The sequence below is a fragment of the Pongo abelii genome, chromosome 10 (assembly GCF_028885655.2).
Source record: "Pongo abelii isolate AG06213 chromosome 10, NHGRI_mPonAbe1-v2.0_pri, whole genome shotgun sequence".
Taxonomy (NCBI): domain Eukaryota; kingdom Metazoa; phylum Chordata; class Mammalia; order Primates; family Hominidae; genus Pongo; species Pongo abelii.
In genome coordinates, this window is record NC_071995.2 from 122,117,425 (window position 1) to 122,333,832 (window position 216,408).

General features: G+C 47.6%; 7 protein-coding genes across 43 annotated transcripts in view; 4 read left to right on the forward strand and 3 right to left on the reverse strand.

Moving 5' to 3' along the window:
* MTRFR (mitochondrial translation release factor in rescue) overlaps nucleotides 1–9,669 on the forward strand; it is a 24,760-nt gene extending 15,091 nt beyond the window's left edge. For 3 of the 6 annotated variants that reach the window (XM_002823932.5, XM_054528415.2, XM_054528414.2), the window contains exons 2-3: nucleotides 5,399–5,708; nucleotides 8,544–9,669. In XM_002823932.5, the coding sequence (XP_002823978.1) occupies nucleotides 5,427–5,708; nucleotides 8,544–8,762 (501 nt within the window). In that variant the 5' untranslated portion in view covers nucleotides 5,399–5,426 and the 3' untranslated portion in view covers nucleotides 8,763–9,669. Of the gene's footprint in view, nucleotides 1–81; nucleotides 137–2,604; nucleotides 3,330–5,398; nucleotides 5,709–8,543 lie in introns of those variants that run through there. The other 3 variants (XM_024257027.3, XM_054528413.2, XM_054528412.2) reach the window with 2 other exon arrangements.
* Nucleotides 9,670–12,706: 3,037 nt separating this feature from the next.
* Nucleotides 12,707–23,878, reverse strand: CDK2AP1 (cyclin dependent kinase 2 associated protein 1). 3 transcript variants are annotated; one of them, XM_054528417.1, is made up of 4 exons: nucleotides 23,860–23,878; nucleotides 18,850–18,947; nucleotides 16,878–17,004; nucleotides 12,707–13,509 (listed from the first exon to the last, which is right to left on the reverse strand). In XM_054528417.1, the coding sequence occupies exons 2-4, from the start codon at nucleotides 18,916–18,918 to the stop codon at nucleotides 13,442–13,444; spliced, it is 264 nt and encodes an 87-aa protein (XP_054384392.1). In that variant the 5' UTR covers nucleotides 18,919–18,947; nucleotides 23,860–23,878; the 3' UTR covers nucleotides 12,707–13,441. The 3 variants fall into 3 exon arrangements, with proteins under 3 accessions (XP_054384392.1, XP_024112796.1, XP_054384391.1); XM_024257028.3 differs by lacking the exon at nucleotides 23,860–23,878 and adding an exon at nucleotides 23,267–23,597; XM_054528416.1 differs by lacking the exon at nucleotides 23,860–23,878 and adding an exon at nucleotides 21,888–21,995.
* A 17,735-nt stretch (nucleotides 23,879–41,613) lies between these two features.
* Nucleotides 41,614–114,084, reverse strand: SBNO1 (strawberry notch homolog 1). Of its 12 annotated transcripts, none has more exons than XM_063712289.1 (33): nucleotides 113,782–113,946; nucleotides 111,026–111,144; nucleotides 99,708–99,839; nucleotides 98,613–98,717; nucleotides 95,819–96,128; nucleotides 91,540–91,640; nucleotides 86,992–87,088; nucleotides 84,650–84,810; nucleotides 81,793–81,926; nucleotides 80,939–81,029; nucleotides 79,246–79,407; nucleotides 78,406–78,541; nucleotides 78,221–78,326; nucleotides 77,940–78,093; nucleotides 76,650–76,832; nucleotides 75,998–76,095; nucleotides 74,209–74,360; nucleotides 72,077–72,274; nucleotides 71,238–71,405; nucleotides 70,971–71,146; nucleotides 70,439–70,570; nucleotides 67,780–67,915; nucleotides 66,079–66,191; nucleotides 65,904–65,975; nucleotides 64,155–64,254; nucleotides 61,704–61,778; nucleotides 60,358–60,504; nucleotides 60,139–60,233; nucleotides 59,960–60,052; nucleotides 55,216–55,353; nucleotides 53,771–53,847; nucleotides 48,909–49,102; nucleotides 41,614–46,939 (listed from the first exon to the last, which is right to left on the reverse strand). In XM_063712289.1, the coding sequence occupies exons 3-33, from the start codon at nucleotides 99,837–99,839 to the stop codon at nucleotides 46,797–46,799; spliced, it is 4,179 nt and encodes a 1,392-aa protein (XP_063568359.1). In that variant the 5' UTR covers nucleotides 111,026–111,144; nucleotides 113,782–113,946; the 3' UTR covers nucleotides 41,614–46,796. The 12 variants fall into 12 exon arrangements, with proteins under 12 accessions (XP_063568359.1, XP_063568361.1, XP_054384393.1 ...); XM_063712291.1 differs by having other exon boundaries at nucleotides 86,992–87,085; nucleotides 95,819–96,131; XM_054528418.2 differs by having other exon boundaries at nucleotides 95,819–96,131.
* LOC100938712 (uncharacterized) lies at nucleotides 112,067–124,380 on the forward strand. Of its 5 annotated transcripts, none has more exons than XM_054528423.1 (5): nucleotides 112,067–113,083; nucleotides 113,318–113,572; nucleotides 114,071–114,229; nucleotides 114,380–114,455; nucleotides 122,651–124,380. In XM_054528423.1, the coding sequence occupies exons 1-5, from the start codon at nucleotides 112,934–112,936 to the stop codon at nucleotides 122,764–122,766; spliced, it is 756 nt and encodes a 251-aa protein (XP_054384398.1). In that variant the 5' UTR covers nucleotides 112,067–112,933; the 3' UTR covers nucleotides 122,767–124,380. The 5 variants fall into 5 exon arrangements, with proteins under 5 accessions (XP_054384398.1, XP_054384396.1, XP_054384397.1 ...); XM_054528421.1 differs by having other exon boundaries at nucleotides 114,071–114,218; nucleotides 122,592–124,380; XM_054528422.1 differs by having other exon boundaries at nucleotides 114,071–114,218.
* Nucleotides 124,381–131,240: 6,860 nt separating this feature from the next.
* On the forward strand, nucleotides 131,241–156,512 carry KMT5A (lysine methyltransferase 5A). Of its 4 annotated transcripts, none has more exons than XM_024257194.3 (8): nucleotides 131,241–131,376; nucleotides 136,635–136,756; nucleotides 137,839–137,995; nucleotides 142,257–142,476; nucleotides 143,576–143,663; nucleotides 150,788–150,847; nucleotides 152,100–152,290; nucleotides 155,493–156,512. In XM_024257194.3, the coding sequence occupies exons 1-8, from the start codon at nucleotides 131,367–131,369 to the stop codon at nucleotides 155,701–155,703; spliced, it is 1,059 nt and encodes a 352-aa protein (XP_024112962.2). In that variant the 5' UTR covers nucleotides 131,241–131,366; the 3' UTR covers nucleotides 155,704–156,512. The 4 variants fall into 4 exon arrangements, with proteins under 4 accessions (XP_024112962.2, XP_002823984.3, XP_024112963.2 ...); XM_054528427.2 differs by lacking the exon at nucleotides 131,241–131,376 and adding an exon at nucleotides 136,317–136,384; XM_002823938.5 differs by lacking the exon at nucleotides 136,635–136,756 and having other exon boundaries at nucleotides 131,270–131,376.
* On the reverse strand, nucleotides 148,357–185,081 carry RILPL2 (Rab interacting lysosomal protein like 2). 7 transcript variants are annotated; one of them, XR_010135838.1, is made up of 6 exons: nucleotides 184,066–184,742; nucleotides 177,858–178,009; nucleotides 170,871–170,984; nucleotides 161,253–161,503; nucleotides 158,526–158,627; nucleotides 148,357–150,021 (listed from the first exon to the last, which is right to left on the reverse strand). XR_010135838.1 is itself a non-coding variant. In XM_054528429.2 (4 exons), exons 1-4 carry the CDS (start codon nucleotides 184,396–184,398, stop codon nucleotides 161,425–161,427), a joined length of 678 nt encoding a protein of 225 aa, XP_054384404.1. In that variant the 5' UTR covers nucleotides 184,399–184,742; the 3' UTR covers nucleotides 159,007–161,424. The 7 variants fall into 7 exon arrangements, 5 of the variants coding, with proteins under 5 accessions (XP_054384404.1, XP_054384405.1, XP_024113292.1 ...); XR_010135837.1 differs by lacking the exon at nucleotides 148,357–150,021 and having other exon boundaries at nucleotides 156,224–158,627; XM_054528429.2 differs by lacking the exons at nucleotides 148,357–150,021; nucleotides 158,526–158,627 and having other exon boundaries at nucleotides 159,007–161,503.
* An 18,827-nt stretch (nucleotides 185,082–203,908) lies between these two features.
* SNRNP35 (small nuclear ribonucleoprotein U11/U12 subunit 35) lies at nucleotides 203,909–212,275 on the forward strand. 6 transcript variants are annotated; one of them, XM_063712298.1, is made up of 3 exons: nucleotides 203,972–204,099; nucleotides 204,838–204,936; nucleotides 211,424–212,275. In XM_063712298.1, exon 3 carries the CDS (start codon nucleotides 211,427–211,429, stop codon nucleotides 212,165–212,167), a length of 741 nt encoding a protein of 246 aa, XP_063568368.1. In that variant the 5' UTR covers nucleotides 203,972–204,099; nucleotides 204,838–204,936; nucleotides 211,424–211,426; the 3' UTR covers nucleotides 212,168–212,275. The 6 variants fall into 6 exon arrangements, with proteins under 6 accessions (XP_024112845.1, XP_063568368.1, XP_054384408.1 ...); XM_024257077.3 differs by lacking the exon at nucleotides 204,838–204,936 and having other exon boundaries at nucleotides 203,909–204,099; XM_054528433.2 differs by lacking the exons at nucleotides 203,972–204,099; nucleotides 204,838–204,936 and adding an exon at nucleotides 204,125–204,378.
* Nucleotides 212,276–216,408: the final 4,133 nt, after the last annotated feature.

The window sequence follows — 216,408 nt, forward strand, 5'->3', positions numbered from 1 at the left end:
TCTGATAGATTTTCCTTTATAGGTTACCTGGTGCTTGTCTCACAGCTCTTAAATTATTTCCTTCATTTTAACTTTTTACAGAATTGGTGGGTTCTTGGTCTTGCTGACTTCAAGAATGAAGCCACAGACCCTCGTGGTGAGTGCTATAGCTCTTAAAGATGGTATGTCCAGGGTTTGTTCCTTCAGATGTTCAGATGCGTCGGGAGTTTCTTCCTTCTGGTGGGTTTGTGGTCTCGCTGACTTCAGGAGTGAAGCTGCAGACCTTCGCAGTGAGTGTTACAGCTCTTAAAGGCATTGCAGACCCAAAGAGTGAGCAGCAGTAACATTTACTGCAAAGACCGAAAGAACAAAGCTTCCACAGCGTGGAAGGTGACCCGAGCGGGTTGCGCTGCTGGTTCAGGCAGCCTGCGTTTATTCCCTTATCTGACCCCACCCACATCCTGCTGATTGGTCCATTTTACAGAGAGCTGATTGGTCTGTTTTGACAGGGTGCTGATTGGTGCGTTTATAAACCTTGAGCTAGACACAGAGTGCTGACTGGTGCATTTGCAATCCTTTAGCTAGACACAAAAGTTCACCAAGTCCCCACTAGATTAGCTAGACACAGAGCACTGATTGATGTGTTTACAAACCTTGAGCTAGACACAGAGTGCTGACTGGTGCATTTGCAATCCTTTAGCTAGACACAAAAGTTCCCCAAGTCCCCAGTAGATTAGCTAGACACAGAGGACTGATTGATGTGTTTACAAACCTTGAGCTAGACACAGAGTGCTGACTGGTGCCTTTACAATCCTTTAGCTAGACACAAAAGTTCTCCAAGTCCCCACTAGATTAGCTAGACATAGAGCACTGATTGGTGCATTTACAAACCTTGAGCTACACACAGGGTACTGATTGGTGCGTTTACAAATCTTGAGCTAGACACAAAGTGCTGACTGGTGTATTTACAAACCTTTAGCTAGACATAAAAGTTCTCCAAGTCCCCACCCGACTCAGGAGCCCAGCTGGCTTTGCCTACTGGATCCCACACTGGGGCTGCGGGCGGAGCTGCCCGCTAGTTCCCCACCACGCACCCGCACTCCTCAGCCCTTGGGTGGTCGATGGGACGGGTCGTGGAGCAGGGGGTGGCGCCCGTCCAGGAGGCTCCGGCCGCGAGGGGGTTGGGGGAGGGGGGACTCAGGCATGGCGGGCTGCAAGTCCCAAGCCCTGCTCCACGGAGAGGCGGCTGAGGCCTGGCGAGAATTCGAGGACAGCCCGGGCGGGCCAGCAGTGTTGGGGGACCCGGCACACCCTCCGCAGCTGCTGGCCCGGGTGCTAAGCCCCTCACTGCCTGGGGCCGGCGGCGCCAGCTGGCGACTCCTAGTGCGGGCCTGCCAAGCCCGCGCTAGTCCACGAGCTCTCCCTCCACACCTCCCCACAAGGGGAGGGAGCTGCCTTCGGCCTTGGCCAGCCCAGAGAGGGGCTTCCACAGAGCAGCGGCGGGCTGAAGGGCTCCTCAAGCACGGCCAGAGTGGATTGCCGAGGCCAAGGAGGTGCCGAGAGGAAGTGAGGGCTGCTAGCACGTTGTCACCTCTCATTTGGATAACCTGATGACAGTATGCCTAGATGAAGATCTTTTTGCAATGAATTTCTCACGTGTTCTTTGTGCTTCTTGTATTTGGATGTCTAGGTCTCTAGCAAGGCAGGGGAAGTTTTCCTCGATTATTCCCCCAAATATGTTTTCCAAGCTTTTAGATTTCTCTTCTTCCTCAGGAACACCAATTATTCTTAGGTTTGGTCGTTTAACATAATCCCAGACTTCTTGGAGGCTTTGTTCATATTTTCTTATTCTTTTTTGTCTTTGTTGGATTGGGTTAATTTGAAGACCTTGTCTTTGAGCTCTGAATTTCTTTCTTCTACTTGTTGAATTCTATTGCTGAGACTTTCCAGAGCATTTTGCATTTCTAAAAGTGTGTCCAAAGTTTCCTGAATTTTTTATTGTTTTTTCTTTAAGCTGTCTATTTCCCTGAATGATTTCTCCCTTCACTTCTTGTATCATTTTTTGGATTTCCTTACACTGGGCTTCACCTTTCTCTGGTCCTTCCCTGATTAATAACTAACCTCCTGAATTCTTTTTCAGGTAAATCAGGTATTTCTTCTTGGTTTGGATCCATTGCTGGTGAACTAGTGCGTTTTTAGGGGGTGTTGAAGAGTCTTGTTTTGTCATATTACCAGGTTTGTTCATTTGGGTAGGCTCTGTCAGAGGGAAGGTCTAGGGCTGAAAGCTGTTCAGATTCTTTTGTCCCATGGGGTATTCTCTTCATGTAGTCTGCCCCTTTTCCTATGGATGTGGCTCCCTATGAGCCAAACTTGCAGTGATTGTTGTCTCTCTTCTGGGTCTAGCCGCCCAGCGAGTCTTCCCAGTTCCAGGCTGGTACTGGAGGTTATCTGCAGAGTCCTGTGATGTGAACCATCTATGGGTCTCTCAGCCATGGATACCAGTGCCTGTTTAGTGGAGGTGGCAGAGGGTACAATTGACTCCATGAGGGTCCTTAGCTTTGGTGGGTTAATGGTCTATTTTTTTTTTGCTGGTTGGCCTCCTGCCAGGAGGTGGTGCTTTCCAGAAAGCATCAGCTGTGGTAATATGGAGAGGAACCAGCAGTGGGCAGGGCCCTAGAACTCCCAAGATTATTTGCCCTTTGTCTTCCCGCCAGGGTGGATAGGGAAGGACCATCAGATGGGGGTGGAGCTAGGCATGTCTGAGCTCAGACTTTCCTTGGGCAGGTCTTGCTGCGGCTGCTGTAGGGAATGGGGGTGAGATTCCCAGGTCACTGGAGTCGTGTACCTAGGAGAGTTACGGCTACCTCTGCTGAGTCATGCAGGTTGTCAGGGAAGTGGGGGAAAGCTGGCAGTCACAGGCCTCACCCAGCTCCCACACAAACCCAAGGGCCGGTCTTACTCCCACCGTGTTCCCCCACAACTGCCCCGAGTCTGTTTCCAGGCAGAGGGTGAGACTGGCTTGAAAATTTGCCCGAGGCTGTTCCCCTCCCAGCTGCGAAAGAAAAGGGCTATAGTTCTTCCCCTACCTGTAACGTCTGCATGCCAGATTCGTGCAGTTGCCCGAGTTTTGGCCAGGAGGCTTCTCGCCCTGTTTAAATTGTTACAAAGTTCGACTAGAGAATTCCTTCTCCCTGTGGAGTTTTATCCCTTGCTCCTCTGGCCACCCTCCTGATGGATCCCTGTGGTGCCAAGCAGGAATGGGCTGCCTGGGGACCCAGTGAGCTCTCACGGCCTTTCTGCTGCTTCCTCTACCCCTGTATTTCGCTCTGCTGAGTCTGACTTAGCTCCAGGTAAAGTTGGAAATTTCTCCTGCAAACAGACCTTCAGCCTCTCCAGTGGGGGGGGGGGGGTGTGTGTTCGGGAGAGGAGGGTCTCCCTTTCCCACTTCCACAGTTGGGGCACTCACAGTATTTAGGGGTCTCCTGGGCCCTGCAGGAGCAATCGGCTTCCTTCAGAGGGTCTGTGGGTCCTCTCAGGATTGCTGGTTTGTTCTTGTAGTTGATCTGGAGCTAAAATTCACAATGCAAGCCTCTGCATGCTGCTCTGTCTGAAGCTGCAATCTAGTCCTGCCTCCTGTCTGCCATGATCCCAGGAGCTCCCATGCAGATAAATTATGATCACAAGGTCCCAAAATAGGCTGTCTGCAAGCTGAGGAGAAAGGAGAGCCAGTCCGAGTCCCAAAACTGAAGAACATGGAGTCTGATGTTCGAGGGTAGGGAGCATCCAGCACGGGAGAAAGATGTAGGCGGAGAGTCTAGGCCCATCTCGTCTGTCTTTTAATATCTTCTCTAACTAACCTGTAAGCTCCAAGAAGACAGTTCAGCTCTTTTTCATCTCATGTCCCTCACTATACCTAACAAGGACCTTATTAAAAGTTGACTAGCTGGATGCAGTGGCTCACGCCTGTAATCCCAGCACTTTGGGAGGCTGAAGCAGGTGGATTACTTGACCTTAGGGAGTTCAAGACCAGCCTGGGCAACATGGCGAAACCCCATCTCTATAAAAAGTAATTACTCAGATGTGGTGGTGTCTGCCTGTAGTCTTCACTTACTAGGGAGCCTGAGGTGACAGAATCGCCTGACCCTGGGGAAGTCAAGACTGCAGTACGCTGTGATCACGCCACTGCAGTCCAGCCTGGGCGACAGAGTGGAACTCTGTCTCAAAAAAAAAAAAAATTAGTTGACTTGGTAGTTGCAATGATGAGTACCAGTTGGACCACATTGTTGGCAGTGCGTGCAGGGAACAGATGTTCACATTCAAATCCATGAAACTGGAAACAAAAAACAACAATCATGACATTGATTGATAGTGATGTTTACTATGTCAGACTGTTTAAGCTCAGCTATAAAATAGACTCTCAGCCCCGGGGGTGGGTGGGTGGTTCACACTTGTAATCCCAGCACTTTGGGAGGCCGAGGTGGGCAGATCACCTGAGGTCAGGAATTCGAGACCAGCCTGGCCAACATGGTGAATCCCCGCCTCTACTAAAAATACAAAAATTAGCCGGGCGTGGTGGCACACGCCTGTAATCCCAGCTACTCAGGAGGCTGAGGCAGGAGAATCACTTGAACCTGGGAGGCAGAGGTTGCAGTGAGCCAAGATCGCGCCATCGCACTCCAGCCTGGGTGACAGAGTGAGATTCCGTCTCAAAAAATAAACTAGACTCTCATACTGTCATCTTTACATTTTGATTTCAGAGATTCTCAAACATTTAAATTTAAATACTGGCACTTGACCCAGATCCTAATTTTTGCTTGATGCACTATTTACCTGTATCAAATTACAGTCTGTTCCTTTGAATTTCTTTTTTTTTTTTTTTTTGAGACAGTGTCTCACTCTGTTGTCCAGGCTGGAGTACAGTGGCTCTGCCTCAGCCTCCCGAGTAGCTGGGATTACAGGCGCCCACCACCAAGCCTGGCTAATTTTTTATTTTTAGTAGAGATAGAGTTTCACCATCTTGGCCAGGCTGATCTTGAACTCCTGACCTCGTAATCCACCTGCCTCGGCCTCCCAAAGTGCTTGGATTACAGGCATGAGCCACCACGCCCAGCCTGAATTTCACACTCAAAACCTCTCCTTCCTGAGAAAACAGCACCCCTGGTTGCTTGGAAGATATTTTTGGTCTATTGCAAGAAAATATGTATTAGCTGGCAGGGCATGTCCTGGTAACATGGCAGACTGCAAGGCTGAGGAGAGGGGCATCTTGCTGAATAATGTGTCTCCACTCATTTCCTAAATTCCCTCGGTAACAGATGGGTCATCATTTGAATTGCTTTATAAAAAGCTGTCTTCGAATCTGAAGCATAATCTTGAGGGCATATGCCTCTTACTGAAAGCTCTCCTTATCCATCTAACCCAGGTCCTCAGCCAGCAGAGCCACGTTCCTTATGAGCACTGCGGGTTTATTTCATTTTCCTACACCACTGACCCGAATATGCCCGGCGCCATGGGGACTCCGGCTTTGGGAGAAGCTGACGTTGTTATCCCCAGGAATAGCTGTCACTCCAGTCCAGATGGCAGGCAAGAAGGACTACCCTGCACTGCTTTACTTGGATGAGAATGAACTCGAAGAGCAGTTTGTGAAAGGACACGGTCCAGGGGGCCAGGCAACCAACAAAACCAGCAACTGCGTGGTGCTGAAGCACATCCCCTCGGGCATCGTTGTAAAGGTAGATCACAGAAGGCCGCTGAGGGGAGAGGCCCCGCCCAAGGGTTCCACAGCCTCCAGAGATTTCTCCCAAGTGTGAATGGGATCAGCTGAAGTGCATTATTTTTCTGGCTCGGGCCACCCTCTACCAGCCAAGCAGTAGAGGGCACCGCAGATCTCATCCCATCCCTGAGCCATTCCTCCCTAAGGCAGAACCTCCTACAACAGCCTGGGAAGCCTGCTTCCAGGATCTTTTGGAGCCAGGGTATGGCTGCCATCCTTGAATTTGGCAGACAGCACTGGTGCTTGGCTGCTGCCCCGGAAGCAACGTCTTGACAAAGCTAAGCAGTGGCTGATAAAGGCAGGTGCCCGGGCAGCATGGTTCTTTCAAATCCATTCCCGCTGCAGGAAGGCTGCCGAGATCCCCAGCATTGCTGTGGGCTCCAAGTCCCTGAGGAGGCGGCAAGCAGGCCTGGGGTGTCGGCTGGCAGTCCCAGCCCTTAGCTGTCATGGCTGGTTAACATTAGGGTGGCCACGTCCTCCATGCCTCTCTGTCCCCGTTGGTAAATGTCGGTGATACCTCCCCTTCTGGACAGAGAGGACTGAGGGTGAGATCATGCAGGATCATGGAGGCCAGGCATTTTCCAACCTCCGAAGAAAAAATGCTGTGCACAGCTACCTATAGGAGTGTTCCTTTTTACATAAAAAAACAAGTCTCGGGCCAGGCACGGTGGCTCATGCCTGTAATCCCAACACTTGGGGAGGCTGAGGTGGGTGGATCACCTGAGGTCAGGAGTTCGAGACCAGTCTGGTCAACATGGCAAAACCCCATCTCTACTAAAAATACAAAAATTAGCCAGGCGTGGTGGCGCGTGCCTGTAATCCCAGTTACTTGGAGGCTGAGGCAGGAGAATCGCTTGAACCCTGGAGGCAGACGTTGCAGTGAGCCAAGATCACGCTACTGCATACCAGCCTGGGCAACAGACAAGATTCCCTCTTAAAAAAAAAAAAAGACAAGCTTGGTCAGAGGGGCTCCCAGTCCATCTGCCTCAGGGATCACGAGAGAGTCCTGGAAGCAGCACAGAAAAGCGATAGCCAAGGCAGGTGTTTCATATATAACGATACTGGCAGCAGATACTCACAGGTCATGGAAATGTGTGGGAGGAACTGTTCTAAGCAGCATTAACTCTGCAGTCCCCAAAACCCCATGTTCATGCTTTCCATCACAGTACAGGTGTGGAATCTGGGACATAGAGAGGCTAAGTGACCTGCCCAAGGTCCTGCCACTTAGTAGTCAGTTCACACCATACCCCAAGTCCATGTTCCTAACAGCTGCACTTCACTGCTGGGTTTTTGAGCCACAAGCATATCATGTAAAACCTCAGTCACTTCTTTTCCTCCTTGAAAAGTGTCATTCATGAGTAACAAAATTCTGAAACCTGAGAGTTAATTTTTGTTTAACCTATTTTATGTAACTCCTTCCAAACTTGCTTTCAGAATTATTCTTTAACCCTAATTTCATAGAATTTTTTTTTTAAGAGATAGGGTCTTGTTTTGTCAGCCAGGTTGGAGTGCAGTGGTGCAATCATGGCTCAGTGTAGCCTCAAACACCTGGGCTCAAGCAATCCTCCTGCTCTCGGCCTCCTGAGTAGCTGGGACTGCAGGCATGCCCCACCACACTCAGTGTTTTTTGTTTCGTTCTGTTTTTTGAGAGTCTTGCTCTATTGCCCAGGCTGGAGTGCAGTGGCGCAATCTCAGCTCACTGCAACGTCCGCCTCCTGGGTTCAAGCAATTCTGCCTCAGCCTCCTGAGTAGCTGGGATTACAGGTGCCCATCACCACACCCAGCTAATGTTTTTGTATTTTTACTAGAGACAGGGTTTCACCATGTTGGCCAGGGTGGTTTCAAACTCCTGACCTCAAGTGATCCACCCATCTCAGCCTCCCAAAGTGCTAGGATTACAGGCATGAGCCACCACGTCCGGCCATCCAATTTTTACATTTTTGGTACAGATGGGGGGTCTTGCTATGTTGCCCACGCTGGTCTCAAACTCCAGCCCCCAAGTGATCCTCCCGTTTCAGCCCCCAAAGCATTGGGATTATAGGTATGAGCCACTATGCCTGGCTTAAGATTTATCTTTTATCAAACAGCTTTGCAAGGCACTCACCTATAATAACTGAGGCATTACACAGTGAATGAGTTATGGTTGACTAATAATAAAGATGCTATTTTCTTCCTTCAGACAGAACTTTATGCTTATGAATGGTGCACACAAAGTGGTTGTTAACTGGCCACAAGGTAGATACATCAGTTGATACTTTCATAATTATTTTGCAACTTTATGTGAAGGCCACTGTTGCTTCTAAACAAAATAGCATTCCTAATGATTAAAACAATCACAGTGAAAGCCACATAATACAGCAAGGGTGTGGGACACAGGGCAGAGGCAGGAAAGGGGCTGGTCTTCACTGTCACTGACTCATGGAGACTCCTGATAAGGGGCTTTGCCTTCCAGGTTTGTCCCTCTCTATAAAGCAAACAGGTTGTCCTGACCAGCCTGGCCAACATGGTGAAACCCCATCTTTACTAAAAATACAAAAATTAACGGCATGGTGGCATGTGCCTATAATCCCAGCTACTTGGGAGGCTGAGGCAGGAGAATCACTTGGACCCAGGAGGCGGAGGTTGCAGTGAGCCAAGATCACGCCATTGCACTCTAGCCTCAATGACAAGAACAAAACTCTGTCTCAATAAATAAATAATAAAAAAGCAAACAGGTTGAATTTAATGACTTCTGAGATCCTGTCCATTTTTAACATCCTGTGGTTTTCACATTATAAAATATTATCTCTTACAGTGCCATCAGACAAGATCAGTTGATCAGAACAGAAAGCTGGCTCGGAAAATCCTACAAGAGAAAGTAGATGTTTTCTACAATGGTGAAAACAGTCCTGTTCACAAAGAAAAACAAGAAGCGGCGAAGAAAAAACAAGAAAGGAAAAAAAGAGCAAAGGAAACCCTGGAAAAAAAGAAGCTACTGAAAGAACTGTGGGAGTCAAGTAAAAAGGTCCACTGAGAAAAGAATTACAGATTCCAACTGACAGAATCTGCCAGAAGCTCCCAGGGAATAATGGTGGTGAGTTCCATCACCAGCATTATTATAGTGCGTCAAAAGAAATATTTTTGATGAATTTAAAAGACAACAAATTTATTTAAATGGTGCACTAAACTGTAGTGAACAGAGACAGGCACAATTCAAGAATAAAACTCGGCCGGGCACGGTGGACGGTGCCTCACACCTGTAATCCCAGCACTTTGGGAGGTCGAGGCAGGCGGATCACTTGAGGTCAGGAGTTTGAGATCAGCCTGGCCAACATGGTGAAACCCCGTCTCTACTAAAAATACAAAAAATTAGCCAGGCGTGGTGGCAGGCGCCTGTAATCCCAGCTACTCGGGAGGCTGAGGCAGGAGAATTGCGTGAACCTGGGAGGCGGAGGTTGCAGTGAGCTGAGATCGCGCCACTGCACTCAAGCCTGGGCAACACCTGGGTGACAGAGCGAGACCCCATCTCAAAAAAAAAATAAAACTAGGTCAAGTGCAATGACACACGCCTATAATCCCAGCACTTTGGGAGGCTAAAACAGGAAGATCGCCTGAGCCCAGGAGCTCAGGATTGTAGTGAGCTATCAACACCACTGCACTCCACCTGTCCACTTGTTCTTGTGTGACAGAACAAGACCCTGTCTCTAAAAAATAAGATAAAACCATAAAGAAACACAGTCAGTACTATACAAGAATAATGGCTACTTCTAGAGGGAAGAAAGGAGTTGTCATTGTGATGAGGCACTTGGAGGGGTTCTGGGGTGCCTGACAAAGTTCTGTTTCTTCACCTGGGTGGTAGAAGGGTGTCCCCATATTTCAAGTCGTACCTTTGTCTGTGTGATTGTGTCTGTTTTGTAATAATAAAATTTTTTTTGAAATTAGTAAAGTCAATTTTTATGGAGAACTGGAGAATGGAGTCAAACATTAATAGCATTTGTTGGCAACTTGTCATCTGCTGGGAAGCCACTGCCCAGTGACACTTAAACATCAGTTATCCCGATGTCAGCTCAAGACAGTAAAAGAGAAAACAAGGGCCGGGCGTGGTGGCTCACGCCTGTAATCCCAACACTTTGGGAGGCCAGGCAGGTGGATCATGAGGTCAGGAGTTTGAGACCAGCCTGACCAACATGGTGAAACCCTATCTCTACTAAAAATACAAAAATTAGCCAGGCGTGGCAGCATACGCCTGTAATCCCAGCTACTCAGGAGGCTGAGGCAAGAGAATTGCTTGAATCTGGGAGGCGGAGGTTGCAGTGAGCCAAGATTGCGCCACTGCACTCCAGCATGAGCAACAGAGCAAGACTCTCTCAAAAAAAAAAAAAGGAGAAAACGAGAGTTGGAAGAGTTAAAGGCTCTGTTCCTTGTCCATGTGCTCTATTAGCTTCTAGGCTGTATGATGCCCAGTTGTGCCTCTGATGTAGAAACACATTCCCTGCACGTTGATGTGCAAGATTTGTAAAGGTAAGGTTCCAGAATCTGATTTGCTTGTAAATTTACATCACTTAAGCTGGATTTGACCTTACAGTTGTTTTTCTTTTGAAGCCATGCTTAATAGCTTGGCTTGTTAGAACTCTTCTGGAGTCCACGTAGAAAACAAATAGGGAAAAATACTGGGAGGTGAGAAGGCCATTGGGAGATTGCCAGTTGCAGGGCCGCAGTTCTGCAGTCTGTCCAGCAGGCCTAGGCGGCATGTCCAGTGCATACATCCAAGCACACCTTTCTCTTTGAGGCTGCCAATGAAGGCTCTTCTCACCTCAGTGACGGCTTTGGATGCTTACACATTCAATGCAGGGCTCATTCTGCACCTCCTGTTGAGAGTGTACAGGACCCTTCCCCAGCCCAAACTCCCTTTAGAAAATAAAGTCTCTAGAACGACACCTAAGAAACCAGTAATAGTGGGAAGGGAAATTTGGAGCTGGAGATGAGGGAGAATGGTTTCCGTTTGTCTCCTCTCTCATACCTTTGCAACTTTCTGCCACATACAGGAAGGGGACACAGCACCCATTTCGCTAGAGCCTGTTCCTGCTGGCCTTTAGCCTTGTCACGGCTGAGAATTCACCTCATGCCTGCATCAAAGAAAGACAAGTCTCTCTCATTTGTCTTTGTCTACTGCTCAGCAAAGCAAATTCTCATTGCAGGTATTTAGGGCCTAAGGTATAGATTAAGAATTAAAATCCCTTTGGGAGGCACTGTCAGAGACCACCATGTGGATTCTCAACACATCCAGTGCAGCCCATTTTTTCCCTGGCACCAGAGCAGATAATTCTTCCAGTGAGCACCATATGAAGTAGCTTGAATTTAGGGGCCATACTTTATGAAAAAGATTCCTGTAGCACCCACCAAAAGCCCACAGGATAAGCACCTATGAACTGACAATGGTCTAACCATGGGGTAATAGGCCAACTCAATAATACTGCTTCTGGCCAGGCGTGGTGGCTCACACCTGTAATCCCAGCACTTTGGGAGGCCAAGGCAGGTGGGTCACCTGAGGTCAGAAGTTCGAGACCAGCCTGACCAACATGGTAAAATCCCATCTCTACTAAAAATACAAAAATTAGCTGGGTGTGGTGGCACGCTCCTGTAATCCAGCTACTCGGGAGGCTAAGCTGGGAAGATCGCTTGAACCTGGGAGGCAGAGATTGCAGTGAACCAACATCAAGCCACTGTACTCTAGCCTAGGCAACAGAGGGAGATTCCATCTAAAAAAATAAAATTAAAAAAAAAACCTGCTTCTGATATTTTTTTTTCCTAGCATACACTTAAGTTTGCTGCACTTAAAATACACCCATAATGCAACTTCACTTTGTCCCTACCTCTGACTTAGCAAACACATTCTTTCCCCAGCCAACTGTGCTAATGATATCACCAAAATGTTTCCATGTCAGATGGGAAAATACAGTTTGAACAGGTGTCTCCTACCTCTTGTAAAAAGTAAAGTAGAGGATCCTCTCCAAAGACTTTCCTCCCCATTTAATTTGGAATAAGCAGTAACTTCTCTTCAAAGCAAAATTTATTCAAAGACCTGTGCTAACGTTCTTAATTATCTGCTAGCTGTGGTAAAGAAATCAATGTACTTTATGTTCTCAGCTCCCACAATTTAGCCTAAATATTTACCCTGGCATGCTTACACTGGTCCGAGCAAGCATTAGGTCATAGCCTGTTCCTCTTCCTTATTTAAAAGTGTTTTTACCTTTCTCACCATTCCACAAGTTACTTTCTCCTTCCTTTGTTCTCCTCTGCCTTTGCTTCTTTTAAAAAGTTTTAAGTTGCTCGCCATTCAGGACAAATACAGAATGTGAGGTCCCGTTCCAGCCAATGGAAACCAGACACAGCAGTAGGGTGGATGCGTCAGGTTACAAATGACCCTGTCTCTTTGTTTGGTGTACTCTCGTGGCAAAACTGCTGGCGAGTGTACCCTTTCTGCAGGAAGTAAAAATGGCCTTGCTGAGTAAATTAAATTTACGTTCAAGTGCTATTTCTTCACGGCACCAGGGAACAAGCATTTCAAGCACTTTCATGAGAGATTATTTAAAATAGCACTTCTTTAGACCAGGCGTGGTAGCTCACACCTAAAATCCCAGTACTTTGAGAGGCTAAGGTGGAAGGATCACTTGAGCCCAGGATCCAGCCTAGGCAACATAGTGAGACCTCATCTCTACAAAAAGTTTTTTTTTCCTTCACACACCCATTCATTCAATACAAAAAGTCTTTTAAAAATTATTCAGGCGCAGTGGCACACGCCTGTAGTTCCAGCCACTAGGGAGGCTGAGGTGAGAGGATTGCTTGAGCCCAGGAGGTTGAGGCTGCGGTGAGCCAAGATTACATTACTGCACTCCAGCCTGGGTGGCAAAACAAGACCCTGTCTCAAAAAAATAAAACAGCACGTAAGAATTCAAGGAACCCACATTTTAATACAAATTGTTAATGAAAATAAGCTTTATTACATCAAGTAATAAATACATACAAAGATGCAAACAGTTTTAGTCATTTTCTTCCAGATGTTTTTATCAACTTACAATAAACGCGGAACTGAGATCTACTTACAGTCTTAGTATGAAAGTGTTCTGGGGTCCTTGTTAGGGTTTGGTGGGTTGCTCTTTCTTCTGTATTTATAACTTGTGCATTTTTAAAAATTGACTTTGAAGCACTAATAGTCATGCAAATGCTTAAGCAAAAAAGAAGTTACATTAAGCAGAACCTACACTGTATGGCAAATGGGAACCGGCTACTAAGTAAAGCGTGCTGTCAATATGCGTTCAAAACAAAATCCCTAGAGTGGTATATTAGCTTATGAAAAGGAACAAAGAACACCGTGGGTAACAAATGTATTCAAAAGAGAAGATTAAAGGGAGACAATGGTGTCTTGGAGGCAAACTACTGTTTGCTGTAAGATAAGTTTACGTGCATCTTTTAAATCAATGCTTAAAAAACAAAAATACCTGGGCAGTTCCTAACTACTTAAAATGCAAATCCTAATTGACTGCAAAATCTTTTCTGGATCTTTGAGACTGTAGGCTCAGAGCCCCGTGAACCATGGGAGGGAAAACCAAACTGTAACCATTTTGAAAACAAGGGTTTCATCTGAACAGGGGAGATGAACTGTAACTTCTCATCTTGTAAAAAGATGGAAATCCTTCAAAACCAACAAGGCAGCTAGGATCTGGCATTCCGTTCCGTTTCTGCCAAGCACTCCCGAACCAGTCCTCTAGCGTGAATGATGCCTGAAAGAGAGGCAGAGACCTGAGGTCAGCCGGTGCACAGGACCAGCCAGCAGAGCCCGTTCTGGAACAGGAAGAGGATCCATCCCTCCACAGCCTGTCCACAAAACCCTCAGACAGAAAGGGAACTGGGGAAACCTATAACCAAGCAACCCTAAAGGATGCTAACAATCCCATCCCTCTCTAAAGCCCTTCCCTCCTCACCACAACTCTTCCTGTCTCTCTAAACATTTTTTCCTGCATTCAAGGTGACACCAGCAAGCTGTCCTTCCATGACACTGTTGGATGAAAGACATGTCTCCACCCAAATTCTTTTGCTTGACCCACTGTGGAGATTTTTCTCTGGCTTCTTCAGTCTGAATTCTAGAAAGGGCTTGACCGGCGCAAGTAAGCAAGAGAATGGCTCCAGCAGCACACGTCAGGGCGCAGAGAACTGACTGCTGCCCACGCGGGACCCTGGGTCCATGGGGACAACCCCACAAGACTCTGCAGCTACCTTCTGCCCGATGAATCTTCCCCAGTCTTTTGTCTCTATGGTTTGGTGCTTACCTTTTTTCTCTTTCTGCCTCTAGTGAACTTCATGAAATATGATCTTTTAATAGACACTAAGGATTCTATTCCTTCTAATACATGATTCCCAGAGGCCACTGGGAATGACATCCCACATCATCACCTCACAAATCTTAGAATCTAACTCAGAGCCTTAGAGAATGTTTTCTGTGAGGACCAGACAGCAAATATTTTGAGCTCTGCAGGCTGCACAGTCTCTGACACAACTACTTCACTCAAATTTCTTTTGAGACAGCATCTTGCCCTGTCACCCAGGCTGGAGTGCAGTGGCATGATCACAGCTCACTGCAGCCTCAACCTTCCAGGATCAGGTGATCCTCCCACCTCAGCCTCCAGAGAAGCTGGGACTGTAGGCACACACCACCATGCCTGGCTGTTTTATTATTATTTGTAGAGATGGGAGTCTCACTATGTTGCTCCTGGCTTCAGCCTCCCAAACTGCTGGATTACAGGCGTGCACCATCACACCTGGCCCCACAAACCTTTATTTATGAACACTAAAGTCTGAATTTCAGATAACTTTCACACGTCCCAAAATCATTTTTTTTTTCAACCATTAAGAACCATGCCTGTCGCGGTGGCTCACACCTGTAATCCCAGCACTTTGGGAGGCCGAGGTGGGCAGATCACCTGAGGTCACGAGTTTGAGACCAGCCTGGCCAACATGGTACAACCCCATCTCTACTAAAAATACAAAAATTAGATGGGCGTGGTGATGGGCGCCTATAATCCCAGCTACTCGGGAGGCTGAGGCAGGAGAATTGCTTGAACCCGGGAGGCAGAGTTTGCAGTGAGCCGAGATCATGCCACTGCACTCCAGCCTGGGTGATAGAGCGAGACTCTGTCTCAAAAAAAAAAACACACACTATTCTTGGCTCTTGGCTCATGGGCTGTAGTTGCCAACCTACCTAAAATGCTCCTATGCCCTCTATGACGTGTTTTCACCCTGCTGTGACATGAGCTTCGTAAGCCTGGGCTTGGCTGTTGGCCAAGGGGTAGCACTAGGTCTTCTTTGTTACTAAAAGACTGGCAGTTTGTACGCATTTGCTGACTTGAACCAGTGCCTTTTCTGGGTGACTGCAAATCACCTGTTGGACTCTGGGACCCAGCATCTTCCCAGGAATTTCCATTCGGGTAACCAGCTCCCCAGCTACCGGAGAGCAGCCCTGGGACCACCCAACTCTCCGGGCGAGACCACGGTTGGGCTCTACATCCCTTCCCCAGGCCCTCTTCAATCACATCCTCTAACCCTGCTAGTCCCAACCTAGCTTTGAGATCTGTCAACCTCTTCACAAAGGTTTCATAAACTCCAGAGCAACTCCGCTCCTGGCAGCAGCCTGTCCTCAACTGGCCCTCGTGTCACTGGGGTCATGACTTCAACTACAGCCCCCATTTATGCTACAGATTTACAACCAAAGAATGTTCCTCTCCCAGGCCAGGTGCGGTGGCTCAACACCTGTAATCCCAGCACTTTGGGAGGCCAAGGCGGGAGGATCACAGGGTCAAGAAATCGAAACCATCCTGGCCAACCAACATGGCGAAACCCAGTCTCTACTAAAAATACAAAACTTAGCTGGGTGTAGTGGCGCACACCTGTAGTCCCAGCTACTTGGGAGGCTGAGGCAGGAAAATCGTTTGAACCCGGGAGGTGGAGGTTGCAGTGAGCCGAGATCACGCCACTACACTCCAGCCTGGGTGACAGAGCTAGACTCCATCTCAAAAAAAAAGAGAACGTTCCTCTCCCAGGTTGCTTCTCCAGCCTTTTTAAGAACCCTAACCCCAAGTCCCTGGCCGGGTGCGGTGGCTCACACCTGTGATACCAGCACTTTGGGAGGCCAAGGCAGGTGGATCACCTGAGGTTGGGAGTTCAAGACCAGCCTGACCAACATGGAGAAACCCTGTCTTTACTAAAAATACAAAAAATTAGACGGTGTGGTGGCGCATGCCTGTAATCCCAGCTACTTGGGAGGCCGAGGCAGGAGAATCACTGAAACCCAGGAGGCGGAGGTTGCGGTGAGCCAAGATTGCACCACTGCACTCCAGCCTGGGCAACAAGAGTAAAACTCCATCTCCCAAAAAAAAAAAAAAAAAGAGCCCCAAGTCCCAAGTCTCCCCTCATCTTGAATGAGTTCATGGGCTATGGCTCGACTGCACTGTCACCTTCTAAAACAGAAATCCTGCTCTCCCTCCACTCCCCTTTTATTTCAGAAGGTAGCAACCTATTTAACGTCCTTTCGAAATCAGCTGGACAGTCACACCTTAACACGAGTCCCTTGTGCTCTGTCATCTCCTGCCTGCCCTCCCTCTCCAATCATTAAAGAACAAAGTGCTCTCAGCCTCCCTCCCCAGACCCTAGCACAGACCCACACACTTCCTTGGGTCTCCCTCCGAAGAGGTGACAGCAAAGGGCAGTGCAGGCACCGATGAACCCTGAGCTTGGCTTCCCTAGGACCAGTGTCGGCCAACAGGAGCAGACCAGGCAGGGTCGGGGGCGGGGGGCACTTCGAACACACCCTTGAAAGCCAGCAGACCCCCTGGCAGCACACAGGGTAAGAAGGGCTCCCTGCCTGGGCTGCCCTTCCCGGAAGACCCCTCTGAAGACATCTGGCCCCCCAGGCCCCTCGCCACCAGACCCATCGCCTGCCTGAGGCCTCCACAGCAGACGGCAACTCTGTAACAAGACAGGAGCTCCAATGAGTGAGCCCCATCCCTAGCCCACCTTCCCACATTTTCCTCAAAGTCTTTCCAGAGTTGAAGGCCTAGCACTGTGGTCACTGACAGGGCAGCGGGGCCAGGCTTACCGCGCTTCAGCCTCTCCATGGCACTCTTGCTCCCCGCGTACGTGGGTCTGATCTCCTTCCCCAGCTCTTCGATGATGGCCAGCAGCTCCGCGTATTTGCTTTGGGGCACCTGGCTGTTCCCAGTTCCCTAGAATCAGAAAGAAATGGGTTCAGCAAAATTAGCCGGGCGTGGTGGTGCGTGCCTGTAGTCCCAGTTACTCAGGAGGCTGAGGCAGAACTGCTTGGACCCAGGAGGTGGAGGATGCAGTGAGCCAAGATCACTCTACTGCACTCCAGCCTGGGCAACAGAGTGAGACTCCATCTCGGGGAAAAAAAAAAAAAAGCGTTCAGCAGCGTGACCCCAAGGCCACAGGCAGGCGGGTGGAGAGGGCCCCGGGCCAGTCAGGGTAGGGAACGCAGCCCAGCCTCAGACTCCTGGGGCAGCCACCTCAGCTGGGCCAAGGCACGTCCCATTCTAGGGGACAACTACAAGTTAGGGAGATGGTCCTCACCCTCCTATCCTCACACGCTCAGGGAGACCACCCAGCCGTCTCCAGGAAGCAAGTTTTAACATCTCCAATGAACAAAACAGGGGAACCAGCTCATTTTGGCACAAAAGAGTCCAAACAGCATTTCCCAGGACGCAGATGGGTGGGAGGACACATCCCAGGTGCCGAGCCTCCAAGCCAGTGGGGAGACAGAGGCCACACCTGGGCCACCAGGACCACAGCCATCCGCCATGGCCCAGTCAGAGCCTGGAATGCATTCCCTTCTCTCATCCCCCCACCGACAGGGCCCACCCCCCAGAAAACCTCTCCTCCCACCACCACCGGGAGCCCCACAGCAAGCACCCAGATCAGCAAGGCTGGGCTTCCGACAAGCCCGCAAGCCCGCAAGCCCAGGCTACCTCCCCTTGGCCACCTCCTCCCATAGCCACGCCAGCTCCCTGGGCGAGGTCCTTGCCTCCTCCCTCCTCCACCACCGCCTCTGTCCCCTGGCCTCGCGCTCTGTCCTGTCCTCATCCTGCTCCGGCTGCTCTGCCTCTCCACAGCACTGCCTCCAGGCCTCACAGGCCTCCCGCCTGTCCCGGCGCCGCCGTCGCATGGCCAGAACATGGCATTGCCACTCCCGGCTGCGCCTCTGCCTGGCCTCCCACAGCCGCCACTTCTTCAGCCGGTCTCGCTCATGGGCCCACACCTGCTTCTCCTCCTGGGGCAGGGCGGCCTGGCGGGGCATGGCCGGGGAGCCGCCCACTCGGCAAGGAACAGGCTCCATGATGACCTCAGAACACTGGCGCTGGGGCCTAGCCAGGGAGAGCATCTTCTCGCTGGGACCTTCCCCGGGACGGCTCATCCCTTGGAGATGTGGGGTGCAGCTGAGATGATGGCTGCCCCATTCCTTCTGTTCGCCAGCCTGGGCTGGGGGTAATAGGATCACCCTTGGGCTGATGAGGAGCCCGGGTCTTGGGCAGTTACCAAGTGGGGGTCACAGTCTGGAAAGTGGTAGAACCAGGGAGCGGCCTCGCCCAGGCCACGCTCTCAAATACTGGCCCTCGACAAGAGGCAGCTTGGCTCTCAAGACAGGGCCACCTCCTCTTTGCTGCTCCCACGCCCATGGAGAGCAAGTGGGAACTGACCCTGTCTTCTGTCCCAGCTTGGAGAGCCAGCGTCAAGGTCAGGCCTCACTTGCCCAGGAAAGAGGAGTGAGGAGACCCACTGGAGGAACGCGTGGGGTGGGGGCCTCAGCACAGCTTGGGCTGCTGCCCCTTCCTGGTGCTCTCCTGTCCCCTCCACCTCACACGTCCCCACGAAGCACAGTCCCCAGTGCCCTCCATTCTGATGTGTTCTGAGCAGGAGCGCAGCCAGGGCCTCGGGCTGAGAAAACTCCGTCCCATCCTTTCTGCTCCGTCTCTTCCACCAACTCCTCTCCTCTGATGGCGGGGAGCATGTCTCCCCCTGGCCCTCCCACCACGCCATCACCCCCATTGCCATACCTGGGTGTAGCCTAGGGACGGTGGCCCGTAGTCACTGAGCAGCTGGCGGTACTGTGAAGACGTCGCCATGCTGCTGGAAGGCGAGTGGACACTCCCAGCTGTGGGGTGGGGAGAGAGAGAGGCCAGGAGTCAGCTCAGCCAGTTGTACCAAGGCAAGGACTCCGGGTCCTGCAACAGCCCTTGCCCAGGACCCACACCACCAACTGTAGCAGGATGGAGAACCCTGCTCTCCACCTCCGGTTTGACCAGCGTAGAAGACGGATAATGAAATGTAGCTACAAGGCACCCGACCATCCCCAGCTCTGCGGCAGCCGCTGGTCCTCACAGAGCTCCGTCCCATCCAACCAGAACCTTCCAAGCAGCAGGGCTGCTCCCAAAGATAAAATTATTGCCACTCCTGGCCTCATCTCTGCCCATCCCCTCTCCCTGTGTCCTGGTCCCCAGAGGCTGAGAACCTAGAGGCCACATCACACCACACCGCCACGTAGTCTGGTCGAAACCAGGCTGAGCTTCCAAGCCTTTTTGCTTCTATGCGCCCAAATCTCTGCTGTGCTCAATGACGGGGAAGACAGGAAGGCCTTGGAGTATTTGAGACCCAACCCTGGCTGGAGACAGGCACGCTGGACAGCAAATCAGGAATCTAGAGAACACCACGGCCTCTGTGTGCCCCAGATAAAGCCCCTCAACCTCTCTGTGCCTGTCTCCCCCTCCCCAAAGAGGGGACCAGACTCTGAACAGTCTATGACCCAAGGGCTCTGTATCCCAAGAGAGGAGGGTTGAGGCCCCACATATGGGATGCAACATTGGGGCCTGTCCAGGGCTGCAGTCAGTGACCAAGCAGGGCCCAGCCCAGAACGCAGCCTCCTGGATCTGGCAGGGGAGTCTGTGGCTGGGAGCACGCGGCCCCGCAATGGCGTCCCAGTGGCCATTAGCGGGTAAAGGATATCCTGCAGAATGACAAACAGCGGTAACCATGGAGAATTTACCTAGTCCTCCTCGGCAGCTGCCCGCCTGCCGCCCCCAGAGCCACACGGTCTCTCTCTCACACACACAGTGGGCGCCGCAGACTTGGCCTCGGGGACAGACAGCTGGTACCAGGCTGGCCAAACCCACCAGCTGCTCGCTTGGTGTGGGTGAGGGGAGGGGCAGAGGAGGAAGGAAGTTCAGGGCCTCAAGCTGGGGGAGCCGGGAGGAGCCCTGGAGAACCCTGGCTCCAGGCCCCTCGATTTAGAGAAATGGACCTGAGGGGGTGGCCCCAGGGCACACAGCATAGAGGAGGCCAACGCAGGGAGCCAGCTACCCCGGCACCTGGCACCTGCCCCTCCGTGCAGGGAAGCCAGCTACCCCAGCACCTGCCCCTCTCTCCAAGAACGGGGACAGTTCGGAGCTGTCTCCCTGAGTCTCAGGCCAGCCCTGGATGCTGCCACTGCAGCCCAGGGTTATACTCCAGCTAGGGCTGGAACTGCAAACGTGGACTTGGATCCTGAACTGGGCAGAGCACCGTGCCACTCCGAGCCTCAGTTTCCATGCCTCCCACGTGGGGATGATGAGACACGTGCACTATAGGGGCGGGTTGCTTGGGAGGGGGACGCACTAAGCCCATGATATCCCGCACGTCCATGGCCACTGCAGGAATTGGGCAGGGTGATGTCCCCCAGAGCCCCCTCACCACATCAGCCAAACCCCAGTTTCCTGAGCTTCTGATGTGGCAGCAAGCATGGCATGGGGAACACATGCTCTGCCGGCACAGACCTGGGTTCTGATCCTGGTCACTACACCTCTCTGGCCTTGAGGGCCAGTCGCTGGGGGTAGCATCGCGCACAGCACACCAGGCGTTTGCAAGATCCCAGCGCCCTGGCAGGAGGGGTGCTGGCCACTTCCCACGCACCCTCGCATACCCTCGGTGTGCCCCCGTCCTCTTCCCCAACTGCTCTGCCGACTGCTCCTCACCTCCCCTTTTCTGTCCTCCCCACTGGACTTCGTGCCAGCCCCAGCTGTGCCACTCCTGGCTGTGTGACCTCAGACAGGCCCCCCGCCCTCCAGTCCTCAGTTTCTCCATTTGTTAGAAGCAGTGCTTCCAAAGAGAAGGTCTACGGGCTCCAGATCCTACTATTTGATGATACTGGGGTTAGGTTTTGCAGGGCTGAGAGGGAGGACGAAGGAGAAATCATCCCATTTTGGCTGGGGGACGAGGAGCAATAGCTCGGTGACCCCAATGCTCTGTCCAGGCCACTCCCTTGTTCAGGGTGGCGGGCGGGTGTCTAGTCCTGGAGAGAGATGGCGGAAGGGCTCCGAGTTCCACTCCTGGTCACTCCTTCCTGAAGACACAGGGACCAGGACACAGGGACCACGTCAGCGCAGGCCGTCTCGGCGCATCTCAGACAATGCGCGTAGTGTGCAGGAGCGAGGGGCTGGCAGAGGCCAGGAAGCTCCTGGGGCCAGGCGCGGCTCCCCACCCCCACGCCAGACAAAGAGCGCGGGGCCTGGGGAGCTGGCGGCCTTCCCGCCACTTGGGGCGCCTGGGGGGCTCTAGGGCGGGGGAGGCGGAGGCGGGGGCTTTGTCTAACTCCGCCACTGCCACCACCGGCCAGGCCGCGGCTTGGCAACCCATGAACAGGAGGCAGGGCTGCAGGGCGTGAGGGATGATGACAAGGAAGCCGGAGGAGCAGCGGCGGCAGCGGAGAGTCCATCTTGGATGCAAATGGCAGGAGGGGAGCTGGGGTTCTGCAAAGGGGCCCGGGGCGGGGGGGGGGGAGGAGGCGCACCAAAAAGCCCAGATCTGGGGATCTCGGCACTCCTGGAATTCTCCACAGGAGAAAGAAGAAAAGCTGAGTACAGGTGCAGCCAGCCCAGAACAGGACTTCAGGGGTCCCCGTGAGTGCCGCTGTCCCTGTGACCCCAAACCCCGAGGGTCCCAGTTTAGGGCCCCGGCCCCAATAACACCAGGGTAAGCCTGAGCTGTCAGCCTTGCCCAGGCTGGCAACACCAGCCCCTGCCCTCCCCACAGGCCAGAGGAAGAAGGCTGCTGGCAGTCCTACCTGGCAACAAAGCCCGTCTTTGTAAGGTCTGCGGACCCCAGAGGAGGTGAGAATGTTTGAGAAAAAAACAGTCGCTGTTTGCTCTTTGGGACTCCGAGCCCACAAGTGAGCAATTCAACTCTCCCTCCGCACCCTGACGCTTAACCCTTTCCTGCCCCTACACCTCAGTGTCCAAGGTTTTTTTTAGGTATCGTTTTTATGGGTCCCACTTCGGATTTGGGGGGTTACGAAGTCAACGTTTGCAAACAAGGCCCAAAACTCGAGCAGGAGAGCCAGCGTGGCATCGGTGACCAACGGGGCCACTCCTCTCCCCCCTCGAGTCCTTCCCCCCCCCCCCCCCCCGCAACACAACCGCCTTTTGGGAAGTCTGTTTCCGACCAAGTGTCAGAGAAGAAGGGCCCCAGTGAGGTCACAAAGCCCGGCACCTACGAATCCCTCAATGTTGAGCCCACTCCCCGTGGCTCCCTCGGTCCCCTGGGCTCAGCCCGAAGCTGCCTGACAACTTCTGGAGGAGTTTCCTGGGAGCGCCCGGCTGCGGCCGCAGCATCAGGAAGGTCAAGGGGAGCCCCTCCCGGTTTCTGCATCGAGGGCCTTCCAGGGCCAGCCCTGGGGGCTCCCAGATGGGGCATCCGCGTGACCCATTGCCCCCACGCCCGCGCGCGGGCCCCACCAGCCCCAGGGCTGCGCCAACTTCGTTCACTCCGCGCACACCTTACGGGGATCCCCGCGTGACCGCATGAGGCAGCCCCTACTCCCACGCGCCCGGCCGAGGCCCCCGGGCCTCCGAGTCCGCTGCCCGCCGGCGACCCCATCCCGGTCCCAGTCCCGGCGTCCCCGCGACCTCAGGGCCCGCGGCAGCCCCGCAGCCCTCCATCCGCGCCCGCCCGCGCGGGGCCTGGCCCTGCCCGCAGCGCCCCCCGCCCGGGCTGCTCCACGACCCCGCTCCCTAGGGCGGCGGGGCCGCGCGCCCCGCGCCCCGCGCACAGCTCCCGGCGCGGCCCGGGCCGCTCCCGACTCCCGCCGGCAGGGGCCCTCGCCGAGCCGCCCAGAATCGGGAGGAAAAAGGAGCCGAGAACAAGCCTCCCCCGCCCTCGCCCTCGCCCGCCGCGCTCCCTGCGATCCGCAGCCGCCGGCGCGGGGGTCACCCCGGGCCGCCCGCCCCGCACCCCCAGCCGAGGCCCTCGGCGTGCGGGGCGCACCAGAGAACTTTCGCGGCGCGGGCTCGGGAATCATGGCGGCGGCAGCGCTGCCCCGGGCCGGGACCCTGAGCCCCCCGCCCCCCGGCCTCCGCGGGCGCCCCGGGCATCCCCGGGCCGGGGTCGGGCGCGCGGACTCCCAACTTGGCGGCGCTCGGGGCGCGTCGCACGCGGCTCACTCACCGGCGTTGAGGGCGGCGGCGGGCATGTGCGCGGCCAAGTTCGGTTTGTAAGACATCCCCCCGGGCGGCGGGCGCGCCGGGCGCGGCGGGGCCAGGCCGCGAGGGCGGCGGCGGCGGCGGCGAGGCCGGGCGGTAGCGCGGCAGCCCCGTGCCCGTCCGAGCGCCCGCCAAGCGCCCGCGCACTTTTTGTTGTCGGCGGCTCGGGCCGCGCCGGCAAATATGGCCGTCCGCGCCCTGCCGCCGCCGCAGTCTCACCCAGGCCCCGGGCGCGGCGCAGGGGCGGCCGCAAACTTTCCGCGGAGCCGGCGGGGCGGCCGGGGCCGGGAGGGGGCGGCCCGGCGTCAGGGGGCGGCTCCGCCTGCGGCCGCGCCCCGCGCCTCCGGGTGCGCTCGGCGCCCGCAACTTGCCAAAGTTTGGGGGGCTGGGGTCCCGGCGGCGCCTGAGGCCCGCGCGCGTCCGGGCGGCTGCCCCGCGCCCGGCGCCCCGGGGGTGCGCTGGGGGCCGCCCCCGCGGCGGCTGCGGGAGGCCAGGGCGAACCGGAATCCGAGGAGCACTTTCTTCCCCTTGATGGTGGGGGCAGGGATGGAAAATTACCTGGAGAAAATGGTGGCGAGTGGTGTATTTAAGCACGTAGATCATTCCAGACGCCCAGGTCTGGCCAAGCCCCAGGATTAGAATAACCGATGCTTGACATTGATTTCAAATAAATTTCATGTCTCTGTCTGTATGAAGTGGTTTTTAACCCTTTGGGGATCCAAGACTCTTTTGAGACTGACAAAAGCTAAAGGCCTTCTCCATCCCTCACCCCCCTCCCTGGGAAACTCATCCCTGAATCGCACAATTTCGTGCGTAGACTCACTCCAGTATTTAAGGGAAGCACCTACTATGCGCCACTCACTGTTCCAAGCGCTGAGGATACAAGAATTGAACTTGGCAAAGTTTCTACCCCCTGGAGTTTACGGGACAATTTTAGATCCTCCTTCGACCCCACCCCCAGCCCATCCTTGGATCTGATTGAAATGTAACCATCCAGTGTATTTTGGATTTGGATTAGATGAATAACCTGAAGGTTGTCGGGTTTTTTGGGTTTTGTTTTTTTTTTTTTTTTTAATTTTGGAGTTCTGCCGAAGTAGTAAAGCTCGTTAAAATACATAAGATGCCCACCCTTTTCTGTTGTTTTTAATCGCCATGGTTTGCAGATTTAATTAGACACAGGCGTGCAAGCATCATCTCCGGATCTGGTGACAAAGGCACCCACCTAGGGATGCCCACCCAGGCCTGCTTCTTCCTTTAGGACCAAAGGCGCAGGCGACGACACCCCCTCCCCAGCTTAACCCCCATCCTTGAGATCAGCTGTAGGCCAGCACTAGCGAAGGATGCTCAGTGAAACCTTATTCCATGAATACATTAATGCCACCCAAGTGGCTGGTCCCGGGGGCCCAGTCCTCTAGAGCAGCACTGTCCAATAGAAATAGAATGCCAGCCACATAGCTAATTTTCAATTTTTCAGTAGTCACATTTGAGAAAGTCAGAAAACACTGGTGAAATTGATTTTAACATGTTTTATTTAACACAATAGCTCCAGAACAGCGTGATTTCACTATATAATGAATTAAAAGGAATTATTAAGACACTTCACATTCTCTTATCATACGGAGTCTTCGCAATCCAGTGTGTGTTTTATACTTACAACGCATTTTAATTCAGACTAGCCACGTTTCAGCGCTCAGTAGCCACCATAGCTAGGGGTCACCATATTGAACAGTGCAGGGCTGCAGCTACTAGCAGAGGGCTCCTGAGACGGACACACCCGGTACTGACTCTGACTCCACTACCCACTGGCTGTTTGACTAGGCCTCCATTTCCTCGGGGCAAGAATCCAGATCTCAGTGGCAGGCCCGGTCCTTTCTATGAGTGCTCTGAACCGATCTATTTCCATATTGTTATTTAAGAGCCAGGGTCTCCCTCTGTCACCCTGGCTGGAGTGCAGTGGCTTGATCGTAGCTCACTGTAGCCTTTAACTATTGGGCTCAAGTGATCCTCCCGCCTCCACCTCCACCTAAAGCACTGGGATTACAGGCGTCAGCCAATAGTGTTGTATTTTTTCCATTGTCCCCACTCCTCGCTCTAAATCCATGGCATCATTTTAAAACTGTTGGCCGAGCTCGGTGGCTAACGCCTGTAATTCCAACACTTTGGGAGGCCGAGGCGGGCAGATCACGAGGTCAGGAGATCGAGACTAGCCTGGCCAACATGGCAAAAACCCGTCTCTACTAAAAATAGAAAAAATTAGCCGGGCGTGGTGGCGGGTGCCTGTAATCCCAGCTACTCGGGAGACTGAGACAGGAGAATCGCTTGAACCCAGGAGGAGGTTGCAGTGAGCCGAGATCCTGCCACTTGCACTCCAGCCTGGGTGACAGAGCAAGATTCCACCTCAGAAAAAAAAAAAAAAAGTTTCAGCTCACGCCTGTAATCCCAGCACTTTGGGAGGCCGAGGCGGGCGGATCACCTGAGGTCAGGAGATCGAGACTAGCTTAGCCAACATGGTGAAACCCCATCTTAACTAAAAATACAAAAAGTAGGCGGGCGTGTTGGTGCGTGCCTGTAGTCCCAGCTACTCCAGAGGCTGAGGCAGAATTGCTTGAACCGACGAGACAGAGGTTGCAGTGAGCCGAGATCGAGCCACTGCACTCAAACCTGGGTGACGGTGAGACTCCGTCTCAAAGAAAAAAAAAAGTTTCAGCTGGGCATGATGGCTCACTTCTATAATCCCAGCATTATGGAAGGCCAAGGCAGGCAGATCAGTTGAGCCCAGGGGTTCAAGACCAGCATGGGCAACATAAAAAGAACCCATGTCGCCGGGCGCGGTGGCTCACACCTGTAATCCCAGCACTTTGGGAGGCCAAGGAAGGCGGATCACGAGGTCAGGAGATCGAGACCATCCTGACTAACACGGTGAAACCCCGTCTCTACTAAAAATACAAAAAAATTAGCCCGGCGAGGTGGCGGGCGCCTGTAGTCCCAGCTACTCCGGAGGCTGAGGCAGGAGAATGGCGTGAACCCGGGTGGCGGAGCTTGCAGTGAGCCGAGATCGCACCACTGCCCTCCAGCCTGGGCGACAGAGCGAGACTCCGTCTCAAAATAAATAAATAAACAAGAACCCATCTCTACTAAAAATACAAAAATTAGCTGGGGCATAGTGACACGCTCCCGTGGTCCCAGCTACTCCGGAGGCTGAGGTGCTGAGGTGGAAGGATCACTGGAGCCCAGAAAGCAGAGGTTTCACTGACCCACAATGGCACCACTGCTCCAGCCTGGCCGATATAGCAAAACTGTGTCTCAAAAAAAAAAAAAGAAAGAAAAGAAAAAAATCTTTCCATTTTTTATTCTAATTGAGATATTATTCACTTAGCATAAAATTCATCCTTTAAAAGTATACAACTTAGAGGCCGGGCGCGGTGGCTCACGCCTGTAATCCCAGCACTTTGGGAGGCCAAGGCAGGCAGATCACGAGGTCAGGAGATCGAGACCATCCTGGCTAACACGGTGAAACCCCGTCTCTACTAAAAATACAAAAAATTAGCCAGGGGTGGTGGCGGGTGCCTGTAGTCCCAGCTACTCCGGGGGCTGAGGCAGGAGAATGGCGTGAACCCAGGAGGCGGAGCTTGCAGTGAGCCGAGATGGCCCCGCTGCACTCCAGCAGTGGCGACAGAGCGAGACCCTGTCTCAAAAAAAAAAAAAAAAAAAAAAAAGTATACAACTCGGCCAGGCGCGGTGGCTCACGCCTGTAATCCCAACACTTTGGGAGGCCGAGGTGGGCGGATCACAAGGTCAGGAGATCAAGACCATCCTGGCCAACATGCTGAAACCCCGTCTCTACTAAAATACAAAAACAAACAAAAAAAAGAAAGCCAGGCGTGGTGGTGCGCGCCTGTAATCCCAGCACTTTGTGAGGTTGAGGTAGGCGGATCTCTTGAGCCCAGGAGTTTGAGACTAGCCTAGGAAACATAACAAGACCACATCTCTACTAAAAACACAAACATTAGCCGACAGTGGAGGCTAACCTGTAGTCCCAGCTACTCAGGAGGCTGAGGTAGGAGGATCACCCTACCTCGGGGAGGTTGAGGCTGCAGTGAGCCAAGATCAGGGCATTGCACTCCAGCCTGGGTGATAGTGAGACTCTGTCCCCTCACCCCCCAAAAAGGTATATAATTCAGTGATTTTTAGTATATTCGCAGAGTTGTGAAACTATCACCACTATCTAATTCTAGAACTTTTTTTTTTTTTTTTTTTTTTTGAGACAGAGTCTTGCTCTGTCACCCAGGCTGGAGTCTTGCTCTGTCGCCCAGGCTGGAGTGCAGGGGCGGGATCTCAGCTCACTGCAAGCTCTGCCTCCTGGTTTCACGCCATTCTCCTGCCTCAGCCTCCCGAGTAGCTGGGACTACAGGTGCCCGCCACCACGCTCAACTGATTTTTTTTGTTTTTGTATTTTTTATAGAGGCGGGGTTTCACCATGTTAGCCAGGATGGTCTTGATCTCCTGACCTCAAGATTCGCCCACCTCGGCCTCCCAAAGTGCTGGGATTACAGGCGTAAGCCACCACGCCTGGCCTAATTCTAGAACATTATCACCCTGTTTTATTTCATTTATTTATTTTTATTTTTATATTTTTGAGATAGAGTCTTGCTCTTGTTGCCCAGGCTGGCGTACAATGGCACAATCCTGGCTCACTGCAACCTCCGCCTCCCAGGTTCAAGCGATTCTCCTCCTCAGCCTTCCCAGTAGCTGGGATTACAAACACCCACCACCACCCTCGGCTAATTTTGGTATTTTGGGTAGAGACGGGGTTTCGCCATGTTAGCCAGGCTGGTCTCGAACTCCTGACCTCAGATGATCTGCCCGCCTTGGCCTCCCAACATGCTGGGATTACAGGGGTGAGCCACCGCTCCTGGCCCACCCCATTTGATATTTATTTATTTATTCATTTATTTAGAGACAAAGTCTCGATCTGTCGCCCAGGCTGGAGTGCAGTGGCAGGATCTCAGCTCACTGTAAGCTCCGCCTCCCAGGTTCACACCATTCTCCTGCCTCAGCCTCCTGAGTAGCTGGGACTACAGGTGCCCACCACCACGCCTAGCTAATTTTTTTTGTATTTTTAGTAGAGACGGGGTTTCACTGTGTTAGCCAGGATGCTCTTGATCTCCTGACCTTGTGATCCACACTCCTCGGCCTCCTAAAGTGCTGGGATTACAGGCATGCGCCACTGCGCCTGGCCTATTTATTTTTTATTTTATTTTATTTTATTTATTTATTTATTTATTTATTTATTTATTTATTTATTTATTTTTTAGAGGGAGTTTCGCTCTATCGCCCAGGCTGGAGTGCAGTGGCATGATCTCAGCTCACTGCACTTGCCTCCTGGGTTGAAGGGACTCTCCTCCCTCAGTTTCCTGAGTAGCTGGGATTATAGGCGCCCGCCACCATGCACAGATAATTTTTGTATTTTTAGTAGAAATGGGGTTTCACCATGTTGGCCAGGCTAGTCTCAAACTCCTGGCCTCAAACGATCTGCCTGCCTTGGCCTCCCAAAGTGTTGAGATTACAGGTGTGAGCCACTGTGCCCGGCCTATTTATTTATTTATTTGAGACAAAGTCTTGCTCTGTCGCCCAGGCTGGAGTGCAGTGGTGCAATTTTGGGTCACTGCAACCTCCGCCTCCCGGGTTCGAGAGATTGTCCTGCCTCAGCCTCCCGAGTAGCTGGGACTACAGGCACCCGCCACCACGCCCGGCTAATTTTTATATTTTTAGTAGAGATAGGGTTTCACCATGTTGGTCAGGCTGGTTTCAAACTCCTGACCTAGTGATCCACCCTCCTCAGCCTCTACTAAAAACACAAAAATTAGCTGGGCATGATTCCAGGTGCCTGTAATCCCAGCTACTTGGGAGGCTGAGGCAGAAGAATCACTTGAACCCAGGAGGCAGAGGTTGCAGTGAGCCAAGATCCTGCCACTGCACTCCAGCCTGGGTGATGGAGCAAGACCCCGTCTCAAAAAAAAAAAAAAATTAATTAAATAAAATAAAAAGAAACTTCATACCCAGTAGTAGTCACTTCTCATTCCTCATTCTCTCCAGCTTTAGGCAACTACTAATTTACTTGGATTTCCCATTCAGGACATTTCCTGTAAATAGAATGGTACGCTATGTGGCCTTTTGTGTCTGGCTTCTTCCACTTGCCATACATAATGTTTCAAGGTTCATCTATGTTGTAGCAGGTGGCATTCCAGCACTTCCTTCCTCTTCAGGGCTGAATATTCCATGGTATGAATGTACCCCATTTTGTTTATCCATTAATCAGTTGATTGACATTTGAGTTATTTGTACTTTTTGGCTATGATGGCTATGATGAAGAGTGCTGCTGTCGTCATTTGTGTACAAGCTTTTGTGAGAACATGTTTTCAGTTCCTTTGGTTTTATACTCAGAAATGGAGTTGGTGGGTCAAATGATAACTCTGTTTCACTTTTTGAGGAACTGCCAAACTGCTTTCCATAGTGGCTGCAACTACACTTCTTTTTTTTTTTTTTTAAGAGACGGGGTCTCTGTCACCCAGGCTGGAGTGCAATGACATGATCCTAGCTCCCCGCAACCTTGAACTCTTGGGCTCAAGCAATCCTCCTGCAACAGCCTCTCAAATAGCTGGGACTACAGGTATAGGCTACCACAACTGGCTAATTTTTGTATTTTTTTTCTTATTTCTTTTGAACAAATGTATTACTCTAGAATTTTTTTTTTTTTTTTTTTTTTTTTTTAAGGAACAGGGGCTCCTTCCATTGCCCAGGCTGGTCTTGAACTCTTTTTTTTGAGACCAAGTCTCACTCTGTCGCCCAGGCTGGAGTGCAGTGGTACGATCTCGGCTCATGGCAATCCCCGCCTCCCAGGTTCAAGTGATTCTCCTGCCTCAGCTTCCCGAGTAGCTGGGATTACAGGCATGCACCACCACACCTGGCTAATTTTTGTATTTTTAGTAGAGATGGGGTTTCACCATGTTGGTCAGGCTGGTCTCGAACTCCTGACATCAGGTGATCCCCTGCCTCGGGCTCTCAAAGTGCTGGGATTACAGGTGTGAGCCACCCACCCAGCCTCACCCATTTTATTTGAAGAGTTTAATATAGGTTTTTTTTTTTTTTTTTTTTTTTTTTTTGAGATGGAGTTTCTCTCTATTGCCCAGGCTGGAGTGCAGTGGTGCAATCTTGGCTCACTGCAACCTCCGCCTCCAGGGTTCAAGCCATTCTCCTGCCTCAGCCTCACGAGTAGCTGGGACTACAGGCACATGCTACCACGCTCGGCGAATTTTTTTAATTTTTAGTAGAGACGAGGTTTCACCGTGTTAGCCAGGATGGTTTTGATCTCCTGACCTTGTGATCTGCCCGCCTCAGCCTCCCAAAGTGCTGTATTATAGGCGTGAGCCACCAAGCCCGGCCTATTTTTTTTTGTTGTTTTTTTTTTGAGATGGAGTTTCGCTCTTGTTGACCAGGCTGGAGTGCAATGGCGGGATCGCAGCTGACTGCAACCTCTGCCTCCCAGGTTCAAGCAATTCTCCTGCCTCAGCCTCCCTAGTAGCTGGGATTACAGGCATGTGCCACCACGCCCGGCTAATTTTGTATTTTTAGTAGAGATGGCATTTTTCCATGTTGGTCAGGCTGGTCTTGAACTCCCGACCTGGGGTGATCTGCCCGCCCCAGCCTCCCAAAATGCTGGGATTACAGGCATGAGCCACTGCGCCAGGCCCCTAGTTTTGTTTTCTTTTTTTTTTTTGAGACAGAGTCTCACTCTGTCACCCAGGCTGGAGTGCAGTGGCGCGATCTCAGCTCACTGCAAGCTCTGCCTCCCAAGTTCATGCCATTCTCCTGCCTCAGCCTCCCGAATAGCTGGGACTACAGGCGCCTGCCACCATGCCCGGCTAATTTTTTGTATTTTTTTTTTAGTAGAGACAGGGTTTCACCGTGTTGGCCAGGATGGTCTCCATCTCCTGACCTCGTGATCCACCGCCTTGGCCTCCCAAAGTGCTGGGATTACAGGCATGAGCCACCACGCCCAGCCTCTATTTTTGTTTTTAAAACGAATCTTGCCCTGTTGCCCAGGTTGGAGCACAATGGCATGATCTTGGCTCACTGCAACCTCTGCCTTCCGGGTTCAAGCGATTCTCCCACCTCAGCCTTCCAAGTAGCTGGGATTATAGGCACCCGCAATCGTGCCCAGCTAATTTTTGTATTTTTGTGGAGATGGAGTTTCACAATGTTGGCCAGGCTGGTCTTGAACTCCTGATCTCAGGTGATTCACCTGCCTCAGCCTCCTAAAGCATTTTTAGTTATTTTTTGTATATGGTGTGAGATGGATCCAAATTCATTCTTTACATGTGGATATCAGCACTTTTTTTTTTTTTTTTTTTTTGAGATGGAGTCTCGCTCTGTCACCCAGGCTGGAGTGCAGTGGCACGATCTCGGCTCACTGCAACCTCTGCCTCCTGGGTTCAAGCAATTCTCTGCCTCGGCCTCATGAGTAGCTGGGATTACAGGTGCCCGCCACCACGCCTGGCTAATTTTTTGTATTTTTAGTAGAGACGGCGTTTCACCATCTTAGCCAGGCTGGTCTTGAACTTCTCTCAGCACATTTTGTTGAAAAAAGTATTCCTTTCCAGCCGGGCGCAGTGGCTCACACCTGTAATCCCAGCACTTTGGGAGGCCGAGGCGGGCAGATCACGAGGTCAGGAGATCGAGACCATCTTGGCTAACATGGTGAAACCCTGTCTCTATTAAAAACACACACACAAAAAAATAATTAGCCGGGTGTGGTGGCGGGCGCCTGTAGTCCCAGCTACTCGGGAGGCTGAGGCAGGAAAATGGCGTGAACCCGGGAGGCAGAGCTTGCAGTGAGTCGAAATCGCGCCACTGCACTCCAGCCTGGGTGACAGAGCAAGACTCCATCTCAAAAAAATAAATAAATAAATAACTATTCCTTTCCTTCACAGAATTGTCTTGATGCCATTGTTGGAAATCAACTGATGATGAGTGTGAAGGTTTATTTCCAGCCTCTCAATTCTGTTCCACTGTTTAACTTGTTTATCCCTATTCCAGTACCACACTGCCTCGATTTCTGTAGCGTTATAGTAAGTTTTGAAATCGGGAAGTATGAGTCTTCCAACTTTCTTCTTTTTCAAGACTGCTTTTGGCTATTTTGGGTTACTTTCATTTATTTCCATATGAGTTTTAGGATCAGCTTGTCCCTTTCTGAAAAAAAAAAAAAAAAAAAAAAAAGACAATTGGGATTTTGATGAGCTTGTATTAAATCTGTGTATCTATTTCGGGAGTATTGCTATTTTAATTGCAATATTGTCTTCCAATCCATGAACACAGGATCTCCTTCCATATTTTAGGTCTTATTTAATTTTTTTAACTTCAACAATGTTGTATAGTTTTCAATGTAATTTCTTTATTTTTATTTTTATTTATTTATTTTTTTGAGATGGAGTCTTGCTCTGTCACCAGGATGGAGTGCAGTGGGGTGATCTCGGCTTAGTGCAACCTCTGCCTCCTGGGTTCAAGCGATTCTCCTGCCTCAGCCTCCCAAGTAGCTGGGACTTCAGGTGCGTGCCACCATGCCCAGATAATTTTTGTATTTTTAATAGAGACGGGGTTTCTCCATGTTGGTCAGGCTGGTCTTCAACTCCTGACCTCAAGTGATCCACCTGCCTCAGCTTCCCAAAGTGCTGGGATTGCAGGTGTGAGCCACCGCACCTGGCCTTTTTGTATTTTTAGTAGAGGTGAGATTTCACCATGTTGCCCAGACTGGTCTTGCACTCCTGGGCTCAAGCAATCCTCCGGCCTCTGCCTCCCAAAGTGCTGGGACGTGAGCCACTGTGCCTGGCCTAGAATGGTTCTTTACTGGTTCAATGGATATTTCACAGAGTGGCTTACCAGGGAGCAAGCAGGTAAATGGAGAGAGAAGGGAAGCCCAGGGAATTAGTGTAGTATGAAGAACATCAGGAGACACAGGCTTTAGCTCCAGATCTGCCATAAACCCTTCTCTAGGCCTCAAAGAACTTGCTTGACATCCCTAGGCCTTAGTTTCATCTGTAAGATCAGGGAGGTTTGATAGGATGGATCACTAAGGATTCTCTCAACACTTCACATCCTAAGAAGACAGGTAACACGCACGCCATTTTCTCTAACAAAAAACACCAGCACTTGACCAGGCGCGGTGGCTCACACCTATAATCTCAGCACTTTGGGAGGCCAAGGCGTACAAATCACTTGAGGTCAGGAGTTTGAGGCCAGCCTGAGCAACGTTTCACAGAGCCTGTGAGACCTCGTCTCTACCAAAAATACAAAAAGTAGCCGAGCGTGGTGGCGCATTCCTGTAATCACAGCTACTTGAGAGAGTGAGGCAGGAGGATCGCTTGAACCTGGGAGGTGGAGGTTGCAGTTAGCCAAGGTCACGCCACCGCACTCCAGCCTGGGCAACACATGAGACCCCCGTGTCAAACAAACAAACGAAAAACCAGCCTAGAAAGGATGTTTTTACTTTTATTATTTATTTTTTTGAGATGGACTCTTGCTTTGTCGCCCAGGCTGGAGTGCAATGGTGCAATCACAGCTCACTGCAACCTCTGCCTCCCGGGTTCAAGCGATTCTCCTGCCTCAGCCTCTCGAGTAGCTGGGATTAAAGCTGCCCACCACCACACCTGGCTTTTTTTTTTTTTGGTAATTTTAGTAGAGACGGGTTTCACCATGTTGGCCAGTTGGTCTCAAACTCCTGACCTCAAGTGATCGGCCTGCCTCAGCCTCCCAAAGTGCTGGGGTTACAGCGGTGAGCTACCGTACCAGGTCAACCTTTATTTTTTAAAAAATATTTTTTTTTCCCCAGTATTGTAAAATTTAGGTCTAGCCTACGGCACCTAGTATCCCAAGGTGGTCTGCCATCCAAGTACTAACCAAGTCTCGCACTGCTTAGTTTCCAAGATCAGCTGAGACCAAGGACGTTCAGGGAAATATGGCCATAGAGAAAGCCCTTAAATTATTCTGGAACTGATTGCAACACTGAAAAACATTCTGAAGCAATCAGCTCCAGCGAGGACTGTGCCTACCCCAGGTGGTGAGAATGGTGACCCATAGGAGGGAATATTAGAGCTTGTATTTATGTGGGATATACAGCGTACATATCAGGACAGCAGCCGCTATAGCTTATAAGTAAATTAATAAGCAATGCTAGAGGTGGAGGTATGCACTGGAAACTTTTTTTTTTTCCAGACCATGTCCTTCGCTCTGTCACCCAGGCGGGAGTGCAGTGGCACTATCTCGGCTCACTGCAGCCTCCGCCTCCCAGGCTCAAGAAATCCTCCCACCCCAGCCTCCCAAGTAGCTGGGGCTACAGGGGTGCACCACCACCCCAACTAATTTTTGTATTTTTTGTAGAGATGGGGTCTTGCCATGTTGCCCAGGCTGGTCTTGAACTCCTGGGCTCGAGATCTTCCCACCCAGTCCTCCCAAAGTTCTGAGATTACAGGCGTGAGCCACTGTGCCCAGCCTAGAAATCTTTTGAATCTTGAGTATGTGACCAAAAAGGCTTGAAGACCACTGATGTAAGAAACTAGTCATGTAGGTGGCCAGACCCATCATTTCACAACCTAACAAATAGGTGGGTGAAGCATCATGACTAAGACATCGCAGTTGCTGATTCCAGCATGGTTTGTGCACTGGGGACATAAAACAATTCCTTCTATCAATTTGGGCTATGACCAGGGGTCTACTCCCAAATTTACTTATTTTTTATTTTTTTTGACCTCCCGAGCTCACAAGATCCTCCCATCTCAGCCTCCCGAGTAGCCGGGACCACAGGTGTAAGCCACCATGCCCCGTTAATTTTTATTTTTTGTAGAGATGGGGTCTTCTTATGTTGCCCAGGCTGGTCTCAAACTCCTGGTCTCAAGCAATCCACCCACCTTGCCCTCCCACAGTGCTGGGATTACAGGCGGGAACCACCACTTCCAGCCCTAATTTTCAGTTTTGTTTCTGCCATTATTCTTGTTTTTTTTTTTGAGATGGAGTCTCGCTTTGTCGCCCAGGCTGGAGTGCAGTGGCGCAATCTTGCAAGGCTCACTGTGAGCTCCGCCTCCCGGGTTCACGCCATTCTCCTGCCTCAGCCTCCCGAGTAGCTGGGATTACAGGCATATGCCACCACGCCCAGCTAATTTTTGTATTTTTTTAGTAGAGACAGGGTTTCACCGTGTTAGCCAGGATGGTCTCGATCTCCTGACCTCGTGATCCGCCCACCTTGGCCTTCCAAAGTGCTGGGATTACAGGCGTGAGCCACTGCGCCCAGCCTATTTATTTTTGTTTGTTTGGTTTTGTTGTTTTTTTTGAGATGGAGTCTTGCTCTGTCGCCCAGGCTGGAGTGCTGGAGAGCAGTGGCATGATCTCGGCTCACTGCAATCTCTACCTCCCAGGTTCAACCCATTCTCCTGTCTCAGCCTCCCGAGTAGCTGGGATTACAGGCGCATGCCGCCATGCCCAGCCAATTTTTTTGTATTTTAATAGAGACGGGGTTTCACCGTGTTGCCCAGACTGGTCTTGAACTCCTGAGCTCAGGCAATCTACCTGCCTTGCCCTCCCAAAATGCTAGGATTACAGGCGTGAGCCACCGTGCCCGGCCCATTATTCTTGTTTTTAGACCAGGAGCTGGCAAGTCTTTCATATAAAGGGTTGGATAGCAAATATTAATGCTTCAGGCTTTGTAGGCCATACAGACTCTGTAACTATGCAACGGTGCTGTCGCAGCTCTAACGCTGCCAGAGACAATACATAAGAGAATGGGCATGGCTGTGTTCCAATAAAACTTTATTTATGGACACTGAAATTTGAATTTCACATACTTCTCACGTTAGAAAATATTCTTTTTATTTCTTCCAACCATTTAAAAATGTTCTCAAAACCATTCTCAGCTTATGAGGCCAATGAAAAACAGGTGGCAGGCTGGACTTGACCCACGGACCATAGTTGGCCAATACCTCTTTTAGTCCACACAAGTTTCTTTTTTTTTTTTCTTTGAGATGGAGTTTCACTCTTATTGCCCAGGCTGCTGTGCAATGGCGCCATCTCGGCTCACCGCAACCTCCGCCTCCCGGGCTCAAGCGATTCTCCTGCCTCAGCCTCCCGAGTAGCTGGGACTTACAGGCACCCACCACAACGCCCGGCTAATTTTTGCATTTTTAGTAGACAGGGTTTCACTATGTTGGCCAGGCTGGTCCCGAGCTCCTGACCTCAAGTGATCAGCCTGCCTCGGTGGTCTTCCAGTGTTGGGATTACAGGTATGAGCCACTGTGCCTGGCCACAAATTTGTTTCTTAAGCCTATTTCCCCATAGGCAGGGGAAAAAAATGGGACATTTGAGGACATAAGAAACCTATCTTCATAAAGGTACCTCCAAATAAGATACACACAAAAAGCAGAAACTGTGGGAACAGAAAGCTAAACAGAAATCCAGCATCAATGCAGGAATTGAGAGCTTTGTATAATTTACCTGTATCCAGGAGTAGAGGTGGAAGAGACTGTAGGGCCTCTTGTTCCTACCACCAGTAGGTATCTTCACAAAACGCGACTTACAGGTTCATGCTGTCGAATTTCCTACAATATGGTGTGGGCCAGGTGCAGTGGCTCACGCCTATAATCCCAGCACTTTGGGAGGCCAAGGTGGGCGGATCACGAGGTCAGGAGTTCGAGACCAGCCTGGCCAACATGGCGAAATCCCATCTTTACTAAAAATACAGAGCGAGACTGTCTCAAAAAAAGAAAAAAAAAGTTACATGAAGTATTCAGACTAATTTAACAGGCACCTAGCTATCCTCCTTTGCATGATACTCAGTTATTTGTTTTATTTAATTTTTTTTAGATGGAGTCTGGCTTTGTCGCCCAGGCTGGAGTGTAGTGGCATGATCTCAGCTCACTGCAACCTCTGCCTCCCGGGTTCAAGCGATTCTCCTGCCTCAGCCTCCTGAGTACCTAGGATTACAGTAGGTGCCTGCCACCACGCCCGGCTAATTTTTGTATTTTTAGTAGAGACAGGGTTTTGCCATGTTGGCCAGGCTGGTCATTGAACTCCTGACCTCATGTTGATCCTCCCACGTCAGCCTCCCAAAGTGCTGGGATTACAGGTGTGAGCCACCGTGCCTGACCACAGTGATAATTTCTTAACTAAAAGATGATGGCCAGGGACAGTGGCTCACGCCTGTAATCCCAGCACTTCGGGAGGCCAAGGCAGGCGGATCACCTGAGGTCAGGAGTTCAAGACCAGCCTGCCCAACATGGTGAAAGCCCGTCTCTACTAAAAATACAAAAAATGAGCCGCGCATGGTGGCGGGCACCTGTAACCCCAGGTACTCGGAAGGCTGAGGCAGGAGAATCGCTTGAACCTGGGACGTGGAGGTTGCAGTGAGCCGAGATGGCACCACTGCACTCCAGCCTGGGTGACAAGAGCGAAGCTCCATCTCAAAAAAAAAAAAAAAAAAAAGATGATTCAGACCCAATAGTGTGGCCCTTGCCCCTCTCAACCCAGTAAGGCACTTACCACCCAGAGTGGGCAGCGTTAGAGGATGGAGCCAACTTACTGAGAATCGGACTCTAAAAATAAGCATTCGGCACATTTCTTTTAGCCTCTTCTCTCTCATAAAGGCCTCCACAGATGGCTTCTTTACATCATGCTCTCAAATGACTAGCTGATAAATATTCATACTTATGGAAATTGTATTGTACATACTCCAAACCCCCAGCCAGTTAACATTTGTATCTTCTGTATCTCGGGGGTGGTGCCCTTTGTTCATATGTAAAAAGCACACATGCACGTATATACACACACACACACAACCAGCTTTCTCCTCTATGACTAATTTGCCTAGAGCAGTGATTCTCAACCAGGATTGATTTTGCCCCCCAGGGGACATTTGCCAATGTCTGAGAGATTTTGGGTTGTTACAAATGTGGGGATGATGTGTGCTCCTGGCATCTGCGGGTGGAGGCCAGGGATGCTGTTCAACATCTGACAGTGCCCAGGATACCTCCACAGCAAAGAATGACTTGGCTCAAATGTCAACAGGGCCCAGGCCAACCCAAGGTGAAGCAAAAACAAGACTGAGGGAGAGCAAAACCCCGAGGGAAGGAAGGTCAAAGCAGCCTGGAATTCTAACAGTAAAACACAAGGGGGCTGGCGGAGGCACGATCCAAAGTTCGCTCTTTCATCTTTTACCCTCTAAGACTGGGTCTTACTCTGTCACCCAGATTGGAGTGCAGTGGAGCAATCATGGCTCACTGCAGCCTCCACCTCCCCAGCTCAGGCAATCCTCCTGCCCTTCAGCCTCCCAAGTAGCTGGGACTACAGGCGCCCACCACCACGCCCAGCTAATTTTTTGTATTTTTAGTAGAGACAGGGTTTCACCGTGTTAGCCAGGATGGTCTCGATCTCCTAACCTCATGATCTGCCCGCCTCGGCCTCCCAAAGTGCTGGGATTACAGGCCTGAGCCACCACGCCTGGCCTTCGGCCATTATTTCTTACTCAAATTAATACTCAGCAGGGTGCACTGGCTCACACATGTAATCCCAGCACTTTGGGTGGCCAAGGCAGGTGGATCACTTGAGGCCAAGAGTTCGAGATCAGCCTGGCCAACATGGCGAAACCCCACCTCTAATAAAAATACAAAAAGTAGCTGGGCATGGTGGCGGGCGCCTGTAATCTCAGATACTTGGGAGGCGGAGGCAGGAGAATCCCTTGAACTCGGGAGACAGAGGTTGCAGTGAGCCGAGATCATGCCACTGCACTCCAGCCTGGGTGACTGTGAGACTGTCTCAAAAAAAAAAAAAAAAAACCCAAAAAACATATAAATACCCAATTTATTTTTTATTTTTTGAGATGGAGTTTTGCTATTGTTGCCCAGGCTGGAGTACAATGGCATGAACTCGGCTCACTGCCACCTCTGCCTCCCAGGTTCAAGTGATTCTCCTGCCTCAGCCTCCGAAGTAGCTAGGATTACAGGTGTCCGCCACCTCGCCAGCTTTTTGTATTTTCAGTAGAGACGAGGTTTCACCACGTTGACCAGGCTGGTCTTGAACTCCTGACCTCAGGTGATCCACCCGCCTCAACCTCCCAAAGTGCTGGGATTACAGGTATGAGCCACTGTGCCTGGCCAATGCCCAATTTATTAAGGTTGTACATTTAAAAACCTGTTTCTTTCCATTTTCAAATTCAAAAATACTGAATCAGATTTTAGTTAAAACACTCCCTTTTGACTTGTTCCTCAATTAATGCTCAATTATCTCATATATTCGGGAGGTTAAATCCCCCCTAAACATTAACGCTATTTACAAATTTGATCGAATACCCTTACGCATTTCAAGCTAAAAATTGAACATCCTTTTCCCAAGTATCTGAAATCATCACAGAGAAACTCCCAGACAAGCCATGCACTAAACGTTGCTCAGATTCGCACTTGCATCCCAGCCCTTTCTCCCTCCCACCGCCTTCCACAGCAGTCCAAGACAGCAGCCCACTCTGGGCCCACACACTGCACCTGGGCTGGGCACCGCCCCACCCTGGCTGGCTCCCTGACTCAGTGCCTGTGCCATCTGCAAAGGCACGGTGACAGCACTTACATTTTATAAAGACACTATGAAGATGTTTATGAGATCTGCGAAGACAGTGCCCAAAGAAAGCACAACCCGTGACTCATATTTAATTTATTTAGAATCTTACAAAAACAAAAAACAAAACAAAAACCACCACAACAAAAAAAAACTAAATACAGAATTTGTTACGCTTCACGGTTGATGGTTTTTACTTGCTAAAATGCAGCCAGTACATTTTCATTGCATGAGACCACATTTTTCAGTTACATATCAAAAATGGTTGGGGTAATCAATTCCGGACGCTTGGTACTGTGCTCCCACGAAAGGCTGGACGCAGCAATGCAGTATCATTGGAACAGGGCACACCCTTCACACACTGATGGACACGCTACAACAGGAGCGATAACAAAAGGGAGATTTAAAAAAGAGAACGAAATGAAAACACACCAAGAGCTGACATCCACCTTTGTTTCAAGTTGTCTTTGGATCCCATCAGATGTTGTCTCCAGATGCACCATGTCAGGTTAGTGAAGGAGAACGATCTACACCTACATAGAAAAGTATCCTTTGCTCAGAGGAGGTAGAACCTGGCCAAAGTTTTATTGCAGAGATACAGTGTACCTCTTTCCACCTCTCATGGATGATGGAAGATACAAGTGGTTATTGAAAAATCATATCAGTAGTTTGCAAATTCAGTATAAACCATGAACAGGATATTTTTCTGATAGCGGTGAGACTGCAATGTGCTATGTAGAAAAAAAAGCTCTCTCTGCCCCATAAAGTGGGAGTCAGAAAGAGGGCTCAAGCTTCTTTATCCTCTTCAGTGCCATAAATACTGTCATAGCAAAAAGGCCTTCAGTGTCTGCTGGCCAGAAACATCTGCCCAGGCACAAATGGGCCACAAGGGCAGGGTACTGGTTAGTGGCCTGCAGTGGAAAAGCCAGACAGGTTCTCACCAGGGGCCTGCAGAGTGGCCTTCACTCTGGAGGACGCCTGAATTACAAGTATCAAAAAGAACCCGCTTTTTTGGGCTTCTTCTTTTCCTTGCTTAGCCCTGCACTAAGGGGCAGTCTTGCTGGACCGCACCCTGCCACGTTGCAGCAGCCCAGATGGCTGCACTGCCAACCACAGCATGGCTTCCCCCTGGGCGCCAGAGGGAGACTGAGCAAGGAGGGTCTGAGTGGAGGATACACACTGGAGGCAATCTGTGACAGGCCCCAATTCATGACAAATTTAGTTCCCAAGACTGATCCAAATACAGAATGCTTTTACATTTTCACCAAGTCTACCAAGTTGAATAGTAATGAATGAAACTTGTACATGAATGAAAGGCCCCAAAGACGCTCACGGCAATCCTTCTTGAAAGTTATAAAGGAACATTTTCTTACAGGTGCAAAATTGTGAACAAATACCCAATGTCTGCCTCCCGGGTGCTCAATACCATCATTTTCATGAACCACCCGGGTCTTCCCAACTCGAATTATTAAAAACGCCTCGATCCAGCTCTGCTTCTAGGCTTACGGCTGATGTAGTCAAGATCCACTCACCAATACAAGGGTGGAGAGCACAGCCGCTCAGGGGACCCCAGGGGCCAGTGCTGCAATGGGAATCTGCTTGTCTCATCCTCCAGCAGAGTCACCCTAGGAGGCTCCAGAGCAGTTGCTTGGCTCTTTTGGAGGACAATTGCGCCTTAATGTACATTCTCTCTCTTTTTTTTTTTTTCGAGACGGAGTCTCGGTCTGTTGCCCAGGCTGGAGTGCAGTGGCGCAATCTGGGCTCACTGCAAGCTCCGCCTCCCAGGTTCACGCCATTCTCCTGCCTCAGCCTCCTGAGTAGCTGGGACTACAGGCACCTGCCACCACGCCCGGCTAATTTTTTTTTTTTTGTATTTTTAGTAGAGACAGGGTTTCACCGTGTTAGTCAGGATGGTCTCAATCTCCTGACCTCGTGATCCGCCCGCCTCGGCCTCCCAAAGTGCTGGGATTACAGGCGTGAGCCACCGCGCCCGGCCAATGTACATTCTCTAAAGTCACCTGTCAATAACACACTAGGCCTGCCTCCTGCCTGCTATAAATATCCTCAACAGGTTATAAACAGCAGCAGGCTACCTGTGTTCACTGCAAGTAAATTACTCATCATTTGTAGGTTAAAAGTACAGGCCCAACTTCTTAAATAAACATAGGGAATTTGCTGCAGCAGCAGGCCAGAAACCACTGTTTCAAATCTGCAAGATTTTCCTATCAGGTGGGAAGCCAGAGATAAGAAATATGGTAAGAGGCCTGAAAAATTGCAAAAGTAGACGCAAGTCAGGTTTGCTGATCTAAGAGCTAAGTTTGATCCCAAATGCACTGAAGAAGTTAGAGGAGCTTAAAGAAGTCTCAGGAAGCATTTTTTAAAATGTGAAAACATCAGGCTCACTATAGCTTCCAAAGAACAACATAAATGAGCATCAGCAGTCATACAATGACAGTATCAGAAACGGCACTCAAGTGCATCCCCCCAGTACAATGTATTGCACACAATAAAAATGCAAAACACAGTAAGACATAGTAAAAAACATTAACACAAAACAAGAATTCTACAGCAAAGATGCAAAACTGAATTCTAAAATACAGGAACAAATATTTTTCTAAATGAAAAGTTTTCCATACTTTTCTTAAAAAAAAAAAAAAGTCATAAGATGCCCCATATGGGAAACTCAAGAAAAGAATAAATAGAGCTGAAGGGAAGAGGGAAAAGGGAGAAACAGGTGGGTGGAGTCCCAATTTACAAGAATTATTTACATTCAGAATCCAGAAGAACTCGACGTTTCTATATATATACATTTATGTACATATATATAAATACAGCACAAAATTAGAGGATGGGTTTTGGATTTTATCTCAAGTACTCAAAAAAAAAATGCTAGCGAGCTTGAGTTGCAGGTATTTAGGTGTGTTTCTGTCACTTAAAAGACACTGCATTTGTATCAGACAACTGGCATTCAACGAGACTTTTTTTTTTTTTTTTGCAGTTTTTGCTCTCAGCTGTAGCCCTGACATGAAACGCTTGCTAGGTTTCTGCAGCAAAGTGGGCCAAGCGCAGTACGCACGGGTGTGGTGTTAGCCAGGGAGACTGAAGCCACACAGAAGGGGAGTCAGTAAATGTCCATCTCCACGGTGTCTGCCTTTGCCATTGGGAAGCCTGAACTAATCAAACGTTCATTAATAGGATCCCAGCCTAACAGCAACGTTTATGCAGCACCATTCTTAGAAACTACCAAGTATCACATAGGTACATGTGTATGGGGACCTTCCTCTTTACTGCTTGTCAAGAAAAGGATCCAGGGGGAACTTCTGCCCCTGCTTTCATGAAGTGAGATGCAACAATCATTTCCAATCTATTGTTTTTTTCTCTCATGCTAAAATGAAAGTGGAGGGGAGAGGGAAGAAGGCTCTCATTCTACAATTATAAATGCTGTCCTGGTACCCTTTCTTCTCTTGCCGGCTAACAATTGTTCTAACAGCATCCCACGGAGGCCAGCAAATGAATGCCCCAGGGGCTACAGCCAGAAAATTGTGCCTGTAAAATATCATATTCCTCTGGAGCTTGGTAATATAGAAATTTTACCTCTACAGATGAAGCAAACTAAAATATTTATTGTTGTAACTCAAAAAGGCTTCTGAAGTGCTCAGTTAGAATAAATGTATATAGATACATACACACACTACTACATTGCTTTGGATGCAGGTTCTTACTAATTTATACGCACATGTAAAGAGAAGATACTGAAGTGTCTAACTGTAATTTAGCAGCAGAAAAAGAAAACTGCTTAACATATTTGCTTCTTAATCAAGTTGTGTTTAAAGAAATGCATTAATACTTCTATGAATTTGTATCATTGATAGTGTATCTGGATAATCCCAGTAACTACAGGTAGAGACCTTGTGGTATGGAGGTTGCTAAATGAGAGGAACACTGATTCCCCCAGAGATAACATCTGAGCTGCTTTAGACTCTGGAAGTGGTTTTCAGTACAACTGACGCTGTAAACTCTGAAAACACAAACATGATTTCCAACCAAATCTTTGTGCTCAGAGCCATATTGCTAAAAAGAAGAAAAAGGCATTGCAGAGGCAAAGTGGACATGGGGGTTAAACAAGGCCTCTGAATTCAGGTGTGGCATTTAGATCCTGCAATGAATGGACCTATTTTACAGAAGTCAGCGGCTAATTTTTTGCATTTTTTGGTACAGATGGGGTTTTGCCATGTTGACCAGGCTGGTCTCGAACTCCTGGCCTCAAGTGATGCACCTGCCTTGGCCTCCCGAAGTGCTGGGATTACAGGTGTGAGCCACCACGCCCAGCCAAGAGTTGGGTTTTAACAGAAGAGGACCTCGAATGCTGAAGCTTCACAGGGCAGCCAAACTGAACTCACTGATTTTTGCAAGACCACAGTGTAAAGGTCGGATGTCCACCTGAAGAAGGAGTGGGTGCAACTCTCTGGGTGCTGCACACATCATGACCAGCCTGGGAACACCCCAGCTCCCATCCATTCACACTGGTTGCCTTTGTGAGGTCCATTTTGAGACGGTTTTCAGAGGGCTTTTTAATGAAAAAAAAAAAAAAAAAAAATAGCTGTTCTACAAAGAGCCTAAGATACATACACTCCTATTTATCAAGATGGCTAGTCCAGAGCAAACATTACATCATAGGCCATGGGGGTTGTCAATTAGCTGCATGCTAAGAATCCTCATATGCTGCTTTGAAAACGCCATAAAAAACTAAGATGCCCTCACACACAGAAACAGGAGTTGGGCCAACAGCCTGTGAGAGAAGATCCTTCCCAACTCTGCCGTTCTGTCTTACTGCAGGAGGGTTTGTAATGCTTCCCCTCTTCCTCAGGTCCAGCGACTGCACCTCCACTGGAGTGGGGGACACTTCCATTGCTGATGGAAGCTGCCTACTGCTTTAAAAACACACACCATGAGCTGAGAAGTTCTGCTGAAGGTGGGGAGAGTGCTGCTCTTGGCTGCCAGCTGGTCTAGCAGCCCTAACAAGGGAAACTGGCTGATACAAAATGGATCACTGCCTGAGATATATGAACTGGACTGAGGATAGAAGTTGCATCCGCTGGGCAAAATGTGCCAAAGAACAGAAAGTACTTTCAATTCATTCTTTTAGGCACCAAGAATAAATAAATCCTAAGAAAACTTACAGTAAGCTTGACATAACCAAACTCAGGCTAAAGGACACACAAGAGGATGAACACCCTAAGCTTTCAGCCAGGTTTCTGTCAGTTTTAACACATCTCACCCAATTCTGCAAGTTTACAAACAATTTAACTTAAAAAACATTCAGAAGTACTATCATCATACCCTTTCCCTCAATGCCATTTTAAATTTTAGGGATAAGTTTTAAGCCAAACTATAAGGCTACCTGGAATGCTGAGACAACACACAAGTTCTGCTGAGTTCCCATCACAGACTACTTCTGAAGGTCACCAGTGAGGGCCTAAACAAGACTCCACTTCTTGTTAGTATAATAACTTTTTATTTGACATCTACAAGATTTTGGCATCTTGCAGCTTTTTACCAGGTTCATACAATCTCGATTTTTCAATAGTGCAACCTGTGTAAGCAAAAAAAAAGAAAAGAAAAAGAAAGAAAAGGAAATAAAAAGACCAACTGTCCCCTCACTTGTTTTTATAAACATCTATTATAGGCGAAACAAAACTTACCCATATTATATAGATAAGTGTCTATTCACATTTGTACATTACCATTTTTAACAGCTTGAGATAAACTCTACAATGTCTTAAAACACATTAAACAATATTCAAGTTACTGAGTAACAACAATAACAACAGTAACAAAAAAACATACAGCAGAAGCCTCAAGTGTTTCCTCATTGTCTACAACTCAAGTATGGTTTCCTTTTTATGAGTGACAAAGCAAATTAAGATAATGAAGTAAAAAACGATTGTTTGCAAGATGAAAGCCAATTTGTACTTCCTTCTAAACTACCTTTAAGTTGAAAATGTAAATTTAAGAGGCTTATAGCCATTTCTGCAGCACACATTAGGAATACTATTAATACATTAAAATTAACTTTTAAGAGTTATCACAGAAAAATGTATGTATTCATTACCTTGACCAGAAACCCAGGGCAGGGAGAAGGGGCAGGAGGGGTCTGCAGGGTTTGAAGCAATACCCAGGTATAAACACTATAAAAATGCAATAACCAATGCTGTACATCTAACAAATGTTTCTCTCTGTTACTCGACTCCTGTGTTAATCTTGTTTACGCATGCTTTCAAAGACATGCACTGTCAGAACAAAAATTAGAAAATAACCTGAATGCATGATATGCAACCTTTCATTTCATGCTTTAATAAACCTATTAAGTTGGAAAAAGAAACCAATATATATTTTCTATATTTATAGACTCAAAACACATGCATCCGGGGATACCTCCCACAGCAATGGCATGGATGTACTGCGTTAACCCTGAGCACTGTATAAACATAAAGTAAAGCCAGTTTGGGAAGTTCCAAGCATTTTAAACCAACTGTGGTCTGTAGCCTTTAACACACTCACAGACAGACTGACACACACGCACGCACACATCCCCCTCTGCTCACCCAAAGTAAAAGCAGATGGGAATTATCAGGGGAGAAGCTAAAGGAAAGACATATGTACCACCATCAGCACTGCTGATTTTCAGTTTTGCTATCTATTCCAGGTTTGTCCTTACTCCCAAAAAAACTAACTAGAGAGAGCACAACTGAAAAAAAAATATAATTCTTTGGAAACTGTCCCTGATTTTTATGCAAATGATATGCTTCAACAGCATTTCAGATCCATCCATGTTGAAACCTGTCTGTTCTTCATGCGTTGCTCAAGTTGGTGATGCTCTGAGGGTGATGCTGTTGCCATAGCTGTTTCTGTTGGACCGCAAGCTGTTGAGACTGGTCTGAAGTTGATAGGAGATTTACAAGAGGAGACACACAATTTGCTGGAATGATCAAACCTGTAATTAGTAACAAGAATTTATAAAGTTGTGACCAGAAAAACCACACGGTACAGCTTCACAGCAGATTCCAAATGAGGCATAATATTAAGTATAATGAACAAGAAGTTCACACAAAAATTAAACGACTACCTAATGAATGAAATGGCCATCGAGATGTAGTCTGATTCTTCAACAGCATTTCCCACAAATATCCAAGCATATGCATGTGTTTAGTGTAATGCTATCTTGTTGGAGGAATAGGAGATCAAGAATATCTATTATTCTCTTTTTAACAGGAGGTCAAGAATATCTATTATTCTATGTATTATCTTTTTAAGCTCCACAAACATGCAAATATCATCTTTGTCATGTACTAATGCATCAAAAGACTACAGAACAAAAGTTGCAAATTCAAATGCCAACCATAACAGGTTAATTTAGAGGAGTAGATACTAGCAAACTGGAAAGGATACTCTCTGGGTGCTGGTTAAAGGGACTTTAAGTCCTGCATGTGGGATTGAAGGCTCAATGTTCCAGATAAATTGGATGCATATATATATGTTTTCTTTTTTGTGAGACAGAGTATTGCTCTGTCGCCAGGCTGGAGTGCAGTGGCACAATCTTGGCTCATTGCAACCTCCACCTCCCGGGTTCAAGTGATTCTCCTGCCTCAGCCTCCCGAGTAGCTGAGACTACAGGCACCTGCCACCACGCCTGGCTAATTTTTGTATTTTTAGTAGAGACGGGGTTTCACCATGTTGGCCGGGATGGTCTCGATCTCTTGACTTCATGATCCACCTGCCTCGGCCTCCCAAAGTGCTGGGATTATAAGCGTGAGCCACCGCGCCCGGCCCTATTTGTTTTTTTTTTTTTTTTTTTTAAATAGAGACAAGGTCTCACTGTGTTGCCTAGGCTGGTCTCAAACTTCTGGGCTCCAGCAATCCTCCTGCCTCAGCCTCCCAAAGTGCTGGGATTACAAGGTGAACTACCATGCTCAGCTGATGGGCTGCTTTTGAAACTGGAAATCTAGACTTTTATATGAAACCTCTTGATTTTTAAATGTTGGCAATTAATTCAAATGAGGCTGGGCTCGGTGGCTCACGCCTATAATCCCAGCACTTTGGGAAGCCGAGGTGGGCGGATTACTTGAGGTCAGGAGTTTGAGACTAGCCTGGCCAACATGGTGAAAACCCATCTCTACTAAAAAAATATAATAATTAGCCAGGTGTGGTGGTGCATGCCTGTAATCCCAGTTACTCGGGAGGCGGAGGTTGCAGTGAGCCGGGAGCACATCACCGCACTCCAGCCTGGGCGACACAGTGAGACTCAGTCTCAAAAAAAAAAAAAAAATAATAATAATAAATTCAAATGAAAACCTACAACATCCCAAAATACTCAAGTGTCCAAAAAAAAAAAAAAAAATTAAAAAAAAATTCCATAGACTGACTTTGGCTCATGAACTGCCGATATGCAGTCCGTGGTACAGGAAGGCTGCTGTAAGCGAAACCAAGATAAGCAAACAGAGTCCAGTTGCTGGCCTGCTTCCTGGACACCTGTAGTTGAGCACGCGGTGAGAACAGCTGGCCTAGTCTGCTCTTGCTCCCTGCAGGATACCAAGCCATTCTCTGTGCACAGCGGCTTTGAGTTCCAGAGTCTTAAGCTAGCTCAATGGAGAACTCCTGGGCAAGAGGCTGAACTGTCTTCACACCAGGGAGCCTGCACAGCCACCAAGAGTAGAGAAGGACAGCAAGAGCAGCTGAGAGCAGCATCAAAGAGATGACCATATCATAACTTCAACCAGAACCAACAATGTCTGTTTGAAGGCTTAACTTCTGTTCAACCTTGTAAGAAATATAAAACGGGTCCCACACCCACTACTGGAAGAGATGTTAGATGCATGTGGAATAGAGCTAAGATATTAGCAATGAGAAAAAAGTCGGATCTGATTTTTTCCTGCAACTCAAACCAAAACAAAAATTAGACTCACCTACAATCCGTTGCCCATCTTCCGTTCTTAGCCGCACGATCTGCATCTTCACGTTTGTGCCACTGACAGATGCTAGAACACCCTCAACTTTTGTCCAGACACTCAGCACTGAACCACATAATACATAATATGTACGGCAACGAAGACCTATTTCACAAACTAACCCCAAGCTTGCTTTTTTGCAATTGCCGCGCCTAAGAAAAATGGGAAAGAAATACATATATGTGAGTGTCTATATATGCACACAGACACATGTTCCTAAAAGGTTTACAAGGTCAACTCAAAAGGTTTACAAGGTCAACTCAAATTTCTTTTTTTTTTTTTTTTTTTTTTTTTGAGATGGAGTTTTGCTCTTGTTGCCCAGACTGGAGCGCAGTGGTGCGATCTTGGCTCATTGCAACCTCCGCCTCCCAGGGTCAAGTGATTCTCCTGTCTCAGCCTCCCGAGTAGCTGGGATTTTTTTTTTTTTTTTTTTTTTTTGTATTTTTAGTAGAGACGGTGTTTTGCCATTGGGCAGGCTGGTCTCAAACTCCTGACCTCAGGTGACCCTTGGCTTCCCAAAGGGCTGGGCTGGGATTACAGGCATGAGCCACTGCTCCTGGCCTCAAATTTCAAATAAACAATGTTTTAGCAGTATTTGCCTTTACTATTTCTTAGACTATAATTCTGTTGGCCCATTGGGTTATCATTTCCAATTTAAGGTATCAGACTGATTTTTAAAACCACAATTTTTTCAGTGGCCTGCCTCCCTATAAAAAGGGTTGAATTTATTGTGTTTGCTATCTGTTGAAGCATTTTAGTCATTTTAATATCCATTATTTCATTGCAGTATTGCTAGTTTATAAAATGATCTTGCTAGCCGGGCATGGTGGCTCATGCCTGTAATCACAGCTCTTTGGGAGGCTGAGGAGGGAGTATTGTTTGAGTTCAGGAGTTTGCGACCAGCCTATGCAACATGGCCAGGCTCTATCTCTACAAAAAGTTTAAAATAATTAGGTATGGTGGCTCATGCCTGTAACCCCAGCACTTTGGGAGGCTGAGGCATGCAGATAGCTTGAGGCCAGGAGTTTGAGACCAGCCTGGCCAACATGCAGAAACCCCATTTCTACTGAAAATACAAAAATTAGCCGGGTGTGGGCTGGGCGCGGTGGCTCGCGCCTGTAATCCCAGCACTTTGGGAGGACAAGGCAGGCAGATCACAAGGTCAGGAGATCAAGACCATCCTGGCTAACACGGTGAAACCCTGTCTCTATTAAAAATACAAAAAATTAGCCAGGAGTGGTGGCAGGCACCTGTAGTCCCAGCTACTCGGGAAGCTGAGGCAGGAGAATGGCGTGAACCCAGGAGGCAGAGCTTGCAGTGAGCTGAGATCGTGCCACTGCACTCCAGCCTGGGCAACAGAGCAAGACTTCGTCTCAAAACAAAACAAAAAACTGGCCAGGCACAATGGCTCACGCCTGTAATCTCAGCACTTTGGGAGGCTGAGGCAGGCGGATCACGAGGTCAGGAGATCCAGACCATCCTGACTAACATGGTGAAACCCCGTCTCTACTAAAAATACAAAAAAATTTGCAAGGTGTGGTGGCGGGCACCTGTAGTCCCAGCTACTCGGGAGGCTGAGGCAGGAGAATGGCGTAAACCTTGGAGGCGGAGCTTGCAGTGAGCCAAGATTGGGCCACTACACTCTGGCATGGGCGACACAGCGAGACCCTGTCTTCAAAAAAAAAAAAAAAAACAAAGCCAGGTGTGATGGCCCATGCCTGTAATCCCAGCTACTCAGGTGGTTGAGGCACGAGAATTGCTTGAACCTGGGAGGCAGAAGTTGCAGTGAGCCAAGACGGTGCCATTGCACTCAAGCCCTCTGTTTAAAAAAGAAAAAAAGATCCTGAGAGTTCCTGCCATGAAAAAACAAGCAATACCTGTGAAAAGAAAAGAAGGGAGGGGGGAAGATCCTGCCAGTTATTTCTATGTTATGAAACTACTGATACACTGGTTCTAAATCACATTAGCGGGAAGGACTCAGCAATCTAGAGAGATGGAAAGGGGTGGGAGGGGAGGGAGAGGCTACATGTAAATTTAAGAAGAAATGAGAAAAAGGAGAAATATCACCAATGTTTTCTGGTTAAAATTATCTTCAGAATATTCATCAATAAAGATGCCCTTCTGGTTAGTACTAACTCAAGACGAATCTAATACACAGTATCAAATGTAGGTATATAGGACACTTTTCTTGCTATAACTCAAAGCAAATGTTTGTTGTTTTTTAAGTTAATTTTTTGTAGAAATGGAGTCTCGTGTTGAGAAAATTGGTCTCAAACTCCTGGCCTCAAGCAATCCTCTCTTCTTGATCTCCCAAAGTGCTAGGAGCCACTGCACTGTCCCCAGAGGAAATGTTTTAGAAAATGTTTAGGCCAGGCGCAGTGGCTCACGCCTGTAATCCCAGCATTCTGGGAGGCAGAGGCGGGCGGATCACGAGGTCAGGAGATCAAGACCATCCTGGCTAACACGGGGAAACCCCATCTCTACTAAAAATACAAAAAATTAGCCGGGCATGGTGGCGGGTGCCTATAGTCCCAGCTACTCAGGAGGCTGAGGCAGAAGAATGGCGTGAACCTGGGAGGTGGAGCTTGCAGTGAGCCGAGATCACACCACTGTACTCCAGCCTGGGAGACAAAGCGAGACTCCATCTCAAAAAAAAAACCAAACAAAAAACAAAAAACGTTTGTAGGGGCAAGGCGCGGTGGCTTATGCCTGTAATCCCAGCACTTTGGGAGGCCGCAGTGGGCGGATCACAAAGTCAGGAGTTCGAGACCAGCTTGGCCAACATGGTAAAACCCTGTCTCTACTAAAAATACAAAAATTAGCTGGGCATGGTGGCAGGCACCTGTAGTCCAGCTATTCTGGAGGCTGAGGCAGGAGAACTGCTTGAACCTGGGAGATGGAGGTTGCAGTGAGCCGAGATCGTGCCACTGCACTCCAGCCTGGGTGACAGAGCAAGGACATCTCAAAAAAAAAAAAAAAAAAAAAAGTTAGTAGGTTAACTTAAATTTGTTTTTTTTTTGAGACCGAGTCTCCCTGTCATCCAGGCAGGGGTGCAGTGCCACTATCTCAGCTCACTGTAACTTCTGCCTCACAGGCTCAAGCGATTCTCATGCCTCAGCCTCCCAAGTAGCTGGGATTACAGGCGTCTTGCACCATGCCCTGCTAATTTTTGTATTTTTAGTAGAGACGTGGTTTCACCATGTTGGCCAGGCTGGTCTTGAATTCCTGGCCTCATGTGATCCATCTCGACCTCTCAAAGTGCTGGGACTACCAGCAAGCCAATGGCGCCTAGCCGGCCTACCTTTTAAAACATTTTATCTTACAGATTTTTTCTAATTTTCAGTGGCACTAATTTACTCTCATAATGAAAACCAAAAGCACTACTCACATCAAAGCCAACTTACCTACCTGCAGAACAGCCCAAACAATCAAAACAAACAAAAAGCCCCTCAAGCTAAAATTCATTTACATCTTATATTCCTTTTCATGAAGTGGGCCAGATACTGTAAGAGCATTAACTACTTAATGAGGTAGAGAACAATGAGGAGAAAACTATGATTTGCAGAGTATGAGAGTATACAGAGGTCACAAAGTGAATACTGTAAGCCAAGGGGTGAGGGGGCACAGCAGGAACAGCTCCAAGACTCAACAACAAAAGTTTGCATGTGCTGTGCTGTTAACTTTGGGAATCTCCCTGGTTTCTCAGACATTCCCTAGATCTGGGACACCAGTAAAGCTTTTTTAAAAAAGAGAGGAAGAAAGAAAAGAGCCCAGCTACTCCAGAGGCCGAGATGGGAGGAGTTTGAGGCTGCAGTGAGCTATGATTGCTGCACTATACTCCAGCCTAGGTGATATAGTGAGACTGTCTCTTTAAAATAACCAACCAACCAAAAAAACAGGAAGGGAGAGTGACAGAATGAGGGCGAAGAAGTGGTTTTTTTTTTGTCTGTTTGTTTTCAGAGACAAGTTTTGCTCTTGTTGCCCAGGCAGGAGCGCAACGGTGTGATATCGGCTCACCGCAACCTCGGCCTCCTGGGTTCAAGCAATTCTGCCTCGGCCTCCTGAGTAGCTGGGATTACAGGTATGCGCCATCACACCCAGCTAATTTTTTTTTTTAGTAGAGACAGGGTTTCTCCATGTTGGTCAGGCTGGTCTCGAACCCCCGACCTTAGATTATCCACCTGCCTCGGCCTCCCAAAGTGCTGGGATTACAGGCGTAAGCCACCGCACCTGGACTGATTTTTTTTTTTTTTTTTTTAAATGGAGTCTCGCTCTGTCCCCCAGGCTGGAGTGCAATGGCGCAATTTTGACTCACTGCAACTTCCACCTTCTGGGTTCAAGCGATTCTCCCGCCTCAGCCTCCCAAGTAGCTGGGATTACAGGTGCCTGCCACCACACCAGCTAATTGTTTTGTATTTTTAGTAAAGATGGGGTTTCACCATGTTGGCCAGGATGGTCTCGAACTCCTGACCTCAGGTGATCCGCCCACCGCAGCCTCCCAAAGTGCTGGGACTATAGGCATAAGCCACCGTGCCCGGCCGCGAAAAAGCAAGTTCTAATATGAAGGATAACTGTTAAGGTCATGCTGCCAGACAACAGTTGGCTGGAAATAAGAAAGCATCAGTGAAGAGTAAGGAGGTACATAAACTAAACAGTTTCTAGTCTACAACTGCCCAGTAAATATTCCTGATGGAACACACCACGCCTGACAATACTTAATCTGTTAGTTAATTCATGAGGACATACTGGTAAAGAGTGAAGGTGTATTTAAATCTCAATTAAATTTTGGAAAATTTGGTAAGAAACACGAAAATACTAACCAATAAGCATGAGTACAAGTATCTGCAGATGAATTATACTGATCTAACCAGTGCATCAGGGCATCATCTGAGACGACCTGTAAAAATGAGAAAAATTTCATTGAAAACAGTATTGCTTTAAATAAACTGGTTACCTAGTCTGGTCTGTAATTCTAGAGGCAGCCAATTTAAAATAATCTCTACACAAAAAGCCTAACCCTTGCTATTAACTGAATCTGAATGCCATTTGAAAAGCTCTGTCATGCTGGTTCCTCTTATGTAATACATTTTTCAAGTTAACTACTTAACTGTAATTGTTTTCAAATCAGAATGGCTACAAATAATAATATAAGGTAATATTAATAAAATAAAACCTAATAGTAAATGTTAGGAAAAGTGGTCGCTTACTGTTTTCTATAAATCATCGCAAAATATAAACATAGAGGCATCCTCACAATAAAACTAAGAGGTAGTGAGAAGGGCTTTAAACATTCTAACTTTTGTGATTAGCACTGGAAGCTTCCTTTACTGAAGAGATAAGCTGTTTCAAATGATCATTTTAGGCTGGGCACGGTGGCTCATGCCTATAATCCCAACACTTTGGGAGGCTGAGGCAGGTGGATCACTTAAGGCCAGGAGTTCAAGACCAGCCTGGCTAACATGGTGAAACTCCGTCTCTACTAAACATACAAAAAAAATTAGCCAGGTGTGTGGCACATGCCTGTAATCCCAGCTACTTGGGAAGCTGAGGCACGAATCACTTGAACCCGGGAGGCGGAGGTTACAGTGAGCCAAGATCGCGCCACTACACTCCCAGCCTGGGCAACAGAGGGAGTCACCTTAGAAATTTCTTAAGGCTGGTAATATTAAGACTGTGATATTAGCATAACAAAAGTTGACATTTTCCTTAAACCAGGCTGGGTGCGGTGGCTGACACCTGTTAATTCTAGCACTTTGGGAGGCAGAAGTGGATAATTGCTTGAGCCCATGAGTTCCAGACCAGCTCAGCCTTTGCAACACAGTGACACCTCATTTAAAAAAAAGAAAAGAAAAGAAAAAGAAAATATAATTTCACACCTAGAAAAAGCTATCTTAAACAATTTCAATATATTATAAAATAAGTATTCTTTTTTTTTTTTGAGATGGAGTCTTGCTCTGTCTCCCTGGCTGGAGTGCAGTGGTGCAATCTCGGCTTACTGCAGCCTCTACTTCAAAGGTTAAAGTGATTCTCCTGCCTCAGCCTCCTGAGTACAACTGGGATTACAGGCATGCGCCACCACACCTGGCTATCTTTTCTATCTTTAGTAGAGACGTTTCGCCATATGGGCCAGGCTGGTCTCGAACTCCTGACCTCAGGTGATCTGCCCGCCTCGGCCTCCCAAAGTGCTGAGTTTACAGGCGTGAGCCACATCGCCTGGCCCAAAGTAAGTATTCCTACATAATATAACGTACAAATGAGAAAATACCTTCTTATATTTCTTTTTTAGATCAGCATAAATTTCTAATTTGAGCTGCTTCCCAGTATTTGGTCGATAAACTAAGAAAAGTTTCTTTTTAGGATTCACTTCTTTAACTAAGATGGCAGTTTTCTTGTTGTTCCTTATCTGTTTAAAGAAAATGACAAAATATAAAGATTTTATAATACACACTTTAAGACATGTTTTTGTACCATCACGTCAGCAAATATAATCATTTCAGACTATAACGCTAAATAAGTACATGGTAACTTCAAAAAGGACCGAAACTGCTTGTTTAAAAGACTTTAACACAGCCACACCCAAAGGACAGTTATTGGACCTTAATTCTGGCTAAAGATGAAGGTTAAAGACCAAAGTTATCTTCAGAAAACTACGTGGAATTAGCCTTAATGCACAAATGTCCAACTCAGATCATTTTGCTTCTTTTATTTCCTGTACCTGGAATCCCAGTAAAGCAGCCTCAGAGAGGTAAGAAAAACCAAGTGTAATAAAATGTTAACAGTAGAATCCAGGTGGTAGGCATTAGGGGTCTTCAGAGAAAACTCTTTAAGCTCTGCTGTATGTTTTTAAACATTTCTCAGTAAAATGGAAAAAGAAATGTTACTCTCCTTTCAAGTTAACAATAGAATTCAAGCCCCTCCAAGATAAGGCCTTGGATGGCCCCAGTCCTCTGCGCTTGTCTCCTCCGTCATTACTGCCTTTCCCGATGTCACAGGGTTTTGAAGGGCAAAGTGAGAGAGGTCACATGATAAAGTGTTCTGTAAACAGCAAAGCTATGGCAGCAGAAAGCAAAAATGTTGAACGAATTGTCCACACATATGGAGGTAAAAATGGAAGAAAGGGAAGCTAATTAGAGAAATGTTGGAATTCAGGTATGTATTTTTAACTTTTTATTTTATTTTTTTTGAGACAGTCTCGCTCTGTCACCAGTCTGGAGCACAAGGGTGCGATCTTGGCTCACTGCAAGCTCCGCCTCCCAGGTTCAAGGCGATTCTCCTGCCTCAGCCTCCCGAGTAGCTGGGACTACAGGTACTCACCACCATGCCCGGCTAGTTTTGTATTTTTAGTAGAGACGGGGTTTCTCCATGGTGGCCAGGCTGGTCTCGAACTCCCGACCTCAGGTGATCCGCCCGCCCCGGCCTCCCAAAGTGCTAGGATTACAGGTGTGAGCCACCAAGCCTGGCCTATTTTTAACTTTTTAAAGTTGGATTTATGAGAAAAACTTTAAGAGGAAGGAGTTACTCTTGAAACTCCATTTAACTCAAGGAAAAACAACTGGGAAATTCATTTCTTCTTTAATGAAGACTGAACAGCTTCTAAACAATCATTTCTGGAGCAAAAAGGAAGGAAAAAGAAAAGTTTCAAAGTAAAACCATTTTCCCAGCCCTCTACACAATAAATCATTGTTTGTGGGGCTATTAACTTTTTATATTCATTCTTATAATGAAAAACACAATATTTTACTTTCCTCTTCATGGATATTAAAGACCCTTGGTCTCTTACTTTTTCCAACGAATTGAAACATTGTTTATATAATTACTGTAAAGTCATAAAACAATGGTTAAGGTGAAGATTATATTTAAAATTATTTATCAGCTGACAGGAAATATCCAAACCTATACTTAGAGGATAGTGTTTAAGACACTTAACAATGGGCTCTGTCTTGACAGTGTCAGGGTAGTTATACATCATCACAGAACAGTGGAAAGTGATTCTGACATTGTTTTCCCAATGGCAGCACAGGTTACACACACTGAAAAGTATGGTGGCCTAATGCAGTGGAGGTTCAAAGGCAAATGAAGACCAGGAATGAGGTCTCTAGGACCACCACTCCTCATGTCCAGCCACCTGTTGCCACACAGAGAATGAAGGACCAGTATTACCACATCCTTCAACCTAAGGGAAGCTGGGGATCAGGACTTTCATCACAATCTACCAAAGGTGATATTCTGGCAATAATTTCAAATTAAAAAAAATAACCAAGAGCCAGGTGCAGTGTTGCATGCCTGTAATCCTAGCTATTCAGGTGGTCAAGGTCAGAGGATGGATCAAGCCCAGGAGGAGTTCGAGACTGTCCTGAAAATAACCAACACCCTATGTGGACCAATCAAAACTGCATCTATGGGGGACAGCCAAGTAAAATACGTGAATTCTACCAATATCAACATCTTGGTTGTGATATGACACTACAGTTTTAAAAAATATTACCACTGGGGTAACTGGTAAAAGTATGCAAGATGTTTATCTGTATTGTTGCTTATAATGACATGCAAATCAACCTACAGTTCAATCAGTATTTCAAAAACCCCAAAACCAGCAAGGCACAGTAGCTCACAACTGTAATTCAGCACTTTGGGAGGCTGAGGTGGGAGGATCATTTAAGCCTAGGAGTTTGAGACCAGCCTGGACAACACAGTGAGACATCAACTGCATTTAAAAAAAAAAAAAAAAAAAAAAAAAGCCACATGTGGTGGAGTGTACCTGTGGTCCCAGCTACTCTAAGAGGCTGACGTGGGAGGATTGTCTGAGCCCAGGAGGTTGAAGCTGCAGTGAGCCATGATCACACACGCCACTGCTTATCAGCCTGGGTGACAGAGCGAGCGAGATCCCATTACAAAAAACAAAACCAAACCAAAAAACCCCAACTCAACTAGGAGCCAGATCCTTTGAGAGCTTTTCTCTAGGTCAAGGATCAGCAGCTTAGGCCTGTGGAATAAATCCAGCTTGGCACTCCTAAACTGAAGTAAGTTTAAGAAGGAATGAAGCAAGGTAGGAAAAAAAAGAGAAAGGAAGGAAGGAAAACACAGAGGACATGCAATATAGACCACATATGGCCTACAAAACCATACATATCAGAACTTCATAGAAAAAGTTTAGCGACTCCTGCCCTAGATCATTTATGACTTCATCCTGCCTGTGCCATCATCATACATGTAGTTACATGTATGTTACATGTATGTTACCAGGTCTTACTTGCAGTCACTCCATAAATATTTGTAAATAGAAAGCAAAATATGTTATATACAACCAATGACATATTACTCAGCCTTGTAAAAAAGAATGAAGGGGCTAGGCAGTGTGGTTCACACCTGTAATCCCAGCTCTTTGTGAGGCAGAGGTGGGAGGATCACTTGAGGCCAAGAGTTTCAAACCAGCCTGGTCAACATAGTGAGACACCATCTCTACAAAAGAAAAATTAAAAAATTAGCCACATGCCGGGTGCGGTGGCTCATGCCTGTAATCCCAGCACTTTGGGACGCCAAGGCAGGCGGATCACCTGAGGTCAGGAGATCGAGGCCATCCTGGCGAAGACAGTGAAATCCTGTCTCTACTAAAAATAAAAAATTTAGCCAGGCGTGGTGGCGCTTGCCTGTAGTCCCAGCTACTCAGGAGGCTGTGGCAGGAGAATCGCTTGAACCCGGGAGGCGGAGGTTGCAGCGAGCCAAGATCGTGCCACTGCACTCCAGCCTGGGCGACAGATTGAAACTGCCTCAAAAAACAAAACAAAACAAAACGAAACAACACAACCCCAAATATCTTAGAGAACTGGTGAAATAAAATTTCTGTTGTCTTGGATCTGAGTAAGTCAATATGAAACTCAAGATACTGCTGAATATCTATATATATATGCAGAGATATGTGTGCGCACATACACCCGAGTTCTATCCACAGAGACAAATCATAACTGAAAGAATGTAGCTGTTTTACTAACTGAAAAATGAATCTTAAAGATATAAAGCATTATTAAGACTAAAGTTAAGTCTCTGTCTTATGAAAAATGCTTAATTTAAGAAAATGTTGGCTGGGTGCGGTGGCTCAAGCCTGTAATCCCAGCACTTTGGGAGGCCAAGGTGGGCAGATCACGAGGTCAGGAGATCGAGACCATCCTGGCTAACACGGTGAAACCCCGTCTCTACTAAAAATACAAAAAAAATTAGCCAGGCGTGGTGGCAGGCGCCTGTAGTCCCAGCTACTCTCAGGAGGCTGAGGCAAAGAGAATGGCGTGAACCCGGGAGGTGGAGCTTGCAGTGAGCCGAGATCGCACCACTGCACTCCAGCCTGGGCAACAGAGCAAGACTCAATCTTAAAAAAAAAAAAAAAAAGTTAACAATTCAGCCAGGTGTGGTGGCTCACATCTATAATTCCTTTGGGAGGACAAGGCAGGCAGATCACCTGAGGTAAGGAGTTCGAGACCAGCCTGGCCAACATGGTGAAACTTCACCTCTACTAAAAATACAAAAATTAGGCTGCGCACAGTGGCTCACGCCTCTAATCCCAGCACTTTGGAAGGCCAAGGCGGGCAGGTCACCTGAGGTCGGGAGTTTGAGAACAGCCTGACCAACATGAAGAAACCCCATCTCTACTAAAAATACAAAATCAGCCAGGCCTAGTGGCACATGCTTGTAATCTCAGCTACTCGGAAGGCAGAGGATGAGGTGAGCCGAGATTGCACCATTGCACTCCAGCCTGGGCAACAAAGAGTGAAACTCTGTCTCAGAAAAAAAGAAAAAAGAAAATGAAACAATTCTAAACTCGCATCTAATAACATCCTTTAAAATGCATTAAGTAAAAACATAATACAAATGGACAAACACACAATTACAATGATAAATTACCAAAACAGAGAAAGCTAAACACAACTGGGAAACAGGTACAAAGTGAAGAGACAATTACAATGCTGGCCATTAAAAAGTATTATATATCTGAATAGAATTTAAAGGAAAAGTCGTACTTGCAATGACAAGTAAAAGCCATCGTCTGGTCCTGTCAGCTCAGCCCAAATCTTGGTAGCTTCCTCCCATGACATTCCCCTCTCTACACTAATCTGTAAGAGAAACAACGGAATTTAAACTCATTTCTGTAAATGCATCTCATGGGAAGACGATACTTCACAACATTTTCTAAACTTACTGTGTATAATTCTACGTGGCCAGAGGTTGAATATCCTGGAGTCAGAAACTTTTTAACATCACTTTTCCTCACCTTTTCATCTCCAGAACCAAGATCTTGAACAAGAGAAAGAAACATATGAATGTAGAAAGAACATTTTTATCAGGTACACACGTTTAAAGAATTTCTCCACTCCACATTTTCCCTGGGGACATTGGGGGGGATATTTTCCCTACTTACCTAAGATTCCCATATCATATCTTCCATTTTTTTTGGCATTTTGAACAACTGCAGTAAGTGTGTCCGCAAAATACTGAAATAATGCATTCTGCTGATGTACCTCCATGCCTAAAATTCTATTTAAGAATTTTCCTATGTTGTTATAATCTGTAATGACAAAAGATAAATGTCTTCATGCATTCAGATGATAATTAAAAATTTTTTATTCATCTAGGCTTAGTTCAAGTCCCACTTTCTCTTCTAAGTCTTCCTTCTTAACTCTTACACTGTCCTCACAACAAGGCTGTAATCTGCCCATTTCTCTCTCTAGCAATTAGCACCGATGCAGGACACGCTCAAGAGGTTTGTCAAATTGAATTTTTCCATCTTCAGCCTCACTTATGCAAAGTATGAACACAATTCAGTACATAAGAAAGTTAGTTCTCCAACACTGAATTCTCAACTGTAGTGGCACTATTAGAATGTCTGCGAGCTTTGGAAAACTACCGATGTCTGAGCTCCACCCCTGACTTCAGTAATTTTTTGTTTTGTTTTGTTTTTTTGAGACGGAGTCTCGCTCTGCTGTCGCCCAGGCTGGAGTGCAGTGGTGCATTCTCGGCTCACTGCAACCTCCCCCTCCCAGATTCAAGCAGTTCTCCGGCCTCAGCCTCCCGAGTAGCTGGGATTACAGGCGCCCGCCACTATGCCCGGATAATCTTTGTATTTTTAGTAGAGACAGGGTTCCACCATCTTGGCCAGGATAGTCTTGGACTCCTGACCTTGTGATCCGCCTGCCTGGGCCTCCCAAAGTGATGGGATTACAGGCATGAGCCATCATGCCCGACCAATTTTTTATTTTTTTAGACGGAGACTTGCTCTACTGTTGCCGAAGTTGGAATGCAGTGGTGCAATCTTGGCTCACTGCAACCTCTGCCTCGCGGGTTCAAGTAATTCTCTTGCCTTAGCCTCCCGAGTAGCTGGGACTACAGGCACCCGCTACCAGGCACGGCTAATTTTTGTTATTTTTAGTAGAGATGGGGTTTCATCATATTGGCCAGGCTGGTTGCAAACTCCTGACCTCGTGATCTACCCACCTCGGCCTCCCAAGGTGCTGGGATGACAGGCGTGAGCCACCATGCTCAGCAGACTTCAGTAATTTTTAAAAGCTTGAGAGCTGATCATATTAGCAGCCAGTGCTGAAAACTGCTTCTCTATGCATGGATCTTTTACACATACCCCACAGCAGCCAAAACTACCCAGAATGTTTTAAGAACATGAAGCTTCCCCTTCAGCTCAAAAGCATACATCATAATGGACTTTAATACTATAGCAACAGTTATATGCCTACACAAAGTTAATAGTAGTACCTTTATCGAGAGTAAGAATTCCCGAGCGATCTTCTACATTTATCAGGCCAACTCCTATCAGTCCTTGTCGAACATCTGTAAGAACAGGATCAATTCTGACTCATAAATTACAAGGCATGTCTACAATGTACCACTAAGTAAGAAAAGTATGTTGTAAGCAGTATCATGCCATTTAAAAAAAAAACCTTGATATTTATATAAACATGGAGAAAATGTGGAGAGAACTGCCCTTGTTCACATTGTCATCTGTGACCTAAGAAGGTGAGAATGGAAGGAGGGTTAAGGGGACTGTTATTAACTCTCTTCATTATATATGTTAAGATTCTTTTCTTTTTTTTGAGACGGAGTCTCACTCTGTCACCCAGGCTGGAGTGCAGTGCGCAATCTCAGCTCACTGCAACCTCTGCCTCACGGGTTCAAGCAATTCTCCTGCCTCAGTCTCCCGAGTAGCTGGGACTACAGGCTAAGTTTTGTATTTTTAGTAGGGACTGGGTTTCGCCATGTTGGCCAGGCTGGTCTCAAACTCCTAACCTCCGGGGATCCACCCGGCTCGGCCTCCCAACATGCTGAGATTACAGGTGTGAGCCACTGAGCCCAGCTGCAAGATTACTGTCATTACTTATAATAAACAAGTAATCTATAATATATATATATATATTTTTTTTTTGCGACAGAGTCTGACTACGTTGCCCAGGCTGGAGTGCAATGGCATCATCTTGGCTCACTGCAACCTCCGCCTCCCAGGCTCAAGGGATCCTCCCACCTCAGCTTCCCGAGCAGCTGGGACTACAGGCATGCACCACCATGCCTGGCTAATACTTTTTGTAATTTTTTTAGAGCGGGGGTTTCTCCATGTTGCCCAGGCTGGTCTTGATCTCCTGAGCTTAAATGATCCACCTGCCTTGGCCTCCCAAAGTGCTGAAATTACAGGTGTGGGCCACTGCGCCTAGCCATAACCTGTAATTTTAAGAAGTTAGAAATAAATCAAGCAGTCTTTTTTTTTTTTTCTGAGACAGGGTCTCTCTCACTCAGTCTGGAATGCAGTGGTGCCATCACAGCTCACTACAGCCTCCACCTCCTAGGCTCAAGCAATCCTCACACCTCAGCCTCCCAAAGTGCTGGGATTACAGGCATGAGCCACCGTGCCCAGCCCAGGGAGTTGTTTCTGACACTCCTGATGTCAAAAGGAGTGAAGGTGTAGGGTTAAGACTTTATTGCTTTTGTTGAAAGCCGAGAGTAATGATGAACACCCCTAACTGGTATGTCAATATGAACTGTTAACAACACGTATCAGTATGTGCTAATATACCAAAAGGACTTTCTAGTGAAAAATGCTAACTCCAGCTGGGTGTGTTGGCTCACGTCTGTAATCCCAGCACTGTGGGAGGTTGAGGTGGGAGGATCACATGCGGCCAGGATTTCAAGACCAGCCTGGTCAACATGGCAAAACCCCATCTCTATTGAAAACACAAAAATTAGCTAGGTATGGTGGCGATCACCTATAATCCCAGCTACTCGGGAGGTTCACACAGGAGAATCCTTTGAACCTGGTGGCGGAGGTTGCAGTGAGCCAAGATCACACCATTGCACTCCAGCCCAGGTGACAGCGCGAGACCCCGTCTCGAAAAAAAAAAAGGACATTTCCAAATACACGAAAGAAAAAAGGCTATGCTATGAGCCACATGTATCCATCACCCAGTTTAAACAACTGTGAATTCATGGACAATTTTGTTTCATCCAAACCTCCTACCCCCACCAATCAATTCTCACAGATTATTTACCTAGGTACTTTTTCAACTTTAAAATTAAATTGAATTTTAAAAGCTATTTGGGGCTAGGCACGGTAGCTCATGCCTGTAATTCCAGCACTTTGGGAGGCTGAAGTGGGCAGATCATGAAGTCAGGAGATCAAGACCATCCTGGCCAACATGGTGCAACGCCGTCTCTACTAAAAATACAAAAATTAGCTGGGTGTGGTGGCATGTGCCTGTAATCTCAGCTACTCAGGAGGCTGAGGCAGGAGAATGGCTTGAACCTGGTGGCGGAGGTTGCAGTGAGTCGAGATCACGCCACTGCACTCCAGCCTGGCGACAGAGCGAGACTCGGTCTTTAAATAAATAAATAAATAAATAAATAAATAATTTTTAAAAAAGGCTATTTGGCAAAGTGATTTTACTCAATGTACTACAACAACTTTCCTCTATTAAATCTATTATTAGACAAACATGCTTTCACTATATCAATAGTAAGAGCACCTTCACTTGAATAAAATTTGCTTTAATAAATCTGTTTAATACAAGATAATTATGTGTCCTAGTAATCATTAATTTCAAAGTTTTATACAATTTATGTCCAAAGAAAAAAACTAATATAACAGCAAATGTTACAACAGGTTTAAGTACATCTTTGTCAATAATCATTGTCGTTGTTACGAATATTTGTAGAAGTTACCTTTAAAAAATTCTCCAGGATAGTCTGGAGGTGGTGATACCATAGGAGAATCCAAGTTTACGATGGATTTCATCACAATTTCTAAAGCATTTCTTCCATACTGCAAAAAAAAATCAAAACCTTTAACCAGTTTCAGCATTTGGATACTCTTCAATCACATGACCACCTAAATACTATAAAAACTATTGGCTGGGTGCGGTGGCTCATGCCTGTAATCCCAGCACTTTGGGAGGTCGAGGCGGGTGGATCACGTGAGGTTGGGAGTTCAAGACCAACCTGACCAACATGGTGAAACCCCATCTCTACTACAAAAAATTAGCTGGGTGTGGTGGCAGACACCTGTAATCCCAGCTACTTGGAAGGCTGAGGCAGGAGAATCGCTTGAACCTGGGAGGCAGAGGTTGTAGTGAGCCGAGATGGCGTTGTTGTGCTCCAGCCTGGGCGACAAGAGCAAAAAACTCCCTCTCAACAAAACCCCAAAAAACTCACAAACTTATTGTACCAAAGATTCAAAAAAGCAATTCTCAATTATCTTTATATGTATTTCTTTATTTTTTCTTTTTTTGGAGACAGAGTTTCGCTCATCGCCCAGGCTAGAGTGTAATGGACCGATCTCTACTCACTGAAACCTCTGCCTCCCGGGTTCAAGCGGTTCTCCTGCCTCAGCCTCCCAAGTAGCTGGGATTATAGGTGCCTGCCACCATGCCCAACTAATTTTTTTTTTTTCTTTGAGACAGAGTCTTGCTCTGTCAACAGGCTGGAGTGCAGTGGTGTAAACTCGGCTCATTGCAACCTCTGCATCCCAGGTTGAAGTGATTTTCCTGCCTCAGCCTCCCAAGTAGCTAGGACTACAGGCGCACACTACCACGCCCAGCTAATTTTTCTATTTTTAGTAGAGACAGGGTTTCACCATGTTGGCCAGGATGGTCTCGATCTCTTGATCTCGTGATCCGCACACCTCAGTCTCCCAAAGTGCTGGATTACAGGCGTCAGCTACTGTGCCCAGCCACGCCCAACTAATTTTTGTATAATTTTTTGAGACAGAGTCTTGCCCTATTGCCCAGGCTGGAGTGCAGTGGCATGATCTCGGCTCACGGCAACCTCCGCCTCCCAAGTAGCTGGGACTACAGATGCATGCCACCACGCCCGTCTAATTTTTTGTATTTTTAGTACAGATGGGGTTTCACTATGTTGGTCAGGCTGGTCTCGAACTCCTGACCTCAGGTGACCCACCTGCCTTGGCCTCCCAAAGTTCTGGGATTATAGGCGTGAGCAACTGACCCTGGCCTAATTTTTGTATTTTTTTTTAGTACAGATGTGGTTGCACCATTTTGGCCAGGCTGGTCTCGAACTCCTGACCTCAGGTGATCCACCCGCCTTGGCCTCCGAAAGTGCTGGGATTACAGACATGAGCCACAGGGCCTGGCCTTTATATATATTTTATACTGCCTAGTTCATGTCTCTACACATAACAAACATGAGAAAAATTAACTTCCTTTGCTTCTGAGAACTCAGTTAATTCATTCTCATTTATTCTTGTTTTCCAAAAGGAATAAAGACAACTACATTGCTGTACTGATACTTAACATGTGATCTAACATACATGTGAAATTCTGTCTTATAGGAAGCCATGATTTTAAAGCAAATGCATAGGAGAGGCAGTTTTGTTTTAGACAGTAACTACTTTTCTTTCGTGTTCCCTAAAGACACTATCACAAGTTTTCAGAGATACTGAAAATTGAAATGTACCTTATTATCAAAGTTGAACCTGCTCAGATCCCTAGATTCTGTTGCTCTTCTATCGCCATGTGTAAGTGCCCCCTATTAAAAACAAAAATTTCAATCAAGGCACAGGTAACCTTTTACCAGAAAACAGGTACAACAGATCATCATTTACACACAGCCACACAACTCCAAAACTCACCAAACTCTCAAGTCTTTTAGCAACAATAGATGCAAATCTTTGTTCTCCTGCCAGTTCAGAAATCAGAAAGACATACTCAGGAGCAGTAACTTGGTTTGATCTATGAGTACGTCCTGCAACGAAATTTTGTTTTAAAGATCATTGATTGTGTTCGCTGGACAGAGAATATTCTGAGATGTATTCCTAACATTTAACACTAAACTGGTATTGGGAAACCACTGAACTGGTATTGGGAAACCACTAAACAATAAAAATTACAGATAATGTAAAATTACCGTAACACACATAAAACTGCTCAATGACAGAAGTATTAGCATTGCTATCCCAATTTTGCTTAACCACATGTTACTGATGCACAGTTACTCTGGATTTTCCCAAAATTGTTTTTCAAATCATTGGTCACAAGAACATAAAGATGGAGGGAGGAGCTATGGGCCTTTGGTGAAGCTACTGAGGTTGGAAAAGCATAGGGAAGTAGCAGCTTCTCTGATATGGACCTAATACATCCTTAAGTTTTATAAGGACACTCCTTGAGGAGCCCTGTTCTTGGAACCCCACAAATTCCCACCACATATATATTTTTTACAACTTGTAAACAAGCAAAAAATGAATCCATAATGCATCATATACTATAAGGTATATATAACACTCCTTAAATGCAAGATCTGAGATTTCAAGATAAGATATAAGACATTAAACAGGATTTTTCTGTTGTTGTTGTTAGAGTGTCACTCTTGTTGCCAAAGCTGGAGTGCAATGGTATGATCTTGGCTCACTGCAACCTCCGCCTCCTGGGTTCAAGCAATTCTCCTGCCTCCGCCTCCTGAGTAGCCAGGATTACAGGCATGCGCCACCACGCCCGGCTAATTCTGTATTTTTAGTAGAGACAGGGTTCCTCCATGTTGGTCAGCCTGGTCTCGAACTCCCCACCTCAGGTGATCCGCCCACCTTAGCCTGCCAAAGTGCTGGGATTACAGGCGTGAGCCGCCGTGCCCAGCCTGTTTTTGTTTTTTGAGATAAGGTCACGCTCTGTCACCTAGGCTGGAGTGCAATGGTGAAATTATATCTCACTGCAACCTTGAACTCCTGGACTCAAGTAATCCTCCTACCTCAGCCTCCTGAGTAGCTAGGACTACAGGCACATGCCACCACACCCAGCCAGTTTTTCTTTTTTTTCTTTTTCTTTTTTTTTTTTTTGAGATGGAATCTCCCTACGTTGCCCAGGCTGGAGCGCAATGGCGTTAGCTCAGCTCACTGCAGCCTGCGCCTCCCAGGTTCAAGTGATTCTCCTGCCTCAGCACCGTAAGTAGCTGGCTGGGATTACAGGTGCGTGCCAACACACCCAGTTAATTTTTGTATTTTTAGTAGAGGCTGGGTTTCACCATGTTGACCAGGCTGGTCTCAAACTATTACCTCAAGTGAACACCCACCTCAGCCTCCCCAAGTGCTGGGATTACAGGCACGAGCCACTGCTTTCAGCTCAGTTTTTCTTTTCTTTTGGTGGAGATAGGGTCTCACTGTGTTGCCCAGGCTGGTCTCAAACTCCCGGACTCAAGTTATCCTCCCACCGTGGCCTCCCAAAATGTTGGGATTATAGGCATGAGCCGCTGTGCCCGGCCTAAACCTAGGTTTTGATATGCACAAATTTACCCCAATGACTCCTAGCTATCCATTAAGTGAAATCCAGTTGTAGGAACTTACCGAATTGTTGAATTGCTCTATCAGCGCTCCAGGGTAATTCTAAAGTCATATGAACTCTTCGCCTTTGATTTTTAGCTCTCCTATCTGCTTGCAATGAAATACCCGAGCTGGCAGCTTCTGAGATGATAGCAATATTCTGTGTCAAATGTAAGGAAAATAAAGTCACTTTTGCATAAGAACAAGCAGGCCAGTGTCTTAAATGAAGTCCTTCAGCAGACTGCCTATTCTCTCCTTCTTTCTCAATAATAAAGACTTCCAGTTTTATTTCCCTGTCTCCCTTACGACTAAGTGTGAACATTCTCCAGCCAGCAAGGTGTAGGTAAAATGTATGATGCACAGGAAATGTCCTTAAAAGTAGGCGACACGCCCTTCTCATCCCCTTGTCTCCTCTCTGTTAGGTAAAATGTAGAGGTACTGACAGAGTCTGGAAAAGGTATCTTGGAATACAAAGGTGACTTGGAAATGGAGGCCCACATAATTAATGAACAACATGGAAGTTGCCTGGGCTTCAAGGGGGCTTACAAGCCCTGCTCCACCTACCCAAATGTGTCCATGAGAGAAATAATCTATCTTATTGCAGTCAACACTTAACAGACTTTATATTTTCTGTTATTTAACAACCAAAACTAATTCCAACTAATGTAATTCCTAATGCATATGGGCCTAGATTCATGAAGCAATTATATAAAATAACTAATACCTGTACATACAATCTTGAAAATACGTAACATTATCTTTTTGTATATGTAATTTTTTGAGACATGGTCTCACTCTGTCACACAAGCTGGAGTGCAGTGGTGCAATCATAGCTCTCTACAGTTTTCACCTCTCAAGCTCAAATGATCCTTTCACCTCAGCCTCCCCAGTAGCTGGGACTGTGGGCATGTGCCATCATGTGACTATTTTCCCTGTACAGAGTGGGGTCCCACTATGTTGCCCAGGCTGGTCTCAAACTCTTGTAATCCTAGTACTTTGAGAGGCCGAGGCAGATGGATCATTTGAGGTCAGGAGTTCAAGACCAGCCTGGCCAACATGGCGAAACCCTGTCTCTACTAAAAATACAAAAATTAGCCAGGTGTGGTGGTATGTGCCTATATTCCCAGCTACTCAGGAGGCTGAGGCAGAGAACTGCTTGAACCCGGGAGGTGGAGGTGGCAGTCAGCTGAGATCCAGCCTGGGGGACAAAGTGACGGTCCTTCTCAAACAGTCTACAGAAAGAGTCTCTGGGCCAGCACAGTAGCTCACGCCTATAATCCCAGCATTTTGGGAGGCAGAGGTGGGCACATCACTTGAGGTCCGGAGTTCAAGACCAGCCAGGTCAATATGGTGAAACCCGTCTCTGTCAAAAAATACAAAAATTAGCCAGGCATGGTGGCGCGTGCCTGCAGTCCCAGCTACTCGGGAGGCTGAGGCACAAGAATCACTTGGACCCAGGAGGTGAAGGTAGCAGTGAGTTGAGATCATGCCACTGCACTCCAGCCTGGGCAACAGAATAAGACTCTGTCTCAAAAAAAAAAAAAAAAAGAGTCTCTGGAGGCACCCAAAATCTCTACAATGGTTGGATATGGGAATGTAATCTGTAAGCCATTTACAGTAAATCATTTTAATATAATATGATATAGCAATAAACAGTGAAACCAAAGTTACTAGTAATATGGACACACATAAATATTTTAGTCTCAAAATCAGAATGACATTAGATGTCACAACACCAAGATGAACTAAGAGAACATTTTTTTTTTTTTTGAGACAGTCTCACTCTGTTGCCTAGGTGGGAGTGCAATGGTGCAGTCTTGGCTCACTGCAACCCCTGCCTCCCAGGTTCAAGCTATTCTCCTGCCTCAGCCTTCTGAGTAGCTGGGACTACAGGCACATGCCACCACACCCGACCAATTTTTGTATTTTTAGTAGAGATGGGGTTTCACCACGTTTGCCAGCCTGGTCTTGAACTCCTGACCTCATGATCTGCCCATCTCGGCCTCCCAAAGTGCTGGGATTACAGGCGTGAGCCACCACGCCCGGAGAGAACACAGTATTTTTATAACATGATTAAATATTTCAAAAGCCTCCAAAGCACTCAAGAGCCATATCTAATTCTATGCATTATACACAATACTTATTATATTCAATGATAAAATAATAAAAACATGCAAAATATTCAGTGAGTAAGGGCAATTACTAAAAAAATTTGCGTAATAGCTCTGTTGCCCAGGCTGGAGTGTAGTAGTGCGATCTCGGCTCACTGCAACGTGCACCGCCCAGGGTTAAGCTATCCTCCCACCTCTGCCTTCTGAGCAGCTGGGACTACAGGCATGCACTACCACAACCAGCTAATTTTTTGTATTTTCAGTAGAGACAGGGTTTCACCATGCTGCCCAGGCTGGTCTCAAACTCCAGAGCTCAAGTGATCTGCCCACCTTGGCCTCCCAAAGTGCTGGGATTACAGGCCTGAGCCACTGCACCCAGCCAATACTTATTATATTCAATGATAAAATAATAAAAACACATACAATATTCAGTATGTACAATTACTAAAAAATACAGAATGACAATACTGAATGGACATGACTTATATTAAAAGGAAAAAAATTCTTCTAAAGCTTAATCTAAATATACAGGCATTGTTCTTTTCACTGAGAAGCATCCCAGTAAAACATACCTTATCTCCATCCATAAATCGTTGTTTTTCTGTGATGTTTAGTATTTCCACAGGCACATCAAGTTCAGATCTTGACTCATAAGATATGCTTCCATCATCATTGCTCACAACCCGTCCCTTGCGGCCAGTCATCTGAGAAGCCAAACAATGTCATTACAATGAAGGTATCTGACTGCGGTGGACGGACTCAGTGCCTCTTTCCTTGAAGACACTTGGGAGATAAGAGCACAGGCTGTGCTGCACCACGCACTGAAGGATACAGAACACTGCAACACAGTCCCTGGAAAAACCTCGACACATGGCCACAATCACAAAAGATGCGTGACAAGTGCAGTAACTAGGACCAGTGGCTTGGGACAGACACTCAGATATTGCAGGCAGCAGTTCATTGGATGTAGGATGGCAACTAAAGTAGAACAAGAATTCTATGATCTAAGAAATTTAGATTATTATGTGAAGATGGTCAAAATACAACTCATTTTACAGGGGTTCAAATGGCAAAAATGTCACCAAGAGATACAGGCCTATTTACCTCAGCAACATTCTCAGGGCCACCAAGTTCATCGATAAGTTCATCCAGGGTATTAGGGGGGAGGTCTTCAGCTAATTTTTCTAGCTTATCAAGCAGGTCTTTCTTCATCTGCTGAGCCCTTTCCACAGCATCCTGACTTGTTATAAGGCTACTGTTACTGTTGGTGTTACTGTTAGCTAGATAAAGAACATTTGTTAAAAGTTAGTACAAAGTTTAAATATTTTTGTTTAAAAGAGTATTTCAAAAAGGAAGTTTCTATATGGATACCTGGTGTACTGTTAGGAGCAGGTGAGATAACTGGCGTAGATGAAAAACTAGGTCGTTTTGATCCAAGACCTGACGCTAATAAGGCACTTTGAATAGAATCTGGATCTATACTTTTCTTCTTTTTTTTCTCTTTGTTTTTCTTGTGGTCTTTTCTGATTAACCAGGGATCTGAGTGTTAAGGAAAGATACATGTCAAATCATTTGTTAAAACAAGTACAGAATCTTCAAAGGAAACAACCTTTGAAATTTTTTTTTTTTTTGAGACGATGTTTCGCTGTTGTAGCCCAGGCTGCAGTGCAATGGCGCAATCTTGGCTTACTGCAATCTCCACCTCCTGGGTTCAAGCGATTCTCCTGCCTCAGCCTCCTGAGTAGCTGGGATTACAGGCATGTGCCACCACACCTGGCTAATTTTGTATTTTTAGTAGAGATGGGGTTTTTCCACGTTGGTCAGGCTGGTCTTGAATTCCCAGCCTCAGGTGATCCACCCACCTCAGCCTCCCCAAATTGCTGGGATTACAGGCATGAGCCACCGCGCCCGGATGAAATTTTTTATATTGTTAACTGGTAACTTATCACCACCTACATTGGTCCATCCATACACCATGGGGTACAAATCCATGTTTTCAAGTTAAAAATAACTGCACGAAATTGAGGTTATCTTCTCACATATATGAGGCTCAAACCTCCAGAAGGTAGATAAGCCTGGAGCTTTCCACCAAGCAAAGATTATAATCTGTGTGATCATTTGTACTATACAGAAGAAAAGGTTTCATATCCCATTTTCAAATATACTGAAATATTATATGCTGTCGAGTATATTTAATATACTGAACTTACCATTTTCATCATCCTCACTAGACTCATCTATAAATGGGTTGAAATCGTCATCATCTCCAGAACTCATGTTTTTAGAGCTCTCATAGTCACTTTCTTCATTATCAGAGGCATCAGATTCACTTCCACTGTTGTCAGAACTGCTACCAGTGAGGCCACCTACTTTTCGTGCTTTTTTGGCTTCTCGAGTTATTTCTTCACCTACCCTCAGCCACAAACAAGAGAGTCAGCCCAAATTCAATGTTTCTTAAGATCCAGTACATCATATTTAGTTCATGAATTAATTCAAATGAAAAGTGCAGAGGAAAAGTATTTATGTAAGTCAAAAAACAAACAGAATTCACAAACCAGCGCTAACCTTTTGGACTTCCATAAAAAATAAGGTTATAAACATTTAGTCTGAAAAAGAAATTGGATACAAAAGTACTAAGTCAAGACTGCTTTCAAGTGCACAAGTTTCAAAACAAATTCAGGACAACAGAGTAAAAGCAGAACCTCTGGCATAGTCACAATTTGACTGTGTATCAGATTTGAGAAGAGGCCTAATAATTACAGGTTTATAGACATAGAACACTTAGAAAATCAATAGAAAATCAATTTATAAAACCTTTTTATTTTTGGAGACAGGGCCTCACTGTTGCCCAGGCTGGAGTACAGTGGCACAATCATAGCTCACTGCAGCCTCGACTTCCCTGGCTCATGTGATCCTCCCACCTCAGCCACCCAAGTACCTGGGACTACAGGCACATGCGACCATGACATTTTTTTTTTCCCAGTGTCTACTGTCTCCCAGGCTAAAGTGCAGTGGCATAATCTTGGCTCACTGCAACCTCCGCCTCCCGAGTTCAAGTGATTCTAATGCCTCAGCCTCCCGTGTAGCTGGGATTATAAGGCGCCCCTGCCACCAGGCCTGGCTAAGTTTTGTATTTTAAGTAGAGACGGGGTTTTGCCATGTTGGCCAGGCTGGTCTCGAACTCCTGACCTCAGGTGATCCGCCTGCTTCAGCCTCCCAAAAAGCTGGGATTACAGGCGTGAGCCACCGTGCCCAGCGAGAAGTCAACTCCTAAAACCGAAACAGGGCTGGGCGGGATGGCTCACACCTGTAATCCCAGCACTTTGGGAGGCCTAGGTAGGCGCATTGCTTAAGCTCAGGAGTTCGAGACCAGCCTGGCCAACATGGTGAAACCCCGTCTCTACTAAAAATACAAAAATTAGCAGGGCGTGGTGGTGCATGCCTGTAATCCCAGCTCCTTGAACCAAGGAGGCAGAGGTTGCAGTGAGCCAAGATGGTGCCACTGCACTCCAGCTTGGGTAACGGAGACCCTCTCTCAAAAAAAAAAAAAAAAAAAAAAAAAAAAAAGAAAAGGCTCTTTTAAAGAAGACTACTGAAACACCCAGCTCTCTATATATTAAAAAACAGGTCTGACAATACAAAGACACAGGTTTTAGTTCCCATGCATCATGAACTATCTTTGTGAACCTAGGAAAACTCTTTAACCTTTAAATCTTTCTGTGCTTTAATGACCTCTGTCTATAAAATTGGAAAAATAAGACCTAATTTCATATGGACCTTTGCCAGGTTATATGGTAGAATGTATACAGCCAAGTGCTTAACACACTGCCAACCACCAGTGAATTGCTCAATTCCTAATTTAAAATGGGGATAACTTGTGCATTCAAAATCGTACAAGTGACAGTGAAAATCTGGAACCATTTGTGAATTCATGGAAGGCAGTTCATTCCCAAAATACAGCCACTTTAAAATGCTTATATTTTAATTTCAACTCTATTTTCGACGTCAACTATTTTTTCTTTCTTTTTTTTTTTTTTTGAGATGGAGTCTCACTCTGTCACCCAGGCTGGAGTGTAGTGGTGCTATCTCGGCTCAATGCAAGCTCCGCCTCCTGGGTTCACAACATTCTCCTGCCTCAGTCTCCCGAGTAGCTGGGACTACAGGCGCCCACCATGATGCCCGGCTAATTTTTTGTATTTTTAGTAGAGATGGGGTTTGTGTTAGCCAGGATGGTCTCGATCTCCTGACCTCGTGATCTGCCCACCTCAGCCTCCCAAAGTGCTGGCATTACAAGGTGTGAGCCACCACGCCTAGCCTATTTTTTCTTTTTTAAAGTACTCACCTTTCCGCTTCTTTATTTTATTTTCTTTACAAGGACTATCTCTCGGTGAACTGTTGTTACTTGGAGCTGTCAAATCAATTCCTAGTAAACTATAAAGTTTTTTCCTGTCTGGAGCAGGAAAATGTTTTTCAATGAGTGACTGCAACACACCTCTGTAGGAGAGAAACAGCAACAATTACTGCTTCAGTTGACAAAATAATTATATGTAAAGTATTATTAAATATATTAAAATATATCTTTTTCAGTTTTACAAAATACTGATAAACGAGCTCAAATAAATTTTAATTTTCTAGCCCAAAGCTGTCCAACTAAATAATAAGAATGCAAGCCAAACCACATACACAATTATTGTATTTTCTGGTAGCTTACATTAAAAAAGTAAAAAAAAAATAAATAAAACTGGTGGAACTAATTTTAATAATACATTTTATTTAACTCAATATACCATGTCAACACATGTTTTACATTCTTTTCTCTTAAGGAGTCTTTGAAACCTGGCTCAGTACACATATAATAACATCTCAATACGGACCAGTCATTTCAACTCCTCAATAGCCACATGTGACAAGTGGCTGCCATTCTGGACACGGTAGTTCTAGGCAATTATGTACAGAAAAATACAGATTAGCAGGTGTATGTCTTGCTTTTTTTTTTTTTGAGATGGAGTCTCTCTGTCACCCAGGCTGGAGTGCAATGGTGCAATCTCAGCTCACTGCAACCTCCGCCTCCTGGGTTCAAGCAATTCTTCTGCCTCAGCCTCTCCAGTAGCTGGGATTACAGGTGCCCACCACCACGCCTGGCTAGTTTTTGTATTTTTAGTAGACACGGGGCTTCACCGTGTTGGCCAGGCTGGTCTCAAACTCCTGACCTCTGGTGATCCGCCAGACTCAGCCTCCCAAAGTGCCTGGATTACAGGCGTGAGCCCCATGTACTACTTTAAAAGGAGCATTTGAATGCATCCCGAGGCACAAAATAGTAGAGTAGCAAGTTTATTTTGCTCAGTTTACTACGAGTTCGAATTTGGAGGTTAGGCAAACTAAAAACAATGCCTAAAACATTTTAAAATCTATTTCTGAAGATCTCATGCTTATTTTCAACTTTTAAAGTAGACTTTGTTTATTTTTTTTTTGAGACAGGGTCTCACTCTGCCGCCCAGAGTGGAGTGTAGTGGGTGCGATCGTGGCTCACTGCAACCTCCACCTCACGGGTTCAAGGGGTTCTCCTGCCTCAGCCTCCCAGGTAGGTGGGACTACAGGGCGTGTGCCACCACACCCAACTAATTTTTTTATTTTTAGTCGAGATGGGGTTTCACCATTTTGGCCAGGCTGGTCTCGAACTACCGACCTCAAGTGATGCGCCCACGTTGACCTCCCAAAGTGCTGAGATTACAGCTGTGAGCCATCATGCTCAGCCAACTCATAAAGCAGACTTCGTTATATTAGGACAAACTATAGTTACTGTTCCTGTGGATAACGGTAATTTCAAATACAGTACACTAAAACTGAAACTAAACCAAGCTGTCACAGATTTCCAAGATGTACAAGACAAACAAAATCAAGCCCTTCTGTTAGTTCACATACTCTGTGTAATACTGGCAAAATGCTCAACATTTTAGGATTATGAGATTTCTGTTATTGTTTTCCAATAGATACACTGTTACAAAAAAACAGAAAACTCAGATCAAGAAAACTTAAAGATGATGCAGGTGAATCAAAAGTTTTGTCTCCAGGAAATGCCCACATCGCAACTAATGTAAGTAAGAACTCAAAAAGAAAAACAAAAACATTACTTGGCGGTTGAAACAAAATCATTCAATTCTCCCCCGCCCTCTTCCAAAGCTTCTAATGTTCTAGCTTCTCCTGTAGACTGCAGACCAATTACAACACACTGGAGAAAAAAGAAAACATGTTAATTACAAATAATAATGTTTGTGGCTTCTTACCAAGACATATTTTAAACATTTAGCTAAACAAAGATTTCAAACAAGAATGTCCTCATTATTATAAAACACACATTTGTTTTACTTATTTCTTCTATATATTTGAGACAGGTTATGTGTCAAAAATTTAGGCAGGAGATAGGATTACAGACAGTAGTAAGTATGAGTGAAGCCCCTGCCCTTGTAGAGTTTATAGTATCTTATGCTTTAAGTAGATAAATATTCACCAAAAAGAAAAAACCTTAACGCAATACACATCCATATGTTACCAGTGCTACCAGCTATGGATGACCAATTATAGTGATGTTTACTTTGTTATACTTTTCTGAACTCTCTAAATTCTCTAAGCAGGCATTGCTTTTATAATTTTAAGAAATGTATTTTTTAGAAGTTTTACTATCCTTTAGGAAAACCAGATTTTACAAGCAGAAAACCTCAGCACCCACAAAGACTAAACAACATAACCCCAAAACAATCTCTATTAATGAGTTCTTCTACTTACTTTTCCATTCTTGATTTCCTCTCGAGCTAGTTGCACAACCCTTTTAACTTTGGATGCTATGCATAAGTATTTGAAGAACCTCTGGTGAGCAGACCAGAATTGACCCCACATGGACTTCTTCATTCGTTGCTCAGCATCAATCAGATCTGCAGCTTGCTGAAACCGCTCTCTGGCGATGACCCACTGAAGATACATAATCAACATTTTAGACACTTCATCTCTGAGTCTAGTTATTTAAAAATACCAATTAAATCAAAATAATGTTAAGTGCAAGGCCATTTAATATTAATTTAATAAATCATCTTTAGTAACTTGGGAATCTATTTCTCAGGATACTCACACAGTTGTCTCAAGTTTCTTATTACCTAATGGAGTCATTTTAGAAAATAATGTGATTTTAAGAACTATGCAACTGAAATAAATGGCTATAACTTATGAATTACCTTAACAAAACGAAAACATGGACAATCTGAAATATAAGAACACTGGTTAGGCCAGGCGCAGTGGCTGATGCCCAGCACTTTGGGAGGCTGAGGCAGGTGGATCGCTTGAGCCCAGGAGTTCCAGATCAGGCTGGGCAACACTGTAAAACCTCATCTCTACCAAAAAATACAAAAATCAGCCAGGCACATTGACTCGTGCCTGCAGTCCCTGCTACTCAGGAGGCAGAGTTCGGAGGACTCCTTGAACCTGGGAGGTAGAGGTTGCAGTAAGCCAAAATCACACCACTGTACTTCAGTCTGGGCGACAGAGTAAGACCCTGCTTCAATTAAAAAAACAAACAAACAAAAAAAACAAAACCAAAAAAACCACAATGGTTAAACAGCCTATCATCTGGTAACTCATCTGTTTTTTTTTTTTTTTTTTGTCTGTTTTTGTTTTTGTTTTGCAATGGAGTCGCCCTCTGTTACCCAAACTGGAGTGCAGTGGCACCATCTTGGCTCACTGCAACCTCCGCCTCCTGGGTTCAAGCAATTCTCCTGCCTCAGCCTCCCCAAGTAGCTGGCACTACGGGCACGCGCCACCATGCCCAGCTAATTTTTTTGCGTATTTTTAGTAGAGATGAGGTTTCAACATGTAGGCCAGGCTGGTCTTGAACTCTTGACTTCAGGTGACCTGCTTGCCTCAGCCTCCCAAAATGCTGAGGCATGAGACACCGTGCCTGGCTTCATCTGTTGTTTTATAGTAGAAATACATTCCCATGGGCAGGAGGCATTGCAATCGCCAAAACTAACAGAAACATTATCAGATACATTAAATAAACACTAGGAATTAAGAAAAATTCCTCACCAGCTTGACAGCTTTGTTATACATTTTAACATAGCTCTGAGAAAGAAGAACTTCCTCAATTTTGAAGGTCACTCCAGTAAAGCTCAGCTGTCGAGCAATGTACATTCCTCTAAGCTTCATATCCATAGCGACTATTTCCATGGCACCAACTCCTCTGAATAAAATTAAAACATACAGTAACTACCAATACAGTAGAATTTTAACATACAGAGAATGGGCTTTAGGAATAACACATTTCTGAGATTGCTACTGAGAAGAGTATATACCATAAACTGCATTACCTCCGTTCTACTGCTTGAATAAAATCACTGAATTCTCTAAATGGAGTACCCTCACCCCATATGCCAAGACGGTTCATATAGGCCATGTTGCGTGGTTCAGAAGCACCTGAAAATCGCACAAATGCAATATATTATAGTTGAAAAAATAACCTACAATATATATTTTTAAATAAATAAATACTCACCAGTTGCACTAGCATAAACAACCCTGGCTTTTGGCAATTTGTTCTGAAGCTCTAAAACTGCTAAGCCTGTCTTGGTTGGCTTTGAAGAACCAACAGGACATAAGTTTTTGGCTTTATGACACTCATCAAACACTATCTAAATGGAATGAATTAAGGAATGTTATCACATTAGTATTAAGAATCTCCAGTCTTTTAAGAAGAGTTAACTTTTATTTCCCTGAGGCCTTCTGATTGCCTACTTCATGACTGCAAATACAAAGGAAGTCCTATGGGCCTTTCCCCAGTTACATCCTCCTCCCTCTCTAGCCTCAAAGACATTCACTGAATTTGGAATTTAAACCAGCAATTTGCCTCTAAATTAGAACAGAGAAAAGAACCCACTGCAGCAAGAAATTGTTATCTGGTAACTTGTAAAAGTAGAAGCATGATTGGTAACCAACTTAATCAGCATTTCAAAAAGTGACGTTCCTCATGCAGGACAGTTAAAAGATATACTGTGAACAAGTTTGGGACCACTAAGTTCTAACAGTTTTCTTTCCCTTAGTCTTCTCGGGTATTCTGCTATCTAAATATGCAATGTTAATCCTCAAAAGGGGAATACAGTATTCAGTATTCCTCGTATCTATTAACATTTTTCTAAACCAGGAGGTTAAACATTGGCCTCCTATCTGACAGGTAAAAAAACCGAATCAACTTTCCAATCCCTTTGGACACTAGGTAATCATTAAAGTTTTCACTCCAGCAACTCGTTTAATCTCAAGATTCCTGTTTCCCAAAGGTCTACTCTTTTATAATTTTCTTGTCGTTAAAAAATAGAAAAATATTTGCCATAAAGGATACCACTCCATCGAAGTCATCACCGCACCAATGCAGAAGTTGTTTTAACCTAGTTTTATACTTGCCGCCAGACTGGCTTTCACCAATAAGTGAAGAGTAAGTAGCAAAAATAACACCCTTTTTCACACTCCCATTATGTTTGGAAGAAATTTTTCCGTATTTAAACTAAAAAAGAAAACAAAAGAATTTAGTTAATTAGTATACCTTTCTCTCTGAAACATTTATCCCAACTAAACATTCACAAGCAGGAACTCTTGTTAGGCCCATGACAGGCTTCAGAAAACACAAAAGTACAGAGATGCAAATTTATTTGTATAAATGTACACAACACAAACACACAACTTTATAGTACAAAAATCCAGTTTTTGGTAGGGCACAGTGGCTCACACCTGTAATCCCAACACTTTTGGAAGTCAAGGTGGGTGGATTGCTTGAGCTCAGGAGTTCCAAGACCAGCCCGGCCAACATAGTGAAACCCCATCTCTACAAAAAATACAAAAATTTGCCAGGCATCGTGGCACGTGTCTGCAGTCCCAGCTACCACAGAGGCTGAGGTAGGAGAACTGCTTGAGCCTGGGAGACGGAGGCTGCAGTGAGCCGAGATTGTGCCACTGCACTTCAGCCTGGGAAACAGAGCTGATATATATATATTTTTTTTAATCCAGTTTTCAAAGTCTTAAAAACTTTAACACCACAAAAAAAAAAAAAAAAAAAAAAAAAAAAACCTAAAAACCAGACAAACTCCCCCATAAGAAAAAAAGTCACAATTTACAAATATTTATTGTGCACTTACTATATGCAAAACACTGATTAATTTCTGATACGTAAGAATTATGAGTAGTTGTTAATGTGTCTAATACTACTATGAAATAAAAAAAAAACATTCTAGATGCCACTTACATCCTTTTAGTTCTGAATTGCATACAGTCATTCAAGACACAGTACTTTATAGCTACAAATCCACCCAGTAAAACCCACCCTAACAAGCCACTATTTAGGGCAACACTGAATTCAACTTAGGAGTCACATGGGAAGTAAAGGTGCAGTTACTTGTTTTCAAAGGGCTACTAGGGAGGCCCTTCCAGGAACCCTATCAGTCCATTTTAACCTTATAACACCAACAATTGGTGCATGCATAGTAAGTCAATAAAGATTTGCTAACTGAACCTTAACATTCTAAAACACACTGGCACACACTGTCTTTCAGCTCACAGAATTGTTTTCACGAGAGCAGAGGTACAGGTAACGCAAGTCCATTAGCTGTACAAATACTGAAACCAGTCTGCCCAAGCCATAACTATCTACATCGCATATGATTTGGTGACCTATAGTGCAAGGTATGTCACCTGTCTAAACTGTACCCTTATGGCATATAAACTATAAAAGAAAGATAAAAATAACACTGAAAATTGAGAGAATCAACTGGTGTGCACTGTACACTTAAGAGGACATCTCAATTCGGACTGGTCATTTACACTGCTCAATAGCCACAGGTGATGAGTGGCTACTGCCTGTCAGTGTTTAGCACATAGGAATCCACAAACCAACAATAGTGGCTAGCACTCACTATGCTTTCTGTGGAGTAACATCAAAGTTTTCCAAAAAGTTTCCCCTTATATACATAGCTATTATTATTGTCATCTCATAGATGAGTCAGTATTTATTGAATGACCAACTGAATAAAAAGATTTCATACCTTATTTAATGAATGAACCAAAATGTTTTTTGCTCCAATATCTCTTAAATCTCTTTCAGCATCATACTTTAAGTCATTTGAAACACTAAACCTGCCAAAATATTAAAAAGCACAAATTAAATACAAATTATATCATTCTAGAATTCAGGAATTAATAAAGCCAGGTCTTGACACTTAAAAAAAAAAAAAAAGAAAAAGAAAATACACTTACTCATTAAAACCCATCCCACTGAGTGCAGTGGCTCACACCCGTAATCCCAGCACTTTGGGAGCCTGAGGCAGGAGGACTGCTTGAGCCCAGGAGTTCGAGACCAGCCTGAGCAACACAGGAAGAGCCCGTATCTACAAAAAATTAGCCAAGCATGGTAGTGCACGCCTGTAGTCCCAGCTACTCAAGAGGATGAGGCAGGAGAATTGCTTGAACCCCTGAGGTAGAGGCTGCAGTGAGCCATGAATATGCCACAGCACTCCAGCCTGGGTGACAAAGATCCTGTCTTGATGCAGAAGGGGGATCCCATCCCCACATGCTAAAGTAATTACTAACAAAATCTTCCATAGCCAGTTCTTTTTAATTTTCGTTTTTATTTATTTTTGAGATGGAGTCGCACGCTGTCGCCCAGGCTGGAGTGCAGTGGAACAATCTCGGCTCACTGCAAGCTATGCCTCCTGGGTTCACACCATTCTCCTGCCTCAGCCTCCCGAGTAGCTGGGACTACAGGCGCCCACCACGACACCCGGCTAATTTTTTGTATTTTTAGTAGAGACGGAGTTTCACCGTGTTAGCCAGGATGGTCTCGATCTCCTAACCTCGTGATCCGCTGCGCCTGGCCCACAGCCAGTTTTTAAACACTTACCACAATGCTCGTTTTCTACTCAACAAATAATTTTCATAGATGATTCCTGCTATTGTCCTTCCTTTTCCTACACCAGCACCGTCACCTATTAAGAAGCCAGCACGATCTCCATTAGGTAGGAAAGTTTCATGTTGCTGAAAAACAAAAGGCTGCTAATTAATATAATCCTTCAGATATTTTGGTGATCAGTCTTTCATACACTGTTTTAGGAATAGGAATATATTGATGTTATGTTGTTTTGTATATGTATTTTGTGACTTTATTTTTACATAAATTTCATAAAGTTGTGGATTTTTTTTTGAGACGGAGTCTCGCTCTGTTGCCCAGGCTGGAGTGCAGTGGCACGATCTTGGCTCACTGCAACCTCTGCCTCCCAGGTTCACACCATTCTCCTTCCTCAGCCTCCTGAGTAGCTGGGACTACAGGCGCCCGCCACCACGCCTGGCTAATTTTTTGTATTTTTAGTAGAAACAGGGTTTCACCATGTTAGCCAGGATGATCTCGATCTCCTGACCTCGTGATCTGCCCGCCTCAGCCACCCAAAGTGCTGGGATTACAGGCGTGAGGCACTGCACCCAGCCAAATTTTATAGTTTTGGCTTTTAATGTGGATACTTTCTTTTTTCTTTTCTTTTTTTGAAACGGAGTCTCGCTCTGTCGCCAGGCTGGAGTGCAGTGGCACAATCTCGGCTCACTGCAACCTCCGAATTCCTGTTCAAGCTATTCTCCTGCCTCAGCCTCCCGAGTAGCTGGGATTACAGGCATGCACCACCACGCCCAGCTAATTTTTTGTATTTTTAGTAAACAGGGTTTCACCACGTTGACCAGGATGGTCTCGATCTCCTGACCTCATGACGCGCCCGCCTCGGCCTCCCAAAGTGCTGGGATTACAGGCGTGAGTCACTGCGCCTAGCTCAATGTGAATACTTTCTACATATTTACTGTATATTATTTCCTGCTACTCTTCCATGCACCAGGTAATGAAAAAGTTAACAAATTGGTGAGGAGCCCGCCATACCCCTTATCAACGCTTGCAGAATCAAACAAAGTTTTCTTTTGTTTGTTTTTGTTTTTGTTTTGTTTTGTTTTTGAGACAGTTTTGCTCTTGTTGCCCAGGCTAGAGTGCAATGGCACAATCTCAGCTCACTGCAACCCCCGCCTCCTGAGTTCAATTGATTCTCCTGCCTCAGCCTCCTGAGTAGCCGGGATTACAGGCATGTGGCCACCACACACAGCTAGTTGTTGTATTTTTAGTAGAGACGGGGTTTCACCATGTTGGCCAGGCTGGTCTCGAACTCCCGACCTCAGGTGATCCGCCAGCTTCAGCCTCCCAAAGTGCTGGGATTACAGGCATGGGCCACTGTGCCCGGCCAGTGGTTTTTTTCTTTTTTTGAGACAGTCTCACTCTGTCGTCCAGGCTGGAGCGCAGTGGCACAATCTCGGCTCACTGCAACCTCCACCTCCTGGGTTCAGGTGATTCTCCTGACTTAGCTTCCCGAGTAGATGGCACTACAGGTGTGCACCACAATGCCTGGCTAATTTTTGTATTTTTGGTAGAGACAGGGTTTCACCACGTTGGCCAGGCTGGTCTCAAACTCCTGACCTCACGGTGACCCGCCTGCCTTGGCCTCCCCAAGTACTGGGATTCGGCCGGGCACGGTGGCTCACACCTGTAATCCCAGCACTTTGGGAGGCCGAGGTGGGTGGATCACGAGGTCAGGAGATCGAGACCATTTTGGCTAACACGGTAAAATCCCATCTCCACTAAAAATAGAAAAAATTAGCCGGGCATGGCGGTGGGCACCTGTAGTCCCAGCTACTCGGGAGGCTGAGGCAGAAGAATGGCGTGAACCTGGGAGGCGGAGGTTCCAGTGAGCCAAGGTCGTACCACTGCACTCCAGCCTGGGCGACACAGCGAGACCCCATCTCAAAAAAAAAAGTGCTGGGATTACAGGCGTGAGCCACCATGCCCAGCCAAATTAAAAGTTTTATATCACACAAAATATGGAGTATAAATGGCTATTTTGGTCATTACTTATTTTACAGATATGGAATATGACTGAAATCATTTCAAGACAACTGTTTAACTCTACCTCACATCGTTTTAAAAGCCCACACAACACCCCACTGTCCAATAATATCACAGTTTATGCAATTACCCCCCAATAATGTGGATGCTCAAATCTTTTCCAGCTGGGGGGACAAAAGGTACAACAAATATCATTCTGCATATGTTCTTATCTAACAGTTTTAGGGAACACACTCCTAGGAATGGGTATATATACACACACATATACATATATATAATTTTTTTTTTTTTGAGACAGGGTCTCGTTCCCATCACCCAGGCTGGAGTGACAAGATCACAGCTTACTGCAGCCTTGACTTCCCAGGCTGAGGTGATTCCCCTACCTCAGCTTCCCAAGAAACTGGGACTACAGGCGCGTGCCACTACACTCAGCCAAATTTTTGTATTTTTCGTAGACATGATGTTTCACCATGTTACCCAGACTGATCTTGAACTCCTGGGCTCAAGCAATCCACCCACCTCAGCCTCCCAAACTGCTGGGATTGCAGACATGAGCCACTGCGCCTGGTCGATATACATATTTTTAATTTTAACAGATATTCCCAGTAAATTCCAAGAAAGTTATAACATTTGCCATTTCCACTGGAAATGCACTATCTGTATCTCTGCTACACTTCTAAAATTTAATTTTCCAACACATTAAACTTTCATAAAAATCACATTTACAAGGTTTTCATACAAGGAAAAGTTACCTTTAGATTGAAACAACTATGTTATACAGAATAGGATAAAATAATTATTGTATTAATTATGAAATATTATTGCTTACCTGGGCTGCATATGTAATTGCCTCAAGCTGCAATGCTGATAACCAGCCATTATCAATGGTTTCCTCAGAAATGGATGTTTTGTACCAAACATCAGGAGGAGTAACACTGGATAAAGAGCTGGTTTCCACTACAGCATCTGGATGACGTAGGCCAATTTTTACTAAACAAAAATGTAAAAACATTTTATTTTAACTATTCTAAGTAATAACATTTCCAGTTTCATTATAAGATAGTTCAATGTTTTTCTTATAACATAGAAAAAAATAATTAAAAAGTATTCACTCTGGGCTTCCATAAAAAGTAACTGATGATAAATACTATCTATATTTGACTAAAATGATTTATCAACTACATATGGTTAAAACAGAGATTTGGGCCAGGTGGGTGGCTCACGCCTGTAATCCCAGCACTTTGGGAGGCCGAGGTGGAGGGATCACTTGAGGTCAGGCGTTCAAGACCAGAATGGCCAACATAGCAAAACCTTATCTCTACTAAAAATACAAAAATTAGCTGGGCACGTTGGCACGAGCCTGTAATCCCAGCTACTCAGGAGGCTGAGGAACGAGGATTGCTTGAACCCAGGAGACGGAGGTTGCAGTGAGCCGAGACTGCCACTGCACTCCAGCCTGAGTGATGGAGTGAGACTCTGTCTCAAAAAATAAATAAATAAAATTAAATAATAAATAAAATAAAAGTGATTTGCTGATTAAAAAAAAGATCTAAAAAAACACCAACTTGGTTCATACCAGCAGGTTCTCTAGTAGTAACAGAACATAATGCCAGATTAAGGAGTTCAGTTACTTCAAGCATTCATTCAGTAAAACAAAAGTTTGCAATATAATTTTATTTTGAGGCTAGGCATGAAGGTTCATGCTTATAATCTCAGCACTTTGGGAGGCCAAAGCAGGAGTATCATTTGAGGCCAAGAGTTCAAGACCAGCCTTGGCAATATAGTGAGACCCTCATCTCTACAATTAAAATCCAAAAATTAGCTGGGCATGGTGGTGGGACCTGTGGTCCGAGCTACTCAGGAGGCTGAGGCAGGAGGATTGCTTGAGCCTTGAAGGCTGAGGCTACAGTGAGCTAAGACTGCACCACTGCCTGGCTGGGCATGGTGGCTCACGCCTGTAATCCCAGCACTTGGGAGGCCAAGGTGGGTGGATCTCCTGAGGTCAGGCATTCGAGATCAGCCTGGCCAACACGGTGAAACCCCATCTCTACTAAAAATACAAAAATCAGCCAGGCATGGTGGTGCACACCTGTAATCCTAGCTACTCAGGAGGCTGAAGCACAAGAATTGCTAGAATCCAGGAGGAATCCTGGGAGGTGGAGGTTGCAGTGAGGCAAGAGCATGCCACTGCACTCCAGACTGAGTAAAGAGCCAGACCCCATCTTAAAAAGAAGAATATATTTTACTTTGAAAAGTATTCGAAAGACAAACTTGGCTATAAAATTAAACAACCAAGTCCCCAAAAGGTACAACATGAATACATTAAAATAATGATCTGGAAGCTTTTTCTGTAAAGGGTCAGAGAATGATTTTGCCATTTTAGGCCATCCTGTCTCTTGTACAACTACTTAACATTGCCATTGTAGTGTCAACGCAGCCATAGATAATAAGTAAACCAATAAAACCTTATTTACTATAAAAGAGGGAGTGGTCCAGATTTAGTTTGCTGTCCTCTGGTTTAAAGGGCCATAAACTCTTTCAATCCTTTTGCAAAATGATTATTGGAATAAAAAATACAGAAGTTCAGATAGGACTCCTAAAATTCATTGCAGGTGACCAGAAAAGGATGGAATCTTGAGTCTATCAGTAGTTGATAAAAAAAAAAGAATTGTAGTTCAATTCAAATGGTATTATTAGTGGTTTTTTATACAAATCAAGACTACATGAAAGACAAATTCTAGACATAGATTTGTTTCCTATAATGAAAAAGTGAAAATTTTATGCAAATATTAAAAACCTAATTTTCAACTTCATACAGTGGCTGCTAAAAAAAGAACCATGTTATACAAAAGGGAGAAACAAAGTTAATTAAAAACTATGGAATTCAAATAGCACAATTATTTTTATAACTTCAATGTTTTTACAATTTTAGACAAGTTGTATTAAATATCTTAGCTTTATATATCTTTACAATTACCTTTGATTTTTATAATCACTACTCCTATGAACAAAATTAAAATAAAATCCAAGCTTCTTTAGTTTTGGTTTTAAAAGACTTTGACCTAAAACAAGATTCTAAATTTATATGGAAAAAACAAAACAAAACAAAAAGAACCAAAGAAACCACAGGAAAACTTTGATGTAAATATCTGACAACTCCCAAAGACTTACATTTTATTGGCATGTATTCTGCATAGGTTTCTGCATGACCCATTTCTTCTTCATCTTCTTCCTCTGGTTCATCATCTTCTTTTACAACAGGAACCTTCTGCAACACAGAAAGAGCACAATCAATCCCAAATCCAGGGACCAGACGCCCAGCCAACACACAGAAAAACTCTCTTGTAGCAACACCTACAAATTTCCATCATGGAAACATGACGCGTCACCTCAACACTCCCTAAAATCTGGGCCACACTTTGTGGCTTTCCTGCTTCTCCAATAATGAACACAGACAACGAGGACCTACTCTGTCTCTTACCCACAAATGGGTCACCACAAGACTCCATGTCCTTCCGGCCACCATCACGTCAAGCTACTTTCCCCTTCAATACTGCCTACCACCCCTCCTTGATGCCCAGAACTCTCTCTGCACTCAGACTTCGCCTTCATTCTAGTTCCAGGAGAAACAGCAAGCAGTGTGTCTGGCTCTTACTAGTGCAGAACTGGAGTGAAAAGAACTAGTGCAAAGGTGGATTGGCCCCAAAGGACCCTGCATCACCACAAGCAAGGCCTCTCAGTCTCACATCTCACCTTCTTCTCAGTTCACTTCTATTTGTCTGCTTTCCCGCATATCCTAAAACCAAAACCCCAGAAGACTGGAGTTTATTTTAGAGGCCCTTATGAAGAACAGAAAAATTTACTTCAGACTTCTGTGTCTCCACAGTTGCAATTGTGATCATATATAAGATGGCCATATAATTTTCCAAACCCTGGCACATTTGAGTTGGTGAGCTATTGAGGATTACACTGAGAAAACAGAAGTAAACCCAGACTGTCCTCGGCAAACCACGTGAATGGTCACCACAGTTATGCTTCCCTTTTCTTCCTCTACAGGATCTTAAAGGAATACAGGAAGATCCGGAACAAGCCACTTTTCATTACCAGTACAATCATTAGGCAACTGTTTATTAACATGCACTTGTTCAGGGAAGAATATAAAGAAACTGTTGTGAAACTCAGTACGCCAAGGGAAGAGGACAACAAAAACCTACAAGTTAAGGCAAATTAAGGCAAGATCAAGACAGCATTAAAAGTGAAGGACAGGCTCTTTTTTCATTTACCTCAGAATCTAGAGCAGAATATGGTTGCAAATAGATAATAAACGTGAAAAGGAAAAGAAGTGGGACATAACCATCCAATCAACATTAACCTATGGAGTCTTTAGATAAAATTTAAGAACTTGGAATGTTCTCAGAAATTATGCTAAAATAAAACTCAATTTCAGAAATTCGAGGCAAAATATGACTGGCCAAATGAATAGATTTGAATCCCAATTCTGCTGTTATTTAATTGTGTAGTCTGTTTTTTAATTTAGGCAAATTACCTAAATTCTGGGTCCTCTCCAACCCCACCGTCTAACTCTGTCCTCACTTATACAATATAAATGTATTCTATGTTAAGATAAGCAGCCTCCTTTCTCCCTCCATCCTTTATTCTCCTACCTAGAGTTTTTTAAAATCATCATAAAATTGATGATAATTGAATAACTGAAGGATAAGTTGGTAATACTGAAGGACCACTATATCCAGGGAACAAACAAGTAATACCTTGAAGCCAGGTGCATGTGAGATGGCAACTGACATCAAATTTAGGTCAAAGAGATAACTCGGGTGAGGGAGACCATGGTACCTGGGAAATGTTTGCCCAACACACCATGTAGATGTTCACTACACAATGCTGGGCAAATCTTACTAGATGGGGAACGTGGGCCTAAGGTTGTCAGGTACTCCCATTTTTCAAAATAACCGGGAAATCAGGATTTGTATATGTCAGCAAACAAATTCAAAATTCTTCAAAATACCATGAAGGCCAAACAAAACACATTTGTTGGCCAGGCGTGGTGGCTCACGCCTGTAATCCCAGCATTTGGGCAGCAGAGGTGGGCGGATCATCTGAGGTCAGGAGTTCAAGACCAGCCTGGCCAACATGGCAAAACCCCGTCTCTACTAAAAAATACAGGCCAGGCGCGGTGGCTCATGCCTGAAATCCCAGCACTTTGGGAGGCCAAGGCGGGTGAATCACGAGGTCAGGAGTTCAAGACCAGCCTGGCCAAAATGGTGATACCCCATCTCTACTAAAAAATACAAAAAAAAATTAGCAGGGCGTAGTGGCAGGCGCCTGTAATCCCAGCTACTTGGGAGGCTGAGGAAGAGAATTGCTTGAACCCGGGAAGAGGAGGTTGCAGTGAGCCAAGACTGCACCAATGCACTCCAGCCTGTGACAGAGCGAGACTCCATCTCAAAATAAATAAATAAAATAAAAGATACAAAAATTATCTGGGTGTGGTGGGGAGGGAGGGGGGGATGCCTGTAATCCCAGCTGCTTGGGAGGCTGAGGCAGGAGAATCACTTGAACCTGGGAGGCAGTGGTTGCAGTGAGCTGAGATCGCGCCACTGCCCTTCAGCCTGGGTGACAGCAAGACACTGTCTAAAAACACACACACACACACTGGTTGACTAGTTTGGTTGATGGGCTATCAGTTTGCAGTCTCTCTGAGATGTTACCTAACTGCTAAGACAATAAAAAACTTTTGGTATATAACGGACTGAAATGGAAATGTGAGAACCACATAAAACATTTCTTGAAGAAATATGCATTCTTAGTTTCCAAAAATCACCTTCCAAGTGCTGTTGGTAGACAATCACTAAGTAAACTGGGTACAGCCAGTAGCACTATTGTTCTCCTGGCTCCCATTCAAAACCTCAGCTACAGTTTGCTGCATTGTCTCCAATTCCATATTCCAGAACCAAGTCCCAAAATTCTTTTGGTATCGTTATGTACAATCATCTCTTTTTTCTTTTCCCCTTTCCGTTTTCCAATTCCCTCTGCAAGGTCTCTAGTACCCCTTCTTGCTTCCACCCCTTAGGTTAACCAACTTTTCAACCTCTCTCTTTTGCCTACTCCTACTCATCCCGAATCTGTCTTCCCTACCCCTTTACTCAGCCTGCACCCCAACTTCTCCTGAATCACTAACAGGTCCCTCCATGTCTACTGGCTCAATGGTGCTGGACTAAGTCCAAAGTCCTTCAAACTCAATTCAGCGCAGGGCACCTTGGCCTCCCAGCACTTTGGGAGGACGAGCTGGAGGGATCACTTGAGGTCAGGCATTCGAGACCAGCCTGGCCAAGGTGGTAAAACCCCATCTCTACTAAAAACACAAAAATTAGCCAGGCCTGGTGGCGGGCACCTGTAATCCCAGCTACTCAGGAAGCTGAGGCAGAAGAATCGCTTGAACCTGGGAGGCAGAGGTTGCAGTGAGCCAAGATCGCACCACTACACTCCAGCCTGGTCAACAGAGCAAGACTCCATCTCAAAAACAACAACAACAACAACAACAAAAACCTCAATTCAGGACCCTCCATGGAGCCCAGACCTACTATTCCCACTTCTTTCTACAAGCTAAGCTTCCTGGCTTATTTTCACCAAAGCACATAGTCACTACCTCTTCTGTGCCTATTAATCCTTTAGCGCCCTTCCTAATATCCAACCTCAAAGTCTCGCCATACTCAAAACCCAAGCTCCATTATTCCTCCTCCATAAAGTCCACCAGGCCACTAGAGTTCATGAAGGTCACCTCTTCCTCCAAATTCTTAACCTTTATTGTGAGTAGCACATTGCATACCGTTTGATGTACTTTCCATTATTACTACTTAATCCAGATGGTTGTCAAATTTTTTTTACTGAAGGGAGAATCATGTAATAAATATACCTCTTGTAGAAACCTACTACATATTAACAATGTTATACATGGAGAATTTATTAAATAAATGTATGGAATCAATGGATCCAAAGCATACAGCATTTTCAAAATGTTAAGAATTATAACCAGGCTGGGTGCAGTAGCTCACGCCTGTAATCTCAGCACTTTCGGAGGCCGAGGCAGGCTGATTATCTGAGGTCAGGAGTTCGAGACCAGCCTGGCCAACATGGTGAAACCCCATTTCTACCAAAAATACAAAAATTAGCCAGGCGTGGTGGCACATGCCTGTAATCTCAGCTACTTGAGAGGCTGAGGTGGGAGAATCACTTGAACCCGGGAGGCGGAGGTTACAGTGAGCCAAGATAGCACCACTGCACTCCAGCCTGGGTGACAGAGTGAGACTCTGTCTCTAAAAAAAGAATTACTCATAACCAGACCATTATATGATCTGTCAGTGCCTTATGAGCTTTCAAGTTCGGTCCTAAAATGAACAGAGTTATTAAATACTTTTCGTTAACCCCACATTGTCTTTTTTTCTGCTCAGATGAGATTTTTAACAGTAAGATATCAGTACTGCATGTTAGTGCCACACTCCATCAAATCTGCAAGTTTTAACCACCCTGGTTAGTTATCTGTATTATTCCAGCAAGGTTGAAGTGCATCCATTAATTTACATGCCTGTATAGCTTCTTCCCAATCCAAAAACAGCTTTCTGAAGGTTGTTCCATATAGAACACTTTTAGTTGAGTACACTCTCATACTACACAAAAATAAAGACACGGTTATTTGAAACTCACCATGGTTGGGGAAAAACTCCTCATCTTCATGTCGTTTATCCACATTCTAGCTCCTTCTTTATTAGAAGACTCTTTCTTTACTGTACCATTGCTTACATCAGCTGAGGAGGAAGAAGTCAAATTACATTTAGAAGAAAATTCTGAACTTATTTTCCTGTTATTTAAAAATCCAGAAGTTTAAGGCTGGTGCGGTGGCTCACGCCTGTAATCCCAGCATTTTTGGGATACCAAGGCGGGTGGATTACAAGGTCAGGAGTTCAAGACCAGCCTGGCCAAGACTGTGAAACCCCGTCTCTACTAAAATTACAGAAACAAGCTGGGCGTGGTGGCGGGCGCCTGTAATCCCAGCTACTCGGGAGACTGAGGCAGAGAATTGCTTGAACCTGGGAGGTGGAGGTTGAAATGAGCCGAGATTGCGCCACTGCACTTCAGCCTGGGTGACAGAACAAGACTTTGTCTAAAAAAATAAAAATATAAAACCCAGAAGTTTACACATTTCAAAACCCAAAGAATGTCAATCTGCCTATAACTAATTTATTTTTATTTATTTATTTATTTTTGGAGTTTCACTCTTGTTGCCCAGGATGGAGTGCACTGGCGCAATCTCAGCTGACTGCAACCTCCTCCTCCCGAGTTCAAGCGATTCTCCTGCCTCAGACCCCCAAGTAGCTGGGATTACAGGAATGTGCCACCATGCCCGCCTAATTTTCTATTTTTTTTTTTTAAGTAGAAATGGGGTTTCTCCATGTTGGTCAGGCTGGTCTTGAACTCCCAACCTCAGGTGATCTGCCCACTTTGGCATCCCAAAGTGCTGGGATTACAGGCATGAGCCATCGCACCTGGCCTCTATTACTAATTTAAATTAAGCACAGGCATGAAAACATGCAAACCCATGTGTCTTTATCGAAGTAAAGAATTAACTTTAGAAAACAAGTAACTCAAAAGGAACGTGTGCAAGGGAAGCTTGAAAATTATTTATCTGAAAGATACCCAAAAGCCAGTATTACTTTGAGACACTTCATTTGACTCATTAAAAATAAACAAGGCCGGCGCAGTGGCTCACGCCTGTAATCCCAGCACTTTGGGAGGCTGAGGAGGCCCTGTCTCTACTAAAAATACAAAATTAGCCAGGCATGGTGGCACAGGCTCATAATCCCAGCTACTCGGGAGGCTGAGGCAGAGAACTGCTTGAACCCAGGAGGCGGAGGTTGCAGTGAGCTGAGATTGCATCATTGAATTCCAGCCTGGGCAACAAGAGCAAAACTCTGTCTCAAAAAAAAAAATTAATTAATTAATTAATTAAAATAAAAAAATAAATAAAATAAAATTAGCCGGGCATGGTGGCAGGCGCCTGTAGTCGCAGCTACTAGGGAGGCTGAGGCAGGAGAATGGCATGAAACCAGGAGGCGGAGCCTGCACTGAGCCAAGATCGTGCCACTGCACTCCAGCCTGGGCGACAGAGCAAGACTCTGTCTCAAAAAAGAAAAAAAACAAAAAAACCCAAAACCTGGGGTTATCGCCCAAACAGAATCAATTTCATGTGATCTGGTGGTACTTACTAATTTTCAAGGCAAAATAATTATTTCTAGAAGAAGAAAAATCAATTTGGGAACTCCTCACTTCCTCCTGCTCCCAGAGTAAAGATCTAAACAACGAACTTTCTTCTATACCACTGGTTTTCAAACTCTTTTAAGTATAGCAATAAAATCTCAGAATCCACTTATCAATCAGCAGAGCTGCTTGACCGAATAGGGGTGGGAGGTATCCAGTCCAGAACCCCTGGAACCACCCTTCAGCCTCCAAGAATCCCTGAAGTCCTCACAGTACCTGGAATTCTTGAGATAGAGGTGTGGAAATCACTGCCTTTAGGGAAGAGAGTGCTAACACCAGGAGAGCTGATCAGCATTTCATCTATTCTAGCAAAAGATGAAGAGTATTTGGGAGGGCTATCACTTGGACTCCAAAACGAGTACAACTAATTAAAGTATTAACAGGCCAGGTGCTCACGCCTGTAATCCCAGAACTTTGGGAGGCCGAGGTGGGCTGATCACTTGAGGTCAGGAGTTCAAGACCAGCATGGCCAACACGGTGAAACCCCGTCTCTACTAAAAATAGCCGGGCTTGGTGGCTCATGCCTGTAATCCCAGCTATTTGGGAGGCTGAAGCAGGAGAATCACTTGAATTCAAGAGGCAGGGGTTGCAGGGAGCCGAGATCGCGCCATTGCACTCCAGCCTGGGCGATGGAATGAGACTCCATCTCACAAAAAAAAAATAAATAAAAATAAAGTATTAACAAAACAAGGAAACTAGAACAGAGATGATATTTGGGGGCATGGTTTTATTATAACTGTGAAAGAGCCAGTGATCAGCTCCTAGTTTTAAGACAGAGAAAAAGTGACAGGTTAGAACCCAAAGGGGCAACAACCAACAGATAAGGAGAACATGCAACACCTTGCTTTCTGCTTTCTGCAGTTTCATATTTTCAACGTTTTTCCCCTTCAGTAAAAAGAGGACCATCTCCTACAACAAAAAACTTTGCTTGTCTTCAGCATTCACTTACCATCTTTTTTTTTTTTTGAGATGGAGTCTTGCTCTGTCGCCCAGGCTGGAGTGCAGTGGCGCCATCTCAGCTCGCTGCAACCTCTGCCTCCTGGGTTCAAGCAATTCCCTGCCTCAGCCTCCCAAGTAGCTGGAATTACAGGCGCCCATCATCATGCCCGGCTAATTTTCATATTTTTAGTAGAGGTGGGGTTTCACCATCTTGGCCAGGCTAGTCTTGAACTCCTGACCTCGTGATCCACCCACCTCGGGCTCCAAATGTGCTGGGATTACAGGCATGAGCCACCACGCCCAGCCCATCTTTGTTTCTTAGTCCTGATCTAGCTTGACAGTTTCTCAGGCTTCCATACAAGGATAGTCTTGCTGTGCAGCCTTATAAATGTCTGCATTTGTCTTTTAAAAATCACTACCTTAAATGTGGGAGAATTTACTGTACTAGATATCTTGTTCAGTCAGCTCCAAATCCATCCTGTTTTCTGTTTTGTTCTCTAAATTCTTCCCTCACGATGGCATACATCCACTCCTTTAAGTTATGATGGCATATGCTGATGTGAGGAGTACAATGCTCAGAAAGCCACTCATATAAGAAGCAGGCTTCCTCATTAAATCCAAAGACCGTAACGAGAAGCATCTTCCACCAACTGTCGACCATCCCCAAGTCCCTCGCGAGTGATTCCAGAAACTGCCCTGCACCTCAGCCAGGTCAAGGTCACAGTGCTGCACTCCACGGCAGAAAATGGAATCAGTCCTAAGACAGTTAAAATGATTTCTCAACTTGCATCTCACTGCCAGGTTGCAGTCAGTTCAGGACAATGACCTTGAGAGGAAAACCAAAAAACAAAAACCAAAAACCAAAAAACTACAGCCACAAGGACACAATGGTATAGACCCAAACATAAAAACCAGCTGATCTGAAAATTTTAATTACATCTGTCACTTAAGACAAAGTTCTACATCTTCCTATAAACACTTACCGCCCATTCTTTTAGAATGCTCTTAGCCCTCTATTTCATAAAAACACAAGCAGGCCAGGCATGGTACTCACGCCTGTAATCCCAACAACACTTTGCAAGGCTAAGGTGGGCAGACTGCCCGAGCTCAGGAGTTCGAGACCAGCCTGGCCAACATAGTGAAACCCCGTCTCTATTAAAAATACAAAAATTAACTGGGTGTGGTGGCACGCGCCTGTAATTCCAGCTACTTGGAAGGCTGAGGCAGGAGAATCGCCTGAACCCAGGAGATGAAAGCTGCAGTGAGCGGAGATCGCACCACTGCACTCCAGTCTGGGTGACAGACTGAAAATCCGTCTCAAAAAAAGAAAAAAGAAATGCAGAATTGTGGGCTCTACTGAGAATCAGATTCTGCTTTCAAACAAGATCCATAGATGAGTCATAGGTAAATAGCTAAGATGTGCTGATTTGTAAAGGATTAAGAAAAATGTTAACTGACTACCTATAATATATAAAATTGGTAAGATTTCATGTTGCTAATGTAGCTACCTGATAATCCCAGAAATTACATTTCAAAGCTAAACAACCTACCCAAGGCATCTAAACTTTTGCTTCCCTTAAATTGTGTTAAAGACTGTAAAGTAGACAAAATAATGCAGATAACACCCTTTTATGGCCAGTTCTTTAAAAACCCAAGCAAATCGTTTAAAAAAACATGCTGACATAGCTTACCAGAGAGAGAAAGTTGATACTATTGAAAACAGACTTACTAGCTGCTGTTGCTACTGGCTGAGCAATATTAGCAGGAGGCTTTAGTTTCATCAGTTCATTAAGACTATTATTTTTCAGTAGATCCTTCAGCTGAACTTGGTCTTTTGAAGGTGCAGAGGTCATGGCATTTCGTACTGTTGGTGCTGAGACTGACGGGCGTGTGCTTGCAGTAGTCTGGATAAACTTAGTTAAAGTGATGGTTTGCCTGTTGGTTGTTACAGGTGGTGTTTTAGTCATTACAATTGTAGATCCCAAGGGTGGAAGATGATTTATTTGATTCAGCACAAATGTTGTAGTAGATGGAGGCTGCTGCTAGATAGAAAACAAAAAAACACACCACTGAAAAATGCTTTATTCTCTAATGAAGCTTATATCCACAAACCTGGAAGGACGACTAAAAATCTAAAATGCACTTTTATCATTGTTTTTTTTTTTTTCTTTGAAACACAGTCTCATTCTGTCACCCAGGCTGAAGTGTGATCATAGCTCACTGCAGCCTTGCCCAACTGGGCTCAAGTGATTCTTGCACCTCACCTCTCAAGTAGCTGGGACTACAGGTACACACCACCATGCCCGGCAAATTTTTTTTAGAGATAAGAGTCTCACTATGTTGCTCAGGTTGGTCTCAAACTCCTGGGCTCATGCCATTCTCCCACCTCAACCTCCCAAAGTGCTGGGATTACAGGCGTGAGCCACTGTGCCCAGCCTTGCCTAAATATTAGTACTTCATTTCTGATTTGATTAGCTACAAATTACCAAGTTAAACGGACAACTTTGATGAAAAGAAGGTATAGTTGTAATATAACCCTTTCTATAACTGTCAGGGATGGCAAGCATAAAATGGAACTATCCCACACAAACCAAAAATAACAGGACTAAGCCAGGCACAGTGGTGTGCACCTGCATTTCCAGCTAATTGGGAGGGTGACACGAGGTTCACTTGATTTTAAGACCAGCCTTGGCAAAATAGCAAGGCCCCTCCCACCCCAACCTCCCCAAAAGACTAGTAACAGAAAGTTTCTAATGCCTTCATTGATGACATTTTCACTTTTTTCCTCCTCAACACTATTTGCTATTTCTCCACGACTCCTTATTAATAATGAGTCTTTAATAAAGAGTCTACTATTGGCCAGGCGCGGCGGCTCACGCCTGTAATCCCAGCACTTTCGGAGGCCAAGGTGGGCGGATCACGAGGTCAGGAGATCGAGACCATCCTGGCTAACATGATGAAAACCCGTCTCTTCTAAAAATACAAAAAATTAGCCGGGCGTGGTGGCGGACGCCTGTAGTCCCAGCTACTCCGGACGCTGAGGCAGGAGAATGGCCTGAACCCGGGAGGCAGAGGTTGCAGTGAGCCGAGATCGCGCCACTGCACTCCAGCCTGGGCGACAGAGCAAGACTCTGTCTCAAAATAATAATAATTAAAAAAAAAAATACATAAAATAAACTCTACTATTTACAACTTTTTTTCAGTATTTTGACTTGTCATGAACAAACGTGTTATATATCTTCACATACAAATCTGTTTTAAAAAATATCTTTGTGGGGCTGGGAGTGGTGGCTCACACCTGTAATCCCAGCACTTTGGGACGCTGAGATGGGCACATTACCTGAGGTCAGGAGCTCAAGACTAGCCTGGCCAACATGGTAAAACCCTGTCTCTACACTAAAGATACAAAAATTAGCCAGGCATGGTGGTGGGCGCCTATAGTCCCGGCTGCTCGGGAGGCTAAGGCAGAAGAATTGCTTGAACCCAGGAGGCAGAGGTTGCAGTGAGCTGAGATGGTGCCACTGCACTCCAGCCTGGGCGACAAAACAAGTCTCCGTCTCAAAAAAAAAAAAAAAAAAAAAAAAAAGAAAGAAACAAGAATGAAAGAAATGTGTCGCAAAGTAGGAGGTAAGGGTAGGATATTGGGAAAGTGGCAAAAAGCAGAACTAGAGAGAGAAAACTATTTCACACTAAAAAGTTTTTTATTTTTTATTAATTATCCTTTTTTTTTTCTGAGACAGAGTCTTGCTCTGTCACCCAGGCTGGAGTGCAGTGGCCCCATCTCGGCTCACTGCAAGCTCTACCTCCCGGGTACATGCCATTCTCCTGCCTCAGCCTCCCGAGTAGCTGGGACTACAGGCGCCTGCCACCACAGCCGGCTAATTTTTTTGTATTTTTAGTAGAGACGGGGTTTCACCATGTTAGCCAGGATGGTCTCGTCTCGATATCCTGACCTCGTGATCCACCCTCCCCGGCCTCCAGAAGTGTTGAGATTACAGGCGTGAGCCACCATGCCCGGCCTCTTTTTAAATGTTTTTTGAGATGAAGTCTCGCTCTGTCGCCCAGGCTGGAGTGCAGTGGCTTGGTCTCTGCTCACTGCAACCTCCTCCACTTCCTGGGTTCAAGAGATTCTCCTGCCTCAGCCTCCCAAGTATCTATGACTATAGGCGTGCACCACCACACCAAGCTAATTTTTGTATTTTTAATAGAGAGAGAGATGGAGTTTCACCATGTTGGCCAGGCTGGTCTTGAACTCCTGACCTCAAGTGATCCACCCACCTTGGCCTCCCAAAGTGCCAGGATTACAGGCATGAGCCACTGTGCCCAGCCCATTTCTTCTTTTACAGAGATGGGGTCTTGCCATTTTGCTCAAGCTGGTCTTGAATTCCTCGGCTCAAGCAATCCTCCTACCTCAGCCTCTCAAAGTGCTGAGATTACAGGTGCGAACCGCCACACCTGGCCATGTTTTCTCACTACAGTTCTAAACTATTTTAGAAGTAACGACAAATCTAAATCATTCTTACCCTCACATTTAATAGTGCTGGAGTAGGTACAGTCTCTGGTTCTTGTTTAACAGGAACTCCTGCTTCGGTCTCCAAACCTAGTTCTAATGCACTAAATGGCACTGACTGGAGAGAAAACAACATCAGACCAAAAATAAAGGACAGCAGTAAATTCTGTTTCAAGGACAAGATTTGCATTTACTAAAAAATATCAAGCTTAACATTCAAACTGACGTGAAATCACTAACAGCAGATATAATGTAACAATCTTTGCAAGCACAAGATTTCCACAAAACTGTACTAACAATTCCTTTTTTAAAACATTTTTGTAGGCCGGGCGTGGTGGCTCATGAGGTCAGGAGTTTGAGACCAGCTTGGCCAACATGGTGAAACCCCATCTCTACTAAAGTACAAAAATTAGCTGGGTTTGGCCAGGCGCGGTGGCTCACGCCTGTAATCCTAGCACTCTGGGAGGCGGAGGCAGGTGGATCACAAGGTCAGGAGTTCGAGACCAGCCTGAACAACATGGTGAAACCCCATCTCTACTAAAAATACAAAAATTAGCCAGGCGTGGTGGCCCATGCCTGTAATCCCAACTACTCAGGAGGCTGAGGCAAGAGAATTTTGAACCCAGGAGGCAGAGGTTGCAGTGAGCCGAGATTGCACCACTGCACTCCAGCCTGGGTGACAGAGCAAGACTCCATCTCAAAAAAAAAAAAAAAAAAAAAAAATTAACGCATGTATTTAAAATTAAAGCTTCACATGTATATTTAAAATTGGGTTAAGCTTGGCTCGCACCTATAATCCCAACACTTTGGGAGGCCGAGGTGGGCAATCGCTTGAGCTCAGGAGTTCAAGACCAGCCTGGGCAACATGGCAAACCCTGTCTCTACGAAAAAGACAAAAAATTAGCGGGATGTGGTGGCACGTGCCTATAGTCCCAGCTACTTGGGGGGCTGAGGCAGAAGGATGGCTTGAGCCTGGGAGGTTGAGGCTTCGGTAAGCCATGACTGCACCACTGCACCCCAGCCTGGGCCACAGAGTGAGACTATCTTAAAAAAAAAAAATACTGTAAGCGGAAATCACTAACAAAGAGAGGCTTTGGAAAACTCTTACCTGCTGAACTGACGGGGTAGGCATTGGAGTTGCAAGCCCTGCATCTCCACCATCAATATCAAAGAGGTCATTCGGACTAATTCCACTCTCACTCAGAGCAGCAAGCAGTAAATCTTGCCCTGGTTCCACCATCTTTAAAATGAAATATTAAATATTAACATAAAAAACAAAAAGTGACAAATATTAACTCCCCTCTAAATATAAACAATTCAACAATCTCTACTAGACCCATTCATTCAATATTAATGAAGAACCTGCCATGTGTCAGGAAAAGAGGATAAAAGAGAAATAGTCTTGGATCCCAAGCTCACTCTAAAATAGAAAGGATAGAGAAGTACATAAATAATAGCACAAGTACACGTCTACAAAAGGCTATGGGAACAGAGAAGGAAATAATGAACTTTGTGGAAGCAGAGATGTTATAAAAATGACAATGCAGCAGAGCATCAGGGAATCATCAGGTGGACAAGGATCCTCTGGACTACGCATTCAAAACATGGAGGCATGAAAGAATTTGATACACTTTAAAAACTATGGCTGGAGGCCAGGTACAGTGGCCCACACCTGTAATCCCAGCACGCTGGGAGGCAAAGCCAGCTGGATCACCTGAGTTCAGAAGTCTGAGACCAGCTCGGCCAAAATGGTGAAACCTTGCCTCTACTAAAAATACAAAAATTAGCCACATGTGGTGGCGGGTGCCTGTAATCCCAGCTTCTCTGGAGGCTGAGGCAGGAAAAACCACTTGAACCAAGAAGTGGAGGTTGCAGTGAGCCAAGATTGTGCCACTGCACTCCAGCCTGGGTGACAGAGCGAGACTCCATCTCAAAAAAAAAAAAAAAGAAAAGAAAACCTCTAGAGTTAATTCAACAAGGGTATGGAAGCTCAGAACAGACGTATGGGGCTCAGGCAGGAAATGGCAAGAGATGAAGGTATCACCTACAGCCTTGTACACCATGCTGGAGAGTTCACTTGCTCCTGTGGGAAACAGGGATTACTAACAAGTTTTCCAATTGAGGACTACTTGACACAGCAGATTTGTGATTTAGAAAGATTACTTGTCTGGGCACTGTGGCTCAAGTCTGTAATCCCAGCACCAAAGTGGAGGTGCAGGAGGTTAGTTTGAGGCCAGGAGTTCAAGACCTGCCTAGAGACCCCATATCTACAAAAAAATTTTTTTAATTAGCCAAGTGTGGTGGTGCATGCCTGTAGTCCCAGCTACTTGGGAGGATCGCTTGAGCCCAGGAGTTGGAGACTGCAGGGAGCTGTGATTGCACCACTACACTCCAGCCTGGGCTACAGAGTAAGACCCCCAACTCAACTCAGTAAAGAAAGAAAAAAATTGAAGGATTACTCAACAGCAATGTGGAAACAAACTAAGAGGGAGCAGAAGACCAGGAGCAGAAAGACATCTTGGGAAACTGACATAACTGACCAGGAGAGAGATGTATTATAACTGTATGGGGCAGAGAGAAAGAAGGGGAAATGGAATCCAAGATACGTAGGGAGCTAAATCCAACAGATTTAGCTTAAATAAAAACTCAGAATGGAAGCGAGAATATGAAGCACGCCAGAGAAAAAGTATGAGCTGATGAATGGTTAGAGTCAGGCCAAGAGAAAATAAAAAATAAACGTTGAGCCCGGAAGACCTGAAGTTCTATGGAGTTTGCCGGGGTGGGAGGCTAAAGCCAATTTAAAGCAAGTAGACAGATTTTAGTTTGGAGGTTTTTCCAACTATAATCTCACGGGCCAGACTATTCTGCTGCCATGGATTTTTACCCATTTTATAGGGGGGAAAAAGAGATTTCTAAATTTTAACTTTTCTCATTAATTTCTCTGAAATAACTGATTTACATATACAAACATACTTATGAAAAATCTGTACTCTTCTCAGAAAACTAATTTCATGTTACATAAATATACTAATTTTCAGCTAGTCTATTTGTTCTCAGACTGTGATAAAACTGTCAGTGTTTCATGATGTCCTACAAAAATGGCATTAGCCAAGAGCACGATGAGCATGACTACGCAGTTTCGCTCTTGTTGCCCAAGGTGGAGTACAATGGCGCGGTCTCGGTTCAAGGCAACCCCTGTCTCCCCGGCTGATGCTCCTGCCTCACCCTCCCAAGGAGCGCCCACCAACACACCTGGTTAATTTTTGTATTTAGTAGAGACAGTGTTTCACAATGTTGGCCAGGCTGGTCTCAAACTCCTGACCTCAGGTGAACCACCCACCTTGGCCTTCCAAAGTGCTGGGATTACAGGCTGTGAGCCACTGTGCCCGGCCTGAGCATGACTTCTAGCATGTAAGAACTGTTTCAGATGAAAGCATTTAACAAAGAAATCCTCTACTGTGTCTATGTCACCTACGTTTGTGTATCATTTAGACAGATGTTCTAATGGAAACATGAGTGAGTTTAAGGTGAAAACCAGATACCCAGAATGAAACAGAGGGCAGACCACTGTGTAGAAGGGTGAGAGAAAAAACAGACACCCCAAAGGAGATTTTTGGAGACGGAGTCTCGCTCTGTCGCCCAGGCTGGAGTGCAGTGGCGCGATCTCGGCTCACCACAACCTCCACCTTCCAGGTTCAAGCAATTCTCCTGCCTCAGCCTCCCCAGTAGCTGGGACTACAGCCGCCTGCCACCACGCCTGGCTATTTTTTTGTATTTTAGTAGAGACGGGGTTTCACCCTGTTGCCCAGGCTGGTCTCAAACTCCTGGGCTCAGGCAATCCGCCTGCCTCAGCCTCCCATAGTGCTAGGATTATAGATGTGCACCACCACGCCCAGCCTCCCAAAGGAGATTTCTCCAGAATTTTCCAGAAAAAGGAAAAGCAACCTGAGGAAGAAAACCATTTTGGGCAGGGAGTGAGGAAGGAAGGAAACAAGCCTAGCACCGTGTTAAATTCTTCATAAACATTACCATACTCAAGCCCAAAACAACCCTGAGTGAGATAGGTAACATAATTTGAGCTGAAACTGAGGGTCAGAAAACTTAAATCATCTACCGAAGTTCACTCACGCAGGACGTGGCAGAAGATTAGAAACTAGATGGTTCAAACTCCCAAAGTCCATGAAGTTTTCTTTCCAATAAGTAGGTAAAGTTGATGTTGGTAAACTACGATGTTTCATTATTTTATTTCAGAATAAACGCCAGATTGAGATTAAAATTGGAGGGGGAATAAAGTATTAGACACCAAGATATAAATAACATGAAGGAACTGAATGACAGAGGAAACAGGAGAAATGTCCCAATATAGATTTCAAATAAAGTTGTTTGATGACTTTTGATTAAAAAAAAAGACCAAGTTAACTAATTTTTCAAATATAGACGTATTTGACCATACTTTTACAAATTACCCTACTGCATAATACGAAAAAGTACCTAGAGCTCTAAATCAATGCTTTTAACATTTTAAATCCATAAAATACTTCATTAAGACCAAAATAGGGTCTTGGCCCACCGGCTACAGATAATCTTGACCCAAATTAATAGAACTCAGGAGACTATCAAAATGTCATCTCTTTAAAATAAATACTGGAAATGATTTATTTACATTTGAAACAGAAGTACATTGTTTTAATCCAGTGACTTCCAAAACTACAGACCACAGAGCCCCTGCAGGCCACGGGATCCATCAGTCCATGAGCTATACACCAAGCCCCATCTAATAATATTCAAAAGTGTAGAGATGCCATTAATCAATGAAATGCATATTCACTGCAAAGTATTATTCAGTTCATGAGAGCTTTCTGAAATATGTTTTCTTAACATGAGCATTTAAGTACAAAAAAATTTTACTGAGAAACTTTTTGATGTTCATGTAAGAAAGATAGCAATGGTTATAAATAACATTATCAGTGACCAGCTTAGAACTCACTCATAGGAATCACAATTTGACTTAGCCATTCCACAATGTATACTTGTATATACTAAAACCTATTATACACCATATAGACAATTTTTACTGTCAATTAAAATAAGTAACAATTTAAGACCCTCTAATCTGATGAATGACCTGGGAATAACAATGTCTGTAAAAGACATTGTCTTTTACAAGCTACTAATGAAAGAGATTTTAATCCTAATATATATCTTACACATAAATGGAATACTAGGGATAATTTCTCAGCCAAACGGACACAAATTCTCTATTTGTTCTTTTTTTGCAGGGTGAAGGAGGGAAAGGGGATAGAGAGAGAACATCTATCCCATTCTCTAACTCCATTAGGCAAAACCCTTAGTATGTAATCATATTTCTATTCAGAAACTATTATAGACTCACAGAATTTTGGTGCTCAAGCTGAGAGAGCCCTTAAAAACTTGTATCAGCCAATCTCCTCCTCATTTTACAAATAAGATCTGTTCATAGGAGGAAAAACATTTTCACTTTGAAGCCACAAAGCACCATATAAATGCTAAATACTGTTAGGTACAAGAGAACTGTGTTAGTGTGTCTACAAAGGAATTCATAGACCTCAGATGACATTTACCATGGAGCAGCCTAACAAACCCAAGTTACTAACCACGGAAGGTCTCTCTCTCAAACAATGGACAAAAAAAGAGTTCAATTTTTATCATAAACACATTTGAAAGCTGGGTGCAGTGACTCACACCTATAATCCCAGCACTTTGGGAGGCTAAGGAAGGAGGATCACTTCAGCCCATAAGTTTGAAACCAGCCTGGGCAACAAAGGGAGACCCTATTTCTTTTTCTTTTTTTGAGACAAAGTCTTGCTCTGTCGCCCAGGCTGGAGTGCAGTGGCGCGATCTCAGCTCACTGCACCCTCCGCCTCCCAGGTTCAAGCAATTCTCCTGCCTCAGCCTCCCAAGTGGCTGAAACTACAGGCCCACGCCACCTCACCCAGCTAATTTTTGTATTTTAATAGAGACAGGGTTTCACCACGTTGGCCAGGATGGTCTCGATCTACTGATCTCGTGATCCGCCCGCCTGGGCCTCCCAAAGTGCTGGGATTACAGGCATAAGCCACCATGCCCAGCTGAGACCCTGTTTCTTAAAAATAAAAATAAAAAATTATAAAAATAAAAAAAAGCTGGGCGCGGTGGCTCCCCTGAGGTCATGAGTTTGAGACCATCCTGGCCAACGTGGTAAAACCCTGTCTCCTCTAAAAATACAAAAAATAGCTGGGCATAGTGGTGGGCACCTGTAATCCCAGCTTCTCAGGAGGCTGAGGCAGGAGAATCGCTTGAACCCGGGAGGCGGAGGTTGCAGTGAGCCAAGATCGCAGCACTGCACTCCAGCCTGGGCGACAGAGCGAGACTCCATCTCCAACAAAAAATAAAAACAAACCTCAAAAAATTAGCTGGGTGCAGTGACATGCGCCTGTGGTCCCAGCTACTTGGAAGGCTGAGGCAAGAGGATCCCTTGAGCCTAGTAGGTCGAAGCCGCAGTGAGGCATGTTCATGGCACTGCTTTCCAGGCTGGGTGACAGAGGGAGACCCTGTCCCAAAAAATGAAAAATAAACAAATGCATTTGAAAACATGACCTATTTCAAAACAGTATGCCTACGAAAACTTCTATGATAAGTAAGACACAAAGACACAGCAGTAGAGAAAAACTAAGAGCTAGTTTTGGCAGGAAGAGAATACTGAGAAATGATAGCCAACCAGAAGAATGGAAGGATATAGTTCCCATTCAGAATACCAACAGAGAAAGTTACCAAGGGGGACAAGGTTCCTCTTGCTCAGACCTAAAACCAATCTCTACAGCTCTGAGCAGACATGAGAGATATGTCCACAACAGCAGTAGCACACCACAGTGGCTGAGGAGATTATGGAGTCAGACAAAATACCTAGGTTCAAATACTGGCTGCACTGCCCACTAGTAGTATGATATGGTCAAGTGACAACCTCTCTGACTCAGTTTCCTCATCTTAAAATAATACAAATAGAACTTCCTTCATAGGATTGCTGTGTGAAGTAAATGTGATACTACCTGGAGTAAATGTTAGCTACTAGCTAGCTACTATCATTTTTATATGTATTAGTATTTCCTCCAAAAAAGATGTTTACTCCCACATCACTGATTCAGCACTTTATTCCCCAGAATACAAACTTTGTTAGCAATCCATTAAATAATTAACTTTCATACTAGTCTTTGGGTTTTTTTGTTTGTTTTTTTGAGATGGAGTCTCGTTCTGTCACCCAAGCTGGAGTGCAATGGCACGATCTCAGCTCACTGCAACCTTGAATCCGCCCCCGCCGGGTTCAAGCGATTCTCCTGCCTCAGACTCCAGAGTAGCTGGTATTACAGGCACGTGCCCCGACACTCAGCTAATTTATTTGTATTTTTAGTAGACACGGGGTTTTACCATGTTGGCAAGGCTGGTCTCAAACTCCTGACCTCAAGTGATCCATCCGCCTTGGCCTCCCACAGTGTTGGGATTACAGGCGTGAGCCACCGTGCCCTGCCCATATTAATTATATATACTAGTCCCTTTTTATCTAAAAGTGTTACTGCTACACATCCAACTTGACCAATCAGTTACTAAATTTAGAATAAACTGGTGGACATTTTTAAATGTGCACGGATACTATCACTTAGCAAATATCTTCACCTTAGCTAATAACAAAAAGGATTTTTTTCTGCTTAGAGTGCTAAGCATGTCTGATTCGAGATTCAGCTTTATCTGTGTTTTTATGCAGCTGTGATATGACTGACATTTAGTTTAAGAATTTTAAGATAATGATCCAGTTAGAGATACAGTTCATCAACAAATATTAAGTGTCTACTGTGTGCAGTAAACACGTAAGAACATCAGGAGAAACAGCAATTACAAAGAAGTTAGTTTACAAGAATTTCCTTTACCTAAAAGAATGTAATCTGGGCTGAGCACGGTGGCTCATGCCTGTAATTCCAGCACTCTGGGAGGCGGAGGCAGGCAGATCACTCGAGGTCAGGAGTTCGAGACCTGACCAGCCTGGTCAACATGGTGAAACCCCATCTCTACTAAAAATACAAAAATTAGCCGGGCATGGTGGCGCGCCTGTAATCCCAGCTACTCCAGAGGCTGAGGCAGGAGAATCACCGGAACCCAGTGGGTGAATGTTACAGTGAGCCACGACTGCACCACTGCACTCCAGCCTGGGCGACAGAGTGGGACTCCGTCTCAAAACAACAAACAGCCAGGCATGGTGGCTCACACCTGTAACCCTAGCACCTTGGTAGGCTGAGGCAGGCGGATCACGAGGTCAACAGATTGAGATCATCCTGGCCAACATGATGAAACCCCATCTCTACTAAAAATACAAAAACTAGCTGGGCATGGTGGCGGGTGCCTGTAGTCCCAGCTACTCGGGAGGCTGAGGCAGGAGAATACCTTGAACCCGGAAAGTGGAGGTTACAGTGAGCCGAGGTCGTGCCACTGCACTCCAACCTGGCAAAAGAGGAGACTCCATCTCAAAAACAAACAAAAGAACAACAACAAAGAATGCAGTCTGTACTTTTCAACACCTACCCTTCATAGGACCTTGCTTGGTAAAGTACCCCCCACTGCAAAACCTATAGGAAGAAGATATTTACAAAGGAATGTGCAAATTATATACAAAGCCACAAAAGTCCTTTACAAAAGTAATACACAAATAATTGAGTTGGGGGGAATTAAACAACTTTCTTGATTATCACTAGTCAAATTCAGATGGTCAATTGTCTTGATTCTCACTACAGGCTGAGTTTCCTGTATCTGAAACTTGGAACCAGAAGTGACTCAGGGTTTTTTGGATTTTGGATACCTGTACATACATAATGAGATATCTTAGAGACTGGACCCAAGTCTAAACACAAAATACACTTATGTTTCATATACACCTGATACACATAGCCTGAAGATAATTTTATACAGTACCTTAACATGTGCATGAAACAAAGTTTTGACTGCATTTTGGACTGTGATCACTCACATGAGGTCAAGAGTGGAATTTCCCACTTGTGGCATCATGTCAGTGCTGAAAGTTTCAGATTTTGAACATTTCAGATTTTGAATCTTCAGATTAGGGACACTCAACCTATATATGGGTGGGTTTTTTTCTTTTAACCTTCAAGATAACCCATGAGTATCAAATGCTACCCACTATCCCTTTGTCACAGTTAATAAACTAAGGCTTAGAAAAATGAAATACAGGCCGGGCGCAGTAGCTCACGCCTGTAATCCCAGCACTTTGGGAGGCCGAGGCGGATGGATCACGAGGTCAGCAGATCGAGACCACAGTGAAACCCTGTCTCTACTAAAAATACAAAAAAAATTAGCCGGGCGCGGTGACAGACGCCTGTAGTCGCAGCTACTCGGGAGGCTGAGGCAGGAGAATGGCGTGAACCCGGGAGGTGGAGCTTGCAGTGAGCCGAGATCGCGCCACTGCACTCCAGCCTGGGCGACAGAACGAGACTCCGTCTCAAAAAAAAAAAAAAAAAAAAAAAAGGAAAAACGAAATACAACTACAACAAAGTAACAACAAAGTTGAGCTTGGAATAGAAAACAAATTCAGAAGGTCCGACACCACGTCACTCCAAGATCCTGTACTCCCAACCCTGTTCCAGTACTTTTCAAACTACTGATCACAACACATTAGCAGGTTGTCAAATCAATTTAGTGTATCAGGTTTTTTTTGTTTTGTTTTGTTTTTTGAGATGGAGTCTTGCTCTGTCATCCAGGCTGGAGTGCAGAGGCGAGATCTTGGCTCACTGGAAGCTCTGCCTCCCAGGTTCAAGCGATTCTCCTGCCTCAGCCTCCCGAGTAGCTGGAACTACAGGCGCCCGCCACCACACCTGGCTAATTTTTTTGTACTTTTAGTACAGACAGGGTTTCACCGTGTTAGCCAGGATGGTCTCCATCTCCCCGTGATCAGCCTGCCTCGGACTCCCAAAGTGCTGGGATTACAGGCGTGAGCCACCGCGCCCAGCCTACTGTATCAGCATTTTAAAATATCTCAGTATAGGCCGAGTGCAGTGGCTCACACCTGTAATCCCAGCACTTTGGGAAGCCAAGATGAGATCACTTGAAGCCAGGAGTTCGAGACCAGCCTGGCCAACATATACATATATGTCTCTACTAAATACACAAAAAAATTAGCTGGGCGTGGTGGCATACACCTGTAATCCCAGTTACTCGAGATGCTGAGGTGGGAGAATCACTTGAACCCAGGAGGGGGAGGTTGCAGTGAGCCAAGATCACACTCCTGCACGCCAGACTGGGCAACAGAGGGAGGCTCCGTCTCAATTAAAAAAAAAAAATATATATATATATATATACATATATATATACATAGTTGTATGTGTATATGTATACTAGGTCACAATGTAAACCACATTTCTTACTGTGGGATGCAATAAAAATATTTGAAAAGCATGGCTCTAATCTATATATTGCCTCCCAATAAATAAATCAGTTAATTTAATAGATTTCACATCATATCTTATTCATAAAAGAGAATTCCTGATCTTTAAGAGCCCATCCTTTCCACTTAAGGAAATTTCAGTGGTATCCCTAAGGTTGTCTTAACACTTGGTGAGTTCAAGCCACAACAAATTGCATCTGTCAATCAGCATATAAAAACAAAGACAACTGCAAAAACTTTAGGATTATATCATTTTAGATAGTTATTAATTGGTATTTAATGCTAAAGTAATTACTCTTAAAAATTATCTTTGGCCAGGCATGGTAGCTCAACCCTGTAATCCCAGCAGTTTGGGAGGCCAAGCTGGTTGGTCACCTGAGGTCAGGAGTTCGAGACCAGCCTGGCCAACATGATGAAACCCTGTCTCTACTAAAAACACACAAAAAAATTAGCCAGGCATGGTGGTGGGCCCCTGTTAATCCCAGCTACTTGGGAGGCTGACGCAGGAGAATCACCTGAACCTGGGAGGCGGAGCTTGCAGGTGAGCCAAGGTTGCACCATTGCACTCCAGCCTGGGTGACAAGAGTGAAACACCATCTCAAAAAAAAAAAAAAGTATCTTTACACCAACTTTAGCAAGGCAACACATGGGAACCTACAGAGCCTCATGAAATGTGAGGTTACTCAGTAGGACTAGTCCTGAGTGTTCTCCATCTTCACAGGTGGCAAGTCACAAATCGAAGCTCAATTTAGATGCTAAGAAATGCCTAAACATATCTGTAGCTAAACTCTAAGGCAAACCACTTTTTTTTTTCTTTTGAGACGGAGTCTCGCTGTGTTGCCAAGGCTGGAATGCAGTGGCACAATCTCGGCTCACTGCAACCTCTGCCTCCCGGGTTCAAGCGAGTCTCCTGCCTAAGCCTCCAGAGTAGCTGGGATTATAGGCGTGGATCACCAACCACACCCAGCTAATTTTTTGTATTTTTAGTAGACAGGGGTTTCATCGTGTTAGCCAGGATGGTCTGGATCTCCTGACCTCGTGATCCACCAGCCTTGGCCACCCAAAGTGCTGGGATTACAGGCGTGCACCACCGAGCTCGGCCGAGGCAAACCACTTTTTAAAGCATAAAATGAATCTGCATGCTGCCCCTTTTTAAACAGTACTTTCAGTAAGGCACTTAAAACCTACAGGTTGGGCACAGTGGCTCACACGTGTAATCCCAGCACTTTGGGAGGCCAAGGCGGGCAGATCACGAGGTCAGGAGATCGAGACCATCCTGGCCAACACGTTGAAGCCCCGTCCCTATTAAAAATACAAAAATTGGCTGGGCGCAGTGGCTCACGCCTACAATCCCAGCACTTTGGAAGGCCGAGGCAGGCGGATCATGAGATCAAGAGATTGAAACCATCCTGGCCAAAATGGTAAAACCTCGTCTCTGCTAAAAATACAAAAATTAGCCAGGCGTGGTGGCACACACCCATAAGCCCAGCTACTTGGGAGGCTAAAGGAGGAGAATCGCTTGAACCTGGGAGGTGGAGGTTGCAGTGAGCAGAGATCACACCACCGCACTCCAGCCTGGGCAACAGAGCGAGACTCCGTCTCAAAAAAATAAAAAATAAAAAAAAGGCTGGGCATAGTGGCTCACGCCTGTAATCCCAGTACTTCAGGAGGCGGAGGTGGGTGGATTATCTCAGGTCAGGAGTTCAAGAACAGCCTGATCAACATGCAGAAACCCCGTCTCTACTAAAAATACAAAGTTAACCAGGCGTGGTGGCTCATGCCTGTAATCCCAGCTACTCAGGAGGCTGAGGCAGGAGAATCGCTTGAACCCGGGAGGCGGAGGTTGCAGTGAGCCGAGATCACATCATTGCACTCCAGCCCGGGCAACAAGAGCGAAACTCCATCTCAAAAAATATATAAATAAATAAATAAAAATACAAAAATTAGCTGGGCGTGGTGGCGTGTACCTGTAATCCCAGCTACTCAGGAGGCTGAGGCAGGAGAATCACTTGAACCAAGGAGTGGGAGGTTGCAGTGAGCTGGGATCACCCCACTGCACTCCAGCCTGGTGACAGAGCGAGACAGTCTAAAAAAAAAAAAAAAAAAAAAAAATTGACATATAACCCCATTCAATGAATGAATAAATAGTAGGCCACTAACTCAGTGTCTCCCCTTCAGCAACTAAAGTGAGGTTTTATTTAAGATTCTGAGGCCGGGCGCGGTGGCTCACACCTGTAATCCCTGCACTTTGGGAGGCCGAGGCAGGCGGATCACCAGGTCAGGAGTTCGAGACCAGCCTGTCCAATATGGTGAAACCCCGTGTCTACTAAAAATACGAAAATTAGCCGGGCATGGTGGCACGCGCCTGTAGTCCCAGATACTTGGGAGGCTGAAGCAGAATAACCGTTTTAACCCAGGAGGTGGAGGAATGCAGTGAGCCAAGGTTATGACACCGCACTCCCGCCTGGGCGACAGAGCGAGACTCCACCTCAAAAAAAAGATTCTGACGGGGGGCCAAGGGCAGTGGCTCACGGCTGTAATTCCAGCACTCTGGGAGACAGAGGTGAGTGGATCACTTGAGGTCACTAGTGTGAGACCAGCCTGGCCAACATGGTGAAACCCCTTTCTGCCAAATATATAAAAAAAGTAGCCGGGTGTGGTGGCGCAGGCCTGCAATCCCAGCTACTAGGGAGACTGAGGCAGGAGAATCGCTTGAACCCGGGAGGCAGAGGTTGCAGTGAGCCGAGTTCATACCACTGCACTCCAGCCTGGCCAACAGAGCAAGACTCCGTCTCAAAAAAAAAAAAAAAAAAAAGATTCTGAAGGGGCCAGGCACAATGGTTCATGCCTGTAATCCCACCATTTCGGGAAGCGGAGGCCAGAAGACTGCTTGAGGCCAGTAGCTGCCTCCCAACATGGTGAGACCCCTGCCTCTCTACAAAAAAATAAAAATAAATTAGCTGCTGTAGTAGTGCACATCTGTAGTCCCAGCTACTCCGGAGGCTGAAGTGGGACGATCCCTTGAGCCCAGGAGTTCAAGCTGCAGTGAGCTATGATCACGTCACTGCACTCCAGCTTGAGCAACAGAGTGGGATTCTGTCTCAAAAATTAAAAAACAGCATAAATATTCCAAACGCAATTATATGGAATAAGTTGGAATGGAAGATAAAAAGCAGAAGCCAGAGGAAAAAAGTAAAGTCGTCTCCCATCGGAAAAATTTTGGAAACAACTTCTTTAAAAGATGAGAGAAAATGTTCCCTTGCTTGCAAAATTAATGTCCCACTCAAGCCACCAATAGGAGATTCTGCTATCTTCTGTGCAACGATGATAGCTTTCCCTACGCTTATGAAAACCAATTCTGATTGCTAGAAAATATGGTGGAAAATAGAATCCCTCTGTACTGTCAGCTCGCAGAATTATCTGAAAGTGTTAAGTCAATTCCTGCTAGGGCACTCCGGATGACAGCTTTCTGTACCCTCCTGGCTGACTCTTTAGAAGCCATATTCCATCCCTAATTCTGGCTGTCTGGAATATATGAAACATTTAACTCAACATAAAATGATAATAGCCAACTTTCAAAGGTCAAAGGGGACCAGTTTATAACCTTCCCTCAACACGTGTTCAGTACAAACTTCCGGGTGCACTTACAATTGGCTGCGCAATTCAATGGATAAAAACGTTGCTTTATTTGTCTCTCATTTTCTGGCCCGTTCTTTTCCCACGTTTCTCAACCAGCGACTCCCCAAAACAAAAGCCTCCCACAGTAAACCGAGCACGCACATAAAAAGAGCTTCTCTGTGCGAGGATCAAGTTAGTGGTCCGCAAACATTAACCAAACAGAAGCACAAAGCAGGGGTGGGAAGGGGAGGAGCTGGATGCCAGGGTCAGGAAAGAAACAATCAGAAGGGTTTAGGAACATCCAAATCTCCTCAGCGGCTAAACCGACCCCAAACCACTTCTGGGAAGCCACCGGTATCCACTGCTTTGGGGAACTCTGGATGCTCGTTATGCCAAACGCTCTCAAAGTAAGCAAATCCCCAACTGCCGTTCCCCTCCATGGGTAATTCTTAGGGTCTGGGAGGTGAGCTCGCCCGCCGAGGCAGAACTACGCGAGTCGCCTGGAGAGGCGTGAAAGGAGCCTGCACGTGTCCCCCAGCGGCTTCCCCACCGCCCCAAGAGTGGGGCATGCAGGAGACCCCCAGTGTAGGGTTCAGATTTAGGAAGGACGACCCCGTCGCCTGCCTCCCTCCCTCGCCCAGAGCCGGGAGCAATGCTGGGGCAGAAGAGAGGACTTGGGAAGGATCCGGACCTTACTTTCCCCGCGGGTCCCGGACCCGCAGCCCCCGGGTTGTGAGGCGGAAGCCAAAGGGGCGAACCCAGCGGAGCCGGCGTGCACGGACCCTGCCCCGCGGTTTAAGAGGGGTGCCTCCGGCCCGGGACAGCGGGGCTCCCGGAGCCCGAAAGCCCCACGAGCGGCGACAGCGGGGCCCGGCGCTGACGAGCGGAGGAAGCGGGTACAACGGCGCCGCCGTCAGGACCATGCCCCCGAGGGCCCCGGGGCGCGCGGGCGCGGGGGGCGGCAAGCGGCGAGGGAGGCCCAAAGCCGGGGCGAGGTGGCTGTCCCCCCAGCCTGGCCCCGCACGGCCCCCCGAGGAGGGTGGGAGTGGGAGGCTGTCCGGGAGGGGGAGTGTGGAAGGAGAAAAGGGCCAAGGGAAGGACTTACTTTTCCCGCGGGACCCGGCGCCAGGACAGCTCCTCCCGGGAGGTGCGAGTTTGAAGGACCAGAGGCGACTGGAGCGGAGGCGGCGGTGGCGGCGGCAGCAGCGGCGTCCAGCTCTGCCTACCTCCCCGCCGCCATCTTAACGCCCCTCCCCCAGCCCCCCCGCCCCGCCAGGAGGGGCGGGGGAGGGGCAACGGATGAGGCGCCGCGCGCACGCAGCGCCCTCACGTGACTTCCTCCCTCCTCCCCCACCCGCCTCTCTGCGCCCCTCTCCGCCCCACCTCCCTCCTAGGTGAAGGAAGATTATTTCCCCCCCCATCTTGACCACCCCCCAGTCTTCGCCGCCAAAAACGGACTCCGCCGGCTCTCCTCGGCCCGGTACCAGTTGTTGGATCCAAGAGAATTCCGGAACCCAAACGGTCCATTACCGCGGCTCTGGGGTGGGCGAGGGGTGAGGGGGCCGGGTTTCCGAGAAGGGGGAGGGGGAAGGCGAAGGCCACCTAGGAGAGTCACGTGACTACTGTTTCCGCCGGCGCTCGCGGAGAGCTCGCGGTAATTCCGTTTCCCCGCCCTTTTTTCCCCGCGGCCTGTCGGGAAGAAGGTCCGCGTGCCAGGTCTATCGGGAGGTCGGACGGAGGGCCGCGCGCATGCGCCCCGCGCCTGCTTTCAAACTCCAGGTAGGAAGGGCCCGGAGCTATTTTCAGAACCTGTTAGGGTGGGGAGCTACGGCCCAGGAAGTTACCTAGCAGCGTTTCTGTCACTTGGAAAATCTCTTCATTACCTAGTTAGTCCTAGAAACAAAATGTTTACATATTCATTGCTTGTTAGGCTCGCTCAAAGCGCTTTATTGGCAGTGAAACCACAAGTAACCCGGAGCCCTCGGCGCGTCCACGGCTAGAATCAGAGCCTAAGGCGTGTGAGCTCGGCCATCCCACGTCTGTCTTCACGCTCACCCGCAAGCCCAACACACTGGGGCTCCCAGTTAATGAATACTTAAGAGTAGGGCTGTCCCTACCGCTTCTCACTTCCTTGTTTTCACCTTTTCGTTATTATTAAGCGACCTAACACAATAAACATATTACCTTGTTGGTAACCCTTTTGTAAAGTCATTCTGAAAGTGCTGTTTGACTCCGTTGCTTGGGTAATAAGCACGCCTGGGTGATTCTTGCCCCCTACTGGCTGCGCATCCTACAAGCCTCGTGCTGAAAGCAATCCAAGTAGCTGGAACAGTTGGAGGTTACAATGTGAACTCTTCAGAGACAAAGTATTCGGGGAAAGAAAGGAAAAAGTAGGCACAGAAAGAATAGGAAACTTTAGTGTTTGTACACAGAAATATGTATTATATATCTATGTATACATTTATAAATAGTTTTAAAGTGCTAACTAATCGCTTTACTAATTACATTATTTCATTTAATCCTCTCACACACATAGAAAAAAAACCTATAAAGACAAAAATAAAAAATATTTTAGGCCGGGCGCAGTGGCTCACGCCTGTAATCCCAACACTTTGGGAGGCCGAGGTGGGTGGACCACCTGAGGTCAGGAGTTCGAGACCAGCCTGGCCAACATGGTGGAACCCCATCTCTGCTAAAAATACAAAATTTAGCTGGGGCGTGGTGGCGGGCACCTGTAATCCCAGCTACTCTGGAGGCTGAGGCAGGAGAATCGCTTGAACTCAGGAGACGGAGGTTGCAGTGAGCCGAGATCGTGCCATTGCACTGCAGCCTGGGCGACAGAGCGAGAATCCGACTCAAAAAAAAAAAAAAAACCTTAGGCACAGGCCAGGTGTGGTGGCTCACGCCTGTAATCCCAACACTTTGGGAGGCTGAAACGGGGATCTCAGCCAGGAGTTTGAGACCAGACTGGGTAACAAAGTACAACCTCATCTCGATGAAAAAAATTTTTCTTTTTGAGACGGGACTTGCTCTGTCGGTTGCCCAGGCTGAGTGCAGTGGTGCGATCTCGGCTCACTGCAACTTCTGCCTCCCGGGTTCACGCCATTCTCCTGCCTCAGCCTCCCGAGTAGCTGGGACTTTTTTTTTTTTTTTTTTTTTTTGTATTTTTAGTGGAGACGGGGTTTCAGCGTGGTCTGGATCTCCTGACCTTGTGATCCGCCCACCTCGGCCTCCCAAAGTGCTGGGATTACAGGCGTGAGCCACCGCGCCCGGCCCAACAAAAAACTTTTAATTAGCCAAGTGTAATATATAGTCCCAGCTACTCAGGAGGCTAAGGTAGGAGAATCACTCGATTGCCAAGAAGTTTGAGGCTACAGTGAGCTATAATCGTGCCACTGCACCAGCCTGGGTAACAAAGTGAAACTCTATTTTTTAAATTTTTTTTTTTGAGACAGAGTTTCACTCTTGCTGCCCAAGCTAGTTCGTTGCAATGGTGGGATCTCAGCTCACTGCAACTTCCGCCTCCCGGGTTCAAGCGATTCTCTTGCCTCAGCCTCCTGAGTAGCTGGGATTACAGGTGCCCACCACCACGCCCGGCTAATTTTTTGTATTTTTAGTAGAAACGGGATTTCACCATGTTAGCCAGGCTGGTCTCGAACTCCTGACCTCAGGTGATATGCCCGCCTCAGCCTCCCAAAGTGCTGGGATTACATGCGTGAGCCACTGCGTCAGGCCTTATTTATTTATTTATTTATTTATTTATTGAGATGGGGTCTTGCTTTATCTCACCCAGGCCGGAGTGCAGTGGTGCGATCTCGGTTCACTGCAGCCTCTGCTTCCCAGGTTCAAGCAATTCTCCTGTCTCAGCCTCCCGGGTAGCTGGGACTACAGGCATGTGCCACCACACCCAGCTGATTTTGTATTTTTAGTAGAGATGGGGTTTCACCATATTGGCCAGGCTGGTCTCAAACTCCTGACCTCAGGTGATCCGCCCGCCTCAGCCTCCCAAAGTCCTGGTATTACAGGCATGAGCCACTGCGCCTGGCAAAACTCTGTCTGGAAAAAAAAAAAATTCTTAGGCTTGGAACTGACAGTGATGTTTCCACCACATTCTATTGGTTAACAAGGCAGCCAAATTCAGCTCGGGAAAGGCAACACAAGGGTATGACTAGTGGAAAGTGTTGTTCACTGGACGCCACCAAAGTAAATCATAAGGAATTTTGAGGGTGAGGGACCTTTGGGACATCCAACTGGAGATACTTAGGAAGCAATTGAATCCTACAGCTTGGGGATCCAAATGGGGATTAATGTGAGACGGGATAAAACTATACTAGGAGAGGCTGGACACGGTGGTTCACACGTGTGATCCAGGCACTTTGGGAGGCAAAGGTGGATGGATCTCCTGAGGTCAGGAGTTCAAGACCAGCCTTGCCAACATGGTGAAACCCCGTCTCTACTGAAAATACAAAAATTAGCCGGGTGTGGTGGTGGGCACCTGTAATCTGAGCTACTTGGGAAGCTAAGGCAGGAGAATCACTTGAACCTGGGAGGTGGAAGTTGCAGTGAGCCGAGATCATGCCACTGCACTCCAGCCTGGGCGACAGAGTGAGACTTCGTCTCAAAAAAAATAAAATAAAATAAAATAACAACTAGGAGAGAATGCAGAGAGGAGAGCCAGCGGCAGAGCTGAGGTTCTGTGTCTAAGAAGTGAGCACCAGGCCAGGTGTGGTGGCTAACGTCTGTAATCCCAGCACTTTCGGAGGCCAAGGTGGGTGGATCACGAGGTCAGGAGTTTGAGACCAGCCTGGCCAACAAGGTGAAACCCTGTCTCTACTAAAAATACAAAAAATTAGCTGGGTGTGGTGGTGCACACCTGTAATCCCAGCTACTTGGGAGGCTGAGGCAGGAGAATCACTTGAACACAGGTGGGGGAAATTACAGTGAGTGGAGATGGCGCCATTGCACTCCAGCCTGGGCAACAGAGCAAGACTCTGTCTCAACAACAACAACAAAAAAGAAATGAGCACCAGGCCGGGCACGGTGGCTCACGCCTGTATCCCAGCATTTTGGGAGGCCAAGACGGGAGGATCACAAGGTTAAGAGATCGAGACCATCCTGTCCAACATGGTGAAATCCCGTCTCTACTAAAAATACAAAAATTAGCTGGGTGTAGTGGTGTGTGCCTGTAATCCCAGCTACTCAGGAGGCTGAGGTAGGAGAATCACTTGAACTCAGGAGGTGGAGGTTGCAGTGAGCCAAGATCGCACCACTGTACTCCAGCCTGGTGACAGAGTGAGACTCCTCAAAAAAAAAAAAAAAAAAAAAAAAAAAGAAAGTGAGCACCCAGTGAGCATGAGAAGAGAAAGGTCAATCAGAGAGGTCAAAGCAGAATCAAGTAGAGATTATATCATGGATGCAAGGAAATAGTCATCCCAGCACCACTTCTTCACCCTGGCAGCTGCACTTCTGTGCAGTAGCATCAACTATACCCAGTTTGCAGTTTTCCACACACTCGCTGAACTAGCCTCATCACACCAAATCCTTCCCTGAGACACCAGGAGCAATCAGAGCCCCCATAAAGGTCACCCTCTAATTCAGAGACACTAGCACCAGCAATGGCTAATGCAGCAGAGAGCACCAGTGTGTGGCTGAAGCATCTATTGGATTATTCAAGATGGCAAACACTGTGGTAGACAGTTATTGTTTTTGACTGCCCAGAATCTATGGTTCTTTCTTCAGAGAGCCGCATCTTAGTTTTATCTCCCTCTCTCAAAGTCCATGTGGTTTGGAGAGCACTAACCATGTCTCATACACATCACTCCAGAATTGAGTGTGCAAGACAGGTCGAGCTGATTAGAATACTGGATCCACAGCCATAGTGATCGATTTGGTGCCAGGCCAGTGAGTCGCAGTTCTAGTACTTTGCATTGAAAATATCAGAAAAAAGATACTCTCTTGCCTCTGATGTTGCTAAGACAGTGTTGGGAAGTTGGGGCAGAGGCCCTGTGGGGCTGGAGGCCACGCTGATAATGAGGTCAACCCAGAGAACAGCAGGGCAAAGGAGTAGGTGGGATGGGGAGGGACTGGATTCTGATGACATCTGCTGAGTCCTGGGACCCTGTAAAATCTGAAGCGATTTCTAGCCCTGAGCTTTTTTGGTTTTTCGGTTTTCTTTCTTTTTTTTTTTTTTTCAGACGGAGTCTCACTCCATTGCTCAGACTGAAGTGCAGTGGCATGATCTCAGCTCACTGCAACATCTGCCTCCTGGGTTTAAGCAATTCTCTGTCTCAGCCTCCCAAGTAGCTGGGACTACAGGCACCTGCCATCATGCCTGGCTAATTTTTGTATTTTTAGTAGAGATGGGATTTCACCTTGTTGGTCAGGCAGGTCTCGAACTCCTAACCTTAGGTGATCCACCCACCTCGGCCTCCCAAAGTGCTGGGATTACAGGTGTGAGCCACCGCGCCTGGCCCTGGTTTTCTTTTTATAGAGACAAGGTCTCACCATGTTGCCCAGGCTGATCTCTAACTCCTGGGCTCAAGTGATCCTACTGCTCTGGCCTCCGAAAGTGCTGGGATTACGGGTGGGAACCACTGTGCTCAGCCTTAACTTTTTTGATATGAGTCAATACAGGGGGGAAGGGGGAGGGAGGAGGGATAGCATTAGGAGATATACCTAATGTAAATGACGAGTTAATGGGTGCAGCACACCAACATGGAGCATGTATACCTATGTAACAAACCTGCACGTTGTGCACATGTACCCTAGAACTTAAAGTATAGTTAAAAAAAAAAAAAAAAAGAGTCAATACAAAAAAAAAAAAAAAGAAAACAAGAGTCAATACAGGCTGGGCCGGGTGCAGTGGCTCACACCTGTAATCCCAGCACTTTGGGAGGCCGAGGCGGGTGGATCACCTGAGGTCAGGAATTCAAGACCAGCCTGGCCAACATGGTGAAACCCTGTCTCTACTAAAAATACAAAAAATTGGCCGGGCGCAGTGGCTCACGCCTTTAATCCCAGCACTTTGTGAGGCTGAGGCGGGTGGATCACGAGGTCAGAAGTTCCAGACCAGCCTGGCCAGGATGGTGAAACCCCGTCTCTACTAAAAATACAAAAATTAGCCAGGCACGATGGCAGGCACCTGTAATCCCAGCTACTCGGGAGGCTGAGGCAGGAGAATCCCTTGAACCCGGTGGGGTGGAGGTTGCAGTGAACCTTGATCACGCCACTGCACTCCAGCCTGGGTGACACAGTGAGACTCCATCTAAAAAAAAAAAAAATTACCTGGGCATGGTGGCGGGCACCTGTAATCCCAGCTACTCAAGAGGGTGAGGCAGGGGAATCACTTGAACCCAGGAGGTGGAAGCTGCCGTGAGCCGAGATCGTGCCACTGCACTCCAGCCTGGGCTACAGAGGGAGACTCGGTCTCAAAAAAAAAAAAAAGAGAGAGTCAATACAGGCCAGGCACGGTGGCTCACTCCTGTAATCCCACCACTTTGGGAGGCCAAGGCAGGTGGATCAGCTGGGGTGGAGGTGGATCACCTGGGGTTAGGAGTTCGAGACCAACCTGGCCAACATGGTGAAAACCCGTCTCTACTAAAAACCCACACAAAAAAATTAGCTGGGCATGGTGGCAGGTGCCTGTAATCCCAGCTACTCGGGAGGCTGAGGCAGGAGAATCGCTTGAACAACTGGAGGCAGAAGTTGCAGTGAGCTGAGATTGCGCCGCTGCACTCCAGCCTGGGTGACAGAGGGAGACTCAGTCTCAAAAAAAAAAAAAAAAAAAACAGGCCAGGGGCTGAGTGTGGTGACTCACACTGGTAATCCCAATACTTCGGGAGGCCAAGGCAGGAGGATTCCTTGAGGCCAGGAATTTGAGACCAGCCTGCGCAACATAGTGAGACCCTATCTCTACAAAAATAAAATCAAGAAAATTAGCTGGCCATGGTGGCACACACGTATGGTCCCAAGTACTAGGGAGGCTGAGGCACAGAATCCCTTGAGCCCAGGAAGTCGATGCTGCAGTGAACCATCTTTGTGCCACTGCATGAACTCCAGCCTGGGTGACAGTGAAATCCTGTCTTGAAAAAATAATAAATAAATTAAAAGTCAATACCTTCCCTTATTTTCCTGAATCAGATTGAGTTGAGTTTCCCTTGTTTACAATCCAAAACAATCCGGAACAATACAGATACTAACTGAATTACAATGTTGAAAGTTTCAATTATAAATTTAAATTAAGCTTTACAAGTTTTTACCGGCCCCAATTATCTACCTTTTTTGAGTATGGACTGATATGAACTCAAATTGTCCCAAGAAAGTAGGCTTTCCCACTGTCTGTTGTCTGTTGCCCAGGCTGAACTGGAGCGCAGTGGCACAATCATAGCACCTGTAGTCCCGACTACACGAGACCCTGCCTCAAAAAAAAAAGTTAGAGACCATCCTGGCCAACATGGTGAAACCCCATCTGTATGTACTAAAAATACAAATATTAACCAGGTGTGGTGGCATGCACATGTGATCCCAGCTGCTCGGGTGGCTGAGGCAAGAGTAGCTGGGATCACAAAATCACTTGAACCCAGGAGGCAGAGGTTGCAATGAGCCGAGATCATGCCACCAGGCAACAGAGTGAGACTCTCTCAAAAAAAAAAAACCTCAAGGACGATTTTTATGTTTTTATAATGGAAACATTGCTGTTAATGTTTGTAAACTTTCCCTTTAAAAATCACATTTAAAATATCTAAACACTTTGTTTTGTTTTTTGAGACAGGGTCTTGCTCTGTCACCCAGGCTGGAATAAGTGGTGAGATCATGGCTTACTGCAGCCTCGAACTCAGGGGCTCAAGCAATCCTTTCAACCTCAGCCTCCTGAGTAACTGGGACTACCGGGCTAATTTGTAAATTTTTTTTTCTTTCTTAGACTGAGTCTCGCTCTGTCACCTAGTCTGGAGTGCAGTGGCATGATCTCAGCACAGTGCACCTCCTGGGCTCAAGTGATTCTCCTGCCTCAGCCTCCTGATTATCTGGGATTACAGGTGCCTGCCAGCCATGCCAGGCTAATGTTTTTTTTTTTTTTTAGACAGCATCTCACTCTGCCACCCAGGCTGGAGTGCAGTGGTGTGATCTCGGCTCACTTCAACCTCTGCCTCCCAGGTTCAGGTGATTCTCCTGCTTCAGTGTCCCGAGTAGCTGGAATTACAGGCGTGTGCCACCACACCCGGCTAATTTTTAGTAGAGACAGGGTTTCACCATGTTGACCAGTCTGGTCTTGAGCTTCTGACCTGAAGTGATCCGCCCACCTCGGCCTCCCAAAACGTTGGGATTACAGGCATGACCCACTGTGTCTGTCCAAATTTGTAAATTTTTTTGTGGAGACAAGGTCTCGCTGTGTTACCCAGGCTGATCTTGAATTCCCGGCCTCAAGTGATCCTCCCCCTTTAGCTTCCCAAAGCACTGGTATTACAGATATGAACCACCACACCTGGCCTTAAAATACCTAAATTAGGCCGGGCACAGTGGCTCATGCCTGTAATCACAGCAGTTTGGGAGGCCGAGGTGGGCGGATCACCTGAGGTCCGGAGTTCAAGACCAGCCTGACCAACATGGAGAAACCTAAAAATACAGAATTAGCCGGGCGTGGTGGCACATGCCTGTAATCCCAGCTACTCAGGAGGCTGAGGCAGGAGAATCACTTGAACCCGGGAGGCAGAAGTTGCGGTGAGCGGAAATCGCACCATTGCACTCCAGCCTGGGCAACAAGAGCAACACTGTCTCAAAAAAAAAAAACACCTAAATTATTTTTTAATAACACTCTTGCTGTGGGTTGCATTATGTCCCCCACAATTTCATATGTTGAAGTCATATCCTAACCCCTGGTACCTCAGAATGCGACCTTATTTGGAGATGTTTTTACAGATCTAATCAAGTTAAAATGAGGTCATTGGCCTTAATCCAACATAACAGTGTCCTTGTAGAGGGAGAACAATATGTGAAGATGCAGGCGCAGATCTGGGTGATACTTCTACCTTCTACGAGCCAAGGAATGTCCGATTGTCTGCTCACCGCCAAAAGCTACGGGAGAGGCATGTGAGAGACCATTGCTCACAGCATTTAGGAGGAACCAACCCGCCAACACCTTGATTTTGAACTTCTGCCCCCCAGAACTGTATGACAATACATTTCTGTGGCTTAAGCCAGTTTGCAGTACTTTGTTACGGTAACCAGCAAATCATACATCTATTAAGAACATCTCCCAGAACCAAAATTATGATATTCATTCATTCCTTCAAACGCACCAATTTAAGATTAAAAAAAGAAAGAAAGCCTACACAGGAAAAAATGAAGAAAAATCACATTCTGGGCCGGGTGACATGGGTCACACCTGTAATCCCAGAATGCTGGGAGGTGGAGGCGGGCAGATCATTTGAGACCAGGAGTTCGAGACCAGCTTGGGCAACATGGCAAGACCCTGTCTCTACAAAAATTGCAAACAATAGCCAGATGTGGTGGTGTACGCTTATCATCCCAGCCACTTGGGAGGCTGAGGTGGGAGGATCGCTTGAGCTTGGGAGGTTGAGGCTGCAGTGATCTGTGATGGCACCACTGAACCACAGCCTGGGTAACATTGCGAGACCCTGTCTCGAAAACAAACAAAAAAACAAAAACAAACTGCCCTTGCTCATCAATAAATACATTTTCCATGTGATTTTATAATAAAATGATAATTTTTATTTTTATTTATTTGTAGTTATTTTGAGACAGAGCCTCGCTCTGTTTCCCAGGCTGGAGTGAAGTGGCATGATCTCGGTTCACTGCAACCTCCGCCTCCCGGGTTCAAGCGATTCTCCTGTGTCAGCCCTGCAAGTAGCTGGGACTACAGGTGCATGCCACCACGCTCGGCGAATTTTTGTATTTTTAGTAGAGACGGGGTTTGGCCATGTTGGCCAGGCTGGTCTCAAAATCCTGACCTCAAACGATCCACCTGCCTTGGCCTCTCAAAGTGGTGGGATTACAAGCATGAGCCACTGCACTTGGCCATAAAACAATTTTTTTTTTTGAGATGGAGTTTCAGTCTTGTTGCCCAGACTGGAGTGTTGGCCAGATCTCAGCTCACCCCAACTTCCTCCTCCCGGGTTCAAGGGATTCTCCTGCCTCAGCCTCCCGAGTAGCTGATATTTTTAGTAGAGACAGGGTTTCTCCATGTTGGTCAGGCTGGTTTCGAACTCCTGACCTCAGGCGATCTGCCCACCTTGTCCTCCCAAAGTGCTGGGATTACAGGTGTGAGCCGCCGCGCCCCGCCTATTTTTTTGTATTTTTTAGTAGAGACAGGATTTCACCGTGTAAGCCAGGATTGTCTTGATCTCCTGACCTCGTGATCCACCTGCCTTGGTCTCCCAAAGTGCTGGGATTACAGGCGTCAGCCTGGCCAATTTTTTGGATTTTTGGTAGAGACAGTGTTTCACCATGTTTACCAGGGTGATCTCGAACTCCTGATCTAAGGTGATCCACCCACCTTGTCCTCCCAAAGTGCTGAGATTACAGGTGTGAGCCACCGCACCCGGCCCTAATTTTTGTATTTTTAGTAGAGACAGGGTTTCACCATGTTGGACAGGCTAGTCTTGAACTCCTGACCTCAAGAGATCTGCCTGCCTTGGCCTCCCAAAGGGCTGGGATAATAGGCATGAGCCACCACACCCAGCTGAGACCCTGTCTTTTGTTTCTTTTTTTTTTGAGACGGAATCTCCCTCTGTTCCCCAGGCTGGAGTACAATGGCGTGATCTCAGCTCACTGCAACCTCTGCCTCCTGGGTTCAAGCGATTCTCCTGCCTCAGCCTCCCGAGTAGCTGGGATTACAGGCAGCCGCCATCACGCCTGGCTAATTTTTGTATTTTTAGTAGAGACGGGGTTTCACCATGTTGGCCAGGCTGTTCTCGAACTCCTGACCTCAAGTGATACGCCCACCTCGGCCTCCCAAAGTGCTGGAATTATAGGCGTAAGGCATAGCACCTGGCATATTGTACACACATTATACATATTAATATATGTGTGTATATAGAGAAAGGTACTTTTAGGCCAGGCATGTTGGCTCAGGCCTAAAGGAGGTTGGAGAAGTGCTTGAAGCCAGGAGTTCAAGACCAACCTGGGCAACGTACTAAAACCTGGTCTCTATTAAGAAAAAAAAAAAGGTAGGCGCAGTGTCTGATGCCTGTTAATCCCAACACTTTGGGAGGCCGAGGCGGGCAGATCACGAGATCAAGAGATTGAGACCATCCTGGCCAACATGGTGAATCCCCATCTCTACTAAAAATACAAAAATTAGCTGGGCGTGGTGGTGTGCAGCTATCATCTCAGCCACTTGGGAGGCTGAGGCAGGAGAATCACTTGAACCCAGGAGACAGAGGTTGCAGTGTGAGCCGAGATCGCGCCATTGCACTCCAGCCTGGCGACAAAGCGAGACTTCATCTCAAAAAAAAAAGAAAAAAAGAAGATAGTTACATATATTTATATATATTTGCACATCCTCTATCCTATATATATATATATATATATATATATATTTTTTTTTTTTTTTTAATTTGAGACGGAGTTTCACTCTTGTTGCCCAGGCTAGAGTGCAATGGCACCATCTCACCTCACCACAACCTCCACCTCCCAGGTTCAAGCAATTCTCCTGCCTCAGCCTCCCGAGTAGCTGAGATCACATGCATGCACCACCACGCCTGGCTAATTTTGTATTTTTAGTAGAGACAAGGTTTTTCCATGTTGGTCAGGCTGGTCTCGAACTCCTGACCTCAGGCGATCCACCTGCCTCTGTCTCCCAAAGTGCTAGGATTATAGGCGTCAGCCACCGTGCCTGGCCATATATATATTTTTTGAGTCTCACTTTGTCGCTCAGGCTGGGGTGCAGTGGTGTAATCTTGGCTCACTGCAACCTCTGCCTCCCAGGTTCAAGCGATTTTCCTGCCTCAGCATCCCGAGTAGCTGGGATTACATGTGTGTGCCACCTGTAGTTTTTTTTGTATGTTTCGTAGAGACTGGGTTTCGCCATGTTGGCCAGGCTGGTCTCAAATTCCCAACCTCAAGTCATATTCCTGCCTGGGCCTCCCAAAGTGCTGGGGTTACAGACATGAGCCACCACGCCCAGTGTCGATAATTATAATTTATGTACTCTTTGCAATAAATTAGTATTCAGATTTACAATCTATCAATCTACCCTTTGCTTAAAACCATTTAGTGGCTTTCCATTGGACTGGAGTAAAAATCTAAGTCTTACTAGTGCTCTTCTGTAAGTCAGCATCCAGTTAGGAAAACAGAGAAGTTAAAATAGGAAATTCATTAAACAGGTGACAGAGGATTGAGAAGGCAGAAAGGGAACACCGAGGTAATGTAAATAACAACTAGAGGAATCAGCTACCACCTCCAAAGCTGGAGATAAAAATAAAAACAAGTTGGGGTTAGCAGAGCTAGCAAAATTGGAGGAAGAGCCCCGGAGAGCTAATTCTCACCCCTCTAAGAAAGAGGCACATAGCCAGGCGCTGTGATTCATGCCTGTAATCCCAGCACTTTCAGAGGCAGAGGTGGACGGATCACTTGAGGTTAGGAGTTTGAGACCAGCCTGGCCAACATGGCAAAACCCTGTCTCTACTAAAAATACAAAAAATTAGCCTGATGTGGTGGTGCATGCCGGCAATTCCAGCTATGTGGGAGGCTGAGGCAGGAGAATTGTTTGAACTCAAAAGGCAGAGGTTGCAGTGAGTTGAGATTGTGCCACTGGGGTGACAGAGCGAGACTCTGTCTCCAAAAAAAAAGACAGAAAAAAAGAAAGAGGCACGACCAGATTGGTGCTGGGCCTCCCAGAGCCCTGTGTAGTTGGGACTCAAAACTCTGAGGAGGGGTCTGCTGTTGGTGCCTCCGCGGGAGCACAAGGAGGCTGTCTCTGGGAGTGTGCAAAGAACCTGCCAGAGGCAGTGTTATTACTGAGGGAAACACGCTAGGAATAGTAAGCAAACAGGCAAGAACAAGTCCCCTGTCTTCCTCCTGCCTCCCAGGCTTCTTGTATGTGCTCTCATTGGAAGAACCTAACATTAACTGAGAACGGGGACTTACGGTTTGCTGCTCCGTATCACAGAACAGGGTAGAAATGTGGATATTACCCAGCCTGGTCTCAAACTCATGAGATCAAGCGATAAACCTGCCATGGACTCCCAAAGTGCTGGGATTACAGGCATGAGCCACTGGGCCTGGCCTGCCTTTTTTCCTTATAGCATTAATCACTATTAAAAATGATCTTTTGGGCTGGGAGCAGTGGCTCATGCCTGTAGTCCTAGCAATTTGGAAGGCCAAGGTGGGCAGATCACTTGAGGTCAGGAGTTCAAGACAAGCCTGGCCAACATGGCAAAACCCCATCTCTACTAAAAATACAAAAATTAGCCGGGTATGGTGGCGGGTGCCTGTAATCCCAGCTATCTCGGAGGCTGAGGCAGGAGAATCGCTTGAACCCGGGAGGCAGAGGTTGTGGTGAGCCAAGATCCTGCCACTTCACTCCAGCCTGGGTGATAGAGCGAGACTCTGTCTCAAAAAATAAATAGGCTGGGTGCGGTGGCTCACCCCTGTAATCCCAGCACATTGGGAGGCCTAGGTGGACTGATCACCTGAGGTCAGGAGTTTGAGACCAGCCTGACCAACATGGAGAAACCTTGTCTCTACTGAAAATGCAAAATTAGCCGGGCATTGTGGCGCGCATGCCTGTAATCCCAGCTACTCGGGAGGTTGAGGCAGGAGAATCGCTTGAACCTGGGAGGTGGAGGTTGCGGTGAGCCGAGATCGCGCCATCGCACTCCAGCCTGGGCAACAAGAGTGAAACTCTGTCTCAAAAAATAAATGAATAAAATAAATTAATTAATTAAATAAAATAATCTTTTGGATGGGTGTGTGGCCCATGCCTGTAGTCCCAACAATTTGGGAGGCCAAGGCAGGTAGATAATTTGAGGTCAGGAATTCAAGACCAGCCTGGCCAACGTGGTGAAACCTCTTCTCTACTAAAAATACAAAAATATGCCCGGGCGTGGTGGCTCACGCCTGTAAGCCAAGCACTTTGGGAGGCTGAGGCAGGTGGATCACTTGAGGTCAGGAGTTCAAGACTAGCCTGGGGAGCATGGTGAAACCCCGTCTCTACTAAAAATACAAAAAAAAAAAATAGCCGGGTGTTTTGGCACATGCCTATAATCCCACCTATTCAGGAGGCTGAGGCAGGAGAATTGCTTGAACCTAGGAGGCAGAGGTTGCAGTGAGCCGAGATCACGCCATTGCACTCCAGCCTGGGTGACAGAGCGAGACTCCCGTCTCAAAAAAAAAAAAAAACAAAAAAAAAGGTGGGCATGATGGCACACTCTTGTAATCCCAACTACTTGGGAGGCTGAGGCAGGAGAATTGCTTGAGCCCAGGAGGTGGAGGTTGCAGTGAGCCGAGAACGTGCCCCTGCACTCTAGCCTGGACGACAGAATGCGACTCTGTCTTAAAAAATAAATAAAATAAAATAATATTTTAGGCTGGGGGTGGTGGGCTCATGCCTGTAATCCTAGCACTTTGGAAGGCTGAGGCAGCTGGATCACATGATGCCAGGAGTTTGAGACCAGCCTGGCCAACATGGTGAAACACTATCTCTATTAAAAACACAAAAATTGGGCCGAGTGCAGTGGGTCATGCCTGTAATCCCAGCACTTTGGGAGGCTGAGGCCGTCATATCAATTGAGGTTAGGAGTTCGAATCCAGCCTGGCCAACATGGTGAAACCCCATCTCTACTAAAAATAGAAAAATTAGCCAGGCATGGTAGTGGGCGCCTATAATTCCAGCTACTCAGAATGCTGAGGCAGGAGAATTGCTTGAGCCCAGGAGGCAGATGTTGTAGTGAGCCGAGATCAAACCACTGCACTCCAGCCTAGGGAGACAGAGAGAGACTCTGTCTCAAGAAAAATATAAATAAATAAACAAAATGATCTTTTTTTTCTTGTTTTTTTTGAGATGGAGTCTCTCTTTGTCGCCTAGTTTGGAGTGCAGTGGCGTGATCTCGGCTCACTGCAAGCTCTGCCTCAGCCTCCCAAGTAGCTGAGACTCCAGGTGCCCGCCACCACGCCCGGCTAATTTTTTTTTGTATTTTTAGTAGTGATGGGGTTTCACTGTGTTAGCCACGATGGTCTCGATCTTCTGACCTGGTGATCCGCCTGCCTCAGCCTCCCAAAGTGCTGGGATTACAGGTGTGAGTCACCATGCCCAGCCTTAAAATGATCTTTTAAATAATGCCTTGTTTCTTCCCTAAAAAAATGCAGGGAAGGAGCTGTGTCTACTTTGCCTTCGGATCCTTGGGGGATCCAAAACAGCAGCAGGCATAGAGCTCAATCAATGTTGAATTAATAAATTTTGGAGAAAGCAAATACCTCTCTCTCTCCCTCTCTCTTTCTCTCTCTCTCTCTCTCTCTCTCTCTCTCTCTCTCTCTCTATATATATATAGATACTTTTTTTTTTTTTTTTTTTTGAGACAGAGTCTCACTCTGGTGCCCAGGCTGGATTGCAGTGGCACCATCTTGGCTCACTGCAACCTCTGCCTCCGGGGTTCAAGCAATTCTCCTGCCTCAGCCTCCTGAGTAGTGAGATTACAGGCACGCACCACCACGCCTGGCTAATTTTTGTATTTTTAGTAGAAACAGGTTTTCACCATGTTGGTCAGGCTGGTCTTGAATTCCTGACCTCGTGATCCACCTGCCTCGGCCTCCCAGAGTGCTGGGATTACAGGTGAGAGCCACTGTGCACCACCACACCGCTACATATTTATGGAAGCTGTAAGCCATGTTGGAGATGACGGCACCAGCTCCTTCATTTGACAGGTAGGGAAATGGAAGGCCAGAGAGCTGAACTGATGTGCCAAGTGACACAGTGACTTTGTGACAAAAGTGTCCTTTTCTACCTTTCCCAGTGCTTTCACATATATCATTTTATTTTCCTTTCCTATTTTCCTGGTGCTTTGGCAGAGTCTTTGGGCAATGGTTGGGTCTCCAAAACCTTTTCGGCTACCAAAGAGACAGGATGGATTAGTGACCTCGTCCCACACCCCTGGGAGGGGCCCCAGGGAAGAGCAGTAGTAACTGGACGCCTTCCCTGAGTCCGAAGCAAAGATACTCCAGGACACCTGATTCTCTGGGAACATACTGACTGAGCCCCCTCTCCCAGAGGGCAACAGTGAATACTTGCTTCCCTGGGGTTAAGGTAGCCATTTAGTGTTTGAACAGTGGAGAGACTGACCCAGGCCCTGCAATTACATTGCTGGGTGACCTTGGGCAGCGCGTAAGTGACCCGCTTCCTCTATTGCCCCATCTGTAAAATGGGTGGGTGTGAAGCATTAGGATCTTTGCGATCCTGGAAGGACCTTCTCTACTGACCCAGTTAGTTGGTAGGAGTTGTGCCTGTGGGTTTTTTTGTTTTTGTTTTTGTTTTTTTGAGACGGAGTCTTGCTCTGTCGCCCAGGCTGGAGTGCAGCGGCGTGATCTCGGCTCACTGCAAGCTCTGCCTCCCGGGTTCACGCCATTCTCCTGCCTCGGCCTCCCAGGTAGCTGGGACTACAGGCGCCTGCCACCACGCCCGGCTCATTTTTTTGTATTTTTAGTAGAGACGGGGTTTCACTGTGTTAGCCAGGATGGTCTCGATCTCCTGACCTCGTAATCCACCCGCCTCGGCCTCCCAAAGTGCTGAGATTACAGGCGTGAGCCACCGCGCCCGGCCGGGTTTTGAATACTGGAATATTCAATAAACCTTTTTTTTTTTTTTTTTTGAGACAGTGTTTCGCTTTTGTTGCCCAGGCTGGAGTGCAATGGCGCGATCTCGGCTCACCGTAACCTCTGCCTCCCGGGTTTAAGTTATTCTCCGGCCTCAGCCTCTCGTGTAGCTGGGATTACATGCATGCGTCACCACGCCCGGCTGCTTTTGTATTTTTAGTAGAGACTGGGTTTCTCTATATTGGTCAGGCTGGTATCGAACTACGGACGTCAGGTGATCCGCCCGCCTTGGCCTCCCAAAGTGCTGGGATTACAGGCGTGAGCCACCGCGCCCGGCCTAAACCTTTCAAACCTGAGAATGAATGGATCAAACTGCTGGAGGAGTCGGTGTGCTGGAGTTCCTAAACTACTGGGAGACTTAGGTTTCCCAGCTCTTAAGGGGAGATCGAGGGGTGAAAGGTCGGGTTCCGGTCAAGCCCGCGGAGAACCGGAAGTCCCAGATCCGGTCGGCTCGGAGCCCAGTGCTCCAGCCGGGCTACTCACGCTCCGGAGGCGGAGCTTCAGCAGCGGGAGGGGGAGGAATCTGGGGCCTCCCAATGGCAACTCGGGTGTCTTCCATCGCAGCCAATCAACGTCGGGCGACGGTCAAATTTAAACCCCCTCCCACCTCCTCCGCCAAGACCTGACGGGAAAGCGTTTGTAGTTAGTGCGGCGGCTTGACACGCCCCGCCGCCGAAGAGGCGGGAGAAGGGCGGGGCTTTCCTCCGAGTTGGCCTATCACTACGGGCAGCCTGCGGAGAGGCGGTCGGGGGCGCCAATCGGGGCGAGCAGCTGGAGCCCGGCGGAGCAGTTGGCTGCAGTTGTTGCAACTTTTTTCGAAAGCTGGGTTTCCCGGGAGATCCCAGGCGGTGACAGAGTGGAGCCATGGCTAGAGGTATTTGCCCAAGTGGCCGGCGCCGGAGCGGCTGGGTCGGGGGTCGTGCTGGAGGGGTGGCCGGGGTGAAGGCAGCGGCTGCGGGGAGGCGTCCTCCTTGGGTGGCTCGGGGCGAGCTTGGGGACCCGCGTGGGGGGGAGTGGGGGTGCTGTTGCGGAACCCGCCGGCCCCCCCTGCGGCTCCAGATGCCCCCAGAAACCCCTCCTAAGAAACCCCTCCTACTGCCGTGCTTCTGTTTCCCTTCTATGAAGTGAGAACCTGCGGGCCTGCCTCTCCACGGCAGCAGATCCATATGTCAGAGCCCTTTGGAAACTAAAGCGCAGGGCACCTCCAGGGAATAGGTGTTATTGATAGAAGTGGGGCGGGGGCGGGAGTGAGGCTTCGCCCACTTTGAGGCTCTCTCTCTTTGGGAAAGGAGGTGATCCCGAGGCGAAGGCGCAGATCGATAACCTGCATATTGGGGTGCGCGTCAGGGTGGACACCGTAGCAGGCGCCTTTCCTCCCTCCCCACGTCCTGAGTCAGTTCTGCGCCGCCGGAGCGAAGGCCGGGACCCGCTGGCCCACTTTGGGGTGAAATGGGTTCCTGGCACCTCGCGGGCGCGGTCGTTCGCCCCGCATCTGGTTAGAACTTCGCCCCCCGGTAGATGGCTTGGGTGGGCTTGTACAGCCCTGGGAGGCGATGCCCTGTCTGAAGTCCTCTGCATACTTAGTTGGCTGTCAGGACAGTGCCTTCCAGGTATGCGGCAAAGAGATCTCCAACCGCTTGGTCATTTCCAGCCACTGCGTCTCCTTCACGCCAAAGGGCCAAAAACTTGAGCGTGAAAGTTGAGTAGAATTACTATTAAAAAAAATAAGTTGGGGTATTATATTTTTCTCAAAATTCCAAGGCTTCCAAGTGTTAGTAGGAATTTGCTTTAGTGCAGTATGCTCCCTATAGCAATAATAATGAATAAAATAATGATTCATTCAGCAAATATATATTGGGTCCCTTTGTTTTCAGGCCCTGAAGTCAGTTGCATCATTTATTCTCCTAGCATCCCTAGAGGTTCTTTTGGGATAAGACTTACCCAGAGCCTGATGAAAAAATGAGGCATAGTAAACTTCAGGTTAAAGAGCTTCATCACCCAACTCGTGGAGAAAATTAATACTAATATTTTTGCTTAGAAAAGTGTTAAGCATCTAAAAGTATATTTAACATTATCTGACTAATTTATCTGACAAATTTTAATAAAACTATGCTTCCTGGGTTCATTCTTCCCATCACAGCAAAATCATTTAAACTACTTGTTTTAAAAGTAGTGCATTAATTAATCTATGAATAAAACTAACCATCTATCATTGAAATACTTAAAATATGACTAAATAATAATTATGGCCAGGCATGGTGGCTCACACCTGTAATCCTAGCACTTTGGGAGGCCGAGGCGGGCCTGACCAACGTGGAGAAATCCCGTCTCTACTAAAAATACAAAAGTAGCTGGGCATGGCAGCGCATGCCTGTAATCCCAGCTACTTGGGAGGCTGAGGCAGGGAGAATTGCCTGAACCTGGGAGGTGGAGCTTGCAGTGAGCCGAGATTACGTCACCGCACTCCAGTATGGGCGACAGAGCAAGACTCCATCTCAAAAAAACAAACAACAACAACAACAAAATAATACTAATTACCACTGAGGGCCAGGCACTTTATTAACTCAATTGATCTTTACAAATTGTTATTCTCATTTTTTAGAAGAGGAAGCCTGAAGTCCAAACTTGCTGTCCAGACTCTAGCTTGGCTGGGTCTTTGCTTGTGCCACCCAACCTCCCTTACTTACCCAAAGTGAAGATAATGTTTGTCAGCTCCTCCCATGGCCAGCTTACAAATCACCTATGTAATTATTAGTTATTGATTCTCACTGTCTCACTTGACCCCAAAATTAGTAGTTACCTGTTTCTTAGGCTTTACTGCCCTTGCAAGCTATTAAATTGGATATTTAGATTTAGATTTTTTTTTTTTTTTGAGACAGAGTCTCTCTCTGTCACCCAGGCTGGAGTGCAGTGGAGTGATTTCAGCCCGCTGCACCCTCCCTCTCCTGTGTTCAAGTGATTCTTGTGCCTCAGCCTCCCAGTAGCTGGGATTACAGGCACCTGTCACCACACCCAACTAATTTTTGTATTTTTAGTAGAGATGGGGTTTCTCCATGTTGGCCAGGCTAGTCTCGAACTCCTGACCTCAGGTTATCCGCCCACCTCGGCCTCCCAAAGTGCTGGGATTATAGGCAAAAGCCACCACGCCTGGCCAATATTTAGAATTGTAAATACCAAATCATTTACAGCACTTCAAATGAACAGTTTTTTTCTTCTAGAAAATTGGGCTTTGAACTTGCAATTCACTTTGAGAGCCTTGCTGGGTCACAGAAACAAACTGTTCAGATGCCAGGCAACACCTCACTTATTTTGAAGTTTTATAATCATGCAAATATTTACAACCCCAATATATTAGTCTCAGGGGTCAGTCCACCTACCTTTCGCTATTTCTACTGCCATTGTTGTATGATCTCTTGGTTGGTTGCCCTCCTCATTTTGCCATCTCCAGTTCATTATCCCTTAGCACCTGGTGGGGGGTCTCCAAAAATACAGACTTTTCTTTTTTTTTTTTTTTTAGGAGACAGAGTCTCACTCTGTCACCCAGGATAGAGTGCAGTGGCACAATCTTGGCTTACTGCAACCTCCACCCCTCCGGGTTCAAGCGACTCTCCTACCTCAGCCTCCCAAGTAGCTGGGATTACAGGCACGCGCAACCAGGCCAAGCTAATTTTTGTATTTTTAGTAGAGACGGGGTTTCGCCATGTTGGCCAGGCTGGTCTCAAACTCCTGACCTCAGGTGATTTGCCTTCCTCTGCCTCCCAAAGTGCTGGGATTACAGGTGTGAGCCACTACGCCCAGCTGGTATATTTGTTATATACATATAAACTTGCAGAGAAAGGACTGTTTTGAAACTTACATTGAATGATCTGTATTTACATCTTCTAGGTACTGGAGCTGCAGAATTGAGAGGAATAGGTGCCAGACTTGTAATGTGTCCCCTGCAATTGGGGGCTCAAATGCAGAGAAAGCTATGACCATGAGTGGGGCGTGGGGTGCGGCTCGGTATACTAGAATGTGAAATGGACAAGATGATCTATGTGGGTGCTTCCTGCTCCAAAACCATGATTCTCATGGCAGTTAAGCTGCAAAACTTCTCTGCCTTGCAGAAATAGAAGATGCTTTCAAATGGCTCAACCTGGTTATCAGAGTGTCACTTTCGAATCCTCTTTCACCCTCTGGGTAATCTTTTGGGTATTCAACTGTAGTAGGCTCTGCAGAGGGCATAGGCAGAGTACCTAGCCCACTGGAGTTAGTGGTTGGGCTGGAGACCCTGCCTTGAAGGATGCTAAAGCATGAGCTGATTTGGGAGGGATTGTCTGAGCAGTGACCTGTTACCACCTAATCCTACTCAGTCTTATCCGTTCCAGTGGGAGGCGAGGGAGGCTAGGTGGGAGGATGGCTACAAACAGCCATTTGCTTATCTGTGGATGTTGGAAGGTGCTCCGGTGGATTATGGAATTCAAGGTTCTTGGTTTTTACCCATGAGGACACTGAGGCCCAGACTGGGGAAGTGACTTGGCGACGGTCACAAAACACCTCTGGGCAGAAGCAGGGAAGTAAGTCCAGCCCCTGACTCCCAGGCCATGGGCCAGGCTGCAGGAGCTGGATGCCTTGAAGTGTCTTGTTTGCATCTATGACTTTGCACAAATACAGTGAATCTGGCTGTGGGCCCTCAAGCCTTAATGGCCACAGCGTAGTGGTGCAGGGCAGTGAGCTATGCTGAAACAGCCACCAGAGTGATGGGAACCTCGTCTGCCTATGGGGGCATTTTCTCACGGCGGGATAGGAGAACAAGGTGACGTGTTAAACCCTTCTGCAAGACCATTTGCTCCTCCCAAACTCCATTTCCTCATCTGTAACCAGGAAGGGTAGTGGCTGGGAGGGCAAGGCCCTGGGGTCAGTTGGCTGGGGCTGGAAACCCATCTAGTTCTGAGAACTTGGCCAAGCTCCTCACTTTCTCCATCTGTTGAAAAGAGATAATAATGGTGTCTACCTTTGCAGGACTGCTGTGAGGTTTCAATGAGATAACGGCAAGAGACTCGCCCAGGAAACCGATCATTATAACTCCTGGCTCTGTCTCCCCAGGGCTTCCTACCGGTCAAGTACAGCCCTTCTGGGTTTGACACCTGGCCCCATCACTTCCTAGTTCTGTGGCCCGGGACAAACCCCTGCACATCCCTTGAGTCACAGTGTCACCATTGTAAGCTGGGATGCCGACAGGACCTGCCCCCGTGGGCGTGCGGGGAGGATTCAATGCCTGTGAAACTCTCGGTGGGCACAGCGCCGGGCACACTCGAGGGCCTGGTCTGGCGCGTTCACCGCTGCTGATTTCGCCTGGCGCAGACCGGGTTCCCAAAATATCCGCAGAGCCAGCGGAAAAAGGAGCCAGGCGGGCTGGCGGGCGGGCGGGCGGGAGCCTGGGCTGTCATGACGGTGTTTCCCACCCCTTCCTCCGCGAGTGGCTGAGGCCGCGCGAGAGGGGGCGCGCCCGAGCCGGGATTCGCCGCGCCCGCCCGCCCGCCCTCCGGAGCGGCCTGGCGGCGCCGCCCCTACCAGCCCCCTCCCCGGGCCGGGCGCCGGACGGTGGGCGGCTGCGAGCGGGCGGGCAGGCTGCGGAGGACGCGCCGCCTGCGCCTCCCTCCCTGCGTGCCTCGCCCCGGGCGTCCCGGGGCTGCCGCGGTGCGCGGGTGCCGGGCCCTGCCTCGCCGGCCATGGGGGAAGGGGGCGCCGTGGGGCGCCGCCGGCCCTTCCCCGGGGCGCCGCGGCGGCGCTGGTGGCGGCGGCAGCAGCAGCAGCAGCGGCAGCGGCAGCGGTGGTGGCCGGGCCGCGGCGGCGGCGGCGAGGGCGCGGGGCGCGCCACCATGGGCCTGGCCGGGCTGCAGGTGGGTGTGTCGGGCCCGGCCGCGCGGGGGGCGGGCGGCGCGTGGGGCCCGGCCGGGCCGGGCGGCGGGAGGGCGACGCGGGCTCCGGCCCGGCCCTCCCGGCGGCGCGGGCGGCTCACCAGAGCCGGGGCCTCGAAATATGGCTGCGGCGGGAGGCGCCGTCGCGGCGCCCGGCCCGGACGGCCCCGCTCCCCGCCCCGCCGCGCCCTGAGCGCCCCCTCCTCCGCTTCCCCCGGGTCCCCCTCTCCAGGCAGGAAGATGTCCAAGCCCCGCGCGGTGGAGGCGGCGGCGGCGGCGGCGGCGGTGGCAGCGACGGCCCCGGGCCCGGAGATGGTGGAGCGGAGGGGCCCGGGGAGGCCCCGCACCGACGGGGTAAGCAGGCACCCTCCCCGCACCCCTGCGGCGCGCCCGCCGGGCCGGGGCCGCGAGCACATGGGCGACCCCGGGTACCCGCCCGCGCCGCCCCGGGGCGCTCGGCCGGCCGCTTCCTTTGCTGCCGCCTGGCTGGGAGTGGCGCCCACACGGCTCCGCCATGAGCCTGGCGGTGTTTGACCTCGGAAAAGTTTGACTGCGCCTTCATGGCGTCTCCGCAGCCCAAGACCCTACTTCCGTGGAGGTGGCCGCCATCCCAGGCTGTGCGGGGCCTGCGCGGGCCCCTCGGAGAGGTCACGGGTCTCACCGCCTCGGTGTTGAATGGTCCCCGAGGCGGCGAGGGCCCCGCATTGCTTCTGGGGACGTCCTCCTCCATCTGTACTTACTCAGAGGAGGGGCGCCACGCCCAGAGACGCCCGCAGTGACCTGAACCGCCCCACCGCCCCGTCCACTCTCTTACTGACGCCCAGGTGCGGCTTGCGACAAAGTGGCCGCCCCGAATGCGCAGGCTGTGGCTCCTGCTCTTCCCAGCTTCCCCAGTCACCCTGAGAGAAGTCCTCCCGTCGCAGCCCTGGGAGGCTGCGGGGCTGCAGTGATTTGAGAGGGGTCAGGCTCCGGCACGCATGGGGCTCTGGCTGTGCTGACAGGCCCACCAGCCGCCCTCAGCACCAAGTGGTTAATCAGGTTTTCCGGGGCCTGTTTCTGTGCTGAGTCCCTGCGGCTCCTGCCAGGGGAGTGAACTCCTAAAGATAGCCTAGCTCTTCACATGCCCAGGTCCTTTTGACCTCCCTGTTGCGGGTAGGCTGTCTCCTTCCTATATAGACCTTGGGTTGCAGCCGACTCTCCTGCTGGCCAGCTGTCCCCTTGGTGATTTAGAGACCAGCGCGTTCAGGAAACGTTTCACTGGACCTGGGATTCTAAACCTGCCAGTGCTCTCCTGAGACAACGGGGGCTGGCATCCCCTGGTAGCCCAGTTTTTGAAAAACGGTGTTGTCTGATTTTCATCTTTTGTATTCCTCCTCGTGAATGCTCTAGGATCTTCTTCTTCAAGCCTCTTTCAGAATATGCTTTTGTCTTTTTAGGAGAACGTATTTACCGGGCAGTCAAAGATCTATTCCTACATGAGCCCGAACAAATGCTCTGGAATGCGTTTCCCCCTTCAGGAAGAGAACTCAGTTGCACATCACGAAGTCAAATGCCAGGGGAAACCATTAGCCGGAATCTACAGGAAACGAGAAGGTAAGCTTTTGAAATGGCCTCGTTCTGATCCCAGCTGGTCGGGTTGCAGAAGCCTCTGTCCTCTGCAAGAATGCACATATATATTTATCCAGCCTTTTCAGTCTCAGATTCGAGAGGTCTGAGCCACGTTCTGTCTTGCTGCTGAAAGAGTGGCTTGTCCCAGGGTATGTGCCCTATTGGTCTGACAGGTTCTCCCTGCTTTCGCTAGAGTTAGCATGTCCTTCAAGCTTGATTGTCTTGCTTAGTTGCAAAAATAACATACCTGACCCACAATTAGAGAGGCTCACAAGTGCTGAAAGTGCAGAAGTCATGAATTCAGGTTGTACAGACCAGGCGATTGCAGACGTAACTAATGTGTTCGTGTAGGGAACTGACTTCCTTCCCTTTTATGAGCTGGCCTTGACCTCATTTCTTTTTCTTTTTTTGAGACGGATTTCCGCTCTCGTCCCTCAGGCTGAAGGGCAATGGCACGATCTCAGCTCACTGCAACCTCCGCCTCCTGGGCTCAAGCGATTTTCCTGCCGCAGCCTCCCGAGTAGCTGGGATTACAAGCGGCCGCCACCACACCCAGCTAATTTTTATATTTTTGGTAGAGACGAGATTTCACCATGTTGGCCAGACTGGTCTCGAACTCCTGACCTCAGGTGATCCACCCGCCTTGGCCTCCCAAAATGATGGGATTACAGGCATGAGCCATGGCGCCTAGCTGCCTTGACCCCATTTCTAAAGTTTCTTGCCACTCAAGCGTTTGGTGTTAGTCTCTGAAGCAGCATCCTATGCAATGAGATTTGGAGTTAAAATGTTGAACCCGAAAATACAGGGTTAATGAAAACGGTCTGGTCTTGCAAAACAAACTGAAACCTCTTAGACATCTTGCTCTAATCCAAATATTCCCTTTCAAAGCTGCAGTGGGGAGTGTCAGCTTTCCCCAATTCACCATGCTCTCTTCTAATTAAAACTTGTCTGAAAGAAGCAGAGCCTCTGGCTGCCAGCAGCTCCATACAAGGAAGCCTTGTGTTCGCTAACAGAAAGTGTCATAAATGACGATTTGGCATGACCTTTGGGGCCGGATCTGAGAACCAGGGCCGGGCAAGCCCTGAACTGGGGACAGGAGCCCACCCTGTGCTTGATTTCCCCTGGTACACAGGGCAATACTGTTTTATTTGATCTTCAGATGACTTGGGTTCCAATCTTAAGTTTGCCACCTGAAAGAAGGAGGCTTAGATAGGTTGCTGCTCTCTTCTGAGCCTCCGTTCTCTCATCTGTAAATGGGGAGAGAGGAGTCTGACCTCACACACACAGGACTGTTTTGAAGGGTGATTGCAGCGTGGATGCCAAAGGGCTTTGTGATGGACTCCATGTGCCAGCTCTTCACCCCTGCACTGCCAGCTCATCCCTGGACCTGTGGCACTTAGAATTCCTGCTCCTAGGGTTGGGGAGAGGCACTATCTATAAGTGGTAGTTGCCCGGACTCTAGTCTTTTAAAATAGGGCAGTCTATACATTGTACCAAATGGTGGCCTGGTATACAAGCTAGTGTATTTGGCTCGTGGTTTTACTAAATGGCCATGATTAGAATTTTGGGTCAGAGTCCGGGCATGGTGGCTCGGGTTTGTAATTCCAGCGCTTTGGTAGGCCAAGGCAGGAGGATTGCTTGAGCCCAGGAGTTTGAGACCAGCCTGGGCAACATAGTGAGGCCTCGTCTCTACAAAAATGAAAATAAAAAAAATGAGCCTGGCATGGTGGCATGCATCTAGTCCCAGCTGCTTGGGAGGCTAAGGCAGGAGGATCCCTAGCGCCCAGGAGTTTAAAGCTGCAGTGAGCTATGATCATGCCACTGCACTCCAGCCTGGGGAACAGAGAGAAGCCCCATCTCTAATATAAAAATAAAAAGAATTTAGGTCAGCTGGATTTTGGAGACCCCAAGGTCCAGGCTCTTGTCCATGATTCTGCTGTGATACAGACTGAGTGACAGATGATGTTCACGGGCACCACACACTCCTGGGCCTGATGTCCTGGCTTTAATTCTCTCTGATTTCACCCAGGAAGGTGTGTAGAGGAGGAAGAAAGATCTGGATGGTTTTAATGGTTTTTATTTGTTTTTTTTTTTGAGACAGAGTCTCGCTCTGTCTTAGAGTCTGGAGTGCAGTGGTGCAATCTCGGCTCACTGCAACCTCCATCTCCTGGGTTCAAGCAATTATCCTGCCTCAGCCTCCCAAGTAGCTGAGATTACAGGTGCCCGCCACCACGCTCGGCTAATTTTTTGTATTTTCAGTAGAGATGGGGTTTCACCATGTTGGCCAGGCTGGTCTTGAACTCCTGACCTCAGGTGGCCCACCCGCCTTGGCCTCCCAAAGTGCTGGGACTACAGGTGGAGTCACTGTGCCCGGCCTAATGTATTTATTTATTTTTCTGTTTTGTTTATCTAGATATAGTTAATATATCATAACGTTCATTTTAAAGCGTATGAGTCGGTGGTTTTTAGTATATTCACAGAGTTGTGCAACCATTACCACGGTCTAATTCCAGAACGTTTCCATCACCCCAGAAAGGTACCCATTAGGCGTCACTTTCGATTCCCCTATCCCTCTAGTCCAAGGCAACCATTAAAGCACTTTCTGTCTCTGTGGATTTGCCTGTTCTGGGCATTTCATATGGATGGAATCACAAAATATGTAGCCTTTTGTGTTTGGCTTCTTTCACTGAGCATCATGTTTTCAAGGTTCATCCGCGGTGTAATAAGTATCAGTGCTTCATTCCTTTTTTTTATCTTTGAGAAGGAGTCTCTCTCTCATCCAGGCTGGAGTGCAATGGTGCAATCTTGGCTCACTGCAACCTCCGCCTCCCAGGTTCAAGCAATTCTCCTGCCTCAACCTCCCAAATAGCTGGGATTATAGGCGCACACCACCACGCCTGGCTAACGTTTTTATATTTTTAGTAGAGACGGGGTTTTACCATCTTGGCCAGGCTGGTCTCGAACTCCTGACCTCAGGGGAGCCACCGTGCCCAGCCCTTCATTCCTTTTTATGGCTGGATAATATTCCCTTTTGTGGATAGGCCACATTTTGTTTATTCATCTGTTGATGGACATTTGGGTTGTTTCCACTTTTTGGCTATTACAAATAAGCTGTTACATTCCTGTATAGATTTTTTTGGGGACATATGTTTTTAATTCTCTGGAATAGATGCCTAGGAGTGAAATTGCTGGGTCATATGGTAACTCTATGTTTAACTTTTTGGGAAAATGCCAAACTGTTTCTAAAGTGGCTGCACCATTTTACATCTGTGAGCAGCGTACTATTTACTTAATTTTTTTTTCTTTTTTTTTTTTTGAGACAGAGTCTCACTCTGTCGCCCAGGCTGGAGTGCAGTGGCATGATTTTAGCTCACTGCAACCTCCGCCTCCCAGGTTCAAGCAGTTCTCCTGCCTCAGCCTACCGAGTAGCTGGAATTACAAGTGCCCGCCAGTACACCTGGCTAATTTTTGTATTTTTAGTAGAGATGGGGTTTTACCATGCTGGCCAGGCTGGTCTCGAACTCCCGACCTCAGGTGATCCGCCCGCCTCGGCCTCCCAAAGTGCTGGGATTACAGGCATGAGCCACCGTGTCCAGCCTATTTACTTAGTTATTTAAAAGTAAAACATTTTTTAAAAAGGTAAGCAGTTTTCCAACACTGGCACTCCGCAAGTGTTTTAAGTGACAGATCATTGCAGTGTGTCTCCCAATACCCAGGCCAGTCTGCTGGGGCACCATGCTGAGAACTGCTGTGAACCTGGGGCTTCAATGCCACTAGAAGGGGACCTTCTTTTTCTTCAGAGTCTGAAATGAAGGGTGCCAGGCAGCTCTTGGGGAAGAGTTTCTGCTTTGTTACCTGACTCCTGTCCCCTAATGCTGTCCCAGCCTTCAGGAATGGAGCTTTTGATCTGAGTCTGCAACCTGATTCCTGAAAGCTATTGATCAAGTGCCCTTGCCAGCGTCTCCGTCTCTGGTGCCTCTGCCTCACAGGCTCTCTATCTCCCACGTCAGGACTCAAAGCCTAAAACCTCTGCCCAGTGTCTTGGTCAAAAAATCGAGCTGGAGCTAGGCACTCCTTCTGTCATAGCCCATAGCAGACACGGGGCTTAACAGGCCAAGGGCACTCCTGCCTGACAAACCCAGGATCCTGTCTTCTCAAAGCTTGTCTTAGAATGCAGCTGGTGGTCTGGAAATTGAGAGACAGAATACAGAATAAACCCCTGTCTTTCCCCCACCTCCGCCTGCAGAGAAAAGAAATGCTGGGAACGCAGTACGGAGTGCCATGAAGTCCGAGGAACAGAAGATCAAAGACGCCAGGAGAGGTCCCCTGGCACCTTTTCCAAACCAAAAATCTGAAGCAGCAGAACCTCCAAAAACTCCACCCTCATCTTGTGATTCCACCAATGCAGCCATCGCCAAGCAAGCCCTGAAAAAGCCCATCAAGGGCAAACAGGCCCCCCGAAAAAAGTAAGTGCCGCCTTCAGTCCTCTTCCTAACATGGAGCAGTTTGGTTCGTCTGATGCCAGGGAAGCCTGCTCAGGTGCCCATGTGGGTTCAGTGGCCACCTCTCAGCCTCTCTCACGTCAAAGACTCAGATGCCCCGAGTCATCAGCAGGGATGCCACTGTTTGTCAGTTTCTGGATCTGGCATGGGTCCAGAGTTCAAGAGCCTCTCCTTCCTCCCCTCCTCACCCACCCCAGCATAAGCAGCCTTTGTTTTTTAAATTTATTTTTTTGTTTGTCTTTTTTGGTGGTTGGTGTTTTGTGGGGTTTTTTGTTGTTGTTGTTGTTGTTTTTTTTTTTTTTTTGAGACAGAGTCTCTTGTTGCTTAGGCTGGAGTGCAATAGTGCGATCTCGGCTCACTGCAAACTCCACCTCCTGGGTTCAAGCGATTCTCCTGCCTCAGCCTCCTGAGTAGCTGGGATTACAGGTGCATGCCACCATGTCCTGCTTATTTTTGTATTTTTATTAGAGACAGGGTTTCACCATGTTGGTCAGGCTGGTCTCAAACTCCTGACCTCGTGATCTGCCTGCCTCAGCCTCCCGAAGTGCTGGGATTACAGGCATGAGCCACCATACCCAACTGTTGTGTTTTTTGAGACAGGCTCTTATTCTGTCATGCGGGCTGGAGTGCAGTAGCTCACTGCAGCCTCAACCTCTCAGGACCAAGTGATGCTCCTACTTCAGCCTCCCGAGTAGTTGGGACCATAGGTGTGCACCACCATGCCCGGCTAATTTCTTTCCTTTTTTTAGAGACAGGGTTTTGCTGTGTTGCCTGGGTTGGTCTTGAACTCCTGGGCTCAAGTGATCCTCCTGCCTCAGCCTCCCAGAGTGTTGGCATTACAGGCATGAAGCACTGCGCCCAGCCAGCAGCCCGTCTTTGAAACTCCTTTGAGGCCCTCATGGGCAGGTGACTGAGTGACCTGCAGGCTCCAGTAGACAAAGGTGTTTAAGTGACATCATCTCCAAGGAGCTGTGTGCCTCCTTGGTGTGTGCCTTCTAAGGAGCTGTGTGCCTCCAGGTTTTCAGTCCTGATATTTATTTTCTCCTCTTCCCCTCTTACCCAGAGCTCAAGGAAAAACGCAACAGAATCGCAAACTTACGGATTTCTACCCTGTCCGAAGGAGCTCCAGGAAGAGCAAAGCCGAGTTGCAGGTAGTCACATGCTTTAAATTCCAGTTTGTGGAGGGGCAGGGTCGCCCACCGGGCAGTGCTTGGCGTATGCATATGTGTGTGTGTCCTCAGCTTTGTTTTCGTCATCTTGGGGCAAGTCTCTTGGCCCCTCTGGACTTGGTTTTCTCCTGGATCTATCGGGCTTCCTAACAAAGCTTGTCCTGCCTTTCTGCTGGGGTCACTGCAGGGCTTGGTTAAGACACTTGTGTGAAGGAACCTTGTGACTTGTAGCATGTGGCAGGGAAAGCCAGGTGCGACTCTGAAGGTGGATTTTCCAGGACTTGTTGGCAGAGCCATTGAGAGCCTGGGACTGTGGGAAAGGCTGCCTGTTCTTTCAGAGGCTTTTCTTGTCTGTTTTCTGGAATTTTCCATGTTGTGGCCCAGGGTGGTAAACAGCAGTGGCTTGGAGCCACTTGCTGGTTGCGTAGCCTCAGGCCAGTCACTTACCCTGTCCATGCCTTGGCTCTCCAGTCTGTAAAATGGTACAATAATATAGTACCTGCTAGGGCTGTGGTGAGCGTTCAATAAATGTGGTCATGCAAGAGGAACCCTTAGAACCATGCTTGGCACTCAGTAAGTGCCAGCTAACTGTTACTATCGCCACCCCTGCTTCCTCAGTGTTGTCACTCCCGTCTGCTCTTTCCCATGCTGCTGCCATGCTAGGAGCCTGCAGACCAGTGAGCAGCACCGGCTGGAAGGCCAGCTGGCCTGTGCGGGCCTCCACTGCCATGTTTGCAGAGGGCTGAGCTCTGCAGCAGGCAGTCAATATTTGCTGCAGTGAGGTGTGGTTATTGCCTTTCTGTGAAGGAAACCCAGGGCATGGCAAGTCCCTCTGCTCTTCCTCCTCAGGGACACCTGGGGCTGCCCCTCTGCTCTCCCTCACCCCCACAGTGACCACCGGGTTGGGAGAGGTGCTCAGGATTGCATCCTACACAGAGAGGTGGGGACCCCGGCTTTGGCAGTTTCAGCATTTCAGCCCTCATGCAAACTCCTTCAGCGTTCTTGATGTTAATGCGCAGATACACAGTGGTCTAGTATTCTTTCTCTTTTTCTTTTAATTGATGAAGCTTCATTTAGAAAAATTTTTAAAAAAGGTCCATTTTCTTCCCCACAGAGAGCAGCTTTGGTTTTATTGCCTGAAAAAGGCAATGTCTTTCAGCCAAGAATGAGCTGTTTAAAACATTTGTCGGCAGTGGGAGGCTGTGCTAGGTCACTTTTTTTTTTTTTTTTTTTTTTGAGATGGAGTTTTGCTCTTGTTGCCCAGGCTGGAGTGCAATGGCGTGATCTTGACTCACCGCAACCTCCATCTCTTGGGTTCAGGTGATTCCCCTGTCTCAGCCTCCTGAGTAGCTGGGACTACAGGCATTCGCCACCACGCCCAGCTAATTTTGTATTTTTTTTTTTAGTAGAGATTGGGTTTGTCCATGTTGGTCAGGCTGGTCTCGAACTCCCGACCTCGGGTGATCCGCACACCTCAGCCTCCCAAAGTGCTGGGATTACAGATGTGAGCCACCGTGCCCGGCCTGCTAGGTCACTCTTAAAGACAGCACTGGGCCAGGTGCGGTGGCTCACGCCTGTAATCCTAGCACTTTGGGAGGCCCAGGTGGGCGGATCACCTGAGGTCAGGAGTTCGAGACCAGCCTGGCCAACATGGTGAAACCTTGTCTCTACTAAAATACAAAAAGTAGCCAGGCATGATGGCGGGTGCCTGTAATCCCAGCTACTCGGGAGGCTGAGACAGGAGAATCACTTGAACCCAGGAGACGGTGGTTGCAGTGAGCCGAGATTGCGCCACCACACTCCATCCTGGGTGGCTGAGCAAAACTCCGTCTTAAAAAAATAAATAAATAAAAGACAGCACTGCAGACGGTGAGGTGGTGCCAGGACACAGAATCCCAGACACCTCCCAGCCAGGGTTGGAGCTGCGGCGTGCCCACACACACGGCCTCTGCTGAGCATCCACCAAGGGCTGCTGTGGACTTTAGGGTGGGGGGAGCCGAGTTGACCTTGTTAATAAGAAGCAAGAGTTTGTGCTGGGCAGAGTGAAGGCTGCGATGGGACAGGATGCAGGTCTGCTAAATCTTGCAGCAGATGAGCAGAAGGGAAGAACGCACTTGCTTCCCTAAAGCACGGTCTGCAAACACAAGAAAGCTTGCCCTGTTCCTGGACCAGGAGCCGTGCTGTGCCCCCTACTGTTTGTGTTGGCCATGCAAGCTGTTGCTGGCCAGGGCAGGGAGGCCATAGCTGGCCGGGATGACGTGGCTAGAGCTGGTCAGGGTGGAATATTTTCTGACTGCACAGATAAAGCCCAAGAACGGGACAGCTGGGGCTCATCTGCAGGGTGGGGTCAGTCCTGACCTGACTGCCATGTTGGGCCCAGGCTGTGGATCCAGGAGGGTGTGGCATAATAGAGCCTGTTGTTGGCCGGATGGTCTGGGTTGAAACTGCAATTCAGAGCCTCTTATATACCTCCACTGAGGCTGAAGACAGCAGCCAGGGCGGGCCTAGCGCCAGGGCGTGTGTCCTGGGCAACAGGGTGGGATCAGGGCTGCTGGGTTTGGATGCAAGGTGGGCCTTGGAGAGATGCCCTACCCACCAAGTGCTTCACTGCAGGGGCCCCCTTGGCCGGCTGGCCTGGCTGTGGGTCGGGTGGCAGCCAGCAGTGGGGCAGGGACCATGCCTCTTGGCAATGGCTGGGCTTCCTCACGCCCAGCTTGGCCCCAGGGCCAGATGTGCAAGCAGCCTGCTGATTCCGCTTGGGAAAGTCCCTTCCTTCCTGGTCACAGGCGCTCCTCAACCGCACTAGTTCCAACCTTGTATCCCTCCCACTCCATCTCCCTCTAGGCCCATCTGTGGGTTCCTGCCAGAATTCCCTTTAGGAAACCCAGGGCTGGTTGTTTGCAGGCCCCAAGTTCCAGGCCTTTGGGAGACTCAGCCTCCCTGGCTTTGTGCTGGGGCATCTGGTCTGGTCCCAGCTTCCCTCTGCGCATCTCCTACCTGCCGTGTTCAGTCCCAGCAGAAAAACCCCCATTCCACTACCCCAGTCTTTCCATGATCACTCCTGTTTACACGGGCCCCCGTACTTCTCAGCACACTCTGCACACTTGCAATGAATGGGTCACGCAGCAAGGTGGCTGTGTGTGTGATGGTGGTGGTGTTGCTTTGAGGGCCTGCTGTGTGCACTGTTCTAGACCAGGAGATTCCACAGTAAACTAGACCAGCCCTTAGGGCTTGTTTTCGAATGGGGAGTAATTAACAACAAAAAAGACACCAGCTACTTGGGAGGCTGAGGTGGGAGGATTACTTGAGAGCAGAAGTTCAGTACCAACCTGGGCAACATTGTGAGACCCCATCTTTTGTGGGTTTTTTGTTGTTTTGTTTTTTTTTTTTTGAGACAGAGTCTCACACTGTCACCTGGCCTGGAGTGCAATGGCACAATCTTGGCTCACTGCAGCCTCCCAGGTTCAAGTGATTCTCCTGCCTCCGTCTCCTGAGTACCTGGGATTACAGGCGCCCACCACTACACCCAGCTAATTTTGTATTTTCAGTAGAGATAGGGTTTCACTACGTTGGCCAGGCTGGTCTCAAACGCCTGACCTCATGATCCATTTGCCTCAGCCTCCCAAAGTGCTGGGATGACAGGCGTGAGCCACTGAGCCCGGCCGTGAGACCCTATCTTAAAAAATAATTAAAAAGGTCTCCCAAGTAGCTGGGACTACAGGTGCCCGCCACCACGCCCGGCTAATTTTTGGTGTTTTTTAGTAGAGATGGGGTTTCACTGTGTTAGCCAGGATGGTCTCGATCTCCTGACCTTGTGATCCGCCTGCCTCGGCCTCCCAAAGTGCTGGCATTACAGGCGTGAGCCACCGCGCCCAGCCAAAAAGTTTTTAAAATCTTTTTATTTTGCAATTTTTTTTTTTTGAGACAGTCTCTCACTCTGTAGCTCGCGCCGGAGTGCAATGGTGCGATCTCGGCTCACTGCAACCTCCACCTCCCAGGTTCAAGCAATGCTCCTGCCTCAGCTTCCCAAATAGCTGGGATTATAGGCGCCTGCCACCACACCCAGCTAATTTTTGTGTTTTTAGTAGAGACAGGGTTTCACCATGTTGGTCAGGCTGGCCTCAAACTCCTGACCTTGTGATTCGCCCACCTCGGCCTCCCAAAGTGCTAGGATTACAGATGTGAGCCACTGCGCCTGGCCAATAATTTTAATTTTATAGAAGAGTTGCAAAGATAATACAGAGAGTTCCCCAGACTCCTTACCCAGCTTCTCTCACTTAAGTTACTCTGGTGAATTTGTCACAGCTAAGTAACAACCAACATTGGTATATTACTGTTGGTTGAAGTTTTTTTTTGTTTTTTGTTTTTTGTTTTTAGACAAGGTCTCACTCTGTTGCCCAGGCTGGAGTACAGTGGCATGATTATGGCTTACTAACCTCCACCTCCTGCCTCAGACTCCCAAGTAGCTGGGATTACAGGTGTGCACCACTATGCCCGGCTGATTTTTGTATTTTTAGTAGAGACAGGGTTTCGTCATGTTGGCCAGGCTGGTCTCGAACTCCTGACCTCAGGTGATCCACCTGCCTTGGCCTCCCAAAGTGCTGGGATTACAGGCATGAGCCACTGCACCTGACCAAGTGTTTTTTTTTTTTAATCTATTCCACCAATATATATCTTTCTTTCTTTTTTTTTTTTTTTTTTTTTTTTAGACGGAGTCTTGCTCTGTCGCCAAGGCTAGAGTGCAGGGGCGTGATCTCGTCTCACTGCAAGCTCCGCCTCCCGGGTTCACACTATTCTCCTGCCTCAGCCTCCCGAGTAGCTGGGACTACAGGTGCCCACCACCACGCCCGGCTAATTTTTTGTATTTTTAGTAGAGATGGGGTTTCACTGTGTTAGCCAGGATGGTCTCAATCTCCTGACTTTGTGATTCGCCCATCTCGGCCTCCCAAAGTGCTGGGATTACAGGCATATATCTTTCTTTTTTTTAACCTTCTTGACTCTTATCTTTCATATTTTTTAAGTGGAACATTTAGTCCATTTATGTTTAAGGTTAATATTGATATGTGAGGTTTTGTTAGGTATATTACTATTAAATAAGTTTATGGGAAGGTTTTGTTTTTTGTTTCTTTTTGAGATGGAGTCTTGCTCTGTCTCCCAGGCTGGAGTGCAGTGGTGTGATCTTGGCCTACTGCAAACTCCACCTCCTGGGTTCAAGCGATTCTCCTGCCTCAGCCTCCTGAGTGGCCAGGATTACAGGTGTGCGCCACCACACCCAGCTAATTTTTGTGTTTTTAGTAGAGATGGGGTTTCGCCATGTTGGCCAGGCTGGTCTCAAACTCCTAACCTCAAGTGATCCACCCATCTCAGCCTCCCAAAGTGCTGGGATAACAGACGTGAGCCACCATGCCTGGTCATGTTTTCTGTTTTTTTTAAGACAGGGTCTCACTGTGTTGCCCAGGCTGGAGTGCAGTGGCGCAGTCATGGATTACTGCAGCCTCAACCTCCTGGGCTCCAGCAATCCTCCTCCTTCCTCAGCCTCTAGAGTAACTGGGACCAAAGGTGTACGCCACCACACCTAGCTTATTTACTTTTTGTAGGGACAGGGTCTGGATCTGTTGCTTAGGCTGGTCTCTAACTCCTGTCCTTAAGCAGTCCTTCTTCCTGGTCTTCCTGAAGTGTTGGGATTACAGGAGAGAGCCACCGCCCCTGGCCTCATTTACATTTTAAAAGACCCCTCTGGCTGCCATGTGGAGAACTGAGTGTTCCCTGGGGTCAGAGTGAAAGCCTGGTGACTAGCGAGGTGGCCGGGGCCGTGGCTGGGTTGCAGGGCCACAGTGGGAATGGAGATGGAGAGGAGGTGGCAGGATTTGGGACTGTCCTTGAGGTTATTCATTCACCATTGTTCCCAGCACAGACTGCAGCGCCTGGCACATTGCAGGTGTGGATTGAGTGCCTGGAAAAGCTGCGAGCTGGTTTGGGCCTCTGTGTAGGGGGAATGGGCTGAGCTCAGCAGTTGGTGTCAGGCTCCCGACACGTGCCATCTGGTTTGGTGAAAGTCTGTGCCGTCAAGACATGCTGGTTTGGGGTGAGCCACACTGATTTGGAGCTTCTGATCTGTCTTCATTTGGTTCCCTTTTGCTCCGTAGTATCTGTGCAATGGCAGAGCAGTAGAACCCAGGGTTAGGGATGGAGGTAGGTGCAGGAGGGGTGGCCTTAGAGGAGAGGTGGATCCGGGGGTGCCCCCTCCCAGTTCTCTGTTCAGGGCTGTATTGACCCTCGGGATTGGAGGCCCTCTTCTCATCCATGGTAGTGGCCTCCATACAGGTGAATCTCAGCGATCCTAAACAGATAGAAGTATGAGCCATCAGACCAGAGGGATGTGGACCACTTGTGTCCCATCCAAAGGGCATAGCCTCTGATCTGCTGTACCCGATTTTCTTTTTTTCTTTTTTTTTTTCTGAGATGGAATCTTGCTGTGTCGCCCAGGCTGGAGTGCAGTGGCACAATCTTGGCTCACTGCAACCTCCACCACCCAGGTTCAAGCGATTCTCCTGCCTTAGCCTCCCTAGTAGCTGGGACTACAGGTGCCTGCCACACCTGGCTAATTTTTGTATCTTTAATAGATACAGGGTTTTACTGTATTTGCCAAGCTGGTCTTGAACTCCTGACCTTACGATCCACCCGCCTCGGCCTCCCAAAGTGTTGCGATTACAGGCGTGAGCCACCACGCCTGGCCCACTGTACCTGATTTTCTGTGAAGTCAGAGGCCTGATTTTCAGGTGTGGGCAAGTTGGACATTTTTTAACATGCTGCATGGGCAACAGAACATATCTACGAGCCCCATTCTGTTCTTGGGTCCCCACTGTTTCCCTCCTGATCCAGTTGAGTCCCAGGTGACAGATCTTCCACAACAGATGGGTGATGAGAAAAGGAGGGATACTTGGGGGCTTTGCCATCACTGGGGACCCATGATCCCCAGTGATGCCAAATGAGGCCGATTGTGGCCCGGTGGGCCTGGCCTGGGCAATCAGGGCTCAAGACCATCAAGCTACCCATGATGGGCCTAGGAGAGGATACTGATGCTGTTTTTCTTTCTCTCTGCCCAGTCTGAAGAAAGGAAAAGAATAGATGAATTGATTGAAAGTGGGAAGGAAGAAGGAATGAAGGTAAGGGGCTGCTGTGCTTGCTGCATCGTAGCTAAAGCTGGAAGAGCTCACCTTCCCTGGTCCCGTGGCTGAGAGTGGCCACCATGTGGCTTTAACCCTCTAATGGCCATGGTGACCAGGCAGACTCTTTTAGGTTGTCAAAGAGCCAAATACCAAAACTTGTTAAGAAAATGTCTTATGAAGGAAACATAAATGGGCTTTGTATATAAATGTTATCCAGGGGAAGCTTTTCTTAGAAATTGTGGTTAAACAATGCAGTGGCTTTTTGTACATTCACAATGCAAGGCAACCATCATCCCTGTCTAATTTCAGAACTTTTCATCCTCCCAAATGGAAACCCTTACCCATTACTTAACACTGCCCACCATCCCCACCTCTCCCCTGCCCAGCCCCTGGCAGCCACTCAGCTGCTTTCTGTCTCAGTGGAGTTGCTCTTCTGGACATTTCATATAAATCAGATTATACAATATGTAGCTGATGCCCAGGGAAACTTTTAAAAGGAGAAACTAATACATTTTATATTGTTTTCCTAGATAATGACAATGCCCAAGAAATGTGCTTTTCTCTTAACTGTATTTCAAGCACACTTAGTTTGGGCGAGAGGAGAAGTACTCTCTACAGTGGGGCTCAGATGGGCCTAGACTAGGGCTCAGGGTTCAGAAAGCTTCCACTTCCACCCACCACCTAGGGGGATTCCAGCTTAAGTCCTGGGCCCCTCCAGCAACCCCATTCAACTCCATGTAGAATAGAGTGAGGAGACACAGGAGAGAAATTGTGGAATGAGGTAGAGACCCAGAACACTGGGCTTGCTGTTCGCCTAGGAAGGCATAGCGCACAGCCCCTAGACAGAGAAACCAGGTGTGTGGATTTGAGCTGTGTCACTGCCTAGCTGTGTGGCCTCAGACATGTGGTTGTGCCTCTTTAAGCCTCAGTTTCCTTATCTACAAAATGGGGCAATCTCCACCTAGTAGATCTCTCACGAGCTCTGATGTAACTGCTTTGCAGATGAGCACCAAGGAACCACGTTTGTGGAGTGAGGGAATGTTCTAGAGCTGGCCTGTAGTGACAGTTGCACAGCTGTATACACTTCATAAAACCCATCAACCTGTACATGTAAAGTGAGTGAATTTTATGACATAGCTCAGTACAGCTGTTAAAGACTGGGGTAAGCCCCCAGCTCCCCGGAGACCTGCTGTGCAGTGGCATCCATTGCTATTATGAACCAACACCCTCTCTTATCACCTCCTGACAGATTGACCTCATCGATGGCAAAGGCAGGGGTGTGATTGCCACCAAGCAGTTCTCCCGGGGTGACTTTGTGGTGGAATACCACGGGGACCTCATCGAGATCACCGACGCCAAGAAACGGGAGGCTCTGTACGCACAGGACCCTTCCACGGGCTGCTACATGTACTATTTTCAGTATCTGAGCAAAACCTACTGGTGAGTCCACTGTTGCTTAGAGTGGCTTTTCTGTCCTCTGGGCAGTGAGGAGAGGCCAAAGGGCCAGGAACTCCTGATTCTGTTTGGTGGCCAGTCTTCTGGTTTTGTTGTTGTTGACTTTCTTTTTATTTTTTGAGACGGAGTCTTGCTCTGTTGCCTAGGCTGGAGTGCAGTGGTGTGATCTCGGCTCACTGCAACCTCCTCTCGGGCTCAAAGAATTCTCCTGCCTCAGCCTCCAGAGTAGCCCAGCTAATTTTTTTTTTTGTATTTTTAGTAGAGGTGGAGTTTTGCCACATTGGCCAAGCTGGTCTTGAACTCCTGACCTCAGACAATCCACCCACCTTGGCCTTCCAAAGTGCTAGGATTACAGGCATGAGCCACTGCGCCCGAGCTGTTGCCTTTTTTCAAAGCTGTGATGCAATTATCGCCTGCTTCCCTTTTTTTTTTTTTTTTGAGTCTCGATCTGTCGCCCAAGCTGGAGTGCAGTGGCACAATCTTGGCTCACTGCAACCTCCACCTCCTGGGTTCAAGGTATGCTGCCTCAGCCTCCCGCGTAACTGGGATTACAGGTGTGCGTCACCACGCCCAGCTAATTCTTATATATTTTTTTTTTAGTAGAGACGGGGTTTCATTATGTTGGCCAGGCTGGTCTGACCTCAGATGGTCTGCCTGCCTCAGTCTCCCAAAGTTGTGGGATTACAAGTGTGAGCCACTGCGCCTGGCCCCAGCTTCCCTTTTTTTTTTTCTTTTGAGACAGAGTCTCATTCTGTCGCCCAGGCTGGAGTGCAGTGGTGCAATGTTGGCTTACTGCAACCTCTACCTCCCAGGTTCAAGCGATTCTCCTGCCTCAGCCTCCTGAGTAGCTGGGACTACACGCACATGCCACCATGCCCGGCTAATTTTTTGTATTTTTAGTAGAGATGGAGTTTCACTGTGTTAGCCAGGATGGTCTCGATCTCCTAACCTTGTGACCTGCCCACCTTGGCCTCCCAAAGTGCTGGGATTACAGGCGTGAGCTACCGTGTGTGGCCCCAGCTTCCCATTTTTAATCTTTGGAATTGGAGCTGTCCTGGATGTTATCTCATCCAAGGGGAGAAGTGGGCTCGTCACATGAAAACCTGTTAAGCAGCTCACCTGGCTCTCCTTTAGGGCATTTGGCCAGAGCAGCTCTGGAAATCGCTAAGTGCTCTTTCCTGGCTAGGACCAGTGGAGTTGATTTTTTTTTTTTTTTTTTTTTTTTTTTGAGATGGAGTTTCACTCGTTGTCCAGGCTGGAGTGCAGTGGCGCGATCTTGGCTCACTGCAACTTCCACTTCCGAAGTTCAAGCAGTTCTCCTGCCTCAGCCTCCCGAGTAACTGGGATTACAGGCATGCACCACCACGCCCAGCTAATTTTGTATTTTTAGCACAGACAGGTTTCACCATGGTGGCCAGGCTGGTTTTGAAATCCTGACCTCAGGTAATCCACCCGCCTCAGCCTCCCAAAGTGCTGGGATTACAAGCGTGAGCCACCACGCCCAGCGGGGTTGATTTTTTTAATCCATTTATTTTGTGAAACTACCATTTCCTCCTGTGCCTCCATAAAGAGCCCTTTGGGTCCTACCCCTTCCCCCAACCCAGGGCCTGTGCAGGCTCTCAAAAATAGCTCTGTGGGCCAGGCGTGGTAGCTCATGCCTGTGATCCCAGCACTTTGGGTGGCCGAGGTGGATGGATCATGAAGGTCAAGAGCTCGAGACCAACATGGCAAAACCCTGTCTCTACTAAAAATACAAAAAAATTAGCCTGGCATGGTGGCACATGCTTCTAATCCCAGCGACTTAGGAGGCTGAGGCAGGAGAGTTGCCTTAACCCGGCAGGCAGAGGTTGCAGTGAGCTGAGATCGCGCCGCTGCACTCTAGCTTAGGTGACAGAGCAAGACTCCGTCTTGGAAAAAAAAAAATGGCTTTGTGAATTGGGCCAGGCGCAGTGGCTCATGCCTGTAATCCCAGTGCTTTTGGAGGCTGAGGCAGGAAGATTGATAGAACCTAGGAGTTTGAGACCTGGGCAACATAGGGATATACCCTGCCTCTACAAAAATTTTAAAATTTTAAGAAAATTAGCCAGGCATGGTGGTGAACACCTGTAGTCCTAGCAACTCAGGAGGCTGAGGTAGGACAATCACTTGAGCCTAGGAGGTTGAGGCTACAGAGAGCCGTGATCACCCCACTGCACTCTAGCCTGGGCGACAGAGCAAGACCCTGTCTCAAAAAATAAATTAAAAAAAAATGCTGGCCACACACTGTGCCTCATGTGTGTTATCCCAGCACTTTGGGAGGCCAAGGCGGGCAGATTACCTGAAGTCAGGAGTTTGAGACCAGCCTGACCAACATGGTGAAACCCTGTTTCTACTAAAAATATAAAAATTAGCTGGGCGTATTGGTGTGTACCTGTAGTCCCAGCTACTTGGGAGGCTGAGACAGGAGAATCTCTTGAACCTGGGAGGTGGAGGTTGCAGTGAGCCGAGATCACGCCATTGCACTCCAGCCTGGGCGACAGAGTGAGACTTTGTCTCAAAAAAAAAACAAACCCGTCTCTACTAAAAATACAAAAATTAGCTGGGTGTGGTGGCACATGCCTGTAGTCCTAGCTGCTTGGGAGGCTGAGGCAGGAGAATCGCTTGAACTTGGGAGGCAGAGGTTGCAGTGAGCTGAGATCGCGCCACTGTACTCCAGCCTGGGCGACAGAGCAACAAGACTCCCTCTCAAAAAAAAATGCTTTGCGAATTGAGCCAGACCTGGTGGCTCATGCTTGTAATCTCAAAAACTCAGGAGGCCAAGGCCAGAGGATCACTTGAGCCCAGGAGTTTGAGACCAGCCTGGGCAATATAGGGACACATTGTCTCTACAGAAACAATTAAAAATTAGCCTGATGTGGTGGCATGTACCTGTGGTCAAAGCTTACTCGGGAGGCTGAGGTAGGAGGATGACTTGAGCCTGGGAGGTGGAGGCTGCAGGGAGCCGTGATCGTGCCACTGCACTCCAGCCTGGGCGACAGAGCGAGACCCCCTCTAAAAAGGAAAAAGAAAATAGCTTTATGAATTGAATCTTTCCAAAACACATGGTTTTAAATCAACATCCCACCAGAGCTGAGCACAAGTGTGACTCTCTCCGGGTTGAAAAGCCTCTTTATCCATTTAATCCTCTCTGGCCCTCCCTCCCCTCCAGCGTGGATGCAACTAGAGAGACAAATCGCCTGGGAAGACTGATCAATCACAGCAAATGTGGGAACTGCCAAACCAAACTGCACGACATCGACGGCGTACCTCACCTCATCCTCATTGCCTCCCGAGACATCGCGGCTGGGGAGGAGCTCCTGTATGACTATGGGGACCGCAGCAAGGCTTCCATTGAAGCCCACCCGTGGCTGAAGCATTAACCGGTGGGCCCCGCGCCCTCCCCGCCCCACTTTCCCTTCTTCAAAGGACAAAGTGCCCTCAAAGGGAATTGAATTTTTTTTTTACACACTTAATCTTAGCGGATTACTTCAGATGTTTTTAAAAAGTATATTAAGATGCCTTTTCACTGTAGTATTTAAATATCTGTTACAGGTTTCCAAGGTGGACTTGAACAGATGGCCTTATATTACCAAAACTTTTATATTCTAGTTGTTTTTGTACTTTTTTTGCATACAAGCCGAACGTTTGTGCTTCCCGTGCATGCAGTCAAAGACTCAGCACAGGTTTTAGAGGAAAGAGTCAAACATGAACTAGGAAGCCAGGTGAGTCTCCTTTCTCCAGTGGAAGAGCCGGGACCTTCCCCCTGCACCCCCGACATCCAGGGACGGGGTGTGAGGAAGACGCTGCCTCCCAATGGCCTGGACGGGATGTTTCCAAGCTCTTGTTCTCCTAACGTCTCGACAGGCGCTCACTGAAGTGTATGAATATTTTTTAAAAAGGTTTTTGCAGTAAGCTAGTCTTCCCCTCTGCTTTCTCGAAAGCTTACTGAGCCCTGGGCCCCAAGCACGGGCTGGGCATAGATTTCCTCTTCCACAAGCTGCCGCTTTTCTGGGCACCTTGAAGCATCAGGGCGCGAAATCAAACTAGATGTGGGCAGGGAGAGTGTTGCTTACCTGCCCTGCTGGGGCAGGGTTTCCTGAAACTGGGTTAATTCTTTATAAAAATGTGAACACTGAATTTATTTTAAAAAATAATAATAAAAATTAAAAAAAATTAAAAATAAATAAAACCACAGAAAACAACTTACATGTATATAGGTCAAAGTGAGTGAAGTGGCTGCTTTTTTTTTTTTTTTTTTTTTTTGCTTTTTTTTTTGCTTTTTGTAGAAGAGATTGAGAATGGTACTCTAATCAAAAATAAAGTTTTGTAGTGGGACCAGAAATTACTTACCTGACATCCACCCCCATTCCCCCTCATCCTGCTGGGGTTGAAAGTTCCAGACCTGCTGTCGAGGCCTTGTGTTTGTCAGACACCCAGTGTCCTCCTGCAAGGACGCAACTGTGAGGTGAGGTATGAGCCTAGGAGCCCAGGATCCCTGACCCCAGCCGCTGCTGCCAGCCTCAGAAAGGCACCCAGGTGTGCAGGGGAGCACGCACGGCCCGGCGGCCCCCAGGAATCAAGGATAGGGCTAAGGTTTTCACCTTAACTGTGAAGGCAGGAGGAATAGGTGGCTGCTTCCTCCCGCCCTTCACAGAACTGATTCTCACGCACTGTCCCTTCAGTCCAGGGGGCCGGGGCTCAGGAGCCATGACCTGGTGTCTCCTGTCCACTCTGGTCCCAGGTAAATGTGAATGGAGACAGGTATGAGAGCCTGTCCTCGTCTTTGATTCCCCCCCAACCCCACCTCGGGCCTCACGACGGTGCTACCTAAGAAAGTCTTCCCTCCCACGCCCCCGCCACTAGCCTGGTCAGTGGTCAGCAAATTGGAAGAGGATCCGATGGGAGTGTAAATGTGAGACACAATGTCTTGATTATACCTGTTTGTGGTTTAGCTTTGTATTTAAACAAGGAAATAAACTTGAAAATTATTTGTCATCATAAAAATGAAACAAATTAAAATATTTATTGGCAGGCAAGGCCACCTGTGTGTCTTTGTTTTTACAGTTTGACTGTGTCACACCAGCATGTCTAAGCTTTGGTAAGCATCCTCCTGGGGAACCAGAAAAGCTTACTGATGTTATTTTGAGCGTGTTTCCCAGAACTCTGAGCTCTTTGGTTTCCTCATGTGTATACTGGGGACCATAGGGTGTGTGAAGATTAAAAGTTCATGCTTTTTTTTTTTTTTTTTTTTTGAGACCGTCTCACTCTGTTACCTAGGCTGGAGTTCAGTGGGGCAATCTCAGCTCACTGCAACCTCCAACCTCCACCTCCTGGGTTCAAGCAATTCTCGTGCCTGGGCTACCTGAATAGCTGGGATTACAGGCATGTACCACCACACCCGGCCTTTTTTTTTTTTTTTTTTTTTGAGATGGAATTTCGCTCTGTCGCCCAGGCGGGAGTGCAGTGGCACGATCTGGGCTCACTGCAACCTCCATCTCCCAGGTTCAAGCAATTCTGCCTCAGCCTCCCAAGTAGCTGGGATTACAGGTGCCAGCCACCACACCCGGCTAATTTTTTTGTATTTTTAGTAGAGACAGTCTTTCACCATGTCGACCAGGCTGGTTTAGAACTCCTGACCTCAAGTAATCTGCCCGCCTTGGCGGATTACAGGCATGAGCCACTGCACCCAGCCACAGTAGAAACAGGGTTTCACCATGTTGGCCAGGCTGGTCTCAAACTCCTGACCTTAAATGATCCACCCGCCTCGGCCTCCCAAAATGCTGGGATTACAGGCATGAGCCACCACACCCAGCTTAAAAGTTAATGCATTTTGAGCCTTAGAACAATGGCATATAGTAAGCATCATAAATTTTAGCTGATGTCATTGTGACTTATAATTTACTAGACTTGATTCTCAGGAGGCTCTGAATCATCACTGCACCTGTCTTGTGCTGGAAGTCCCTATTACCAGCCCAGATCCCTGTCCCCTCCATGCTTGGGCACTGGTGGCAGATTGGAACAGTGAATAGAGCCCTTGGCTTAGATGCAAAAGATCCAGTTCCAGCATCAGTTTTAAGTGTCAGCCATGTGACATTGGTCAAGTCACTTCCCCTCTCTGAAACTTGTCTCAGATAGGGATAATCTCTGCCCACTTGACTTGCCTCCTCCCCCAAAGATTCAGGCATCAGTATTATATCCTCACCTTGGAGGGGACATGTGGCTGCTGGAACAGAACCTCTGCTTCCAATCCACTGCTGTGTAACTTGGGCAGGTACATAGTCTCCTTGTGTGTCAGTTTCCCTCCCTGTAACATGCAGACAGTAATAATACTTGTACGGGGTGATTGTGAGGATTTAATGAGTTAATACCAAAAAAAAAAAAAAAAGCACTTGGAATAGTGCCTTGCACATAGACAATCCAATAATCAGTATTAGCTATTATTAGAATTAAAAATTTGGCTAGCTTCTATTCAGTGTTTACAAGTACTCAGGACTAATAGCTAATAAGTGCCTCCAAGTTCTGATATGTAGTTGCTATATTTATTTGTTCATTTTACTTTTTGTAGAGATAGGGTCTCACTATGTTGCCCAAGCTAGTCTCAAACTCCTAGCCTCAAGCGATCCTCATGCCTCACCCTGCCACAGGGCTGTGATTACAGGCATGCATGAGCCACTGTGCCTGACTTATTTGTTCTTTTTTTTTGAGATGGAGTCTTGGTCTGTCTGTCACCCAGGATGGAGTGCAGTGGCGCAATCTCAGCTCACTGAAACCTCCACCTCCCGGGTTCAAGCGATTCTCCTGCCTCAACCTGAGTAGCTAGGATTACAGGCGTGCATCACCACACCCAGCTAATTTTTGTATTTTTAGTAGAGACGAGGTTTCACCATGTTGGCCAGGCTGGTCTCCTGACCTCATGATCTGCCCATCTCCCAAAGTGCTAGGATTAAAGATGTGAGCCACTGCGCCCAGCCCTATTTGTTCATTGTAAAAGATGACTGCTGGCCAGGCACGGTGGCTCATACCTGTAATCCCACCACTTTGGGAGGGCGAGGCAGGCGGATTATGAGGTCAGGAGCTGACATCCTGCCACTGCACTCCAGCCTGGGCGACAGAGTGAGACTCCGTCCCAAATAAATAAAAGATGATTGCTACAGCAACCACTTCCTGTGCCTTCTGAGACTTGGCTTGAAAACCTACTTTTTTTTTTTTTTTTTTTTGAGACAGAGTCTCATTCTGTCGCCCAGGCTGGAGTGCAGTGGCATGATCTCAGCTCACTGCATCTTCTGCCATCCAGGTTCAAGCAATTCCCCTGCCTTAGCCTCCTGAATAGCTAAGTTTTGTATTTTTAGTAGAGACAGGGTTTCGCCTTCTTGGCCAGGCTGGTCTTGAACTCCTGACTTTGTGATCCACCCACCTTGGCCTCCCAAAGTGCTAGGATTACAAGCGTGAGCCACTGCGCCTGGTGAAAACCTACTTCTAAGCCTGTTCCTCCCCGGTCTAGGTTTGTAGTTGGAATCCTGCAGTGTGAGAACCGCCAGAGCTCAGCTGACGTCACAGCTCTGTTATCTGTGGTCAAGCTAGGCCCATCTCTAGGAGAATCACCCCAGGACTTATTTTCCAAAATGCCCGCCTGCCAGCATCAGATTTTACCAAGAGTTGCACTCCAAGCATTTCTCACCGTAACTTTTTTTAGTCTCCTGGGGTACCACAGCCACCCAGGCCATCTTAACCTTTCTCTCTGAGTGGGTTCTCTTACCCTATCTATCCCCACAGGGAGGCAGGGGAGCATTTATGTATTTGGAGACAGGGTCTCACTCTGTCACCCAGGCTGGAGTGCAGTGGTGTGATCATAGCTCACTGCAGCCTCAAACTCCTGGGCTCAATTAATCTTCCCGCCTCAGCCTCCCCAGTAGCTGGGACTACAGGTGCTCACCACCATGCCTGGCTAATTTTTTATTTTTTGTAAAGATAGGGTCTTACTATGTTGCCCAGGCTGGTCTTGAACTCCTGGGCTCAAGCAATCCTCTCACCTTGGCCTCCAAAAGTGCTGCAATTACAGGCTTGAACCACTATGCCTGGCCAGGGTTGCAGTGTTACACAGGGTTCTAGGGATTAGGAGCCCTGATCTAACGATGCTGTTGAGACAGTGTTCTGGACTAGACTCTTAAACACTGCCAACTCTTCCTGGAAGGCAGAGTGGTTGAAGCCTGGTTGTGGACTTTGTATCTGGGCTCAAGTACTGCTTCTACCACTTTCTAGCTGAGGACCTTGGACAAGACTTTTCACCCATTATGCCTTAACCTCCTTGGGAGGACCCCAAGGACAATAGTGATACCCATCCCACAAAAGTATGTGGGACAGCATCGGAAAGGTACTTAGAACGATGCAGGCGAGGCATACAGTAAATTATTACTATTACTAGGACTTGCCAGCGACTCTGGACCCATAGACTTGGCAGCTCCGCGCCCGGGCCTTGGAATCAGGCCTGCATTTGTCTCCTGGGCAAGCTGCTTCCTAGCTCCACAGCCAGAGTTTCAGTTTCTAAACCTATAAACTGGCCGGGCACGGTGGCTCACGCCTGTAATCCCAGCACTTTGGGAGGCTGAGGTGGGCGGACCATGAGGTCAGGAGTTCGAGACCAGCCTAGCCAATATGGTGAAACCCCATCTCTACTAAAAATACAAAAATTAACCCAGTGTGGTGGCATATGCCTGTAGTCCCAGCTAGTCGGGAGGCTGAGGTAGGAGAATCTTGAATCTGGGAGGCGGAGATTACAGTGAACCCAGATGGTGCCACTGCACTCCAGCCTCGGCGATAGAACAAGACTCCGTCCCCCCCACCCCCCACCCCCCAAAAAAAAGCCAGGTGCGGTGGCTCACGCCTGTAATCCCAGTGTGTCCGGAATTGGTGGGTTCTTGGTCTCACTGACTTCAAGAATGAAACCGCGGACCCTCGCGGTGAGTGTTACAGTTCTTAAAGGCCGCGTGTCTGGAGTTTGTTCCTTCTGCTGTTCGGATGTGTTCGGAGTTTCTTCCTTCTGGTAGGTTCGAGGTTTCGCTGGCTCAGGAGTGAAGCTGCGGACCTTCACGGTGTTACAGCTCTTAAGGCGACGCGTCTGGAGTTGTTTGTTCCTCCCGGTGGGTTCGTGGTTTCGCTGGCTTCAGGAGTGAAGCTGCAGACCTTCAGGGTGAGTATTACGGCTCATAAAGGCAGTGTGGACCCAAAGAGTGAGCAGTAGTAAGATTTATTGCAAAGAGCTAAAGAACAACGCTTCCACACTGTGGAAGGGAACCCGAGCGGGTTGACACTGTTGCCGCGGGCAGCCTGCTTTTATTCTCTTATCTGGCCCCACCCACATCCTGCTGATTGGTAGAGCCTAGTGGTCTGTTTTCACAGGGCCCTGATTGGTGCATTTACAATCCCTGAGCTAGACACAAAGGTTCTCCAAGGCCCCACCAGAGTAGCTAGATACAGAATGTCGATTGGTGCATTCACAAACCCTGAGCTAGACACAGGGTGCTGATTGGTGTGTTTACAAACGTTGAGCTAGATACAGAGTGCCCATTGGTGTATTTACAATCCCTGAGCTAGACACAAAAGTTCTCCACGTCCCCACCAGACTCAGGAGCCCAGCTGGCTTCACCCAGTGGATCCCGCACTGGGGCTGCAGATGGAGCTGCCTGCCAGTCCCGTGCCGTGCGCCCGCACTCCTCAGCCCTTGGGTGGTCGATGGGACTGGGCGCCATGGAGCGGGGGGTGGCGCTCGTGGAGGAGGCTCTGGCCGCACAGGAGCCCACGGAGGGGGTGGGAGGCTTAGGCATGGAGGGCTGCAGGTCTTGAGCCCTGCCCCACGGGAAGGCAGCTAAGGCCCGGCGAGAAATTGAGCACAGCGCCGGTTGGCTAGCACTGCTAGAGGACCCAGTACACCCTCCGCAGCCGCTGGCCCGGGTGCTAAGCCCCTCATTGCCCGGGGCCGGCAGGGCCGGCCGGCTGCTCCGAGTGCGGGGCCCGCCAAGCCCACGCCCACCCGGAACTCCAGCTGGCCCGCAAGCGCCGCGCGCAGCCCCGGTTCCCGCTCGCGCGCCTCCCTCCACACCTCCCTGCAAGCTGAGGGAGCGGGCTCCGGCCTTGGCCAGCCCAGGAAGGGGCTCCCACAGTGCAGCGGTGGGCTGAAGGGCTCCTCAAGTGCCGCCAAAGTGGGAGCCCAGGCAGAGGAGGCGCGGAGAGCGAGCGAGGGCTGTGAGGACTGCCAGCACACTGTCACCTCTCACCAGCTCTTTGGGAGGCCGAGGCGGGTGGATCACAAGGTCAGGAGATCGAGACCATCCTGGCTAACACGGTGAAACCCTGTCTCTACTAAAAATACAAAAAAATTAGACGAGTGTGGTGGCAGGTGCCTGTAGTCCCAGCTACTCAGGAGGCTGAGGCAAGAGAATCGCGTGAACGTAAGAGGCAGAGCTTGTAGTGAGCCAAGATCGCGCCACTGCACCCCAGACTGGGCGACAGAGCGAGAGACTCCATCTCAGAAAAAAAAAAAAAAAAATCTATAAACTGGTGCACTAGTACCGGTCCCCATCTCCCCAGGTTATGAGGAACAAATGAGATAATCCACAGAGCAGGCGAAACACATTGAGTAAACCACTGTTATTTACTAAGAAGACAGGCTCACGGAATGGTTGCGGCAGCCTCATTAGTTCCTTTGCAAAGTGCAGACACCCGCTCTCTGTTTCATTGATTCCTAAATGCATTTTGTTCACATCTTAAGACCTCTGAAATCAGGATGAGTCCTAAAATCGATAGCTTCTTAACATTTTAGTTTGCAGCAATCTTTCCCTTCATAGTGACACCAAATAATAGTGCATCGCTTAAACTGAATGAATGCAATTGATTCATTATACAATGAAATGTAGATATGTGACATATACATACATACACCGTGTATACCATCGTAACTAAGAGACCACTCTAGATAAGCTATGGAAAGTATAAAAATCATTTTACTTTAATATAAAATCACATAAAGAAAGGCATGTTGGCTAAATCAAATATTCACTAAATATCAGTGAAGTCACCACTGGAATCTCAATAGCACATTTTCCTGCTTTCTTTTCTCCCTTCTGCTAACCATTGAAAACCAGGGTCATCCGTGGGAGCAGATGAGTAGGACATGTGTCTGCATGCTGGAGGCCCTGGGGGTTGATGTGGGAGCAGGAAGTGGACCCCCCCACCCTGCACATCCCTTCTGTTTTTCTTGATTTCAGCCTCACTGGCCCAGGCCAAATCTTCAAGGGTGTCTAGTTCTGCAGCCAGGGAGAAAATGATGCCAAGAGAACCTCGTCTCCTCCCTCCTCAGTCTGCTTTGAAGGGGAAATAAATACACAGGCCCAGTATGTCTGTGTGGCACAGGGAGGTGGTTTTGCCAGGCATCTTGGAAGGTTGTCTTCTAGACTCAGAGCCATAGCCTTAGTTGTGGCCTTGGATCTAGGTCTGTTTCCCCGATCGAAAAAAGAACCTGGTGTGGAGACAGAGAGGGGTCAGGGTAAGCAGAAGGAACAAAGCAAGGGGTGCAGAAACCCCCATAAAATTTCTAAGTAGCTCTTGCAGCTGTTGACTCAAAAATATGTCCAGGCCAGGCATTGTGGCTCACGCCTGTAATCCTATGATTTTGGGAAGCTGAGGCAAGAGGATGAGGATCGCTTGATCCCAGGAGTCTGAGACATGCCTGGGCAGCATAGTGAGACCCCATCTCTAAAAAAAAAAAAAAAAAAAAATTAACCAGGCGTGGTGGCACACACCTGTAATCCCAGCTACTCAGGAAGCTGAGGCAGGAGAATCGCTTGAACCTGGGAGGCAGAGGTTGCAGTGAGCCGAGATTGCACCACTGCACTCCAGCCTGGGTGACAGAGCAAGACCCTATCTCAAAAAAAAAAAAAAACGAAAAAGCAAAAAAAAAAACACAAAAAACCCGGGTGCGGTGGCTCACGCCTGTAATCCCAGCACTTTGGGAGGCGGAGGCAGGCGGATCATGAGGTTAGGAGATCGAGACCATCCTGGCTCACACGGTGAAACCCCGTCTCTACTAAAAATACAAAAAATTAGCCGAGTGTGGTGGCGGGCGCCTGTAGTCCCAGCTGCCTCGGGAGACTGAGGCATGAGAATGGCGCGAACCCGGAAGGCGGAGCTTGCAGTGAGCCGAGATTGCGCCACTGCACTCCAGCCTGGGCGACAGAGTGAGACTCCGTCCCAAAAACAAAAACAAAAGCAAAAAAAAATTCATTCATTCATTCATTCACTCATTCATTCTAGTAGCTCATTAAGTTTATCTGACCCTGAAAGGGTGGCCCACGCTCATTAGCCACTAGCCACATGTCCTCAGGCTAGCTCATGCACAGAACACACATTTCACTTTTGCTCTATTAGGCTCAAACTCCAATTAGGTGTCCTAAGCTCCCGTAGAAGGACGCTGAAAGAAATGAGTAGCTTATGCCTTCTGGAAGCCTGATTTGCAACAAGATAGCCAATGGAAGTCCTAAATGAACACCTTCACTTCGGACACCTGGGTGGAGGTGCTCTTTCATTATCTTACCTCAGAAGACCCTTGTGGAAGAAACACTTCCATTAGGCTGGGTGCAGTGGCTTACGCCCGTAATCCTAGCACATTGGGAGGCTGAAGCGAGCAGATCGCTTGAGCTCAGGAGTTCCAGACCAGCCTGAGAAATGTGGAGAAACCCCATCTTTACCAAAAATACAAAAATTAGCTGGGCGTGGTGGTGAACACCTATGGTCTCAGCTACTCGGGAGGCTGAGGTGGTAGGATCGCTTGAACCTGGGAGGCGGAGGTTGCAGTGAGCTGAGATCAAGCTACCGGACACCAGCCTGGGTGACAAAGTGAGACCCCATCTCAAAAAAAAAAAAAAAAAAAAAAAAGGGAAAAAGAAACACCCCCATTGGCCTTACTTTGACCCTGTCTCCCAATCCTTCTCCACAAGGCAACCAGAGTGAGCTTTTTGTATGTAAATACAGTCATGTTACTCTCCAGCTTAAAACCATCCAATGTCTCTTCCCAATGTACCTAGAATAAAACCCACAGTCAGCACCGGAATCCACGTGGCCCTGGGTGACCCAGCCCCTCCCACCTCTCCAATCCCGCCTCCATTCTCTTCCCTGTTCCAGTCACCATGGTCTTCTGTTCTGAAAATTTCTTTCTTTTTTTTTTTTTTTTTGAGACAGAGTTTCACTCTGGTTGCCCAGGCTCAAGTGCAATGGCATGATCTCGGCTCACGGCAACCTCCGCCTACCGGGGTTCAAGCAATTCTCCTGCCTCAGCCTCCTGAGTAGCTGGGATTGCAGGCATGCGCCACCATGCCCAGCTAATTTTGTATTTTTAGTAGAGATAGGGTTTCTCCATGTTGGCCAGGCTGGTCTCGAACTCCGGACCTCAGGTGATCTGCCCGCCTTGGCCTCCCAAAGTGCTGGGATTATAGGCAAGAGCCACTGCGCCTGGCCTGTTCTGGGAATTTCTGTAGCCTGAAGCTCTTACACTTACTGTTCTGTCTACCAGGAATGCTCTTTTGTTTTGGTGGGAGACGGGATCTTGCTCTGTCATCCAGGCCGGAGTGTAGTGGTGTGACCATGGCTTACTGTAGCCTGGACCTCTTGGGCTCAAGAGATCCTCCCAAGTAGCTGGAACTACAGGCACGTACCCAGCTATTTTTATTCTTTTTTGTAGAGATGAGGTCTCTACAAAAAAGTTCTCTATGTTGCCCAGGCTAGTCTCAAACTCTTGGGCTCGAGCGATCCTCTGGCCTCGGCCTCCCAAAGTGCTGGGATTACAGGCATGAGCCACTGCGCCTGTCCTGGAATGCTCTTCCTTCCGGTCTTTATTGTACTTCAGTGATCAGTTTGAATGTCACCTCCTCCTGTTCACTCTCTGACTCCCTCTACTAGAATGTGAGCTCCATGAGCCAGAGACTTTAGGGTCTGTTCACTGCTGTATCTTCAGCACCTACAACAGTGCCTGGCACATGGTAGACCCTCAGTAAATATTTGTTGAATGAATGGAGTACAGGAAAGCTGCAGCCTACTGTCCTGACACCTGGCAACTAAGAGGGCACATATCAGTGTGGTCCAAGGGTTCCCCAAATCAGAATTGCCCAAGGAACTTGTGAAAAAAATCCAGATTTCTGAGCTTCATCCAAGAACCACTGACTTGATTTCTTTTTCTTTTTCTTTCTTTTTGTTTTTTTTTGAGACAGAGTCTTGTTCTGTTGCTAGGCTGGAGTGCAGTGGCGCAATCTCGGCTCACTACAGCCTCCGACTCCTGGGTTCAAGCAATTCTCCTGCCTCAGCCTCTTGAGTAGCTGGGACTACAGGCATGGGGTTTCACCATGTTGGCCAGGATGGTCTCAATCTTCTGACCTTGTGATCTGCCCGCCTCAGCCTCCAAAAGTGCTGAGATTATAGGTGTGACCCACCGCGCCTGGCTTTTTTTTTTTTTTGAGACGGAGTCTCGCTCTGTCACCCAGGCTGGAGTGCAGTGGCGCGATCTCGGCTCACTGCAAGCTCTGCCTGCTGGGTTCACGCCATTCTCCTGCCTCAGCCTCCCGAGTAGCTGGGAATACAGGCGCCCACTACCACACCTGGCTCATTTTTTGTATTTTTAGTGGAGATGGGGTTTCACCGTGTTAGCCAGGATGGTCTCCATATCCTGATCTTGTGATCTGCCCGCCTTGGCCTCCCAAAGTGCTGGGATTACAGGCGTGAGCAACTGCGCCCAGCCTACTGACTTGATTTCTGAGAATCTGAATTTTACACAAGCACCTCATTCTTGGTATAAGAGGCAGCATCTGAAGAACTATGGGATCAACTCTGGTGCACAGACATGAGGGAAGTATTCAGAGGAAAGCGCATAGCATGTTCCAATGCTGGGACACGGCTCATTCAACGTGGGACAGGGAGAGGTCCTTGGGCATTTCCCACAGCCAGGCTGAAACTGCCTGTTGCTCCAGTTCTATTCTGGTTATCAAGAGGATATTGACTCCCTTTTTTCTTTTTTTTTTTGAGATGGAGTCTTGCTCTATTGCCCAGGCTGGAGTGCAGGGGTGTGATCTCAGCTCACTGCAACATCCTCCTCCCAGGTTCAAGTGATTATTCTACTTCAGCCTCCCAAGTAGCTGAAATTACAGAGGCCATGGCTAATTTTGTATTTTTATTTATTTATTTAATTTTTATTTTTATCTATTTATTTTTTTCAGACGGAGTCTCGCTCTGTCGCCCAGGCTGGAGTGCAGTGGTGCGATCTTGGCTCACTGCAACCTCTGCTTCCCAGGTTAAAGCGATTCTCCTGCCTCAGCCTCCCAAATAGCTGGGACTATAGGTACATGCCACCACACCCAGCTAATTTTTGTATTTTTAGTAGAGACGGGGTTTCTTTTTTTTTTTTTGAGACAGAGTCTTCCTCTGTTGCCCAGTTTGGAGTACAGTGGTGTGATCTTGGCTCACTGCAACATCCGCCTCCGGGGTTCATGCCATTCTCCTGCCTCAGCCTCCTGAGTAGCTGGGATTACAGGAGCCTGCCACCATGCCCGGCTAATTTTTTTGTATTTTTAGTAGAGACGCGGTTTCACCATGTTAGCCAGGATGGTCTCGATCTCCTGACCTCATGATCCTCCTGCCTCGGCCTCCCAAAGTGCTGGGATTACAGGCCTGAGCCACTGCGCCCGGCAGAGACGGGGTTTCACCATGTTGGCCAGGATGGTCTTGATCTCTTGGCTTGGTGATCCGCCCACCTCGGCCTCCCAAAGTCTTGGGATTACAGGCGTAAGCCACTGTGCCCGGCCTATTTTTATTTTTTTTGAGACAGAGTCTCGTTTTGTCGCCCAGGCTGGAGTGCAGTGGTGCAATCTCAGTTCACTGCAACCTCTGCCTCCTGGGCTCAGGCGATTCTCCTGCCTCAGCCTCCGGAGTAGCTGGGATTACAGGCACCCGCCACCACGCCCGGCTGATTTTTGTATTTTTAGCAGAGACGAGGCTTCACCATGTTGGCTAGGCTGGTCTCGAACCCCTGACCTCAGGTGATCCTCCCACTTCAGCCTCCCGAAGTGCTGGGTTTACAGGCGTGAGCCACTGCTCCCGGCCGAGTTTGACTCTTGATTCCATTTCCTGGGCATCACCATGTGCAGCAGGAAACATTTTGGAAAGGTGTTTTCCCTGCCGTAGATTCCATGTAGCCCAAGATTAAGGGTGAATGCACTTAGGAGGTAAATAGATGCGGCTTCAGGTCTGAGTTCCACCGCCACTGACCCGCTGTGTAACCTTTGCAGGTCATTGATCCACTCTGACTCTCAGTTTGCCCATCTGTAAAACAGATCTCCTGAGTAGATGTTTACTCAGTTCAGTGTCCGGCACATGGCAAATGCTCACTAAGTGGGAGCTACGGTGAATCTTTTTTTTTTTTTTTTTGAGACAGGGTCTCACTCTGTCACTCAGACTGGAGTGCAGTGGCGCCATCTCGGCTCACCTCAACCTCCGCCTCCCAAGCTCAAGTGATTCTCCTGCTTCAGCCTCCTGAGTAGCTGGGATTAAGGCGAACGCCACTACTACCCAGCTAATTTTTGTATTTTTTAGTAGAGCCAGGGTTTCACCATGTTGGCCAGGCTGGTCTCGAACTCATGACCTCAAATGATCCACCCACCTCGGCCTCCCGAAGTGCTGGGATTACAGGTGTAAGCCACTGTGCCTGGCTTAGCTATGGTGAATCTTAAGGTATGGGGAATTATCTTTTCCTTTCCCCAGTCCTACTTCATCTCATCAAATTAAACCCAACAGCCTCTGAGTAATATTGGGAAGAAAACTGCTATTTCCCTGCCCACCATACTTAGCTCACATGAACCACTGCCCCCAGAGGAAGAACCATGACTTTGCTTTCTGGAAGCTACATGCCTGACTGCCTCTTCCTTTGGTTCTTTCCTGAGCTGCTGCTGCTGCTGCTGGGCCAGAGGCGTTCTCCCCTGTGCTCCTGCCCCTTGCCCTCTGCCCCTGCTCCCTTCCAAGCTCCTCAAGGTCCTGTCTCTGAGAAAGAAGGCCTGGGTTATTCCTTTTTTTTTTTTTTGAGTCTCGCTCTGTTGCCCAGGCTAGAGTGCAGTGGCGTGATAATAGTGATAATAGCTTACTGCAGCCTCAAACTCCTAGGCATAATCTCGGCTCACTGCAACCTCCACCTCCCGGGCTCAAGCGATTCTCCTGCCTCAGCCTCCCGAATAGCTGGGATTACAGGCATCTGCCATCACGCCTGGCTAATTTTTGGATTTTTAGTAGAGACGAGGTTTTGCCATGTTGGCCAGGCTGGTCTTGAACTCCTGACCTCAGGTGATCTGCCCGCCTCAGCCTCCCAAAGTGCTGGGATTACAGGAGTGAGCCACTGTGCCCGGTCATCGTTATTATCATTTTTGTTTTCTTTCTTTCTTTCTTTCTTTCTCTCTTTCTCTCTCTCTCTTTTTTTTTTTTTTTTTTTTTTTGAGATAGGGTCACGCTCTGCTACCCAGGCTGGAGTGCAGTGGCGTGATAATAGTGATAATAGCTTACTGCAGCCTCAAACTCCTGGGCTTAAGTAATCCTCCAGTCTCATCCTCCTGAGTAGCTGGGACCACAGGTGCAGGCCACCATGCCCAGCTAATTTCACTGGATCTCAGCCAAAAGACCGACAAATGATAGCAGCTAACTAAAAAAAAAAAATTGACCAGGCACAGTGGCTCATGCCTGTAATCTCAGCAATTTGGGAGGCTGAGGCAGGTTGGTCACGAGGAGTTAAAGACCAGCCTGACCAACATGGTGAAACCCCATCTCCACTAAAAATACAAAAATTAGCCAGACATGGTGGCGCATGCCTGTAATCCCAGCTACTCGGTAGACTGAGGCAGGAGAACTGCTTGAACCTGGGAGGCAGAGGTTGCAGTGATCCGAGATTGCACCACTGCACTCCAGCCTAGGCGACAGAGTGAGGCTTTGTCTCAAAATAAAAAACAAACAAACAAAAATGATGCTTTTTCGTTGACATGGGGTCTCACTTTGTTGCCCAGGCTAGTCTCAAACTCCTGGCTTCAAACGATCCTCTTGCCTCAGCCTCCTGTAATCTCTGTTGAGATTACAGGTGTGAGCCATTGCATCCAGCCTGGTCAAACATCACAGGGAGGCAGTGGAGTGTAGAAGCCAGACTTCCTTGGGTTCCTGACTTCACTATTTACCCTCTGTGCGACCTTGGGCAAATTACCTTACCTCTCAGTAGCTATTTCTCCATGTGTAAAATAGTATCTACCTTGTAGGGTCACTGTGACGATTCGATGAATTAATATATGCCAAGTGCCTAGGCTACTGCCTGGCAGATATCATTATAATACACTGGCATGGAGTTTTCCCACGAGCTACAGCACCACAACCAGAAGAGTAGAGGGCCTCCCTGCCATGGGCAGCTGGCCAGCCTCTGCTTGCCCCCGACTACTTCCTTGAGTTATTATTTGGTGGGACCGGGGGGCAGCAAGGTGACACTTACAGCTTTTTTATGATTGTCTTCTCCTCCTTGTTCCTGCCAGCATTGTTGGCCCTAGTAACCACAGCATCTTTTTCTCTTCTTCCTCCTGGGCCTTCTCTTGGTGGAATCAGGCCACTGGGAAATGGGGCAAAAAATAAATGGATTATTTTATTACAGACCTTTTTTTTTTTTTTTTGAGTTGGAGTCTTTCTCTGTTGCCCAGGCTACAGTGCAGCGGTGCCACCTCAGCTCACTGCAACCTCTGCCTCCCGGGTTCAAGCAATTCTCCTGCCTCAGCCTCCTGGATAGCTAGGACTACAGGCGCCTGCCACCATGCTTGGCTAATTTTTGTATTTTTAGTAGAGATGGGCTTCACCATGTTGCCCAGGCTGGTCTCAAACTCTTGACCTCAAGTGATCCATCTGCCTCAGACTTCCAAAGTGCTGGGATTACAGGCATGAACCACTGAGCCTGGCTTTTATTACAGACCTCTTATCTGTGCAGCTCTGAAAATAAAGGGTCTTAATGATGATGATGATGATGATTATGGTAATATTACGGTTGAAAGCACTAGAGTCAGAGAAATTCTGTTTAAAATTAGAATCTTCCCTCTACCTTTCCAATGTGATGCCTCTTGTTTCTTTTTTTTTTTTTGAGACGGATTCTCGCTCTCTTGCCCAGGCTGGAGTGCAGTGGCACGATCTCGGCTCACTGCAAGCTCCGCCTCCCAGGTTCCCACCATTCTCCTGCCTCAGCCTCCCAAGTAGCTAGGACTACAGGTGCCCGCCACCATGCCCAGCTAATTTTTTGTATTTTTAGTAGAGACGGGGTTTCACTGTGTTAGCCAGGATGGTCTCAATCTCCTGACCCCGTGATCTGCCCACCTCAGCCTCCCAAAGTGCTGGGATTACAGGCGTGAGCCACCGTGCCCGGCCCTCTTGTTTCTTTCTCTTACCTAATTGCATTGGCTACTGCTTCAAGCTTCTCAGTTTTCTAGGAATATGATTGTGTATAAATTCTCTAACTTAAGGCTTGGTTTCCTAACCTATAAAATGAGTCTAATAATGGTACCTACCTCAAAGGATTGAGTGATTATCTAAGATGATACATAGTGCTTAACATTCAACAAATATTTATTAAGCTACCTACTGTGGTTAATAAATATTTTGTCTCTGAACTGTTTTGTCTCTGAACAAAACAGACAAAATATATTCTCTCACATAATTTATATTCCAGTGGGAGAAGGAAACAGTCAATAAAGAAATAAGTAAAATAAAAGTATAAATTGTAAGTCAGATGTTGATAAGAGTTAGTTTTTTTTTTTTTTTTTTTGAGACAGAGTCTTGCTCTGTCGCCCAGACTGGAGTGCAGTGGCACGATCTCGGCTCACCGTAACCTCTGCCTCCCGGGTTCCAATGATTCTCCTGCCTCAGCCTCCCAAGTAGCTGGGATTACAGGTGTGCACCACCATGCCTGGCTAATTTTGTATTTTTAGTAGAGACGGGGTTTATCCATGTTGGTCAGGCTGGTCTCGAACTCCCAATCTCAGGTGATCCACCCACCTTGGCCTCCCAAAGTTTTGGGATTACAGGCATGAGCCACCACACCAGCCCCTTCCCAATTATGTTACCAAAAAATTTCCTTTTGTGTTTAAGCTAGTTTAAATTGGACTTCTGTCACTTGCAACCATAAGAAGACTGACCAAAATGAAACATTTCAATTATGGCACAGTACAACTCATTACATCCACTTAAGCATTTTGTTGCAGTGCCCACTAGTAAATTTACCCCCATGGTGTTGTCCCCTTGCTGTGGACTGAATTGTGTGTTTTAATTTTTTTATTTTTATTTATTTTTTAAAATTTTCATTTATTTATTTTTTTCAGACAGAGTCTAGCTCTGTCACCCAGGCTGGAGTGGTGGCGCTATCTTGGCTCACTGCAAGCTCCGCCTCCCAGGTTCACACCATTCTCCTGCCTCAGCCTCTCGAGTAGCTGGGACTACAGGCGTCCGCCACCACGCCCGGCTAATTTTTTGTATTTTTAGTAGAGACAGGATTTCACTGTGTTAGCCAGGATGGTGTCGATCTCCCAACCTCGTGATCCGCCTGCCTCTGCCTCCCAAAGTGCTGTACAGGCATGAGCCACCGCGCCCGGCCTTATTTTTATTTTTTTTGAGATGGAGTTTTGCTATTGTTGCCCAGGCTGGAGTGCAGTGGCGCAATCTCGACTCGCTGCAACCTCCGTCTCCCAGGTTCAAGCGATTCTCCTGCCTCAGCCTCCCGAGTAGCTGGGATTACAGGTGCAAGCCACCATGCCTGGCTAAGTTTTTTGTATATTTAGTAGAGATGAGATTTCACCATGTTGGCCAGACTGGTCTCGAACTCCTGACCTCAGGCAATCCGCCTGCCTCGGCCTCCCAAAGTGCTGGGATTACAGGCGTGAGCCACTGTGCTCAGCCATTACTTAATATTGTTATCAATAATTAAAAAAAATTTTTTTGAGACAAGGTCTTGATCCATTGCCCAGGATCATCATCTTGAACTCCTGGGCTCAAGTGTCCCTCCTGTCCCAAACTCCCAAAGTGTTGGGATTACAGGCATGAGCCACCACACCCGGCCTAAATTTTTGTAATTATAAAATATTGTATTATTTATATTCTAATTTTATTTTATTTTTGAGACAGAGTCTCACTCTATCGCTCAGGCTGGAGTGCAGTGGCAAAATCTCTGCTCATGGCAACCTCCGCCTCCCGGGTTCAAGTGATTCTTGTGCCTCAGCCTTTTGAGTAGCTGGGATTACAGGTGTGTACCACCACACCCGGCTAATTTTTGTATTTTTAGTATTGACGGAGTTTTGCCATGTTGGCCAGGCTGGCGTTGATTGAACTCCTTGACCTCAGGTGATCCACCCTCTTTGGCCTCCCAAAGTGTTGGGATTACAGGTGTGAGCCACCTGCCCAGCTGATATTTTATTATAGATACTTATTATAATAATGATTTAACAAGAAGCATCATCTAAAATTTCCATTTTTCCATGATCTATTATTATATAAATTAAACTTGGTGACTAAAAACAATGGTGACATAATCTCCAATGATGACTCTTTCTTTTTTTTTTTTTTGAGACGGAGTCTCGCTGTCGCCCAGGCTGGAGTGCAGTGGCGCGATCTCGGCTCACTGCAGGCTCCGCCCCGCAGGTTCACGCCATTCTCCTGCCTCAGCCTCCCGAATAGCTGGGACTACAGGTGCCCGCCTCCTCGCCCGGCTAAATTTTTTTGTATTTTTAGTAGAGACGGGGTTTCACTGTGTTAGCCGGGATGGTCTCGATCTTCTGACCTCATGATCTGCCCACCTCGGCCTCCCGAAGTGCTGGGATTACAGGCGTGAGCCACCGCGCCCGGCCAACTCTTTGTTATAATTGGCTTTTTTTTTTTTTTTTTTTTAAGATCAGGTGTCACTGTGTTGCCCAGGCTGGAGTGCAGTTGCTATTCACGGGTGCAATCACTGCCCACTGAAGCCTCAAATTCCTGGTCTCATGGGATCCTCCTGCCTCAGCCTCCCAAGTAGCTGAGACTACAGGCACTGAGACTACAGGTGCACACTGCTGTGCCTGGCTTCTTATGGTTGGCTCTGTGGTCCACCTGCTAGCCTGAGCTTCTCACTTGGCTGTGTTCAGTGGGGCACTGGCCGAGGGCTGTGCACAGCTGGGGCTGTCAGCAGGTGCGCCCTGGTTCTCCTTCACATGACCTCTCCATGGGGCTCCACCTTGAGCTTCCTCACAGAATGGTGGTCTCAAGGCAGCATTCTAAGAGCACAGAAACAGAAGCAAGGCCTCTTCCCACCTTAACCCCGGAGGCCTAACAGCGTCACTTCCACCCTGTTCTCGCAGTCAAAGCAAGTCACAGAGCCAGCCTACATGCAAAGAGAGGGAAAGCAGAATCCACGTCGATGAAAGGAGTGGCAAAGTCTCATTGCAAAAGGTATGCAGGGTGGGAAATACTGCTGTGGCTCTCTTTGGAAGCAACCTACCATATTTCCCTGGAATTCTGATTTTTTTTCTTTTTGAGATAGAGTCTCGCTGTGTCGCCCAGGCTGGAGTGCAGTGACACATCTCGGCTCACTGCAACCTGTACCCCCTGGGTACAAGCAAGTCTCCTGCCTCAGCCTCCCAAACAGCTGGGACTACAGGCATGCGTCACCACACCTGGCTAATAATTTTTATATTTTTAATAGAGACGGAGTTTCACCATGTTGCCCAAGCTGATCTCAAACTCCTGACCTCAGGCAATCTGCCTGCCTCGCCCTCCCAAAGTGCTGGGATTACAGGTGTGAGCCACCACACCCGGCTGTAATCAATTTATTACCAGTAAATTATCTGTGTGAGTTTGGACCTTCAAATGGATGCAGTTGCTATGAGAACATCTCAGCTTCCCCACAATATATAACACTAGAGACGAAGCAGAATCCTGCCTCTCTTGGCCTGAGCCAGATGGAAAGTGTGCGTCTCTTGTTCTCTGAGAATTCAAAACTAGAAAGAAAGTGTGTGGTTTTGCCCACTAACAAGCTGCTCACGACACCAGCAGCCTGGCAGTTTCTCTTTTTAACTACCTGTGCCTGAACTACTTATTATTTTTTTTTTTTTTTGAGACAGAGTCTCGCTCTTCCGCCTAGGCTGGAGTGCAGTGGTACGATCTCGGCTCACTGAAAGCTCCACCTCCCGGGTTCACGCCATTCTTCTGCCTCAGCCTCCCAAGTAGCTGGGACTACAGGCGCCCGCCACCACGCCCGGCTAATTTTTTGTATTTTTAGTAGAGATGGGGTTTCACCATGTTAGCTAGGCTGGTCTCGATCTCCTGACCTCGTGATCCACCCGCCTCGGCCTCCCAAAGTGCTGGGATTACAGGTGTGAGCCACCGCGCCCGGCCCTGAATTACTTATTAAATGAGACAGAGGTCTTTCCATGAGCACGGTTCCAGCCTCAGCAAAAGGGAGACAATAAATGTGGCTTCTTACAACGCTTCTGCTGTATTGCTGCTCTCTTAAAGATGCTACGTTTAAGGAATTTAAAGAATCATATCACTTGGGCTTTGTTTCATTTTCGATCAGGGTATGTCCTTAATTCCAAGCTTTCATGATCTAAATGCGGCGTGCTAATTAAAAGCACAGGCTCTGATGTCACATTGTCTGAGGTCACATCACCACTGTTGCCACCACCTCTTAAGCAGGTGCCCACCTCTCTGGTCCTCAGCTCACCATAGTGATAACATTACCTCTACTCACAGTCTTGCTGTGAGCACTAATTGAAATGATGCTTGGGATACATTTAGCAGAGTGCCTGGCACATGGTGAGTATCAATAAATACTAGCCAACACGACATTTTTATTCCCCTGGTTTTTCCTTCCTCTACCTATAAGAAAACATACTTCGTTTAACTCAGTGTTTCCCAGAATTACTTGACTACAGAGCTCCCTTTTCAAAAAATACCTAAGTAAAGGAAAACATTTTGGGAAATAGCACAAATGGAAATAGCTACGAGTCTCAACGTGATTATGGCAACGGCTTTTTTATAGCCTCTCTTGCTTGTCCTACAATCTATTCTGTATATGGTACCACTGCAGTCTTTTTTAACTTTCCTTATTTTTTTTAAATTTCTTTTTAGAGACAGGGTCTTGCTATGTTGCCCAGGCTGGCCTCGAATCCCTGGGCTCAAGTGATCCTCCCGCTTCAGGCTCCCTAAGTGCTGGGATGTAACACTGCACCAGGCCTTTTTGTTTTTGTTTTTGTTTTGTTTTGTTTTTGAGAAAGAGTTTTGCTCTTTCGCCCAGGCTGGAGTGCAGTGGCACGATCTTGGCTCACTGCAACCTCCGCCTTCTGGTTTCAAGTGATTCTCCTGCCTCAGCCTCCGAAGTAGGTGGGATTACAGGCACCTGCCACCACACCTGGCTAATTTTTGTATTTTTTAGTAGAGATGGGGTTCTACCATGTTGGCCAGGCTGGTCTCGAACTCCTGACCTCGTGATCTGCCCGCCTCGGCCTCCCAAAGTGCTGGGATTACAGGCGTGCCACCATGCCCAGCTGTTTTTGTTTTGTTTTGTTTTGTTTTGTTTGAGACAGAGTCTTGCTCTGTCGCCTAGGCTGGAGTGCAGAGGCGCAATCTCGGCTCATTGCAACTTCTGCCTCCCAGGTTCAAGTGATTCTCCTGCCTCAGCCTCCTGAGTAGCTGGGACTATAGGCGTGAGCCATCATGCCCAGCTAAGTTTTGTATTTTTAATGGAGACTGGCCTCTTGTCATTCTCTTGATCAAAACTTTCCAATGGCCAGGTGCGGTGGCTCACACCTGTAATCCCAGCACTTTGGGGAGGCTGAGGCAGGTGGATTACTTCAGCCCAAGAGTTTGACACTAGCCTGGGCAACATGGCGAGACCCTGTCTCTACAAAAAATAAGAAAACTAGCTGGGCATGGTGGCATGCACCTGTGATCTCAGCTACTTGGGTGGCTGAGGTGGGAGAATCGCTTGAACCCAGGAGACGGAGGTTGCAGTGAGCCGAGATCGCACCACTGCACTCCAGCCTGGGTGACAGAGTGAGACCCTCAAAAAAAAAAAAAAAAAAAGAAAAGAAAAGCAAAGCCAGGCACGGTGGCTCACACCTGTAATCCCAGCACTTTGGGAGGCCGAGGTGGGCAGATCACGAGGTCAGGAGATCGAGACCATCCTGGCTAACATGGTGAAATCCCATCTCTACTAAAACTACAAAAAATTACCCAGGCACGGTGGCGGGTGCCTGTAGTCCCAGCTACTGGGGAGGCTGAGGCAAGAGAATGGCGTGAACCCGGGAGGCGGAGGTTGCAGTGAGACAAGATCGCGCCACTGCACTCCAGCCTGGGCAACAGAGTGAGACTCTGTCTCAAAAAAACAAAAACAAAACAAAACAAAAACAAATACGTAACCTAGCAAGAAATTCTGGGCCAGGTCTGGGTGCAGGACCCTCCAGGCAGTAGAGCCCACCTCTTGTAGCACTGCAGCTCTTCCTGCACCACCAGGAGCTGTGACTTGAGTTTGTTGCGTTCCTGCAGCACATCCCTTAGCTCCTGCAGAGTGAAGCGGGGTCGGTTGGGATCTGTCAGGTCAACCACCATTTTGTTTGGGCCCAGGTTCACCTGGAAGAAAAGACGCAACCTTTGCAAGCAACTCTATATAATTAAATTATTATTGTTATTATTATTATTATTATTATTATTATTATTATTATATATTTTTAGAAGGAGTCTCTGTTGCCCAGGCTGGAGTGCCTTGGCACAATCTTGGCTCCCTGCAACTTCGGCCTCCCAGGTTCAAGCGATTCTCCTGCCTGAGTCGCTGGGATTACAGGTGCCCGCCATCACGCCCGGCTAATTTTTGTATTTTTATTAGAGATGGGGTTTTGCCTTGTTGACTAAGCTGTTCTCAAACTCCCGACCTCAGGTGATCTGCCTGCCTCGGCCTCCCAAAGTGCTGGGATTACAGGCATGAGCCACCGCGCTCTGCAGCGTGGCCATTCTTTTAAAAATTAAAAATAGAATTACCATTTGATCCAGCAATTCCAATTCTGTGTATTTCTGGAGCACTGAAGGCAGGACCTGAAGAGATATTTGCATACCCATGTTCATAGCAGCATTATTTATTTATTTTATTATTATTTTTTTGAGATGGAGTCTTGCTCTGTCACTCAGGCTGGAGTGCAGTGGCATGATCTTGTCTCACTGCAACCTCCGCCTCCTGGGTTCAAACGATTCTCCTGCCTCAGCCTCCTGAGTAGCTGGAATTACAAGTGTGTGCCACCACGCCTAGCTAATTTTTTTTTTTTTTTTTTTGAGACGGAGTCTCACCCTATTGCCTAGGCTGGAGTGCAGTGGCACAATCTCGGCTCACCGTAAGCTCTGCCTTCCGGGTTCACACCATTCTCCCGCCTCAGCCTCCCGAGTAGCTGGGACTACAGGTGCCCCGCTACCACGCCTGGCTAATGTTTTGTATTTTTAGTAGAGACAGGGTTTCACCATGTTAGCCAGGATGGTCTCGATCTCCTGACCTCGTGATCTGCCCACCTTGGCCTCCCAAAGTGCTGGGATTACAGGCGTGAGCCACTGCACCCAGCCTACGCCTGGCTAATTTTGTATTTTCCATAGAGATGCAGTTTCGCCATGTTGTCCAGGCTGGTCTTAAACTCCTGGCTTCATGTGATCCACCCGCCTCAGCCTCTCACCACAGCAGCCAAGGGATAGTAGCAGCGACCCAAGTGTCCATGAACAAATGAATAGATAAACAAAGTATGGTATATGCCTCCAACAGAATATTATTTGGCCTTCAAAGGCAAGGAAATTCTGACACGTGCCACAACATGAATCAATCTTGAGGATATCATGCTGAGTGAAATAAGCCAGGCACTTAAGACAAATATATGATTTCACTGATATGAACAACCTACAATAGGTAGATTCAGAGGGACAGAAAGTAGAAGAGTAGTTACTGGGGGGCCAGGGGAGGGGAAGGAGAAGTTGTTACTTAACAGGTCAGAGTTTCAGTTCTGCAAGATGAAGAGAGTTCTGGAGACAGATGGTGGTGATGGCTGCACAACAGTGTGAATGGACATGCAGCTGAACTGTACACTTAAAAATAGTTAAGATGGGCCGGGCGCGGTGGCTCACGCCTGTAATCCCAGCACTTTGGGAGGCTGAGGCGGGCGGATCACCAGGTCAGGAGATAGAGACCATCCTAGCTAACACAGTGAAACCCCGTCTCTACTAAAAAAATACAAAAAAGTTAGCCAGGCGTGGTGGCGGGTGCCTGTAGTCCCAGCTACTTGGGAGGCTGAGGCAGGAGAACAGTGTGAACCTGGGAGGCGGAGCTTGCAGTGAGCTGAGGTCCCGCCACTGCACTCCAGCCTGGGCGACAGAGCGAAACTCCATCTCAAAAAAAAAATATATTTAAGATGGTAAATTTTATGTTACTGTATTTTACTACAATTTATTTTATTTTATTTTTTTTCTTTTGGGACAGAGTCTTGCTCTGTTGCCCAGGCTGGAGTGCAGTGGCATGATCTCAGCTCACTGCAACCTCTGTCTCCCAGGTTTAAGCAATTCTTCTGCCTCAGCCTCCCTAGTAGCTGGGATTACAGGTGCCTGCCACCAAGCCCAGCTAATTTTTTGTATTTTTAGTAGAAACAGGGTTTCACCATGTTGGCCAGGCTGGTGTCGAACTCTGACCTCAGGTGACCTGCGCCCATCTCGGCCTCCCAAAGCGCTGGGATTACAGGCATGAGCCATCGCGCCCAGCTTTACTACAATTTAAAAAACCAAAAAGAGGTCAGGAATAGTGGCTCACGCCTGTAATCCCAGAACTCTGGGAGGCTAGGGCGGGTGGATCATTTGAGCCCAGGAGTTAGAGACCAGCCTGGATAACATGGGAAACCTCATCTCTAGAAAAAACACAAAAATTAGGTGGCCATAGTAGCACACGCTTATAGTCTCAGCTACTAGGGAGGCTGAGGTGGGAGGATCACCTGAGCCCAGGGAGGTTGAAGCTGCAGTGAGCAGTGTTCAAACCACTGCACGCCAGCCTGGGTGACAAAGTGAGACCCTGTCTCAAAACATACAAAGAAAAAAAACAAGGCATATTTTTGTGAACTGTCTAGTGGCACTAAACATTCATTTTCTTAATTCATGCATTTTCCCTATCCCTGTTCTTAAGGCTGCGGTTTGGGAAGAAAATATGCCATCTCATCTGCCGCCTGATGAAACTTGTCCACTTTGCCCCATATGGGAAACTACCCAGCCCCTGTGCACACCACGCTGTTCTCAGCTCATAATGGGGACTTCCTCCATATCCTTGTGCCCAGACAGGGAGGCAAAAATAACACAGAATGTGGCTGAGCAACCCTGCACAAGTCATTTAACTTTCCTTGACTCTCAAAAGCCAGGCTACAAGTCATCACACTTAACCATGTCACTTGACAGATACTAAAGTAGAATATTATCTAGAAATACAATTGTCACTATCACTTAGGAATAGGTGAAATAAATTACCAGGGGTCAGAGAAGGTATGAGGCAAATAATAATAATAATTAAGAAGAAGAAGAAGAAGAAGAAAAAAAAAAAAGTTACCAGGGAAGCTACAGGGAAACTTCACACTTCCCTGTGAATTTCGGTGACTCTGTTCCTGTTCTTTCCTGGCTTACTTCTTGGTTTGTATACTTTTTTTTTTTTTTTTTTTTTTTGAGACGAAGTTGTCTCGCTCTGTTTCCAGGCTGGAATGCAGCAACGTGATCTCAGCTCAATGCAACCTCCGCCTCCCGGGTTCAAGCGATTCTCTTGCCTCAGCCTCCCGAGTAGCTGGGACTACAGGCATGTGCCACCATGCCCAGCTAATTTTTGTATTTTTAGTAGACACAGGGTATGTTGGCCAGGACAGTCTCAGTCTCTTAACCTACTGATCCGCCTGCCTTGGCCTCCCAAAGTGTTGGGATTACAGGCGTGAGCCACTGCGCCCAGCCTTGGTTTGTATACTTGGTTTTTGTTTGTTTGTTTGTTTTTGAGACAGTCTTGCTCTATTGCCCCAGCTGGAGTGCAGTGGCACGATCTTGGCTCACTGCAACCTCCGCCTCCCGGGTTCAAGCGATTCTTGTGCCTCAGCCTCCGAGTAGCTGGATTACAAGCATGTGCCAGCAGGTCCAACTAATTTTGTATTTTTAGTAGAGACAGGGCTTCACCAGGTTGCCCAGGCTGGTCCCGAACTCCTGGCCTCAAGCGATCTGCCTGCCTCGGTCTCCCAAAGTGTTGGGATTACAGGCCTGGCCTGGTTTGTATACTTGTATTCTGGTTCTAGGACTGTGTGTGTGACCTCTCCCACTAGATGTGAGCTTCTTGAGGGCAGGGACCTTGTCTACTTTATCTCCATAGCCCCAGAGCCTAGCATCAGTCACTGCAGTCACTCATCAAATGTTAGTACAACAAGTAAGGTCAAATGTCTGTATTTTAGGATGGAGTATTTAGGACTAGCATCTCTGAATTAAGATCCGGACTTCACCTCTTAACTTGCCGTTAAGTCCTTAGGTAAATTACTTAACTGTTCTGTGCCTCAGTTTTGTAAAACAATAATAGTGTGAGGATTAAAAAAGACATCGTCCACTTACAGCAGCTTTTTTTTTTTCTTTTTTAACTGTGGCTGGAGACCTGCTAGTAGGTCATAAAATTAATGAGTTTCAACAAGAATTTTAAAAAACTAGGCCGTGCACGTTGGCTCACGCCTGTAATCCCAGCACTTTGGGAGGCTGAGGTGGGCGTATCACTTAAGCCCAGGAGTTCGAGACCAGCCTGGGCAACATGGTGAGACCCCATCTCTGCAAAAAATACAAAAATTAGCCAGGCGGTTGGTGTGTGCCTGTAGTCCTAGCTACTTGAGAGGCTGAGGTGGGAGGATTGCTTGAGCCCAGGAGTTTGAGGCCTCAGTGAGCTGTGATCACACCATGGTATTCCAGCCTGGATGACAGAGAAAGCTGTCCCCGCAAAAAAGAATTTTTTTTTTTTTGAGACAAAATCTCGCTCTGTCACCCAAGCTGGAGTGCAGTGGCGCGATCTCAGCTCACTGCAACCTCTGCCTTCTGGTTTCAAGCAATTCTCGTGCCTCAGCCTCCTGAGTAGCTGGGATTACAGGCAACTGCCACCACACCCGGCTAATTTTTTTTTGTAGTTTTAGTAGAGATGGAGTTTCACCATGTTGGCCAGGCTGGTCTCGAATTCCTGACCTCGTGATCTGCCGCCTTGGCCTCCCAAAGTGCTGGGATTTCAGGCGTGAGTCATGGCACCCAGCCAGATGATTTTTAACGTATGTGTAGATCCCTATATCCATACCCTGATTAAGATATGGGACACTTCTAGCTCTCTATCAATTTCCCTTCTGTCCCCCCCCACACCAGTTTGCCTTCTATAACTATAAATTATTTTGCCTGTTCATGAATTTTATTTAAATGTACAGTAGGGCCGGGTGCTGTGGCTCATGCCTGTAATCCCAGCACTTTGAAAGGCTGAGGTGGGTGGGTCACTTGAGGCCAAGAGTTTGAGACCAGCCTGGCCAACATGGCGAAACCCCATCTCTACTAAAAAAGAAAAAAAAAAAAAAAAATTAGCCAGGCGTGGTGGCACATGCCTGCAAACCCAGCTGCTCAGGAGGCTGAGGCAGGAGAATCGCTTGAACCCAAAAGGTGGAGGTTGCAGTGAGTCGAGGTCACGTCACTGCACTGTACAGTCTGAGCGACAGAGCAAGATTCTGACTCAAAAAAAAAAAAAATCTACAGTAGTTTCTCTTTTGTGCCTGGCTTCTTTCTCTCAATGTTACATCTGTGAGATTCATTCACACTGTTGTGTGTATCAGCACCCTGTTCTTTTTCTCTGTTGCATAGTATTCCATATATCACAATTTCAAAACTCAATTGGGTTGCATTTAGATTGTTTCCAGTTTGGCAGTAGAGACTAAAGCTGCCCTGAATCTTCTTGTCTATGTCTTTTTGTGGTCATATGCACTAATTTCTCTTTAGGTAAAATGTGTTTCTTGTCCAAGTGTGGTGGCTCACATCCACAATCCCAGCACTTTGGGAGGCCAAGGTGGGAGGATTCCTTGAGCTCAGGAGTTTGAGACCAGCCTGGGTAACGGTGAGACCCCCATCTCTACAAAACTTCAAAAAAGTTAGCCAGGCATGGTGGCACATGCCTGTACTCCCAGCTACTTGGAAAGCTGAGGCAGGAGAATTGCTTGAGCCTAGGAGGCCAAGGCTGTAGTGAGCCGTGTTTGCACCACTGCACTCTAGCCTGGGCGACAGAGCAAGACCCTGTGTCAAAAAAAAAAAAAAAGTGTTTCTTGCCCTAGGTCAAAGGTTCTCAAACTGTGGACCCTGGGCCAATAGCATCAGCATTAACTGGGAACTCGTTAGAAATACAGATTCTGGCCAGGCAGGGTGGCTCACACCTGTAAACCCAGCACTCTAGGAGGCTGAGGCTGGGGGATCACTTGAAGCCAGGAGTTTGAGATCAGCCTGGGCAACACAGCGAGATCCCATCTCTTAAAAAAAGAAAAAAGAAAAAAGAAAAGAGAAAAGAAAAGAAAAGGAAGGCGTCTCCCCACCAGCAGGCGCCCTCCTACGCCCCGCAGGCGCCGTGGGCCCAGCACCGTCGCTCCCACACTCACCTCCCCGCTGGCCGAAGGGCTCTGTCTCCGCAGCCCCTCCACCTTCTTCCTGAGGTTGTCCCTCTCCATCTTCAGCTCCTCCAGCGCCAGGTTGCCCTCATTCACCAGCGCCTCCAGCATCTCCAGGACGCGGACGACTTTGAACTGCAGCTGCGTCACCCGGGGGTCGCTGCCCAGGGCCATAAGCTCGCGGCCCAACAGGTAGGAGATGTCATACACGTCCTCGGCGGTCAGCTGGAAGGGGCTCTTGCCCAGCGCCCCCTCGGGCCCAGCCTCGTCCCTCTCCTCGTCCTCCTCTCCCTCCTCCTCTTCCCGCACAGGGGGCTCCTCCATGGCCACCCAGACCCCCGCCGACCCCGGAGCTGCTGTCTTTGAGTCTCCCAAAGGTTGGACTTCCTCCCGGCACCCAAAACTTTCCGCTGGGCAGAGTCCCTACCTGCCCAATCAGCGCGGCCCGGGGGTGGGCCCGGGGGGATGGTGCAAGGGGCCACGCACGCGACTCTTGGGCCTGCGCCCTGGCGCACCGTTCCCGCTGCCGGCAGCGCTGGAGAGTGCGCTCTAGGATGTGGTTTGGGGTGCGAAGGGACAACGGAAAAGGACGGCGGCCGAGAAGAGGAACAGGGAAGTTCAGGGGTGACGGCAATCGCCCCAGCCTGCGAACAGTTGCAGCCCGGGGGAGGAGCCGCCCTGAGCCCCGCCCCTGGCGACCACTGCCTGGGGGCGCGTTTCCGTGGAGACGGAGTTTCCACCGTGCAATCCAGAGCGGGGTAAAAAGAACGCAACTGTTTCCTTTCTACCCTCGTGCTTTCCAGCCGTAGAATTTGCATCGTAAGTGATGGAAGATCCGGGTGTCTCTTTGAGGGTGTTTTCTGGAGCCTGCGGCCAAACAGAAAGCAGCTGTTGGGGGCAGCGCGACAGAGTCCCCGAGGCTTGAGGATCTGGAAAACTCCCAGGCAAATTGTCACTAGGGCCTGGGGCATCCGACTTCGCTGTGACTCTCAATAAAATGGAGAATTCCTGCCCTGCTGACTTCGCTGTGTCCTCGGCTCCTCCACGTAACCCGCGCTGTCACCTTGGCAAGTTACTTAACGTCTCCGAGCCTCAGTCCCCTCCTCTGTAAAATGGGGGCAATAGCGGGACCCAGCTGGCAGGGTTGCTGCGAGGAACATGAGCTTATGAGATCATGTGTGTGACACCTCAAGCACTTAGGAAGCACTCACATACGTGACTGCGATCCTTCATTCTTTCTTTTTTTTTTGAGACAGAGTCTCGCTGTGTCGCCCAGGCTGGAGCGCAGTGGCGCGATCTCCGCTCACTGCAAGCTCCGCCTCCCGGGTTCACGCCGTTCTCCTGCCTCAGCCTCCCGAGTAGCTAGGACCACAGGCGCCCACCACCACGCCCGGCTAATTTTTTTGTATTTTTAGTAGAGACGGGATTTCACCATCTTAGCCAGGATGGTCTCGATCTCCTGACCTCGTGATCCGCCCGCCTCGGCCTCCCAAAGTGCTGGGATTACAGGCGTGAGCCACCATGCTTGGCCTTTCTTCTTCTTCTTCTTCTTCTTCTTTTTTTTTTTTTTTGAGACGGAGTTTTGCTCTTGTTGCCCAGGCTGGAGTGCAGTGGCATGATCTCTGCTCATTGCAACCTCTGCCTTCTGGGTTCAAGCAATTCTCCTGCCTCAGCCTTGCAAGTAGCTGGGATTATAGGTGCCCACCACCGCACCCAGCTAAGTTTTGTATTTTTAGTAGAGACAGGGTTTCACCATGTTGGCCAGGATGGTCTCGAACTCCTGACCTCAGGTGATCTGCCTGCCTCACCCTCCCAAAGTGCTGGGATTACAGGCATAAGCCCAGCCTATTTTTTCTTAAGAGATGAGGCTTTGCTCTGTCACCCCGGCTGGAGTGCAGTGGCATGATCACAGCTCACTGCAGCCTCGAACTCCTGGGCTTAGGTGATCCTCCCACCTCAGCCTCCAGAGTAGCTGGGCCTACAGGTGCTTGCCACCATACCTGGCTAATTTTTTTTTTTTTTTTTTTTTTTGAGACAGAGTCTTGCTCTGTCGCCCAGGCTGGAGTGCAGTGGCGCGATCTCGGCTCACTGCAAGCTCCGCCTCCCGGGTTCATGCCATTCTCCTGCCTCAGCCTCCGAAGTAGCTGGGACTACAGGCGCCCGCCACCGCGCCCGGATAATTTTTTGTATGTTTTAGTAGAGACGGGGTTTCACCGTGTTAGCCAGGACGGTCTCTATCTCCTGACCCCGTGATCCGCCCGCCCTGGCCTCCCAAAGTGCTGGGATTACAGGTGTGAGCCACCGCACCCGGCCTTTCTGTCTTTCTTTCTTTCTTTCTTTTTTTTTTTTTTTTTAAAGAAACAAGGCCTCATTCTGTTGCCCTGGCTGGTCTCAAAATCCTGGCCTCAAGCAATCCTCCCACTTTCGCCTCCCAAAGTGCTAGGATTACAGGAATGAGCCACTGTGCCCCTCCAGGAATGTTGTAATAATCAAAACGAAGCTCCTGGGCAAGGGCCTAGAAGTCCACAAATCACAGAGTGACAACATCCAGTGGTTAAATACTGAGATGAAATATTAGGCCTGCCATACATAAAAGAGGGTATGTCCATCCAATAGAATAGTATTCAGCCGTAGCAAAGAATGAAAAATAAAATAGCTCATAAATAAATTGTTGTATATATTGGCAAATGATTTTCAATAAGGGAGCCAAGACCATTCAATGGGGCAAGGACAGTCTTTTCAACCAATGGAGTTCACCATATACAAAAATTAACTCAAAGTGCATCTAAGGGCCTTCGCAGTGGCCAGGAGTTGGAGAACAGTCTGGGCAATACAGTGAGAACAATCTCTACAAAAAGTAAAAACGGAGCCAGGTGCGGTGGCTCACGCCTGTAATCCCAACACTTTGGGAGATGGAAGTGGGCAGATCAGTTGAGGTCAGGAGTTCGAGACCAGCCTGGCCAACATGGTGACGGAGAATGAAGAATTGTCGTTTAATGGGGATAGAGTTTCAGTTTTGCAAGATCAGAAAGTTCTGGAGATTGGCTGCACGTGAGCCACTGTGCCCAGTCAAGAGATGTTAATTTTGAGGGGCCTGGTGGCTCATGCCTGTAATCCCACAGCACATTGGGAGGCTTACGCCTGATGATTATTTGAGGCCAGGAGTTCCAGACCAGCCTAGGCAACAAAGTGAGATCCCATCTCTACAAAAAAAAAAAAAAAAAAAAAAAATTAACTTGGTGTGATGGTGCGTACCTGTGGTCCCAGCTACTTGGGAAGCTGGGGCGGGAGAATCACTTGAGCCCAAGAGTTCCAGGCTGCAGTGAGCTGTGATCATGCCACTGCACTGTAGCCTGAGCAACACAGCAAGACTCAGATTCAAGAAAAAAAATTTTAAATAAATAAGTAAAATAAAGCTGGATGTAGTGGCTCATGCCCGTAATCCCAGCACTTTGGGAGGCCGAGGTGGGTGGATTGCTTGAGGCCAGGAGTTTGAGACCAGCCTGCCCAACATGGTGAAATTCTGTCTTTACCAAAAATACAAAAATTAGTGGAGCGTTGTGCTAGGCACCTGTAATCCCAGTTACTTGGGAAGCTGAGGTGCAAGAATCACTTGAACCTGGAAGGGGGAGGTTGCAGTGAGCCAAGATCATGCCACTGCACTCTAGCCTGGGTGACAGAGCAAGACTCAGTCTCGAAAAAAAAATAAATTAAATAAATACATAAATACATAAAATAAAGAGGTGTGAATTTGATTAAACAGTTTATCTTGAATAACCTAGACATGAGTCCACAGATGGCTTCTATGGTTTCATAGCTGTCTCTCATAGCTTCGGTGAGTTTGTCTTCTGACTTTCAGTCATGTGCTTCTAAACTCAACATGAAACTCTCTCTTCCCAGCTGCGCTTCTGACTACCCTAACTTTTCAGACAAATCAAAGACCCAACCAGTGCTATAGTCTGCATTGGTAAGCCTGCTCGAGGAACTCCGTGTATTCGCCCAGGATTTAGTCCACGAACGCTCAAGCAATTTGCAATCCAAAGAAGATTTGAAATATGAGACTTCCGAGGCATCATATGCTCACCAGTTTATGATAAAGGATGTTTCAGAGGATACAGGTGAAAGCGAAGAATAGGGGGAGGGGGCAGAGCTCCCACGCCCTCCCTGGGGCACTGCCCTCCAGGAACCTCCACGTGTTCAGCTGTACGGAAGCTCGAAAAATGTACTATATCTTGCTCTTGGTGGAGGTCACGTGAGTATACACGAAGGTAAAAAGTTGAGGTTGGGCAGGGTAGCTCCCGCCTGTAATCCCAGCATTTTGGGAAGTTGAGGTGGGAGGATCGTTTCAGCCCAGGAGTTCAAGACCAGCTTGGGCAACATAGTGAGGTCTTGTCTGTATAAATAATAATTAGGCGGGTGTGTTGGTGTGCACCGTTGGTTCCATCCATTTGAGGCCGAGGTGGGAGAATTGCTTGAGCCCGGGAGGCCGAGGGTGCAGTGACCTGTGATGGAGCCACCGCACTCCAGCCTGGGTGACAAAGCGAGACTATCTCTAAACAAATAGCAGGGCGCAGTGGCTCACGCCTGCAATCCCAGCACTTTGGGAGGCCGAGGCGGGCGGATCACAAGGTCAGGAGATTGAGACCATCCTGACTAACACAGTGAAACCCCGTCTCTGCTAAAAACACAAAAAATTAGCCGGGCGTGGTGGCGGGTGCCTGTAGTCCCAGCTCCTGGGGAGCCTGAGGCAGGAGAATGGCGTGAACCCGGGAGGCGGAGCTTGCAGTGAGCCGAGATCACGCCACTGCACTCCAGCCTGGGCGACAGAGTGAGACTCCATCTCAAAAATAAATAAATAAATAAATAAATAAATAAATAACAAAAAGCTGTGGAAGTATTCACTTATTTGTGCATTTCCTTTAGGTAAATTATGTCTCAATAAAGTGCTGGGGAGAAAGCAATGAAGCACTGACATACGCTACACCGAGGATGAACCTCGAAAACATCATGCTGAGTGAAAGAAGCCAGACACAAAAGGCTGCACAGTGTATGATTCTATTTACATGTAATGTCCAGAATAGGTAAATTCATAGAGACAGAGTAGATTCGTACCCAGTCTAGCGTCATTCTAGGGCTGGGAAAAATGGGAAGTGACTACTTCTGTGTATGGGGTTTCTTTTGGGGGGGATGACAATGTACTAAAATTAGATTGTGGTGATGGTTGCACAACTCTGAATATACTAAAAACCACTGAACTGTATATTGTAAACAGGTTGATTTTATACGTACATAATGCTCAATTCTGTTGAGTGGAATTAGCCTTCCTAGAACAATGCCATCAGGAAGAATTAAAAGTGAGTTTCAGCTGGGCACAGTGGCCCATGCCTGTAATTCTAGCACGTTGGGAGGCCGAGGCGGGTGGATCATGAGGTCAGGAGTTTGAGACCAGCCGGGCCAACATGGTGAAACCCCATCTCTACTAAAGACACACAAAATTAGCTGGGTGTGGTGGCCAGCGTGCTTATAATCTCAGCTACTCAGGAGGCTGGGGCAGGAGAATCGCTTGATCTTGGGAGGTGGAGGTTACAGTGAGCTGAGATCGCACCATTGCACTCCAGCCTGGGCGACATGGCTAGACTCTGTCTCAAAAAAAAAAAGTTTCTTTTAACTTTCTTTCTTTTTTTTTTTTTTTTTTGAGACGGAGTCTCGCTCTGTTGCCCAGGCTGGAGTGCAGTGGCGTGAGATCTCAGCTCACTGCAAGCTCCGCCTCCCGGGTTTACACCCTTCTCCTGCCTCAGCCTCCCGAGGAGCTGGGACTACAGGTGTCTGCCACCACGCCCGGCTAATTTTTTTGTATTTTTAGTAGAGACGGGGTTTCACTGTGTTAGCCAGGATGGTCTCGATCTCCTGACCTCGTGATCCGCCCATCTCGGCCTCCCAAAGTGCTGGGATTACAGGCGTGAGCCACCGTGCCTGGCCTCTTTTAACTTTCACCACCCCCACTTATCACTGCTGGAATTGTCCATGTCAAAAGTTCCTTTTGGGCCCAGCGCGGTGGCTCATGCCTGTAATCCCAACATTTTGGGAGGCTGAGGCAGGCGGATCATGAGCTCAGGAGTTCGAGACCAGCCTGACCAACATGGTGAAACCTCATCTCTACTAAAAATACAAAAAGTAGCAGGGCGTGGTGGCACACGCCTCTAATCCCAGCTACTCAGGAGGCTGAGGCAGGAGAATTGCTTGAACCCAGGAGGTGGAGGTTGCAGTGAGCCGAGATCGCGCCATTGCATTCCAGCCTGGGTGACAGAGCAAGACACTGTCTCAAAAAAAAAAAAAAAAAATCCTTCTGGACCAGAGACAGTAGCTCACGTCTGTAATCCTAGTGCTGCAGGAGGCCAAGGCAGGAGGATCACTTGAGTCCAGGAGTTTGAGACCAGCTTAGGCAACATGGGAAAATCCCATCTCTACAAAAAAACAAAAAAAACTGAAAATTAGCCAGGCGTGGTGACACACACCTGTAGACCTAGCTACTTGGGAGACTGAAGCCAGAGGATCTCTTGAGGCAGGGAGGTCGAGGCTGCAGTGAGCCTTGATTGCACCACTGCACTACAGCCTAGGCAACAGATTAAGACCCTGTCTCAAAACAAAACAAACAAACAAAAAAAATCTGTTCATTCATTAATGATTAATATACTGAGCATCTACTATGTTCAAAGGCTGAAATGTCCTACAAGGCTGTAGAGTTAAGCAGTCTTTGCTTTGAACCTCCCAATTGCTACATACTTGCTGATTCACAAGCTTGATCAAATTTCCTAATCTCTCCAAACCTAGTTTCCTCACTGTACACTGGGAAAAAGAAAAATATCTGTTTCCCAAGACTGATATAAGGATTGTATAATATAATGCATAAAAGTGTCTAGGATACTATAAGCATCAATGGATGTTGGCTACTATTACAAAGTGTTAAGAAACTTAACTCTTAGATCCCTCATAGAATTGGACAATCTGTTGATAGGTAACGATGGCCCTTCTCTCTCCACTGGCAAATTATGAAAACAATTACAAATTATAGCAGAGGTTCTTTTTTTATTTCCCCCAGAGACAGGATCTTGCTCGGCCACTCAGGCTGGAGTGCAGTGACATGAACGTAGCTCACTGCAGCCTTGAGCTCAGGGTTCAGGAGCTCCTCCTGCCTCAGACTCCTGAGGAGCTAGGACTACAAGTGCCTGCCACCACGCCTGGCTAATATTTCAAAAATTTTTTGTAGGCCGGGCACGGTGGCTCACGCCTGTAATCCCAGCACTTTGGGAGGCCGAGGCGGGTGGATCACCTGAGGTCAGGAGTTCGAAACCAGTCTGGTCAACATGGTGAAACCCTGTCTCTACTAAAAATACAAAATCAGCTGGGCGTGGTGGTGCATGCCTGTATTCCCAGCTACTTGGAAGGCTGAGGCAGGAGAATTGCTTGAACCTGGGAAGCAGAGGTTGCAGTGAGCCAAGATCACGCCATCGCACTCCATCCTGGGCAACAAGAGCCTTTGAAACAGTGTCTCCCTATGTTGCCCAGGCTGGTCTCCCACTCCTGGCCCCAAGTGATGCTCCTACCTCAGCCTCCCAATGTGCTAGGGTTACAGATGTGAACCGCTGTGCCCGGCCTAGAGCAGAACTTTTAAAGTGTGGTCCCAGGGCCAGTCCCACAAGCATCACTTGGAAGCTTTTTAGAAATGCAAATTCTCGAGCCACTGATTCAGAAACTTTGAGGGAGGGCTCCAGCATCTGTGTTTTAAAAAGCCCTGTAGGTGATTCTAATGCATGCTCAAGTTTGAAACCCAGTGAGTGATAGCAGAGTGTTCAAGAGGCTGACCATGCCTGGCTAATTTTTTTGTATATTTAGTAGAGATGAGATTTCACCATGTTGGCCAGACTGGTCTCGAACTCCTGACCTCAGGTGATCTGCTCGCCTCGGCCTCCCAAAGTGCTGGGATTACAGACGTGAGCCACCGTGCCCAGCACCAAGCAGAATCAGTCTTAAGGTCTTTTGCATATCGTGGTGCCCTTTCTTGATTTCCCAAGCGGTACACTCAGGATGGCTTTCTTCCTGTTCGCTATGTTATTTTCAGGTCTTGTTATTCTTAAATCATAAGTGGAAACAACAAGGATTTTGGACATTTCCCAGCCTAGTTTAAATGCCTGCGATGCTAGGTCAATGATTTTATCTCAAGCAGTTTAGGGGAAGGAATCTAGCTGCAGGAAGGGTGGTGCCCCGGGCACTGTTTTGAGTCTGTGTTTGCATAAGACAACAGTAAAAAAAAAAAAAAAACTTTGATTTGTTTATGCAGAGTAATGGGTGGGAGGGCATTATAACTAAAGTTCTCCACTCTCCCCTCCAAGTCAGCCCTTGCTCCACCACTGAAATGCAACAACCCCCTCCTTATAGAGCAGTTAAGGGAATGAAATGAGCTTGGCCCAGGGCCTGGCAGTGAATGCTAAATGTTCCTTTGAGATTCGATTACTGTGAAACTTCTGTAGAAATATCTGCCTTCCCTAGTGCCCTCCAGATCTCTTGCTTGGTTTGTAAAATGTTTTATAATAAATTTTTAGCTATAGAAACTTAGCAGTCCTGGAGATGCACCTATCTGAATACCTTTCAAGAGGCTAACGGGCCCAGCACGGTGGCTTATGCCTGTAATCCCAGCACTTTGGTAGGCCAAGGCAGGAGGATTGCTTGAGTCCAGGAGTTCAAGACCATCCTGGCCAACATGGTGAAACCTTGTTTCTACTAAAGATACAAAAAATTAGCCAGGTGTGGTTGCACACACCTGTAGTCCCAGCTACTTGGGAGGCTGAGGCAGGAGAATCACTTAAACCCAGGAAGCGAAGGTTGCAGCGAGCCGAGATCGAGCCATTGCACTTCAGCCCGGGTGACAGAGTGACACTCTGTCTCAAAAAAAAAAAAAAAAAGCCAGGCGCGGTGGCTCATGCCTGTAATCCCAGCACTTTGGGAGGCCAAGGCGGGCGGATCACAAGGTCAGGAGATCGAGACCATCCTGGCTAACATGGTGAAACCCCATCTCTACTAAAAATAGAAAAAAACTAGCCGGGCGTGGTGGCAGGTGACTGTAGTCCCAGCTACTTGGGAGGCTGAGGTGGGAGAATGGCGTGAACCTGGGAGGCAGGGCTTGCAGTGAGCCAAGATGACGCCACTGCACTCCAGCCTGGGTGACAGAGCGAGACTCCATCTCAAAAAAAAAAAAAAAAAAAAAAAAAAAAAAAATCACCTCACATCCCTTAGGGTGGCTATTATGATTATTATTATTTTTTTTTTTGAGACGGAATTTTGCTCTTATTGCCCAGGCTGGAGTGCAGTGGCGCGATCTCAGCTCACCAAAACCTCTGCCTTCTGAATTCAAGCAATTCTCCTGCTTCAGTCTCCCAAGTTAGCTGGGATTACAGGCATGCACTACCAGGCCCAGCTAATTTCGTATTTTTGGTAGAGACGGGGTTACTCCATGATGGCCAGGCTGTTCTCGAACTCCTGACCTCAAATGATCTGCCTGCCTCGGCCTCCCAAAGCGCTGGGATTACAGGCGTGAGCCACCGTGCCCAGCCTAGGATGGCTATTATTTAAAAAAAGAAAAAAAAAAAAAAGAAAACTTTGGTGAGGATGTAAGGAAATGAACCGCTGGTGCACTGCTGGTGGGAATGTAAAATGGTGAGGCTTCTATGAAAAACACTATGGAGGGTCCTCAAATAATTAAAAGTAGCCAGGCGTGGTGGCTCACATCTGTAATCCCAGCACTTTGGGAGGCTGAGGCAGGTGGGTCACCTGAGGTCAGGAGTTTGACAACAAGCCTAGCCAACATGGTGAAACCCCATCTCTTCTAAAAATATAAAACTTAACTGGGCGTAGTGGTGTGTGCCTGTAATCCCAGCTACTCGGGAGGCTGAGGCAGGAGAATTGCTTGAACCCAGGAGGCAGAGGTTGCAGTGAGCCGAGATGGCACCATTGCACTTCAACCCAGATGACAGAGCAAGACTCCATCTCTAAATAAATAAATAAGTAAATAAATAATAAGTAAATGTAGAATTCCATGTGATCCAGCAATTCCCCTTCTGGGTATGTACCCAGAAGAATTGAAAACAGGATCTTAAAGAGATATTTGGGCACCCATGTTCATAACAGCACTATTCACAATAGCCAAGAGGTGGAAGCAACCCAAGTGTTTATCAATGGATGAATGGAGAATGTGGTCTGTCTATACAATGGATATAATTCAGCTTAAAAAGGAAGGGAATGGGCCGGGTGCAGTGGCTCACGCCTGTAATCCCAGCACTTTGGGAGGCCGAGGTGGGCGGATCAGAAGGTCAGGAGATCGAGATCATCCTGGCTAACACAGTGAAACCCCGTCTCTAGTAAAAATACAAAAAATTAGCCGGGCGTGGTGGTGGGTGCCTGTAGTCCCAGCTACTCAGGAGGCTGAGGCAGGAGAATGGCATGAACCTGGGAGGCGGAGCTTGCAGTGAGCTGAGATGGCACCACTGCACTCCAGCCTGGGTGATAGAGCGAGACTCTGTCTCAAAAAAAAATAAAAAAAAAAAAAAGAAGGAAATGCTGACACACGCTGCAACATGGATAAACCTTGAAGACATTATTTTGAGTGAAAGAAGCCAGTCACAAAAAGACAAATACTACGTGATTCTGCATATAGGAAGTTATACACGTATAGGAAGTCATACGCGGAATCATGTCGTATTTGTCATAGGGACAGAAGGTAGAGTGTTGGGTGCCAGGGGCTAGGGTGGAGCAAAAAGGAGTTTAACAGGGAGAGAGTTTCACTTTTGCAAGATGAAAGAGTTCTGGAGATTGGTTGCACAATAATGTAAATATACTTAACACTACTGAACTGTACACTGAGAAATGGTTAAGATTATAAATTTCATGTTATGTGTTTTTCTTACCATAGTTAAAAATAAAAAAAATATGGCTGGGCATGGTAGCTCACACCTGTAATACAAGCACTTTGGTAGGCCAAGGCAGGGGGATCACCTGAGGTCAGGAGTTCGAGACCAGCCTGGGAAACATGGCGAAACCCCGTCTCTACTAAAAATACAAAATAATTAGCTAGGCGTGGTGGCGGACACCTGTAGTCCCAGCTACTCCGGAGGCTGAAGCAGGAGAATCGCTTGAACCTGGGAGGCGGAGGTTGCAGTAAGCTGAGATCACGCCACTGCACTCCAGCCTGGGTGACAGAACGAGACTCCAAATCGAAAAATAAAATAATAAATAAATAAATAAATAAATATTTTTTTAAAATTTAAAAAAGAGCTTGTGGGTGAGTGCAAGGAGTGCAGTTGCCTCCTCCAGCTGCAGTGCCTTCCATCCTGCTGGGGACACCATTTTCACAGGCAGCCCTCTGTCCATGACTAAGCCCAGCAGGGATACCAGGAGCAGGCCATTTCTGCCCAGCAAGGGACAACTCTATTGGCAGTCTTTACTCTGGAGTAACCCCTTGGGTTGGTCAAGCCTGTGCTGTAGTCTGAGGCCCTTGTTTCCTGACTGCTTTCTCCCGTTTCCATTCTCAGATGTCAGCCAGCATCAGAGTCCAGGGCTTTCCCTGCCCAATCCTGCTTCGCCACCCTTTGTGACTCACAGGTCATAAGCCTCCACTAACCCTAGCCCTATGTAGCCCTGACCCTTGCATCACTAACTGGGCCTGACTCTCTGCTTACTGGAGGACCCAACTAAAACAAGAAACAGATTGGGGTCCCTGCCTCACGCCTGTAATCCCAGCACTTTAGGAGGCCTAAAGGAGGTGGGAGGATCACTTGAGTCCAGGGGTTTGAGTCCAGCCTGGGCAATATAGTGAGACACTGTCTCTACAAAAAATGTAAATTTTAGTCAGATGTGGTGGCACGTGTCTATCGTCCCAGCTGCTCGGGAGGCTGAAGTGGGAGGGTCACTTGAACCTAGGAGGTTGAGGCTATAATGAGCCATGATGGCACCACTGCATTCCAGCTTGGGTGACAGAGGGAGACTTTGTTTCAAGAGAAAAAAAAAAAAGAAAGAAAAGAAAAAACACGAATATGTGCTTATTGTAAAAAGTGTGAGATGTTACTAAGTAGTATAATTAGAAGTGAGAGGTCTTCCTCCACAACACCACCATGATCCCCAAGCAACTACTGTTAACAGTTTGATGTAACCTTCTAGACCTATTACAGTAGCCACCAGCATGTCACTGCCAAGCACTTGAAATGTGGTGAGTCCTAACTGAGATGAGCTGTAAGTATAAAAATACATCTTGAATTTCATCTGGGTGTGGTGGCTCATGCCTTCAATCCGAGCACTTTGGGAGGCCAAGGTGGGGTATCACGAGGTCAGGAGTTCGAGACCAGCCTGGCCAAGACAGTGAAACCCTGTCTCTACTAAAAATACAAAAATTAGCTGGGCGCAGTGGCGGGCACCTATAATCCCAGCTACTCAGGGGCTGAGGCAGGGGAATTGCTTCAACCCGGGAGGCGAAGGTTGCAGTGAGGCGCGATCGTGCCACTGCACTCTGGCCTGGGTGACAGAGCAAGACTCCGTCTCAAAAAAAAAAAAAAAAAAACCAAAAACTTGACTTTCGTCTGGGCATGGTGGCTCACGCCTGTAATCCCAGCACTTCGGGAAGCCAAGGCGGGCAGATTACCTGTGGTCAGGAGTTCGAGACCAGCCCAGCCAACATGGCAAAACCTGTGTCTACTAAAAATACAAAAATTAGCCGGGTGTGGTGATGTGTGCCTGTAATCCCAGCTAGTCAGGAGGCTGAGGCCAGAGAATCGCTTGAACCCGGGAGGCGGAGGATGCAGTGAGCTGAGATCGCGCCACCGCACTCCAGTCTGGATGACAGAATGACACTCTGTCTCAAAAAAAAAAAATCTTTTATTTCTTTTTTGTTGTTGTTTTGAGACACCAAGGCTGGGATGTAGTGATACAATCTCAGCTCACTGCAATCTCGATCTCCCGGGCTCAGGTGATTGTCTTGTGTCACTTTCCCGAGTAGCTGGGACTACTGGCACATGCAACCACACCTGGCTAATTTTTTTGTATTTTTTATAGAGATGGAGTTTCACCATGTTGCCCAGGCTGGTCTTGAACTCCTGGACTCAAGTGATCATCCCACCTCGGCTTCCCAAAGTGCACTGCTGGATTTCTAAGACAGCACCAAAAAGAGAAAATAAACTATCTCACTAATAATGTCTCTACTGATTGCCATGTTGAAACAATGCTTTGGATATGTTGGGATAAATAAAATACTTGTTGAAATTAGCTTCTTGTGTTTCTTTCTACCTTTTCAATGTGGCTACTAGAAAATACAATGCCACATGTGGCTCACCCTTGATTTCTTTTCTTTTTCTTTTTTTTTTTTGAGACGGAGTTTCGCTCTTGTTGCCTAGGCTGGAGTGCAATGGCACAATCTCCACTCACCACAACCTCTTCCTCCTGGGTTCAAGCGATTCTCCTGCCTCGGCCTCCTGAGTAGCTGGGATTACAGGCATGTGCCACCACGCACGGCTAATTTTGTATTTTTAGTAGAGACAGGGTTTCTCCATGTTGGCCGGGCTGGTCTCGAACTCCGGACCTCAGGTGGTCCGCCTGCCTCGGCTTCCCAAAATGTTGGGATTACAGGCGTGAGCCACCGTGCTTGGCCAAGCTCACACTTGATTTCCGTGGAACAGCACTGTCCTACACCATGCTATCTGACAGGACTTACTACAATGATGAAATGTTCTGTACCTGCACTGTCCAGTACAAGGGCCTGCAGTGGCTGAGGCCTGTGATTATTATAATACATCATTTTGCAATGCCGTGAAGAGAGAATTGCTTGAGGCCAGGAGTTCAAGACCAGCTTAGGCAACATAGTGAGATGCAATCTCTACAAAAATGACAAATATTAGGCCGGGCGCGGTGGCTCATGCCTGTAATCCCAGCACTTTGGGAGGCCGAGGCAGGTGGATCATGAGGTCAGGAGATCGAGACCATCCTGGCTAACACGGGGAAACCCTGTCTCTACTAAAAATACAAAAAATTAGCTGGGCGTGGTGGTGGGCACCTGTAATCCCAGCTACTCAGGAGGCTGAGGCAGGAGAATGGCATGAACCTGGGAGGCGGAGCTTGTAGTGAGCCGAGATTGCACCACTGTACTCCAGCCTGGGCGACAGAATGAGACTCCGTCTTGAAAAAAAAAAAATAATACAAATATTAGCTAGGTATGGTGGCACATGCCTATAGTTGAGTTAGAGGTCACAGTGAGCTAAGATCCGGCCACTATGCTGCCGTACTCCAGCTTGGGTGACTGAGCAAGACCATGTCTCAAAAAAAAAAAAAAAAAAAAAAAAAAGGCGGCTTATGCCTGTAATCCAGCACTTTGGGAACCTAGGTAGGAGGATGGCTTGAGCTCAAGAGTTGGAGGACCAGCTGGGCAACATAGTGATACCTTCTCTCTACTAAAAAAAAAATTGGGTGTGGTGGCATGAGCCTATAGTCCCAGCTACTCCGAAGACTGAAGCAAGAGGGTCACTTGAGTCTGGGAGGTTGATGCTGCAGTGAGCCATGATTGTGCCACTGCACCCCAGCCTGGATAACAGAGCAAGACCTTGTCTCAAAAAAAAAAAAAAAAAAAAAGGATAGCTGGGCACAGTGGCTCCTCATGCCTGTAATTCCAGCACTTTGGGAGGCTGAGGTGGGTGGATCACCTGAGGTCAGGAGTTTGAGACCAGCCTAGCCAACATGGTGAAACCCGGTCTCTGCTAAAAATACAAAAATTAGCTGGGTGTGAGAGGCTGAGGCAGGAGAATTGCTTGAACATGGGAGGCGGAGGCTGTAGTGAGCCAAGATCGCATCACTGTACTCCAGCCTGGGTGAGAGAGTGAGACTCTGTCTCCAAAAAATATATATATGTGTATATATATATATTTATATGGTAGCCACTAGCCACATGAGGCTATTAAGTGCTGGAAATGAGGCTGGTACAACTGAGAAACTAAGCTTGTATTTATTTATTTAAAACTTTAAGTTTTTTGTAGACACGGGATTTTGCTAAGTTTCCCAGGCTGGTCTCGAATGCCTGCACTCAAGTGATCCTCCTGCTTTGGCGTGAGCCACCGTGCTTGGTCTAATTCTTTTTTGTTTGTTTGTTTGTTTGTAGAAATGAGTTCTCACTATGTTGCTTAGGCATGCTCTACTTTCTGGGGAGAGGAGTTATCTCCATAAGTTATTTGCAATTCTGCGTGGGAGATTTGCCTCTTCTCTCCACTTTATTTATTCAATCACTTATTTATATCAGTAGGGACTGGTGGATATTTATTTATTTATTTTGAGACGGAGTTTTGCTCGTTACCCAGGCTGGAGTGCAATGGCGCGATCTCGGCTCACTGCAACCTCCACCTTCCGGGTTCAAGTGATTCTCCTGCCTCAGCCTCCTGAGTAGCTGGGATTACAGGCACCTGCCACCACGCCCTGCTAATTTTATATTTTTAGTAGAGACGGGGTTTCTCCATGCTGGTCTTGAACTCCCGACCTCAGGTGATCCGCCTGCCTTGGCCTCCCAATGTGCTGGGATTACAGGCATGAGCCACTGCGCCTGGCCCTTTTTTTTTTTTTTTTTTTTTTCCTGAAACAGAGTTTCGCTTTTGTTGCTCAGGCTGGAGTGCAGTGGCGTGATCTCGGCTCACTGCAACCCCCTACTCCCAGGTTCAGGCGATTCTCCTGCTTCAGCCTCCCGAGTAGCTGAGATTACAGGCACCCTCCACCACCCGGCTAATTTTTTGTATTTTTAGTAGAGACAGGGTTTCATCATGTTGGCCAGTCTAGTCTTGAACTCCTGACCTCACATGATCCACCATCCTTGGCCTCCCAAAGTACAGGGATTACAGGTGGGAGCCACTGCACCTGGCCTAATAGTTATTTTATTATTATTATTTTTTGAGACACAGTCTCACTCTGTTGCCCAGGCTGGAGTGCAGTGGCACAATCTCTGCTCACTGCAACCTCTGTCTCCCAGGTTCAAGCGATTCTCCTGCCTCAGCCCTGTGAGTAGCTGGAATTACAGGCGACTGCCACCATGCCCGGCTAAGTTTTGTGTTTTTAGTAGAGACGGGGTTTCACCATGTTGGCCAGGCTGGTCTCAAAACTCCTTGAGATCAGGGTGGTCTGCCTGCTTCGGCCTCCCAAAGTGCTGGGATTACAGACGTGAGCCACTGTGCCTGGCAGATATTTATTTTATGTTTTGGGTTATAATCCAGTACCACTTAATTTACAGTATTTTGTTGCTCATATTGTTTCCACTCTGGCCATTAGGAGTCCTTTCAGTTGGTTCGCCAGTCCCTGTGACATCATCATCGTTGGTGGAGTGTTTCATTTTTAGCACTACCTTACTTTCTGGTACTACAAGTTGCTTCAGGCTCATCTTGTGTATTTCTATTTATTTATTTATTTATTTACTGAGACAGAGTCTCACTCTGTTGCCCAGATGGAGTGCAGTGGTGCGATCTCAGCTCACTGCAACCTCTGCCTCACAGGTTCAAGTGATTCTCCTGCCTCAGCCTCCCGATTAGCTGGGATTACAGGTGCCTGCCACCACGCCTGGCTAATTTTTGTATTTTTAGTAGAGACGGGGTTTTGCCATGTTGGCCAGGCTGGTCTCAAACTCCTGACCTCAGGTGATCTGCCCACCTTAGCCTCCCAAAATGTGGGATTACAGGTGTGAGCCACCGCACCCGGCCTATTCATTTATGTTATGAGACACAGTCTTGCTCTGTCGTCCAGGCTGGAGTGCAGTGGGGCAATCTCTGCTCACCACAACCTCAGCCTCCTGGGTTCTAGTGATCCTTGCACCTCAGGGTCCCAAGTAGCTGGGACCACAGGCGTGTGCCATCACACCTGGCTAATTTTTGTATTTTTATTAGATACCCGGTTTTGCCATATTGCCTAGGCTTGTCTTGGACTCCTAGCCTCAAGCGATCTGCCTGCCTCGGCCTCCCAAAGTGCTGGGATTACAGGCGTGAGCCACCATGACTGGGCGAATTTTTTATTTTTTATTTTTTTGAGACAGGGTCTCGCTCCAACTGGAGTGCGATAGCACCATCTCAGTTCACTGCAGCATCAAGCTCCTGGGCTCAAGCGATCCTCCCACCTCAGCCTCCTGAGGTGCTGGGAGTACAGGCGTGCACCATCAGGCCTGGCTAATTTTATACTTTTTGTAGAGACAGGGTTTCACCATGTTGCCCAGACTGGTCTTGAACTCCTGAGTTCAAGTGATCCACCCGCCTCAGCCTCCCAAAGTGCTGGAATTACAGGCGTGAGCCACTGCACCCAGCCTTCTTGTGTATTTTTTTTGTCCCAGTTCTAGAGTCAGCTATTTCTCCAAGGAGCACTGGTTACTTTCACTGGAGAATGATATCAGAAACCAAGATCCGGGTGCTAGGTTATGCTCATTGCTACCAGGGTGCACAGACATTTTAATGTATATGTAACATAAAATTTATCTTTTTCACTGTATTTTCATTTATTCATTTATTTATTTATTTTTGAGATGGAGTTTGATCTGTCGCCCAGGCTGGAGTGCAGTGGTGCGATCTTGGCTCACTGCAACCTCCGCCTCCTGGGTTCAAGTGATTCTTCTGCCTCAGCCTCCTGAGTAGCTGGGATTACAGGCACGCGCTACGACACCTGGCTAATTTTTGTATTTTTAGTAGAGACGGGGTTTCACCATGTTGGCGTGGCTGGTCTTGAACTCCTAGCCTCAAGTAATCTGCCTTCCTTGGTCTCCCAAAGTGCTGAGATTATAGGCGTAAGACAATGCACCTGGTTCTTTTTTTTTTTTTTTTTTTTTTTGAGATAGAGTCTCGCTGTGTCACCTAGGCTGGAGTATAGTGGTACAATCTCGGCTCACTGCAACCTCTGACTCCCAGGTTCAAGCTATTCTCCTGCCTCAGCCTCCCAAGTAGCTGGGATTATAGGCGCCCGCCAGCACACCCACCTAATTTTTGTATTTTTAGTACAGACGTGGTTTCACTATGTTGGCCAGGCTGGTCTTGATCTCCTGACCTCGTGATCCTCCCAACTTGGCCTCCCAGTGTGCTGGGATTACAGGCCTTAGCCGCCTCGCCCGGCCGGTCTGTTTTAACTATTAAATAACATTAGGTAGATTCACATTGTTGTGAAACCATCTGTACTATCTATTTCCAGAACTTCTTCATCATCTCAAATTGAACCTCTGTATCTGTTAAACAATACCTCGCCATCCTCCTAACACTCACGGCAGCCCCTGATAACCACTACTGTACTTTCCAACCATGAATTTGACTATCCTAGGTCCCTCATATAAGTGGAACCATACAGTATTTGTCCTTATGCTTCTTTCACTTAGCATGGTTCATCCATGAACTAGGTGCATTCCTGATGTTGTAGCAATTAGAATTTCATTTCTTTTTAAGGAGAAATAGTATTCCATTGCATGTACTGTACATACCACTCGTGTGTGTGTGTGTGTGTGTGTGTGTGTGTGTGTGTGTGTGTGTGTGTGTGTGTGTGTGTGTGTGTTTAAAAGCACAGGAGTCGGCCGGGCATGGTGGTTCATGCCTGTAATCTCAGCATTTTGGGAGGCCAAGGCGGGCGGATCACTTGAGGTCGGGAGTTCAAGACCAGCTTGACCAACATGGAGAAACCCCATCTCTACTAAAAATACAAAATTAGCTGGGCATGGTGGCACATGCCTGTAATCCCAGCTACTCGGGAGGCTGTTAGGAGAATTGCTTGAACCTGGGAGGCGGAGATTGCGGTCAGCCGAGATCATGCCATTGCACTCCAGTTTGGGCAACAAGAGTGAAACTCTGTCTCAAAAAACAAACAAACAACAACAACAACATAGGGGTCTTGCTCTGTTGCCCAGGCTGACAGGCTGAACTTGAACTCCTGGCCTCAAGCCTCACGACTCAGCCTCCCTAGTAGCTGAAACTGCAGATGGCCTCCACTGACAGTGGCTAGCATATATTTTCAAACATAAAATTTTAAGCTATAGATTTTTTTTTTTTTTTTGAGACGGACTTTCGCTCTTGTTGTCCAGGCTGGAGTGCAATGGCACCATCTCAGTTCATCAAAACCTCTGCCTCCCGGGTTCAAGTGATTCTCCTGCCTCAGCCTCCCGGGTTCAAGTGATTCTCCTGCCTCAGCCTCCCGAGTGGCTGGGATTACAAGCACATGACACCATGTCCCGCTAATTTTGTATTTTTAGTACAGAAGGGGTTTCTCCATGTTGGTCAGGCTGGTCTTGAACTCCGGACCTCAGGTGATCCGCCCGCCTCGGCCTCCCGAAGTGTTGGGATTACAGGCGTGAGCCATGGCACCCGGCCATTTTTTTTTTTTTTTTAAAGAAATTGTGGCCGGGCGCGATGGCTCACTCCTGTAATCCCAGCACTCTGGGAGGCCGAGGCAGGCGGATCACTTGAGGTCAGAAGTTCGAGACCAGCCTGGCCAACATGGCGAAACCCTGTCTCCACTAAAAATACAAAAAATAGCCGGGCGTGGTGGCGGGCGCCAGTAATCCCAGCTACTCGGGAGGCTGAGGCAGGAAAATCGCTTGAACTCGGGAGGCGGAGGTTGCAGTGAGCCGAGTTTGCACCACTGCACTCCAGTCTGGGCGACAGAGGGAGTCTCCGTCTCAAGAAAAAATAATAAATAAGAATAAATAAATAATAAAGTAAAATGCCCCAGGTAACTGTATATTCGATAGTCTTTCTTTCAACTTAGTTGTTGAATTAGCAATTTTTCTCTTAAAAAATTTTTTCTTTTAGCTTATTGTCTTCGGAGATGATAACACCCTCGTTGCGCGGCAGTAAACTTTTAAAGGTAAAACAAACAGGAAATGAGCGTCGGTGGCGAATCTGCTGCTACCAATGTAAAGGTCAGGCCGAGGCCGGCGCGGAGAATCTGCCGTCGCCTGCATCTGCTCGCCTATCTCCGTCGGAAGGGAGCCCAAGCTTTGCTGAGGTGAGTGGAAGCGGCTCGGAGGGAGCGGGCCCCACGCCGGAGAGAAGGAAGAGGGAGTGCGGCCCAGACGCTGTGCCCGCGCTTGTGTGGGGCGCCATGTTGAAACCTGGCAAAGGGGACGACATTCTGGGTTGCGTTGCGGGGAGTGGGGACGAGAGCTGGGTTGGAAGGATGGCCCCTTACTCCCTGCGGTCCCCAGAGAAGGAGAGGGGCTGGGGAGCGGCCTCGAGGGCCAGCGGCCAAGCTGCAGGCTGGGTGGATAGGCTTTTCCACAGAAACGTACGTGTTTGCCTCTGAGGCCCAGTGCGCATGCCCTGGAGGGCTCTGTGGGTCCCGCCTTCAGTTTTGCTTTTCACAGGAGGGGCAAAGTCTTTTTTTTTTTTTTTCTTTTTGAGACAGTCTTGCTCTGTCGCCCAGGCTGGAGTGCAGTGGTGCGATTTCGGCTCACTGCAGCCTCCGCCTCCTAGGTTCAAGCGATTCCACAGCCTCAGCTTCCCGAGTAGCTGAGACTACAGGCGCCCGCCACCACGCCCTGCTAATTTTTGTATTTTAGTAGAGACGGGGTTTCACCATGTTAGCCAGGATGGTCTCGATTTCCTGTCCTCGTGATCCACCCGCCTTGGCCTCCCAAAGTGCTGGGATTACAGGCGTGAGCCACCGCGCCCGGCCAGGAGGGGCAGAGTCTTACCCGGAAGACCCAGGAAGGAGAGGCTTCATTTATTTTTTGTTTTTCCCCAGAGACAGGGAGTCGCCCAGGCTGGAGAGCGGTGGCGCGATCTCGGCTCACTGCAGCGTCGACATCTCGGGTCAAGCGGTCCTCCCGCCTCAGCCTCTCAAGTATCTGGGACCACAGGCGCGACCCCACGCCCGGAGAATTGATTGATTGATTGATTGATTGATTGATTGATTGAAACGGGGTCTCACTTTGTTGCCCAGGCTGGTCTCGAATTTCTGGGCTCAAGCGATCCTCCAGCCTCGGCCTCTCAAAGTGCTGGTATTACAGGCGTGAGCCACTGCGTACCTGGCCAAAATTTTTCTAAATTTGTATAATAATTTATAATTGTAAAGCATTTTTGTAGACACCATATGATCTAATCTTCACAAAAACCTAGTGAAGTGACATTTAGCTACATTTCACAATAAGAATCGTGAAGCTCAAAATTTACTGACCTCAAATGATCCACCCGCCTCGGCTTCCTAAAGTGCTGGGATTACAGGCATGAGCCACCGCGCCTGGCCCCCACCATTCATTTCAGATCTCATCCCCTGTTGATGAATAAAACGAGAATGAGGCTGGGCGCGGTGGTTCACGCCTGTAATCCCAGCACTTTGGGAGGCTGAGGCAGGCGGGTCATCTGACATCAGGAGTTTGAGACCAGCTTGGCCAACATGGTGAAATCCTGTCTCTACTAAAAATGCAAAAATTAGCCGGGCGTGGTGGTGTGTGCCTGTAATCCCAGCTACTCGGGAGGCTGAGGCAGGAGAATCACTTGAACCTGGGAGGCAGAGGTTGCAGTGAGCTGAGATTGGCCATTGCACTCCAGCCTGGGTGACAGAGCGAGACTTTGTCTCAAGTAAAAAAAGAGAATGTAAAAATCGAAAGAGATTGTAGGAAATCTCAACCTAATGCTGCAGGGGAGGAAGTGCACCTAGAAAGATTAATGAGAAACAATGAAACCAGCTGTTAGTATCTATAGAAGCATGCAGATGAGAGAGAGAACAAAATCCATGCTTATCCGTTTGTAATTCTCTTCCGTTTTAATTTGAAGAAGTCTTAAAGTTTTGAACAGGAGCTCTGTGTACAATAATACCAGTTTTATTGGGTAGATCCTTGTGACTCCTGACTTCAAATGATCCGCCGGTCTTGGCCTCCTCAAGTGCTAGGATTGCTGGCATGAGCCACTGTACCGGGCCCCTTGTGACTTTTAATGTTGAATGGGGAGGGGTTCTTTTCCTTCAGGAGAGGAGGGGTGGGTCTCAGCCTCAGACACCCAGAATACTGGTTTGTGTGTTTTCTTTTTCCTATCTTTATCTCCAAAACCTTATATTTTATGAAAAGCATCAGAGGAAACGATTAAGAGCTTTAGCTCTTAATCCACACTGCCCCTGAGAGGAGTCCACACTGCCCCTGGTTCTAACTCCTCCACTGGGCTACTTCTTAGCTTTAGGATTTGGGGCAAAGGCTGCCTTTTTGTGTCTGACCTTTTGCATCTGAAAAGGCAATAATAATATAGTACCTAAGTCCTGGTATTGAGAAGTGAGAGGAGTTAAGAGGTTAGTACAGGCTGGGTTCGGTGGCTCACATCTGTAATCCCAGCACTTTGGGAGGCTGAGGCAGAAGGATAGCTTGTGCCCAGGAGTTCAAGATCAGCCTATGCAATATAGTGAGACCCCATCTCTACAAAAAAAAAAAAAAAAAAAAAAAATGCTGGGTATGGTGGCGCATAGTGAGTAATTCCAGGTACTCACGAGGCCAGGGTGGGAAGATTGCTTGAGCCCAGGAGGTTGAGGCTGCAGTGAGCCATGACTGTGCCACTGTACTCCAGTCTGGGCAACAGAGCAAGACCCTGTCTCAAAAAAAATTCAAGCGATTCTCCTGCCTCAGCCTTCCGAGTAGCTGGGATTACAGGCATGCACCATCATGCCTGGCTAATTTTGTATTTTTAATAGAGACGGGGTTACTCCATGTTGGTCAGGCTAGTCTCGAACTCCCGACCTCAGACAATCTGCCCACCTCTGCCTCCCAAAGTGCTGGGATTACAGGTGTTGAGCCACCGCGCCTGGCCTTTTTTTTTTTTTTTTTTTTTTAAATAGAGACAGGGTCTCACCATGTTTCCCATGTTGCCCAGGCTAGTCTCGAACTCCTGGGCTCAAGGGATCCTCCCGTTTTGGCCTCCCAAAGTGCTGGGATTACAGGCGTGAGCCACCACTGCCAGCCTCTTCTTTCTTTTTTTTCTTTTGAGACGGAGTCTCGCTCTGTCGCCCAGGCTGGAGTGCAATGGCGCGATCTCGGCTCACTGCAAGCTCCGCCTCCCGGGTTCACGCTATTCTCCTGCCTCAGCCTCCCGAGTAGCTGGGACTACAGGCACCCACCACTACGCCTGGCTAATTTTTTTTTTTTTTTGTATTTTTTGTAGAGACGGGGTTTCACTGTGTTAGCCAGGATGGTCTCAATCTCCTGACCTTGTGATCTGCCCGCCTTGGCCTCCCAAAGTGCTGGGATTACAGGCATGAGCCACCGCGCCCGGCTGCCTCTTCTTTTTTTCACGTGGAGAAATTCCAGCCACGAGAGAAGACATAAATTGAGTTAGAGCCAGAGCCCAGACCAGGACTGAAATTGTCTCCCTCTCATCCTGTGCTCCTTCTGTCACTCCATCTGTTTTTCATTATTTTACTGACAGCAGAGAGGCAGCCTCTGCAAAGTTGCTTGTTGATGATGACAGACATATTGCCCTCCTTTTACCATGTGGTGGTAAACAGTGTCATGTCCTGCTGCTTGTTTCTCAATAATCAGGTTTGCCTGATTTGGACTAAAAAAAGTTCTATGATTTTTTTTTTTTTTTTTTTTTTTTTTTTGAGACAGAGTATTGCTGTGTTGATGAGGCTGGAGTGCAGCGGCGCAATTTCAGCTCACTGCAACCTCTGACTCCTGGTTTCAAGCGATTCTCCTGCTGCAGCCTCCCAAGTAGCTGGGATTACAGGCGCCCACCACCACGCCCAGCTAATTTTTGTATGTTTAGTAGAGATGGGGTTTCGCTATGTTGCCGAGGCTGGTCTTGAGCTGCTGACCTCGTGATCCGCCCGCCTTGGCCTCCCAAGGTGCTGGGATTACAGGCGTGAGCCACTGCGCTGGGCCAATTTTGTGATTTTTGATCAGAGTTGGTTCAGTTCCTCAGCATTTATCAGAAAGCGTCCTAGGTTCTGGAACCACCAGACTGAAGAGTGTTTACTGTGTATTGGGCAAAACATGATCAGGACTTTAGAAGTTTCAGTGAGCTGTGAGAAAGACACAGTTGCTTCATGGTGGAGGGAGCTAAATCTGGACTTGACAGGCCCAGTAGAATTTCCACAAGTGGATATGAGGGAGATAGGCAGGGAGAGGATATTCCGAGGAGAAGAAATCATCCTGAGATGTTTGCACAAATGGTTTAGGCCAAAAAGAAAGAAAAATAGTACTGGGAAAGACATGGGGCTGAGGAATTAGGGTACATTCAAGGAAGGAGGAGCAAGCCTGGGTAGTTTACAAACAGACTTTGTTCCTGTTGAAAGGATCAGGAAAAAAATAGAATAGGTTTTATGATGGGACAGGGTGAGAGGCTAAGTGAGGGTCAGAGGTCTTTTTTTTTTTTCTTCTGAGATGGAGTCTCGCTCTGTTGCCCAGGCTGGGGGGCAGTGGCATGATCTCGGCTCACTGCAACCTTCGCCTCCTGGGTTCAGCCTCCTGAGTAGCTGGGACTACAGGGTGTGCACCACCTTGTGCAGCTAATTTTTTGTATTTTTAGTAGATATGAGGTTTCACCATGTTGGCCAGGCTGGTCTTGAACTCCTGACCTCAAGTGATCCTCCCGTCTTGGCCTCCTAAAGTGCTGGGATTACAGGCATGAGATCGTGCCCGGCCTAGTGTCAGAGGTCTTGAGTGCAGTGTCATTGATTTTGGATTTTATTCTGTAGGTGTTTGGCTTTTTTACTGAGGAAAGAAAAATTCACAGTGCACCTCTAAGTAATCACTCCCCCTATATAACCCATCAACTGAGGGAGAAATAAAGCAGAAAGATCCTTGAGGAAAATTTGAGTAAGAGGAAAAAAGTTATAGATATTTTAATAAATATTATGGAAAGATGCTGTTAGGAATGAGAACTACTGTATATATTTCACAGAAACCTGGTTTTTTGTTTTTTTTTGTGTTTTGAGACAGGGTCTCACTCTTACCCACACTGCAGTACAGTGGCATGATCAAGGCTCACTGCAGTCTCAAGTTCCAAGGCTCAAGCCATCCTCCTGTCTCAGCCCCCCTAGTGGCTGGGACTACAGGCGTGCACCACCACGCCTGCCTAATATTTTTGAATTTTAGTAGAGATGAGGTCTTGATATGTTGCCCAGGCTGGTCTCCAACTCCTGAGCTCAAGTGATCATCCCACCTTGGCCTTCTAAAGTACTGGGATTACAGGTGTGAGCCACTGCAACAGGTCAAGTTTTTTTTTTCTTCTTCTTTTTTTTTTTTTTTGAGACAGACTCTCGGTCTGTCACCCAGGCTGGAGTGCGGTGATGCGACCTTGGCTCACTGCAACCTCCGCCTCCTGGGTTCAAGCGATTCTCCTGCCTCAGCCTCCCAAGTAGCTGTGACTACAGGCGCATGCAACTGCGCCCAGCTAATTTTTGTATTTTTAGTAGAGACGGGGTTTTACCATGTTGGCCAGACTGGTCTCAAACTCCTGACCTCGTGATCTGCCTGCCTTGGTCTCCCAAAGTGCTGGGATTACAGGTATGAGCTACCGCGCTCGCCAGTTGTTTTTTTTTCTTAACTTTTGGGACTTCTTCCAGGAAAGACCTGTTTTTTTTTTGTTTTTTTTTTTTTCTTTTTGAGACCCTCTCTTTGTTGCCCAGGCTGGAGTGCAGTGGTGCAATCTCGGCTCACTGCAACCTCCACCTTCTGGGTTCAAGCCATTCTCCTGCCTCAACCTCCTGAGTAGCTGGGATTACAGGTGCCCACCTACCTCGCCTGGCTAATTTTTTTTTTTTTTTGAGAGAGAATTTTGCTCTTGTTGCTCAGGCTGGAGTGCAATGGCGTGATCTCGGCTCACTGCAACCTCCACCAACCCGGTTCAAGCGATTCTCCTGCCTCAGCCTCTCGAGTACCTGGGATTACAGGCACCTACAACCATGCCTGGCTAATTTTGTATTTTTAGTTGAGATGGGGTTTCTCTATGTTGGTCAGGCTGGTCTCGGAAATCCTGACCTCAGGTGATCCACCTGCCTCAGCCTCCTAAAGTGCTGGGATTATAGGTGTGAGCCACTGCACCCGGCCAGCCAAGGTTTTTTTTTTTTTTTTTTGAGACAGAGTCTCGCTCTGTCTTCCAGGCTGGAGTGCAGTGGCGCGAACTCTGCTCACTGCAAGCTCCGCCTCCCGGGTTCACGCCATTCTCCTGCCTCAGCCTCCCGACTAGCTGGGACTACAGGCGCCCGCCACCACGCTCGGCTAATTTTTTTTGTATTTTTTAGTAAAGACGGAGTTTCACCGTGTTAGCCAGGATGGTCTCAATTTCCTGACCTCATGATCCGCCCGCCTCGGCCTCCTAAAGTGCTGGGATTACAGGCGTGAGCCACTGCGCCTGGCCTCAGCCAAGGTTTTTAAGTAACATATTTCAGCATTGGCTCTACAGCTTTGCAGGTTGGTCACAGAAGCATTAGCTGGGTCTGAAATGTTAGTAAGCATTTTATTATTCCAGCAAAGATTCACATGAATTAACTATGTATCAGAAGGCATGACAACTGCAGTGTGCTTGCTGAGCAAAAAATTACCATTGCAGTAAATTCTCATGCTCCCAGGCTAAACGGATTATCAGCTAGGGATCTGAGAAGAAATCCCCTGTTCCTTTTGAGCCAAATAACCTGCTGCTGGGTCACTGTAGCCTTAGCTTTGTTGTCTGTTTACTGCAGAATGGTGCATCCAAATCCCTATTTTCTCTTGTAGTTTTAAAAAAGTCTATATCTTTTAATGATGCATAGTAAAAAATTTCCACACGAATGATGTGATATCTAGAATTTGTTTCAGGATTATCTGGGGGCAGATTATTCTGGCCACATGTGCATGGCAGTTCTAGCTGAGCCAGGTGAGAAGTTTGTGGAGGGCTATCGTATGATTCTCTGTGTTGGTATTTGAAATTCTTGGTAGTAGAGTTTTAAAATTGCCCTTTTCCACCAGCAGTTCCTGGGCTAGTTTTCCTGTGATCATTTTAAAGGTTCTGAAAGGGAAGTCTGGTTTTGATCCACGTTGCCACATTGTAATGTGTTCATAGTTGGTAAGTGCCCTTCCGTGGCTGAGCCAGATGCTGCATATATGGGTGAAACCTGAGCACGCCGCCCTCTGCTTCCTGAGAGGGCATTTGTAGGAGTGGGTAAGGCCTTCTCTGGAGCACAACTGCCTGGCTTTGGTGCTGTCTCCCCCACTTACTAGCAGGGAGGACTTAGCCTCTGTGGGTGTTCCCTTCCTTTCCTGTCTTTAAGAAGGGGTGAATGATAGTATCCTTTTCATGGGATTGTTGTAAGGGTTGAATGAGTGGCTCAGAGTAGAGGCTCCATCCATACTTGCTCTTATCATTCTTAGAACATGAACGATTGGATGCCCATTGCCAAGGAGTATGATCCACTCAAAGCGGGCAGCATTGATGGCACCGATGAAGACCCACACGACCGTGCAGTCTGGAGGGCAATGCTGGCACGATATGTCCCCAACAAAGGTGTCATAGGAGATCCCCTCCTCACCCTGTTTGTGGCCAGACTAAACTTGCAGACCAAGGAGGACAAATTAAAGGAAGTCTTTTCCCGCTATGGTGACATCCGGCGGCTTCGGCTGGTAAGGGACTTGGTGACAGGCTTTTCAAAGGGCTACGCCTTCATCGAATACAAGGAGGAGCGTGCCGTGATCAAAGCTTACCGAGATGCTGATGGCCTGGTTATTGACCAGCATGAGATATTCGTGGACTATGAGCTGGAAAGGACTCTCAAAGGGTGGATCCCTCGGCGACTTGGAGGCGGTCTTGGGGGAAAAAAGGAGTCTGGGCAGCTGAGATTTGGGGGACGGGACCGGCCTTTTCGAAAACCTATTAACTTGCCAGTCGTTAAAAACGACCTCTATAGAGAGGGAAAACGGGAAAGGCGGGAGCGATCTCGATCCCGAGAAAGACACTGGGACTCGAGGACAAGGGATCGAGACCATGACAGGGGCCGGGAGAAGAGATGGCAAGAAAGAGAGCCGACCAGGGTGTGGCCCGACAATGACTGGGAGAGAGAGAGGGACTTCAGAGATGACAGGATCAAGGGGAGGGAGAAGAAGGAAAGAGGCAAGTAGAGGCCCAACAGCAGACCCCAAAGTGAAGTTACAGTGGAAATGAGTGGAGGGGTATTGTCTTTCAACACAGCGTGAGTCTAATGGTTGAATAAAACTTACTGATGATTATGGGGTTTGGACTAGTTTTCTTTCCAATCTGGAACTTCGGTTCAAGCTGATACGAATTTATCATCTTCCTCACATAGTTCTAAGGACATGTTTTAACAGGATCAAGAAGCAATTTTGTAGTTACTGGCATCTGTACAGAAGGGCATTTTCTTTTCTTTCTTTTTTTTTTTTTTTGAGACAGAGTCTCACTCTGTTGCCAGGGCTGGAGTTCAGTGGCGCGATCTTGGCTTACTGTAACCTCTGCCTCCTGGGTTAAAGTGATTCTCCTGCCTCAGCCTCCCTAGTAGTTGGGATTCCAGGCATGTGTCACCATGCCCGACTAATTTTTGTATTTTTAGTAGAGACAGGGTTTCACCATGTTGGTCAGGCTGATCTCCAACTTTTTTTTTTTTTTTTTTTAATTTGAGACGGAGTTTCACTCTAGTTCCCCAGGCTGGAGTGCAGTGGCATGATCTTGGCTCGCTTCAATGTCTGCCTTCCAGTTCAAGTGATTCTTCTGCCTCAGCCTCCCAAGTAGCTGGGATTACAGGCACGTGCTGCCACGCCCAGCTAATTTTTGTATTTTTAGTAGAGCTGGGGTTTCACCATGTTAGTCAGGCTCTTCTTGAACTCCTGACCTCAGATGATCCACCTGCCTTGGCCTCCCAAAGTGCTGGGATTACAGATGTGAGCCACTGCTCCTGGCCTAGTCTCCAACTCCTGACCTCAAATGATCCACCTGCCTTAGCCTCCCAAAGTGCTAGGATTACAGGCATGAGCCACTGCGCCCATCCAGAAGGGCATTTGTAAGGAGCTAGTATTCAAATTTAATTTGGCAGTAGGAATTTGATTTTCTCTCATCTGTTTTAAATGATTATCTTGAGTACGTGGCAAAAAGAGATTATGACCTAATCACACTCCTCTGAGTCCTTAGAGGAAGAACACTAATCTGGTCAGAATAAATTGTATCTTTCCTATCTTTATATCCATAGCCCAAGAGTTTGCTGAATTGAAGTAAAAATGGGATAGAAAACTGAATTCAAGTAGAATGTCCAGAGCCCTAATACCAGAAGGCAGTCTGCACAGCCAGGGCAGCATTCTTGAACAAATGCACCTCCACTCTCACTCAGAATGCCGACTGCCTTTCTTCTTTTTCTGGCTGACATTTAAAATTAAAAACCAAAGTTGCTGGGCTGTGATCTATGGCAGCCTTCCAGCCCTTTGAAAAGATAAAGTTCAACAGAAGTGGTGAAATGAAAATGAAGAATAAGGAGTGGTCAGGATCTATGAAAGAATTACAGCTAGTTCTGATGGACTGATTTTTCCTTTCTTTCTTGATTATCCAGTCTCTGGTGTGCTCGAGAGCTAGATCTGCTGACCTTAACTTCTGAGGACTTTGAGCAAGTACCATACTGTTCGGATGATTTTCAAAAAAGTGACATTTAGCATTTTGATAAATGGCTGTCTTTGAAAGTTCATATTCTGAAAATTCAAGATGTTTCATGCAAAATAAATGATTTAGTACCATTGCTAGGTTTTTGCATAGGAGTATGAATCTCTCATGATATTACACAGGGAACTGGACCAACCTGCTGTGGCTTAAAATTGCTGTCAGCTGTTAGAACAGTTTTAGAAAAATAGGCCCTTTCCTTTGTGAATTTCCAGTACAGAATTTTATTATTTCCCAAGTCTCAGAAAACAACCTTGCAGGAAACCTTTTTGATTTCACTCACATTTAATTTACAAAGTGTTCCCTTATTATGGCACTAGAAGGGTGTTGTGGCTAGGGTAGATTGTCTAGAAAACAAGACTGCCTGCATTAGGGAAGCCTTGTGAGATACCTTCAGGACAAAAAGCAAAGCCAGTTGCAGTGTTTGTGTAGTTGTCAACTCTGAGCATCAGAACAGGGAGAGATTGAAAACATGCACACTTGGCTGGGTGCGGTGGCTCATGACTGTAATCCCAGCACTTTGGGAGGCCGAGGCGGGCGGATCACCTGAGGCCAGGAGTTTGAGACCATCTTGGCCAACATGGTAAAACCCCGTCCCTACTAAAAATACAAAAATTAGCTGGGTGTGGTGGCAGGTGCCTGGAATCCCAGCTACTCAGGAGGTTGAGGCAGGAGAATGGCTTGAACCCAGGAGGCGGAGGTTGCAATGAGCCAAGACCACTGCACTCCAGCCTGGGCAACAGAGCGAGACTCTGTCTCAAAAAAAAAAAAAAAAAAAAGAAAAGAAAACATGCACACTGAGGCTGGGCGTGATGGCTCACGGCTGTAATCTCAGCACTTTGGGAGGCCATGGCAGGTGGATGGCTTGGAGCTCAGCAGTTCGAGACCAGTCTGGGCAACGTGGGGAAAACCTGTCCTTACGAAAAACACAAAAATTAGCCGGGTGTTGGTTTTGCGTGCCTGTAGTCCCACCTACTTGGGAGGCTGAGGCTGGAGAATTGCTCGAGCCCAGGAAGCGGAGGTTGCAGTGAGCTGAGATTGTGCCACTGCACTCCAACCTGGGTGACAGAGTAAGACCCTGTCTCAAAACAAAAAACAAAAAACATGCACACTCAGACTCCAACCCTGTACATTTCGGCTTAGTGTTCTATGGGCTGTGGTGACTTTGAAAGAAAAACAATGGTACAGTCTCCATGGTAGGGACTTTGGCAGTCTCCATGAACATGACAGAAGCAAATACTCTTTGATCTAGCAACTCTGCTTCTAGTTTATTCTGTAGACCTTTGTGTGTGTGACAGTGTGCAACACTTTTTGAGAGTAAACGATTGGAAGGAAGCTACCTATCAGTGGGGCCTAGATCAACATTAATAAATATCACCTCCATATGGTAGGCCAGGGCATTGTAGGATGTTCATTAGCACCTTCCTTGGTGTTTACCCATAGATGACAGTATCCTCTCTCCCCCTCCAGTTGTGACAACCAAAAATGTCTCCAGACTGCCAAATGTCCCCTGGGGGCCTCAGTCATCCGTGGTTGGAGTCTCACTCTGTCGCCCAGGCTGGAGTGCAGTGGCACGATCTCAGCTCACTGCAAACTCTGCCTCCCGGGTTCAAGCGATTCTCCTGCCTCAGCCTCCTGAGTAGCTGGGACAACAGGCGCCTGCCCCCATGCCCAGCTAATTTTTGTATTTTTAGTGGAGGCAGGATTTCTCTATGTTGGCCAGGCTGGTCTCAAACTCCTGACCTCATGATCCGCCTGCCTCAGCCTCCCAAAGTGCTGGGATTACAGGTATGAACCACTGCTCCTGGCCATGAGAGCCACTGTCTTATGTACTCATATGGAGTTATTGCTAGACATTTTTTTTTCTTTTTTTGAGGCAGGGTCTCACTCTGTCTCCCAGGCTGGAGTGCAGTGGTGTGATCACAGCTCACTGCAGCCTTGAACTGGGCTCAAGGGATCCTCCTGCCTTAGCCTCCCAAGTAGCTGAGATCATAGGTGTACACCACCACACCCACCTATTTTTTTATTTTAATTAATTTTTTGTAGAGATGGATTATTGCTATGTTGCCTAGGTTGGTCTTAAACTCCTGGGCTCAAGTGATCCTCCCTACTTGACCTCCCAAAATATGGGGATTATAGGTGTGACCCACTGCACCTGGCCCTCTCTAGGATATTTCAAGGGGAAAAAAGAAAAGCACAGAACAGCATGTATATATTATGCTGCCATTTAAATAAAAAAACAAAGGAGGGCCAGGTATGGTGGCTCATGTCTGTAGTCCCATCTACTCGGGAGGCTGAGGCAGGAGGATTGCTTGAGGCCAGGAGTTTGCGACAAGCCTTGGTGACATAGTAAGACCTTGTCCCTTAAGAAAAAAGGAAAGAAGGAATATATACACACATATACATATATATGTGCTTTTTTTTGTTCTTGATTTTTTTTTCACATAATTGCGTGTATAAACTTTCTGATGGATTGATTTTTCCTTTCTGTCTCGATTATCTAGCCTCTGATGTGCTCAAGAGCTGGATCTGCTGACTTATCAAAAAAGTGACATTTGGCCGGGCGCGGTGGCTCACACCTGAATTCCCAGCACTTTGGGAGGCTGGGGTGTAAGGATCATTTGAGCCCAGGAGTTTGAGACCAGCTTAGGCAACAAAGTAAGACCTGGTCTCTACAAAAATAATTAGCTGGGCATGGTGGTGC

Bases quoted from the DNA above. Each gene is read 5' to 3' on its own strand.
- CDK2AP1 (XM_024257028.3), bottom strand. From the start codon at position 23,321: ATGTCTTACAAACCGAACTTGGCCGCGCACATGCCCGCCGCCGCCCTC. The intron at 18,948-23,266 runs GTGAGTGAGCCG...CCCACCCCACAG, and splicing joins CGCCGCCGCCCTCAACGCCG to CTGGGAGTGTCCACTCGCCT. The intron at 13,510-16,877 runs GTAAGCCTGGCC...CCTCTCTTTCAG, and splicing joins CATGGAGAGGCTGAAGCGCG to GCATCATTCACGCTAGAGGA.
- SBNO1 (XM_024256856.3), bottom strand. From the start codon at position 99,839: ATGGTGGAACCAGGGCAAGATTTACTGCTTGCTGCTCTGAGTGAGAGT. The intron at 81,030-81,792 runs GTAAGTGTTTAA...ATATTTTGGCAG, and splicing joins AGTAGAAAACGAGCATTGTG to GTTTAGTGTTTCAAATGACT. The intron at 65,976-66,078 runs GTGAGTTTTGGA...TGTTTTTAATAG, and splicing joins CTAAAAGACTTGAGAGTTTG to GGGGCACTTACACATGGCGA.
- LOC100938712 (XM_054528421.1), top strand. From the start codon at position 112,934: ATGCCAGGGTCAGGAAAGAAACAATCAGAAGGGTTTAGGAACATCCAA. The intron at 113,573-114,070 runs GTACAACGGCGC...CCTCCCTCCTAG, and splicing joins CTGACGAGCGGAGGAAGCGG to GTGAAGGAAGATTATTTCCC. The intron at 114,219-114,379 runs GTGGGCGAGGGG...GTCGGGAAGAAG, and splicing joins TCCATTACCGCGGCTCTGGG to GTCCGCGTGCCAGGTCTATC.
- KMT5A (XM_024257194.3), top strand. The intron at 136,757-137,838 runs GTAAGCAGGCAC...TTGTCTTTTTAG, and splicing joins GGAGGCCCCGCACCGACGGG to GAGAACGTATTTACCGGGCA. The intron at 137,996-142,256 runs GTAAGCTTTTGA...CTCCGCCTGCAG, and splicing joins AATCTACAGGAAACGAGAAG to AGAAAAGAAATGCTGGGAAC.
- RILPL2 (XM_054528428.1), bottom strand. From the start codon at position 185,045: ATGCCCCAGGCCCTAGTGACAATTTGCCTGGGAGTTTTCCAGATCCTC. The intron at 177,941-184,501 runs GTAGGGACTCTG...TTCACTCTGCAG, and splicing joins GGGCCGCGCTGATTGGGCAG to GAGCTAAGGGATGTGCTGCA. The intron at 163,836-177,857 runs GTGGGCTCTACT...TCTCCACACCAG, and splicing joins GAGCTGCAGTGCTACAAGAG to GTTCTTTTTTCGATCGGGGA.
- SNRNP35 (XM_054528433.2), top strand. From the start codon at position 204,196: ATGTTGAAACCTGGCAAAGGGGACGACATTCTGGGTTGCGTTGCGGGG. The intron at 204,379-211,423 runs GTACGTGTTTGC...TATCATTCTTAG, and splicing joins ATAGGCTTTTCCACAGAAAC to AACATGAACGATTGGATGCC.